Source organism: Leuciscus leuciscus (genome assembly GCF_965113295.1).
Source record: "Leuciscus leuciscus genome assembly, chromosome: 8".
NCBI lineage: Eukaryota > Metazoa > Chordata > Actinopteri > Cypriniformes > Leuciscidae > Leuciscus > Leuciscus leuciscus.
This window is the reverse complement of record NC_138732.1, coordinates 7,186,867-7,475,224: the sequence shown is the minus strand read 5'-3', so window position 1 is coordinate 7,475,224 and position 288,358 is coordinate 7,186,867. Positions and strand designations below refer to the sequence as shown.

General features: G+C 37.5%; 8 protein-coding genes and 2 long non-coding RNA genes across 22 annotated transcripts; 5 read left to right on the top strand and 5 right to left on the bottom strand.

The window, feature by feature from the left end:
* Positions 1–20,169: 20,169 nt before the first annotated feature.
* Positions 20,170–53,181, bottom strand: kctd8 (potassium channel tetramerization domain containing 8). 6 transcript variants are annotated; one of them, XR_014207958.1, is made up of 4 exons: positions 51,645–53,180; positions 22,233–22,817; positions 21,383–21,456; positions 20,170–20,839 (listed from the first exon to the last, which is right to left on the bottom strand). XR_014207958.1 is itself a non-coding variant. In XM_082177050.1 (2 exons), the coding sequence occupies exons 1-2, from the start codon at positions 52,477–52,479 to the stop codon at positions 22,291–22,293; spliced, it is 1,362 nt and encodes a 453-aa protein (XP_082033176.1). In that variant the 5' UTR covers positions 52,480–53,179; the 3' UTR covers positions 20,170–22,290. The 6 variants fall into 6 exon arrangements, 3 of the variants coding, with proteins under 3 accessions (XP_082033176.1, XP_082033178.1, XP_082033177.1); XR_014207957.1 differs by having other exon boundaries at positions 20,170–21,456; XR_014207959.1 differs by having other exon boundaries at positions 21,383–22,817; positions 51,645–53,179.
* A 5,956-nt stretch (positions 53,182–59,137) lies between these two features.
* On the top strand, positions 59,138–80,691 carry loxl3a (lysyl oxidase-like 3a). Of its 2 annotated transcripts, XM_082176986.1 has the most exons (15): positions 59,138–59,443; positions 60,628–60,959; positions 61,087–61,250; positions 63,212–63,429; positions 69,289–69,481; positions 69,637–69,817; positions 69,950–70,104; positions 70,584–70,754; positions 71,957–72,112; positions 73,195–73,354; positions 73,472–73,715; positions 77,301–77,416; positions 78,711–78,847; positions 79,336–79,447; positions 79,641–80,691. In XM_082176986.1, the coding sequence occupies exons 2-15, from the start codon at positions 60,665–60,667 to the stop codon at positions 79,712–79,714; spliced, it is 2,376 nt and encodes a 791-aa protein (XP_082033112.1). In that variant the 5' UTR covers positions 59,138–59,443; positions 60,628–60,664; the 3' UTR covers positions 79,715–80,691. The 2 variants fall into 2 exon arrangements, with proteins under 2 accessions (XP_082033112.1, XP_082033111.1); XM_082176985.1 differs by lacking the exon at positions 71,957–72,112 and having other exon boundaries at positions 59,142–59,443.
* On the bottom strand, positions 80,529–83,606 carry tubb4b (tubulin, beta 4B class IVb). The gene is made up of 4 exons (XM_082177067.1): positions 83,448–83,606; positions 82,156–82,264; positions 81,952–82,062; positions 80,529–81,748 (listed from the first exon to the last, which is right to left on the bottom strand). Exons 1-4 carry the CDS (start codon positions 83,502–83,504, stop codon positions 80,688–80,690), a joined length of 1,338 nt encoding a protein of 445 aa, XP_082033193.1. The 5' UTR covers positions 83,505–83,606; the 3' UTR covers positions 80,529–80,687.
* Positions 83,607–84,314: 708 nt separating this feature from the next.
* aup1 (AUP1 lipid droplet regulating VLDL assembly factor) lies at positions 84,315–97,695 on the bottom strand. Of its 2 annotated transcripts, none has more exons than XM_082177075.1 (12): positions 97,508–97,695; positions 96,556–96,693; positions 95,523–95,673; positions 94,266–94,456; positions 91,437–91,509; positions 90,157–90,230; positions 89,642–89,708; positions 88,603–88,726; positions 88,335–88,478; positions 87,015–87,166; positions 85,768–85,856; positions 84,315–84,797 (listed from the first exon to the last, which is right to left on the bottom strand). In XM_082177075.1, exons 1-12 carry the CDS (start codon positions 97,546–97,548, stop codon positions 84,752–84,754), a joined length of 1,290 nt encoding a protein of 429 aa, XP_082033201.1. In that variant the 5' UTR covers positions 97,549–97,695; the 3' UTR covers positions 84,315–84,751. The 2 variants fall into 2 exon arrangements, with proteins under 2 accessions (XP_082033201.1, XP_082033202.1); XM_082177076.1 differs by having other exon boundaries at positions 88,621–88,726.
* Positions 97,696–109,103: 11,408 nt separating this feature from the next.
* On the top strand, positions 109,104–114,774 carry kazald2 (Kazal-type serine peptidase inhibitor domain 2). Its single transcript, XM_082177224.1, has 4 exons — positions 109,104–110,539; positions 111,996–112,156; positions 112,374–112,521; positions 114,373–114,774. The coding sequence occupies exons 1-4, from the start codon at positions 110,065–110,067 to the stop codon at positions 114,492–114,494; spliced, it is 906 nt and encodes a 301-aa protein (XP_082033350.1). The 5' UTR covers positions 109,104–110,064; the 3' UTR covers positions 114,495–114,774.
* On the bottom strand, positions 113,166–200,525 carry LOC309504203. Its single transcript, XR_014208013.1, has 4 exons — positions 200,244–200,525; positions 189,547–189,784; positions 132,910–133,128; positions 113,166–114,062 (listed from the first exon to the last, which is right to left on the bottom strand). It is a non-coding gene; the product is annotated as an uncharacterized lncRNA (long non-coding RNA).
* Positions 181,921–193,598, top strand: tlx2 (T cell leukemia homeobox 2). 4 transcript variants are annotated; one of them, XR_014207961.1, is made up of 4 exons: positions 181,934–183,167; positions 189,577–189,814; positions 192,442–192,675; positions 193,220–193,598. XR_014207961.1 is itself a non-coding variant. In XM_082177127.1 (4 exons), the coding sequence occupies exons 1-4, from the start codon at positions 182,687–182,689 to the stop codon at positions 193,229–193,231; spliced, it is 912 nt and encodes a 303-aa protein (XP_082033253.1). In that variant the 5' UTR covers positions 181,976–182,686; the 3' UTR covers positions 193,232–193,593. The 4 variants fall into 4 exon arrangements, 3 of the variants coding, with proteins under 3 accessions (XP_082033252.1, XP_082033251.1, XP_082033253.1); XM_082177127.1 differs by having other exon boundaries at positions 181,976–183,167; positions 192,495–192,675; positions 193,220–193,593; XM_082177126.1 differs by lacking the exon at positions 193,220–193,598 and having other exon boundaries at positions 181,921–183,167; positions 189,580–189,814; positions 192,495–193,210.
* On the bottom strand, positions 193,967–197,223 carry LOC309504202. Its single transcript, XR_014208012.1, has 3 exons — positions 196,275–197,223; positions 195,129–196,230; positions 193,967–194,993 (listed from the first exon to the last, which is right to left on the bottom strand). It is a non-coding gene; the product is annotated as an uncharacterized lncRNA (long non-coding RNA).
* Positions 200,526–204,361: 3,836 nt separating the features above from the next.
* npm1b (nucleophosmin 1b) lies at positions 204,362–235,632 on the top strand. Of its 2 annotated transcripts, XM_082177132.1 has the most exons (12): positions 204,362–204,460; positions 204,876–204,958; positions 205,504–205,623; positions 210,532–210,625; positions 211,049–211,146; positions 215,266–215,348; positions 215,490–215,547; positions 217,971–218,054; positions 223,661–223,768; positions 227,567–227,641; positions 233,733–234,388; positions 235,442–235,632. In XM_082177132.1, the coding sequence occupies exons 1-11, from the start codon at positions 204,412–204,414 to the stop codon at positions 233,775–233,777; spliced, it is 897 nt and encodes a 298-aa protein (XP_082033258.1). In that variant the 5' UTR covers positions 204,362–204,411; the 3' UTR covers positions 233,778–234,388; positions 235,442–235,632. The 2 variants fall into 2 exon arrangements, with proteins under 2 accessions (XP_082033258.1, XP_082033259.1); XM_082177133.1 differs by lacking the exons at positions 233,733–234,388; positions 235,442–235,632 and adding an exon at positions 229,248–230,687.
* Positions 235,633–260,037: 24,405 nt separating this feature from the next.
* fgf24 (fibroblast growth factor 24) lies at positions 260,038–273,738 on the top strand. Of its 2 annotated transcripts, none has more exons than XM_082177181.1 (5): positions 260,038–260,980; positions 261,197–261,233; positions 265,499–265,661; positions 270,778–270,884; positions 272,167–273,738. In XM_082177181.1, the coding sequence occupies exons 1-5, from the start codon at positions 260,949–260,951 to the stop codon at positions 272,443–272,445; spliced, it is 618 nt and encodes a 205-aa protein (XP_082033307.1). In that variant the 5' UTR covers positions 260,038–260,948; the 3' UTR covers positions 272,446–273,738. The 2 variants fall into 2 exon arrangements, with proteins under 2 accessions (XP_082033307.1, XP_082033306.1); XM_082177180.1 differs by having other exon boundaries at positions 260,042–260,980; positions 265,499–265,670.
* Positions 273,739–288,358: the final 14,620 nt, after the last annotated feature.

The following is a 288,358-nucleotide window of genomic DNA, read 5'->3' as shown; positions in this document are numbered from 1 at the left end:
GCGAGAAAGACTAAATGAAATGCACTGCCATGTAAAGAGATATTTGAGTTTCTACAACTGAATGCTTAAGATGCAGAGAGTTTGAGCAAGACTTTAGAAGAAATCTAAAGAGCTCTGTTGACTTGAACAATCCTTTTTAAAGTGCAGGTCATAGTGATTTTGTCAAAGTGAAATCTGTTGAATTGCAGTCAGGGTTTGTGGGTTGATTGAAGTGTTAAGATCACTTCTGATTGAATATCTAATTCACTTTCCAGATCTTTAAACTTTATATGAATCCTATAGCACATTTAACTGATGGTTATTTGATACTTATCATGTCTTCCAATTTTGCAACATTCATCTAGTCTTTTTTTTTAAATTACATTCATCTATACACTACCGTTCATTCGTTTTTTTGTTTTTTTTTTAAAGAAATGAATACGTCATTCAGAATTCTAGAGAGTTATAAAGAATTCTATTTCAAATAAATTCTGTTCTTTTGAGATTTCTATTTATCAAAGGATCCTGAAAATAAAGTATCTCGGTTTCCAGAAAAATATAAAGCAGCTCAACTGTTTTCATCAATGATAATAATAGATGAGCATCAAATCAGCATATTAGAATGATTTCTGAAGGATCATGTGACTCTGAAGACTGGAGTAATGATGATGAAAATTCAGCTTTGATCACAGGAATAAATTACATTTTAAAATATATACAAATAGAAACTATTTATTATTTTACAATATTATCTTACTATTAATCACAAAATAAATGCAGAAACATTAAAAAAAATCTTACTGACCCCAAACATTTGAGCAGTAGTTTATATAATACTCCTAAACGTTGCCAAAATTCACTTTAAGCACATAAACACATTTAAAATGAATATTGACCGACTTTGTCTTCCAAGAAAATTTAGCAAAATATTCATGACTCATCCTGCACCACACAGATTGTTGTCCAATCATACGCTCTCTAGTGATGACCTGACTAGTAAGTTGAAAATCATTGCTTTGACATATAGGCTAACTGATATTTTTATTTGCTATATAAAAAAACTAACAGAAAAGCCCTTCAAAATGTTCCTTCCAAAACTTCCTGTTTCAAAAGGAAATATATCAATACAAAAAATAAAGCTGGCTTTGTTGATTTCAGTGCAATTTCTGGTGACATCAGAGACCTGTCAAATAATATGAAAAAATATATATTTATGCAAATGAGCATCACTGCCATACTGTGATTACCAATGGGAGTGAAGACACTGGAGCTCATGTGATCCATCATCATGGAGAAGATACTGTGAGCAATTTTACTGTTATAAATAATACAGACAGGTCTAAATATAGAAATCGATGCATGAAAAAAAAAAGAGAGTTTGATTCATGCATTGATAATCATTCATCTTGTTCCTGATATATTGCCTACTGCAGCAGTTGATATATGTCTTCTAGAATGTAAATGTTTAATCGCTAAAGGTGCTGTGTGTGTGAACGAGGCATTAGAACCATGGTATTGAGGTGTCGTCTCAATTGTGTGTGTTGTCTCTAAGTATTGACACAACGTAGATCAATAGATCATTTGAACCTCAATTGCTCAAAAATGATTAAAATTCTTCATGCTCACTTTATTTAAGAGATCATTAACCAATTACTGTGAGAGACTTCAAACTCTAAGTCTAAGACATCAGAAACAACAGATCTATACCAACTCTTTGCCCTTCAGTGAGACTTTGCCTTCAAAGCTTCAGAGCTTTAGCCAAACAGAGATTCTCTCTTCAAAACGTAGCGTGCCGTAAGCTACGGCTAAGCTCCGGTTAATAAAGCCAGTCAATGATGCTCATGACTAATGGAGTCAGTGTTCTGGCTAAACCCCAGAGTGCCACTAAAAACATTCTGTGTCAGGAGCTTCTGGTTGACGTTATATCCAGAGTACCTGAAAACGGTAGTATGCCAAACCTAGAAAACATCTGGTAAACGAGCAGACAATAATTAGTGCAATAATTAGTGCACATAATTAGTGCAATTTCTGCACTAATTATGATATTTTCAATTATGTGAATGACTCTAATGTGTTTCTGTACAGGTGAGACAGCATATAATGCATTATAAGCGCTGGGGGCACAAGATAAAGCTGACAAAAGTATTAAAACAAGAAAGAATATCTGCCAATTGGGTCAGAAAAATGTATTTATTTCAAAGGGAAAACAGGATTTTTTTTTCTTCTAGTTTTAAAGGGGTGGTTGATTATGATTTCACTTTTCTAACTTTAGTTAGTGTGTAATGTTGCTGTTTGAGCACAAACAACATCTGCAAAGTTACGACGCAAAGTTCAAAGCAAAGGGAGAAATCTGAAATTGTCTTTTAAGGACTACAACAAACAACTGGTAGGGACTACACGAGCTTCCTCCCGGGTTAGTGACATCACTAACCCTAAAATTTACATAGACCCCGCCCCCGAGAACACTCAACAAAGGGGGTGAGTCCATGTTGAGAAGAGGTAATAGAAGCTTCAACACAGGAGCTGTTGAAGCTCCGCCCGCTGTGCCGGGAGCAGCAGCTCATCTGCATTTAAAGGGACACACACAAAACAACGTGTTTTTGATCACCCTCAGAAAGGGACAATTTTAACATGCTATAAAAAATGATCTGTGGGGTATTTTTAGCTAAAATTTCACATACAAACTCTGTGGACATCAGAGACTTGTTTTACATCTTGTAAAAAGGGGTATTATACCACCCCTTTAAAGAGGACATATTATGCCCTTTTTCCAAAATCTTGATTTTGTTTTTGACGCCTACTAGAAGAATGTCGGACCAGTGTGTTTTGATTGGTCAACTGCTTCAAGCGTGTTTTGGAAATGTCACACCCCTTACCGTAACTGTGAGTTTCAACACACTACTAACTCAACTCAACCAGGCCCCGCCCCTTTATTTTGCATATGCCTTCGGCGGGAATTATTTAAATGAGGGATATTGTGGCGTGTTCGTTCCCGGAAGAAAACTCAAGACTACAGTCAAGGTGTTTCATGGAGTTCAGAAACAGTGCACACTGCAGAGAATAACTCGCTTTGGAGTGACTTTGTAACTTTGCAAACCTTTTTCATGCTCAAACAGCAACATTGCACCCTAAAGAAAGTTGAAAATAAAAAATAAATAAAAAACATAATAATGTTTTTAATACATTTAAAAACATATATAGATTTTATATATCTTTAATATATATTTTTATATATAATTTTTTCAGAAAACAAGACTTAATATGTTTACTTTTTACTTTATGATTTAAGCATGTTTAGATATTTGTACTGGAAAATCGGAAATGTATCTTCTTCTCTTTTTTGTTTAAGCATTTGTTTCCTAAATTGTTGTCTACAAAATCGCACACTAATCCAATGATTCTCCCTGAGGAACATATTAACATAAAATATAAGCAGCTTATTTTGTGAAAACACACAAAATAAATTAAGTAGTTTTGTCCATTGTTCTGTAGCAGTGAGTAAAAAAAAAAAATATATATATATATATAAAAAGCTTCGGTCTCTCACCTGAGCCTCTTATGGTTATTTATGATTCAGCTTATGCGAAGGCAGAACTGCAGGGTCAGGAATTCTAGCAAACAAACACAAACAGAATACAACAAACTGAGATTTAAATATATGCTGCTAATTAAGGAATATGTTGCACTGAATATTAGTATGACTATTCAGTCTCAGACAATCATAGTCACGCTGATATTAAAAGAAAAGCACAATTGAGTCTCAATAAACAGTATATTTACAATCAAGTTTGTCAGCCTGTCAAAAGCAGTTTTAAGGGCCGTTCACACAAGACTTATTCTTGCTTTCCGTCTGGGCTGTTTTTCAATAGTTTGCTTCTTGCACCAGATGGACATCTTTGGTTGTTGCGTCACGCTTCACTGTTTATTCAGCGTCTTGCATCATAAATGCCATGTTTTTAAGATGTCATGTCATGCTATAAGCGGTTCAGTTTGGAAAAATGCATCTTGCAGTCTGTTCCATTGTGTTGCACTCTGTCCAGCTCTTCTTTTTTTTTTTAATGCATGAGCGCGTCATGTGTGAATGTGAATGGCTCCGTCTGCTCTCAGTGGTTTGATGAAGCATGTTGCCTGTAGCAGTAGAGTCTGAACTGACAGCAGAATTCACGAAACATGCTTGCATTTATGTGGCTATTATATACTGTACCGTAAATTCAATTATATATATATATATATATATATATATAATATATATATTTGAAGTTTGGGATCTATTTTTTTTTTTGAAATAAATTAATTTTATTCAGCAAGGACGCATTAGACTGATCAAAAGTGACAGTAAAGATGAGAGTAAATATTTTTTTTTTTACTTTCTATTCATTTCTATTTAAAAAAAAATGCTATTCTTTTGAACTTTATATTCATCAGAGGATCGTGAAACAAAAAAAGTATCAGAGTTTCCTCAAAAATATTAAGCAGCACAACTGTTTTCAACACTGATAATATTAAGAAAAGTTTCTTGAGCAGCAAATAAGCATATTAGAATGTTTTCTGAAGGATCATGTTGATTTGAAAAAAGTTTCTCAATTAACCTGAAGATATATGAACTCTCTGAACAATCCACTATAAAAATAAATGTAATAAATATTGCACTTAACTTATTCAAGCAAACAAAGGTAACAAGTAAACTTCCAAATTTAAGTTCACTCAACTTTAGATATATAACTATGAATCAATAACCTTAAGTTCTTTACAAAACTATAATTTATAATAATTATCTAAGAGATATACATGGACATGGCAAAAATATTAAGCTATATTATAAGAGTTCTAATAACATATTATTAACAAGTTTAACAAGACCACCACCATGCATTTATATATATATATATATATATATATATATATGCATGAAAATTTTAGCTCAAAATACCCCACAGATAATTTTTTATAGCATGTTAATATATATATATATACATGAAGAGTTCAGATGCAAAAGCCTCTAAGTGCCATCTGAAATTTTCTTATACAATGATCATTTTTATCAAGCTCGTATTTTTAAGTTCAGTAATTTCACTTAAATGACAATTAATAGGTAATTTTCATTGTCATTTAAGTGAAATTACTGAATTTAAAAATACGGGCTTGATAAAAATGATCATTGTATAAGAAAATTTCAGATAGCACTTAGAGGCTTTTGCATCTGAACTCTTCATGTATATATATATATATTAACATGCTATAAAAAATTATCTGTGGGGTATTTTGATCTAAAATTTCACTAAGATATTGAGTTAAAATACACTATTTTGAGCTAAAATTTTCATGCATTCATATACACTCACCTAAAGGATTATTAGGAACACCTGTTCAATTTCTCATTAATGCAATTATCTAATCAACCAATCACATGGCAGTTGCTTCAATGCATTTAGGGGTGTGGTCCTGGTCAAGACAATCTCCTGAACTCCAAACTGAATGTCAGAATGGGAAAGAAAGGTGATTTAAGCAATTTTGAGCGTGGCATGGTTGTTGGTGCCAGACGGGCCGGTCTGAGTATTTCACAATCTGCTCAGTTACTGGGATTTTCACGCACAACCATTTCTAGGGTTTACAAAGAATGGTGTGAAAAGGGAAAAACATCCACTATGCGGCAGTCCTGTGGGTGAAAATGCCTTGTTGATGCTAGAGGTCAGAGGAGAATGGGCCGACTGATTCAAGCTGATAGAAGAGCAACTTTGACTGAAATAACCACTCGTTACAACCGAGGTATGCAGCAAAGCATTTGTGAAGCCACAACACGCACAACCTTGAGGCGGAAGGGCTACAACAGCAGAAGACCCCACCGGGTACCACTCGTCTCCACTACAAATAGGAAAAAGAGGCTACAATTTGCACGAGCTCACCAAAATTGGACAGTTGAAGACTGGAAAAATGTTGCCTGGTCTGATGAGTCTCGATTTCTGTTGAGACATTCAGATGGTAGAGTCAGAATTTGGCGTAAACAGAATGAGAACATGGATCCATCATGCCTTGTTACCACTGTGCAGGCTGGTGGTGGTGGTGTAATGGTGTGGGGGATGTTTTCTTGGCACACTTTAGGCCCCTTAGTGCCAATTGGGCATCGTTTAAATGCCACGGCCTACCTGAGCATTGTTTCTGACCATGTCCATCCCTTTATGACCACCATGTACCCATCCTCTAATGGCTACTTCCAGCAGGATAATGAACCATGTCACAAAGCTCGAATCATTTCAAATTTGTTTCTTGAACATGACAATGAGTTCACTGTACTAAAATGGCCCCCCACAGTCACCAGATCTCAACCCAATAGAGCATCTTTGGGATGTGGTGGAACGGGAGCTTCGTGCCCTGGATGTGCATCCCACAAATCTCCATCAACTGCAAGCTCTCCTATCAATATGGGCCAACATTTCTAAAGAATGCTTTCAGCACCTTGTTGAATCAATACCACGTAGAATTAAGGCAGTTCTGAAGGCGAAAGGGGGTCAAACACAGTATTAGTATGGTGTTCCTAATAATCCTTTAGGTGAGTGTATATATATAAATGCATGGTTGTGGTCTTGTTAAACTTGTTAATGTAAATCAGTTGTTGACTGTAAAGGAGGGCCTTACACACCTGTCTGTGTGGTTAGGTATGTTCTGTATCTCCTCCACAGGAGCGGGGAAAGCAGTTTGAGGGTATATGTCGCTCTGTCAGACAATGATAACGGTACAGTCATTACTCAAGACGCCACAGGCTCACACTGAGAAGAGAAGCCGAACGCAACAGCAGATGTTTGACTCTCGCTGTGTCTCTGGATGCCGTTCCACATGGTGGATGTCCCGCAGCTCGCAGGCGAGGGATTTTCTCAAGGCACAAGGCGTAAAGAAATAATGTAGACTGATAAAAAACAGAGGAAATGAAATGGGGAGGGAATGGGAAGCTGTGTGCGGGGGTTTGTGTACTTGTGAATGCTGGAGGCAATAAGTGAAATGCATCCATTATGTCATGCTGTTTCAAGCTACTGCAGTGAATGATCTGAAAAATACTCATGTCTCATGATTTATGATTTCTTCTATTAGTGTCTTTGTCATGTTGTTGTTTACCTAGTACAGATGGGCCGAATATCTTGCCATCTTTCTCTACCGAAATAGTAGGCCTATTACATGCAAGGTGCCATGACTCATGGGTAATGTCGACGTGATATACCCCGAATGTCTGTGCCCAAACTAAATACCAGCTTGATGCAGATTATTCCCAAAAATAAAATAATTTTAAAGGAACAGTTCAACATAACCTAAAAGTTCTGCTTTATTTACTCATCTTCATGTTGGTCAAAATCTGTATGACTATCATCCACGGAAAACAAAATTTCTCATTAAAACTGCATTTTATAATGAATTTCATTTAAATATTTTATCCAATATTTGCATGTGCTTTGTATGTGTATTTAATACCATTAAATAAAAATAAAATAAATAAAAATATGACTTTTATTGACCAAGGACGCATTAAATTGATCAAAAGAGACAGAAAAAATGAAAAATTTATATTTACAAGGAATTCATCAAAGAATCCTGAAAAAATATGCATCATGGCTTCCACAAAAATATGAAGCAGCACAACTCTTTTCAACATGTTTCAAATGTTTCTTCAGCAGCAAATCAGCATATTAGAATGATTTCTGAAGGATCATGTGACACTGAGAACTGGAGTAATCAGCTTTTATTGAAAACAAATTCCGAAAACAACTAGTTTCGGATTTTGTCACATTATTACGTAATTATTTAGGTAAGCCCTGCCCACTGCACGCATGTCATGTAGGCTAGTAGTAAATACGAGAGGGATGCAAACACAGGATTACTCCAGCATCAAAACCATAGAGATGTCACGAGGATTACAACTTTACAAGACGTTTTGTAATCCCAAGTTGTGGAAAAACAGCCTTGTGATCCTAAGCGTGGATGAACTTTATTATTAAGAAAAGCGTCAGTAAGACACTGTTCGTTTGTTAGCTTCATTTTACTGCGGATTCATTTTTAAACAAGACACAGTTCGACGCAGGCTTTTCAGAGAGAGTGAAAATAAAAGATGATGCAGTGCTGAATATATTGCAACTGACAGTAATGTTGCAGCATACAAGTGTGAGTAACAATGTTTTTACAATGCTTTGTCTGTTACAGATTGTTTGATCACTTTCACTTTAGTGAAAATGATAAACGAAGAATATAAGAACGACAAACGATAATACATTCATTCATAATTCGTTTACATGAAACAACACAAGTTATCCTGTCAACTATAACTGTGGCAACTCTAAGTAATTCAACTTTATTTGCCACAACTAAGACTTATAAAGCATATTTTGTACTGGTGAGGATTTGCAGAAGCTTCTGGAGTTAATCACATCTGAAATGAGCAAATTAAAAAGATGGTTTGACAGTAATAAATAATCATTAAATTTGAGTAAAACCAATATCATGTTGTTTGGAAACTGTAAGTCAAATAATCAAGTGCATGTTAAGATAGACAGTGTGACTATTGAAAGAGTTTGTGTAAATACATTTCTCGGTGTGATTATAGATCACAAGCTCTGCTGGAAACCTCATATAAAACACGTTCAATCTAAAGTGCCACGGAGCATTTCAGTCCTGTGTAAGGCAAAGCATGTATTGGATCACAAATCTCTGCATATTCTATATTGTTAAAGATTAATAATTACCCAGCTGTCGCAGACTGGAGCATCATTGGTATTTGAGGTGTAGGTTTATCTTCTGATTCTGGATCAGACTCTGTCTCAAACAAGAAAAGTGTTTTAAAGAGAGGGTCAAAAACATGATAGAAAATAGCCTTTTGCTTCTAAATTAGGATGTTTTTCATGTAAAATCTTGTTAACATTTTAAGTGGACAAAGAATATTATATCATTTAGAAAATAAATGCAGTTCATGACCCCTTTAAAATAAATCTGTAGTTGGGTCATTCTATGAAAATGTCCACTTTTCTGTCCCTAGCCTTTACAGAAATATTACACTTAAAAAAAAACCTTTAGAGTTACAATTTCTTTACATTTTAAAATAAAACAATATGTTATTTGAACAATGACACCTTCTTGAGCCATCAATGTGGCAATATATGATTTTTATTAATTATATAGAATTCCAAGCACCACAGAAGTGCTCGTCCCCACAGTCATGTACAGAGGGAAAATGCTTTATTTTGAGGTCAATAACAGATTTTTACACCATTTAAAATACAATAATGTATACATAACTATCAAATATATTATGTAAATAATATATTTTTTTTAAAAAGCAGAATAAATATTATAAAATTTATAATGGAAGTACTGGTCCCCTGGAGTTGTGTCACTGGTGTTACCGTTAAACAAAAATCTCTTATTTTGAAATAAAAATCCCACTGATGACATCACTTGACTTCCTTCTTCCAATTTCCTGAATATCTATGAAGAAAAGCCCATGGTAGATCCACTGTCTCTTTTCAGTTATCAGAAATCTTCTCATTTATCTCATGATTTCATATGAAGCTTTTAGTTGAAGTCACTGGTATGACCTACTTTATTGTTAGGTAATTGTAAAAAACTAGAATACAAATGGATTAAACTACTTAATTTAGTTAGTATACCATGATTAACAACATGTGGTTTGTTACCTTGCAGCAGCCATTTTGTAAAATGAATTTTTCATGAAAATTGTCACTGGTGTTACTGTCACTGGTGTCACCTTTCTTATGGGTAACACCGGTAACACCAGTGACTCCCATTTATAGATAAACTTTATTCAAAGCTATTCATTTAGATTATATGCCAAATGTAACTATTTAGTCTCATCTACTTAATTATAGTTGAAGAATAATGATCTTTGGTCTTATGCATGCCATTGGTGATTCATTGTGTCACTGGTGTTACTGTCTTTTTTTTCTGTCACATTAAATACAATGTCACATGTGACATAGTAATAATGCTACATCCATTTAATTCTGCTACACTCAAAAGTTAAGATTTAAAGAATTGCATCATTACTTGATTTTAACTGGTTTTCAAATATTTTCATTGTTATAGCAAATACATGGTAGCGCAGATGAACTAACCTCATTCAAGCACACTTTTAACAAACCCGATTAAAATAAATAAAACATAATCTCCTTATTTTTTGCATTATTATTATTTTTAGGTAACTCAGTCTACATGTGCTGAAAAAAATTATAAATAATATTTCATAAAAACCTTTAATATTGCCAAATAAGTAAGGTAACACCAGTGACAAAAAAATGGTACATGTGGTCTTTAAATAAATGTACAAAAAATATAAAAAATCATTAAGCTGTCATTTATGCGTATTCATAAAGTCAAAGGGTAGTCTAATAATGTGGTGTAAGTTTAAATGTTAGAAAAAGAAATCAATTTTAAGACATCTTGCCATACCAAAAGTGGACGTTTCTGTAGAATGACCCAGTTGCAGACGCAGTATGTGTGAAACAGGCCTATCGAACCTCTCTCTCTCTCTCTCTCTCTCTCTCTCTTTTCTGGTGGCAGAATAAATGCACATCAGTGTGGGAACACTGTGATAACCAAATGTTCATATTTGTAGGGGCGTATTTTTCACACATCAGTTCAATGGATGCAAAATGACACAAAGATTCTTTTCACACCAAACCCCACCATCAGCAGCACTAATCAAGTGAAGAGGATTCAGCAGTCCAGGTGTGGGCACATCACTGCAACCATAATGCTCGTGTTTCTGCTTCAAAAGCCACAAAATAGAGCCAAATATGCATTCATGGTGATATTACAGCCCCTGATTTTATGAATATCAGGATGATTGCCCTTTAACAGGTCCTTCCTCGCACAGGAGCAGCGCTGCCATGGTGAAATAATGGATTGTGGCTTTGAAGTAGCGTAGTGAATCTAATCAGCTGTCTCTTCATTTTCCCTAAACAATCTGCTGAAAGAAAAGGCCTTCCAGGGGAGCGACATTCAGGCGATAATTAGTTATGTAAGCATAATTACTGACTGGTTGAGTAAATGGTCGGTCTAAATACTGGCAAACACTACAGCGCTCTAGGAACCGAACGGCGGATGGTTTCCAGCAGTGGACTTCATTTTTTTAAAAGCGTGATATCATAATCGCTTGGACATCTTGCAGAGTGCATGAAACATTTTCGCAATTTCTCTCCTTCCATCTCCCACTGTTTCTCTCACAAACATACTCAGCTCAAACTGAAGCACTAACTTAATCACAGTTGCTTCACTAATAAAAATGCTTTCACTAATGAAAAACGACTGAACGCTGCAATATGTGAGAAACAATACAATTTTAATCGTTACTCTATGAATCGTATGATAGCTCTCATGGTTAACACGTTCATGAGAGAACTAGAGATGTCTGTTTTGTGAACTAATCATTCTTTTTAATGAATCAACTGATCCAATTCACAAATTGGCCTGAATGATTCATTCACAAATTAAACTGATCCATTTCTTCAGATGAGTCAGTTCATCTCACTGACTAACTGATTTGTTTACAGACGTTAAAAGGTAAGTACACCCAGAAATGAACATTCTGTCATTACTTACTCACCCTCCACAATCCATGTGACTTCAGTGGTTTAAACTCAATTTTATGAGTGCTTTTGCGCAAAAAAAACATAATTCACCAAATCTTCATCTTCAGCACCCATTCACGAAAGCACCATGATACATGCGTGCTGTGACGACGTGAGAGCAGGCGTTGTTGCGTGAATGCACATTGGAGATTAATTTTTTTATTTTTTTTATAATGTGGTAAATTATGTTTGTCTTTTTCAAATATTAACTTTTGACCCTCAATAATCTGAAAAATATGTTGCACGCTTTCATTTACAGTAGTAACTCCCTTTTTCCAAAAATGCAATAGTATATGGCCCCATTTATATTAACATCTGTCTCTAGTCATCCAATCACAAGTGGTTAGCTATAAAAACAGATAGAATTGGTGTCCAATGCAAACCCCTTTTTGAGCAGTTTAGGGATGCATATGGTAACTTCCCACTTGTAGCGTAAGCACTAATGGATCTTGGTGAGTCACTAGGCCGGCTACTCGCCTATAACACATATTCACTGCATCAAAACAAGAGTTTTACACTTTACCAGCTATTGCTGCCTACAAATCCTCCCTGGAGGATCCTACTTACGGGGTCAGAAAGCAAGGATCAACAACAGAATCAATGATGCAAGCTTCATCGAATATGAGACAAATTTATATTCTGATGTAAATCAGCTCTGAAAAGACAATAGTGTAATTGTTCAGCTCAAGTCAGTTCAGTGTTGATTCAGTTCAGTTTAATAACTATAAAGATCATCAATGAACGAGGTCAATTCAGCTATAAGCAGCTCTACAGAATACAATTGTGGGTTATTATTCAGCTGGTTTATTCCAGTCAGTTTTGATAAAATTTTTAAACATGTATTTTATTATTATGCCACAGAACATTATTGGAAATTATGCAGCTGTTTCTTAATAAAGAAGCTAAATAAGCCATGAACATGATTTACTAATTATACTGTTAGTCAGTGGAAGGTGGAGGGATTTTCTTATTCTAGAAATATTTGATTGGAGAATAATTTGTATACACCCCCGAGCAGGAGATGATGTCATCAATATTTTTGGTTTATTTTCCTGGAAGAGAAAAAGGCCAAGAACACACCCAGAACAATAACTAAAAATATAACTATAATGATAACTATATTATCACAGCAATGCACAATATAGTTCTGTTTATTATAAGCTTGTGTTGCAGTTTTGTCGTCTGCCGCTTTAAATGCTCAAGCTCTATAAAGCAGGATGGCTTCTGATTGGCTGTAAATGTTTTTTTATCATTCATCCGATGGAAAAAAAATCATTCTGAAAGTGAATCCAACGATATTGTTCCTCTATGTCGTTATTGTTATAGTTGTGGTGTGGACTGTTAGCCTGGTTAAAACCAGACCATTCTCAGTAGTAACTGAGTTATGGTCTGGCAAAGCTCCATAGACAAATCATTTCCAAAGGGGCGTCACCAACGGACGTCGCTCAAATGCCTCTCGGCGCAACTGGATAGACCTAAAACTCCAAAAAACAATCAGAGCGATCGTCATGTGTAAAGCCATATGCTGCGTCCCAATTCGCCTATGTTACACTACGCCATAAAAGTATACTCTTTTTGTGAAGAAAATGTATTTACTTTTGAATGTGTAGCAAAAAAGTAGGCAACTTTTGGACATAGGCTACTACTTCATCATCTTTATCGTACGGATCTGTCGCGTGCATCCCGTCATGTAAACTGCCCTGTCAATCATCTTGTCACAGTTAAAATCCTCTATTAAATCTAATTTAATTTCCTACCGTTTCGGAGAGAAATGTAGTAGCACGTTCATCTGCCAGTGGGTCTTTCATGGAGACTGTCCTCATGTGTTTGCAATTTGAATATAATAATGCTGCATTTAAAAGTTGCTGCGCTTCACCAACGGAGTGGACGTCGCTCAAATGCCTCTGGGCACAATTGGATAGGCTAGACCTAAAACCAATCAGAGCGATCGTCATCGTGTAAAGCCCGCCTCAACGTTTCTGATTGGTGCCGCGATTTCCACGGCATGGAAATGGGCTTGAATGAGCTCTTTGCCAGACTACTTGCAGAGCAAATCTAAATTTGCCGGAAGTTGTCTGGGTTTTCCCAGGCTAGTGGACTGTGCTATTATTTTATATTTAGAATAACTTTTAGAACTATATCTGTATTGTTATAGTTATTGTCGTTGGTGTGAACGGGCCAAAGATCAAGTCAATTGTACCTGCATATACGGATCTGCTAAAATATAAATATTGTGTCAACTTTCAGGAGTACACTAGTGTAAATGACCTCAAAGAGACAAGCCACAAAACTCTCATTTAGATTTCCATATAAACAGGCCCTATGAAACAAACATCATTTCAGGATAACAGCGCTGACTCTCACACCTAAAAGCTCTTGATTAAAGTATCGTTGAGCAGAGGGATATCAATTCAGCAAGACTCATGTTTTTTCTTCCTGGCCTTTATTGCTTACTGATGCAGAATACTCAAAACTGCTGAGGTTGTTTTACTTCAAAACTCCCCCTTCCAAGATTTACAGTATGTTTAGAGGACACATTTACCGCGTTTTCACCTCCAGATCAAGTGATTCACAACTTGCAAGTTGCTCAGCTTTTTCTTTTTTTTTTTATAAATTCCAAAGTAAACATCAGACTGGAATAAATAGGCCAGAGATTTATTATTAATTAATCTTATATTCTGTCAGAACAGAAACCGCTACAAACCATGCTAAGCAATCTGGGATATTTGGCTGTAGGAGTGTTTTATCTGAGGCTAAATCGCTAAGAACTGGGACTTTAGATCTGAGATATCGCTCTTCCCTAGAGAGCGAGTTTAGCGAGTTTAAAACTGTTATGTGTGAGGGAGTGTTGCAAAACAACATCAATTGTAATTCAGCAGGCTTGACTGTAATAAAAAGATTTGTTTTGTTAAGATCTAGTTCCTGGGAAGTGCAGTCAAAAGTGCTGGACAAAGCATATGTGCTTCATTACCATGTGCAAGTCTGTAAGGCAGAAATGCACCAATCAGCAAGTCCAACTGAATGATCTACCTCTAGCAGGTGCAAACATGCCATTTTGAAGTGTTCGACAGCAGCTGCAATCAAAGAAAGCTTTAAATCCTGCGTTTACTTTGAAGACAGATGTGTCTTCCCGCTGTTGCATCTCTGCACCATTACTAGAGCATCAGCTGGGAAAACGTCAGCCAATCAGAAGGCACGGAAGCTATTGATGATTTTTCAGCAGCTCCATTGTCATTCCGATCATAGCTCTATCAGTAACATCCCTTGCACTAAACACAGCTGACAATCGCCTGCAAGCTATCGCCGTCCCATGCGACGAAGGCCTGAGACCGAGATGAATCCGTGAGCATGCTGCAAGCCTAAAATCTGTCAATTATTTTCTTGATTGAAAAGCTCTCATGATCGCTGTATTCCCAAACTCCATGTTAAACAGCAGAATAGTGACATCTCTGTCCTTGAGCATAATAAATACCGCAATTAAAAAAACATGGTGCAGAACAATCATTTCTCTCAGGGACACACACACAAACACTTGTCTTCATAATGTTTCTGTACATTGTTCAAACGTGGCAGGTGCTCAAGGTGGTTTTGAATGATCCTTGACACAATGGATAAAATATTCATGAAAATGAGAGAACAGTTCCTGAAAAGTATTCATGGACAGTTGTAGCTGTAAGGCAGCCTAGGCGTTTTTCTAGTCTTATCTAATATAGGGTAGGTGTTTCAAGATTCTTATATTCTGTTAAGACCTGTTATTTTAAACACATTTTTTAAACACAAGAAAGGATCTTCTGTAAAAGACTGTCACCGTGTTCACACCACTGCTCACTTAGGGTGTTCCCAGCTCTAGTTGCTACAGTCATTGCATAACGTCACTCCAGCTAAAATATCTTTCCATGTCAATTCTTGTTGACATCAAATCAGCCTAAAGATGCTAAAAATGAACATTCTAAAGGGAAAAGGGTTTTTAAATATCACCTGCACATCATGCATCATATCAAAAATCAATGCATGCCGTTTTTCTGTGGTGAGAGTGCAAATGCTGGGTTTACACACAGAATGAATCAACACACGATCTCAGACACATTGTGTTCCACATGTATTTATAAAATGTAAGAATATTTTACCAATTATTATTAAGTATATTTGTATTATAATTTAATATGCAACATGATCTCAGACATGTTACTTTTAATATAAAAATGAATTATTTAATTATAAACTGACTGTTTTTTCAAATCTATAATATAGCCATTATAATATATAGCCTATAATATAATCATTTATTTATTTACCTTTATTTTACCAGGAGACTCACTGAGATTAAAAACTCTTTTACAGGAGTGTTCTGGCCAACATAGGCAGTCGAGTTTGCATACTATACAACAAAGATGCAACATACAATACTAAATCCAACATAAAACATACATCCAGTTAAAAACATTTACACACCATTAGTACACTCGCTATAGAAAAATGTTCAAATGACTAAGACACCAACGCTGCGTCCGAAATCGAATACTTCCCTACTATATAGTATGCGAAAAGCAGTACGCCAATATGTCCGAATACATAAGGTGTGTCCCAATTTGTGTATTTATGCAGTATTCGATGACGTTTTTAAGGATAAATAGTGTGAGTCGTCTGTTCTCACTGAAAATTCCCAAAAGAAAAAGTGCACTTTAAATACCCGGATCACATGATGCACTAAAACTTCATGCACTCCACTGTTGCAGAAGGGGGAGGGGCATCAGACTCCGAAGTTCAATGACAAAATAACCTTATAAAATTCACACACTACAAGTACACGGATGACTGTATAGTGCATAAGTAAATAGAGTTTAAGTAAATAGAGTTTAAGTGCATAATGTATGACCTAGCTGGATGACATACTTCCGGCAAGATTCTGAAGTGCACATTCAATGGACACTTTACTATCCCATGAGGCCACGGGAGAGGATTTATGAATGGAGGTGAAGCGACGCAACTGACACTGGTAGGTTACCAGGTAACCTACCAGGGGGCCAATGTTTCGGAAAACACTGAAGCTTCCCCGGGCGCCGCCATTGATTAGCAGACCATCACCTGCTGTTAGCATTCCATTGACTCCCATTCATTTTGGCGTCACTTTGACAGCGAATAACTTTACATCTGAGGCGTTTGAAGACTCCATTTGTCCATTATTTATTTCTAAAGAAACACGAAAATGTATAAAAGGCTCCATTACCTTGTATCTTACGTTATGGCCCCGTAGAAGCAGTTTTTGTAAAAATTCGCTAACGATTGCGTCATAACCACGCAACTCTCTGTCGCACAGTAGAGAGATTACCGTATGGACAGGAGGAGAAGCTTGCGCGCAATTGGGGGGACGTGGAGGTGATACTTCTACTCACACTCTCCGTCTCTGCAAGTTTCGGAAGGGAATGATTCAGATTTCTCTTGGCACAGCTAGAAGACAGACAGGTTGCTCACGTCACATCTACGTCATCAAGCTCAGTTTGAGTCTGCGCAGTACGCTCAGCCATCAGGAAGTGAGTGCTTCTAATTGACTTCACTTTTCTCCGTTGAATCCAATGGGGTCGCTGTGTCCATTTCTTTTACTGTCTATGTAGGTTACATGATAAAGACAACATGGCTGATGTGGTATGTCCAGATTACATTCATTCTACACACATTCATATATACAGTAGAACTTTTTTTAATGGTCCCGAAGTAAGTTCAAATTCAATTGTAGTACAGTAGCCTACGTGATTTCGGACACACCTCAAGTTTGTAGTAAGTCATCTGAGGATTCCAATCTGAGGTGGCGGCATATTTTAAGTAAGTTTTTTAATTTTTTATAAGTGGCATACTCTGGAACTTGCTCAGTACAAGATTTAAATTCATCTTGTGAACACTCAACAGTATCTGAAAGGAAATGAGTCACGTGAGCTCCACTGTCACCACTACCATTGGTAGTCCTCACATCAATTCGCTTTGCATAAAGTTAAACTTTTCTCAACTTTGTCAGAACACACTACACTACAGCATGTTTGTTCATGTCACCGGAAGTCGCAAGCTCTGTTCTGAACACCAACCTTATTATGCCGGGCTTTCCTAAAAGCGATTGATATGTACTCCCTACTATATAGGGTTAGATGTAATTCTCATAGTGAAAGCCACTTATGTTTTTATAAATGACAATATCAAGTGGCACATGCGCAGTCAGTTTGCACGTGCTGTGATGGATTGTTGAGTGCCTCGTAATTGCGGTTGTCATTTTCTCTCTATACCCTACCGTAGACGCATGACAGGCGGCAACGCTGATGCAAGCATTTTAATGTGAAACATAATGTATGCGTCTCCCTGAGAAAGCTTGGATAGCGGCTTTCTAAAACAGGTGAGGGGAAGCCACTTATTCTGAAGTTGCCATGGAGATATTAGAGCACAATGATGCTAATTCTTCTTTTTTCTATTCAAACAAATTTAAATTTTCCATAAATAAGTGCTTTCCTTTTGTGAGGAAAGAGGACAGCGAGAGAGGGCTTGCTTAGCTGGGAAAATGTTCCTTCTCGAGGGGTTCTTGGAGAACATATCAGCATATTTGATCTGAGAGAACAGGACGGCAGCATTTTAAACGTTGAGTGTTTGCATTTAGATTGGTGTGGTGCGCTTCTATACGGGTGATATTCATGAAAATGGGATATACTGATGTGTGTCACGGCTTTAATTCACCTAACAGCATATTCATTCTCTCAGTGGCTGTATTTAATGGAAGCAGGAGCGCTCAGCCTTTCCATTAACTGTTTCTCTAACCTTAACTTTATAATGCAAGACTCAATGAGAGTTTTGTAATCTGTCTTTTAAATTTCCATTTGGCATAACATTTAGTTTCTCCATTAACACATTTCCGTTAGTCAAACTTTTGATTGTTTGAATTCTTTGAAAGCTGAGAATTAGTATGTCCATTTCATTTCCAGAGTAAGAATAGGCTGCTACTTTTGAGTGGATGTCAATGTAGAAAGACACATTTTGGGTGTCATAAATAACCAACTGAACTACACATCAACATTTTTGTTTTCGCCTAAATTAATGATAAATCACTCTGCAAAAACACTTTAAGGAAAGAGCTTTGGAAAGACAAAAACAATGACACACTATAAATAACTGATTATATTGTATCTCAAATACAAGACAGATGTCATTTTGACAGGTATGAATAAACTATGTGAGATCTTCCTGACTGATTACATGACTAATACTATGAGCGCTTTTATTACAAGCATCACTTCAGATGTCTGAAATGATTACACCAAGCTGAAGAGAAAAGTCTCGGATGACAAAGTTAAGACTCAACGTAAATGAAGTCTCTACTCAAATGAATAATAAAACATCCTTTTGACTCAAAATAATTATGATCTTGAAGACTTACCAGCCATCTAAGACAGGTGAAGTGCCATGAAGTCTTTAAGGAATCCCTGCCAAAACCAGCTTAAGGTGGAAGGTGTGTTTTGAAAGATGGGAGCTGGTTTCTAGCTGGTCCAAACCGGTCTGGATTAATCTGTGCAACATGTTTAGAGGGCAATTTATTTATTTTTTTGATGCAACCACCTTAGACAATACGTGTTACCTGTCAAATACAATATTTCCCATAAACACTGATACACCTAGGATTTAAGAATTGAGAAAGCATCTAAAACATGTTGACATTCAGTTGTGATAGAAAATATGTGCTAACATGATTACTTAAAAAAAAAAAAATGCAAAACTCACAAAAAGTTTGTGTAGCCTTGTTGCTGGAGAAATATGGAAAGAAGACCTTTTGGATCATGGCTGCCCTTGATATTGCCTGATTTTATAAATGTTTTTTCAAACATATCTGACTTTGTGAGGAGACGACTTATTAAAGAGATGCATTTCAGCCCCTTCTTACCACACAGTGTTGTGAGATCTTGCAAGAAAAACATACTGATAAAAAGCTAAACTATAACTTGTTGCAAAGAATTTTCAAAATGACATCCTTTTACAAATAGCATTAAAATGTTATACACAAAATATATACAACTGGCTCTCTAGATCAATGAATAAATCTCACAGGAAAGGAAAAAGCATGCATTTATGCACCATTGGAGTGAGGAGGCACTAGAAGAGGCAGAAACATGTGACGAAAGGAGAAACAAACTTTACATTATGTAGAGTGTGGAGGTTTGATAGCCATCAAGGACCAGCAATCCCAAATGTGTGACTATTCTGAAAATAAGCAAATTAAACGCTACTGTCTTGATGAAAAACAAGCCCAAAATCGCTTATAAGAGCAGATGGCAACAATTTTCTGTCAGGATGAATAGCGGGGACATGCTTTGTTGTCTGAAATTTTTATATATATATATATATTTCATTGAACAGATTTTAAATGTTTAAATGCCTGGAACAGCCTGGTATTGACATTTTCTTCAGTAAAAAATAGAGAGAATAAAAGCGCTGAAAGGTAAATTACCAAGAGGTTGAAAAGAAAGAAGAAGAAGAAGAAGAAGAAAAAATCAGTTCAAATGAAATGAGGGGGAAAAAATGCACATTAAATCACCCATTCATAACATGATACTTTTATTACAGGACACTGAGGCAAATCAACAAATAACAACTAATGTCTTTACAAATTTTGGAGCATTTCAGATTTCACAGCAGACTAACACTAAGCCCTGATTTAAACCCATTAAACATTATATTTCTAGGATGACAGAGTCGACTGTGCCTTGTGCTTTTCAAACCTGTGTCCTGGATTGAGACCATGTCATGTCTCAAACCGGCATTTACAGAATATTGTGCTTTAAACATATGCAGAACACCGTACACATCAATTGGAGGGCGATCATCAAACATCTCTCAAATACAAGTCTTTATGGAGATGGAAATGCACAATGCTCACTGACATTTGATACACAGCCTACGGCAGATGGAAAGATCATTCCCCGAGTCTGGGATGACGCACTGCCATAACAATATCTTGGAACCGTTTTCAGCACGTGGATTAAACTGCTGGCTTAACGCCATGGCTATTTCCATTTTTAAAATAAATCTTGCTTGGCTCAAACTTAAACTAGAATTAATTTGTGTCACGAGGATCAATTCTTAAAGATGATTTCACATTAATGTTTTGCAAACTGTAAGGGAAACAACGAGGGCCGGATCATCTTTGGAAGGTCAATCTGCACTGTATTAGTTAAGAGCCCGGGTGTTCCTCTTCATCTCCTTTGGCCCTGGAACCAACAATATGTTTTTATGAATAATTTGTAGCAACACACTTCCTTGTTGTTTTTCTTTCTTTTTTTGATTCCAAATCAAAATGTCCTTCACAAATTGCTCTATAGAAATGTACATGAAAGAAATGAGTGTGTGCACACATACAGACATAAGCACACACACAAAAACACAAATGAATGGCACATAATAAAATGTCATAGCAAAAGTGGCCCAGACAATTTCTATGCATCATTCTGAGAAACCTCACATACAGAAGAACCAGTGCAGAGATGATGTTTATAGTGGCCCATCATAAAAATGCAACAATTAGTTCATTTAAAAGGATGGAATGAGAAGAAAATGTATCTATTATATTGTTACTCATTTTACTCTTATATTTCAGTTAGGATTTTAGATTGTGTACTGTACTCATCGTACCTTTCAATTCTAGCTTCATGATTTTTAGCAAATATAAGGTTATATTTTAAATATTTCAATATATGTATATATATATATTATGTCTGTCAATTTAACAATCATTTAGTAATCACCACACTTACCAAAGAGCAAGCAGCACAGAATGAGCAAAGAGCCGCTCACAAAGGACGTGTTTTTTGCCTTCAAGATGGAGCAACTGAATGGAAGCGAATGAAATACACATAAAACGGTTTTGTGATATGCTGAAAAAAGATAGGACAGATAAAGACATAATGCAAAGCCCAAAGACATCAATCTAGAACAAGTTTACATAAACCAAACGATAAGTAATGGCACATACGCAACACAAGTGTCCTATGTGAACGGCCTACACTTGGGGGCTTTTCTTAGCAAATACTGATATATGTAACTGCAATTTGATGAATTAATCAGCATATGATTACAATTTTTTATTGTTTGATAGCCCTAATATGTGTATATAAAAGACCATTTCATCTACATCTAGATTCACCTCTGAAACAAAGGTAGGTAGAGACAACTGCATTTACATTAAATCCGCATTGCTTTTAACCAAACTGAACAACTAGTTAATGCACAGTGACGCTTCTCTCTTTTGAACACCACAAGGATTTATTTGTACTTCCACTTTGGCTAGATCACCAAAGATAGTCGGTCAGTTCAGTAGTTTAAAGAGATATACTATGAGCCCTGTTTGCAGACCTTCTGGATAATGGAAAGGTTTATTTAAATGACTGTAGATGGAATGGCTCTTTGTCAAAAAGTTCTCCATCACCACTTTTTGGAAAGCTGCTAAGGTCTAGTTCAAAGATATCAATGGTGCTGTCAATCTGAACAAAAATGGAACAAAGTGGAACATGTTTTGTTGGCTCAAGTTTTCCGATACTCGGTTGTTTGGTTTTTTCAATGTGAATCAAGACCTTTAAGGACTTCAAAGTCTGATGGACAATCTACTGTGTGAGATTGAGAATAGGTCGGATGGTTTAAAACAGTTCCCTATCCTGAGTTTCCCTTATAGACCGTATTTTTGAAGTAGTTCTGACTGCCACTGCCGTTTGCGCTCTGGGAACGCCGGGGGGATCTTGATCTTTCGGAAATCTCGGATACACTCTTTCATTTCCTCTTCTGCATTGGGCCTCTCCAGAGTCTTTCTCCGGGTTAGACCGCTTCCCCCACCTTCCCGCGGACCCACTCCACTTGTGAGGGACTGAAACAGCTCACTGTTTCTCCTCTTATCCGGCAGCTCCATCCACTGCACGGAGGAACCTTTCTTGGGCGGTCGGCCGAGGGTAAGAGTGCTTGGAGGCCGAGATACGGAGTGCAGGGCGCCACATGGGGCCAGGGAGCCCCCCACGACCTCACCACGTGACACCAGGATGGGGCCCCCGTCCTGGGGAGACGTGGCCTCTGAGTGGGTCTCAGAGCTGGATGTGGAGAGCTCGTTCAACGAGGCTCCGCTCTCACTGGCCTTATCCAGCATTTTATCAGACTTGGGCTCCTCGCGCTCCAGTTTAGGGGATGCTGACTTGCAGGCAGGTCCTGGTGGATAGATAAAGAAAAAAAATTAGCTGATTAAACAATCGAAACCTCTAGAGGCCAATGGCAAAGTCTCACAGACTGAATTGATGATATGCTAAGCTCCTTTGTGTTAGCGTATGCAATAAATCACACTAGTTTCATTGCTTCTTCTCTTTACATTGGTTTTGGTATACTGTACATACACTGCTAAAAAATGTCTTATGCAGTAAAGATATCCAAGCATCCTTAAAACAAGGTATGTGTACTTAACAAGCAAAAATTGCATCAGGACTTGTTTTTAAAAATGTATATTATTTAGTTAGATTTAGGCCTAAAACCAGAGAGAAAAAAAACTGTTTGCCAATGGGATAAAAAATAAACTTAAAATCTATTTTCTATAAAATCTATCTTTTCTATAAAATTTCTATCTATCTGTCAATCTAAAAAAAATTTTTTTTCTGGAAAACAAGTAAAACAACACATGTACAAATTTGAGCAGAAAGGCACCATAACTCAAATTAAAGGGTTAGTTCACCCAAAAATGAAGATTCTGTCAGTAATTACTCACCCGTAAAACACAAATTAAGATATTTTTGATTAAATCTGAGAGCTGGCTCACTCCTCCATAGGCTTCTAAGACACTATAACTTGCTGGCCCAGAAAATGCATTAAAGAGATCGTTAATATAGTCCAAGTGACTACAGTGGCTCAATCTTAAGTTTATAAAGCGATGAGAATACTTTTTGTGCGCAAAAACAAACAAAAATAACGACTTTATTCCACTATTCATTTCCTTCTCTCTGGGCCTCGAGTTAGTTCACGTAGTGTAATAGCGTAGCGCTTCTGTGTTGCACGTCACACTATATTAACGATCTCTTTAATGCATTTTCTGGGCCAGCAAGTTATAGTGTCTTAGAAGCCTATGGAGGAGTGAGACAGCTCTCAGATTTAATCAAAAATATCTTAATTTGTGCTCCGAAGATGAACGAAGGTCTTACGGGGTTGGAACAACATGAGGGTGAGTAATTACTGACAGAATTTTCATTTTTGGGTGAACTAACCCTTTAACTAAAGAACGAATGGTTCTGTTCCAAAATCTAGTGAGAAGCTTAGCTGCCTATATAGGCAACACACTAAATGAAATATAACGTGCTGAAAGGTAATGGCATGATGCACAAAGCATCAAATACACTAGGGTACATTTTAATTAGATAAAATTAAACAGATTTTATCAATATGTTTCAATACGGACTTATCAGTTTAATTTTTAATTCGAATCAAAAGTATGTACATTGCTTTTGCTTCATTTGTTATCTTTTTCCACTGAGATTTTTCCTTCCCCATACACAAATACATGAGATGTTACCTTCGGCCAAACAAGACATCTTAAAACGTTGCTGCCTCCTTTTTGAAGCACACTGTTGGGATTGTGATTATGATGCCATGGCATGTTGTCTAGGAATGCAGCTCACAAAGTAAACACAACAGAATATGACTCTTTTTAAAAATAGATAGCTATCCTCTTACAGAAATGTGTGGCATTTCAATACAATGTTGTTAAAGGCTCATTTTTCAAAGCATTATGTCTTATCATCCCACAAAGATTGAGTCATTCAATATGGATATATGTTGTAATTCACAACACAGCCCTTGCTGCATTCCCTCTTAACCACAGATTTAAAAAGCCTGTGAGCGGATGGCATGCATGTATTGAGATAGAGGGGTTCTCAGTTACATAATTCAGCCTCAAGCAAACACCAAAGCACTTGGGTCAAAAACATGGAAATGTGGTCCATAAATGGCAACTGACTGCACTTCAATGCAATATCAAGGCCTCTGTGATGATTACACGCATAAGAAATATGTTCAGAGGATATGAAAGTTCTTTACACTGTACAGATTAAGACAAGTCTTAAAGTAAACGTCTCAATTCGCCCATAAGAAGTCTTTGCTGTCCAGGCTTCAACGTTCTTTGAGACAGCTTTTGATTTTCTGGTTCTGCAAAAGAAAATTCAACTCATTTTGAAATTGAAAATGAAGCTTTATAACTGGCCAACACAGCTAACTCAACTACCTACATCTAACCTTTTGTCTATTATCTCTGAATTGTCTCATAATGATGAAATAATAGTTTTTTTTCCCAGAGAATCAGGAGCCAGCTGTAACTGCACGCTTCAGCAAGTCTCTTAATGTGATGCAGAGGAGTTGCTAATTGGTGATTAAACGTGGATATGCAGGCGTAGCTGAAAACAGACTTCATCAGTTGCTGTTCAGGACACAGATCATTGAAGGAGACCCTCTGAGAACAGGACACCTGACACATTGGTTGGACACAGATCCCTAACCATCAGACCTTTGGGACAAGGAGGCACAAAACTAAACACACACCACAGTTAAACTAAAATGTATACACTACTGTATGCATTTCACACTGACAAAAATAAAAATAGTTAAAATAGCAAATAGTCAAGTGTAATCAACAACATCGACATTTACATTTACAAAATTGCTTATTAACGTTTTCTAGCTATTTTGTACTAGCCTTTTGTAAAGTATATCCAATTTTAATAGCGACTTTGTTGATATAAAACCCCCAAAAACTTTAGACATAAGGGAAAAAAAAGTGTGAGACAGTGAGAAACAGGAGGCAAAAACCAAAACAAAAAAGTAAATCACCAGCGATCTAAGCCGAGCATTACTATTACTTTTTAGGCCCTCATGAACGATGAAAACATTGACAGCCAATCAGAAGCCATCCTGCTTTATAGAGCTCGAGCATTTAAAGCGCAGACGACAAAACTGCAGCACGCGCTTATAATAAACAGAACGAAATCTTGCGCTGATGTGGATGCTAATATAGATATCGTTATGGTTATCTTTAGTCATGGTTCTGGGTGTGAATGGGCCTTTAGAGTTAAGTAGAGTTGTAAAAACAAGTATGAAACGTATGAAAAATAAAAAGCATCCTCCACCAATTGTTCTAAACGCATGAATGATTGTCAAGACGAGTACTATTGCTTTACTATAGTAGGTGATTAGACTTTTTTTAGGTGATAGGATTTGTGTAATAAGAAGAAAAAGTTCTTCTGGTAAAAAGACCAGAATAAAACTTTAGGAGAGGCTCTTTTGACGTGGCCCAGTATGCAACCACCCAGAACAGCAACTGCATAACAATACTCACATTTTCTTTGGAATCTATTAAATGATAATAAAGTTTCAAAGATATGTTAAAAACATGAAATTGTTGAGTAAGCCCACTCAATAATCGACTGTCAGAGGACCACATACAACCTTCATGCTGTAAATTGCATAGCTGCGTATCTGAAGCAGCAGCGTATCCATTAGCTGAGGTCAAGGGGCCTCAGATGCAGCTGTAGAGAGCTCAGCATGACCTTATTAAACCCAACAGATGTTCCCTCTACACTCTCCTGCCGTTCTGAATTAGCTTGAGTGCTGGAACGTTCCGGAACGTCCTCCAATTTTCGCCATTCCAGGTTTCACCGGTCTTTGTGAACTCATTCTGTGTGATTGGATGGTTTTAAAAAGAATATCCTGCTATTAAATAACATATGGTGAGTTGATCATTAAGGCACATGTGGCGAGTTGGAGGCATTTTAACAGTCTGTTCATCCTATTTCTCCTGTTGCTTCATAATCTCTACAACAGCAATAACCATCAGGGCCTCCAGCAAACGAGCTAGTCGGGCTAATGAATGGCTTCAAAATGCACACACACTTCCCATCTCTCTTACAAAACAATTACACATGTAGATCCACAGATTAGCTCTTACTGGTGTGTCTAGAACTTGTGCGGCTCGAAGGAAAACAGTAATAGCTTCTCTCCTTTGAGTGAATACAGTCTATATCAAATTGTCATTGGGTTAATGAAATGCATAAAAACACTTGGTGAGGTGATACCTGTGCTGGCACTACAGGCGGGAAAACGTCCTATCATAAAACATCTCCAAACAAGGCAGTGAGATGTGACACATGGAGGTCAGACCTACAAATAATGGAAGTTAAAGTACTAAAACCCATAACAAACAGTTCTGACATTCAAGAATGCAACTTCTAAGTTTGAATTCGCTACCTTTATTTAAAACCTATTATTTTTCATTTTCAGTATACCCAGTATACCCAGCATACCCAGTATCTTCAAACACACTGGATTTGGAATAGCACACTATGGAATAGGGTAAAAGTAGCCTGGTTAAAACCAGACCATTCTCAGTAGTAACTGAGTTATGGTCTGCATGGCAAAGCTTCATTAATAACTCATTTCCAAAGGGGCGTCACCAACGGATGTCGCTCAAATGCCTCTGGGCGCAATTGGATAGACCTAAAACCAATCAGAGCGATCGTCATCGTGTAAAGCCATATGCTGCGTCCCAATTCGCCTAAGTTACACTACGCCATAAAAGTATGTACTCTTTTTGTGAAGAAAAGGTATTTACTTTTGAATGTGTAGCAAAAAAGTAGGCAAGCTTTGGGACATACTACTTCGTCATCTTTATCGGACGGATCTGTCGCGTGCATCCTGTCACGTAAACTGCCCTGTCAATCATCTTGTCACAGTTAAAATCCTCTATTAAATCTAATTTCATTTCCTACCATTTCAGAGAGAAATGTAGCAGCACGTTCATCTGCCAGTGGGTCTTTCATGGAGACTGTCCTCATGTGTTTGCAATTTGAATATAATAATACATTTAAAAGTTGCTGCACCTGGCCTGCGCAATTGGATAGACCTAAAACCAATCAGAGTGATCGTCATCGTGTAAAGCCCGCCCCAACGTTTCTGATTGGTGCCGCGATTTTGAGGGATTAGAAATGGGCTTGAATGAGCTCTTTGCCAGACTACTTGCAGAGCAAATCTAAATTTGCCGGAAGTTGTCTGGGTTTTCCCAGGCTAGGGTAAAAGGGTAAAAGCCGCGGACTTTGAGCATGCAAAATTTCTTCAGACACTGCAGTGGTCGTGATAGGACATCGTTTGCAGTCTGACACATTCGTTTGCTTATGAATGGAAGTCAATGGAACATAAAGTTTAGTGTGAATGCCCCTTTAAGGCCAAAAGGAGATGCGCTTCCTCTTTAAAGTGTTAAATAGAATGTCATGAAATCGTTTCAATTCATGTGTTGCCTAGCAACAACCTACACAACCCAGCACAAACGCTCCCGGTAAATTATTTGTTATTAAAGTGAGTATGTTCACAAACCATGACTAGCCTATAATTTAAACAGAAAAGCAAGCATACCATATGCGTGATTTGGTATGGCAGCCAATTCGAATAATAAATAGCCTATCAATGAGCCTTGGGCACCAAACACCCTTTCGCCGGTTTGTGGTTTGTCCCTCTTCGGACCCCTGTTGGTAAATTCTCATCACTGCTGAACGAAAGCAACACACAAGCCGTGCCATTTCAGAGATACTCTGGTCCGGTCGCCTTGCCCTAAAAATTTGGGCTATGTCAAAGTTGCTCAGATCTTCATTCCTGCCCATTTCTCCTGCATTCAACATGTTGATTACAAGAACTGATTATTTGCTTACCATTTAATCTCCCATCTAATATATGTGGTCTTGTTAGGAGATGATCAACGATATTCGCTTCACCTGTGACTGGTCTTATAAATTTCCCACCATAGGTCATCATGTATTAATTTATTTATATTTTTTAATTGAAAATAATTTTAAATTGTTATTTAATTTATTTTTGTAGCCAAGACTTCTGTCTATCAAACGTAAACAAACTCTGAGGGATATTCATTGGAATAAAAAGTATGACAACCAACATCGGTCACTCCGTCACTAATATAAATATAAATAACATAATAAATATAAATAACGTAATAATCATAAAAAACTAAACAAATACACCAAATGCTCCTAGTACTAATATAAAAAAAACACACACAGTAAGGTTGGATAATGACTGCTGAAAATGTTAATTATCCTCTCAGCTGTCAGAATGCTGTTGGCAGAGAGACACAGGTTTATCCCTCATTCTGCCCTCATGAAATAAAGACCAATTAACTCTGGCAGAGACATGAACCGCTTTAGAAGGATCTTTTCTTTTTAGAAGGATTCTGACGACTCATTCAGCTCTCATAATAGACAGTTATTCCAATATGTCGAGTGAAGTTGCATTCTTGAATTACTGGGCGAAAGAGAATTCAGTTCAGAAATCTCTCTCTGAGAGATGATTTTCGCACATAAAGCTGCTTCTCAAGCAGCTCACGTGAACAGAATTGAGTTCTTTCTCGGATCTTATTGTGCCTAAAAGGTCAAATACACAGAGAATTATGTAAAAATACCCATCTTGGCGAGTATTCAATTAAACAGTTGGTTATGCCTTAAGTAACACAAACAGTTGAGAAAACGCATGTGTATCAGTACACTGGATCGGTGCATTCTGTCTTAACTTGACAGCAGCCTTATATACAGGGGCGTCGGACTGGCGGTAAAACCAGAACTGATTACCAGGATCCCAAAGGGAGAGAGGGCCCTTGAAAAGTCTGGAATATATTTTATGTTACCTGGATATTTTCATTTCCTAATTAAATTTCCTAATGAATGTCAGATGAAATGTAAAGTTAGTGTATTGGCTGAATAACTTTGTTGATTGACTGACTGGTCCCACCCTTTGCTAATGCGCCAAATGGTTTAGTCCATCTGCACGCATTTTGTTTATGTTAGTTAGTTCAGCCTCTGGAGGAGCGCGAACTTCTGCTGTAGAAATGTCTTTCTCAAAGCAAGGCAAATCAGGCCACCCAAAATGAAAGGAACGACATTAGAAGGAAAGAAAACAAAATGAGGGGAAACAATTGGTAACTGACTTAATTTCAAAGAAAGGTGAGCACAATCTAGAACACGAAATCTGTAGTGCTAAACTGCTTGAATATCTCCGTGATCGTTAGTGCTAAAAATCAACTGAGACAACCCATTGAAAGAGCAGAACATACACTTTCAGATGATAATTTGGTTATACATGTAATCTGAGGTAAAGGCTAAATAAATAAACTGAACACTAACAATGCTGTTTGCACAACCCACCATTATAATAGCCTAAATTGAAACCTGTTTTAAATCAGCCAGCAGCCATGTCACCCTGTAGCTCAAGACTGGTTGCCCACTGAAGCTAAGCAGGGCTGAGCCTGGTTAGTACCTGGATGGGAGACCTCCTGAGAAAACCAGGTTGCTGCTGGAAGAGGTGTTAGTGAGGCCAGCAGGGGGCGCTCACCCTGTGGTCTGTGTGGGTCCCAACGCCCCAGTATAGTGATGGGGACACTATACTGCCAAAAGAGCACCGTCCTTCGGATGAGACGTTAAACCGAGGTCCTGACTCTCTGTGGTCATTAAAAATCCCAGGATGTCTTTCGAAAGTTGTAATATAATTTATCTTAAACTTAGTAACCACAGTAAAGTAGGCTAGATAATGTTGAAAGGAGGTTTGAAATGTGTGTGCACACATGACAAATGATCAGGCTACTCTAAGCATTTACAGTTAATAGTTATTACGCTATAAATATCTAGGTCTACAGATTGCAGAGGCCATTATTATAATTAATTTTTTTGAGGAACATGGGGGCCCATCAGGACTGCCTATGCATAGGGCCCGGGATCTTGTGCTACTCCCCTGCTTATATACCTGCTTCTGTCTGTGTTAATCAAAAAACTAAATAAAGAAAATCATATATATAGATGTCACCCCTCCGGATCCTACTCAACCCTTCTCTGTGCGGGCCTCGAACCTGGGTCTTAGGCATGGGAGGCGGGTGCTCTAACAAGGAGGCTAAAGACCGCATTCTCTAGCATCAGATGCTAGAGCGCCTCCTGAGATCAGGGGAGTGAGGTTTACTCGCACAGCTCTTACTAGCTAGCCTCCGTTACACTCACCCCCCTTAACCCTCTGAGGTAGAGAAACGCGCCGACGCGTTTTGCTGGATTTTTTTCACATAGCAGCAACATAAACTTAAATTACTCCGTCATTTATGGTTATACAGAAAAAAGAAATATAAAAAAATAATCTGTGATATTTCTACTTTTGTATGTGTCCACTTACAATCAAATCAAAACATTGTGCTTTTGTAAAATAAAGAAAATAAACAGGGTGTGCGTTCTGCCTCTCCGTCGCGGTGAACTTTTTTTTCTTGAGCATGTCTATAAACTGAAACAAAACTCAGCGAATACTTCTCACACATTTATGAGCCATATACCTTTATACACATTTAAGTGTGTACTTTTAAATGATCAGATTCAAACTGAAAACAAATATTCTCTGTTTAAGTAATTTGTATAAAACCAACAGGATGTCCAGTATCTCAAACGCTTGCTAATTACTTTTTAATTCGACACGCCCACTCGCGCAAAAGAGATTCACATGCAAATCTCCACATGGGACGCGAACGCCCTCGTTACCTCAAACACAAAACACCAAAAAACTTCACAAGTCTCTGCTTTTCGTCGAGTTTGGAAGACACGTCTGAGCTTACATTGGATTTACCTCAGAAGAAGAAGAACGCGATTTGAAGACAAGAAAGATGTAAGGTAAGAAATTCTTACTTATTAGTTTATGGTATTGTTGCATAAACTTCACATTGCAGTTGAACTGTTGCTAGATACTGTATATGGTGAATATTATACTATTTAGACCCGTGTTTCCTGTTAAATACTGTTTGTGGATATCTGCTCAAACATAGATATGTATAACCATAATGTTTAATATTTTGGAGCGCGATGGCGTTTGAATATATCATATTTTGAGGCGCTGTGGGTTTGAATGTATCATATTTTGGAGCGCGCTGTGGGTTTTAATGTATCATATTTTGGAGCGCGATTGCGTTTGAAAGGAAAAATGCACCAAACATTAGGCTTTATGTTTTTACTATTATCTCATTTCATATGATCATAACGAATGGAAACATTTGAAGTAACATATGATAATCAATATATTTTTCTCTAGCGTAGTTGTTCTTGAAATCTTTTGGAAGATTTAATTTATTGTTATTATTATTTTATGCAGCACTGCGTAGCCTATGCCTACAAGGCACAACAAACCTGGTGTTCATTATATATTGTTGGAAACGTGTGTGTGTGTGTATTCTGTGAATTTTAAAAATAAATTTTAACCAGAAAAATCTAAAATCTATTCCCAAAATCGTGCAGCCCTATAGTTTCTCTCGATATCAGTATGTTCACAGTTTTTTCTTTTTTTTTTTCTTTCAGGGACCAGATGCAACTGAGTCCTGCTGACTTCAACATTCACATGAGTCTCTGTACATGAACATGGTAAAGTGAAAATCAAACACCTTGGAAATTAAAGGTATGTACAATGTTTTTAGGAATGGCACAAAGGTCTCTGTCTTTGGATCATTGTTTTCAATGTGCTCTTTTGTCATTTGTATTTTTGGATTGTGTTGTGTTGTAAATAAATCCAAACAATCTAAAAGCCATTCTTTTTTAAATCTCCTCATTCTTTGTGCAAGGTTGCTCTGAATGACAGGGCCTGATCGCTCCTAATAGGGCAGTTAGGGGAGTGTCTTTGTCTTTCTCAGGTGTTGAAGGCTTACATATTCATGAGATGATCACGCCTCTTCGCATATGGCTTTGTCACAAAAAAAAATTCGTCTTAGAAATTTTAAATCAATATATTGTCTTATCTGAATGAGCAGTCAGGGTGATTTTCACATAGTTTTGGAGCAAATATTCTAGGCTATGTCATACAATTTTCAAAAGTCTTGTGAAGAAATAATCAGTATGGGTTTCATGGCCTTATTTCAGTGAGAATTTTTTTTTGTATTTTCACAAACCACGCATAAATGTCATTATCTCAAAACTACAAACTTTTACATACATGCTGCTGATATATTATTGTAGCAGAGTTTGTGCTGAATACAGTGTAAATGAAGTTCCTAAACGCAAGTTAGGGAGGAGTGAGCCCATCTAATCTTTCAATCAACAGCCTGAGTATATAAGCAGCCGCTTACCTCTCTCTAGCATCAGCTGTTCCAGTATCCCTCCACCTCCCCAAACTCCACCTTCATCTCAGGTACCTTGCCCTTCAATTATCATATCCTACATTTAGCCACTGGGGGGTATATCAGAGCTCGAGTTGAAGCTGCTTCATCGAGCCCCTCTTCAGTGGACAGCAAGCCAAATAAGTTTAACCTAATATCTTAAAGATTTTATGGGCAAGCAAACTCGTTAATTAGACTTTAGCCATGAAAATGTCACTAGTAACAGAAAAAAACACAAATGTCAGAGCATGTCAGAACACCTCCAGGGCCCAGAAAACAGCTCAGACCTCAGAGGGTTAACCTCACTAACATCCGGGACACGGCACCACTGTCACCCCTCCGGTTGTGCAGGCCTCAAACCCGGGTCTCCGTCGTGGGAGGCGTGTGCTCTAACAAGGAGGCTAAAGACCACATTCTCTAGCATCAGTTGCTAGAGCGCCTCCTGAGATCAGGGGAGTGAGGTTTCCTCGCACAGCTCTTACTAGCTAGCCTCCGTTACACTCACCCCCCTTAACCTCACTAACATCCGGGTCACGGCACCAATGTCACCCCTCCGGTTCCTAATCGCCCCGCTCTGTGCGGGCCTCAAACCCGGGTCTCCGGTAACAAGGAGGCTAAAGATTGCTAAAGTGCCATTTGAGATCAGGGGAGTGAGGTTTACTCGCACAGAAAATTTGCATTTATTAGTCTGAGACTAATGTAAGAGCATTCCAGGGATGCCAGACAAACTTTTAGCAATTGCTGGAAGATTTCAGACTTGAGGAATGAAACTCTACCCCTCCTTGTATGCATCTGTTTAGCATTTCTCGCCGGTACCCGGCCGCCACAACTGAACGCACCCTGACCTTTGCCTGGGGAGAATGGATTATTGGAAAGAGAGAGAGAGAGAGACAAGGGGGAAAAAACAGACAAGTTGAACACATGGCTGATATATCATTGATATGCACAAAGCATTTCTGCAGAAGGAATAGAAAAGGATTGAAAAGAAGCAAAAATCTGATAGGGATTTCAATAAGGCCATAATCCTACTGGGGAAACACAAGATCACAGGAGTCTAGCCGTCAGCTGCACGGCCAAACAGCAGGGCATGAGAACTACAGGAAGTGACCTTCAGGAATGACTCACACAGATAAAAGTATGTTTAGGTGGTGATAATGCAATAGATTGGCGTATGTTATGATATAATCGTGATGACTATGATAAAACGATCCAATCAGACTCTGTTCCACTGGAAGCAGGAAACAGATTGTGCTTTATCTTGATGTCATTGTGAAGCTGATAATGTTAGAGGGACTGGGACAAAATATACGGTAATTAAAATTCCATGCAATAAAATGCTCAATTTCTTCTACTATAATGGCAAGGCAAACATCCCTATCACATTAACTATATAAAAAGTAATAAGGGGTATAAGGGATTTAAACAACCCTCTAAAACTTCATATTGGACTGTAACCAACTTTACAATGCCATAGCAACCTCCTGAAATAGCAACAGGCTAAAAACCATTTAGAACACTTTAAAAACTGCTTAGTAACACCCTGGCAACCATTCAAAACATTCTAGCTTCATGGAAGTGACTTTTGCACGGACACACACTATACTTTAGATTAATTTGAATGCATTTATAAGCTACAAAGTTACCCAAAAGTTGCCCATTAAAAAACTCTATGCAAATGTACTTTCAAACATCACTACAATTGACATTATAACCTGCACTGAGAAGCAGCAGATGTCCTCACATGCAATGTCTCTGTGGACAAAACCATGTCCTAGAAACAATTAGCATGAAACCATTGTAAACATATTGTGTGTGCTCATTTTTCCACCACAATCACTGTCATAGAAATCTCTCCATCCTCTCTGTACATTTACTCTCATTTTCTCTTGCAAACCTCAAAGGAGAGAAGCGTTTATTTCTGATGAGATATTTTGGTTGACACAGATGCCCATGATTTACGCTTTTCAGTTTCATTTGCCTCGCTAAGCATGATGGAACAAACTGTAAATAATACAACTATGGCGTCTGGTTTTCGCTTTCTTTTTATAACAGGACATTGCAACGACTCTAATGCCTGAAATGAATATAATATGATGAAGTTTGAGTTCACTCACACAGATACTGTAGGCTCTGATCAGTCAGCAGGGAAAAAAAACAATGCTAAATGCAAATAATAAAAAGCAGATAACCATATGAATGTACATAGAGAAGAGACCAGAATAAATATGGTCATTAACTTTAAGAAAAAAAAAAAAAAATCCTGTCCATATATTTTGTTGATGTCAAAGGTGTCATCCAATCAAACTATATTTTGTGCAAATTCATGTCACTTGATAGAAATACACAAAATCAAAATTATTTAACATTTTGCTATACTGAAATACATGCCACAGAATTCTGCTGATTTCCCCACAAAATTCACTACATTAGATTCAGTGCGAGAGAAAGTTTGAAACGCACATTCAAAAGTGTTTTTCATCTCTCTAAGCCGCTATGTGTATGCGTAATGCGTAAATGTTAATGTAAAACATGACTAATAGTAATATATATTATGCATATGAGGCATATTATGCCTTGTTCCCACAATAAACCGATTTAAATTAACTTTTTCAAAACCATTAAATATAACCTAAGCATTTTTCTTATTGTAAGGATTGCAGCCAACATTATTTAATGCCAGCTTCAAGCAAGACTGAGACAAGAAAGATGAAAAACAGGAAACACAACTCATCCATCTGATCCATCCCCATGACTTCGCACAGAAATGAAGAGGGAATTTACAAGGACTCAAATTTAATTGACAGCCATCTGGACAACATTACAGAGTCTGTAAAGCAAATTTACTATCAACAATTAATGAAAGTAAAGAAATGAAACAGAAGGACTTTGAAATTGCTGTTGGGGATGTCTGGTATAATTGTGCATGATAACACTCCATAGCAGACACTCCTTGCCTGTTTGAGTTTGGCAACAGAGCTATAAAATATTCTATATCTTATTCAATTTATATCTTGGAATTTATCATGAATTTGCTCTGAAATGGTTTTTGAAAATTAGTTGTTGTTGTTTTTTAATCAGAGGATCATTTTGACCAAACAACAATTGTTATCAAGTAAACTCAGAATGCAAGATACAAAATAAAGCAAAAATTGTTTTTTCAACTCTGTTTCATAAAATGAACAGATTTACATTACATTTTACATTTACTTACACAGATTACATTTAGTGTTGTCAAACGTATCGGTACTACCATTACCAAAAAAAAAAAAAAAGAGAAAAAAAAAAGCATTTCTGCAGTACTGGTAGTACAGATTACCGGATATATTTGGTACCCGCTAATAGACACTGCTTGTTTGTGTTTGTTTGAGCACTCTCTGGCCGTCAAAGGTTTCTATTTATATTTATAGCATGTTGTCATTAATGTCAGACTGCACGGCAGTCAAAATGCGTTAAAAACGGACACAATCAAGAAGACTCAACCGGAGTATTATATCATCAATCCGCGACACATTCAGTGACCTGCAGGGGGTCAACCCTATGTTCCCACAGCCCTATGTTCCCACGGCCCTATGTTCCCACATTTCTACGATTTTTTTTTTTTTTTTTTTTAATTAGGCCCTATGTTCCCAGACCCCCTATGTTCCCACAACCATATGTTCCCACAGCCCTATGTTCCCACAGTCCTATGTTCTCTCATTTAACTATGTCCCCCATGAAGGGTAGGTTTCAGTGCTTGTGCTGGTACAGGGATAGCCCAATTACATCCCAGACAAGTCTCCCTCCTGTGAGGGGTAGGTTTAGTATGTTAACTAATTAAGCCCTATTCCCCTATGAAGGGTAAGTTTTAGTGCTTGTGCTGGTACAGGGATAGCCCAATTACATCCCAGACAAGTATCCCTCCTGTGAGGGGTAGGTTTTAGGTATGTCAAACAATCAAGCCTAATTCCCCCACAAAGGGAAGGATTTAGTGCTTGTACTGGTACAGGTACAGGGATAGCCTAATAACATCCCAGACAATTGTCCCTCCTGTGAGGGGTAGGTTTAGGTATGTTAGGGTTAGGGTTAGGGTTATGGTTAGGGCTGTGGGAACATAAGGCTGTGGGAACATAGGGCTGTGGAAACATAGGGCTGTGGGAACATAGGGCTGTGGGAACATAGACATGTTCCCATGTGCAGCTGCATTTACATGCGGTATAGAAATGGTGGCTAGCAAACAAAAACAATCTCTAGCGTTAATTTTGATCATGGCTTCTCTTGAAAAGAAAACTGGAACAAAATTAAGACTGTGTGTGTGGAGCAAGTGGTGGTATACTGTTGTCTCACTAATTGCGTTAGTCAGGTAACTGCGTAATCAGGTTCTGCCCTACCGTTCTTGTTACCTAGAGTGACAACCACAAAATTTGACTGTATTGATGCCGACTTCTGAAATTTAGTACCGTGAAAACCCTAATTACATAATTTACCAACATATACAGGGAGTCCAGCAATTTGAGACCATTTCGTCTTCTCCAATATAATTTCATTTATTTGTATTATTTCCAGGTTTAAATTAGATTCAATGCGTTTTCAGACTTTCGGACCCCAATGTATGAATACTTGAACATTTAATATGTGAAAATGCCAGAAAACACTGTTTTAAATTGCCTCGAATCGAGCAAGCAGACCACAACCATGTTAGTTGTTTGAGGATAGGGATTAGGAAGTGTTGAGCAATAATAGCAATTTGTTTCATATAAACTGAGTTGAAGTTTCAGGCTGAGAAATCATCAGTAAAGCCAAGCGAACTAAACAAGACAGAAACTCATCACTCTCAGACTCACAGTGGCTTGTTTTGTGGCATGTCGGAGCGCACACTATTCAAAACAACGCCACCCTCGATGGAAGCCACAATTCCAGAATTCATTCTCACGCAAACTCATGCACACAGAAACAGAGGAGTTTATTCTTGACATGTCAAAGAGCTTGCAGCCGTGTTTATACAGATTCACAGAGAATAGGGAGAAAAAAGAAAAACATAGATGAGACTGTGCTTGGGGAAATGTACAGAGCAGTTTGATGTTTTTTATTTATTGTTTTTTTTGTTGCACTCTTTCACTCTCTAGCCATTTCATTACTGCTCTCTCAGCTGACAAGACAGTGTGCATACAAGACTAGATTTCAAACAGGCTTAAACATTTTAAAATACAATTATCGCAGATATATATATATACAGTATATTTATTTTATTTTATTTTTTTATCAATATCTGTGCAAAATTTTACCTTGCATGATACCTCCTTCGGTAGCCAGCAAAATCCACAAACTACTCATAACAAGTCAAGGCCTGGTTGAGTCAGTAATACACAGCAGGAGCAGCAGATTCTCTCCATCTCATTCTTCACCTTGGCAAGAACATACAACGATTGAGCATTTCCAGGGAAAAGATAGTGCGGCCCTATCTAGTGGAAAGCATTACATATGTTTCAGCAGCCTGGTTCTTCTTTACTTAGAGACGAGATAACGGCCTGCGGTAGTCAGATAAATGAGTGATGGTCCTGCCATATCTTCTACCCCAGGGGAAAATGTTCCTTTGTGAGATTTGCAGCAGTAACTTCCACTGGAATGACATTCCATTATCGTTTTGAGAAAGTTTTTACATTCTGACCACTGAAGTGATTGTGAATGTTTCATGGAGTGGACATACAAAACAGATTAGAGCTAAACGGTAGGCGCAGACTGTCCTTTTTTTTCTGTGTGAGGTTCCTTTTCTTTCCCAAATGACTTCAATTGAGCAAATTTATTGCTGCCCAGAAGCTTTTTACAATTTAGCCAGTGGGTTGAAAGAGAGGCGGTGCTTCTTATCTCTGTTCTGTTAATTAGAACCAGCGGGAGGAGCTCGGCTGCCTTTATTATAAAACCTTTTTTTCTCATTGTAATTTATGGTCTATGCCTATAATTGAAAGGGTGGTAGCGGTAGACAGGAAAGTAGAGGATGTGGGGAATGAGATCAGGACATGACACGAACCTGCATCCCTATGAACCGCACTAATGTAAAGTACAAAAGGCTGTGCATTATTGTTAGGCATGATGCATAGTGGTAAAATATTTTGTCCGAGCAATAATAAGGGGAAGTGCATGAAAAATCTGTCTGGAAAACATTCATTACTTTTGTTGTGCAGAAATGCAATATAAACAAGACATAAATATCAAGATTTGTACATAATCAGAATTAAATATCAATGCTTGCAAAGATGGAGCTTTGCTGGTTTTTCTCAGTTTCTTATTACATTATATTATGCCTATAAATCAAGGTGGATATTGTGTGTGCTGTTTTTATTAAGTGGCTGTTAAATGTGAAATAATCAGTAAATAAAGTAGAAAAGGTTAAAATTGTTTTTGTATTTTCTACAAAAAGGTGTTGATTCTTAATTTGTTTTTGAAGAATGCATCAACACTCTTATGCATGCCGAATAAAATGTATTTTCTCCTTACTTACAGTACACAGTTTCTAAAGCCGTAGTGCTCCGGATCATGCACCTAATAACATCATAATGCAGAAATATCATCATAACTCAGTTCTAAAGTACAGCAGAATTACTGCAGACACACACTGTGAGAAAAACCTACTATATATTAAGAAAGCGCTGAATTTTACGGCACAATGTTCTTTTTACGCCATTTATGGCTGCTCCATTGAGAGAAGAACACAGTTCATCACCTGCAGGGCAGCAGGGTGTACCTTATCATCTGCATTTTGTCAAAGAGCTTTCTTTTTCCATTTCTTTCATTCTGAATATTCTTATTCACCCTGAGGATTAGAAATGGAGAGAGCTTTCATAAGTTCACCAGCAGATAGATGAAACTTGAGTGGGTTTTCTCAAACTGCTAGATGAAAGTCACAGTTATCTGTAGGTTCAGAGGTTTGAACTGTAAAAACTTTACTGGAAGTCTATTTTCTAGGGAAGCCTGATTTCGTCTCAGAGTAAAAAATAAAATGTTAATGAGAGATACAATTTAAATTTAATTTAAAATAAAAATATACATTGTGAAATATACATTGCAATTATGATAAATAAGTCACAGTTACTTTAAATAAATTGGCAATTATGAGAAACTAAATAAAAATTATGAGGATGTAAAGTCCTATTATAAGATATAAAGTTGCAACTACAAGAAATACAGTCATAATTATGAGAGTCACAATTATAACAAAAAAGTCACAGTTGTGGAATATGAAGATATAAATATCTTGATATTTATAAAACAGAAAAGCGCAATTATGAGAAATCAATTACACAGAAATAGTTCAAATTGTGATATATAAAAGACATAATGGTGATATATAAAGTCACAGTTTTATATATATATATATATATATATATATATATATATATACATTTTTACTTTGAGGCAGAAAAGGGCTTCCATAGTTCTTAGAGCAACACAATAAAACCAATAAAGCAAGCAATAAAGATAAGAACAACAATAAGCTGCAAACAGCAATTATCGGGGGTTCAAGTGCTTTAAGGCCTTTCAGCACATGCATATAAAAGCATTAAGTCTGTAATCACCAAGATCATAGATGGAAAAGACTATTTATAGCCAATGCAGGCAATTTAATATATATGGGTTTTTAAAGCTTTTTAACAGTTTTAGCGCCAGCTATGGTCCGATCTCTATAAAAGTCTGCATGCTTGTTTAGAATCATAAGTTGCATATTTATAGGCTTTAGGGTATATTTTGCTAAGCCCAGTTTTAAAGGACCCTGTTATAGCTGTCCAAAGGGTAAAGTAAAAAAATTTTTTTTTTTATAATTATTGACCTAAAGAGTCAAGACCTTAACGGACTTGTTCGCAAAAGTAGGTTTTTAAAATAATCACAAATATTTAACGAACAATTTGATTGACAGCAGTAGTTCTTGAGCCAAAGTGGTTCAGAATGAGGAGATCTGACATATATGAATATCATGTGTATGTGTGAAACTTAGAGGCATAAAACTCGTTAGCGCCACCCGGTGGTCGATTTCTTTCCCTCTAGGGCCATGAGTCAAACTGGCCTAGCGAGTTTCATTCTGATTAGCCTCCATTAACCTTGTCCGACAAACTTCATTGTCCGGCGACCACCGTGTTTATCGAGATATGCTAATGTCCTCATAAACATTCACGGCACCCTATACCAAGACACCACATATCAGTTTTCAAGTCAATTGGAATGATTGTTGCGTAGCTATAGCAGTTTTTTTTATACTTTTTTTTATTTTTATAATGCCACCAAGTGGCCAGTCGCTTCGTCCTTTTTCACGTGACCACAGACTAAGCCCGTACATTGGTGTATCGAGTTTGGTGAAACTATCTCATTCTGTTCAAGAGTAATAGCCATTTTAGTAAAAGTGGCCATATACCCACGTCGAACGTTTTGGGTGAAAAACCTATAGTACTAGTTTTAACGATTTAGGAGTTCTGTGCGATTTCATACTTTTGATTACTGTAGCGCCATCGTCAGGCCGATTGTAACAAGCCTTAGTGATGTTGCTGTAAAACTTTATTTTACAGTCCTATTCTGCATGTACATATGTACTTAATAACTGGGTTATAACTAGTTACTAACCCTGAACCAACCTCTAAACCTACCCTTAACCCTACTTACCTTTTATTACCAGTAATTTCTTGGGTAAGTACACTGTAAGTACACGCACTGTAAAATAAAGTGTAACCAAAAATCCTAATAATTACAATAGGATTTCAGCGCTAAGCTCCTGAACCCATCAAAAGATGTGACAACTCTCATCCTGATAATGAAAATGCAGCTATTGTTCTCCTTACTTTTGTCATCCTTTCACAGTATGAATTCATACTCAAGTAATTTAGTGAGTGTAATCTCTCATCCCCAGCAGTAATTTGTTTACATAATGTGACAAACCATTCAAACCATCCAAACACACTGACAGAACATCATCAGTGTTTACACACCACAACAACCCTGTGCTGTGACAAAGACAAACGAGCGGCCGTAATGGAGCTTTGGTAAGCTTTCTTGGTTTCTAATTACATTATATTATTTGCCTATAAATCAAGACGGACTTTGTGACTGCTGTTTTTTTAAATGGTTTTTAAATGTGAACATCAGGTTTGGGATTATGAATGATTATTTTGTAAGAAAAGTCTGTTTGACAAGTTCACATTTACATTTATTTATTTGGCAGATGAATTTATCCAACTCAACCTACTGTAAGTGAGCAATGGTGTATCATAAGCAATTAATCATGTAAGGAAGCAGTCTAGTTAAGAGACATATTTTCATGACCTTAAGATCTAAAGGCATAGGCTTAAGTGTGTGAAATGACTTTAGTGCACAAATACAAATTGTGTGAATGTCTTTACAAAACGTATTAATATTTTGTAATGGATGAGTTGGAATGGATAGATAGGGTAAAATAACCTGAAATAAAAAGACAATTACTATAGGAATACACAATACTTTAAATGTAGATAACCTAGCTCAGATCATTTGTGACCCTGGATCACAAAACCAGTCTTATGTTGCACGGGTATATTTGTGGCAATATCCAACAAAACATTGTATGGGTCAAAATTATAGATTTTTCTTTTATGCCAAAAATCATTAGGATATTAAGTAAATATCATGTTCCATGAAGATATTTTGTAAATTTCCCACCTTAAATATATAAAACATTTATTTTTGTGAATGGATGCAGCACAATCGCCAATAGAAATGGACAACTTTAAAGGAGATTTTCTCAATATTTTGATTTTTCTGCACCCTCAGATTCCAGATTTTCAAATAGTTGTATCTCGGCCAAATATTGTCCTATCCTAACAAACCATACATCAATGGAAAGATTACGTATTCAGCTTTCAGGTGATGTATAAATCTCAATTTTAAAGAAATTAACCATAAGACTGCTTTTGTGGTCCAGGGTCACATTTGGTCTCAAAAGAACTGAATGAAAAATATTTGAGTTTATATTGCAAACTCTTACCTTCGCTGTCTTAGCACACTGAGAGATATTGTTTAGATCTCCTCTAAAACAACAGAGAAGAAACATACATGTGTCTCAGGAGAAAAAACCTGAGGTGCAAGAGACTCAAGCAAAACCCTCCATTTGCTTTTTTCAAGTGTAGCCTTGTTGCTTTTGGAGAAACAACTGAAAGATTAAAAAGATTAAGATAAATTCACTTTGCAAATTTTTTTATGTGTCTCCTATCTAGATTCCTTCCTTACATGAGTAATCGCTTGTTATACCGTTTCCCTATGGGCGAACAGATAATAGTACCCCCAAAAATGAATATTCTGTCATTTACTCACCCTCATGTCCTTTCAAAACTGTATGACGTTATTTCTTCTGTGGAATACAAAAAAAAAAAAGGTAATTTGGAAAATTTACTTTTTTGTCCATAACATTGAAAGTCAGTGGGGATGTTTTTTGGACACTAATAATGAAAACATGCACTAATTTATCAAATGGAACTAATCCAGTCCGATTTCAGATTCTGAAAGATCTGTTTATATGAAGTCTAAGCAATGCAATCCAATTCACATATTTTTTTACAATTTTTGGGTGAACATTGAACCTATGTTAATGCTAAATTCAATCTGTTCATCATATGTGACCCTGTACCACAAAACCAGTCACATGGGTCAAATTTCTGAAATTGAGATGTATACAACATCTGTAAGCTGAATAAATAAGCTTTCCATTGATGTATGGTTTGTTAGGATTGGATATTTGCCCGAGATACGACTATTTGAAGATCTGGAATCTGAGGGTGCAAGAAAATCGAAACATTGAGAAAATCGCCTTTAAAGTTTGTCCATTTATGTTAGCGATTGTGCTGCATTCACTCACAAAAATAAATGTTTTATAATATCAAATGTTCAAAATATCTTCATGGAACATGATCTTTACTTAATATCCTAATGATTTTTGGCATAAAAGAAAAATCTATAATTTTGACCCATACCATGTATTGTTGGCTATTGCCACAAATATACCCGTGCGACTTATGACTGGTTTTGTGATCCAGGGTCACATATTGAGTCTTTCATAAAATTTGGACTAAACTGCTCAATTCATAGGGATTAGTTTTACTATCTCTAGGCCTATATTAACTTTTTAAAGCTTCAAAGTGGTAGTTGCATAAGCTGTCAATGGAGAAAGCTCTCAAATTTCATCAAAAAGATCTTAATTTGTGTTCCGAAGATGAACGAAAGTCTTAAGATGATGATACACAGGGCAACTTTTTTGAGCAATGTTGCCATCAACAGGCAACCATGAGACACAGGGCCCAAGACAGATCTAAAGTATCCAGATAGAAATTTGTTGCCAATTCTCAATGGGAAAGTGCCCAAGCAACATCGCTCGGCAAAATTGCTCAAAACAGTTGCCCCGTGTATCATCACCTTAACGGGTTTGGAACGACATGAGGGGGAGTAATTAATGACAGAATAAAACATTTTGGGTGAACTAACCCTTTAAGTGTCAAATGTCTGTGGTCTGTTCATACAATTCAGGCTATCAACGTGTTATGGAGGTGTTGAGCACCAGACTGTAAAGATACAGTATGTCCCTGGTTATTGGATCCATCTCTGGTTTCACTGTATATATCTCTCACAATCTCTTGTTAATAATTGCTGAACATGTGAATCGATTTGCATAAATATTCATGCGTGTCAGATCCATATACTCAACCTTGACCTGCTCACTCTCCCTTCTCTTTGCTTCCCTCACTAACACAGACAAGGCATTGATCTAACCATGTGACGCTGTTCTGAGTTTTAAAAAAACATCCATGGATGCCAATCTGAGCCTGAGATGTAACTCAGCATCCACAACACTGTCAAAATTACAACATTTTCCACAATTTCCTGTGTGGAGGCACCAGATTACAAGACTCAGAAGAAAATTTTACATTTCAGTTTGTTTTGACGGCCTGGGGAGTTTGGCCATAATGAAAAATCAAAGAGAAAGATGAAAACAGACCAAGCAATTTTCTTTCGAGCTTGTTTACTTTGCTTGAGTGCAGCGGTTCATGGGATGAGTGACTGGCTTTAGTTCCTTCATCCAGAGGTTTGGAGGACACCAAGAGATCGACGGCAGACAGATGACAGAGATTTATTTGTGTCCTCTGAGTGAGTTAAGGCCATCATGGCATGCAATCAGAGGTTTGATTTGTCCTTCGACAGAGTGTGAACCACCCGCACACTCGCATCACAACAGCGGCGAATTAGGATGTGTGGAGAAACACACACACACATTCACAACACACCCACACATAAACATACTGACAAGCGCAAACATGCATGATCAAATTCAGCCCACAGCTAATCTGAACACTGGTCTATATTAAACCATGGATCATCACAATCGTACCAGTGTGAGTCCACAAACACAGTAAAAGTCTTTCACTTAAAGTCAACTTGAAATCAAAAGCGACACTGTTTACTTTCTTACATATTCATGGTCCTGGTGCATTTTATTAAAGAAAAAAATGTCTTTATAATCGTTCATCAAAATGCAACTTGCTCTGAAACAACTTTTCTATACCCGACAAGTAAAAACCAGTTTATTTACAGTACAGGCCAAAAGTTTGGACACATTCATATTTTTTTATGTTTTTGAAAGAAGTTTCTTCTGCTCATCAAGCCTGCATTTATTTGATCAAAAATACAGATTTTTTTTTTAATATTGTGATATATTATTACAATTTAAAATAATTGGTTTTCAATTTATTATACTTTAAATGATCATTTATTTCTGTGATGCAAAGCAGAATTTTCAGGATCATTACTCCAGTCTATCACATGATCCTTTAGAAATCATTCTAATATGATGATTCATTCATTCAAAGTTGGAAACAGTTCTGCTGCTTAATATTTTTTCATAACCTGTGATACTTTTTTAGGATACTTTGATGAATAAAAAGTAAAAAAAAAAAAAAAGCAATTTAAAAAAAAATTGAAATCTTTTGTAACAACAATATACACTACTGGTCAGTAATTTGGGGTCAGTAATTTTTTTAATTTCTTTTTTAAAAATAAATCAATACTTTTATTCAGCAAGGATGTGTTAAATTGATAAAAAGTGATAGTAAAGAAGATTTATATTATTAGAAAATATTTTTTTATTTTGAATAAATGCAGTTCTTTTTAACCTTTTATTCATCAAATATATTAGGCAGCAGAACTGTGTCCAACAATCATAATAAATCAGAATATTAGAATGATTTCTAAAGGATCATGTGATAGACTGAATGTCACGTGTGACACTGAAGACTGGAGTAATGATCCTGAAAATTCAGCTTTGTATCACAGAAATAAATAATAATTTAAAGTGTAATAAATTGAAAACCAATTATTTTAAATTGTAATAATATATCACAATATTACTTTTTTTTCCTGTATTTTTGATCAAATAAATGCAGGCTTGATGAGCAGAAGAAACTTCTTTCAAAAACATTAAAAATAGTAATGTGTCCAAACTTTTGGCCTGTACTGTATATATACACTATAAAAAAATAAATAAAAAAAGTCTCTATAATTTTCTGGTCTGAATATATGACTCTGGACCCTCGTTCAATGAACGTCTAAGAGTAAAATAAGTAAAAAACTTAAGTCTGATCATTTAGTAAAGTAAGAGTACTCCTCTCCTCAACAAGACACAGGAATCCTTCATATCAGCACAAGTTATATACCAAATATTAATACTTATGGTTAATGGGTTCTTCAAATCCCCAACTATGAGCAATAATAAAAGTGATGCTTATCTGTGTAAATATTACTAATCATGTGTTATTGTCCCTGGATGACAAGTGTTAGACTCATGTATAATGGTGGGGGGTCTGCTATATTGTTAACTAGCAGCCATTGTACTGTAAGCCCCTCTGGCACGTTGATGCATGTCCGCATCCTTCATCGGAGACTCCAGAGCTGTGATTAGCATCCTGACAGAGATAAGGAGCCGGCGTTGATGCTCCTGCGGGGCGGACACACATCACGCTAAGCTTGAACGACAGCCCCGCTACAGTCGGGACCGCTGGTGACCGTTCCACCCCCTCACCCTCATTCTCTCTCACTTATTACTTCTCGCCTTCTTTCCTCTGGCTCTCCATCACTTCTCCCTCTGCAATCATACACGCAAATTATAAACTGACAGGAGTGTGTCCAAAATTTAAAAAGAGAGACAGATAGACAGAGAGAGAAAGGCACACTTTCTCCATTGCTATACTAAATACATTTGAAATAAAAATAAAATGAGATAAATACTTTAAAAATATATATATATTTAATGTAAATCTAAAAATGTAATTAAAAATAAATCTTTTTTTTTGTAGAAATGCATTTATTATAATAATAAAATGAGATAAATACTTTAAAAAAATTATAATTAAATGTAAATAAAAACAAAAACAAAAAAAACATTAGACATGCATTTGATGTGGTATTATGAAAAATCTATCTATCTATCTATCTATCTATCTATCTATCTATCTATCTATCTATCTATCTATCTATCTATCTATCTATCTATCTATCTATCTATCTATACTAAAGTTTGATAATAAAATTAATGCATTTTTCTAAATGTGCATGTAATTGCAGTTATAAATGATTTTTAACATAAGTCAACCCATAAAGTCTCAAAGTCCTAAAAATCAATAAGGTTTAAGTTCTTGTGCACAGTTTAGTATACTAGTATAATAGAGATACACAGTCAGTCTGGATACTAGATGACTGGTGTTTTTGTTGTTTAGTCCACCAATACCCAATGAACAATATATTATACATGAAGTAGAGAAGAGTAAAAGTAAAGTTCAGCTAAAGTCACTTGAAGGCAAAGGCTGCAATCTTAGCCGAAAAAAGCTAAATGTCTGCTAACGCTTCGCTACTCAGGGAAGGAGATCAGATGTCTTTTGAAAAAAGCATGTCAGTGGAAGAGAGGCTTCACTACGCTGAATAAACTGAATAAATTGACATTGAAAAAAAATGCTGTTTTATAAGAGAAGTCACAGACAATTGCGTGACAGGTAGGAGGTTACGGCACTTCTCATTCATTTCTATGGTATCCGCAAACATTGACTGACTGTTGTACAACTCTGAATGAAATTCAGTGATGTCAAGGCTGTAACGTGATTGGTTATCAAGGCACACGTGATCCAAGGATTTTCCCACAGGCTTTTTGATTATCACTAAAAACAAGCTCTGTGATCAACAAAAGTTTATGATACTTGCACGTTTTGTCTATCAAGATAATTATCACAGATGAACACAAGTTTATGAATTTTGAAGCCAGTAGTAAAAAGCTAAAGGTAGACCATAAACGAACTACAGCATGGTCCCACAAATTCAACGTCACCATCACTAAGCTTCCGACAACTCTTTCAGTTTTTATCAAAAAAAAAAAAAATCCCAGAACATTTGAGTTAAAATAGTTTAGAAGAGCACAATTATAAGCATAATGAGGCTGTAGAATCGAACTGAGTTTAGCTGTCCGGCTAACGGCGTTTAAAGGGATACTCCACTTTTTTTGGAAATAGGCTCATCTTACAACTCCCCTAGAGTTAAACAGTTGAGTTTTACCGTTTTCGAATCCATTCAGCCGATCTCCGGGTCTGGCGGTACCACTTTTAGCATAGCTTAGCATAGATCATTGAATCGGACAGGACCATTAGCATAGGAACTATACTCTCATTCCTGTGTAATAATCAAGAAACTTTGCTGCCGTACCATGAGTCCAGCAGGCGTAATGATGTTACGCAGCGCCTGAAAATAGTCGACCCTATAGTCTACCGAGCTGGGGACTATTTTCAGGCGATGCGTCATATCATTACGCCTGCTGGACTCATGGTACGGCAGCAAAGTTTCTTTATTATTACGCAGGAATGAGAGTATAGTTCCTAGCCATATCAGCCTAGAAAATCGCAACTTTTCATTTTCCGTCGGTCTTAGTACACGATGTAACTACAGAAGAGTATAGGAAAAATATCGAAACTCTTTGGTAATTTTTTTGAGAGAGATACTAATGGTCTTGTCCGAATCAATGATCTATGCTAAGCTATGCTAAAAGTGGTACCGCCAGACCCGGAGATCGGCTGAATGGATTCGAAAACGGTAAAACTCAACTGTTTAACTCTGGGGGAGTTGTAAAATGAGCCTATTTCCAAAACAAGTGGAGTATCCCATGTCACCGACAGCCTCTGTAGTCCCATTTAGCCACTTGTTAGCAACCTCTTTTTCAAGACACGTAACAGCTTAAAAAAATCCAGAGTGGGGTAATATTGATGTATTTTATGTCGTAGAATAAAACGTGAAAGTGTCTTGAGCTTTTTTTCAGCACAGACCTTATTTCAGCCATTTAACCCAAACCCCATTAAAAAAAACCATTGAGCTCGATAGAACCGGAAGTGCTAAAATGCTAACTCACTTCTGCGTTTTGGCCTACAAACTGATGTCTTACTTGCACCACTCAATGGCTGCATCCAAAATCGCATACTTCCCTATTATATATAGCAGGCGAAAAACAGTATTACATTAGTACGTCCAGATTACATTCATACTACACACGTTCATACTATATAGAGCATACTATTTTAGCAGTCGTGAAGTAATTACATATTCAAAATAAGTACCTATAAGAGAGATTTTGGACACAGCCAGTCTCTGGTTCAGCAAACTACTTTTCACTTCTGTTTCTAACTGATTCAACTGATATTTTCTCCACACTGCCACCCATTGTTTTGGAGGACAATCCACCATATTGACTACAACAGCTTCTCAGCGCCTCTGAAGTGCTCAAGCCACTCAAGAAACTATTGCTTATATTTATCTCTGCATAAAAATTTAACCATATATTCAAGATGAGAGGGGAGTGAATGTAAAGTTTAAGAATTTAAAAATTGGTCACGGGAAAAAAAAACACTTAAATATTAGAAATGTGTCTCCTGCAGTGTCTTTATATTAAGCTGGAGTAGGATAATGTATTTAACATTGAAATACTGACACACATCACCTTTAAACCTTAAATAAAGTATATGGCAGCTTCACAGAGTGGACATCTCTTCTAGGACATCTAGACATTATCTTCAAGTATCTTCTAAAACCTAACCGGACACACATTGAAAGACGAATGCAGACACACACATTTATTCACTCACTCACTCACTCACTCACTCACTCACTCACTCACTCACTCACTCACTCACTCACTCACTCACTCACTCACTCACTCAGTCTCTCTCTCTCCCAGTCTCTCTCTGAGTCTCAGTCTCTCTCTCTCTCTCTCTCTCTCTCTCTCTCAGTCTCTGTCTCTCTCTCTCTCTCTCAGTCTCTCTCTCTCTCTCTCTCTCTCTCACACACACACAGCCTCATTATCTGCGACATACAGCGGTAGGATTAGCTCTTGAAGTTCCATTACCTCGCTTAAGTCTACCAAAGTGAGATTTTTCTTCCTCCTACCTAGACGGTCCTTTTCCTTATCACCGTGTTTTCACACTTCTCTACCTGTCCATGCAGCTTTGCCTTATCTCAGCTTAAATGTGCACAAGCACAAAACCCGCTACAACATGCTTAAATGTTTCAAGCAGTTTTAAGGACCGTACAAATTCAATAAAAGACAGTTTAAAAGAAACACCAATAATCAGCTACCAATCAATCACAAATCAATCAAACCAGCTTGCCAGCGATTTGGCCCGACCACAATCACATCAGCTCAGTTAGAGACTGCCCTGCATGTTAAGACCTTGTAAAAGTGAACTCACAGCTACTGCAGTGTGAAAGCATCAGCCTGCAGTGGATTAGCGCTTGTCCGTACAACTTAAGAATGACAAACCTGAGGTGGCCAATAAGAATGAGCTAATCAGCAATCATTTAATCCAACTCTGATTTACATTGGCTAATGAGGAAGCTTTGATCTGCTTGGCTTCTTTATGATTGGACACAAGTGGTGCGTGGGATTGCATAGTGTGTACTATCCTCTCTATTCAGTACTTCAGGCCCGAGGCTCTTGCTGTCCCAGTTATGACACACATTTACATGAACTGCAATGAATTACAGCATCAAAGTCACTACATATTGAAGAGGAGCGAGCAGGAGAAAGAGTGTGTGTATGGGTAGTTAGGTGTTTGAAAGAGAGCGAGAGAGAGAAAAAAGCATGTGATTGTGAGACAAGCTAAAGGAACGACATTGGATTGCAGAGTGCGGATTGCAGATGAGCAGCGAAAGAGAAGGAAAGAGTGGGAAAGAAAAGAAAGAGATTTTCCCAACTTGGGGGTCATCACTTGATTTTAAAGCCGTTATCTTTCTTGCTGCAGTTAAAAAAATATATAAATAAATTTTAAAAAATGACAGGGTCAATATCTGTCAAAACTAAATAGCTTTAAAAAAAAAAATCTTGGAAATTGATTAAAATGAAGCCATGCAAAAGACTGGAATCATTCCTTCTTGAGGACCCTACAAGGTCTGCATTTCTTCAATAAAGATAAAAAAATAATAAACAAACTGTGCACAGATGCCAAGTACTTCAAATTTATCTTCAAGTACACTTAGATTTACTTTGCATGCCGTGAACAGAAAGAGAAATGCACCCAAGTCACACCTGTTTTTACAAAGGTATGATTTAAAAACAATAAATCAATCAATAAAAATGCATTCTTGCATGCACACATAAAATGAAGTGCATGTTTTCCTTTTTTTTTTTTTGTGGTGGTTGGGGGGTGAGGGCTGAGGATTGAGCTGTGAAATATGTCCTTCTATCTCTTGGGAATAAGGCTGGGAATACTCGGATACATGAAAAGGAAATTAGAGTGCAGCGCAGGTAGGTTTGCAAGAGCTGCTCTGTCACTTACTGAAGAAAATGTACTCCGTATAGCTGCTCCAGATCTTGTCATCTCTGTACTGGTTAACAAACGCAGCTGTTCCGGTTGAGTTGCAGGCCACCATCTGGAACCCAGCCTCGCTCAATCTGTCGAACGCTTGCTCAAGGTAGGTGAACTTCAGGTAGAAGCGCGAGGTGTATTTCTCTGGTGGACGGTCAGGATCCCGACTTTCATTTAGAGTGTCCCCGAACACCTCCTTTGCCAAAGCGATACGCCCACAGACCATGATACGCGCCACGCGCCTAAACTTAGCATCGGCTTGGTTATCCCTCACCATCGTGTAGGATCCCCGATAACCAATCGTAATGAACCCTGACCTCTTGTCCAGGGTGCAAGAGGAAGTTGCATAGTTGGTGGCGCTGTTTCCAGTTCGAGTCACCAACTCGCTACTCTGTGAACTTTCCTCAATGTCACTCTGGCAGCCTTCGTCGTTGAGCGAGCCTTGCTTGGCTACACGCGGGCTCAGAAGTCTCAGAAGTTCCCCCAACTGAAAGTGCTCGGCCTCTCGTTGAAGACGTTCCCGCTCCGGGAAGTGATCAGGTAGCACTAGCTGGCGGTCCCGTAGAAAGTCCAGCACGTATCGGAACAAGAAGCCATCGCGGTCGATGAAGAAGCGTCCTCTGCTGTCGCGGGGCAACTCATGCGGGTTGCACCGTGTGAACATGGTGTGAAGGGTGGTGTCAGGTATGCTGACCAGAGTGGAGCGCCTGGTGACATACACCTGGCCGCCCACATTGAGTTCCACGACCTCCGGGTACGGACTTGACACCTCGCTGATAGGGAGTATAGTTTCCTTCATGGCCATGATCCAAACACACCAAAGCGACAAGGTAAACACAAGACGGATGAAGAGAGGCGACTCTGGAAAGATCTCAAAAAGAAGCAGGCAACGAATCCATAGAGGTCCAGGAATGATGGATGTCAGTCAAGGCTTCACTGCCAAACAGCTGTTAAAGTTTGAGAAAGGACTACATCGCTGCTGGAGAATGAGAGAGGGATAGAGAGAAGAAGAGGGATATTAAGAAAAAGGGAAGAGGAGAAGAAAAGGGGATGGAGTGCTATCAAGTTTCCTCAGCTGCTGTCCCTCTGTTGATGAAGAGAGCAGTGGAGTGCGAGATGGAGACACTGAGGTGGGGGAGAGAGAGAGAGTGAGAGAGAGGAGGTGGGAAAGAGGAGGAACGCCAAACAGAGACCCACATCATTTGTCCAAGGTCTAAGGGAAGCCACAGTGACATCATCTACAGAGTGAGAGAGGGAGTGGAGGTGTAACCACACGGTCCTGCCTTTTAAAGAGACAGCTGCACAATAATTCACACACTAAAAGAGCAAGAATATTAATTAATTACCATCAAAGGATATGATAAAGGATATGGTATAAACCCATATAAAAAGATAACGAGAAATTATATTTTGGTTTGTTCCTTCAGCTCTGTGCATATGTATGCTGTTGTGTGGAATAATGGTCTGTCTAAATGACTATCTGGTGTAATTGAGTTGGACTCCAATGTCTGCATGTTGTGGCACAGTGAATAATGAACAGGCACACAATGTGATTGTCACATGGGAATAAACACAGATTAGCTGTAATTCTCACATTATCTCTGCCAAACCATTAAAACGGAGGGAGAAAGAGAGAGCCAGAGAGAGAAGCACTATGTTAATCACCCAGAAGACTATATCGCCACCTAGGGGCCATATGTATGTACAATCAGCCAGGTTTGTCATTGAAAGTGAAAAAGACAATCAGTAAAACAATATCCAATTCTTTTTCAAATTAGATTGGTTTGTATTTCTGAATAAACAACAGATTGCAATTCAGAGTGAGATTTTTAATGATCAATTTTTAAAGGTTACTTGGTAATATTTTGTAGTAAAATCTTTATAGAAATGCTGAATTTATAAACTTTTTTTGTACATAATTCAGAATTTTACTCATTGCATTTGGTTATCACTGATTCATACTCTGTTCCTCAGATAGATTAGTATGATTCAGACTGTCAACCAGGTCAGACAATCTAAACTTAACTAGCAAATGGAAATTATTCCAAATGGTGGCGACCTTTTACCTTTACACCCCAATGCACCTGGTATGTTTTTTTTGTTTTTTTTAGCAGAATGAATTTTACACCTTCATTCCAATGTCTATTGTAATTGGATAGAGATCAGATTGCACTTATCCCCACAAAATGCAAATCTCCATTTTACAAATTAGCGGAGAGGTTCTGTTAACTGACACATTTCCATAATTTACAGAATTTGTAAAACACTGACGGATAATTCAACATGCATTCTGTTTTTTCTTGCTCAAAGAAATGAACAATAATTGGAAGTGGATGAAAAGAGAAAAAAAGTTTTAAAGCACTTTCTTTGAGGAGAGAAAGGAGATTACATTATATGAAATTGTAAGGGCAGTTAAAATCGCAAATGCATTTTCAGCGATCCAATCACAATGCATTATGGGTGCAGGTACAGCTAGCTTGTAATGTGGTTAACGTAAAGGGGGACACATAGTCATATTCTTTTTTTATTAGTCATACAAATAATCTAAAAAATAATCTTTCATCACCAGTGCATAGTATATCCAAATACCGACAGCTACTCCACATTATTCAACTCCTGAAAGTTGAAATGTGACATTTAAGGGGATAAGCCATTTATTTGTATTGGTTTGTTAGAGACTAAGATTCAATGACAATTTAGAAGAAAAGTAAAAATTTTTACCAAAATATGGTCATTAAGCAACTTTGGATCAAAACCCATTCAGCATGAGGTGACACTTTCTTGAAGGACAGCAGCACACAAGACTTTTAGGAGATCTGGATGTCGATAATGTCAGTGCCGTACTATTTATCACTGTCGTTCTGGAAACACTGTCCCTCCTGAGGAACAATAGGCTTCCTCAAGGGATAAACTGAAAAGCAGGGCCATTGTTTCTTGGTGCTAATCACCTTGCTGAGAGCTGACAATGAGTAATTACAGTGATCCTGAGGACTGCATCCTCGGCGGTGTCTAAACACTACATGCTGTTGATGAATAGACCAATTGATCTGCAGTCATATTCAGAATTTGCATGTGATTCCCATGTAAGGTGTACTTCTGACAAGTGTATGATGAGAGATTTACCTGTACACAGACAAATACCCACAATCAAAACAAGAAGAGGATGGTGTAATTGCGGCATGGTGGTGTAAATTATAATGCTGCAGCTTGCCTCTATCTGTGTAATTGTATAGTAAGCTGGAAATCACAGGTTTAGAAAAAAAATTAAAATACACTGAAAGTGGGAATAACAGTAGATATTACACATGATTTTCCTATTTATCTTCCTCAATCTGCCTTTTTTTTCTTTGGAAAATGCTCAGTATTTTGTTGGCTAAGGCAAGCATCACTATGGCTTTTCATTATGACAATTCACAATATGAAAAAAAAAAAAAAAAAAAAAAACACAGACTTGCACTGAAATGGAAGTTACACTGAGCTATCTATCTAGAGGCCAGAACATCATAGAAACTTGAGGATGTGCCCTTTTGACTTGGTTCAGTAAGCAACCATCCAAAACACCCTAGCAACCACATAGCAACATGTTAAAAAAAAACTCTGAACACTTTAGCAACTGCATAGCATCACCCTGGCAACCACTCACCTTTTCTTCAGAAAATGTCTCTCCTTGTGTGACTTCACCTCTTCACCTTCCTGTCAAGTGACTCAGTGTCGCTCCATGACACCGTCCATCCTCTTTTTTTTAATTCCGACTCCATCAGGCCATCGCACTCCACTGAGACTCCACGGCCACACTCCCCTCCTTGATTACACTCAGATAGACACCAGCCAGACCTGCACACAGAGCTGTTCATCAGCCATTTATAGCAGCATGCATGGCTGATTTTATGGTGGATGGCACAGAAGTGACATTGACCTTCCCTCTCAAATAAACACTCACGAGGTAAAGCACCTGTTAACTATGCAGCACAGTACATGTGAATGACACACTCAATGTCAAATTCAGCATGTAGTGCTTTATCAACCAGAGGAAGAACACCACCACCACCGCACATTTATATGAAGATGTGCTTGAATAATGACGTTTTCCTGATCTGGTCTCTTTTAAAAAATGTGTTTTCTGTGATGACAGTGAAATATAATTTCTTTTCTTTCTTTTGACAGCACAACATATTTAATATGATACCGACTACAAATTCAGAATTTTAACAATCCTCATTAATCAAATGCAACCAAACACAAACATATGAAGTCACTCACTGTTAGACATGGTCACACAATATCAAATGTCTAACACTAACACACCCTGAAGGGGCATAGAGGTGGGGAAAGAAAAAATGAGATGGGAGGAAAAATAAAAAGTCAATGCTTTTGAGTTCTCTTGCAAATGTTTTGCGTTCCCCCGAGAAACTTTGCGCTTACTCGCAAAACCTTTTCGTTCCCCCGAGAAACTTCGCATTCACTTGCAAAACGTTTTTCGGTGGAGTTTCTCGGCGGAACACAATTTTTTTTTTTTTTTTTTTTTGCGAGGGAATGCAAAGTTTCTTGGGAGAAAGCAAAACATTTGCAAGAGAAGCATTTTTTCCTCCATCACGTATTTTTTTCCTTCACCATGTCCCTTAGGGGCTCCGTATAGTATTAAACAATAATAGAATAATAATACTAAAATAACACTCCTACTGAATAACAATATAGCTTTTCCCTCACTCCAGTAAGTAACACCCTTCATATTCAACATTATTGATTTGACTGCACTGACACTATTAGATATCTGAACTCAGCTTGGCGATGACATCACTGTTTTCTGCAGAACTACTTTATAGATCAAATTGACTAATTTAATAATTGATGATCTTTAAAACAAAACTGAATCAACACTGAGCTGATTTCAGCTGAACAATGACACCATTTTCTTTTAGAGCTGCTGTATAGCCGAAATTAACTCTGTTTGCAATCTGTATTGTATAAAGCGCTATATACTGTATATAAAGGTGGCTTTATACGACTAGCAACCACCCAGAACACACTAGCAACTGCATAGAAATGCAATCCACACCAACCTAGCATTGTGTTGAAAAGCTTTGCATGGGCAAAGATCACTCACATTTTTTCAGAAAAGGCAAAAATCTAGTTCCGTCACAGTAATTATTCAGCGCAAGAATTTTTTTGAAGCAGCTCAAACAAATTGTACCAATCACTTTCAATAAATAAACACTGAAGAGCAAGAGAAATCTCAGGGCCTTAAGAGGTGTGTATAGAAAGCTGAACAGTGACTGACAGCAGCAAATGACAGCACTTTATCACAGACTTGCTTTTCCCTTGGTGGTGTGAGGGGAATAAAGACAAGCCGATCAGAGAGGCCGCTGGCCCCCAACACCCACCCGTTCGCAGTTAAATTTACGGGTTGGGGTGAGACGACTTGCTGCGGTGCTACACCGCTGTTTCTGTAGACCAGCAGTCAACACTTCACAGTGAGATGAATGAAGAGGAAAGGTGTCGTCAGTATGACTTGTCAAACTGTTTTATAAGGTTTGAGGCAGCATGGGAGGACACTTTTTGACAAAGGACAGGTATTTCAGTGCAAGCTGCCTTAACTTAAGGCCTTTAACAGGTGTCGATCATATCAAACTGCCTCAATGCATCATCCAAGAAAAGACAAAAATGAAAAGTACAGCCTAGAATAAATTTAAAGAGATTTTCACTTAGTACCAGTACCATGGTATTATCAGAAAAGGGTTGGAGTAGTATATATTCATATATAAGGTAATTATTCAATAGCATTTTATATTTATTTATTTAGTTTTCGTTCGTTAAAACAGGCTGGACGAATGTATTGTAATATATGTAGCTATAAGTTACACACTACAGAAAAATGTGCTCAAACTTAGCTGAAAATGCTGTAGAGAAACTATTATAGGCTACAAACAAGCTACACGGCAATAACTATAGCTACAGTAGACACCCATGCTAAAGTTGACTAAAAAGAGGAATAAAAAATCATCTTTTGGAAATTGAACTTAATGCCTTAATTAAAAAAAATTGGAAAAATCCTTCAAATATATATATCCCTTGACCTTTGGAATTAAAATAGCCCCACATCATCACATAGCCTTCACCGTACCTAGAGATTGGCATGGAGTACTTTCCATAAGATCATCTCTCAATGCAAATCAAACCAGCTATTAATAAAACCATGCCAATCTCTAGGTATGGTGAAGGCTATGTGATGATGTGGGGCTATTTTAATTCCAAAGGCCAAGGGAACTTTATCAGGATGCATAGTATCCTGGATCCATGAAGTAACTGGCCTTTAAAAATAAAAATCTGCCTGCCTCTATGGGAATTTAACATAGGGGTGTCCAGACTTATGCACCCTGTATTTTAAGAAAGAACATTTATTTATTTACGATACATTATTCATTCACGAAGAAAATGTCCTTAAAGGTTGGATTTTTCCAAAATTTTTTAATTAAGGCATTAAGTTCAATTTCCAAAAGATGATTTTTTTATTCCTCTTTTTAGTCACCTTTAGCATGGGTGTCTAAACTTATGCATAGCACTGTACATAAAAGTAAAGACTTCAGGTATACAAAGACGCTGCACTCGTATTACTATCTATGAATTGGAGAAAGTGCAATGTGCAAATTATGGCAAATTATCACTGCAGCTGCTGTCAAGCTAACATGATTTGAGTGTTTAGAAACAACATTTATGAGACAGTTGTTGTCAGAATGAATTGTTGATTTCAGAAATGAAATTTAATTGTAATCGTGGTGAACAGCATTGGAGAAATTCCCCATTCAAAGAGATAGAAGCTGTACTTGCATGACAGATTGGCTGCCCAAGAGGTGTTTCAAAGATGGACGCTGAGTGAAATATCTCCAAAAACTTGCTTGAAAGGGACTTTGATAAAAGACACGTTTATATATATATATATATATATATATATATATATATATATATATATATATATATATATATATATTATGAAACACTAAAAACATTTAATATCTAATACATATTTCCTTGAAAAACATCTCCAGAAACATTATATTGCCAGATGCCAGTTGCAGTGAATAAACAGATTCCGACAGCTCTATTTTTTGAGCTATGAAAAAGCAAAAAAAAAAAAAAGCCCTGTGTACTAGTGCCCACTGTGTACTAGTGCCCACAAGATGGCGCTGTTTCTTAGTCGTCAGCTGACTTGAGTTGGAGGTGAGAATTGTTGACTACAAATGCGTTGTCTAATTTTACAAGTCTACAGCTGTTGGCCTTTAATTGTTTGATGTTTATGCAAGAATAATTATATATAAAATGCATGTGAAATAGAATATCATTGAAAGGAGAGAGTGGAGAAAATGCTTACTCATCCCTCCTCCTGCTACTACTTGCACACATGCATCCTCAGAGAGTCTTTTCCTGATTATGAAAAAAAACCTTCGCCAGAAATGGAGAGAACGTGACGGGGTGACGGGATGACGGGACATTTCCATTCACTGACTCGGAGAGAGACCTCTTCATAAGACCTGCCTCCTCTTTAATAAACCTGTGAAACGGGCAGATATACGGCAGTTCCAGTTCAACCTCTGCATCCCGCCAGCTCTCTGTCTGTCTCTCTCTCTCTCTCTGCTGACAGCAACAGCGTCCTGTGATTAACCCAGATGCTTTAAACTTCCAGTGACTGATCAAACTGTGATACGATCTGACCTGAGCCCACAACCACTTGACTTAGCAGAAAACCTGTGCAAGTTTCTGTCTCCTGGATTCAGGTAAGTGGAGCATGGACACTATAAGATCATTTTATTTAAATGCATTTTGTTTATTTGTTTTATATCTTTGGTGGACACTATAAACATTTTAAAAAATAATTAAATAAAATAAAGGTATTGGTATCTATTCTATGAAGAAACTTTAATATCCATAGAATCTTTGCATTGCACAAAAGTTTCTTTATAATGGAAAACAATTCTTCAGATTCTTCAAATATTCTTCACACAAAGATGAATGACTTTATAAATGAGTGCTGTGATCTTAAACACGACTCTGTAATTGAATAATTAAAGTTAAGACGATATTCAACTATGTTGAGGAATATTTGCTAGTGTATCTAACTGGTAATGTAATCCAACAAAGTTTGGAAATAGCTAACTACTGTATGCTCTGTCATTCATGTGCACGTACAGTTAACTATTGCGTATTTTAATTTTATAAGCATGCAGTGTTAGTTAAGTTACTCTAATAAAGTAATAAAATCCCATATCAACATTGACAAGTTGAACAATACAAGGACAGACATGAAACTGCTTTTTAAATTCTTTCAAATAAATAATATAAAATTGCATAAATGATTCTTGATCTGACATAAGTATTTAAAGGGAGAAGGTTAGGCTATACATTTTATCATTAGATGTAAAATTTTGACATAAAATTATATTATATATAATTGTTCAGTACAGTATTTAATGCAATTACGTAAGTGCAATTAAATTACTGAAAAATTAGGAGTAATTCCTTACCTTTTCAAGGGAATGGAAAAGAAAAGTAATTAAATTACAGTAATTAATTTCTTAGTAATGAATTACACCCAACACTGTTTATAAGTAAAAATAACATTATAACTTTAAACATGAGTGATATTTGGAGAATTCTCAACCTGATGATATTTTATAAATTTAATAGTATTTCAGCCCTGCCCTGTTTCATGGAAACGGGGAACATTGAAGCTTTAAGTGAGTTTTTCTTTATTTTAGGATCATTTCATGCAGACCTTGCAAAGCTTTCCTGTAGCTCAAACAGTAGAGCGTTGGTGCTTGCAACGCCAAGGTCATGGGTTCGATTCCCAGGGAAAGCAAGAACTGATAAGAATGTAAATTTGGACCTTGAAATGTAATGTAAGTTGCTTTGGATAAAAGTGTCTGCCAAATAAATTCATGTATATCACTCTCTCTTTTAGTTTCTCTTACTCTCTTCATCTCTCACATGCTCAAGCCATGCTGAGAGGTGAATTATGGGATTCGGTGATTGCTATGGTGCTATGGGCCGCCTGGCTGCCCTCCTGTCTCAGCCAGACCCCCTCTCCATCTCATGATGGAAAAATGAAGTTTCGTCTGGCCGGATACCCTCGCAAACACAATGAAGGGAGAGTGGAAGTGTTTTACAGTGGAGAGTGGGGAACTATCTGCGATGATGACTTCACCTTGGCCAACGCTCATGTTCTATGTCATCATCTAGGGTTCGTGGAGGCACTAAGCTGGTCGCACAGTGCCAAGTACGGACCAGGCAATGGTGAGATCAAAATAAACCTTATTAGCAAAATGACATTTCTGTTGTAGTTTGTCGCGTTCGTGCTTAGTTATAACCAGATTCTGAAACTCCTGTCGTAACCCTTACCTAGAGATCCATGTCCCTGCAGGTAAAATCTGGCTTGATAATGTCATGTGTGGAGGAACGGAAAACAGCATAGAGAAATGTGTGTCCCGAGGCTGGGGGAACAGCGACTGCACGCACCAAGAGGACGCAGGGGTTGTCTGTAAAGACGAGACACTTCCGGGCTTTGCAGAATCCAACATCATTGAGGTAAAAGATCACTTCCATCAAATGCCATGCCACTAATGCTGGCAAACAGAGAAAAATAACAATAACGCCATTACATAGAGAGCTGCATGATGCCAACCATGAGGCCAACCCTGAAGTTTGCATCACTTGTTTGCAGACTGCTTTTATCTCTTCACTTTTTCATCTCTCTCTCCACTTGACATTTGACTTCTCCCGCATGTTCTCTCTCTCCTTCATCCACATAATGAGTTTCCACAGCCAGAGTCACTCTGCTCCGACTCAAAGTATTTGCTCAGTTGTAAATTCATCTCTGATGATCTGCCTGGAACCACACCAGAGAAAGAGAGACAGATGTAGAGATACAAGAGCTTGGAGAATTAGCGACTGAAAAACAGGAGAGAAGAAAAGAGAAGGATGAGTTGAGGGCACGCAGAAGTGCCGTTGCTCAGTATACGTGCCAGGTTTCTCCGTGTTCTTGTCCGGAAGGCTGAAAGAACACTGAGAACACGAGTGGGTGTCAGACGGACCTCTGGAAACCTCTGCTGTTTGAGCTTCACTACACACAATCAGATGTGTCTGAGTTTACTGGAATGTTGCAAATGACTGATTTCACATCCAAATGTACAAATGTTTTCCAAAACACAGATTGACAAGAAGAATGTTCTTCCCAAAGAACATCCCAAAGTAATTATAATGTGCTCGCTATATGTTTCATAGAAATGCAAGCTTGTTTGAAGCTGAATTTGATTTGAAATGTCAGTTATCAAATATAGTGTAGACTTATGACAACACATTGGGTTTTTGAGTTTTATGCATAGAAATAATGATTTTATACTGTACAAACTTTACATTGTATCCCCTAACCCTAAACCTAACCCTTAAAACATTATGTGTTTTCAAAAACAAACAAAAAAACAGTAAGTATGATTTATGAACTTTTCCTAATGGGGACTAGCCTGGCTAACGTCAGACCTCTTTCTCATTGAGACGTGGTCTGGGAACCACATGTTCATTTTCTCGTATTTGAGGCGTGGTTTACGAATGCCCAGAGCCGTTTATTGGGCGCTACGAATGTCTATCAAATGCGCCTGTACGTAGCTCATAGCCAATCATTTCAATTATACCAGATTACGTATGTAGAGCGGCAGAAATCCGACGAGGAAGAAGATGAAATAAACTTGCGTTCTAAACTACTCAGAACACTATCTAAGGCTGCATCGAAAGGTAACTTCGCGTCTGATGCCATGTTGGATCCATAGATATAAACAAACTGCTTCGGTGTGTCGCATAGACGTCGTCATCGTCTTGCTGCTCCCTCCCCGTTCTGTGATTGGTTCCCTTTTTGAGGGGAAAATCTGGTCATGGTATCCAGGCTGCCTAGCAGCGTGAATAAAATCGCGCTGCGTGCAAGGCAGCATGGGGAAACCCAGGCTAAATGGGGACTGAAATTTTGGCTGAAACTCTGTTAAAATTCCACAATGCATTGCACGAGAAAGCCAACTGGTATAGATGTGGTTTGCTGCTACTTTGCCGTGCAGTTTAGCCTTAGGTTAAGTATGAGATTTCAGTTGATTGTCTCATGGCAAGGTGCTCAGCAGACTTTGTGGACTGTGCTGGCCAGACATTTGGAAGTGCTTGTGTAAATGGTGGAGAGAGTTTGTGTTCTAGCCAATGCTCAATGAAGGTGTGGTTTGGCCGCTTACCACGGTGATCCAAACCCCTCATGTGAGATGACTCGTGTCCAGCATGAGCCAAACAGACGGACTCGTTTCCTAAAAATCCTGCATGAAATTGAATTTGGAGTTTGTAGCTGACTAGTTAAACAAATATAAGGCTTATATCTATCAGAAAGACGTACTGGACTTATCTTCACCACAGACATGCACATACTTGAAAAAACACGTATAAAACTGGTCTTGAAACCAGTATATATACCCAATATCAGATTTACCTCTCCTGATGTAGAGTTGCATTTGTTTTAGATGCAGGTGGATAAAAACCGTATGGAGAAGATTCGTCTGCGTCCACTCTCAGGTGCCCATGCCGGCCGTATGCCTGTGACGGAGGGAGTGATAGAGGTGAAGTTTAAGGACGGATGGGGTCACATCTGCAACACTGGCTGGACCACCAAGAACTCTCGAGTGGTGTGTGGCATGATGGGATTCCCTTCCCAGAGAACTACGGCCAAGAAGCCAAGCAGGTAATGGGCATGTTTCAAGGATACAAGGATCAAACTAATTATGGTTGTTCAAAAAAACAGTATTTATCAAATGTTCGATTGATAACTTAAGGTGACCAATATGATTAGTACAAAATGTAGTCTATTAGTGAATAAACAGCTATTGTCTATCAAATGGCGAACTTACCTGAAATTATTTTGAGATGGTATTTCACACACACATCTTACTAGCCTGGTTAAAACCAGACCATTCTCAGTAGTAACTGAGTTATGGTCTGGCAAAGCTTCATTAATAACTCATTTCCAAAGGGGCGTCACCAACGGACGTCGCTCAAATGCCTCTAAAACCAGTCAGAGCGATCGTCATCGTGTAAAGCCATATGCTGCGTCCCAATTCGCCTAAGTTACACTACGCCATAAAAGTATGTACTCTTTTTGTGAAGAAAAGGTATTTACTTTTGAATGTGTAGCAAAAAAGTAGGCAAGCTTTGGGACATACTACTTCGTCATCTTTATCGGACGGATCTGTCGCGTGTATCCTGTCACGTAAACTGCCCTGTCAATCATCTTGTCACAGTTAAAATCCTCTATTAAATCTAATTTCATTTCCTACCGTTTCGGAGAGAAATGTAGTAGCACGTTCATCTGCCAGTGGGTCTTTCATGGAGACTGTCCTCATGTGTTTGCAATTTGAATATAATAATGCATTTAAAAGTTGCTGCGCTTCACCAACGGACGTCGCTCAAATGCCTCTGGGCGCAATTGGATAGGCCTAAAACCAAAAACCAAACCATCTTGTAAAGCCCGCCCCAACGTTTCGAGGGATTAGAAATGGGCTTGAATGAGCTCTTTGCCAGACTACTTGCAGAGCAAATCTAAATTTGCCGGAAGTTGTCTGGGTTTTCCCAGCCAGGCTAACATCTTACGCACAGTGGCCGCAAAACGCATTCGGACACATAAGCTGCACTCAGAACACCACTTAATTAGAAAATATGTAAAATTCTCCAAAGCTGCTCACCAAGCTTACAATGAAATTTCAAATTAGAAATCACCAATGAAATCTTACAAAAACGGTCTCATAAATGTAGTTTCTTATGCTCGAATAGTGTTCAAAAAGCGTATTTTTTTCAAGGCGTGACTTATTCCGCCATATTACGTTGCTCTTTCTCCAATTCATAAATAACATGAGTGCACTTTGTTTGTATATCTAAAGTCTTTGGTTTTAATGATTTTTAGTGAACGTATGATGTAAGTTCTCCTCAAGCTCACACAGGAGTAACCACAGGTGTCATTTTTTACTTTAATGAACATGATCAACTAATGTTTGACAACTACTAAGTGGCACAACACTCGATGGCTGTGTCTGAAATCACATACTCTCTTGAGTAGGTACTTATTTTGAATAAGCAATTTTAGCGCAACCACTAAAAAAGTTCATTAGTTAACTCCACATCAGCAACATAAATTAATCAACTAACCATTCAGAAACGTCCTGTTGCATTCTACATGTTGTCACTTCTTCTTGAGTCTCTCCATCATTGTCCGACTCCAGTTTAAACATAAAAAGACAGAACAGTTTGACATTTTAGTGCTTGTCTGCGTGAGGTAATCAGAGCTGCTAACACACAAGCTCCTAAAGCTCCGCCCACTGTGCCGGGAGAAGCAGCTCATTTGCATTTAAAGGGACACACCAAAACGACGCGTTTTTGCTCAGCCTCAAAAAGGGACAATTTTAACATGCTGTAAAAAATTATCTGTGGTGTATTTTGAGCTAAAACTTCACATACACACTTTGGGGACATCAGAGACTTATTTTACATCTTGTAAAAAGTGGCATTATACCACCCCTTGAATGTGTGAATTATGAATGTAATCAAGATTCCAAACATACTACATTCGACATGCTGTCATAATCATGTGACCTACCAGCATCAGTTGCGTCACTTCACCTCCATTCATAAATCCTCTCCCGTGGCCTCATGGGATAGTACTTTTTGCCTACTCTTTTATGAGTACTGTGAATTCAGACACTTTTTTTGTCACATATTGTTTTTCGCCTACTAGCTATGTAGTATCAGATGCAGGCTTCTTAAAATCTTCATTTTGAATGGTGTATCTGTTTTCTCATCACTTAAAAGCTATATTTTTCTCGAAAAGTGTGCTTATTCTTTATAAATTAAATACCACTTATTTTTTAATACACTTATATTTTATTATACTTTATACCGCTAGATATTTTGTTATATAATGTGGTGGTCCAAGTAGTTTCTGAGGCAAACTATCAGGTATTTTATAGCTGTAAACAAAATAAATATGTATTTTACAACAGATGAAGGAACTTTGTGATCAAAACAGCATTTTAAAAGCAAGATTGTCGGTTTCAAATTCCTCGAAGCTGACTGTCTAATTTGTGGCTTGCTGCCTTCCTCTAAATGATCACTTGTCTGTGTGATCTAGACTATTTTGGATTCTTATGGAAATTTATTGTGCATTTTTATGTTTATGTTATTTGAAACCTATTTTTAGTGTTTGTGTTTCAGTCAGAGCATCTAGACATTCAAAAGATTGAATGTTCATTGTTTCAAATGGTATTTGGATGTCTGCTTGTAATTTTTTACTGCAAAACCACATAAATAGTTTCCATTATTCCCTCAAATACTCAAAATGAAGAGCTCATATACACCATTAAATATATACCTGGTTTCTGCACGTGTTCAGGCACTTTTAAAAAGATGGAAAATGTCTCTATTTCATGATCTTTGGCCAATGAATCATTATAGATCATCATACACTTGCCATGCTGCGGCCAAAAAGACTTTTGCAAGAATCCACTTATGCAAGTCAGGATATGTTGTTATGAAACCTGGCAGCGAATGTGAGCACATAGACACGAATCTTGATGGATATATGAGCTGTCAGAGAAACAACCCGGTGTTTTTTGAGGTCATGGGGGATGCAGCAGTTATGCATTGTCACATTAAGTAATGACGAATGTTTACAAAATCCTGCTAAATGAAATCAATTCCATATGTTACCACTGGGCTGCCAGCCAACGTGTTTTTAACTGTGAGGGATGAGGAAGTTTTATCATTGTGCCTGTGAAAAATGTACAATACAGATCAGTGAGGCCCTGATGGAAATTTCATACTGAGCTGCGGCGTTATTTGTCTCTCTGATTCATTCTGATTTAATATTATAGCGATTGGTAAATCAATGTTATGGTAATGTGATGTGGTCCTGCACCGTTTGTACTGCAAACCAGGGCCGTATCCACCATTTACAGGGACAAGTCCCCACCCTCCCAGTAATTATAAATGTCCAAATTGTCTACCCAATGTTTGATATTGATCCTGTTGTTTGTTGTTAGGATAACAAAAACTTGTAAAAGTTACAAATACAAAAAGGCGGGCTTTATGTTTACAGAAGCCAAAATTAAATTCCAGCGCGACAAGTTTTTAAAGGGGACCTATTTTGCCCCTTTTTACAAAATGTAATATAAGTCTCAGGTGTCCCCAGAATGTGTTTGTGAAGTTTCAGCTCAACACACCCCACAGATCATTTTTGAGTGGAAGGAAAAGCATGCTGTTTTTGTGTATGTCTCTTTAAATGCAAATGAGCTGCTGCTCTCCACCCCGCTTTCAAGAAGAGGGCGGAGCCTTTACAGTGCATGGTTACTTTGCCAAAAACTAAAACATGTTTTGGTTTTGATTATCATCTCTATCGTTGTCACGGTCACACGACATTGCAGTTCTTCATCATCATGAAAGTTTATTATCTGCATGTGTTTTAAAGCCCTATCAGTCTAAACGTATGATGGTTTTCTGAGTGCACATATCAGAAGCATGCGCACAGAAATCTGGATGTCAGATGGTGCGTCCTGTGAGTTTTAAACTAAGTTCTCTTTCACGTCTTATTGAGTATTAAACTAAGTTCTCTTTCACGTCTTATTGAGTATTGAACTAAGTTCTCTTTATTGCGCTTAAACTGTCAAATACACACAAGGCCTCTAGTAGTAGACCTCTTTACATGCACAAATTCACTTTTATTGATCATTTTATTAAATTTTTTATTAAATTTTATTCTCTTAAATCTATTTATTAATCAAGACAAGGTTCTTGCGCCAAACAACACCATTGCAACCCCGCAGAATACCCTAGTAACCCTAAATACATTCTGAACACCTTAGAAACCACATAGCAACTCTCTGGCAACCACACACACAGCAGCTTGTGGCGGCAGGTTTTTGATGTTGCCATAATGAAGGTTCGATGTGATTTCATTGCTTTGTTTTGCTGTGCTTTTATGGCTTCTCTCCTCAATCTGTGTTGAAACAGTCATCCACATCTGAACTCAGACACTTACTCCGATTCACAGCAGATGGTGAAATGTAAGCAGTCTGTGACTGGACAGAAAAACAAGCCAGGAGAATTCACGTGTGCATTGTGAGAATATGGCTATCATTTCAACACTCTGTGTGTGTATTAAACTGAAGGAGTGACTTATACCTCCTAAGACATGAGCTCAAGTCCTCAGCATGCTGAAGTTGAGCTCCAAAAACACTCTCCCACTGGCTGTTCATCAGTCTGACTGATGAAATATCTTCTCTTGACAGAAGGCCAGTTAATTTACACTTAATGTTGCTTAATATTAAAGTCTACAAGCTGACTAAACACAAGTAATCTTGGGTGGATGAAAAAGCTGCCATTTATCCTTTCCACGGCTTTTAAATGATCATGAGCTCTGACATAATTTACTGAAAGGAAATGGGTAAAATACTGTACTTCTCTTCGTCTTTGTAATTATGACATTGACATCAGGTTCGTGCCAGAAGTGCTTGGCTAGATACACTTCAGAAATAGCTCACTCTGCACATTTACAAGACTGTGGATGATATCCTACACTTCTCAGATGTCTGTCTGTATGAATGTCTGTGCTTCCCAGAAATTGAATAAAAAGGCCTGTTTTTATAACTTAAAAAATTGGATTTGGACACTAAAGTCACACCTAAAAATGTCTGAATGTCAGAATCATTGTGCAAAAATGTATTCTTTTTCATTTGTTTGCAATTTAAATTAATTGTTTGCATATGCCATAAGACACTTGGTTTTATATTTTGATATCTAATGCAATGACATTCAGACATTTTTAAGCATCCAAATGCTTTTTGGGGCCTCTGTACATATTCTCCAGTATTTTACTTGATTTTTTTAATTCTGTCATTTAATAGCATACATAAGTTTTTGCTGGGAAGTCACACAAGAGGAAAGTATCTCTCACTACAGTATTATTACTCCTTACCAGACCTCTCCTGGTCATGTCATCACCTGTGTGAGAGTCTGGAACGTGTCATAAATCAGGTGAACCATTGTAAAATCTTGCCTTTCATAAAGCAAATACTGCAGTGTGAGCTACACTAGACGGGTGAATCTCTCGAAAGAACATGTCTGGGTCATATTTCACCCCAAAGTTAGGAGAAAGTAATAAGACATTATATTTTGAGGGAATATATATATATACACACTATAGATGTACACTCTATAAATACATTTTAATGTCCTTCAGTGGAAAAGCAACATCAGTACGCAGTATTTGCTCACACTGGTCTGGACACTATTTCTCAGCAAGCTGATAGAATGTAAGAAATCAGTCATGCTTTCCATTCGGGTTTACTCGTCTGAGCACTGCAAGGTTCAGAATTCAAAGACGTCTTCTGGTGTATTATAAGCCTACTGTATGTGGTACATAATAAATTGTTGTTATTTTGCAAATACAGCAGTAATTATTCTTTCAGCAGAGTGAGGAGACAGAATATTATTGAAATTTCTTACTATTGTTTAGGGATACAATGTATGTCATTTGATCATTTGCGTTTCTGTTTAGTCACCAGAGTGTGTACAAGATCCACTCAGTGGCCTGCACTGGAAATGAGGCTCATCTTTCAGCATGCACGATGGAGTTCAGTAAAGCAAACTCTAGCGCCCCCTGTCCCAATGGAGGAGCTGCTGTAGTCAACTGTGTGCCCGGGCCACTGTTCACACAGGCCAGAGCACGTAGAGTCAAGCTCAATCCAATGGTGATTAGATAAAGCTAATTCATTTTAACGTAATTCATTTTCAATGGACTGATTTCATATTAACATTAATCACAATTTCTGGAGGTAATACCAACAGGATTAAAGGAACACCTGTATTATGGCTTCCATTGATCATGCTCGTTCTCATTCTCCAGGCTCAGGTGCGTCTGAAGGGCGGTGCAAAGGCAGGTGAGGGCCGTGTGGAGGTCCTGAAGGGGAGTGAGTGGGGTACAGTGTGTGACGACCGCTGGAACCTGCAGTCCGCCAGCGTGGTGTGTAGAGATCTGGGCTTCGGCACTGCTAAAGAGGCTCTGACTGGAGCACGGATGGGCCAAGGTGGGCAACACTAGATGATAGATAGATAGATAGATAGATAGATAGATAGATAGATAGATAGATAGATAGATAGATAGATAGATAGATAGATAGATATCCCATTCAACGTCTGTTATGATCTCTTGTCCACAGGCATGGGTCCCATCTACATGAATGAGGTTCAGTGTCGAGGTGATGAGAAGAGCCTGTGGGACTGTCCTCATAAGAGCATCACTGCTGATGACTGCAAACACATGGAGGACGCCTCCGTCATCTGCAACATTCCCTACATGGGCTTTGAGAAAACGGTCAGACACATACATGATGATTCTACTGTTATTTTATTTCTAGCAAGTAAACTATGAAGTGTATAGAGAAAAAAAAAAACTGCCTCAAATCTGCTTTTATCTAACGTTTAACATTTAATATAACCATAACTGTCTCTGATGTATCAGACTTTTAAGTCCTCAGACAGAAAATCTTTGATGCCCTCATCAAAGTGTCTTCATTTATGACTAACGTTTTTGTATTGTGTTAAAAATGTTCTTAGCTCAGTATGGACACTAACAATGCTGTTCAGGGCTGATCCAAACTAAAGCATTGCACCACCAAAATCTGTAAAATCACTTAAAATGAGCACACTTTTATTCGAAAAGGTGATGCAATGTGCAGTAAGAACACGTTCTCACAGCCCTAAAACAGCACTGCTTATCAAGTTTAAATTATCAAAGTCAAGGTTCTTAAGTCTTTTAATTCTTTCTCATGCTTGCTCTGTAACCTGTGGCAGATCCGCCTGACAGGGGGTCGGACGCGGTTGGAGGGGAGGGTGGAGCTGCTGCTCTCTACAGGCAGTGAGATGAGGGACTGGGGTTTGATCTGTGGGGACGGATGGACATCTCGGGAGGCCATGGTAGTGTGCAGACAGCTGGGGTTGGGACATGCCAGCAGTGGCCTGAGAGTAAGATAACCACTGTATAACATACAACACCGGCACAGACATGGAGTTGATAAGTAGTTTTTTTTATTTGAATATTTTATTTCGAGCTAAAGAAAAGAAAAACAGAAATATATATATACATAATAAAAAAGAAAAAAAGACAAAATAATTTACATTACAGCTCGAAAAGGAGTGGGAAGAAGACAAGCTTATTGACTCCCACCCCTGTTCATAAACCCAAATAACAATAGACAACAACACTGCATATTTCTTACCATTTTACAAAACAACTATCAACCGAGTTGGTTACATATTAACAAATGCGACACTGCATTATACCAGGTCAATATTTACAGTATCTCACACACTACAACCAGTGTATTATTTCTGTCTCCCATACAGAATTCATTACCATGTTGGCATTACCGTTATTCATCATCACCATTACAACCCATATAGCATTGGGTTTAAGTTTAAGTTTAAGTGAATATAGCATGGAGGTTATAAATGTTTTGCATTCCCAGAGAAACTTTGCATTTGCCCCCAAAGAACACAAAAGTTTTGTGAGCGAACGCAAAGTTTCTTGGGGGAATGCAGAAGTTTTGCTAGGAAATGCATTAACATTATTTTTCATCACCCTGTCCCATTGGGGGCTCAGTACAGGTCTGGTCGAAATCTGATCTTTTTTTAAGCAGTGGTGACGGTATGTCGGTATGTTTTTGCAGAGTTTGAAACCTGCAGTGCATTAAAAATAAGTAAACCCAGGCAACTTTGCACTTTTTCCACATTTTCTGTGTTGATATTATGTAGGAAAATCTGGGGTGTCACACAAAAATATAGCCACTCATTATGCCGAACGGGTTCGCCTCCCCTGAAATACACTGCAAAAAAAGAAATAAAAAAAACCCTCTTTTTTTTTTTGCAGTGTAAGTGCATTAATTTTCAAGAGGTTTCAACTGATTACCATAACAATACATGTTCAAGACAGTGTGAACAGAGCATAATGCTAACACCTCTTAACCCTGCAATACATGAACTTATTAGCAAAACGCACTGCTCTTTTGCCTCTGGGACTGATCACAATAATCCACTAAATCAAATCATTACTATGAGATATAGAACTTTGTAATTCAAGCATTAGCATAGCCGGCAATTTTTTCGCTTCTTCACTTTATTTAGCCTAGTTTGCATGCTAAGCCCTTGCAGTGGGGGTCTGTCTGCAGATCCGTATGGTGGGGGGAAGGACGGATCACGAGGGTCGCGAGGAGGTTCAGGTCAAGTCCAGGTGGGGAACTATATGCAGTGACAAATGGACCACAAGAGAAGCCATGGTGGCGTGCAGACAGTTAGGCCTCAGATACTGCCTGCATGCTATCACTGTGAGTAAGCAAGGCGCTATGGGACTGACTGATCAAGCATCGCAGCTTGATTGGTTATGAAATCCCATATTAACATGACATGTGAGCTATTCATGTGTGAAGTATGCACTACCGTTAAGTCTGGGGTCAGTATTTTCTTTAAAATAGTCCAGATCAGGTTACTAAAACATTGAAGTGTGTTCAGCATGCTTGAAACATTAAAGTTATATTTAAAGGGATACTTCACCGATTAGCATTAAGCTTTGTATCAGTAGAAACCCGGTAGTGTTTTCGAATGACCGTGCTTCCCTCCCTCATGTCCCCCTGAGACTAGAGATTTCTGTATTGTGTGTCTGGAAAAAAACCGCAGATGATGCAAAAATCGTCATTTTGCGTCATTGGAGGCTTTTTTGTCCAGAGGCGAGAGACTCCAGCCAGTAGGAGGAGCTCGTTCCGCATGTCTTCAACCCGCCCATAGGGGGATCTCACGATCAAACCGCATCTTTTCAGTTTCGAGTCCACTAGTAGCCTAGTTGTATAATTTCTTCCGATACTGCCCTCTGTAACCGGTAGGCGTGGCTTGGGAGTGGCCTCGTAGGGCAGCGAAGCAAGTGCATTCTGGGAGTTGTCTTTCATCCACATGAGCCCAAATACATTTTCTGGCTTTTCTCAGTCTAGAAGGCACCAACTTTTAAAATAATTTCACATTTCTACTACACAAATGACCCAATTTAAATACAACTTCATCTTTCCAGTGGTGAAATATCCCTTTAAATAATTTATTAATATAATTTTTCCAACAGTATAAAATTTTCTCTACTTTTTTTTTTGAAGATAAATTTTTCGCAATAATAAGAAATTTATTCATAGACTGAAAGTGGAAACATTGTGGCTCAAACTAAGGCAACCAGCAACACCAAAACTCAACCAATGGCTAAAAGTTTGTTTGACCAATGGAAATATTTGCCATTATTTTTGCTATATGGTTTGATTCAGATTTAATTAATGTCTAATGCTGACATTACCATGCTTTGTATTGTGTTTCTTGTTTTATCCATGTTCAGTAATTTGCCATCTACTGACGAGCTCTCCCCTGTGTTAAGGAAACGTGGTACTGGGACAGCAGTAACGTGACGGAGATGGTTCTGAGCGGAGTGAAGTGTAAGGGAGATGAGATGACTCTGACCGACTGTCAGCATCATCCTGTCATCAGCTGCAAAAGAGCGGGAGCGCAGTTCTCCGCTGGCGTCATTTGCTCAGACAGTGAGTGTTATGCAAGTCTGTAAAGAAAAGTTTGTTTGCATGTGTTTAAAAAAAAGGGTTATTCCATCATATTTTTGTTTTAAAACAATACATTTCACTTTCTCACACAATCCCTAGCGGCTTCGGACCTGGTGCTGAACGCTCCATTGGTGGAGCAGAGCGTTTACATCGAGGACCGACCCTTGCACTTGCTGTACTGTGCAGCAGAGGAAAACTGCCTCGCCAAATCAGCTGCTCAAGCCAACTGGCCATACGGCCACCGTCGCCTGCTACGCTTCTCCTCCCAGATACACAACATCGGCAAGGCTGACTTCAGACCACGGCTCGGCCGCCACTCATGGGTTTGGCACGAATGTCATAGGTAAACAGAGGAGCTCTTGTTGTTGCTAAATTTCAAATCTCATACCTGGCCCGCAGACTATATGTTCTCTCTTTAAGGTGGAGCATGTGTTTAAGACCCAAAAATATACGCTACGCAAGTATGCAAATGCTTATAGCTATGCAGGCTCAATTTCATCACGAAATAGAGCGCTGGAGTGATGTATTTTTGTTGGCCAACATGGAAGTTAACAAAAACCTGGTTCCCTCTGATTTTTCCATTGGCTTTTGGGTCATTGCAGAAAATAAACCAACTAAAGTTAATGATTCTTACATGTTTTATTCATCATGATCTTCACAAATGAACACAACTTTTATGAATTTTTTAAAAACCCTGAATACAGTCGTCAGAAGTAAAAAAGCTAAAGTAGGCTATTAGTGAACTACACCACGGTCGCATGATTTCAATGACCTCTCACTTTCAGTGAAAGTAGACTAGTTATTAGATGAGTTAACCTGTACGGTGAAATTACATTTAATGTCCCAACAACCTCTGTAGTCCAATTTAATCATTTTTCAGCAAATGCCTTTAAAAGCTTAAAAAAAGGGGGTATTACTGATGAATTTTATGTCGTAGAATAAAACATGAAAATATCTTGAGCTTGTTCAATTTCAGGCATTTAACCAAAAAACCAATTCAAACACCCGCACTGCCTTCAGGATGATGGAATCAGAAGTGCTAAATTGCGAACTCGTTTCTGGGTTTTGGCCTACAAAAAGTAACACTCAACAATATTAGTTCAATAACTAGCTTGAAATAAAAAAGAACAATGTTTTTTACAGCATTTATTAATCTTAGATCCTTACTTAATGAACACCATTAAATATGTTCATTGTTAGTTCATAATGCCTAATGCTAATGCATTGACTATTGCCATTGAATTCTTAGCATTCCCACAAGGGTCACTGCAATAGGCATTATCCATAAAACTGTCTTCTTTTACAGTCAGTTTAGTCTTTCCGGTCGACTATCATGACAACAGTTTGAAGACACTCTTGCCAATCAAGTTAAACTCAGTTAAATTGTCATCATCCAATGAAAATGCCTTAGACATTTAAAGATTCTACCACCCCTTGAGTACTGAGGTTTTTTACTGCCACAGTAATGCAAGAATGCATGATAAGTGAACTAATGTTGCAATGCATTGGCCAAGCATTCGTGTCTGCATTTGTGTATTTGCATGACAGCACCACTTGAACTTAAGAGTGAATTATGCATGAATAGATTATATAGGTTGGCTTGCTTGGTTTGAACAGAGATCTATCAACTGTGTTTTTCTTTTAAGCGTCTGGCAGCTTTGCTGAATCTCCTTTTGCTCCAGCCTGATCCAGCTGCATCCCCAAGGACCCATATGGCTTTACTAACACTGAGCGCTAGTGGTCATGTCGGCTGAACAACATTCCAAAAGTCATAATCTGATATAAATTTCTTCCTACAAACCAGAGCAGAGGCTTTCAGACCCTGGACAACCTACAGGGTGAATGAAAGTTCAAGCTGGCAGTCTCTGCTTTAAATGAACACGTGTGCCGACATGATCCAGGGCTGGTTATATCAGTCTCACAGTGGTTTCTGTTCGTCATGCTATAACCTTCAACTACACTGAGCTGAAGTGTAGTGCATGGGCTTAGTGCTTAAATATTAATATTTTGCATTACAACTGCATGGTTACAATTTTTCCTCCTTCATGTTTAAACAACTATTGCATCTGTAAAAGTTCTTATTCTGTGCTTTCTGCATTGAAGTCTATGAATTGAAGTCTAAAAATTGTATTTTAAAAATGAGTACAATATTCACTCTTATTGAGAAGCATTGGGGACCAAATAGGCGTGTGACAAACCAGTTACAATATTTGCATAAAATGAACATTATAATAATATTTTCCTCCGGTGGTGGATGTGCCACCTACTGGCCAAAGTTCATAAAACATGGTCAAAAACATTAACTTTTTTGGCCAGATGTCATGCTTGCTCCATATGCTATTTATTGGGGGCCTGTAGAATAGTTATTTATGGTCTGTCATATGGCTCTCCAACATTTGGAACAGGTTTCTAAATGACCCTGTAACAGCTACTAATTATTTATATTTTAACCCCTCCACCCGGATCCTACTCGCCCCGCTCTGTGCGGGCCTCGGCTCGAACCCGGGTCTCCGGCACTCTATCAAGGAGGTTAAAGACTGCATCTGTCGCTAGAGAGCCTATTGAGATCAGAGGAGTGAGGTTTACTCGCACAGCGACTACTAGCTGGCCTCTGTTACACTATAATCACTTGATTGGTCCAACCATAAGAAAGATAAAACCATGGAAAATAAACTATAACAATAATTGAAATGCCAGATATACATTTAATACAATTGTATTGTTTTTTGTTCTAGTAAAACCAGCACTGTGTCATCCTTAAAGGGATAGTTTACCCCAAATTGAAAACTGTCACTATTTACTCTCCTTGATGTTATTCTGTTAAACAAAATGAGATATTTTGTAAATTAACACTTTCACAATTTTTACACTTACCAAATTCAGTGGGTTTCATTGATTTTTGAACCAAATGAACCTGTTCGCCAAAAAGAACTGGCTCAAAAATACTGCTCAAGATCTACTTCTTCAAAGAATATACATTTGAGTACCAAAGAAGAAGAAAAAACATGACAGAAATGTTATTTTTGTGTTGACTATCCCTTTAAAGTAGCCTCTCAAGTCTGAATTCAATGGTGTAGAAGCTGTAGAGCCTTTTGACGTGCTCTCACACCATGCATTTTTTCAGATGATTTATGAATAAGAGCAGCTTTGAATAGTCTCCATTAACTCTTAGGGGGTGGTCTGTGTTTACACTGCAAGCTTCCCAGCAGACATCAGGTTTCCCAATGTATGTGTCCGACACAATGATGATGAGGAAACCTGTTGTGTACTTTTGCTGAAAGGATTGGGACTGGAGCCAGTGTCTGAGACACTGCGACTTCACTTCCCTCCTGCCGGCCTACAGCACTGAATCTGCTCTCCAAGCCCTTTTAAATCTTTGCTTTTTTTTCCCATGAAAATGACAGATTTGTAGGATGCAGTATAGTGTACAGGATTCGGGATAGCTTAAATTCTGTTATTGTTCGTTTGTTTATACTTTTATTGCCCCCCTTAGGGGAAACTAGTTTTGCAGCAGAAGGTAACACAGACATACAGATATACATAATACACTAACAATATTTGTTTTGTTCTTCCACCTGGCACTCTAAAACGACGACCAGAAGGTAACAGTTGAAATTTTTTATATAACGGATGATCTAAATTTCTTACAATTTCTTATTTGACTTATTCCTATGACTTTTCCTGCCGCCTTAACAAGGCTAATATTTGTTATTGTAAGATTGCCAAACCAAGCTGTGATACAAAAAGAAAACACTGATTCAATTAAAGACTTAGACTCATACATTAAATGAGTTTGTACTGTAGCACAACACATACACGGGTACTTTGATATGGTTTTTAAAATGATTTTAGCCGGTTATTTTTGAATGATGGTTTTTGGATGGTTTAACCCTGTTAAACTTCAGAAGACCGTGTTTATGACCTCCAGGCACTATCATAGTATGGATATCTTCACCTATTATGACCTGCTGTCTCTAAACGGGACCAAAGTGGCAGACGGACATAAAGCGAGCTTCTGTCTGGAGGACACCGAGTGCCATGAAGGTAAGACAGAGGTCAAAGGTCAGATGCTGGACTTGTCTGTATGATTAACACCAAAACTTTTAATCTTTTCTTATGTTTTTACTTTATTGATGTTATTTTTTTGTGTGTGACAGAAATAATCAATTTAGTTTTCATAAATTAGTTTGCAGGAGGTTTTGAGTTACAGGGTGTTTTTTTGCTACAATAAACTCCTTTATTTCCAAAGATCAAGGACATTTTTATTTCAGTGCTATAAATTATTTGTTTCATAGTAATCGTCATAAATTTTAGCTTTCATGCCATGGTTGTTGTTTATCCACTAGGGGTCTCTAGACTACTGGGTATAGTGAGTCTACTATTGAAATCTGTTTATGGATCAGTACCGATACATTTCAGTGACCAATCCTTTAAATCTGCTCTGTCACTTTGAGGCTATACATCTAGGGTTGTATACATACTTTAGATTTGAAGCAGTTAATATTAAAGACACTAAACCAGCCAAAGATAGCTTAGCTCTTAGCTGATTTAAAGGGATAGTTCACCCAAAAATAAAAATTATTTCATCATTTACTCATCCTCAAGTAGTTTCAAACCTGTATGAATTTCTTTCTTCTACTGAACACAAAGGAAGATATTTTGAAGAATGTTTGTAACCAAACAGTTGATGGGCCCCATTGACGTCAATGGTGCCCCACAACTGTTCTTCAAAATATCTTCCTTTGTGTTCAACAGAAGAAGAAACTCATACAGGTTTGGATAAACATGAACTGTGAGTAAACAATGACAGAATTTTCATTACTGTGTGAACTATCCCTTTAGGCTGGTTTAGTTGGTCAACATATATCTCATATACCACACAATGCGTTTTTGCATTTTACTGCACTGGTTTTCCATTTAAACATGCGTGAGATGAGCGTTCGCGTGTGGCGTTATTTGCAGCATGAGCGCCATGCACGTTTGGAATTTATTATTATTTTATTTGAGCAACATGTTTTTACAATGCCATGTCATGCGGCAGGACAACGCTCAAAGACACATGTTGCATGTTTACATAGAAAAACAATAGAAACGCAGCCCAGTGGAAAGCAAAAACGTGACATCTATAGTGAAATAATAAAAAAAGCAAGGTTGAATAAAGTTAACTTCTTTTAATGAGCATCAAACGCGTTTGTCTAGTGCATGTTTGCATAAAAATCAACAATGGAAAAGCAGCACAGTGGAATACAAAAACTGGTTTCATAGTAGGCCTAGGCTGGTTTAAGGTGTTCTTCGGCTTGTCTCCAGAAATACACTGGTGCCACTTCCCTTGTTGCAGGTGTTTCAAAGCGCTATGAATGTGCTAACTTTGGTGAGCAGGGGATCACAGTGGGCTGCTGGGACTTGTACAGACATGATATCGACTGCCAGTGGATTGACATCACTGATGTTAAACCAGGAAACTACATTCTACAGGTATTCACTAGTGGTTACAGTCACAGAAAGAGAAAACACCTTGGTACTTTGTTAAAAATGTGTTTCCATCTGCTAGATAGCACACTAACGGCACAGAGCAGTTACATGAGCAGACTTTTGGTCCCGTAGGACCCCATTGTCTGGGCTTTTCAGCACGTCAATAGTTGTCAAAGCGCTGTTGCAGTTCTGCCCTCTAGTGGTGGAGTTTAGTCAGATCTCGTGCAGTTCACCATGATGTCCAGGAATGCGAGGGTTAGAAGAGTAATAGGATTTGGTTTGATTAATGATGTAATGAACCTTAATTACACAGAGGGAGGGTGGAGGAAGGATTTTACTGGAAAAGACCCACCCGGATTAGGATTAACTAACAAAAGGCTCAGAATACAGTCTTTTATTTTAATGATCTTGCTGTCACTACTTGGACACTTTGCTGATAAATGCTGTTAGCTTACAATTATGCAAACATTATTTTTTTTTCTCTTTTTCAGGTCGTTATAAACCCCAACTTTGAGGTAGCTGAGAGTGACTTCACCAACAACGCGATGCGATGCAACTGCAAATACGACGGCAACCGTGTCTGGTTGCATAAATGTCATCTTGGTGAGACGAACAACAGTTCACTGGGTCCTTCAGAGCTGCCCGATTCTATTAAACATGATTTGAGGGGAATAAAATGGCATGCTTGCTTATTCTGATATTTTAAATCAGCACTAAATTAAGCTTATTATTTTTTTTTATTACCTTGTTTTTTTTTTTTAAATGTAGACGTAATTTGTATTACTTGTGTTTCTAGGTGATTCATTCAGTGAGGAGGCTGAGAAAGAATTTGAGCATTATCCTGGGCAGCTCAACAACAAGATCTCATAATGGTTTTTTTTTTTTTTTTGAGAACAAACCCAGTGACCTGCAATAACCACGTGACTCTGGACAAAGAGAAACTTTAATCACTTAACGTTACTATTTATTCTCATTTGAATCCATTGTTACTGTGGTCTAATCACATGTTGTCGTGCTGATGTTAGATTAGGTGATCAGGAATGATCATGTAGCCAAGGGCCTCAGAGACAGAACAGAGCTGTGATTGTGGCATGGACCTTTGTGTCAATGCAAATGCAAGTGGTTGAACAGTGGCTATACACTTCCTCTCAGAGCAGACGTCAGCCAGTCACGTGATGCACCGGTGTCATTTAGTGAATTTATAACATGCATCAGGGAATTATAAGCACTTATTGCTGATGGAATGCTTCTCATACTTGTGCATTTATTTTTAAACCCATGCAGGATGTGTCTATGTATCTGTATATTTCTGAAATGTCCTCAAACCAGTTTAAAATATATTAAAATCTGCACTAAACACCTTGATGCCATTTGAATGATCTTCTCTGCCCACATTCAGTTCTAATCTAAAAAAAAAATATTGCTATGGACTCGGAATTTAGACTTTGAGTTCAGAACCACTAACACTAGCAATTTTCTACAACCACTTTTGAGTGGTCACAAGTTAATCAGGGTAGTTAAAATGGGCAAAACCTTAAATCTAGTGGTTCACATGTAGAATAACTGCAAAGACCTGACCATTTCAGAGCTCAATTAAACAACTTTAATAGAATTCAATACCTTTCCACATCTCTTTAAACCTGAAAGACCTCCCCTTGTCAAGAATAGAGAAACACTAAACCAGTTAAATTCTTGTATTGGTTTTATTAACATTTACATGAAGAGGAACAACTGAAGGTTTTAAGTGACAGGATATGCAGTAAGAAAAAATATAAAAGGGTGACAAGTTTAGAAAAAAGGGAAAAAAAACAAAACATGGACAACACAACAACAGTAGTCAACTTTAAGCAAGCTCCTCTTCACCCTCCTCCTCAAACTCTCCTTCCTCCTCAGCGGTGGCATCCTGGTACTGCTGGTACTCGGACACCAGGTCGTTCATGTTGCTCTCGGCCTCTGTGAACTCCATCTCGTCCATGCCCTCTCCCGTGTACCAATGCAGGAAAGCCTTGCGCCTGAACATGGCCGTGAACTGCTCAGAGATTCTCTTGAAAAGCTCCTGGATGGCAGTGCTGTTGCCGATGAAGGTGGCGGCCATTTTGAGACCACGAGGTGGAATGTCGCAGACGGCGGTCTTAACGTTGTTGGGGATCCATTCTACGAAGTAGCTGCTGTTCTTGTTCTGAACGTTGAGCATCTGCTCGTCCACCTCCTTCATGGACATGCGGCCACGGAAGACAGCGGCCACAGTCAGGTAGCGGCCGTGACGCGGGTCGCAGGCGGCCATCATGTTTTTGGCGTCGAACATTTGCTGGGTGAGTTCGGGAACGGTCAGGGCACGGTACTGCTGGCTGCCTCTGCTGGTCAGAGGAGCGAAGCCTGGCATGAAGAAGTGCAGACGGGGGAAGGGCACCATGTTCACTGCCAGTTTACGGAGATCTGCGTTCAACTGACCGGGGAACCTCAAGCAGGTAGTGACACCGCTCATGGTGGCGGAGACTAGGTGGTTGAGGTCACCATATGTAGGTGTTGTGAGTTTGAGAGTACGGAAGCAGATGTCATAAAGGGCTTCGTTGTCGATGCAGTAGGTCTCGTCTGTGTTTTCCACCAGCTGATGGACAGACAGTGTGGCATTGTAGGGCTCTACCACGGTGTCTGATACTTTAGGAGAGGGCACCACGCTGAAGGTGTTCATGATACGGTCTGGGTACTCCTCACGGATTTTGCTAATGAGGAGGGTTCCCATACCAGACCCTGTACCTCCACCCAAGGAGTGAGTGAGCTGGAAGCCCTGCAGACAGTCACAGCTCTCCGCCTCTTTCCGAACCACGTCCAAAACGGAGTCAACCAGCTCAGCTCCTTCGGTATAGTGGCCCTTAGCCCAGTTGTTTCCAGCACCACTCTGGCCTATCAGGTGACAAATGGATAGGGGTTTAGTTACTTCAACACAAAAGGAAACTAGATCCATATCAGGTGACAATTTGCCATTCAAATTTTGTTCAGAGCAAGTGCAGGATATTTTTTTTCTAAATCAAATGTCTCAACTAAACCATTGCTCTCGGGTGCATATTTGTAGTAAACTTTTTATTTTATTTTTTTATAATATTTACCAAAAACAAAGTTGTCTGGTCTGAAGATCTGACCAAATGGACCAGACCTCACGGAGTCCATTGTACCAGGCTCCAAATCCACGAGCACGGCACGTGGAACATACTTTCCACCTATAAAAAAAAAAAGGAGAAGACTTTTAGGACAAATGCCATTTAATACATCTTTGTCAAGTAAAAATACAACGGGCATTCATTTCTGCTCACCTGAGGCTTCATTGTAATAAACATTAATTCTGTCCAGCTGAAGGTCACTGTCGCCATGGTAACTGCCTGTTGGGTCAATTCCATGCTCGTCGCTAATGACTTCCCAGAACTGAAATAAGATGGATTCAAAAAAGGTACAAAATATTTATTATTTTACCCATTCAATTTAGTTAGACTAAAGACTTAGACCATGACCAAAAGCATTGATATGGAATTGGTTTATAAAAGGCAAATATAAGCGATTAAAACTAGGTTAATCCAATATTGAATGGCCAGATCTTTCCGTTACATGGGCTCCACACTTTTAAAATGGAGTTTGCCAAGTCACCGGAGCCATTTTACACCACCCGGGAGCTTAAAGTAACAGCGATGTAGTACCACGGCACTTAATGTCTCGAGTTTTAAACTTTGGATATTGCACAACGAGATGGAATTATTCAGATTCGGTCTTGGCATGGGGCCAGGGGGGTATTTTCAACATGATATTAGCGTTCCCGCACTTTTCCATTCTGAGCTAGATTCAACCGGCCACATTACGACACGTGATTCTTCTAAGCGAATCGACTCGTTCGAACGGTTTGTTCAAATATATTCGCCTGCGTCGCGTAACGACTCTCCCTAAATGTGGTTGACAGCTTTAGTATAGGAGCAGATAGGAGCAAAATCTCGAAAGATTCGGCTCTACCAAATCAACACAAAGAACCGACTCGCTTGCGCATCGGACATTACGCCGGTCAGGCGCGGCCAACACCCTAAAACTAACGCATTGTTTCACCATTAGTTCATTCAAATCGAGCAGATTTCATACAATAAACGTCCTTTAAAAAAAAGAAAAAGAAGAGAGAAAAAAAAAAAAAGGAAGTAATTTTTCGTCGATTCTTAGTTGAGGACTAAAAAATAAGATTTTTTTAAAACTTGTTGCGTGTTAAGATTAATCCAAAACCATATTTAAACAAAAATAGCTGTTACAAGATTAGATTAAACAACAACAACAATAATAATAATAATAATAATAGTAATAAATTTTTAAACAAAATATTTAAACAAAAATAGCTGTTACAAGATTAGATTAAACAACAACAACAATAATAATAATAATAATAATAGTAATAAACAGAACACAAGTCAGCCAAAATGAAAATACGAAATATGTAACATTAATAGTAACGTAATCGATTAAACTAACAATGCATGACCCTAAAAGCCGCGAAGATTAGCTTTCCCCCAAAAGGTAACGTTACTTTGTTACGTTATATATTACAATAAATAATACATATTCATTCAGTTCTTACCTTAGCACCAATCTGGTTGCCGCACTGTCCAGCCTGTAAATGCACAATCTCTCTCATTTTTGCGTATTTGTTTGCTTAACAACCCAAAATATGACTGAAACAAAAATCTTCTAACTCAAACCCCTCGACAATGAGGTCGTAAAATGAGATGTGCTCCTACTTATTCAGTCTGGAGAGATCACCAACATTTCCATCATTCTCATAGGTTGCTGTGCGCCCTCTCCAGCATTCTCATTGGCTCCTGTGTGTGCTCATTGTTATGATTGGTTTATCCAGACGGATGCGTCATTATAGGCAGGCTGAATTACCATTGGCTAGAAGAGCGGTTATAACGGCTCTCGACATTCAAAACGCTTATCTAAAAAATGTTATTTAAAACAAATCTAAAAGTTTTTGCGAAGGAGTCAGGGCTGCAGGTATATTCTCCAAAACTTATTTGCCTAAAGAGGACAAATAAAACATAATCGAAGCCGTTTTGACAGTTTAACCCTTCCATTTGTCACCCATGGCCATTGCAAGGTGCTAATTCATTTATAACTTAAGGCAGAAATAAAGTAATTATAATACTAGTAATAAAAAACTCTGATAGGTTTAAAGCTTATTGAACCTAATTTTGTGTAAATGAAGAAAAAGCTGAGAGCATTTAAAAAATAAATAAATCCTAATGACAAAAAAATAGCACTGACACGCTATAAGACCTATGGAAATAATTATTCATCTATCCCTGACAACTTCATTTTCATTCACAAAAAATATATATAAGATATATATTAAAATATAAATATATAAATAAAATATAAATAAGATAAATACATTTCCAATGATGTAATAAGTCTATAAAGTACAACAGACACAATCACAATAGGCTTTGCATTTCTATATGATCTTTAATGTCTTTAAAAGCTGATATTGCATCAACATGTATCATTAACCACATAATGAACCTCGTGTTGTTTTAGTTCACTGCCATATGTTTCTGAAACCCTTATTCTCTACCCAAGGACCTTATAAAAAATAATATGAAGTGTGCCAAGGTCACTGGGTCTCAATACAAATTGTTTACCAAAATAATTGTTTTCTGTTGCAGAGAGAAATAATAAAAAGACATGCATGATTGCCATGCAAGACGATTTACAAAGAAACAAAAACAAGAAAGGAAAAAAATCCAGTCTTCTCTCTGTATGTTTGGTAAACACAAATGTTTCAATCTGGGTCAACTCTATAATTTCTTCTTTGTCTATGTGGATTTTGTGTTAAGCAGCGGCCTTTCCTAAACAATTCCTCAGGTGTGTCTTTGTCCAAGGTCATAGATCATCCTCTTTGTTCAGTCCATGTTTTTCAATGTATCGTCTGCGGGCGGGGTGAACAGAGAGTAAAGAATCAGATTACTCAATAGAAAAAAATTAGTACAACATACAATTTATACACTGTAAAAAATTAATCAAGGGTCTTGTAAATTTCATTAAAAATTTTTTAGGTGATAATTATAAAATATTGTGGAAAAATAATCTAAATATATATGTGGACAAAATAGAAAAAAAGAGCAATAAATCAGATTTACTATGTCACAGCATATATATATATATAGGCCTATATATTGTATCTATCTTTATCTATATCTATCTATCTATCTATCTATCTATCTATCTATCTATCTATCTATCTATCATCTATCTATCTATCTATCTATCTATCTATCATCTACCTATCTATCTATCTATCTATCTATCTATCTATCTATCTATCTATCTATCTATCATCTATCTATCTATCTATCTATCTATCTATCTATCTATCTATCATCTACCTATCTATCTATCATCTACCTATCTATCTATCTATCTATCTATCTATCTATCTATCTATCTATCTATCTATCTATCTATCTATCTATCTATCTATCTAAGCTGTGACATAGTGGCTTATTTATTTTGGCTAGTAGAAGTTCTGAATGGCCGGTAATTTAATTTTTTTTTTTTGCCAAATTGGCTGGTAAGTTAATTTCAAACCCTAAATATAACTCAAAGTCAAATAGAAACAGGTCATTTTCATTCACTCGAATTCACACAATTTTGAGAGTCAACTTAAAATAAAAAAGCAGATTTCACTAAAAATATTAAATTCATTGTGTCATATACTAAATCATTTAGGGGATTTTACATGATTTATTCAGATAGATTCCATGAAAGAAATCAAGCCTTTACTACTCAAAAATATCAAGTGTAATATTGTTACCATCCTTTTTTACAGGACACTGGCAAACAACAGTTTTTCAAACACACTGTTTCAAACATTATTTTAGTATTTATAAAACAATTACCTTCTTGCATATTCATATAAGGCTTCTTTTCTCTCCTGTAGGGTCATGTGTCTGTCTGTGGGTGATCTCCCAAAAGATTTGGCAGATGGCTGTTGAATGAATACACAGACATTAGACATATTATATAAATATCCTGTCAGACAAAAGGCTTCAAAGTTGCTATTTATAGGTAAATTCACTAATATAGGCCATGCAAGAAAAAAGCCATTGTACAGTTTGTACAAAATAAGGTCAAACTCAAAACACAGATCTAGTTTTTTGTGGTACACTGAAAAATATTGCAAATTAGATTTATACAGTGAATCTTAAATGGTCTTGTTAATAGTGGTGTTCAATTTTTTAACAAATCCTTCTTTTAAGTCGGTAACTGGTTGAGTCGGTTCACAGAATAGAAATGTTAGCTCTGGGTTGATGGCGCAAGACGCGTATCTGAGGTAGCACGCACACACGCTCTTTGCGCAGCACCAAATGAGTCAATAAGCTTGTCCAGACAGAATAATAGTGCTTTTCACACTTGAAATAGTTAACCCTGGGTCATTCTAAACCCTGGGTAAAAGGAATCCTGAGTTATCTTGCTTCACACTGCCCATAATTTACCCGGGGTTAACAATTAATTAATATTATCCATATAATATTTATAAGCTAACGTTTCACACTGTACATTCCTAAACCTGGGTTAACCTTCTTATTTGCATATTTCTGGTGTCAGTGTCAATGATTGGATGCATCCTCGTATTGCCGACTGTACTATCGAATTTATACTGAATGGACATTTTGAACTATAATAAAGGTAATGAAACAGTCAAATGTTGTGTTTGACATTAGAATCTAGAAATCTAGAATCTAGTTGTTATTTACACTTAGTGTAAATAGTATCTATTGCTATAGCTGCTGCCTTTTACCTCTCAAACACTGAATTTACTGCGTGACTGTCCGAAGCACGCAAATATGAGTATGTGGGGTTGTAATATGAGGTTGACTTTCATTTCAAACTGATTCCTTAGTTCAATAACATGCGTATTGGCTTATTCAGAGCTGAGCATACTTCGGATGTAGGTCTTGTGTCATCAACTTAGAACTAAAGCTCAATTCAGTTCAATTCTGTGAACCGGCTCGACCGGTTACTCGATTAAAAGAACGATTCATTCAAGAACCAAATGTCACTACTTGTTAAACAAACTTTGGCCTAAAAACTGGTTCATTTGCACCTGCATCTTTTCAGTGAGTGATGTGAGAGTCGCTGGTACCTTTAAATTGGGTGTGGATGCCATTACAGACAGAGAGGAGGAAGCTGCAGGTTTGGCTGGAGCTGAAGGAGTGCTCGCAGCAGCCTCCGAGCTGAACTGGTCAGCGTGTTCCAGCAGGTTGGTTATGGTTGTGTCCACACAGTTGGTCTGTACTGTACAGAGATGAAAAAAGGGGATTTCTTAAAGGGATAGTTCACCCAAAAATAAAAATGTACTGTTAATACACTCATCCTCAGGCTATCCAAGATTTAGGTGCCTTTTTTATTCAGAATTTTTAATTTGAGCTGAAACTATGGTCCTTGGTGGTTCATACAATGCAAGTCAATGGACTACCATCACTTTGAGAGTCAAAAAACATAATACAGGCCAAACAAAATTAATACCCGTGGCTCCTGACGATACATTAAGGGTCTTAAGAAGCTAAACGATCGGTGTGTGCAAGAAACATTATTTACAACATTATAACCTGTAATCCACAGCCTCGGCAAACGGTCCTGAACACGTTCACAACAGTCTGGAGCGCAATCTTCTGTCTCAGTATAAAGTACGAGCTGGACCAAACTCAAATGTGAGCTGATGCTGTGTTTGTTTACAACAAAGAGGGAGGACGTGTGTGTTGTATTGTTCATCAAAATTATACTTGAGTTATCCTGGATGTCGCAACCTATATAAAAAATTAAGATTACGTTTGCCTGCACAATTTCAATCAGGAAGATTGACTTTTCACAGATTCTTAACGTTTGATCTCCAGCGTATATGTCATTACGCGACAGGAAGCTCGCGCTCCGGACTGTCGTTACAGCGCTGAGGACCGTTGGCGAGGCTGTGGATTACAGGATATAATGTTGTAAATAATGTTCAGTTTCTTGCACACACAGGTCTTTTTGCTTCTTAAGACCTCAATGTATCATCAGGAGCCACGGGTATCAATTTTGTTTTGCCTGTATATGATTTTTTGAAGTGACAGTAGCAGTTAACTTGCATTATATGAATCACCAAGAACCACGGTTTCAGCTAAACATTTCTTTACTGTCCTACTCAAGAAGAAAAGTCACCTACATCTTACATGGCCTGAGGGCAAGTAAATCAACAGCAAATACATTTTTTTGGTGAACTATCCCTTTAACCAAATACATCCTGGCTGAAACTCAATTGCTTAAACCCAAGAAATCAGCTTTGCATTAGTACGCATATAGGGGAGCCACAAAAGAGTATAATGGCACAGTTGCTTTTATTGAAGCTAGTCTGAATTAATATTTCAGGGGATTTCATGTTAGTGACTAATTGCATACAGCAAAGCATTATGGGAGGAAGACATACACAGGTCTCTGGTGATGACCGATAATGGGACGTCAGGCAGAACCTCTTTCACCTGCTGCACCATACGTGCTACTCGTGAGTCTTCGGCCCCTGCACTTGTGCCCAGGAAACCCTGTGCCACTGTGCGAGGTCTGGCACCCAAATCTGACACACAAAAAAAAACAGTTTCATGTTACACTAGAAGACAAAATACATCTACTATGCTGATTCAGTGATCTAACTTGTAACTTCTTATGATGTATATACACATCATAATTTCATTTCTCACCATTGAATCCGTTCTTACTTGAATGTGCAGTCTGAGCGGCAGTGTGTCTTTTCCTTTTGATGTGTTCGGCTTTGTCTGCTTTAGTGATCTGTGTGGAGATCACGCCCATCTTGGTGGCCAGCAGCTGACGGAGGGACACAATGAACATTACATCAAACGACACGTAGAAGCTTTGAAACGGACATGAAATGGATCTGAAGGTTAGGCAGATGAAAAGCCATGTCAGTGGACAATAAGATAATGGTTTGTTTGAACATGTTTTTAATAGTAATTCAACCAAGTATGACATTACCGGAAAATGGTTTAAAATCTTTTACATTTCAAGGCATTTCACAGAGCATTCATTACAACAGAAGCATGACTTGCACACTTTCAACAGGCTATAGGCAGAGGATCGCTACATGCATTTACATGCACTTTATTTGAGTAGGACTCATTCAGTTTTTTTTTTTTTTTAATGCTCCAGTTGAATCATACCAGTCCAGTTTTAGCGAAATCGGACTAACACTGCTGTTCAAAAGTTTGGAGTCACTATGACTCAAAAGAGTCTCAATGCTCAACAATGCTGCATTTACTTAATATTTAACAATTACTGTATTTTTGATTATTACAATGTAAAATAACCTTTTAAAATGTAAATGTACAATTTTAAATGTAAAAATGTATTTCTCTAATGCAAAGCTAATTTATTTAGCTTCATTACTCCAGTCTTCAGTGTCACATTCAGAAATGATCCTAATATGTTGATTTGCTACTCAAGAAACATTTCTTATTATTATCAATGTTGATAACAGCTGTGCTGCTGCTTATTTGTGTGGAAACCGTATTTTTGTGGTAGCTCGGGTTTGTCCAGCATGTATACACATTAATCAGGCTACAATTGGCGACGACTATAATCACTGCACATGCAAACATATTTTTCAGAAAGTGCAAAAAAATTTATAAAAAGGAAAGGGCAAACATACAATGTCTATTGGATGAAATAGTACACAGAATTCAACACAAAAACATTTTTTTTAAAAAGGGAAAAAAGTTTTACCTCTTGGACTTTGCTGGCAAATTCTAGATGAGATTCACCATCTTCTTTAGACAATGGTGGGAGCCATCTGGTTGAGAGCATTTCAAAACAATCACACCTTACATTTTTGTACAGAGACACTTAACAAGAGTGAGAAAGAAAGTTTATTAATTCAGAAAGCCATGATATGCTTCTGATTCTTCCTTTATTCACTCAATAATTACAACATTAAACATTACCATTAAGCATTAGCATCTACTTCAAAATGCCAAAATTTTATAAAACAAATCAAATTAAATATTTAAAAGTGACAGTAATAAAAGTACAATATTTGGCAACAGGCAAGTATGCACAAAAATTCAGGACTAAACCTGAAACTGTTGGTCTTATAAGCTTCATTCGCAAGACTCCTGAGGCTATTAAATACTGAAAAGCTTCATTATTGCATTACCAGTTGTGGCCTGTCGAGCAGCAATAGAGGATTGTACGTTTAAAATACTGCCACTGGACAAAGGAGAGACTGTAATATGTAGTACCTTACATGGTACACTGTGAACGGTACAAAAAAGGTCCACAGCAGCTCCTTCAGCCAAGAGGATTCTGGCGTGTTCTGAAAAGAAACAGAGAAAGACCTTTTATATTATCCTAGATGCTAAAGTTTAACAGAACACAGTTACGTGCATGTCGATGGCTTGATGCTTATTATCTAGACATACTTTCATATGCACAACGCAATTCTCCATACCCAGTTGACCGCCCACATTTATATAAAACACCTATCCGGCATTCAGTAACTCGCCCCGTCCTGATGAACGCTAGTGTGAACTGCATACAGTTTTCACATGCAAAACAGTAACAGAGGTCATGTATAAATGTATAAGACTTAAAGCTACAGTTGCGTGTATACATTTTAGAGCCTGAGAAGTTGAAAACATAAGTTATTACAATTATAAACCTAAATTATATATTTTTTGATGCAAAAAAGCATAATAAAAAGAATATCTTACAAAACAAATTTTTTTTTTTTTGAGAAAAACAAGTTAGATTTGCGAGATATAAATGTGCAATTGCGAGTTACAATGTCAATTGCGAGAAAATGTCACAATTCTAACTTTTTAAATGCCAATTAGGAATTGCAAGATGTAAACTTGCAATTGCAAGAAGAAAAGGTTGAATTGTGAGATAAAAAGCTGCAATTACCCTTTATTTATTTATTCTGCAGCTAAAACAAGCTTCCATACTCTACACATACAAATATCTAGCTGCCTTTTAAATTTAAATGAATCAGATCTGGGGGTTCGTGACATCTCAACAGATTGAAAACCCTGATGTAATACAGCAGCTGAAGGAATGGATCATATCCAGAGTTCACCAAAACATAATAATAAAACCATTTTGCAAAGCTGTAATAGGAGCAAGAGGTCGCTATGAGCCGATCTGCCGACCTTTGACAGTCCGTCTTTCTATTGCACTGTGAATCACTTATTATCAGTGCTGCTATAAATATCCACGCTCACACAAAGACTATCTTGTGTGTGTTTACAGGAACTTGAGAATGAAAAAAAAGATCTGGGAACTCTAGAAACGAATTACAATTAGCTATTCAGTCTTATTTAAATGCCTGAGCGAATGGTTTCATAGCAAAGTGATTTACAGAAATGACAAGTGCAGCATTGACATAAAAACTATAGGTAGGATTACATTACATACACGTTCAGAGCAAGAGAGGTAAATATTACTTGTTACGTGTGTGAATTTAACCGGGTTAAATCATTCAACAAGAGAGGATCATAAAAAAGGGTTTAAATGCAATTACCAAAGCTATGAAAGGCCTCTTGACCAGCAATGCCACAGGCTGGACGGAGTCAGACACAGAGAAAGGCCAAGAGCTGAGGAGAGAGAAGTTGGGCTTTTAAAAATGGCATCTTTCTTAAAGAGAAAAGGAAACGTCATCTAAAAGCTAATGGCAAGGTGGGTGTCAGCTGATTAACAGGCAGTAAAGGCTAAATCTGAGGATCAGTAAAGCTTAGAGAGGAACCTTCAAGGAAACTTAGAGAGGACCTGGCAACCCTCCCAGAACAGATCCACATTTAATCACCGAAGTCTCGGCATTAAAGCAGTCCTTACTTACCAAACAGTCACATTTAAAACCAAATCACATCATAAACAGGTATTTACGCCATAAACAGCGAGTCGCTGTTGGCAAAATGGATGAAATCTTTTTCAGGCATATTACTGTTACAGTCATCCTAAAGATCAAAGAGACATTTCATATGATTTATTTTATTATACACTATAGCATTAGTTTATGGGGAAAATATAGATACATCATTCTTCCAACCTACAAATTGAGACCTTATTATGTATAGCATCCAACTTCACACTACAGATTATCTTCATAAATACAGTATACTCCCGTAAAGCAATATATACTTTAAAGCAAATATCAACAGACTGCACTGTTTATATCAAAAAATGCAAACTATATTATCTCTTTATATCAAGTTTATGTAAGTTTATCCAACTTTTTCAGAATGCATACAGTACATGAACATAGGGTGATATATAGCAAATCTCAACTGCTTGATCGTTAATATCTAGTGGTGCACGATATATTGGCCGCCGATATAATATCGGCCGATATGGGCATTTTTTTACACATCGGTATCGTTCCGATGTCAAAATATGGCCAATGTGAACAGGCCGATATTTGACGTGTGAAGTTGAAGATGAAGTTGATGATGCTGACTCGCGATCTTAGCAGTAGTGAACGTGCCTGAGAGAAATACACATTTCATACAGATGACATAAGCAGAGAACAGTCTGTTTTCTTTCGTTTTGAATTGTTCTGTTTAAAAATAGACATTTCAAGCTTTCTATATATGTCTCCGGTCTGTGAGGCTGAGGCAGGTAGATTTCGGTTCATTTATGAGACGCGCTCCAGGTTCATGCGCCGTCGCCTCCGTGTCCTGATTAAATATTTTCCACTATATTTACTTCTTATTTAATTAAATCCAGGCAATTGGTTGATGAAACATTTATCAAAATTAAGATACAATTAATACAAAACGAAATTAAATTTAAAGACAGGCTTTTTGTGCTTTCTGTTTGAGGTCTCTGTGAAAGTTTTAAAGCAGTCTTAGTGGCGCTTTCAGAGCGCTCACGTCAACTGTCCCGTCCGTAACATTGTTAACGCAGTCCAGTGCGACTTAAGTTTTTTTCCTCTTCATGACACATTTTTGACTGATCGTTTTTTGACTCGTAGATATTTGAATATATTGCTTGATATTTGATACCCGTTCGAATTAGATTTTTCTCAAAAGTGACAGCACGTGTGATTTGTGGATTACTGATAAGCGCGAGTGGAGAAACAGGCGTTTATTGATTCATTCTCAGTGTTGAGAAACGTAGCCTTCATGTGTTACGTTATTGTATTAATAATAACTAAAGTAGCCTACCTAATTATGTTACATATTTATTTTGTATGAAAACTAGCGCGTTCGTTACTTATGGATTAAAAAGTAGGCTACCGTTGTATCAGTGCTGCGCGAGCTCTCTCTCTCACAAACACGGACGCGCGCACACAGAGAGAGAGAGAAGATAATTGTAAAATGAAAAATTGACGGGCTAAGTTTAAATTTTGTTCTTGCTTGTTTTTTTTTCTGTCAAAATATCAGAAAGTATTTTGTATTATCCATCCGTGTTTTTAAAATTCGTTAAATGACGGACGTTTTACTGTAACACAGCCCATGTCGGATTCGTCTTATAGCCTAGGCTACTTGTTATTATTTTTAGAATGATTCGTTATGCTATTATTGGACTCCTGTCTATTCATTGTCAACTGTTTTCTATAAATATGTTTGTATTGGCTAACATTTATTCAGTTAATGAGTGTCCTGTTTAAAATGTGCAATGTTCAAACGCAAAGACAGCACACGTCACAAATAGAAGCCCTTTTCCCTGTGGTATTTATTAGTATGATATTTGGATATTGGAATAATAAATAAAGTAGCCTATCTTAATTTTACACAATGTTCCTGTTTTTTTTGTTTTTTTTTACTGTTTTCTAAGGGTTTCTTAATTTTAGACAAGTTGACCAGCACACATTACTGTATATGCAATGCAGTATAATGCATGTGTGTCATATGTGACCTATTTTGCACACAGGTAAAGGTGCCCAATATCAGTCATTTCTAAAGTAAAAAAACAAAAATGTGTTTTGGAAAATAGCTCTTTATTTGATAATCATTCAAATTTGTTTTCTATACAGAGATATCGACATCGGTAAATATCGGTCTCGGCCATAACAGCAATATTAATATCGGTTATCGGTATCGGCCACAATTTTCACATCGGTGCATCACTATTAATATCTTCATGAAATGTAAACTATATTATCACCCAGCTATTTATATAAAGTTGGATATGCAAGTATGTCCAACTTTATTTGCATACATACAGTATTACTCACATATGGCAATATATACAATAGCAAATCTCAGCTGACTGATTGCTTGTAATCTGCCAAATGCAACTATAATGCATTAAGATATTATACACATTAACACCATGATTTTCTGTAAAGCTGCTTTGAAACAACGTGTATTTGTGAAAAATTTATTTGACTTGTAATAATGTTTTGAACCTGAACTTGAGGAGGCCGGTCCGGCCGTTGGTGGTGTCCTCCTCTGGAAAGAGCAGGAGGGGTAAAGTGTTAGGAGATGAGCAATATCTGCGGAGGGTCTCTGTCAGCTCTGTCCTGCTCCCTACGCCCTGACCCAGCTCCATAAAACCCCTCGCCCAGCACAGGAACCCCACGGGGCCCTCCAGCAGAGGCTAAACACACAGAGAAAGAGGCAAACATGGTTAGATAGAGCTGATTAGATACAGAATTACAAAATTAGATAAAAAGGGGATATATAGCAATTAAACGTGTCTTATTCTTTTATTATTGAAACTGAATCAAATAGGTAACATTGTGTAATGCATCTGAGCAATGCAATGTTCAAAAGTTTGTGATCGCGACGTTTTTAAAATGCTTTTGAAAGAAGTCTCTTCTGCTCACCAAGGCTCAAAAATACGGTAATATTGTGGAATATTAATACAATTTAAAATAACTGTTCTCTATTTTAATATATTTTTTCCTGTGATGGCAAAGCTGAATTTTCAGCATCATTACTCCAGTCTTCAGTGTCACATGATCCTTCAGAAATCTTTCATATATGCTGATTTGCTGCTTAATATTTTTGTGGAAACTGTGACACAGGATTCCTTGGTGAATATAAAGTTCAACATTTACTTGAAATAGAAATCTTTTGTCACATTTTAAATGCATTTACTGTCATTTTTGATCATTTTAATGTGTAATAAAATTGTAAGTGTACATATACTGAGTATATTATTATTTATACTGTGCAAGTTGTGTAAATTATATAATGTTATTTGTATATTATATATGTGTATAAAAGTTAGATGTATTATAATTTAATACACTTATTGTAAATGTTCAATTTTGTTGACTGTAATGTACAATTATGTATTATTAATAAGTTAAAGTATAATACATTTATAATAAATACATTTAATTTATTTTCTAACTAAAACCTAGGTCAACTCGTACAGAAATGTTAGATCAAGCAGAGCAGTATGACCTAATGTTTGAAACTGAATGCAAGTTTTACTCCTCCTGCCGCGCATTCAAACAAAGTGAATCATTTGAAGTGAGCAAACAGAGAGAATTAAACCTCATTCACTGGCCTCTGGCCCAACATTAAGTCAGCACAGCATCCAAAGAAGAAATAGACCTCATTGTGTGAGTTAACCAATGAAAGACACAGAAGTCAAGGGCCGAGCAGAGGAGAAAGAGATTACATCATGCTGGGAGACACACATACACACTCACCGTGTTACAGGAGGTCAGGAGGTTGATAACATTGTGGTCGAAATGTGTAACGTGATTGGAGATGTAAAGTCTGGCAGTTTTGTCCCGTAAGCGCGGGCTGTTCTGCCGGACATGCAGACCCAGCACTGAACACATTATTCTCACTATGAACCTGAAACAGCACAGACAGAAGCCAATTCACACACACACTGGCATCAATACAGCAAACATACAAACACAAACATAGGGTGGTGTGTTCACACTTGCAGATTGGTTCACTTGTTTGTTTTTTAGTCCGGACCAAAAAAAGAAAATAATACATTTAGTCCTCCGCTTGGTGCTCACAGTCATTTTTAATGTGGTTACACTTATGCAAATAAACCGCACTAACAGAGCAATCGCACCAGAGTTCGTTTTATTCAAACCGAACCTGCCAAGTGTGAACACACCCTAAATCTGCCAAACAAAAATGACAAAAGATTTTACACTACAATTTATATGCAAGCATTAGGAAACTTGTGACTGATCACCAAATTATGAATTATAACCTTAATCAGGTGTGTGACAAATTAATCTGTAAAAATGTTAAATATTGGTGTAAAAATGATACATTAATAAAAAGTTTGAGCATGTCACACAGCAGCAGTATTGTTATTGTTAACTAAACTGATTAAAAATTATTTCTGGAAATAGAAAAAAAAAAAAAGATTAAAAAAAAAAAAAAACGACGAAGAGAACATTAAGAAATGCTGCCTTGGAAAAAGATTTGAAATAAATAAGTTTGTTAATAAAAACATAATTAAAGCTATATAGAAAAATAAAACAAAATTAAAGTGAAAACTGAAATTATAAAAATAAAAGCCAATTCAAAATATTAATAAATACTATAATAGCATTTAAATAATACTCAAATAACACTGTAACGATCAATTATCTACATAAAACCTAGTCCACAAATGCAATGTTCTCTAAGTATTATTTTATTTCTGATCTTACTCTTTTGGTGCGCTTTCTTAATGTTGACAACTATTAACTCTCCAGTGTGGCGTCTTACCTTCTGACAATACTGTCAGGTAGTGCACAACTCACTAGAAACACATGAACACCAATAAATATTCTCAGAAGCATCAAGCACAAGCCAACAGGGGAGTACAGCAACAACAGCAGGAGGATGAAGCGATCATTTGGTAACCTGTGAAAACAGATGACAGGAATAGAAACCAGCTTCAGGATCTATTTCTGAGAACAGCCGTTTGGCACAATTCAACATCCATCTCTCCATTTCAGAGATCTGAGCAGTGTACACAGGAGACTGCGTGACCGATTTACACCAGTTTACTAACTAGTGCACTTCATTTCTGCTGTCATGTATGAGTTACTCGAATATATCAGGATTACTACTAGACTACCTAAGAAACATGAATTAAGGCTTTGGTGGAGAAAAATCAGCTATTATACGATCATGCATTATGATTATGTAAATCAGGTTTGTTGGTGTTGTTGTTGCATGCAGCAGGCCTTATTGTTGACATAAATAATCACAAATAATAAGACTCATTGTGTTTATATGAACAATATTAATTTAGCAGGTTTCATTAACTGTAAACACAACCAGATTTCTGTAAAACTATCATATAAACCATAAAAGTACTGTTAAAAAAACAGCATTTATTTAAAATAGTACGATAGCAAAGGTTTTTTAATGTTGCAAAACATATCTGTCACCTCTGATCAATTTAATGCGTCCTTGCTAAATAAAATTATTCCCTTTTTATACTTTTTAAATAGCATTATATAGTTTATTAAATTACGTAAGTGCATAAATAACCAGAAATCATTCGTGTTTACTATTTATTTTCTTATGTATGTATTGTGAAAATCCTTCAATGATCTCTAACAGACTTTATACGGTTGTGTTTTTGAGGGTTTGATGTTGAACATGCTAAGGCTAATTGAGTTAGCTCTGCAACTGCTGTCATTTCAAGCTTTAAATGTGAATAAGTTACCGCTGGAAGTCGAACATCTGCTCAATCCCCCGCGTTTCCATTATTTAAACTCTTTCTGGGATATTGTCAAAGGCTGCTGCATACTATTCTTCAGGGTTTAACAGAAGGTGAGAGGGGGAGAGACGCTAGCCCGTTTTTAGCCTGTGCTGTTATTCGCCATGTTGAGAAGCTGCTGATGTTTCTAGATGAAGAACAAAGAATTTCAGTGAAGAAGCGAGATTAGACACTCCAGAGCTACTTCCGTGTTGAATCACGTGCTTTACTATAACGCATCTGATTGGTCTTTAGATGTTTAGGATCGCTTTTATACAACAAATACAATTATAATACTCAATATATTATAGTGCACACCGCCAAATAATTGGAGAAGTGCAATTTTACACAAATACAGCATACATAAATATTGTTCGATGCAGATTTGTATCGCTTAACAAGAACGGTATTCAATTTTCCAACTGTATGTATTGCAAAACGTTATGTATTTGCCATTTCATTTCTAAGCCCCGATAAAAGTCTAGCGACCTCTACTGCCGCATTTGTTAACATTACCAAATAGTCAAGAGTGGATGGGCTGGTAAGTAAAGCATCTATGTTCCTCTTGAGTTTTCAAAAGACAACGGAAACAAGTCACCCTTCATTTTTATCTTATTTTCTTGCTTTTCTGCGTGCATTTTTATTGTTGAAGACTGACATCTTGCGTTATGGAGTATGCACTACAATACGGTCTGACACCCTTTATTTACATTTTTAAATGGGTTTAAACGTTTCAATTTTTATTTTATTTTTTATTCTTACATATTTAGACAACTGCTAACTATTTCTTTCATTTTCTTCCTTTTTTCTTATGAAAATAAAAATCCATATTGTTTTGTAAGAAATGGAGTTTGTGCAGGAAGCACTTGCTGTTTTCAAACACTAGGGGACACCACAAGTTTTCTTATCTCCCAATGTCACCTTTTCAACTCTCAAAACTTTATGAAAACAGCGATTCAGCAGTTCTGTAGGTGTCAGTGACTTTTTTGTTTGCCCACCATTATAATTCAATAAATTAAAACATTACATCCATTAGTAAAACCATAACTTCTCTAATATTTCTACTTTGTTCCTTCATGGAAATAAGTCACAGTTTAGCAGGGTAGCTAAATCTCCCTCATGACCAGTTTGACAGTAAGCAAATAAAGCAGTTTGTCATATATTGATCCAAGTATTACTGCAAATGTAATAGGCCCTATACTACACGATACAAAAATACTGAAAAGTCTGATCTATACGGCTGCCATTTATAATAAAACTCAGTACGAATGAATGTCTTTCTCCTCACAAACACACACAAAGTCAGATAACAGTGGTGCCCCTTGAATGCAGTGCATTCGCCCCCAGCTGCAGTTCCCAAATACGTCTCTTCAGTTAGAGATTGAATCTGCCCCATTCATTAGCCTAAGTGGATGAGCTTCCCTAATAGATGCTCCCCTTCCCCTCAATAATTGCTGTTGATTGGCGTAAATTAGACCCTAGTTGCCAGACGAGTGATTCTCGACGACGATAATCTGATTCCCAGCTGAAACTAATAGGATTTTAACTCCGGTTTGGCCTAATGTCCGTCTGTAAGGCCTGGCCCGGCTCTGTTGGTCCAGACCTGCCCTTCAGCCCGCGGCCGCATGCACAACTCACTCTTACTGCAGGGTTGCAGATGAGAGTGGCAGAATAAATGAATTTGTACCCTCAGGTGAACACGCATGCACACACGCTGTCAAACCAGACCTATTAACAGATGGTGTGGTTAACAGTGTGTTAAGAGAACTTGACTTTAAGGCCTAAAAGCGCACAGCAAAAGAGACGTGTCTGAAGAAGTTCACTATAGCGCAAAACAAAGACGCTTGCTTTATGGGGACTTTTCATAGACATAATTATTTTAATACTGTACAAACTGTATATTCTACCCCCTAACCCTAACCATTTTTAGATTTTCTCCAAAAGGACAAGGATTTCTGATATTGCCATCTTTGAGGATATTTTGTCCCTTATAACATAGGGTTTACCAGGAACACACACGTACGTACGCACACACACACAGAAAACTTTCTGCAATTTTTAATAAAACATTGTTTAGTATGTTTTTAAGCCATTTAAATTACGAGGACTCAGGAAATGTCCTCATAAACCACAGTGTAATGCCCATGTAACTACACGAATGTGTATCCTCTTATAAACACACACACACACAGTTGCTAGGAAGGTGGTTCTACAGGCCCAAGTCTCAATCATTTTTAGGCCTGTCCTTCGATTTTAAATCAGATCACTTTAAAAAAGTCACCCTAAAAAAACTCTTTTGAGCAAGCTACATGATTTGAGGTATTATTCATGTCTGTGCCACAATCAAACATGCTAAAACATAAAACATAGGGTTTGTTCAAATCCCAAATCCAGTTTGTAAAGCCTAAGTATGAATAATAATGAGCTGTTTTAGTGTGTTATTATTTATATTCACTTTCTTCCATGTTAGGCCATCACAATGATGTCCACAGATCAGTATATTAAGACATTCTGCATCAATCCCTCTCAAAACGAAGCTTTTTGAGACACATGTCGCTAATGAAGATCACCCTTATTTGATATTATTTGTCATCAGGCTGATAAGAGCGAGCAGCACGCCTCGAGTCTAATGAAACTCCACTCCATTAGCGCTGAATCGGACAGATTGGCCTCCCAGAGAAATGAATTGAGTTTTTTGTATTTGTGAGATCATTCTCCCTGCATTAACTGATCTTTATCCCATCTCTTCATCACAGCCAAATCAGGTTAGGCGGCCATGATTAGCTGGGGTGGCCTCCCTTTTTAAGCAGTAATTGGGTTTAGCGGCTTAGCTGATAGCGCCATTAGGACCAATAACGGCCTTGCTTGGCTCGGGGAGTGAAACAGATTCTCCTGGAACAGATGGCAGATGCTGGTAAAGGGGCCTGATTTAGAGGGGGCGAAAGCAAAGTTTGTGTAACCGTAGAAGTTCTGGCGTTGTGCTGCGTCTGTATGTCCTCTGTGTTCTGTGTTTGCCGGATGTCCGTTTTGCCTTTAGTGGGAATATATATATATAAACTAAAGTGTACTAAATCACTAGATTAAAATTGTCTGTTAATAATGTCGAATAGATTTTTTCCCCCTCATTTCCGCCACCATCTCAAATTATGTTTTGTGATGTTGTGTTTACTAGCATTTTGGCTAATTGCATAACTATTATATTTTTTTTTTCTATACACACAATTAAATAATTCAAAAGAAACAATTTTTACATATTTTGTCAAACTATCAGGTTGATTAAAAATGATGTTCAATAAAATATTCTGTTCACAAGTGATATTTACCTTGGTATTTATTTTCTTCACACATCATCTCACTATATCATATTAGAATGTTCAATAAAGCTTGGTAAACACGTACAATAGCTTTAAAAAAAAAGGTTATTAATGGTAAGATTACTTGTTGTAACGTAAATGATGCCACAACCAAGCAATAGTGCTGTCAAATCAATTAATCGTGATTAATCACATTTAACATAAAAGTTTGTTTATAAAATATATGTGTATATATGCATATATGTGTGTGTATATCACACACACACACACACACACACACACACACACACACACACACACACACACACACACACACACACACACACACACACACACACACACACACACACATAGACCTATATATATATAGCCTATACACACACACACACACACACACACACACACACACACACACACACACACACACACACACACACACACACACACACACACACACACACACACACATAGACCTATATATATATATATAGCCTATACACACACACACACACACACATAGACCTATATATATATATATATATATATATATATATATATATATATAGCCTACACACACACACACACACACACACACACACACACACACACACACACACACACACACACACACACGTATTATGTAAACTTATACTTTTAGGTTAGTAGAATACATAGCTTTTAGAATATTAGTGCTGTTAAATCACACAATAAATACTGAATTGATTTATTTCTGGCCCTGGTTCATCTTTCATGGTATAACAGTGGTATTTCATGCAACAAATTAGATGAAAATAAAAGGCATATGTTCAACCAATTGTAGAGGAGGTTCAACTCAAAAATCAGAAGAAAAGTGCAATACTCACTCTACAAACATATAGAGCTGACTTTATTTCTTTAAAAACAGTGATGTTTCGGCCAACTTCAAGGCCTCCATCAGACATTCTTTTTATTTAGAGACAATAAATGACCCCTGGTCTTGATTTCCCATGAGGCCATGTTTACCTGGATATAGGCTATAAAACATCTATTTAAGGGTGTTTCCTCAACTCTGGCCACAAGTTTCTAAACACACTTTTCTTACAGTTTTTTCCGATTGCTAAACGACAATGAGCACAACTGGAGCTACATGTGCAAAACTCTAACTACAGTCTGCACTACCAACAGTCACCTGAGCTAAACAGTTCACATCACCTGCAAAACTCACTCCAAGCAACACAACTCTTAACACACGGCTCAAAACAGGCTCAGTGCAGCCAAACACTACACACAACCCTCACTGAGATAACACACACTGTCACTCAGAAGAACACACTGAGAGGAACAACACTAGCATCAAACACCAATACAGAAAATACTAACTTTTCATCTTTACAGTTTGAACAATTTCAGTGACTTCATACAAAGTAATATTTTCTTCAAAGAAAAGAGTGACATTCTTTCACATGATTTATTTACATGTTTAGAACATAATTCTTTAAGGTAAATGAAAATTAGCAGTTTGCTTCAATAGTCTGTAGTAATTTACGGAATTACAGTAATGAGAAAAAAAAAGGTAGAAACTAAAAGTACTAAAATGTGTGTGTGTTCACTAACAAGTCTAAAACGAGACCCCTGCTTAGCCTTTCAGCTGAGATTGCAGTCAGCAGTGTTTGAAAGGCACAAGGCTGAAATCTATTCTGTTTTGAATGTGTGGTTCACAGTTTTGACAGCAGTGTGTTAGCATTTGAACAAAGTGCTGTAAATCCACAGTGTTGTGCAGGTTGTGGTTAAAGTCATGGGATAAGTGTGTAGAGTTTTGAAAACTGTTCAAGCAATGAAAAACGAACTAGAGTTTGGTCCACATGAACTTCTGCTGTGCAGACTGTAGTTAGAGTTTTGCACATGTGACTCCAGTTGTGCCCACTGTCGTTTAGCAATCGAAAAAAACTGTAATAGGCAACAACGAAGTCATGAAATGAATTTCTAAGTTGTGTTATTTTCATTGATGGCTGTGGATGAATCGAGGCCTACAGGAGTGGAAAAGTTGAATATTGACATAACTGAAGACAAATCTACATATTGATAGATCTTCTCCACAGATTTACCTGAAATTGAATATCAAAATATGTGTATTCTGAGAAGTGTAGGCTACACACACACACACACACACACACACACACACACACACACACACACACACACACACACACACGCGGCTTTAAATATAGCGTAATGTTGGATTGTATATTGCCTGTCTTTAGAGAGTCGGGATGCAGCAAAGAGCTTCTCATTAATGCAGGAACAGTTCCGCCTTTTCCCGCTCAAATCCGTCTCAGGAGAAAGACTTAAGAGAGCACTTCAGATGAATGAGTATACACAAAACCACTTCAATTATTCAAGTCCAGCTTGGCACAGGGTGTGACTTTTGGGAAACACAGCACGCTGCCCAGATCTGTGTACCTGTTGAGCATTAAAACTATTAAAATGATGGAATTATGCTGCTTAAATGGTCCGTCTCAGCAATTCATGTCTAGCGTAAGATTGCAAAGAGACCAAATCAACCACCCTGACCAACATTATCTGCTCTGATTGACCATTCCGATGTCCTAGAGTGCCAAGTTCTCAAGTCGTGGCTGACGCTGTGAGGCTAATGTCTGTCGAAGGACAATAAAGGCACTTTAAAACAATTGAAAAAGAAATCAAGCAGTTCACTTCGCGGGAAAAGCGTCCTGTGGTGAGTCTAAGGCAGTTGGATCATGTTAATAACGCTGAAGTTAAGTACCTGCCTGGTGAGATAAAAGACTTGACAGGTTATAAGGTGTTTCATAATATGGGAAATAATGGATAATGAGAGCGCCATAAATGTAAATTGGTATATTTTGCAAAGATGAGCTGGAGAAAATGATTGCACTGATGAATTCGACTTGTTTAGTTTAATATTCTTGTTTCCTCTGCTAACAGGCTACATAACGCAAGTGAATTAAGATACTATTCAAATGTTTTCTGAAATCCATTACTCTAAACTCAATACCTTCAACACAGCATGCGTACACACAGCCCGATAAAACATCACACAGTGATTTCACAGCGGGTGACGTGCTGAATGGGGTTTATATTGCTTTCTCATGGAATTGCATCTTTATATGGAAGAACAAAACAAAAAAGTGTTATGAATGTGTTGAATGAGCGCCATCTATCTATCTATCTAGAAAAAAATGCAATTATTTAATATGCAATTTTAAACACTCCCTGATTGCTTCTTGCATGAGGTGTTTTCACAGTTTTGAAGAGGAAGTTATCGAATGACAGCATGTAAATTAGTGAAATAAAGATCCTATTGATCATCATTTAAAAGCCATGATGAGGGCTCTACCTCCTGTGACACACTGCAGTGATTCATGGCTTCTGTGTTATCACAAACCAATATATCTAATCCCAGAGGTGAGGTGAATCTCTCCCCTGCTTCACGTCCTGTAATTCCATTGCTCGCCCTGTTTAATACACTATACTGTCATTTGGATTTACAAGCATTTGCTCCACATGTGACCTCCGCTTAGTGACATCATTGTTATAAAGGAATTAAATTTGTGGAGGCTCCATGAAGACTGTGAGACAGCGTGTTTATGTGTGTGTGTGTGTGTGCATGTATGAGTGAGAGAGATAGACATGAGAGAGACAGACAGACAGGATAAAGCAATTGATCTTCATGAATCTGACATGCCTGTCCACATGAAAATAAATCACTGGAGCAAAGTAGCCATTACACTCCAAAACAGACAACAGAAATTGACATGAATAAGAATGATTTAGATATCAAGTTTTGCTTTCTTTTTATGGGTCACTAATGTCCATGAAAGGTTTTCTAAAAAAATATTTTATTTGCATTTCTTTGGGTGAGCCAATCTGATCATTCCGCATTGTTGATCAATCCTGTTTTCATCACTGTAAAAAAATTCTAACCCTCCCAAATCAAAAATTTCAAGTGACCGATAACATCTAAATTTTTCAATCGGCCCAAGTGCAATTCTTGTTGCAATAGTCTGTTAACATTGGCTCAATGAGAAATAATACGTCAGACTAATTGAAAAATTTAGATGTTATCGGTCACTTGAAATTTTTGACTTGGGGATGTAATTTTTTTTTTTACAGTGATAAATAATGAAACAATTTAGCCATGATAAAATACTTTTGCAGTGCGTCCTCCAAAAAGTTTCTTCAGTCAATAAACATGGGCCAAAAATTTAATTTTATATTTTGTATACTCACTATATTTATAAATTTGCATTACTGTAATGCAAAGCATCTCAGTCACATTACAGTAAATACAGTAAAAAAAATCTGTTCTAGCTTTAATTTGATTAAGTTGATTTAAATAAATAAATGCATTATAATAGTAGCTTTACTGAAGAAATAACAGTATTACAGTAATGAGAATCTAATGAGAATCAATATTGAGAACAATGGGAATTACAAAAAAAATGAGAAATATCTGTACTTGTCATGAAAAACAATGCAAAAAATCTGTTAAAAAGAGCTTTATTTTTTTTATACATGCAACCTTAACGAGTGGAAGTGGCCATTTGTAAATTCTGCTTAGTTATTTTTTGCTGCATTCGAAACAGCTTGTTATGCTGCTTGAAATTGCAAACTGTTTTTTATATACAATATTATGGTAATATATTGTCTTAATTATAAGCACACTGTTTGTAGTGCAAATAGTTTTACAGTTTACTGCACTTTATTCACAGAAAAGTGTTTTTTTTTTAAAGTGCATTTATTTTTGACATTGACAACATATATCAAACTCAACCCATCAAACAGACATCATGTTCCACTGAATGGGGAGACAATGAGACATAGGCCTATATATTTGCTGTCGTCTCAAAAAGAGTTTACACATTGCAGACAGCTGGTTTGCCTTCAAGCAACCATTTAAGACGTTACCGTCTCAGACTGAGTACACTTAACAAAGTACTCAAATACTGTGACAGCATGTATTTTCCAGTTAAAACCCTAAAGCAATAATCAAACAATGAAAATCTGTAAACACACACACGCGCGCATATTCAGAAGACTTGAGTTATGCGAGTCACGTGACCTACTTTTATGCTGCTTTTTGGACAGATCGGAAAAGCACATTGTAACCTTGGGAAAGGTTTTCAGAGAAAGTTAATTGGAGTGGGGTCTGATCTTATCATGGACGTTCAATCTGTGTTAGTTAACAGTAAAACTCAAGGCACACTCCAGAGCTCGCTGCAGCCTCCTCGGTGTTGAATGGAAATAGCCTGAAGCAATTAGCCCACTAAGACTCACTCATTAGGAGGTAAGAAGTGAATGAGATCTGCTCGCCACAGCTAATCAATATTAATGATGGATTATTTACAATTAACAATGGGCCCTTAATGGCCGCCTAATTGTTTGTTTTGGCTTAACGTGACGAGGTGAGAGCAGCAGATAAACTAAGGACATTAGTGAGAGAGAGGGGCGAAATATCTTCTCACTTTCTTTCACAGCACAGATAAGCTCATTTGTAATGAAGGCCTGTTTTGTTTTTCATGCAGAGCTCCAACAACAAATCTGGACCAACTACTGAATGTTTTTTTAGCCCCATAAAATCAAAATGAGAGTTTCCCAACAGGGAATGTTCTCAGAATTTCCAGTAACATTAATAGAATGTTCATTCAAAGTTATTTGGTCTTTAATAATGTTCTCAGAACGTTAGCAATGTTTTAGTTGGAACATATTTGTTAAATGTTACTACTTCTCTTAGAGAACATTCAAACTTTGGATATAGGCCTAGTGCAACCTAAATATACCTAGCCTATTAGCTTTGAGACCATATTTGTAGTGGTGAACATTGACAGTAATAGGATACAAATGATTAATCATATTAATGCTTTTAAAATCTTATGGCAAATCATCCTGATAGGAAATAATACGAAAACTACACTCGTCAAATTCAATACTAAATTTATGAGCAAATCCAATTTCAATTACATGAACGTGCAAAACATGTAAAATTGCGTTTGTAGTTTAAATGCTCATGTGGGCGAATGGATTTGAACAGCTCTACTTGCCTGTCAATCAACCACTGCACGAGGCTTAAACTTAGCCAGTGTTGGAGAAAGTTACTTTTAAAAGTAATGTGTTACAATATTGCGTTACTCCCTAAAAAGTAACTAATTGCATTACTTAATTACTTTTTATGGTTTATATGCGTCCCATCTGAGCTGGGAAAAAAAGATTATATTTTGGGCAAATGTAAAGGCCCTTTCATACCAAAAGTGAAAATGCAAAAGCAAGTGCACATTCACATCTGTACAGTAGAGGGCGCAGCTCAAACTAATCTTTCAGCTGCAATAGAATCTGTCTGCATCCTGCAAGACTTCAAGTTACGCCCCTTCAAATTATGTCATTTCAAGTTACGCCCACTTCAAGTTACGCCCCTTCAAGTTACGTCATTTCAAGTTACGTCCACTTCAAGCTGCTCACTGTTTTTTTCGACTTAAAGCTGCGCTGCACAGACCGGTCGGTGTATGATATCAAAGTACCGCGAGAGCGATAAGAGCAAACAGACAGTTCTGAATGCTTTTGAATCGCTCTCGCACGAGTTTAACATAAACAGAACAAACGGTGTTTCCCACACATAGCGGTGCGCCACAGAATCAACACCGGCCGCAACATATTGCGTTTCGTTATAAAAAAAAAAAAAGAAGTACGCTCGCTATTTAAAACACGTAGCGTATTCATTCAGCTGCATTTCCTTTCCCTGCTCTCCCTCCGTCTCTCTGTCACTCACGCGTCTCACAAGCGATTTTTTGTCTCGCCAAAGCCTTATTTGATCGGTAAATGATGTAGATGACTGCTGTGCTTGCGATAGGAACGAGCAGAGAGAGAGAGAGAGAGAGCCCCGGTCGCGCGCGTCTTCAAACTGTTTGGCTCTCTCTCGCTCCTTCGCGCATATTAATCAAAATCAATTGAGAATTGACATGGTAAAAGATCGGAAGACCGAAGTTTCACGTGGAGCATTCGGATATTTTTTTCCCTGAATTACCGCTGGGTGTGAATTGTGCTAAAAAAACAACAAAAAAACTTTGATTATCACTATTATTATTATTGAAGAATAATGATCTTTGGTCTTATGCATGTCATTGGTAATTCATTGTGTGTCACTGGTGTTACTGTCTTTTTTTTTCTGTCACATTAAATAAAATATCACATGTGACATGATAATTTTACATCCATTTATTCTGCATACACTCAAAAGTTAAGATTTAAACTAAGGATTGCATCATTAGGCTACTTGATTTTAACTGGTTTTCAAATATTTTCATCATTATAGCAAATACATGGTTGCACAAATGAACTAACATCATTCAACATACTTTTAACAAACATGATTAAAATAAATAAAACAATTTCCTTATTTGCTGAATTATTATTATTTTTCTGTACCTCTGACTACATGTGCTTACATTTTTTTTGAAATAATATTTAATAAAAACCTTTCATATATTGCCAAGCTGTCATTTATGTGTATTCATAAAGTCAAAGGGTAATCTAATAATGTGGTTTAAATGTTAAACTTACGACATTACTAAATGTCTCTATACGAGCTGGCATCTTGCCGACAACATCTCATTTTGAGTTTGACATATCGTGTGGTTCTGTGTGATTTGGACAACTTCAAGTTACGCCCACTTCAAGTTACGCCCACTTCCTGTTACTCCCCTCTCTTGCAGTCCGCAGACAGACCCATCTCTTCAGCTGTGCTGACATTCTGGATTTTCCGAAGAATAGAGAAGCTGGTTCAACATGTAGGCTACACAAATTTGATGTTGAAGTAATTTTTTGCTTATTAGTACGATTGAATTAGATCATACAAGGTCTGCAGAAAAGACATTGGTCAATAAAGTGAGATTAAATAAATACATTATATTTGTGTAATTTAACATTTAATTATTGCAGGTTTGTGCAACATTCTGAGATCGTATTTCACTGTTTTTATTCATTTGGAGGAATACTGAATCAGTTTTTGTGCAAGTGAGATGTGTAAATTCACACTCACACCCAGTCAAGATAGAATTACGGTAGCCTAACCATCATGTTCACACAGCAGTCACACAACGCCTCTGAACTTACTCACGCTTTCTCTCAATATGGGCACAGGAGAAGCTATCGGCCAATACATGGGAAAACAAAGTAACTTGCATTACTTATTTGAAAAAGTAAGCTATTTTGTTGTAAATTTGAAAGTTACTTGGAAAAAGTAATCTGATTAAGAAACTCGCGTTACTTGTAATGCCTTAAATGACTGTCCGATTGAAATGATATCAACAATGTGACAGAGGTCACGTGAATCTGAAGTTCTGTTATCACATGCACATAACTAAAATAACTCAGAATTTTGCTTGCAACATCAAGTTTTTTCATGCTTCCTTATGTTCTTTCTTTTGTTTTCATATCTCTCTGTGCTTTATAGACATGCAATTTCATTCAACCAGTGAAAACGCACCTCAATACCAGTAAACAGGGGCATAGGGCGATCAATTTACAGCTCATGTAATAAAAAATAAAAAATTCTAGATGATTGGGAACATTAATGGATATAGGTGAGCTAAAGGTATTCAACTTATTTAAAACATTATTTAAAAAAACATTAAAGTCTCAGCACCTGACGGGAGACAAGCATATGTGGAAACAACAACGTTTGGGGTGTGCAAAAAATCAGATAACTACCTGAGACCACAGGTTAATTTATGACCTTTTCTTGCTGACTCCTCAAGTTTGGTTAAAACCCATGATTTCCAACCCATGGTTTCACCCCCACCCCAACTCAAAGTTGAGCATTTTGATTGGATGTTGTGTCTCCCAGCTCACACCTTTTTTTTACACTTTTGTTTGGCAAATGGGGGGGGAGGCACCCTGCAGTTTAAGAGGGGGTCACCAAAGTTAGAGCTCTGTTTCTTACCCACCTTCTTGCTCATTCAGCCTGTTGCACTTTTGTGCTCACGGGTCAATTTATCAGGATACTTTGAGGACTGCACAGAGACCTGGAAACACTGTATTTTGGGATTTTCAGGCCTAGTGAGTGGTGAGGACCACTCACGTCCCTCGAGTGCATTTTTTTAGCCCTCTGCACTGACATAAGAGCTACTTCTGCTATCTGAGACAAGGACTTTTTCATATTTTTATTGACTTTATTGACTAGCCAGTTTAACCTTAGGAGCAATGGCTTATTTACTAGTTATATTAGTACTGATGCTAGTTTCAGTATCTGAGGCATTTCATCTGGAGAACATTGGTCGTTTTGACTGGCAGAAGAGCCTTCGACCAGGTGAGGGATGCCCTAAAAAGTGCCACCCTGAGAGGTGCCCAGATGTTAGGCAGCTGCAGGGTTGTCCAGCCGGGCTGGTTCGGGACCAGTGCGGGTGTTGCTGGGAGTGTGGGAACGATGAGGGGCAACTGTGTGACCCGGAGCCCCAGTCTTCTTTCTACGGGCGCTGTGCTGAAAGTTTGCGCTGCAGAGCTCCTCGCAGAAACCCCACAGGTGAGCCCAGAGCCGTCTGCGTGTGCAGCAAGCAGGAAACACTCTGCGCTTCTGATGGAAAGACATTTAAGAATATATGTCAGTTTCGGGCAGCCCAACACAAACAAGGCAAAGGTCAGACGTTGACAATGGTGCACCACGGACCCTGCAAGACAAGTGAGTATCTCGGAACAAACTGATTAATTCTTTATATATATATATAGTCTATACACACACACATACATATATATATATCTTTATATATACTTTCTATACAGTGCATTTAACTTTATTATGCTATACAACATGCTTTTATTTTATTCCATTTAAAATATAGCAGCAGAACAAATACTACCATGATGTATAAACACTTTACAATTCATATATTTTTAAATATCTTAAACATTAAATTATTAAAATTAAATAATTACATATTCCCCCGGGTTCATGGACAAGGCTTAAACATATAGTCCAGATTAAAATGCATGTTAAGCTGTTTTAACTGAAAGCAACTTGCTCTGTCATATCTTAAAATATATCAGTGCCATTGTTTTGTCTCAAGATGCACACCAGTAATGTTTTTTCTAAGGCATGTTTATAAAAGCTACTTAATGTTCTAAATAAAATAAAGCCTAATCCTGGTTTAATATAAACTCTGTCTGTGAAACCGGACCATTATATATTAAATTATATATTCACATGACAATAAATAGAATATGATTTTTTGCATTAATGTAAGGAGAATTGGGTGAGGGCACTACATTGTCATAAACATAAAATCACAATGCAAAAAAATTAATAGTCCTAAAATGCTTCATTTTCTTTCAACAAAACATATTTATTTATGTATTTTGCTTTTGCCGTAAAATGTGGCCTGGATGTTTCTTGACAGAGATTTATGCTTCTAAAGGGCTGAAAATACTTTTCTTTTTGCCATTTGATTTTTTTTGTTTTTTTGTCTAAGTAGGCTACTTGACTTGTTTGCTCTGCCACCTCACCTAAAGTAAAGGCTGCATCATTTTGGTATGAATACATCTGCTAATGTAAATGTATATATATATAGATGTAAATGTCCTCTCAGGAGGAACCATTGTCATGGACAGGGTCTGAGTGCCAACATAATCACCTCATTTAAAAGTTTTGTCATGGAAAAGGCCAAATGAAAACCCATTTGTTCAACTGTGGGAATAAAAATCCAGCCATTAGGTTTGTATTTACCTTACCGTCATGTTTAAGATTAGCAGCTCTTAAGTGTCCAATCTCACACCTTAAAATAATTAACTGAGCTAACCAAACACAGCACAAATGGCCACCGCAAATACAGAAGCTGGTGTGAAAGAACCATCCACTAGCAGAGATTTGCTTTGGGATAGGCTACTTTTTAACTTAAAATATGATTTTTTATGTTTTATTTGACTAATTTAAGCTCTCATTATTCCTCCCTTCCTATAGCTTGTGCTATTTTGAACAATGGCTGAAATGTTGTACTACTAGCACTTCTCGTGTTTATGATGAATCGCTTGTATTCCTCAATTGTAAGTTGCTTTAGATAAAAGCCTTTGTTAAATTAATAAATATAAATGTAACCAGTTCCTCTAAAGTTCAAAGTTGACATCTTCTGCAAACCTTACAGAACCAGTTATCACTTACGCTCCCCGTGACATCGTCACAGCCAAAGGAAGTGATGTCATCTTTTCCTGTGAGGTGTCGTCGTATCCACTGGCTTCCGTCCAGTGGAGGAAAGAGGGGGACGTTATCTCTTTTCCTGCTGATGATTCAAGCACGGCTGTACAGGTACGTGCGCATACAAGTGAACAATAAAACGGGGGAAAACATTTTATAGCAACATCCTACAAACCATGATAGTCATATTCGTTAGTATTTTTCATTGCATTGTCTATATAATTGAAGCTTTAACAGACAAACTCAATTAAATTCTCACACCAGGTTTGCATTCTAGTCACAGTTCTGGTTTTGTTAAATGTGCAATGGTGTGTTTCTGTAATGACAGGCCCGTGGAGGTCCGCGGAGGTTTGAACTGACCGGCTGGCTCCAGATTCAAAGAGTCGGCCCGAACGATGCAGGTGTGTACACATGCACCGCCAGGAACGCCTTCGGAGAGGTGTCTGCCTCCGCCAGATTACAGGTTACACATGGAGGTATGTCTGAGAACACTCATTCAGAGACACAGACACGGCCTTTAGAAAACAAGGTCAGAGGTGAACAAGCTGAAAAAACAAGATCGTTGGGGGCTGCTTCCACACACTCACAGACACAAACCCCGCTGTTTAAGTGTTGTACACACACACTTATACCTGGAGGAATATGTTATTGTTCAGAAGTTGCTTGTTCATAACTCAGGAGACTTGGTTCCATTTAAGTATCCTGAAATTCCTAGGGAGAAACAAAAATAGACACAATGGGTCCGCCTAGCTCAGATAGTTTTGGGAGAATATGATGACAAATATAGTTAATATTTGAGATCTCCGACTTTGATTTCAGATTTTGGTATATTAGCAATCTGAGCACAGTTTGAAACCCTGTCGAAGTCTCTTCTGAAACTCTGTATATGAGACTTCTGGGGTATTTTTCTCAGAAGAAAAATCCGAAAGATTATATATGTATACATAATATATAACTTTCTTATGATTAACCAGTTTCATGTTAGTTGACTAGTATTTATCTTGTGCAGTCATGAAAGTTGATATCCTCATCTTATTACAATGAAAAGTTCTTTTACACTGCAAAACTTTTTTTTTTCTTCCTCAGTGTTTTTGTCTTGTTTTCCAGTACAAATACCTAAACATTATTAAATCGAGACGCATTTACTTGAGAAACCAAATTACTTTCTGAAAAATCGATCAAAACTTAGAGACTGAGAGGCTAAAAACAAGAAAAAAAGTGAAGACACGTTTATTTTTTCCCACCTCACTGGCAGACATTTTTCTTTTCTTTTTTAAAGTGTAATAAAGCCACTAAATTTGTATAATTGTTTTAGAAAACAAGAGTTGTTATCTTGTGTCATTTTGCTTCTTAAGTAAATGTATCTTGATATAAGAATGTTAAGGTATTTGTCCTGGAAAACCAACAAAAAGAAAATAATTTTTCAAATCAAAATCAAAAAATCAAAAAATTTTGCAGTGCAGTAACCCAATGCAAACCACAAATTCCCTTTAATTTGAACATTTTTCTTGTTTTAACATTGCACACTGCAGAGAGAGGTCTGTTGGGTTATTCCTGTTCTCTCTGCGGTCTGTGGCGTGGTCAGAAAAGACATGTGAACGCACCAACAGTGGGAGCTGATCGATTCACATTGGCTATTTCAAAGCTTATCATCTCCTCATCGCTAAAGGTGAACTTGGCCTTTCCGAGAATCAGTCAGGGCTGATGATAACCGTACACCAGCCGAGGGCTTTCTGCAGCAGCAACGTAAAGGCTGGTGATGACAGGAGGTCGAGAGGGCCCTAGATGGGGGGAGATTTGGAAGGGAAAGGGAGAAGGGGTGGAAGGGCTTGTGTATTATGTGGCAGGTCGTTGCTGTGACTGTCTGGCTGTTATCTCTTTCTCTGGGGGGTCTGTTCCTTTATCTGCACCACCAGTGCCTGCCCCCCACCCCTCGTTTCCCGGAACGTCCCGACTGAAATGAACTCTGGGATAGGTGGCAGTGAAAGGTGACTCTGGACACAGGACAGACCTTTTCCTATAGGTTTAGAGAAAGAGAAGATTTAAATATATCATGCGTGTTTTACAGGACGCTATGGGCATATTGAGAAAATGCTGAGCTTTCTAAACAATTTTTTATTTTACTGCTTTTTATTTAGTGCATTAATTAATAAATCCTCTTAGAACGCTGGCGGTTCAATGCATATTCACTCTGTTAATTAAAAAAAAATCTTCTAAGACTTATTGTATATTATATTAATTATATTATATTAAAAAAATGCATATTTATGATGCATCATAAATAATTAATACAATTAATCAAACTGTTTTCCCTTTATGTTTTCCAGGTTCTCCGCTGAACAAAGAGTTCCGGCAAAAAGAAAACGGAGCTTATAGAATATCAGGCGAAGAGGAGAATGTCGATGACGAAGATTACGAAGGCCAGCCAAGTGGATATATGTATTTGTAGCATATAGATATTATAAAAACATAGCATTTAATCACAGATGTTTCTTATTATGTTTGAAATGTAAGCTCACCGTAAAATGTGTACTCTTAAAATATCGTTTTTTTTTTGCCTTTTATGTGTGGGCGTTGTATATAAATCCAAATAATTTCTATTCACTCTTGAGATTTGTACTTTAAAAAAATTGAACTTAAATAAATAGTTGATTTACTCGTCGAGTCATTTATTGTTCAAAATGCATGTCCGAAAAATCTACAATATTTGCAAAGTGGTTTGTTTGGGGTAAACCTTTACAGCCATTATGCAAAAGTGCACGTGTGTGCCGGACTTCTCTAAAAGCCAAAAAAAAAAAAAAAAAAAAACCCTGCCATTGATGCTGCCGTGGCATGCATTTCCCCCGAAACCATTCCCTGCTTTTGAATAAAACATCAGCATTGTCTCTCCTCACTTCTGGCTTCTCAAAGACGCTCAGCAGAGGAAAAAAAGCACCCAGGTTAAGTTGTTTGAAAGCTCTGGTATTAAGAGGCGTTTTACACTTAAGAAGTTGGTTTCGCTGGGTTTTCTCTTCCCTCCACTATTGATTGATGCTTAGCTATCAATGCATAATAGAAAAGCACTCAGGACAAATGTGGGGTTATGGCCTTCCAGGGAGAGAGCAGACCAGGCTGTTTCTCAGCGCCATTATTGCCCCATAAAGGATCCCCGGGGAGGGACAAGTTCCTCACATCAGCACACACCAAATACCCAATTAAAAAAGAAGACCTTTAAATTCTCTCCTCTTTCCTGGGCAGAAATCAATCAGAATTCAATCTGTTCGGCTAGGATTCCGACAGGCCAGGTAATTGCTCACCAGAGCTCGGATAGGTGACAACAGCTTCGAGGGGAGGCGGCGAGCCAATCAGGTGTTCTCTTTCAGCGCCGCTACTGTCGGTGAGAAAGCAATGATACCTAACGAAAGCTTATCTATACGCTTTCAGGATGCCTTGTATTTTTAGACTCCTGGTGGCAGGTGAGGACTTTCTTTTATAGGGATCAGGTAAGCGATACGACTTCAAGCTTTAAAATAAATGGATCATTTAAAGTAAGTGGCTCTCATATTCGTCTTCTTAAAAGCTCTTTGAAAATGAATTCCAATCTGGAATGATTTGTACTATAAGAGGCGTTTGTTGGGGAGCGCGCAACACGATTGGGTGAGCGAGAATGTGAGAGAAACCGGGAGAGGGAGGGAGAGAGAGATAGATGGATGAAGATGTGATATGGAGTTAGAAGAATGCAATTAAAAGCTGAATCATTCTCACTCCAGCGTAACTCTATCCGTTGAGATGAGAGCCGAGCCTCTTTCTCATGGCTGTATTTGTGTGGATAAAGCTCTCCCCTGGCCCTCGTTTTAGATTCGCGCTTAATGATCCCCACTCCGATGGGAGAGAGTGGGCTGCTGTCAGGATGGGAGACGCGATCCGGGACGCAGCAGTGCCCGAGTCCCTCTGGCCGGCAACACCATGTGCAGGGGTCAGCCGAGGTCAGAGGTCATGGGCAGAGAGCTGGGATTAATGGACATCTCAATAAAACGCTGGGTCAGGTTACTAGTTGCCCAGCCTGACCAAACACACACACACACACACACACACACACACACACACACACACACACACACACACACACACACACACACACACACACACACACACACACACACACACACACACACACACACACACACACACACACACACACACGTTTACTTAGCTATCTAAATGTGGACAGTTCCATAGACTAAATGGTTTTTATACTGTCCAAACAGTATATTCTCTCCCCTAACACTAACCCTACCCCTAAACCTACCCATCACAGAAAACTTTCTGCATTTTTACATGTTTAAAAAAACTTTAATTTCTTTATTTTTATATCGGATTTTACAAATGTTTTTAAAGCCAGGTTTTGGTCCCTTCTGGGTACAAATTTGTCCCCAAAGTAGGCACACACACACGCTGAGTTTCCATGTTTTAAGGGGACTCTCCATAGGCGAATATGATTTTTATCAAAACTGTATATTCTATCCCCCCAATATAACAGAAAACTTTCTGTTATTTTTACATTTTCATAAAACATCACTTGGTATGATTTATAAGATGTTTTCCTCATGGGGCCCGACTAAATGGCCCCACAACGTTACACATTTTCACATTTTACTATCTTTGTAGGGACATTTGGTCCTCTCAATGAAGAAGAATAAGAAGAATAACACACACACACACACACACACACACACACACACACACACACACACTGTGACACACACACACTTTACCTCACCTGAGTAGAAGATGATGTGGTCAGAATCTTCACTATGTATTTTGGCCATTGAACAAATTAAAAGATAATTTGAAGAATAAAATACATCTGGATTTATGAAAGCATCAACTGGATGATATAGAAAAACTGAAATAAAAAGTGGGCGGGAAAACATGTGGAAAAGACGTTTGACTTAATGAACCAGTCATGACAGTGAATGAAGCAGTTTAATATTGTGCTGGTCGATGGATAATATCCACAGGAGAGATGAACAGAGATCATATTGACTCCTGATGGCGAGTCTTTGCAGTAAAACAGACTCAAGCAAAGAATCGCTTTTTGACTGATAATTATTTAGCTGATTTTGATATCTCATACAGTAGCCAAAAAAATCCATAGATATCTGGAGGACAAAACCTGAAAATAATTAGACCTAAATAAATTAACTCGACTTAACCAGTGAATTTAATTTAATTATATTTTTGTTTTATAATATTTATGTAGGCTAATAATAATAATTTAATTAAATGTAATTATGTTAATTAGTTAATTATAATTATAGAATTATTATATGTTTCTGAAACAAAAAGGCAAGAAATACAAAAATGACAGTTACATTAATTATAGGCTCTCTATATCTGATCATTTATTCAATTATTTCTGAATTTATTTACCTCGGTGCGCTAATTAGATCATGTCCTCGTGTCTTGAGAAGCCCACAATCACGCAGTAATCATTTGTTCATTGCTCATGCTTTAATAATATCAAGTTGGAAACGGCAAAGAAAAGTGGCAGAAATGCATCATTAACACCATGAGGTGGCGCGTGCTGCTGTCTCATTCGCTCTCCGCTGGAACTCTCGCGAGAACTCCGAGCGCTCTCAAAGGAACTCTCGCGAGAATTCCGTCCGCTGTTGGAGCTTCATTTAGGTGATGGATTGTGAGAGGCCTCATTAAGTCACGCAATGAGTGAAATATGTCTTTGTCTCCCCTTTGTCGCAAAGTAATAAAGGGACGCCGAATTCTTCAGCACAGCTGCACATTATTGCACAGCTCTCAGCTAAACGATTTTTTTATTTTTTTATCTCCTCTAATTGATAAATGACAGGATGAAAGGTTATTGTTGTCACGCTAATTGGAGATGGCGTGAATTACTAACGTGGCTCGTGCGTTTTCTGCAACAGTCTAACTGGACTTTCACAGCCAGCTGCTCACAGACTGGCCAATATGAAATATCCACATGGGCATATAGAGGGATATTCATTCTAGTGATTAAGCAACACTTGGGGAAAAATATAATATTTAGGCATACAACAGTAGGCTAATATGGCGTTAAGATTGCATGTCACAATTAAAAAATATAATTGTGATATATAATAGGCTACTAAAACTTAACAATAGTTAAGATTACTGTTAGGGGGAGACTTAGGCGAAATGTCTTTATTTTTATTTTTAGGATAGACCTTTGATGGTATTTAATAGCATTTAGCAAAAAATGACCAACAGAAATGGTTTGAAAGCAACACCCAAAACCATTGTGAATTTTGACCTTTGACTCCAAGCCCTGTGACATATTCTGTCTCTAAAAACAACTTTATTCAAGCGCAGGAGCAAATAGAGTTCTAATAGGCTATACTTCACAATCTCTGTCTTATTTAAATCTTTATTCATATCATGAATGGAATACAGTGCTTTGCAGAAATGGACTTCCATTTGCAGGAATGTGTATCATTTAACCCTTCTTCTATTTTCCTCTCCGGAGAGCTACTCTTTCACTTAGCTTTTTTTTCCCTGTGAAAGCAGGATTTGATTACTACGGTAAGTAGTAAACATGCAGGTATTTTTCCATCTCAGCTTGTTCTGAGTTCAGGGCCTCCTCTGAGTGTGTGGATGCAGCTCATCTATGGCACTTTCACAGATCAGCTTTCACGCAAACAAACCCTCACAGAGGAAACTACTATATGCAGGTAAATGTTCAATGCCAGCCATGCACAGACTCAACAATCAACCAGAGAGTGTTACGGATGCTTGTCATGCTCGGATTTGCCTACACACATCGTTTCTTTTTGATGTGCCCTTTGTGTTCATTAATGTTTCCTTTGAATTCTTTGATGTTGAACAATATATATATAGTCAAATGAATAGCATGGAATTATCAATATTAGCACAGCATGTTAAAAATGGAATTTGTTTGCAGAACAAACATAATGACTAAGTAAAGCTGGGTAGGGTGTTACAATTATTGTTACTTGAATCGTTCAGCAACCAATAAACATAATGCATTCTGTAGCTGTACTAATAATCTATTTCATATTTCTCATTAAAGTGACAGCTACACTCATGTTTCAAGCAAAAGTATATTTGCCTTTGACTGTGGCTTATTAAAATCACACATGTTTTCTTATGCATTTTCATTTGGCCCAGTCAGACAGCCTTCAGTGATTGACAGATGTATTGATCCCCAGAGAAGCTTCGTGACGGTGATGTGGCATATTTTTATTTACTGCCTGTCTTTAATCCAACCTAGCCACTGCTGACAGAACCGCATGTCCTTTAAGACAGACACATCGCCTTTTGTGTGAAATGGAAGAGTCTAGTGTTTGATACGTTGAGGATGCCATCAGGGGAAGCTGTCATGGGTTCGCCAGCACTGTCACCAACATAATAAATCAACAGTCTAGTCATCCATTCATCCTTTTGGCAACTCTCTCCCGGCTTCTGTTCACTTTCATTACCGTTCATCATGAACCTTCCTTTCTTTCTCACAGTTATTAAACTGAACTGAATCAACACTGAACTGACTAGAGCTGAATAATGACACTATTGTCTTCTGGAGAGCAGAATTTAAATTTGTCTCATATTTGACAATGTTCGTTTCTTGTTTATTACTGTGAAGCTGCTTTGAAACAATCTGTATTGTATGAAGAGCTATAAAGGTGACTTGACTTTCTTGATAACATTTTATTTATTTTCATTCAAGCTAAAACAATGCCTAAATAGCTATTTGACTGTTGATTAACATTTGTGTGGTTTATTTGTGTGGCGTTAAGGGCTGAGTTTATCTGAAAAAGTTGATAACACAATAAACTGAACAAAGTGACTTTTTTTTGCCTCTCAAGTAAATTTATCTTGATTTAAGAATGTTTAGAATGTTAGATTTTTTTTGCAATGTAAACAAAACTGGGTGTCTTTCTAAGATTGGATGCCATTTGGAAAACTCTTGACAAATCCAGTGACTAGTTCCTCCTTAAATGCGCTGACTGTATCAACCCAGACTGATAAAAATCTAAATTTCAGTCAGATCCCAACAGTTTTTGGGTTCGATGGACAGTGAGTGTGCCATCAGAGGCCCGAGAGGAATTCAATCCTAACTGCAATGCATTTCGGGAAAGCCAAATCTGTGGTGACATCATGCAGCGAGAATAAATGGACGCTGGAAGCTACAGCAGGTGCTGAGGTTCATTGGTTATGGATGGGTATCTATCATTGCCTCTGGTCCTGAGCGCTCTCAGAATTGCAGAAGGCCTACCTGTAGTGAGCGGCGCACGATACAGGGCTGAGAAACATCAGTAATGCAGAATCAAACATGGTGCGAGCCATCTCATCACAGACTGAAGTCGGTAGCATCATTCAGAGAGTGATCGTCCCGTTTTATTGCCTCCAATTCTCATTTCCAAACAATTATGCCTGACATAATTGCCAATATCCACAGCTGGGCTTCAATGACTTTCAATGAGTTACCAAATCACCAGTTACCATATTTCCACAGTGAAATAATAGTGCATCACATCAGAGGGCGTTACGCTTTATGAGAAATAAAACTAAAAGTGTTCTCTCACACTGAAAGGACCTGTTGGGGACATCAGGATTTTGTAAACATGCCGATGTGCGCTAATGGCTGGTTTGAGGATCCGCACCAAGTTACAAAGCAGTGAATGTATGCGGGGCTTGGTCCCAGGGCATTATGGGTAAAGAGCTGCATGATGGGACATTAGAGCCCTTTGTGACAGTCACACAAGCACCTCGGTGTTCCTTTAGATGATGTAATGAGAAACCGAAGAGAGTGAAAGTGAGAGAAAAACACAGAGGTCAATTTGGTCCAGTTTGCAGGCCCTTGTGTCATCTTTACTGAGAGTGATCCGAGAGAGGCGAAGAAAAGGAAGCGAGAGGCAATCTGATTATCATCGAAGCAGAGACACGAGGACGATGGGCGTTTAATGCATAAATGCTGGAAAAAGTGATATTTTATTACAGCAAAAAGGCTTTCAAAAATTACAGGAAAAGGCTGGAAAATGTGTCTGCTTTGGATGGCACTAAAACCTAGTTTAACAGGGTCATAATTCACTTAAGTCTGATGGGTCCTGTCGTTCATACTCTCAAATGTGCTGCCCTGAAATCCTGATTTGATCAGCAGAAACTGCATTTTTGAGGAAAAACCACTTTGTTGCTATTACTGTGGTATTTCAAAGATGGATAAGAGCAAAAAAATTGCTTCTTCAAATTTCATTTTTTGATGTCCCATTCAATTGATCAGTTTATACTGTGAAAAACAACCATGTTTCCTTCCAAAGGGGACGGCCTTCTGTTACTCGTGCTACACAAAGCAGAGCAATTAGATGAAAGGCGCTACATTTAAGATGATTTATGCCTCGCATTATGTCCGTGGAACTCCCCATTCTCACTTTACACTCATATTTGCTTGAGAGAAAGGGAGATGTCAGACATTCCAACTGTGATAAAATAATTACGACTATATGAGGAGAACATTAATTATTATGATGGCATCTATTTATATCAATTCTTTTGACAATGTATATGAAAAGCAGATACGTTTTCAAAGACAGCGTAATTAGACCAAACTTTGGAGGTTTTTGTTAAAACTCGATGATATTTAATAAAGTCAAACTGTTTAAAGTGCAACAACGCAAAACAAAAGACAGTTTCTATTGGTCAGTCATCGGCTAACATTCTAACCAAAGTCAGATGTGAAAAGTAGGAACTGACTTAACAATTCAAGTAGCATGCAGCATAAAATAGCATTGAACTAAATTAGACAATTTTGAGACAACCTTTTGCAAGACACACATCTGGGTTGTTCACCATTCTGATTCGAACTGAGAATACCTTTTAAATTCCAATTCAGTTCTTGAATTTGAATGTAAGGAAGAATAATTAAATTGATAAAGTAAAATTAAATTTCAACTGTCATGACTATAAAAGCAAATAAAAGGAACTTGTGAAACTGAAGACTGGAGTAATGATGCTGAAAATTCAGCTTGGCATCAAAGGAATAAATTACATTTTAACATATATTCAAATAGAAAACAGTAAAAAAAAAAAAAAAATTAAATTGCAATAATATTTCGCAAATATTACTGTTTTACTGTATATTTGATCAAATAAATGCATCCTTAGTGAGCAGAAGAGACCTCTGGCAAAAACATAAAAAACAGAGAGACAAACAGATAGAGATAGATAGACAGATACATAAACATATAGATAGATATGAAATGCCTTTCTATTTAGTTTATAGTTTTCATTTCATTTAATACATTTTTTGGACCAGGGTGAAAATACATATTTTCCAGAATGCACTTCTTTGAATCGCAATTCAGTAAATTCTCCACCCTGTCATTCCAACCCGATCTCACAGCAATTCGTACGATTTTTACGAGGTGGCTAATTCGTACGAATTCATACAAACTCACTCGTACGAATTAGTACTATTTTTGCTAAATCGTACATATTTTACGAGTTGTCGTACGAATTTGTATGAGTGAGGTCGTACAAACTCGTACGAATTAGCCACCTTTTAATCACTCGTGATTGGTCGTGAGATAGCGTTGGTCATTCCTATCCACCTTCCAGTGGGGTGTGGCCAATTCAATTCAAACTGAACTCATCAATTGCCAGTTCTTCAATTCTTAATTATGCCCAACCCTGACACACACTGCTGGCATAACACAATCCTTCACCCCATGTGGACACATCCCGTCATTCGCGGACTTTTTAAAGCACGCGGGTGTTGAATCCACCTGTGTGGCGGGAGTTAGCATCTGCTCGAGCGTGTGCTAGCATGTAGCCTGAGGTGGTGGAGCAGAGATCAGAGCGGGTGGAACATTAACCTTAATTACCCCTCTAATCCACTCCCCACACTACAGAGTACACAGCCCGGCCCATTAGCCTGGATCACTGTCAGCCTGCAGGGGTCTGTGGCTCCTCTCCTCACAGCGGCCCCCGGGGAGAGATGGCCTTTTTAGGAGAACCTGCCTGGAGGAGGGATGGGCGTTCTCTGGCACCCCTGCTTCTTTTGTTTGTTGTCTTTTAACCTCTTTTCCATGTACCCAGATGGTTCATTTAGGAGAAGCTGGTGGATGGTTCCTCCCCTACATGCTTATTTGGGTTTTTCATTCTACCCTGCAGGCATCCTTCACTCATTCTTGCTTTGCTCTTTGCCTTTTTCTGTCTTCATCACTCTCTATCTCTCCTACACAGCACTGAGACATTATCTGCATGTCTGTCTTTATGTCTGTCTGTCTTTCCATCTGCCTGTCTGTCTGTCTATCTCTCCATCCATCCATCCAGATTTTTTAATTTTCAAACAAAACCCGAACAAACCCTCAAATTTTAATCTTTCAGAGAAGGATTTGTTAAAACAACAGTTACACAAAAATTGGACTATGTAAAATATATCTACTAGATTATTACAGCATATTTACTGCATATCATATAACATGATCCATCAGAATCAACTCAAGGCTTGTTTTAGATTTTGTGTCACTCTCTGTTTGCTGGTCTGATGGAAGGGAGAGCAGACGTGGCGCCAGTCCTGTAGCATTAGATGCAAAGTTTCCTTCTGCTTCAGTGGAGTTCATCATAACTATATTTGAGTTCAGTGACACCGGCATCATCATCTCCCCCCCCCCCCCCTCTCTTTCATTTTTCAAAGATGTTGAGGCGTTCATTTGGTCTGTGGGTCTTAAAGTTGTGCTATGTTTCAGGTTAATTGTCTCAGTTTCTAATATGGCTTTACTGGCATGGAAATTGTGTCATTTGGGGGCATTTCCTTTGGGTGTGAAGAAGCCAATAATGATGCCAGTTGTGGACAGTTGGCATGTTTTCATTGGAAGAGATCCAAGGCTATTTGTCTTGACTCTGGCTGGACTCCAAACTGTTATTAAAGTTTCTTCTCTTTCTCTGCCGTAAGACTGAAATGTGGGCACTGACCCAAACACACACACACACACACACGCACGCACGCACGCACGCACTCACACACACACACACACACACACACACACACTAATTTTGAGTCATTTTGATGCATATGCTGCCATTTTAAATCAAAAGGAAAACGATAAGGCAAGCTTCATATGGTTAGGTTACACGAGTCACTAAATCACAGATCATTCCAGAAAGATCAAGAATGCTTTATTGACACAATGAGGGCATAAAATGGACTATTAATTCACATAACATGAGCATTACGGTTAAGCAATAAACTTTAAAGTATTTCTCTGATACATGTTTATGAAAACCAGGTGATTGACGCATCTTTGCTGGAGTTTTAATTAAAGTCTGCGTATATGATCCCCTGCAAATAAAATGACAGTGTTTTTAAACAGTGTTTCCCAGCAATTAAACCATTATTGTTCATAATGAGCATTTGAGGAGGATTCTTCAGCTGCTGCTCATTATTTCTGTAAATATGGACACAGGAAATTGTATCGATCAAACACTCTACATATTTAATTTTGAATCATTTGGAATTATGAAAACAACTTTGCCACTGGCCATGTAATTCCGGTGAGCCGTCTCTAGACGCTGTGTACAATTGCTGGAAAGGAACAAAAATCCTTTGAGAAACACACAACAGCAATTGTGATGGTGAACCAATTTACAACTAGAAAAAAAATAGCCATTACATCCTGAAGAAGTGCAAACATTTATGGATAAAACTCTCAAGAAAACTGTCAACATGCCATGTGAGTCAAAAAGAAATGAATACAAAATTATATTTTGCATGAAGAAAATGAAGCCTGTTTTTATGTATCTATGTGTCTATGTATCTATGTATCTATCTATCTATCTATCTATCTATCTATCTATCTATCTATCTATCTATCTATCTATCTATCTATCTATCTATCTATCTATCTATCTGTCTGTCTGTCTATCTATCTATCTATCTATCTATCTATCTATCTATCTATCTATCTATCTATCTATCTATCTATCTATCTATCTATCTATCTATCTATCTATCTATCTATCTATCTATCTATCTATCTATCTATCTATCTATCTATCTATCTGTCTGTCTGTCTATCTGTCTGTCTGTCTATCTGTCTGTCTGTCTATCTGTCTGTCTGTCTGTCTGTCTATCGTTCATTTTGTTAGTATTTCAAATACACACACGATATGTGACCCTGGACCACAAAACCAGTCACGAGTCGCACTGGTATATTTGTGGCAATAGCCACAATACATTGTATGGGTCAAAATTATCGATTTTTCTTTTATGCCAAAAATCATTAGGATATTAAGTAAAGATCATGTTCCATGAAGATATGTAGTAAATTTACCGTAAATATATAAAACATGTATTTTTGTGAGTGAATGCAGCACAATCGCGAGCATAAATGAACAACTTTAAAGGAGATTTTCCCAATGTTTCGATTTTTTTGCACACTCAGATTCCAGATTTTCAAATAGTTGTATCTCGGCTAAATATTGTCATATTCTAACAAACCATACATTAATTGAAAACGTATTTATCCAGCTTTCATATGATGCATAAATCTCAATTTCATGAAATTTACCCATGTGACTGGTTTTGTGGTCCAGGGTCACATATATTAATTAACTGTAGATTATTTCTATATACATGTTTTGTACAACAAATGCTAACATATATGTATAAACTATATGTATCATATATATTAGTTTTATATGTTAGTATTTGTTGTATTGTCTTTCATTACTGATTTAAATAAAATAAAAACACAATTAATTACAGTAATATAATAAAAATCACCAGTGAGAGAAATATGGATGGATGGATGGATGGATGGATGGATGGATGGATGGATGGATGGATGGATGGATGGATGGATGGATGGATGGATGGATGGATGGATGGATGGATGGATGGATGGATGGATGGATGGATGGATGGATGGATGGATGGATGGATGGATGGATGGATGGATGGATGGATGGATGGATATATATATATATATTCTGGGGTGAAATGTAATATTTTCAAAAAATTGCTTTTCATGAGATTCACCCTCATAGTATTTTCCATCAAAGCTGTGTGGCTTCTTGTAGGAAATGTGGGAAGTATGAACGGTCTCATTACCTAAGTTGTAATGTGTAAAAGTTGGACCAAACTCGGCCCCTGAAGGCGTCGAGGCCACAATTCCCAAATAATAAAGATTATGATCTTCTGTCTCTGTAGACGTCTTGTACCCTTCCCCTATTAAAGCAGCACTATCAGCCAGCCAAACTTTCTAGATGAAGAGCTTTGCTCCCTGCGGCACCAGCGTGCCCACTAAAAGCCGTCCGGCCCTCCGAACAACCGGGAAACATTAGCCCTCCGCACCGCCGCATCGGCCAGCCTCTAATGGATCGCTCTCATTTCATCAGTCGACTGACATTTAATGAATATATATTTTATCTCCTCCTCTCCCGTGATCGGAATGCTCGCTATGTTCCGGGAAAGAGCCACCCTGGGAGTGTTTGGGGCGGACCGCAAGATCTTCCGACCTGGCACCTGCACGCCCCACCCCGCCTTCTTCCTCACGTCGTCCTCTTCCTCCTCTTGGCCCTCAATATCGTATGGAGATAAATAATTCATGGCTAGTTATTAGGGCCGGTTCAATAGGATGGCTGCTGATGGAAAGCCGTGCGGAGTGAGGCTGCCCGCGGGGAGTGAGCGTGTTGTTGTGTCAGCCCCCATCTGCCAGAATGCAATAAGGAGAACAATGAAGGCCTTGATTTCCACCAGCAGGCCTATAATCTTTAAATGGCTATTAGCAGTGGAGAGCAACCAGTCAATAACCGACAAAATCCTTTTAAAAGCTGCTCTCTCTCTGTGTCTGTCTCACTCTCTCTCGCTGTATCCCTCTCTCTCTCTCTCTCTCTCGCTCTTTCGGTTTAGACGTCTTCGTCATGACATTCTCCTCTTGTCGGTCTTGCTATCAGATATTGCTGCTGTCGATGTTGCTTATGCTGTACGGGCCTGATCACATACTCAATCGGGAACATCAGAGTTTGTCAATGTTTTCACACACACAGACAAAATAAAAATCTGTTTTACACTCTAAAAATGTTTGTAAATTGTCTGAAAATGGAAATTAACAAAAATAAAAAAAATAAAAATAAGTTATAGTATATGAATGAATGGCAGCTTAAGTCTCAGTCTCGATTTGACATATGTGACCCTGGATCACAAAACCAGTCACAGGTCGCACGGGTGTATTTGTGGCAATAGCCAACAAAACATTGTATGGGTCAAAATTATCGATTTCTTTTCCAGATTCTAGAATAGTTGTATCTCGACCAAATATTGTCATATCCTAACATACCATACATCAATGGAAAGCTTATTTATTCAGCTTTCATATAATGTATAAATCTCAATTTCAAAAAATTTAACCATGTGACTGGTTTTGTGGTCCAGGGTCACATATGCTCAGTGCACATTGTGTGATTTTGGGCTGTCCCAGACGAAAGATGACCAATCGTGGTGATTTCTGTGGTCGTGGCTCCTGATCGGTGGTCCTCGTACAGTGAGAGATGTTCAAAGACGGCTGTTGTCACTGTCTTGCGACCAAAATAGCCTGCAATAATTTTCTGAGTGTTAACATTTTTAGCATGATCATCTCACATTGTGTGTTTGCTGCTAAGACCTACGTCCACTGACTAGCCAATACAAATGCAACATGAAATTCGCTTATTGATCAATGTGACATGGCGCTAAAACTTTAAACTACTCACTTCAAGCATTTACAAAATTGGCATGCCAAGTTGGCCTATTTTCCCTAGCCATGACTGCGTCCATATTCCCCTGTTTCGCATCCTCCTTTTTTTGTTTTTTTCGCACATTTGGAATTTAGTAAAAGTAAAAAGGTAAAATCTACTCAACTATGTTAAGTAAAATGAACAAAGATTAAACTTAAAGTTTGTTGAGTAATTTTTATACTTAGTTGAAGTGTAAACTTAATTATCCGTTTTGCAGTGAGATTCACCCTCACACTATTACACACTACCAGTAATAAACAATAAGCTGTGGAAAGTGTGAACAAGCTCATTGCCAAAGTGTGAAAAATGTGTAAAAGTTGGACCAAATTCGGCAACTGAAGGCGTCGAGGCCACAATTAATAAAGATTATGATCCTCTTTGTAAAATGTTTTTAGCACTTACAAAATAAAATAAACAATTTTGCATGGCTTTCACTTAAGTATATCTTGAATTAACTTACATTTTCAAGTTATCATGACTTAAAATCTGGCATTCTTGCAATAAACTATTTAAATTAATTTTAAGACAATAAGTACTATCAACTTATCAAACTATCAAATAATCCAAACGGTTTCAAATTTAAATGTTTTTTTTTATTTATTTTTTTTATGTTCAATATAATCTGCTTCTCTCATGTGCACGCCATCATATGAACACTTACTAAATATCACAATCACACCTCAACACTGCCACATGATACATGGGAAAACGTAAAACTCTAAAAATCAAAACTAAATCTTTCCGAGTGGTGGAAAAACCTAATCTGACATTAAAGACAACAAAGTTACTAAATACAACAGGACCAACAACAAAATAAAAATAGCAAACAATGCAACCATATTAATGATTCATGCCCCAGTGCATGATGGGAAGAATGAAATGGGAGTGGATCACAAAGTCATTTTTTTTACAGTGTAGGCATTTGAACTAAAAAGCATTAATCCAACTCAATATGATGCTTGTTGGATCTACTTAAAAAAATCATAACAGAAAAGCTCCCTTGAGAAGCATAACGTGTACAAAACTTCATAAACCAACAAAACTACAATAATCAAATACATATTTAAGCATTATTTAGACTTAGATTAGATGTATTTACTTGAATAATCCATGTCAAAACAATTGACTAGACTTCTTTCAGTTGACTTGCACAGTTACCTGACAACCCAGAATGCTCAGCAAAAGAGTAATAAAGTCACAAAGACAAAAAAGCAATCCATCACCAATCTGAATAACCTCACTAGTTTCCAAACCACTTTTACAATGTAGGTAATAAAGACAATCCAGTAGTAAGTGCTGTCCAGTGCCGCCTCGGACTCTTCGGGCCCTTAAATGAGGACAGTTAACAGTCTCTGTCTGGAAGATAGACTGGTACAACACTTTCATTCTGTTACATCAGACAGACATACTATGACAGAAAATGACATTACTGGCTATAATATAAATCCTTGTGTCGAGTTCAGGACTGAAGTGACTGAAATGCCTGGCATCATGAAAGCAGCAGTGAATCACATTAAGCCCATGAAGAACATGTCCAGGTTATATATTTTGCCCAAAAATAAAAAAATAAAAAAATACAAAGGTTTGAGATCAGTATGTTTTATGTTTATAAATAATTCGTACTTTTATTCATCAAGGATGCATTAAATTGAACAAAAGTGACAGTAAAGATAATGTCACAAAACATTTATTTTAAAGAAATGAATGCAACAAATAAATTCTGTTCTTTTAAACTTTCTATTCACGGTTTACACCAAAATATGAAGCAGCACAACTGTTTTCAACATTGATATAGCAATAATAAATGTTTCTTGAGCAGCAAATCATCATATTAGAATGATTTCTGAAGGATCATGTGACACTGAAGACTGGAGTAATGATGCTGAAAATTCAGCGTTGCATTACAGGAATAAATTACATTTTAATAAATAGTAAAATAGAAAACAGTTACTTTAAACTGTAAAAAATATTTACACAATATCAAAAATTTTACTGTATTTTTATCAAATAAATGCAGCCTTGTTGAGCAAAAGAGACTTCTTTCAAAAACATTTAAAAATCTCATACTTTGGAACAAATCTGTGTATATTTTAAAAATATTATGGTATTTATACAAAACTTTTTGTTTGGCTGCATTCATTTTTTTATTTATTTTAAAAAAATACAGTAGTTTTATTATTGTCAGTATATAGTCATAGGAAATAATGGCAAAAAGCAAACCCTATGTATATAATAAATGACAAGTGCAATATTGTTAGGGTTAGGCTTAGGTTGGGGTTAGGGTTAGCCTAACCCTAACCCAATATTGTAATCAAATAGTGCAAATAACTTTTATGGTCCTAAAATTTGATTCATTTTCTGTATGCAAAAAAAAGAAAAAAAAAGAAAAGAAAAAAGAATAGAATAGAATTTTAAATCAAGTCTGGTTTATATTCATTCCAGCCAAGTATACAATTAAATTATATGTCATTTCAATATCTGTGATGCAAATGACAGAAAATACTCACATTTCTGTTGATACTTTAGATCAAATTAATGAAAGCGTCCCAAAATAGTCACATCTTTGGTTTTACAAACTGCGAGAGCTGATAACACTTTCAGTGCAGTTGCTGTCGATAGAGCTTCACTTGTAGGCAAAGCGCTTAACACAACTTGTGCATTTCACCGCACTGTGTGCAAACATGAGTCATCTGAAAGTTGTTTGTTTGAAAACAAAAGCCCCCATTTGTGCTCAGCAAACCCCTCGAGACCCCCGGCCCAGACTCAACATCCACAGAAGGTGAAAGACAGAACCTGAACGCTGGCTGACAGCGTATGACAGAAACATCGCATGTGCGCTATACGGCATGTTACCCAGAATGCCACCTCAGGCCAGCCTGTAATGTGATCACATGATCACCTTCTGCGAGGTCAAAGGTCAGGTCTAATGAATGGAGAGGTGAGGACAGCTAGGTAACAGGCAGAGGGATGTTTGTTCCTCCTCTCTTCTTTACATTTGTTCAATAGACAAGAAGATTTGTTATTCTTTATGTAGTATGCACTGAAAAAAAATTATTAGTTGAATTTAATAAAAAAAATTATCGTAAGTGGTTTGCATTCAATTGATTTTATCTACATTTAAACAAGTGCATTAAGAACTTAATCAATTTTAGTTCAACTTAATGCATTTGTTTAAATGTAGATCAAATCAATTGAATGCAACCACTTACGATAAAAAAAATTATGAAATTCAACTAATCATTTTTTTCAGTGTGTTTGTATGGAAGCATATTTCTGCCTCGGAATATAAAATAAAAAAGGTGATAGTGACTTTTTATCTCACAATTCTGAGTTTTTTCCCTTTGGAATTGCAAGTTTATATTTCACAATTGAGACTTAATAACTCACAATTTCAGATTTATATCTCACAAATCTTACAATTGCAAGAAAAGTTTGAATTGTGAGATAAAAAGTCGCAATTACCTTTTTAAATTACGAGTTTATATCTCTCAGAATTCTGAGAATAAAAGGCAGAATTGTGAGTTTATATCTTGCAATTCTGACATTATTTCTTACAGTTATGATATATAATCTCGAAGTTTAAAAGTCAGAATTGCGAGACATAAATTTGCAATTCTTACTTTTTTCTCACAATTGCAAGTTTGTAAAGTGCAATTCTGACTTTATTCTCAGTATTGAGATATCAACTCGCAACTGATATCACAAATACCTTCTTTTTTTTTTTTTTGTGGTGGACAAGCTTCCATAATGTTTGAGCTATTGTATGTTCTCTCTCTCTCTCTCTCTCTCTCTCTCTCTCTCTCTCTCCTGCTCCTCTCAGTCGTACGCCTCTTTATGGTAATCCATCTTCATTGCTGAGACATATACCATGTTGTGACAGCTCGGACACTGAGAGATTCTAGAAGATGGAAAGCAGGTACCAAACACAGATACAGCCAGACAACCAATCAGACCTTCAATATCTGCACTGGACCGCACGGAGAAATCCAGCTGTCAGCCAGTGAGAATCTGTCTGAATCTGCTGACATATTGATGTATTTTCTGCACTGATTTTGGGGGCAATTTATGTGCACTCGATTCATGCAAAATATGGTGTTGGAACATGGAACTGCATCATACTGTAGGTGTTATGTAACCGATTGCCCGATAAAGTCGCAGACAGCGGGGAAAATCAATGCTAAATGCTTGATAATAAAATGTAATAATTTTATATAATTGTGTATTTTTAGGAAAGCAAAATAAATTGTCTAAACTTTTAAAAGGGAGGAGGAAATGCTCCCCAAATTGTTGTTGACGTCAAGGACGTGTGCGTCCAATTAAACTCTCCAATGTTCTATTGGAAAAAGTAAAAGAAATCCATTAAATATGTTTGTGAAAAAACATTTGTGCTGACTGCCATGTGTTCTGTGTCTTGAATTATTGACTTAATAAATAAATAAATGAATAAATTATAAAATAAAATAAAATCTAATTTTGATTTTAAGGACAGTTTATGGTTTTTTTTGTTAACTAAAACATTTTTTTTTAATTATTAAAAATAAAGCTAAAATAAAATATAAATATTGAATTAAAAACGTAAAACTGGAAGAACTTAAAAGAAAATGAGAAGTGTTGTAACTATCTGAAATAATTTTTTTAAATGGAAGCACTAAAATGACAAACTGAAACTGAAATAATAATAATAAAAAATATTATAAAAATAAATAAATATATATATATATATATATATATATGTGTATATATACACACACACACACACACACACACACACACACACACACACACACACACACACACACACACACACACACACATATATATATATATTACTATATATAGAGTAAATTAAAGTGAACATATAAAAATAAAAGCCAACTCAAATTATGAATAAATACTAAAATATCATTGTCCAATTAATAATTTAGATTTGGGTCACCACCTGATCCAATGTAAAACCAGGATCCTAAAGCAAAACCAGTTTAAAAGCATCCCAATTTGTATCAATTCTTGCAACCACATGTCTGAGGATTGAATTGCTTTCTCTCTGCAACCAGTCTCTGATTTATCATGTTTGTCTGAGGAAATGGGCTGAACTTCACCTGTGACGTCCCTGTTGCTGTGTTCCTTTAACCTTAGACAGTGTCAGCCTTTGTTCACGGTCCACAACATGGCGGTTAACTTCTTGCCCTCTGCACGTCGTGTCACTCGTCACGCTGGGGAGGACAGGAGGAACATGGCGTCTGACGTTCTCAGGAAGAACACTCCTTCCTTTTCACTCTTACTCTCCTGATTCTCATCACTCCTCTGGTCTTTAGCACCTGCCAACAGGACAGCGGAAAATGATGCGGCTTTAGCTGAGCGATAAGTCGATCACTTAAGAGCTCGGATAAGACAACTATGAATTCCCAATAGCATCAGTTTTTAAGTTTCCAGGGATAGGAAAAAAAAAACCTATCCCTTCAAATTGACATAGACATGCAATGTGTATATTTTTGCGCCACTAGTGGCACCAAATAGAACTGCGAAAATAATAATACATTTAAAGTTGTTAAGATGATCTGAGTTACAGAAACAAAATGTGTTATAGAATTTATATCAGATATTGGTGATTTGACATATGTGACCCTGGACCACAAAACCAGTCACATGGGTAAATATTTTTTTTTAATTGAGATTTATACATCATCTGAAAGCTGAATAAATAAGTTTTGTTAAGATAAGACAATATTTGGTCGAGATACAACTATTGAAAATCTGAGGGTGCAAAAAAATCGAAACATTGAGAAAATCGCCTTTAAAGTTGTCCATTTATGTTCACGATTGTGTTGCATTCACTCACAAAAATAAATGTTTTATATATTTATGGTAGGAAATTTACTAAATATCTTCATGGAACTTGATCTTTACTTAATATCCTCATGATTTTTGGCATAAAAGAAAAATCGAAAATTTTGACCCATACAATGTATTGTTGGCTATTGCCACAAATATTGCCGTGCGACTCGTGACTGGTTTTGTGATCCAGGGTCACATAAGTTATTGAAATGTAAGCTTGGGAAACAGTTTTATAGATTTCTGTTTTTCCTCTTCAAATAGACAGGATCTGTACCAGCATTATTATGATAAAATCTACTCCATCAATGTTTTGTTCTGAATCCGAACCGAATGTCTTTGACAAAAATGCAGTTTTCTTTTTGTTCTAAATGTTGTTTTTTATGAAACATACTCACATTCAAGTGTTGATTAAAAAAAGAATGCATGGAGCTATAATGTTTATTTTTTAAACATTCATACAACAACATTTTCTGGTGGCCATGAAAGTTTTCTAAAAATGATCAAAAATGCTGTTGCTCACATTGACAGAACAAATATAAAAATATTAGACCACTAGAAAACATTAGCTAAAAATTTTTTGTTTTACACCTAAAATTTTAGGATTGATGACAATTCAAAATTAGTTGTGTATTCTGACAAAATAAACGTTTTTGCAAGCTGCTGGCATTGAGATGAATGAGAATGAGCAGCTTCTCCCTGTTTTTATAGACCACATTAGGTTTAAGTACCCGAGACAATAATTTTCAATCATATTCCAGTGCATGCAGTTAGTTGTCTGAGATGTCTTTATAGCCTTCAGCAAACTTTGAGTTTTGACTGGCTAAGGTGGCACGAGTACAAATTTCTCTCAGCAAAACCCTGCAGCAACAATGTGAGGGATGTTGGTATCATGCTCATTTCCCATGAGTTGCGTGCTGTTGGACAAGTCACAAACAAAGCAATCCACAGGGACAGAAGTCCTTTTAAGAGGTTTATGTATTGGCCTATACAGTGTTTATTTTTAAATAACGGCAATGATGGCTAAATAAATATGGGTGAATCCATGAAAACAAGTCAAACATCAAAAGAAATATTATTTAGCATATTTCTGACAGGTTTCGTGAGCTTCAGCAATATATGCTGCCTCATTGACACATTGAAGGAGGAAGTTTGTGTGTGTATATACACAGGGTGTGTGTGTGCTTGTGTTTGTTTGATAAAGATCACTCATCTGACTAAGACAGATTCTGTTTTTCACAGACTATGACTTCGAAGCTGTGATGAGGAATCATAAATCTCATATTGTCATCAATCATTTCAGCCAGACAAACATGACAAGAGCTCCGTGAGATGCTGATGGATTTTAAATAACATTTAGCATGTCTGCACTTTGTCTTTTCGTACAATCTATGATGTACACAGAAAGATATTATATTTCCTGAATTCAGTCTCTGCCAAAGGAAAGTTCATAAACACAGATATATTTGCCTTTAATGTGAAGTGTGCCATTTTTACACCAAAAGGAATTACACAAATAATGAGTGTATTCCAACAGGTTCAAGAACACTCCCACATCTGCCATTAGCCAGACTAAAAGAAAGGCCCCGTCCCAAAACCACATCATACAGTAGATACGGTATGGCCGGGTTCCACAGACAGGGCTTAGATTAAGCCAGGATTTGGCCTTAGTTCAATAAGGTAGCTTTTATAAACTTACCTTGGAAAAAAAACTTTACTGATGTGCATCTTGAGACAACACAATGACGCTGATATTTTAAAATATGTCAGTGAAAGTTTCTTTCCGTTAAAACAGCTCAAACATGCATTTTTGTCGGTAAAACCGGGGGTTGGTGTGTTCGAGTCTAACTATACTAGCCTTCCACCGACGGGCAAGATCTGTCCAACACACCTATAGACCTTATTCACAGCAGCGCCATCTTTGTTTTTTAACGGGAATGAAAGCGAGGCTGTGAGGGATAGACATACATCTCTTCAGTGGGTTGTACTGTTATTTAATGTGTTTCTGGATTGTTCTGCTGACAAAACACTGCAGAAATATCTTTCTGAGAAATTTCAGTAAAAAAAAAAAAAAAAAAACTTCACTGACAACATGAGCTGTTGAAAATTATAAGTGATCGAGAAGCTTTATAGAGCTTTTTACAGTGGATGCCATTGAAAACACGGTCTATCCCTCACAGCCTCGCTTTCATTCCTGTCATGGCGCTGCTCTGAATAAGGTCTATTGCCCACGGGTCATACACTGTGGGTGTGGTTTAGACTTGAGGAATCCCTGTTACCATAGTTATTCATTCCTAGTAGAAAGGCACGATGAAATATCCAAAGAATTTTTGTACAACAAAAAAAAACATCCAGAAAAGCTGTTGTGAAGTTTTCCACTCTTCAAACAAGCTAAAAAAATTAGATTAATTTGTTCATCAGCCAACCAAAAAAAAAAAAAAACTTTATGTAGCAAATCGATTGGTTAAGCCTACGTTTCTGAGGATGATTGGTCATAAAATCAAGAATCAGATATGTAGTCCCGCTCCTTTTCATCGCTGCGCTCGTTGTGTTCGGTCTTCCGGTTTGTATTTCCACAGCATGAAGGTAAGATCTTACGGGTTTATGAACGAACCGCTCGTTTTAAAATCTTCCCGGTCTACATCAGTTTGAAACATTACAATTCTCATTGCTAACTTTACAATAAGTAAATCTACGTCACCAGCTAATTTCTCTTCAACAGCGATGTCATAGAAACATACAGATCTACCGCAACAACATAAGTTCAAAGACAGAATTTTAAAGATGGCTGTGAGCTGGTCTCTCTGCCGCATAAGGTCTATACATTTCAGGTGAATCAACCTATAAATAAACTTTTAAAAATAAAGGTTCCAAAAGGGAGTTTTCACAGTGAAACGATTTGAGTTCCTGCAAAGAAGCTTTCAGTGAATAGTTCTGAAAAGAACCAATGTGAAGAACACTTTATTAATCTAAAGAAACTTTTTTCCACTGCAAAGAACCTTTTGTGGAATGGAAAGGTTAGATGGGTGTTAAAGGTTCTTCATGGAACCATAGACACCAATAAATAACCTTTTATTTTTTAACAGTGTAGCTTACAGTACATTAAGCTGAGACAGGAAAAATTTTACATCGGAAAAAATGACCCACTTCAGCTTTAAACATAAACTGAAAGAAAACTAAACATGAGCTTGTAATTATCTGCTGTTGACACAAACCTGGAGAGGTTATTTATCTCCACTTGAAATCAGAACCAACCTTCCTCATGTCAAGCACTGACAGGATGAACCACTCTGTCATGCACGGCCAGACACTGAAAATACAAAAAGTTACTCTACAAAACACTTCTAATCGGAGGGAAGAATTGGCTCAGAAATTACGAAACACTTCATAGTTGTTTGACAGAGACAAACGAGTGCTGCGGCCCAGAATGCATTGCTGTGGTGAATGCATTGCTTCAAAAAGACACTAATGGTGGTGAGAGGAGGTGAACGACACATCGAAAGATTTATTTTACTGTACGTAATGCTAGCGAAGCTTGTGCCTGCTGGCATAAACAACAGAACCGTCTTTAGCTTATGACACACACATTTGCACGGTGAATTCACTGTATTTTTTTTTGCTGGCACATTTTCTCACATTAAAAGAGAACTACTTCAAACGACCCCAGAACACAAAGGGCTACAATAATACGAAGATCTCAGCTTCACAAATACTCATAGTTACAGTTAATGGCAATTTAATTACCCTCATGCTGTATAAACAATGTACATGCCCCTGAAAATGGTTCTGTGACAGAGATTAACCTTCTCCAGGAACAAACCCCTATAAATCTCAGCAGGAGCTGCTTCAGCATGCCTTCCAGTTCCACGTCAAGTGACGATTAATCACTCGTGTGACAAATAAGAAAAATAATTGCAGTCTTTGATGGAAAGTGGTTGGCAGAAAAGCTTGTTCAGAAACTGAATAAGACTCTGAAAATGAGAAACTTTGCCAAACGGTGGAAAACTCATTTAAGGAATGTTGACAAGATAAACCACTTTTACAGTTTTGCATTCAAATAACGGGGCCAATATATATTCCTCTGTTCTTACTGTAGATAGATATACTGTATATTTGTTTGCATGCACAATATTCCAATATTAATCAGTATTTGGTCTTATTTTGTTCATAAATGCATCAAGTAAACATGTTAATCTGATTGGTGTGCCTGGATTAATATGGGAGTTTTAAAACTTATTCAGAAAATCCGTTATGATTGAATAATAAATACATTCTAAAAATATATAATATATAAATGATATATAAATATTCTAAAATACAAAGTTTTGTATAAATATTAATCGCGATTAATCAATTTTAATTTCAAATTGAATCAATTGGACAGCACTATATATATATATATATATATATATATATATATATATATATATATATATATATATATATATATAAACTAAATTTTTGCAATTAAGGCTTAAGCAAAATAAGGACCTTATTTGGAAAATTATGTGCATGTAACAATGCAAATCTAGCTAAGAATGGTGCAAAAACTAACTAATTATATTCAGTCAACCACAAAGCAAGAAGGACTGTGAGCCAAGAGTTATCCATTCACTGAGATTAAAGCAGGAAGATCTGGGAACCCCCGGTTTTCTACAAACCCGATTTCCTGTGCCGTCTCCCCCACAGGCGAGAGCGAGTGTTTGGGCTCTGGGGCAACGCAGTGCACTTCATCATTCTTATGAGCGGCTCTCAGACAGCAGCGCTGCAGCCCAGTGTACTATCAGCCTTTAATCCATCATCTTTTATGGAGAGTAATGGCTGTGCTTTTACACCAGCAGAAGGGAGGATGGGTAGAGCAGGATACTGGGCCTGCAAACATCACCCTTCAACATGGCTGGGGTTTCAGAGCTATTATAAGAGGGAAATCATGTTAGCTTTACATTTTGAGTACTTCATGTATCCATGCAGGTGCACGTGCTCAATTCAATTTTGGGTGCTTGAGTTGGACATGCATGCGACAGGTCCAAAGATCTACACCTTTTAGTAATTTCAAATTCAAAGTATGAGAAGTTCAATTTTGATCAAACAAACAGGTTGTACTAGATTTTACAAGCTAAATGTTTGTCAAGCAAAAACCTTAAAGGACTCCTATTATGCAACACATTCTCACCCCAAATCGTCACTTTTTCGTCACTTTCAACCATTCTTCAATATCCGACGCACAAAGCACCCTTTAGCGTCCATATGTGACGCTTCGGTTATGGGTAGGTTTAGGCGTCATATAACTGACGCTTTCGAAAGTTCGTCAATATCCGACGCACAAAGCACCCTTTAGCGTCCATATGTGACGCTTCGGTTATGGGTAGGTTTAGGTATGTGGTAGGGTTATGCGTCTCATATGGACGCTAAAGGGTGCTTTGTGCGTCGGATATTGAAGCATGGTTGAAAGTGACGAAAAAGTGACGATTTGGGTATGACTATTTTAAAGGCTCATTTGTTCTGGAGTCTCCTACAATAGGTTTACATGCATCCAGGGCAATATATATAATCAGACACTAAATGAGGTGAGTTGTCACAATAGGACATTAAACAGACTCTTCATCAAAATTGAAACAGAAAAACAATTATTTAGCATAAAATCAATAAAGTTAATATTTTATAAATACCATTCTAACAAATGATTAGCTCAAAAGCACAAACTCTCTTAGCTCTTGACAACTTCTCCATGTGACAACTAATCCGGGCATCCCTTTTATATAAAACATTTTTTTTTACACAAATTTGTTTAATGAGCCCCTAATTTGATAATTTTGTTTAATGAGCATCTGCCTCTCAAATTAATTGACCTCATTTTACATTTCTCTATTAATTTCGTGCTAACTCCACCTCAAGATCTCTCTCAAGACTTCAAAGTCCTTCAAAAGGTGAAACAGAACACAAGTCACAGACGAAAGCCCATTATTAGACACAATGATACATCATAGGAAACTTTACAAGAAATATCCACCCTGAAAACACCATTAGAACATGTTTGAATAATAGATGGAAGGAAATACAAATACCTACTGTAACCATATCTGGATTTGAGCAAGACTCAGCCAAAACATGAAAATGCATATGCTGTATATACATCACATTTATCAGATTCCCATCTGATTTAATTCATGCACAAATCACTTATAGTACTAGGATGTTGTGGGTTGCCAGGTTGTGGTCGCTAAAGCTCTGAGTGGTTGCTAGTGCTTTGCCGTGGTTGCTAGGGTATTCGGAGTGGTTGATTGGCCATTAGTTGGTTACTAGTCCCGAGTCGCCAAGTGCCTATAATCTGTAATTTACTTTTAGTCATTAGCAAAGCCAATGACTAGCAAAGCACGAAGCAAAGCCACATGGGACACTGCCACCAATTGGTGAGATAAATATAACTTTTTAACATGTTTAAGTTGAAATAACTTTATATAAAAAATATATGCATGTGCATCAGTATGTAAAAAAGTGTGTTTGATTGTTTAAAGATTTATTTTGTTTTTATTTATATGCTGAAACTGTGTTTTATTGTTTGTTGCCTCAGGGCAACATTGTGCAGTTAGACCACTTTTGTTCAGGCAATATCATGGAGTAGGACCATATGGTGCATTCAAGTCCTCCTGGGAATTTAGTTTTTACAAGCTCTGAAAACTGAAAGAATGCACATTATGTGTGTAATTGATGTTTATTATTATTATTATGCTGCCACAGATAATGATAGGAAATGTAGTTTGGTCACTCATGCCTATCAGCTCATAAACTGGCTAAATGATAGTGTTTTCTGGCAAACTGTATCTCTCTTCTTCATTAACAGTTCACATAATGTGTACAAACTACATTGAACTGTCGGCATTCAGATTTAAATTGATCATGATTGAAAACTATTTTCTTCCGCCATTGCTTCCCACTCGTAATTATGACTTTGTGATGGCGTTCATGTGCATTCATCTCGTAAATACGATCTTTTTGACATGATTTGAACGCACCAATAGTCAATGTTTTTGCGATCTACTGATACTTGCAGGAAATGGACACAATAAGATTTTATGGGCGGAAGGAACATGATTAGGGATATATTATATGGGACCCCCAAGGTCCCAAAAACTGGGGGGAAATAATTTGTTCCCCAAAAAATTGAAATTCATGCCATAGAGGGTTAACACTTGGTATTGGTTTATTTTATACTACGGGGCTGTTGAATGCTTGAATCTGATTGGTTGACGAACATTCTAAGGTGTGCAATTATTTTCAAGGAAACGCACGGCTAAAGTAGTTCTAGGCAGGTCTTGACCACATTACATGTGCATATCACTTCACCAAATGATTTCAGTTATTTCAGCCGTGAACAGCAAAAGAACCAAAACCCACAACGACACTGACCAAGCAAATAAATATAGTAAACAATAGGATAAAAACGAAAAATCATTTCCACGTTTATTGCCACAAGATTACGTTTTATTATGTATCCCACTCAAACGCACACACATATATTTTAAACTTCAAAACCAATATGGTCATAGATACCATTTTACAATATTAGTAAACATCTGTATTGAGTACTGACCAAGCGGCAACATTCTAATCTGAAAAATGAAGCCTACCCGGAAGTGCGAAAAACTGCAATACATCGAAAATCCGCTAGGGGCAGGTCCCAAGAGGGATCAAATGTCCATACACCCCCATGTTAAAATGTCCGTTTTCACAGCATAAATTCATGTTTTTACAGGTTGGTCCCATGGACTTTAATGTATTTTTCGATAGGTTTCGAGTGCCTGACAACTGTGAGGGGGGTGAATTTTTTTCTAACTCGTTAGTTTAGATCGTATTTAGATATAAAATGTATGACAAATAAGGGTGCGATTGACAGCTTGATTGACAGCTGATAACGAGCATAGGCTGCGCCGAGTGGAATTCCTGCAATTTGATGTCTCGGCCATGATCTGACACAACACATCATACCTGTAAGTTATCCTTTCTGAACATTTGTATTGAAATATGGCCATAATTAAATGTAGTTCAATGGACAAACATACAAATATTGACTTGATTTCCACAGTATTTTTTGTTTTTCCATGTAAGTCAATGGGGATCATCAACTGTTTGGTTACCCATATTCTTCAAAACATGGAACAAGTTCATACAGGTTTGGAACAACTTGAGGGTGAGTATATGACAGAATTTTCATTTTTGGGTGAACTTTCCCTTTAAGAGGTCACAGTTAACTCTCTACCATGTGTTATACTAGCAAATGGGTCTGAATATCTGAGAGAGTCAGAATGCCATCTGTTGACTTTGTCCAGTGAATATTCCTCTAAACTCCCCATCGCTGTCACCTAATCAAAGAAATCTGGTCCCTCCGTCCCCCTTCTCCTTATGGTGCTTTCCGCGTCTTCAAAGTTCTGCGCATCGATTAGTAACTTTGACGCCTCGGTGCTGGAGAGAGGCCAGAAATGATAAGCGCTCATGGGGGACGTGAGAGCTAAGTGCTAAATCAATGTTTGCACGTCTCCGATGCGGATAGCGTTACTGAAAGGGCCCAGTGGCCGAAGGTAGCAATGATGTTTCCCCGGGGACGTCTTTAAGAGTCACACTTATCGGCTCATTTTTTGGTGCAATCATCCACATGATCAATCATGCTCTTCGTGGGGAGAAAATAAAGAGTCTTAATTCCCCCTCCATTCACTTAAGACCTTTCATTCAGCCAAAAAATTATTCAGACATCGTATGATTTTGTTTCTTTCATGACTTATAAGCACAAATGTTTTCCATGAAAGTGTATACACTACCAAACTCAAAAAACCATACCATAAACGTACAGTATAATAAAATTAATAGAAACGGTAAAACAATTTTCTTTAGTTGTATGGAAAACTGAAGCGCTATGTCGAACAGATTTCTCACTGTAGAAATACATGTTTGGGATGACATGAGGGTGAGGAAATGATGACAAATTGAGTGAATAAATGCCTTTTAAAGGGATAGTTCACCTAAAAATGAACATTTACTCATCGTTTACTTTGCTGAACACAAAAGAAGATATTTTGAAGACTACGAGGAACAAAACAGTTGATGGGCCACACTGACTTCTGTAGTATTTTATGGAAGTCAATGGGGCCCATCATCTGTTTGGTTACCAACATTTGTTAAAATATCTTCTTTTGTGTTCAGCAGAAGAAAGAAATTCATACAGGTTTGGAACAACTCTAGAGTGAGTAAATGATGACAGAATTTTCATTTTTGGGTGAACTATCCCTTTAAGTTTATGAAACCTTTGAGTTATCAGTCCGTCAACTCCATCCACTCAAAAATCACAGCCGTAGCTGATACAGGCAAACTTTTACTGCTCATGTTTTAGAAGTTCACTTAAAGAGGTAAAGCATGGAGATGTCTTATCGAAGATCACATTTGTCATCTGTGTTCAGGTTGCACGCTAGACTCAATCAACCTGCTAAACCGTGCTATGAATCACTTTCCTTTGATTTGAATATGTCATTAATAACAGGGGATGAGCTGTAGTTTCAGGTTGTCTCAGACAGATGCAGTGAAGCGTCCATCTTTAAAGCTGAAAGACGAGTCAGATGAACCAGAATGCACACACTCTGTGATCTGTCTGATCTGATAAGATCTCTCGCTGGTATTCTGGAGGTACATGAACCTCCATGTCTGAGTATAGCTATTATCTCATGTGTCAATGACTGGTAAAGTACAGGCTAACAGGTCTGACTGTGAGAACGGCATTTAAAACTGTAATGAAAGGTGATGTCAGTGGGAGAGTTTTCTTCAACCATGGACCTGAGGACACATTTTCCTCTCCCATTAGCTTACTGCATCCATTACAATCCAATTCTTTCATTTTCCTACATTATGAACCACCATATGGTCATGTTCATCACATGTGGTAAACTGTATGGAAAAGTGTAAATTATGTTGCTATGGTGATTTTCTTTGTTGTGATCAATTCAAAGCTAGGATTTTGTTTTCAAAATACATCACATTAAATATGTTCACACATTTTGCATAATTTGACTTACAGCTTAATTGCAAAAATAAATGAGGTTCGATAGAAATATTGTTCACAGGTGATATTTGCCTTTTTGTTGTTGTCTTCACATCACGTCTCATATTTCATCTCAAGCTCTTCACTGGCACTGTTGTCTTCTTGTTAGGCACTAACTTTTGATAAAACTTTATTAGTGGCAAAATGATTGTTTGTGATGGAGATGACAGCACAACTGAGGGATTGAAATGATTTGTGTAAAACTGACATAAATCATTTTCACACAATAAATATTCAAGAGTTTATTTGACTATTTGTTTTGATTAGTTTGATGGATTTTCATATCTACAGATTTAATGTATGGGATAAGAGTACAACACATCTATATAACATAACTCAAAAGGCATTTATAAAAGAAAATAAATTCTGAAGGCATGGTAAAAAAAAAAAAAAAAAAAAAGTTTTAAAGTCGCCATGAAACAGAAGTTAATAGTCTTTTCTTCCCTTTTGTGACGTATATCCGAATGAAACAGCTTCTGGAATGAGTATAAAAATGTAGGATGTGATTGGGTTTCGTAGGAAGTTGGGCGTTGCAAACTGAATGGAGGCAGATCTGGGGCCGTTTACATGTTTTCAACTAATAACGGAAAATTGGCTGTTCATTTACGCGACAAAAGCGGTTTGGGGGCCTGAAAACGCTAATTTTTGAAAACGGGTTTCAAAGTCCAAGTTTTTGAAAACGATACTGTATGTAATCTACAAAAATGTGAATTTGTGAAAATGGTGAAAAATGCTGATTGAGTTCGTGTTTCTACAAAGCCCCGCCTTCCAAAAGCACAGAGTGCTCTGATTGGCCTGACCCAGTGCGTTGTGATTGGCCAAACACCTCAAGTGTGTGTAGGAAATGTAATGCCCCTTCCCATATGGTGACAACACAATACTTCAGTGAAACCTCACCTTCTTTCTTTGTTTTTGCCTTTGGACAGGCACTATGTTAGTATTACAAATTGAAGCGTAGACATTTGCAGAATTAGTAGCTGGACTTCGATCGAGGTGTTTCCGGCTGGTCTGGTCTGGTCTGGAGCAGTGTTCTCAGTTGTGGGAAAATATGAGCTTTGCAACTTGGCAAAAGGTCTTTTTAGATCATGAGAAACAAATTCAGTCAGGTGTATCCAAACGTACACTGGTCCTGTATGAAGGTGAGCTGGGCTGAGTGACACCTACTTAACGTCACAGGATTTCACCGTTCACATATTTCTTGTCAGTCTGACCTGTTGCTACACGGAGGCTCATTTTTCAAATCCCTTGTTTTAAGCTATTTGAAAACCACAGTTTCAGATTAATCTCCTCCTTTCTCACTCTGTCCACTTCCACTGGCACTTCCCTTTCTCCCTGGATTTTAACCCTTTCACTTCCCTCTCACTCAGAGGAAAATTGTACTCCATAGCTCAGATGATTTGACCCTGGAAGAACTTGATGAGAAATGCTCGGACTTTTGATTTCAGATTTGGTTTTAAAGGGATAGTTGAAAAATTCTGACATAATTTACTCACACTGATTCTATTAAAGGGGAACCTGGCAACTATTTCAACTTAATAAAACCGTTTAGAAATCATTTGGATGGTTAAATAACCTGTTCTGGTGAAAATGGTGACTTTCCCCGCTCCTCCCAGCGTTCCCAGGCGGAAAACCAACCTTGCAACATGGGGACTAACGTCCCGGTAAGTTGGAAATAGGAAGTCGTGAGAAGCGAGAACGAGCGAGAAACACAAACATAAACAAAAACATGTGACAACAAAAATGAAAATCAGCGAAGAAACCGCTAGAGTTGCCAAGTTCCCCTTTAAAAACTTTATGACTTCATCTTTTTCTGTGGAACATTATGGGAAAGGTAGTAAGTAGACTGGCTCAGAGTAATGTTTATCTCTATTCTTCATCAATACTACACAAAATGCATATAAAGTTAATTGTACAGCAAACATTCATCATTTAATCATTAAAAAACGTAATTATAACCAATGACAATTGGAAAAGAATTATGATATTGAGGTTGTGTTCATGTGCGCTAATCTCTTAAATACGGTAACTCGAAATCGACATTAAAGTCTGCATGAAAAGGAAGTTGTGATTGTTCCCCATTGTGACGTATATTCAAGTGAATTGGCTTCTTGATAAGAAAAAAATTAGGGAGGGGCTTGTTTTTGTCCATGGGGAACTGATTGGATGGTTGTGGTTTGCTATTGGTGGATCTCATGTGAGTGACAGGTTGCCCCGCCCCCCCAGTAAACACATCATCAGAATAGAAATGTCGCTGCAAGAGGGAGGGGAAGTTACTTTGATTCAACATTATGAGGAAAATTTATAAAAAATAATAATAATGATGTGCACAGTTTATTAATAAATGTTGCAATATTCCATAAAAATGTCAGTTTTTATTTCATGGTGACTCTTCGGCTGAATCAGTGTGCAGTAACCACACTAGCCTTCTATCACGAGACGTGTGGGCATGACAAGCCTACAGCGTCTGGTAAATGTTTATGGCACCTTAGGACACATCCATCACTGCACAGAGCAGGATCATTTCTCATGCATGTAACACACTGTGCAAATATGATTAGCATGAAATATGTCAGTCAAGTCTGTGGTAAACAGAAGGAAAAACGTTCCTCGGAATTCCGTGAGGTTTCCGTCGAATCTCCCTGTAATGGATCTTTCATTGCTACTGAAGTTTGATCAGATTGTTTTAGACATCATTTGCATGAATGAGTCTGTGTAATGTTTCATAAAAGTATGTGCATATTTGTGTTTGCCTTTCCGTGTAGGAGAAATACATCTACACTGATATTAGGTTTCACACCGCACACATATTCAGCACGCAAATTGGAAAAAAAAAGTTGTTGATTTCTGGGTTACTGCTTTGAATATTTCCTTTAAGAGAGCCAGAAATTCTAAAATGGTCATTGGAAGTGTGCCATCGAGCGGTTACAGAAGAAAAGGGATCACGTTAACATACAAAGGGAACACAAACCTGAAATGTAGGTGCTGTTTAAAGAGATAGTTCAAAAGAAAAATGATGTCATCATTTCATCATGTCATCTCACCTGTATGACTTACTTTGTTATGTGGGACATAACAAATATATACACTTTGAGAAATGTTTGGGGCTTTTTTTCTCCCTCAATGGACTCCGAAACTGTTTGATTCCCAAAATTCTTCAAAATATCTTCTTTTCTGTTCCACACAAGAACGTTGTCTTCTTTTATGTTTTTGAAAGAAGTCTCTTATGCTCACCAAAGCTGCATTTATTTGATTTAAAAAACATCTGTTTTCTATTTTGCTGTAATTTATTCCTGTGATCAAATCTGAATTTTCAGCATCATTACTCAATCCTTCAGAAATCATTCTAATATGCTTATTATTAATGCTGAAAATGGTTGTGTTGCTTTTTTCAGGATTATTTGATGAATGAACATTTATTTAAAAACTGTTGTTACTTCATAAATGTCTTTACTGTCACTTTTGATCAATTTTAAAACACACCAGAAAAATATTTAGTGATTTGCTTCTAAGATTGTACTTTGAATGATATCTTATTGTGTGTTGTATTGTTTTATTGTTGTATTTGTATAACTGGGCCGCCTTATCTTGGCCAGGACACTTCAGTAAACGAGATTTCAATCTCAGTGAGGTTCTCTTCTGGTTAAATAAAGGTTAAATAAATAAATAAAATAAAATAACCTGTTACTATGGACACTGAAAAGTCACTGGCCATTGGAAAACTCCCTGAAAATGAATGATATCCGGTCAGTTTGTCGTTGTCAGTGTGAACGGAGCTTTAGATTTGATTGCTTTAGCCCTGGAGCACAGGACGAATGTAAGAGACAGATTCTCTTCAGAAGTGATGGGAGATTGTGGACTCTTCTTTTCCCCCACGGGACAGTGTGACCTCTCTAATGCCTGAGGTTTCTAAACCGGGGTGCCTGGCAGATTGGCCACAGTTGTCAAAGAAACATGAGCAGGATTCACATGGCAGAGCTCGGACAGATCAATACGCTAAAGTGTGGAGCTACTGACACGTTAAACCCAACAGCAGACATGGTGGAAACACACACGCACACGCACACACACACACACACACACACACACCACATTACAAGCAGATACCTTCAGCAGAAAGCACAACAATAAAGGGGCTCTATCCTTCTATTCTGATACCTTAAATCATGTAGCGCAACGATAAAGGTGTGCTTTTACTTTTCTAAGCAATTATAGCGATCATCACCTGGCAGACAATAAACGAGCAAACCTCATAGCAACCATTCAAAAGCACCCTAGCAACTGCATAGCAACACTTAAACACAATGCCAGTGCAGTTTTTATCAACTGAAACTAAAATCAATTTAAAAAGAAAAAAAAAAAGAAAAGAAATTTGATAAAAAATGTTGCCTTGGCAAATAACTAAAATAATACTAAAACTGCGGTAACACTTTACAATACAACATTAGTTAACTATTAGTTAACATTAATGAACTACATACAGCATTTATTAATCTTTGTAAATGTTAATTTAATTCATTTAATTTAATAACATTTACTAATACTTTACTAAACTCTTGTTAACATTAGTTAATGCACTGTGAACTAACATGAACTAACAATGAACAGCTGTATTTTTTATTAACTAACGTTAACATATAAACACTGTAAAAAATGTATTGCTCATGGTTAGTTCATGTTAGTAATAAATTAAGTAATGTTTACTAATGAACCCTATTGTAAAGCGTTACCAAAATTGCTAATTGAAAATAAATAAATAACTATTTAGAAGTTTTAAAATTAACACCATCAATTCCACCAATTAGGGATAAGATATGAGTCATGTGATCACTTCAGTATTTTCCTACTTCCTCCTATATATTAAAAAATATTATTTTGAGGTAAACATTTTGACCAATACTATATTTTGTTTAGTATCTGTACTATTGCAGACAAAACTGTATGACTTATATTAGATTAAACAGTAATTTCTTAGGCAATATGTGATGCATATTTCCCCCCAGCTCATTTCAAACCACTATGCTAATACAGCTAGCTAAACATTGGCTGACAGGGGTGGGGAGGTTTGAGACACTTATTTAATAAGTGTTACAACCATCCCTTTACTAAGAATATAACTAAGAATTTTCTTGATTTTAATGTTTTTAAATAATAACTAAGGCATGGCAGAGGTGTCTCTGCCAGTGTTTTATATAAAGTGGTTTGCATGGAGTAAAGCCAAAGAAGGTTTGGGTGAAATGCGCCCATCAAGCCAGCGCACAAAGCCAGGGTTACCGGCATCATTCATCTGTCAGAACTGTGACTCTCATTAAGAATATACACATATAGACACACACACACATTGACATGCTCTTTTTTGTTAGACTTAAAGATGTGCAAAGATGTTCTTTAATCTGGTACTTTAAGTAGTGTTGTATACCGTTAAGTATGTTTGTTTAGTAGACAAATTTAAACACACACACACACACACGCACACACGCGCACACACACACGCAAGTCAAACAGACGTCTGTTAATGAGAGAGCGACACGTATGTAACAATATCATATGGTATGGCATCCATTTTTATTTATTTAGTCTATTGTTACAACTTACCCCAGCAAAGGAACACCATGTATTTGACATCAACTCACGAGGTCTGTGATATTCTTGTAGAGGGTTGAATTGGTTCCATTTGTAGTAAATAAATGTGGGTACTTTGTATAAAAGTTTGAGAACTCAAGCTGAAAAATTCAGCGAGTTACAGGCGCTGAAGCAAAAAGTGTTACAACCATCCCCGGTCTGACGATAACAGTTTCATTTGCAAAAACTTGCACTTTGAAACCCGCTTTCAAAAAGTTTGGCCCCCAAAATGCATAAAAAGTTTTATTTTTTAGTTGAAAACGGCGTCGTGTAAACGGCCCCTAAAAAGCTAAAAGGCCTGTTCTACTTTCACCACCACAGCTAACATCTCTCAAGCTTCATATGTTTACAACAAATGAATATAATCCAGGCAGAAGTTCCCATGATGAATGAGGATTCCTCGCACTGCCTTCACCGCTTTACACGTTTATAGCTCCACTTACAGACATTAAACTTTTATAATATCATCAAGTCATTTCAATTGCTTTAACGAGGCCAGTAATTGGAGCAGCCCCTTGTAGCATGTCGCTTAATTTCCCTATTGCGATGTAACAATTACATATGATTTGAATATTTTTTCCCTCTCCCAGTTAAATTATGAAGAATCAACAGCGGAGTCGAATAACAGGACGTCGATCCATGCGGCGCGTGTCATGTGACTCCTGTGAATTGTTAAGATGAAGACAAACCAGCGGGGCTAATAGTGTAAGCGTTTCCCATGATGCACTGCTTCTAGCAGCTCTGATTATTATGGTGGTCTAATTAGTTGGTGCTAGAGCCGGCAGACTCCCAGCATGCTTTTCAGGACGGTATTGAGACATGGATCACGCTTGCTGCCACCAGCCAACGGCCCTTCTGGGGCGTCTGAACCCCATTTTTATGTCTTTAAGGCTTTATTGCGGCTATTTCGCAGAGATTTGATGCGATTGGACGTTGTTTATCTGGAGTATGAAATGTTGGATTGTAATGGTCTCGGATGTGCAGTTTAACAACTCGATATTAAAATGACAAAGGCCAATAACAGTGAGATATTCAATGAGGTTTCTCAGTAGACCCCTAAGTAATGCGGCTCGTCGTCAACTCAAAGCCAGGGAAATAACCTCAACAGACTCCAAATGTCTTCTGCATTTCGTTTGGATGAATTCTGTTATCGATTTTTCAGACTCACATTTATGAGAAAGGATAGATAGGCTATCCGTATGCCGTAGCGTTCAATCTGTGCCTGAAACACTGTGAGAAAGGATGGGGAAAAAAGACTTCCGAATCCTTCTTTCATATCGTATAAATTTCTCCTGTGGTATTTCCATAACTTATTTTCATTTAAATTAATTTGGTTCAAGTCAGGAGCGCCGAGGGAGGAGAAATGCAAATCCCCTTGTAATTTCTCTCCCCTCTGTATATATTTACAAACAGCACAATATCAGGAAAAGACAAAACGGGGAAACAGACTTTCCTTTATAACGCAATTACAACTTTTGATGAAAACGCCTCTCCCTGCTTCTCTGTGTAATTAAATGTCTCTCGGCTGCCCCAGAGCGCCTCGCAAAACAAATCTCAAACTGCAGGAATAAAAACCTGCCCTGAAAGCGCAATATTTTCTCCACTGCACAGCTGAAACGCCATTTAAAGAGCATATCCGTTCATTATATCTCACTTTGAGAGTTATATATAGAGCAAAACAAACAGGTAATGCTAGCTATATATATATATATATATATATATATATATATATAAAATATTTCACGTGTCACTGTCTGTCTGTCTGTCCGTCCGTCCATCCATCCGTCCGTCCGTCCGTCTATTTATTTATCTATCTATTTTGCACATTAAATCTAGCTGGTTTCTAGTACAAACATGCAAACTGTCCGTCTATCTATCTGTCTGTCTGTCTGTCTGTCTGTCTATCTATCTATCTATCTATCTATCTATCTATCTATCTATCTATCTATCTATCTATCTATCTATCTATCTATCTATTTGTCTGTCTGTCTCTCCATCTGTCTGTCTATCTATCCGTCTGTCTGTCTGTCTATCTATTTATGTGTCTGTCTGTCTGTCTGTCTTATCTTACAGTCTGTCTGTCTATCTATCTGTCTGTCTGTCTATCTATTTATGTGTCTGTCTATCTATCTATTTGTCTGTCTGTCTATCTATCCGTCTGTCTGTCTGTCTATCTATCTATCCGTCTGTCTATCTATCTATCCGTCTGTCTATCTATCTATCTATCTATCTATCTATCTGTCCGTCCGTCCGTCCGTCCGTCCGTCCGTCCGTCCGTCCGTCCGTCCGTCCGTCCGTCCGTCTATCTATCTATCTATCTATCTATCTATCTATCTGTCTGTCTGTCTGTCTATCTATTTGTCTGTCTGTCTGTCTGTCTGTCTATCCGTCTGTCTGTCTGTCTGTCTGTCTGTCTGTCTGTCTGTCTGTCTATCTATCTATCTATCTATCTATCTGTCTATCTATTTGTCTGTCTGTCTGTCTGTCTCTCCATCTGTCTGTCTATCTATCCGTCTGTCTGTCTGTCTATCTATTTATGTGTCTGTCTGTCTTATCTTATAGTCTGTCTGTCTATCTATCTGTCTGTCTGTCTGTCTATCTATTTATGTGTCTGTCTGTCTCTCTATCTATCTGTCTGTCTATCTATCTATTTGTCTGTCTGTCTATCTATCCGTCTGTCTGTCTGTCTATCTATCTATCTATCTATCCGTCTGTCTGTCTATCTATCCGTCTGTCTGTCTATCTATCTATCCGTCTGTCTGTCTGTCTGTCTATCTATCTATCTATCTGTCCGTCAGTCCGTCCATCCATCCATCTATCTGTCTGTCTGTCTGTCTGTCTGTCTGTCCGTCTGTCTGTCTGTCTATCTATTTATGTGTCTGTCTGTCTGTCTGTCTGTCTATCTATCTGTCTGTCTGTCTATCTATTTATCTATCCAATAGTCTGTCTGTCTGTCTATCTATCCGTCTGTCTGTCTATCTATTTATGTGTCTGTCTGTCTGTCTGTCTGTCTGTCTGTCTGTCTGTCAATCTATCTATCTATCTGTCTGTCTGTCTGTCTGTCTGTCTATCTATCTATCTATCTATTTGTATGTCTGTCTGTCTGTCTATCTATCTAATAGTCTGTCTGTCTGTCTATCTATCCATCTGTCTGTCTGTCTATCTATCTATCTGTGTCTGTCTATCTATCTGTCTGTCTCTCTATCTATCTGTCTGTCTATCTATCTATGTGTCTGTCTGTCTATCTCTCCATCTGTCTGTCTGTCTGTCTATCTATCGATCCATCTGTCTGTCTGTCTATCTATCTGTGTCTGTCTGTCTATCGATCTGTCTGTCTCTCTATCTGTCTGTCTGTCTGTCTGTCTGTCTGTCTGTCTGTCTATCTATCTATCTATCTATCTATCTATCTATCTATTTGTCTGTCTGTCTATCTATCTATGTGTCTGTCTATCTCTCCATCTGTCTGTCTGTCTATCTATCTATGTGTCTGTCTGTCTATCTCTCCATCTGTCTGTCTGTCTATCTATCTATCTATCTATCTATCTATCTATCTATCTATCTATCTATCTGTCTATCTATCCATCTGTCTATCTATCTATATTTCTGTCTGTCTATCTATATTTATTTCTGTCTGTCTGTCTGTCTATCTATCTATGTGTCTGTCTGTCTGTCTATCTATATTTCTGTCTGTCTGTCTATCTATCTATCCGTCCATCCGTCCGTCCGTCTATCTATTTGTATGTCTGTCTGTCTGTCTGTCTGTCTGTCTGTCTGTCTGTCTATCTATCTATCTATCTATCTATCTATCTATCTATCTATCTATCTATCTATCTATCTATCTATCTATCTATCTATCTATCTATCTATCTATCTATCTATCTGTCTATCTATCCATCTGTCTATCTATCTATATTTCTGTCTGTCTATCTATATTTATTTCTGTCTGTCTGTCTGTCTATCTATCTATGTGTCTGTCTGTCTGTCTATCTATATTTCTGTCTGTCTGTCTATCTATCTATCCGTCCGTCCGTCCGTCCGTCCGTCCGTCCGTCCGTCCGTCCGTCCGTCCGTCCGTCCGTCTGTCTGTCTATCTATCTATCTATCTATCTATCTATCTATCTATCTATCTATCTATCTATCTATCTATCTATCTATCTATCTATCCCCTGCGAGTCCTTGGCCTGTATATACCTTAACGTCATATAGTCTTCTATAATTACAAAAAACGAAAAATAAGGCAATCTAAAGACTAAGCTGTATTTTTATTTCACAGTACAAAAGCACCAAACACGTCTAAGCATGAATTCACTTCATGAGTAAACCTCTACCAAAACCAGACATGATCTGAGAGGCATAGCAGAGCTCTGGTGAAACTGGTGAAACTCACTAACTCTTGTTGCTTGTATTTCCATTAAAATATACAAAAACTCATTTCTGACTCATATCGCTCCCCCGAACACATTCTCATGAGATTTCAGCAGATGCATTTCACAACAGTTACTCCTGATCAACATTTTCAGTGAAAAAATGCCTCACCATATAATCATGACACTTCTGAACATGTCAACGCAGCTTTTAAAAAATCATACACAATATAGAAAAATGCTGACATCCCCCACGCAAGACAACACCTGCTCAGAGTCACCGCCAAATACAAGAGATCACTAGTGTGTTTGACATCAATGTCATGTCATTTTAATCTTCTTCGTCAACTTAGTCTAAGCTAGATCTTTGACCTTCCACATTACATCTTTATCCGCCCTCTTAGACAGGAAGACACTGTAAATTTAACACACAGTTCATTTTCTGTGGAAGTGGAGCTTAGAGGAGGGTTTATCTGAAATGTATTCTTCCACAAATATGTAAACAAGTCTTCATATATTGCAGGGTTGCTTCTCAAAAAATGTACCTCTTTATATATATATATATATATATATATATATATATATATATATATATATATATATATATTTATTTTTTTTGCCAAACAATAGCCAGTCTAGACAATTAAAATAAATGAACTGAAAAATAAATATTATATACATTGCATTATTTCTAATTACATTAACTAAATAAACATAATGAAATAGTTAAATGCAGGCCAAAAGTTAAAACTGCATTATTTTTTGTCAGTTAAAATATCTAAAAATCCTTAAAACAAAATACTAAAGCTATTAAGACTTGTTTTTTAGAGAACGTATCTTTAATATGAGCGTATTTAGTTTTACTGCACCAGCAGATAAATTTTTTTTTTTTACTTGCTTTAAGTGTAAGTTTAAACAAACACACTCAAGATAAAATGTATGAAAACAAGCCTTAATATATTGTGCAGTGTTCCTTTTCAAGTAAACAGACCTCCATTTTTAATGGATTTCTGGATATATATATATATATATATATATATATATATATATATATATAAAAAACAGTACTGGCAATTAAAATAAAATAAATTGAAAAATAAACAATTAAATATAGCTCAAAATTAAAAAGCCAGTTAAAATAATTATAAACTAGTTGTAAATATTAATAAGTCATTTTACATTATCTTAATAGCCAGTCTGCACTGACAATTAAAATAAAAGTAAATAAATCTAATGTAATCCAGTTCATATTTTAAAATTGCCTTATTTTAGTTGCATAAAAAAAAAAAAAAGATATATATTTGATAGCACTTCATGAAATGGTTAAATTAAGAACCTAAATCCAGATCTAAATCCACCTGAACGCCGGCTAAAATCACCAGTACACGAGTCAGGTCACGTCTGCTCTGTGTCAGTTTGCATGCTAGTGTTTCCAGCCTCCCTATCTACGAATCCTACGGCAGGATAAAGCTGTACTGCTTTCTGAAAACATCCCTGTTTTAATGGACAACAGCGAGCACAAACCATCTCCCCTCCACCAGTGTTTAGTCGGGTTACTGGCAGATGGTCTCCGGTCCCCTGTTTAAAAGCATCCTCCCCTGCCCTCTCGGATCCATGGCCCAGGGCAGCGGGATGAAGCCTGAGACGATCGAGGTCGTGCTGTCTTAATTGCTGCACTCATGTGAGCTTTACTGCTGAGGAACAACAACTCAACTCGCTGCATTATTGATGGAGGAGACACAGTAGCACTTACAGGCCAACAGAAACACTGGGTGATGTCACACCGGGGTCGGCACCACTCTGACGGGCCTCGCTCTGGGTTCTGTGTGTGTGTGTGTGAGGGACCTGCTCATCCATCACAGCCACTTACGAGCCATAGGATCTGTTGGGTGCGCAGACTAAATCACGTTAGCTCCCGCTGCACATACTGTACCTGCTGCCGTATGATGAGCTCTTCCTGCAGCGTACAGGCTCACAATGCATGCGGTAGTCCAGTTTACACATTACAGAGCTATATTTAAACACGTTAAAGACATGTTACAAACACACCTGCTGCATATTAGGAGCTATGTTCTGTTTTTTTCTCAGATTTCAGTTTCTCGGTTTGAATTCTTATGAATGTTTTGCTCGATCAGGTGATATCATTACATTGGCCATTCACACAATGCTAAATGTGGTTGTTATTCCTGTCCTGTGTAATCCTGTACACACAGAGTTCAGTTATTTAACATCAAGTGACAATGAGCACTGTGCACCATTCAGAATTGGCAATGCTTTTGAATTCCAATTCAATTTCTGATTCTGAGTTGAGGTAACAAACCAGATGTAAATGTGAATTTAAGGACGTAGAATTAAAACAGAAAGAAGTTCATAGAACTGGTGTTAAGTGTTGTATTTTGAATTTTCATCACTTACCAGTATAGAAAAACCGTCACACTTCTTTTGATACACATAAAAAAAATAACATTTGTGTGGTTTTAGCCACACAAATATATTTGTATTGAATAAAATTAATAATATTATTTTATTATTTAATAAACATATCTTACACAGACTATTAAATCTTCGGATACACATGACTATTTGTGTGGTTTTAGTCACACAAGTAATATTTCATATTATAAATAAATATTTTATTGTATAAAATTAACAATATTGCTTTATCATTTAATAAACATCTTGCACAGACTATTAAATCTTCTGATACACACGAATATTTTTGTGGTTTTAGTCACACAAGTAATATTTAAACATTTTACAAATTAAATATTTGCATTAAACATTTAAATAAGATTATTAATTATTATAAGTAATTGTAATAAATATTATAAATAATAATTAATATTTTATATAAATTAATTTTTTCATTCTTAAAAATAATTATGTCTATTTTAGACAGTTAAAAAGTGCACAAGGTGACAAAAAATATTAAAATTAAAATGTATGTATTAATAAGTCTTATTCAAAAGATAAGATTCTACACATCAGAGAACACATATTATTAATGAAATTATGTTTTGTCAGTTATGTTGGACTCATGAAATTCCTCTGTTGTCAAGCAATTCTGAATCTCTTTGAATTGCAACTAAAAAAATTGCAAGAAATTCCCCTTCTTATGATTCTATTTCAAAATCTTGTGGAATTTGGCTAATTATATTCAAACTCACACTCATTGAATATTCAAATTCACACTCATTAAATATTCAAATTCACCACATTCTGACAGAAAACATTTTCCTCACGAGGAACCTGCAATTTTATGTTTCAACCACATGGAGAGCCCATAATTCTGAGTTTGATTACTAACTATGATGTCAATCACTGCACTGTTATCAAAGTGATCATTTAGGGGATTTACTATTGCACATTTGCACTTGAAAGCGATTGTCACTCCAAAAGCAGTGCAGTGTACGACGTGACCTCTAAAACACCTCGACTGGTGAAATGTGTCTGACAAACGCGTCTCTTTCTGCAGAGGTGGATTTCTCTGACCGTATCCATGTGATGGAACAGAAAAAGGTCGGTGTTAGAAGAGAAGACAAAAAGATCTCTGACAGTTACTGCCATAACACGAGAGGCATCTTAACTTGCCCATAAACGTGTTTGTGTTGGAGAGAATAGCTTAATGCTATTGGAGCTCTGTCACTCTGGCGTTTAGCGCTTATATCTGACAGCTGAGCCGCAGTGTGAGAGAGATGACTGACAGCTTTTAATGAAGAGTGTGTGAGAGAGCCAGAGAGACACGGAGAGGAGGATTACAGGTCTTCATACCGAACATGGCTCTGTGTCATACAGCGATGCATACGGCAGCGACTCATAACACCATTACCATATTAACATGATGGAAAACAAAGAAAGAACTGAGCTAAAGCGACGAACCTGCTGTTGGAGAAGTAAAAGGTGAAAGTGTTATTGCTCACAGGTTGCTCTTTGCAGGAGAGTTTGTTCATGCATCAACTGTTTCACAGACGTTTATCCTAAAATTAGACACTTATGACATATACAAGAGTAGAGCTTTACAATAGAAGTTGGTTGAATTTCTCTAATGATTTGGCTGGAGAATTTGAGGAGATAATAAAAAAATAAAATAAAAATAAACTTTTATTCAGCAACGCATTCAATTGATCAAAACTGACAGCAAATGTGTTTATTGTTCCAATAGATTTCTACTTGAAATTCTACTAACTTTCTATTCATCAAAGAATCCTTAAAAAAGTTGTATCACGGTTTCCACAAAAAAATATTAAGCAGCACAACTGTTTTCAACACTGATAATAATAATAAATGTTTCTTCAATTCATCATGAAGGATCATGTGACACTGAAGACTGGAGTAATGATGCTGAAAATTCTGATTTGCATCACAGGAATAAATGATAAAAAATTTAATTGTAGTACTATTTCAAAATATTACTGTTTTATTATTATTATTATTATTGATGAAATATATAAGTGCAGTCTTCTTTCAAAAATTTAAAATAATCTTACCAACCCCCCTTTTTTTAAACGGTAGTGTAAATTAAAGTTTTGACCTCAGAAAAAACTAAATAAATGTGAGATTACTGACTGTAATCATTTGCTCTGCATTTAATCTCATATCAATCAAAAAAAAAAAGAAAGAAAAAAAGTAGATATTAAAGAAGCATCATTTGTAAATCTTGAATGGTTGTGCTAATGAAGAATCACAGCCATTGTGGATAGAAATGAGGCCAAGAGGTTGAGGTTTGGTTGATCATGGTAGAACTGAAGGTCACGTCGAAACATGTCTCTGATTTATTCACTAACAGCAGCTTCTAATCGGGTTTGTAATGACGAGACATTAATCTGAAAGAAAACCTGTTTTTCTATAGAAAGGAGATTAATATGCACATCAACACCAAGAAGAAGCTCTAAATATTAAATATTGAGCAACTGACAGGAGCTCTGGGTGATTTCATCTTTCCATGAGACATTTGAGTCATTAGTCTAAACCTCAGACGGAACACCTATCGCAAGGGTCATGACATCAAATCTTTGAAAGATGTTCAGGTTTGTTTGAAATATTTAGTCAAATTTATTTATTTATAGATCACATTTAAAACCAACAATTATGTGCTATACAAAAAATAAATTTAAAGGGATCAGCCAAAAAGAAGATATATATTTTTGTCCATTCAGTGAAAGTCAATGGCTTCCAATGATATTTGGACCCCAAAGTTCTAGAGTAAATGACGACATGTAAAATTTTAGTTGAATTATTCCATGCAAGGAAAAACAGTAAGTCACAAACCATATATACATATATAATGGTTTGTGACTTACTGTTTTTCCTTGTATATATATTTTCATTTTAATTTTTTTAATTTATTTATTTCAGTCAGACAGTCTCATCTATGTGGCCGTTTTGGCCACAATAAGCTGCAAAATGGATCAGACTGTGTGTCGTACACAAGAATGGATCCTCTGTAATATAAAGTGTGTTACTGTGAGTGAGGTTCATGTTGGTAGGTGTGTGGGATGAGGATGGTACAACACAGCTGCAGGAATATCACGTTTCAGACATAATCAGAACAGATTGACTCCTGATTGCCTCAGTGTTGGACCAAACACATTTCTCTCTCACACACACACACACACACACACACACACACACACACACACACACACACACACACACACACACACACACACACACACACACACACACACACACACACACACACGTTGTGTTTTCACGTTTATGGGCAATTTCCATAGACATAATGATTTTACACTATACAAACTGTATATTCTCTCCTCTAATACTAACCCTACCCCTAAACATACCCATCACACAAAATTGCATTTTTACATTTTCAAAAAGCACCACTTAGTATGATTTATAAGCTGTTTTCCTCATAAAAAAATAAAATAAAATAAAAGATTTCGGATATTGCCATCTTTGTCCCCATAATGTAGGGTTTACCAGTCCACACACACCCGTACGCACACAACATGGCCATATGCACGAACTCACAATATGCTACAGCAAATAAAATTCACACACAAAAACGATTTTTCACCAAAAGCACCATTTAGTTAATTTCTTCTCAGGAGTCTCAGACCATAAGGACTCTAATGGGTTATAATTATCAGCATTAACCGTGAATATGCATCATTTAGTCTCTTCTTGCTGTTTAATGCTCTTCCAACCCCGTGTGTCAAATGGCATTTCCAATTTCATCCGAGCATTTACCCAAAATGTTACCGAGGATTAATGAATAGGAGACGGGACTGTAATGGATCATCGGATGAGGCACGTTAGGACACATCTTTAACACATCATCAAAAGAGTGTGAAGGCTCTCTTACTCAGTTTTACTAAACAGCTGAAGATTGTTTGCATGATACGATGACACCAGAGCAGTTAAAGACCAGCACGCTGAAACAAAACCATGCCGGTGCTGCTTCGATTTCTGCAAACGCCCCCAGCTTTGGCCCTCTGGGGCCGGGCGTGAAGTTAAAAAACCCCGGGTCTCGTCTGTCAACCAAACCATCACAAAGCATCAGGGTTCCTCACATCCTGAGCGTTCATCCGGAGATCAGAATCTTCTCATTTCCCAAGTAACAAATGAGGGCGCTACAAAAGACGATTGGTTTTAGCGGATCTGCGCTACACTGATCATGGAAAAGCCTGAGACGGGTGCCGAGACGTCTTTTAATTCATTAGTGCCTAATGTTTGAGAGTGTGTGAAGTTAAATGTGTGGAAAAACAGCTTTACGGCTCGGTAGTTAATAGCTAGAGATGATCAATCCGTCATCGTGTAGAACAACATCTCCTTGATTTCAGGTTAAAGGCCAGTGATTTGCTCTTAAACGGAAAACGACACACTCAGACATACAGACATGTTTCTGCTACAGACAGAATTACAACCTCAAAAGATGTGGGATACTTCACTTAGGAATCAGACTTGATTTATTTGCCTCACAAACAACTAAAAAGTTTGGGGTCAGTAAGGTGAACCACATAGGAGAATAAAGACATTTAAAATGTTACAAAAGATTTCTATTTCAAATAAATGTTGTTCTTTTGAACTTTCTAATCATCAAAGAATCCTGAAAAAATTTACCATTAGTAAATCCGACAACAAGCCAAGTAGAATACTTAATTATACTTTTTTAAGTACATCTCGATCAAAAGATTGAGTACAAGTGTAGTCTAAATATACTTTTTGTCGTAACTGTAATTTTAAGTACACTGTAAAAAAATTTTTTTAAGTTATGACAACATGTTTTTGCATTGCTTTAACTCATCAAAATAAGTCACGTTTTTTATAAGTTATACAAGATTCAACACATTTTTTAAAGTCAGTTTAATGTAATTTAAGTTGATAATTAAAAATTTAAGGCAGCAACTTTTTTTTTTACAGTGTAGCATATACGTATTTCTGAGAAGTACATAAAAATAAGACTGAAAGTATACTTTCAAATTTTTTTGTTTAAAAGAAGTATACTAATAGCACACTTGAATAAACTTATTTTTCGTAAGGGGTATTATAAATGTACGTTTTTTTTATCCATTACAATATAAATTTGTTTGAAAAGATTGATTTATAAAAAAAAACATGTTCCTAATTTCGAGTATGTGAATTTTTGTGTTGTCCACTTGTTAGAGTACATAAGAATTTACTTCAAATCTGCATAAAGTAGTTAAATGTTTATTTCAAGTATAATACCTAAAAAGGAACATAGTAGTATACTTAAAGTGCAAAAATAGTAACTAGTAAACAAATAGTAAACAATAAGTATGATGTTGTTCACTTAAAAAGAAAACTTACAAGTATACTTGCAGTATAAAACTAGTAGTTTACTGAGAGTATACTTTAAAGTGTACTTTCGTAAACTAAAAAATGTGCTACAAGTATTTGACTAGTAAAGTATCAGTGTAAACTAAGTTCACTTGTAGTAAAGTTGGAGTACAAACAATAACTTCTAAGTTCTATACTAAAAGTTAACTACTAATACACTTAAAGTATACTTTTATATACTGTATACTGAGTGGGCCAATTTAGTCCCAAGTAGTATTGAAACAGTACATTGATATTAGTATATAGTAGCTGCAAATCATATTAGAATGATTTCTGAAGGATCATGTGACACTGAAGACTGGAGTAATGATGCTGAAAATTCAGCTTTGAGCACAGGAATAAATTACATTTTAAAATATCTTCAAATAGAAAACAGTTATTTTACATTGTAATAATATTTACTGTATTTTTGATAAAATAAATGCAGCCTTGGTGAGCAGGATTCAAGAGACTTTTCAAAAGCGTTTTTATCAGAAGTGTATAATAATATTCTATAATCTTGGGAAATCTGAGAACAGTTTGAGTAAAAAAGGTGCTATTACTTTCCTAAGTGATCAGACTTGTGATTTTTGGTTTGTATGCCAAATATTTCAGTTATGCTGTACAGAAAATTACACCAATCAGAGACTCGAAAAAAGCAACAAGTAGCAAAAGATCTCTTTAGTCCCGCCCACTCTCATGAACCACTGAGAATGGTGTAATCGAGATGATCTCTCTATACTCTCAAAATACTTAAATATTTGTATATATACAGTATATGTATATTTTGCAATAAACTATATAATCTATATATATATAAAAAAATCAACATTGGTACATGAGAATTTTTATATTTCACTGTTATGCTGTTTGCAATGCTTCATGGGATTGTAGTTCTTTCCTTCATCAAAGCCGTTAAAGGATTAGTTCACCCCAAAATGAAAATTTCCTAATAATTTACTCACCCCAATGCCATCCAAGATATCCATGTCTTTCTTTCCTCAGTAGGAGAGAAATTATGTTTTTTGAGGAAAACATTTCTGGATTTTTCTTCTAACAATGGACTTCATTGGTTACCATCGTTTTTAAGTCCAAATCAATGAAGTTTCAAAAGTCTTTGAAGTGTTTAAACGGGCTGTACGCGATCACAGCTGAAGAAGAGGTTGTTATCTAGCGAAACGATAGGTCATTTTTTAAAAAAAAAGTATAATTTAAAGACTTTTTACCTTCAATAGTTCGGATTGAGCTGATCAACAAACGGACATCGTCATCTTTACGTCATGGACATTTCTACGTCATCACGTTGAAAGGTCGCGCCGGCAATACCATTTGACCTACTATTCATATTCATCAGAATGTTATTCACATACTATTCATATTCATATTCACTGAATACTATTATATATAATAGCAAACAATACTCTTTGAACTACGTACGGTCGCATTGTAAACAGTGGGGCGGTACTTCCGCCGGCGCCGGCGTGACCTTTCAACGTGATGATGTAGTTCCCTGTCCGTTTGTTGATCAGCTCAATCCCAACTATTGAAGGTAAAAAGACTATAAATTATATCGTTTTTTTTTAAAAATGACCTATCGTTTCGCTAGATAACAACCTCTTCTTCAGCTGTGATCGCGTACAGCCCGTTTAAACACTTCAAAGACTTTTGAAACTGCATTGATTTGGACTTAAAAATGATGGTAACCAATGAAGTCCATTGTTAGAAGAAAAATCCAGAAATGTTTTCCTCAAAAAACATAATTTCTCTCCTATTGAGGAAAGAAAGACATGGATATCTTGGATGGCATTGGGGTGAGTAAATTATTAGGAAATTTTCATTTTGGGGTGAACTAATCCTTTAGGAACACAGTCTTGCACCTTTGTCTTTTTGTCTGATTTTCTCAAATCAGAGTTTGGAGTGTTATGATGGACCTCATAGCTGGTTTGGTTCATGGCTTATAACTTTTTAAAGGGGTGGTTGATTATGATTTCACTTTTTTAACTTTAGTTAGTGAGTAATGTTGCTTTTTGAGCATAAACAACATCTGCAAAGTTACAACGCTCAAAGTTCAAAGCAAAGGGAGATATTTTCTTTTAAAGAAATTGCTTTTTAAGGACTACAACAAACAGCTGGTAGGGACTACAGGACATTCCTCCGGGGTTAGTGACATCACTAACCATAACATTTACATAAACCCCGCCCCCGGAACACGATTTATAGATTATCAAGACAGAATATACTAATCAATGACTAAGAGAACTACACATCAGCAACATAAATTCATCAACTAACCATTCAGAAATCTCCTGTTGCTTCTACATGTTGTCACTTCTTCTTGAGTCTCTCCATCTTTGTCTGAATCCGGTTTGAACATAAAAGGCTAAAAGTTTTTGAAATGTTCAGTGCATGTCTGTGTGAGGTAAAATGACACTAGCTTTTGAAGCTCCGCCCCCTGTGCTAGGAGCAGCAGCTCATTTGCATTTAAAGGAACAGACACAAAACGGTGTGTTTTTGCTCACCCTCAAAAAGTGACAACTTTAACATGCTATATAAAAATATCTGTGGGGTATTTTGAGCTAAAACTTCATATATACACTCTGGGGAAATCAAAGACTTATTTGACATCTTGTGAAAAGGGCATTATACCACCCCTTTAACAAATACTTGTTTTAAAGATTCCTATGGGGAAAAAATGAATGGAAAAATACTTCCAGAACCAGCGCCACTAAAAAGGGGAGGGGAACTGTTGAACTCTATTCTAAACATCCAAACCATTCAAAGACTCACTTTGCATAATACTTTTCAATACATAAGTCTTGTTTTCATATTGCTATATGATTAGGTATCTCTGTGATACTGCTTCAGAGACAAGTGTCATCTTCAGTTTCAGAAAACACAAGCGGAGATGATTACAGGAAGCCAGCACATGTGGGTCCTGCCTCCAGAAACTGTTGTTCCCATCCCATTCATACAAAAAGACAACAACCCCAACCTTTTCAAGTCATCCCCTTATAATGTGTGTGAAAAGATGGAAGAATGACAAATCCAGAGGTTTTGTGAAAGACGGGATGTTTACATTCCTCCTCTTAAGTGCTTTAATGATTTTAGGGTGTGTGTGTGTGTGTGATGAGGGTGTGTTGCATTACACTGGAAGTAACACTATAGTGGTACCATGGTACAGTGATGGTATCAGAAGACACAGTAATACGACGATGCATGCCATGATATTAAATGACTACCAATGTACTTCATTTATGCCATGGTATTGACATACAGCAATCAATATTATGGCATGGTGTTTGTCAAAATTATCGTATTTTCATGGTTCCATTTACTGAAAAAAATCTAAATACAAACATTTTGAATGTAATACTTCACCTTTAACATATACTCACTCTGGACTCTGAAATTTAAAATAAAATGTAAAATCCAAATAAGATTTATATACTTATAAGGGTTTAAACAATGTTTTTCAAGCTTTCAGCTTATGTCTCAGTTGTTGAATCTTTTTATTTTCATACAAATTCATAATTGAATTGGGGGCCCATACTGTGTTTTTTGTACTTGTTTTCAAGTAAAAATATCTAAAAATCCTTAAAACAAGATCAATTTATTTGAGAAGCAACACTGCATAAGATTTCAATTTTTTTTTATTATTAATTAAAGCTGCAGTCCGTAACTTTTCCTCTTTGTCGCCATCTCTGTTCGAAATCTGCAATTGCAGTCATTCGCGGAATTATCAACTTTACGTGAGTTGTGCCTCGACACAGCACAGCGCGGATGAACACAATGTTTTGAGGAGAATGTGTGTCTCTCCGTCACCGCGCCGGTGTGGATACTGTCATTCAGAATCACAGATAATACTTTTTGGAAGTATGACCAACATAAGAATTTTCAATGGAAAATGTCATCTGAACAAGTAAGTAAAATCCACTTTTGTCCGGACCAACTAAGGGGAAAAAAGCATTGCAGTAAAATCGCGCTGATTAAATCTAACGATCGCTTATCATATCACGTAAAACCGCGCAAATATTACTTTGTTCTCAAATTGTAGTGTCAAATGAACAACATCAGCATTGCGTGACTACATTTAATGCCCTTCCGATATTTATCCTTGTTTTTCGCATGGGCCCGGTTGCAGTCTCTTTTTTTCTGTAGCCACTCCGAAATCCGAACGAAGTCTTTTGCATTTTACAACGGGTGAATCTTGTCACTGGTGATTGTCGTTTGAACATTTCTGGATCCGCCATCAAATTGATAAGTTTAATCATATCAAGTGCTGTGAGAAAAGGCTCATCTCCACCTCCAACATCCTCACACGCAATATAGCCTACTAGCCGAGACTGCTTCTTTATGTGTACAGATGTGACGTAATGACGCAAAGACATGCTCCAATTTCCCGCGGAAATCCACCAGTACCACTGGAATTAAAAAAAATTATTACAAGCTTACCGTTTTGAATCGAGCTAAGTCAAGCAGAGAGTTTTGAACACTGGCTGGTTATGTACTTGCTCAAAAATTTATTTTGGATAATTTTGAACCCAAAAAAGTTACGGATTGGAGCTTTTTAAGACACAACGTGTATTTGTCTTGATTGACATATAAATACATCACATATCTTATTTCAACTATTTTGAAATATTTTAATAGTAAAATAAGCTACTTGCTACCATCTTTAAGAAATACAGAAACATCAAAATTCCAATTTGAGATGTGACTGTTTCTAACTGATATAGAACAAAACATGAAGATCTATTAACGTCAACAACAGACATTATTTTACTCATAAATCCAAACCGGCTGTTCTAAAAATCCATAGGGCATTTCAGATGGAGCCTTTGGCCAACAAATTGATGTCAAATTTCTCACACTAAAGTCATTTCCCTATGACACACTTACTTACGGAGCCACGATGAGGGAAACAGTTCATGCCTCTGTTAGTCATTACTTTTCTTCTGATCTCTGACACTACAAAAGACAACCAGCTTCACTTGCTTACACACAAGCACACATGTACATGTATGCACACGCACGCACACACACACACACACACACACACACACACACACTGCGAAGAGCACTCAGCATCATCAGCTGTCAGCACAGGGTCTGCACGGGTTTGATGGTTGTCGAGTGGGGGTGGGGGGTGGGGGGTGGGGGTGGCTTCTTTGGAATTAAATTGTCAGTAGTGGGACGGACAGGTGATGAAACGACTGGAGAGGTGAGACGGCAGCTCTTATACAGAGTCATCAAACCCGTCACAGAAAGCTTCTCTAGCTCTCAACAGATCTGTCAGCGTGACGGAGGATGAAAGAGTAACACAGCGAGAGAGCTTTGCATATACTGTCTCTGATTTCTATATCAAATCCACTCAGTGTCTTTCATTTTATATGAACCTGAAGATATGTGGAACTTTAAGAGCTCAACAGGAGCTGCTACAAGATGACATGTCATAAACCTGTTTCTATACACACCTCCTGCTGTTTTATTCATCTGTTATTTTGCTGTAATCTACTGCAGATAAACCCAACTCTAAACAGCAGCAACAACAGAATGAACTGTGAAGAGTCACTTTACCATCGGTCTGATGGTCTGTTTTGCTGTTAAGTCAAAGGTGTGACTATAGAGACAAAGAAAAAGAAGCCATAGAGATACATACATCATAGATAGATATTAAACCAAATGTTTATAATTGATTCTCCAATGAGTCTGAAGCTAAAATCCCTTTTTTTTAAAAAGGGGGTTCTAATTAAAGTATGTTTTCATGTTTTATCTCACAATTCTGACTATTTTCTTGCAATTGTGACATATCTCCCCATTTGGACTTACAAGTCAGAGTTCATATCTCAGATTTCTGAGGAAAAAGTCAGAATAGTGACATATAAACTTGCAGTTGCAAGAAAAAAATTGCTAATTTTGAAGTCTGAATTGTGAGATAAAAACTCAAAATGTGGATTTAAAAAAAAGTCAAAATAGTGAGATATAAACTCACAATTGGAAGAAAAACTTCAACATTGTCAGATATAAACTCACAATTTTCCACAAATTGCAAGGTTATAACATAACATAGTTCTGACTTTTTTTCCTCCCAACTGCAAGTTTATATCTATAAACTCGGAATTGAGAGAAATAAAGTCAGAACTGTGAAATGAAAAGCTTCCATATTAGGTTACACAGTCTGATGCCATTTGAAAAGACCATTATATGAAATCAAAACAGGATTTGTTACTGTGGTTTTGAGATTTGCGGCAATTAGTCCATGTCTTTTTGCATATACGGTAAGGTCACATATACGGTAGTGCACTCCTAAAAGTTGTATATATGTATATATATATACAACTTTTAGGAGTGCACTACCGTATATGTGACCTTCAACAAATATTATGTGACCTATGGATATATATATGGATATGGATACATAGTGTGTGTTCAGGGGCTGATCTAAAGAATCTGGAGTCTCACATCAATTTTTTTTTAAATATTCAATAAACCAACTGAAGAATGTTAATAAACCAACTCAAATGTTTCCTGTTTAAAAAGGTGCTGCAAATAACTTTTTAGACTTTTTTTTAAAGCATTTTGATAACTTGTCAGATAAAGAGATCTCCATATTGGACTGGGTTAAAGCGGTCTCAGTGCAGCTGTGTGAGAACTGGGCTTTAGTCAAAGAATGCTGGTAGTGTCTTGCAACACCTGCACGGATCACTGACCCCCCTTTAACAACATGAGACAGACGAATCAAGCTAATCAACTTGCCATATTTAAACCCTCTCATAAATCTGCTGGCTTTATATCGAAGGTACTTCCTTTATTCCGTATCTGGTTACCGAGGCGTGTTCTGGCGCTCTCTCTCTGCCTTTGCAACTAATGCATTTTCCTCCTGGGCCGAGCGAGGCCTGCGCAACTGGACAACCTCACATCAATGTGCTGAAAATGAACACTACTTCACTTGGGCTTAATCCAGATATTTCTTCCTTGACATTTTTATGGAAGGTCCGAGCAGAAGAGTATTGAAGTTGCATTACACTGGAACAAAACAAAGCCTTTAGCTACTGTAGCCAAGAATCTGGGCTCGGAGAGCAAGCGCAGATGTGTGAGATCGGGTTTCAGGTGAGGCTGAAGCGTCTGAGAAGAAACTGTGTGTCTCCACAAACACGAGAGGTGAGAAAAGCTTGAAGTTTCCACAGGCCGAAGCGAATCCGCTGGTCTGTAGCCTAATAGCACTGATAGCTAAGCCAGTTGTAGAGCAACAGTGGATTCAGCGGATTAATGTTTCGACTCTGCAAACATAAACATGGCTGAAAATGTAAGATCACATCAGACACAACTGAAAATGCCCTTCGGCCAACGTGAGACTGGGCCCGAGCCTCAGCGGTCCAGTGCAGTCGGGACAAGTGGATTGACCTCGCTTCTGTAACATGAGAAAGAGCAGCACTCTGGAATTCACAAACTTTCATCTCACCAGTCAAAACCTTTCACCGCGGTCAGCTCAAAGTGTGTGTGTGAGCCGTCACGTGTGTGCTGAGTGGATGAGCAGAGACCTGCGCTCTGACTCACGCAACCAAACCAATCTCTACGGAAAAGTTCGTCAAACTTTGAATGCTGACTACAAGTCTTGCCTGGAAATGATTCGAAAAGTTTCGAAAGGCAGACTGATTAATAGATAAGTTGTAATTGTTACTAATTTACATAACTGTAACAATTGTGAGTAATATAGTAAATGTAGCAGTAAAATACATAATATAAAAAGTTAAAATAATAAAGTGTAAGTAATAAAACCCACAGGAAGATCTTTGAAAAACCATAAAAATGTTCTTAATAAATAAATACATGTCAGAAGAAAGTTAATCATTAGGCCTAAGTTACAAGTCCAAACTATATATATATATATATATATAGAGAGAGAGAGAGAGAGAGAGAGAGAGAGAGAGAGAGAGAGAGAGAGAGAGACATAGAGTATCTATGTTTGTGTATACTATATATATATATAGATAGATAGATAGATAGATAGATAGATAGATAGATAGATAGATAGATAGACATAGGCCTACATGGCTACTGTGTATACGCTATGTATATGTAAATGTATATATATATATATATATACATATACATACATACAGTATATCACACACACACACACACCTCAAAATGTGACTTTATATACCACAAATTTATTTCTCACAATTGCAATTATATCTCACAATGTGACCATTTCTTATTTTAAACTCTCACGGTTTATTTATCTATTTATTTATTTTATTTTTACTCTGAGGCAGAAATGTACTTCTATAATTCCTTGTCTAAGATATAAGTTCATTAAAAAAATAAAAAAATAAATGCTCACATTTATTTGACATATATATGTGTGACTGTGAATAAGCATCATCTTTAAACTCACTATCCCTCATCTCTCACAACCGAGGTCATACGCAGTCCAAATCTTAATTCTTAAAACAGCATTACTGTGTGGTTTCGCATCATTGAACAACATTTCTTAAAAATGAAAAGAAAAAATAGCACTGACAGACATATGGTAAATTCACAACTGTTGTGATTCCCCTTCTTCGGTGTGTTTGGCATTCGTCAGATTCCACCGAATCGGTTATTTCCGGGCCCGATCAGACCTGTTGATGTGCCGAGATATTCTGGCAGCGTACAGATCCATTTAATGAGTATTTGAGTGGGAAGGTGAAGCGTGGAGCAGAAGAGTTCAGACCCAGCCTTTAACGGCTGTCAGTCTCCTCCTGTGTCATCACTCATCACAGGTTACAGCAGCAGAGCAGTTCAGCAGGGTTCACCTGCACTGAGAACTATTGACATGAGTTACCTGACTGATGGCTCGACACACACACACTCACAAGTGCACAAACACAGAGAGGCTTAAACACACATTGTTCAAACACAAACATACAATCTCACGCACTTAAAATACAAACATACTTAATGTCAGTTGCAAGTAAACAAGCACATACTCGCACACGGCAAGAAGAGTTTTACTGCCGACGGAGAGCCTTTTTAACATGCATAAAATAACTTTTAAAACTCTGCTTCTTTAAAAAGCCTTCACATGCTGGTGCTACCAGAAAACACCGAACATTAATTTCATTTTCAAAGAAATCAAGAGCTCTATCAAGGGTCCCAGGGTCACATTCAGGCTGTGAGATTGTTTCATTTGGCCTTTGAAATGCAACAGTCCTTAAATTACAGTCCTTACTGTAATTTTCTTAAAGGTTCTCTAAACAGTAGCCAGATAAATCATTGAATTATTAAATAAAAATATATTAAATAAAATAAATTTGTATTTATATGAATTAAAATAATAATAAATAAAGGCATAGATGAAGAGCACTATATATATATGAAATAACAATTACAATAAAAGTATTATGCACACACACACACACACACACGTATAATACTTTGTAATTGTTATTTCTCATATATATATAAATTTTTTTAAAACTTTTTTTTAACTTTACAATATATACATTCATATTTATGCAATACATTTTATTAATGCATTTATTCATCTATGTACTTATATATTTTAATTACATATATTTATGTGTGTATATGACTCAATATATGAAGAAATTAATTATAGAAAAATAAATGTTTTTATTATCAAATTATATAAAATATAATTATACATAAAAAAATACAAAAATACAATATATTATAAAATACATATGTGTACACACACACACACACACACACATACACACACATACACACACACACACACACACACACACACACACACACACACACACACACACACACACACACACACACACACACACACACACACACACACACACACACACACACACACACACACACACACACACACACACACACACACACACACACACACACAGTATATATAAAAACACACAGATTAGTGCCAAAAGACCCAAGTAGGAAAGGTGTGTCGGACCCGGTTCTTAAGTCGTCTGACTTCTCCAGTTCAGTCTTTTCTGTCTTTCGGGCTGCAATCATTTTCTCGTTAGGTGTTAATGCATTCCTTTCCCCCTGTCCCACTGCAGGGCTCACGCTGAGTTTATTTTAACCCTCTTAATTAGAGATGGGACAAAATATTCTGTGCCAGACACTCCTACAGGGCACCACAGCCACCCTAAACACACACTGTTCATTAGATTGGTCCTTTCGCTTGCACCACGACTGATTCTGCCACTGAAAGGGTGACCGGATCGATTTGGAGGTGTTTGTGAAGACATAATGAAGTCCTCAGACGGTGTGTTCTTATAGAGTGAAGCAGAGCAGAGGCCACTAGCAGACTAGCTGTTACTCTCAGATTTATTAGACTCAGCCTGGAGGTCCAACCGTGAACCGTAATAAATGATATCAAAGCGGCCGTATTTCTAGATAACGACATTATCAGCTAAAATCTCACCTCAGGATCTCCGGGATAATATATATTATTGATCTGCGCACCTTTTTAATCAAACATACATGAAATGGACTGATCAAGAACTTTGCTAACACATCTTTAGGCCTGTTCTAAAACGGATTGCAAATGAACAGCAATGATAGCCTGCATATATTCATCTCCTCAAACGACCCTTCTTCTAATACCAGATCAAAAAAATACAAATAAAAAAAAAGGTTTATACTGTAGTATACTGTACACTACCAGTCAAACATTTGGGCACACCTGCTCATCCTTTAGTATCATTTTTCTGTTTTTAGAATATAATATTAAAGTCAACAAAACTACAAAAAAAATTAATTCATTAATTAATTAAATAAATAAATAAAACCCCACAAATGGAAGTATGAGAATGATCAAATGTTTGAGCTTCTTTGTGCGCAATCTGGACATTCCCTAAACTTCATTAGATACATCCTGGGATGCTTTTTACACAAGTATGATGGACACTTGTTTATGCGTTATCACTATTCTCTATAGTGCTTTATCTTCATTATTCATAACTCATAAAATGTACATAAATAATTGTAGTGTTGTAAAGAAATTCTTTATTATGGAGAGATTATCTTTGACTGCAAATCAAACAGTTTTTTTTTTTTTAGCATTTAAGCATGTCTATATCAGGGTTATTACGGTTAACTGAAACTAAAACTATATATATATAAAAAAATATATATTTTAAATAAAATGCCACGGCAACATTTCTAATTTTCATTTAGTTTAAGATATATCTATATATACTTAGAAAATGACAAAAGAACACAATACAATTACTAAAACTTTGAATATTAATATGAATTATTAATATTAAAATATTAATAAAAACTATAATAGTATCTGAATTATATTAAAATAAAACAGGACTTTAGACCATAAGGTTTTTAAGATCATGAGAATCATAAATCCCAATCTCTGTACTGTAATGAAAATTATTGAATTAAATCACTGCCTTAAATCATAGATACTTTTCTGACAAATTGCTAAATTGTCCCAGACTATTACATCAAATAATACAATACTAAATGAATGATATTTAAAACGTATTTTTTTTGCAACAACATCATGCAAAAACACTTTATTACATTTCGTTATGGTTTAACTAATAACCGTAAAAAAAAAAAAAAAAAAAAAAAAAAAATGCAGGTGGGGCATATGAAACATAAACATTCTTATGATTGAAAATGAAGTGAACATGAACCTAAAGCGCATTCATTTACTTTAAAATGGAGAAAAATGCTTGTGCATGCAAGTTGTAAACTCTTCCACAGCCCCTCTCTCTCTCTCTCTCTCTCGATACATGAGGGCTTATTTGTGTGAGCTCATTATGATTAATAACGCGCAGACTGTGGATGCTCCATTGTCACGAGAGAAAATGGAAAATGCAATTACCCGTTTGAGATGGCTGGGAAAACAGGACTCGTTGAAGACTGACTGTACTATTGGAAAAACAGCGAGATAAAATGGCATTAAATTAAACAGTGTAGGAACCTCAGACAACAGGGCCAAATTATTTAAGTCCAATCTAGACCATTACTGTGGGAGACTACGATAATGTTGGGTAACACTGTGAACACTGAACATATTGCATTAATTAATGGTTATAGTAATAAAAATAATGTGCGGTAGTGCAGTAAGCAGACCAATAGCTGAAAATCTAAAATAAGTTAAAAATGTTAAGTAAAAATGTTACCTCATTTAATTGTCTTATTTTTTTATATAAATTAGCTTAAATGTTAAGTTAACACAACTAAGATTTATTTTGATCTCACATGGCCTGCACTGTGTTGGATTTACTTAAAATGTATATGCACCATTTTTGCTTCACACTTTTTAAGTAATCCCAACTTGGAATCATTTTACTTAAAATTAACAAGAAAACCTTTGTTATATGTTCTTAAATATTTGAGTTCACGCAACATTCTTTACTTAAAAATATAATAACATATAACAAAGGTTAAGTAGCCTAAAGAATGTTGCGTAAACTCAAATATTTAAGTACATATAACAAAGGTTTTCTTGTTTATTTTAAGTAAAATTATTCCAAGTTGGGATTACTTAAAAAGTGTGATGCAAAAATGGTGCATATATATTTTAAGTAAATCCAACACATAATTTTGTATAAGCGTATAAGATTTTGTATGAGTGTATAAGCATCCCCACAGCAGTATTACCCATTGTGACCTAATCGTATAGCCTATAGATCAACATAAAATCACCTATGAAAACACAATAAACTAAGGTTATTAAAGCATGGTCCTGTGAAAGTATTTAAAGGGTTAGTTCACCCAAAAATGAAAATTATCCTACAATCAATCCTAGGTGTATATGACTTACTTCTTTCAGTCGGGTCAAAGGTCACACTTCCTCCGAAAGAGACTAGTGTACGCCCGTTATCGGAAGCCAGTGATTATAGTTTATAAAGTTAAAAATATGGATATTTTTTCTTACAAAAATGCATCGCTTCGCTTCAGAAGGCCTTTATTAAACCAGGCTTTAGGGTTAGTACATTATAGGATAATTTTCATTTTTGGTTGAACTCACCCTTTAAATCTCACAATATCAAATAATATGGTTCCACTTTATTTTAATGGTAGACCTTCTGTTGACTATAAGTAATGTTGCACCTACATGTCAACTCTCAGAGTATTAGTATGAGTATTAGAGTATTAGACTGTTAAATTAAAAGTTAGTTTTATTCATTGTTAGCATTAATTATGTACATTAGGGAATTACTTTTTTATTACATCTCATGTTGTTAAATAATGTCATGTGTGCTACTATGATGGTGTTTTGTATTTGTGGATGATACTATGTACACCTTATATATACATTTTTTAAAGTGATGAATTTTGACTCATGTGACTTTCTCTTTCCAGTGTTATTATGGTGGTTTTACAGGTTGTTCTTTAAATATGTTTACATTAATAAATAAATGTCTTTTTTTACAGTGTGTATCATCTTAATCAAAATAATTTCTAAGGATTTCTTATATGCTAAAGAGCAAATGATGATTTTTTCTTTGCCCCTATTTTACCCTGAGTCTTCCCAATATTTCATGCAAATGCCATGTAATTAAAGTCATTCAGTGCTGTTATAGGATGGGCTATAAGGCCAGTTTGAGAGACACCTTATTGAGTTAATGCTGCTAGGACTCATTCCAAAAGCCCTAAATTGCAAGGCCATCAATCTCAGCTAGTGTTTTTCCTCACTCAAAGGGAGTCATCAATTAGGAGGCTGGAGCTCCCTGTGTTCTGGCCCAGACACTGGGTCCCCCCCCCATCTAATACAACAGGCCTGTCTGTGCTGAGACTGTGCAGGGATGGAGAGAGAGAGAGAGAGAGAGAGAGAGAGAGAGAGAGAGAGAGAGAGAGAGAGAGAGAGAGAGAGAGAGAGAGAGAGAGAGAGAGAGAGAGAGAGAGAGAGAGAGAGAGAGAGAGAGAGAGAGAGAGAGAGAGAGAGAAGGGGGCTGTATGATAGACAGCACTAAGCCTGAGGGTACATCATTATTACCAAAAGCCACCTCTCCCTCTTTCTTTCTCTTCACTCCTGCTCCAACATGTATTTATCTGTATTCTCTTTCTCTCTGTCTCAAATTTAGATATATATATATATATATATATATATATATATTAGGGCTGTCAAATGATTAATCACGATTAATCGCACCAAAATAAAAGTTTGTGTTCACATAATATATGTGTGTGTACTGTGCATAATTATTTTGTATATATAAATACACACACATGCATGTAAATATTTAAGAAAAATTTGTTATTTATATATAAAATATTTATATTTATTTATAATACAAATTATATATAATATATATACAGTATATTTAAGCAAATATTTCTTAAATATATACATGCATGTGTGTATTTATATATATACAAAATAATTATGCACAGTAGGCCTACACACATATATTATGTGAACACAAACTTTTATTTTGGTGCGATTAATCGTGATTAATCATTTGACAGCCCTAATATATATATATATATATATATATATATATAACACTATCACTATTTTGTAAAAAATTATAATGCGGATAAAGTTATTTATTTAAATTTTATATATATATATATATATATATATATATATATATATATATATATATATACATACACATGTCTGAAATAGTGAGTCAACGAATAATGCAGTTTTAATGACTATATTTACACACACACAAACACACACATATTATTACTAAATAAATACATTTTACGTTTTATAATTAATATATACAAAAAACATTTAGGAAGCCAACAAAACTATGGCTATTTTTTTTTATTTTTTTTTGTGGTATTTCAGGTATGGCTGCTGCGTAAACAACCTTTGAGATGCTTTATGCTTAGTCTATTTCATTTACACATTTGCTGTTTTAATTTTGTCGCGATTCTAGGATCAAAAGAGTGAACAAACTGTTATTGTAACATTCATTCGAACATTTCCCGTGTGTTTTCATTAAGTTGGTCCATGCCGCCCCTCCCCCGGGTAACGGGCTCCACCCCCGCAGGTGTCCGGCAGAAGGTCCCTCTCCGCCCGGGGCCCGCGGGCATCAGCGCTGAGTCCCTGCCGGTGGCGGCTGCTGGTGGACCAAATTAAATTACAGCTCGCGGTTTGTAAACAACACAAAGCCAATGATACGCTTAATTACGCTTTTGACACTTCAACGAGACGTGTGTAGAAACGCGATCGGAACGAAAGACACAAAAGATGGATTACAAGAAACACAATAATGCTTGAAGCAGATGCGTTTAAATTAAACATGTTTCCTTGTAGTGCTTTCGTTGTTGCTCTATCTATCTATCTATCTATCTATCTATCTATCTATCTATCTATCTATCTATCTATCTATCTATCTATCTATCTATCTATCTATCTATCTATCTATCTATCTATCTATCTAATGTTTATCCAGTGCTCAGAGAACCATATGTTAGATTAATGTCTTTATCAATAAGTAAACTAATAATGCCCTTATTAAACTTTGGTTTCATGTTAAATGCAAAGGCCTAAATGACACAAATGAACCAACATGGTGTCAATCACCGTTAAATGGAAATTTCCTAACATTTCAACATTTTCATACTGAAAAATAAAATAAAATAAATAAATAAAAAACTTAATAGAGGGTCTTCCTCGATTACTATAATTATCTGTAATCTATGCAGACATAAAACTTGATTTAAACTAATACAAGGCATCTTCGAATATGCTGAAAACAATTCATGTCTTCGCAAACATGGTCATTCCAGTGAAAGATGAGGACAATTAATTTAATTAATACATCAATATACACTCAAATAATTACGCAAAAAAAAATATTTTAGTAAGTCATATTTTCGTTTGTTTACGAAAAATTAACTGCCAGAAATGTCCTGAAATGGTGTAAGAAAATACAGAATAATGAGAAGAGGGAAAAAAATGTAATCCGTTTTACAATTTATTTATTTTTATTTAGAAACAAACACTGCGTGACATATTATTGACATAAATATATCTTGCCTAAATTAGTTACATCGAATAGATTGAAAACCTTGAGTTATAATCTTTTTACTCAATTAATATAAAAAATGCTAATTCTGATAATACATAATGTTAAGTAGGCTATAAGAAGAAAGGCTACATGATTTCAAACGTATGCATGCATTAAAAAAAAGAAATAAAAAAAAAGAAAATGATACCAATGCGTTTTAATATTATTTTTTCTCTTATCTCATTCATTCAATAATAATAATAAACTAAAAAATAAAGTTCGAATTAAACTATAATTCCAATAACGAAACAAAGTAATTTTTCTTCCTTTACCATCCCTATTTCTCCCAAACGCCCTCTGCGCACAAAATTCATATCGACAAAGTGAATAAAACAATTCATTATTCCAACACTTTATCTGTTCCAGGTCACACAAGACCTTGCGATGTTATCCCGTCTCCCCTGCCCTCACACCTCTCATTTAGCCCACATTACCAGATGACGTATCGGAGATCCCGGTGCGCTCTTTTGGCGGTCCGTCCAGTTGAAGCCGTCTGATCGGGCAAGCAGGCGCCAGGTTCTCCCGGGGGAGAGAGACAGTCAAGGACTGCAGCTCGAGATGCAGAATAACGTAATTCAATCTGCTCTGAATTCAACCTAATTACAGCAGAAAGCACAACAGTCATGGGAGGGATGGAGAATGGTGCAATGGATGCGAATCCTCTCTTTGACAGGCTCATCGGCGCGCACAAACACACACACACACACACACGCACGCACATGCATTTGAGGGGCACGAGGCCAAAATGCACACGAGGAAATGCTGAAGGTAAAAGGATGTACTGACACTAAGAGGAGCAGGGATACGCCAGAGCTGTTGCGCCATTTCTCTGCTGAAACACACCAGGCTGAAGTCTCTTTTGAAGCTTATAACATATTAGATTAGTTTAGAGATATAGATAAATAAAGAAGATTAAAGAGAATAAAATAAAGAAATATAGGCTAATGATAGTCTACTACTAATTATATAATAATAATAGCACAGTATTATATTTATAATTTATTAGGTTACACTTAATTTAAGGTGACTTTGATACACTTTAATTATACGGCTACTGATAAAATAAAATAACTAGCATATATAGGGTTAGGATTAGGGTTTGGTTTGGTTTAGGGTTAGTTGCATGTAATAATGAATCATGTATAGTTATAACTATATAGTAACGTGTAACATGTAATAATGACACTGTAAAATAAAGTGTTAAAATGTATTATTAGTGGTTTGTTCCGCAATAGCAGCTTAATGCACAACTGCAACAGTAGCCTAGCAGTTAAAATGTAAAAGATCGTCTTGCATTTAAAGTGAAAAACAGATGCAGTGCACAGTCAATCCTCATAATCTATAGATGGATGCAGCTGTGATGGGTGGGATTTTCCTTTCAAACCCACGTGCCGGGTTCATATTAAACATGTCGGCAGGTGTTCTGCCAATGCATTTTAATGGCTGTTTATGTTGTTTTTGTTTGATTGTTTCTCACTATAAAAAAAGCTCAACGTGAATTTGCTTAGATTGACAGCTCATGTAAATAACTAGGAAAAAGAGGCTCGGAGTAACTAGCCTATTTTGCTACTGACTCATCTCATTCTTTATGTAGCGTTGCAATCGCCATTTGTCATGAGCTGTGCTGCTTGGTATCGCCTTCCAATCCCTGTGGCACCATATTGAGCAAACACTATCGCAGTTGTTTGCAAATCTCCAAAAGCGCCCTGAAACAGGTTATACACCCGGGAGGGCGGCGGGTCACCGAATCTGTTGAAAGGCGCACTGTGACAAATTCTTTTTGTCTTCGCTTTGTCTTTATACTTTATTATCAGCATCGCCTGGAGATTCCGATTTATCAACGACCCCTATATACCCTCAACATCCTTGCCAAGATATCGCCTACGGGCAACCAGCAATAAGGGCTTTATATTAGGCTTGCACTGGTAGGAAGGCTTCGGGCATGAACCAAATTAGGTCAAAATTAAAGGGTTAGGGGGTGTTTAACGTATGCATTCGTTTTACGTACAAACATTTCAGTATCCACGAAAGTTGGAGTGCGCAAAATGCGCTCGCCAACAGAAATCGCCTTAGCTTGCGGAGGTAACCATGGCAACAGCTGCTCGTTATTAGCTATCAGACACTGGCAGAAGTAGCATCAGATATTATTTGAACATCACGAGATACAAGCAAAATTTGGTTGAGCCCTGAAAATCACTGGCAGAAATAATTTTGATTTGCTTTCATATTATGCATGCATTTCAGATTTTCTCATCTGAAAATCGCGTTTTCAGTCTTGATTTATACATTGCAACGTTTTAAGAGGACATTAATTGGATGGATTTTAGAATAAACACTCCATTGCACCTAATGAAATGAAACAAGAGTTGGGTAGGCGCGGTTTGTCAGGTTCAATAATTCGAGTGCTTCTTAGTGTTAAAAATAATTACAACTTAAAGCAATTAGTAACCATTAGATAATATTTTGCCTCCGCGCGAAAATGTAATTGTGTTTAACATTCACTGCTGACGAAAACAACTCGAGAACGCGGGGAAGCGTTAGCTTCTGGAATTTAATTCAACTCAATAACAGCAAGAGAGAAACGCAATTAAAATATTTCCAGCACAGTTCATTTAGTCCGATAATAACTGTGGTTAAAATAAAGCAATCCTAGGGAAAATAAGTGCTGCAGGAATATGAATGTGCAAGAAATTAGATCTACTATTGCATTCGTGTATATAGAGCACAAAATGGCATTAGGGCCAAATCATGGAATGAAATGAAAACCAGGAACTAATATTTAATCATGATTGTTAATTATGATTGAGCTTTATTTCTTAACTGCTTCGGGATGAAGATGCAGATTATGACCCCAGATAAGGGCCTTTAAAACCGTGATGCTCTCAAACTGAAAGCAAACGATTTTGATGGCAGACATATGACAAACTTTTAAGAGAACCAACTCACATTGTGATACTATGTTTTTGTTGAACAACACGACCTCGTGCAGTTAAAAGCCACGACTCCGGGATGCTTTATTCGACATCACTGAGAATCAACAACATGTTTTCCTGCTATTGACACACACACACACACACACACACACACACACACACACACACACACACACACACACACACACACACACACACACACACACACACACACACACACACACACACACACACACACACACACACACACACACACACACACACACACACACACACACACACAGGAGGAGCGCTTCTTATTGATACAGCTTTGTATTCAGAAAATTGATTTTTATGCTTCCCTCTAGCCACTTTGTGCTGCGGAGAAATATTTTTATTCGTGCGAAAGCTGAAATAAGTACGTAATAAAACGATGATATATTAAATTCGTTTTCCTTGCTTTCAGGTTTTATTATGCGCCATTTTTCATTTTTATTGAATTGAAAGCGGAGAATCTTCCACTGTAGCTTCAGGCAGAAAAAGGTTAAATTATTTGCGCCAATCACAGCGGCTTCTGCATCACTAAAGGCAACTGATGCTTCTCTGGCTTCAGCCTTTATTTTACGCACCCAAAGGCTACAGTGCACTTCAATGAAATTCACTTTCATTTGATTAAGCAAACGCATTGCCATGTGTAAAGCTGCATGTTTCTGTACCCTTGACAAAACCCGAAGAGCTCTTTTCAGAATTGAACTAAACATGTTGGCCTTTATTGGATGGGATAATTAACAGCATCAACCCTGTGGTTTGCAAGTGATTTTTTTAATCTTTCACAACATTGAAAATGAAGCCTGTATTTTATTACTGTTATTATTCTAATATAGCCCAACCATGTCAATAGAATGTTCCTGCTAAATTCACCTTTTTACAAGAGTCAGTGGCAAACAAGATAACAATTTGAAATCGTTTTAAAAACTTAGTTTTAACCACAAGTTGTAATCGTTATATTCTTGGTTTCACACATTTTAGAAACCTCTATTTATATTCTATATAAATGTTTATGTAATGACAAATGATCTAAAAGTAATCATCCAGTACAAAAAGGGTATAAGCATAAATTAAAAGACAAAATAAATTGCACCTTTAAAAATGATGAATAAAAAAAACTGAAAACAAATATAATGATTATCAATACGTTTAAGGTTACTCAATTTGAACTTGACTTTTCATAAATAAAGGGGGGGGGGGGGGGGGGGGGGCAATGACCTTGGCCCACAGTCATTAGGGTCTAAAGTTATCTATTAAATGTTTTTCTTGTCACATGACAACAAAATGGCTTCCTTCAGGTTGGTTACACCACACTGACTTTAAATTTGGAAAAACAAATATTGATATCTAAAAACAAAATCACTTCCCAGCTTATTTTTGAAAGAAACAACAATATACGATTTAGCCAAACTACTTACGTAAACGCTTTTTAATAATTCTGCTACACTGCTCTATTTTCTAGAAACATAAAACATTTTATTTTTAAACGCGAGCTGTAAAACAACAGCCATGGATAAGGGGAAAAAAAATAGAAGCGGGTTCTTTAAGAGAGGGGTGCGGGCGCGAGGCATTGTCTCTTTACAGAAGCGCGCGAGAGCCAATGGAGACGAGCGTGACAGAGTTTGGGCAGAAGGGGTTTGTCTCACCTGCTCGAAATCACTTCAAGAGGAGCGTGAACAGGACATTTTCAGTTCACGACAATTAATACGCACGTATCGGACAGTTAACACTTCACTTTAGATAACAGTGATGAGCTCAAGTCTGGGCCGCGCGCCTTTCTGAGGTACAGCACCACTCCAGAAACGCGTCGTTCTGTTTGCTATACAACTTGGCAACTCGGCAACTCATCACTCCGGGATTTAACAGTGAGCGCGGAGCCCTTTCTACTGGCGAGTTGCTGTTTTAGGCATAATCATGGAACTGATAAAGAGCCAGACGCAATGCAAGAAAGTGTTGGATAACGTTGATTTAATCGCGAAGGAGTCAAAGTGATTTCTGATCTTCACAGTTTTTGTGCATTAAATGGCAGCGATATAAATTGCACGAGTTCTGAGCACTTCAAGGAAGAATATTTGTTTTTGTTGTTGTTGTTTTTTTTTTGTTTTTTTTTAAATACAATTTTATACGTCTGGGAATAAACCGTATTGCGTTGAAGTTTTAGGAATTAAACATCTCAACCCTCCAAGCTGTGAGTAAAAGAACGAGCCACCACGATGGAGCACACGGGGATCGAAGAGGTGAACCAGACCCACCAGCAGCACGAACCCATCAGTTTTGGAATAGATCAGATTCTCAATGGTTCCGATCAGCCGAGTAGTTGTATGCTACCGAGCCGAACCGGCGACCCGGACTATGCGCTCGCGCCGAACGTCTACGCCAACGGCTACAACAGCGTGTACAATCCGGCCTGTTCGATGGCGGCCGGACTGGCAGGTCACTACAACGTAAACATGAACATGAATGTGAGCATGAATATGAACGTTAACGTGAACTCAGGGAATGCAGGCGGTGTCATCCGCGTCCCGGCCCACAGACCCATGCCACCCGCAAATCACCCGCCGACAACAGCCCATCCACCGGGCATCGCGGCGGGGATGCCCACCATGCCCACGATACCCAGTATGGGCAGTCCCGCCAGCTTCTCGTTCCCCTGGATGGAGAGCAGCAGAAGGTTTGCGAAAGATCGGCTTACCGGTAAGACTTGATTATATTTACAGCGCTGTTAGAAAGTAGGCTATATAGCCTACTAATAATGACCAACATCAACGAAGACGGACATTTCATTTGTTGCTGACTTTTAAGGTCGATGTTATCTGCTACAATGAGAACATTGTTTCATTAGCTCAGAAGTACTGAATGAACAACCCGGTCACACTAAATGCGTCTCTATAGCACGCATTGTGTTTATCGTGCAATTTATACGCGAAAATTAGTTTTTACGTGCATAGGATACGCATGGGTACGTTTAGGGTAGGTTTAGTAGAGATTTGGGGTGTGTGTGTATTATTATTACGTAATAAAGTGCGTATCAAATGCACGCGAAAACTGCGTATCATATGCACGTAAAAACTAATTTTCGCGTATAAATTGCACGATAAACACAATGAGTGCTATAGAGACGCATTGTCATGAATGAACGTCTTTTATTATCAAGAGACAGACAAAAATCTACTTGCTGATTAAACTTAAATTTCTGCATGCAGATTTTCCAATGATTTCCCATAAATTAAACCCATACATTAATATTAATAATAAAAATGTTGTTGTAAAAACAACGGCATTTCAATTAATAGCAGAATATATTTCATACCGAAATTCATCAAACACACAGACTTTAAAAAAAACAACAACAACAACAACAAAAACGCTACGGTATTTTATTATTAAAATTCCTTACATGGGCCTAGTATTTTACTGCTCCTTTTAAAAGAGAAGAGTAAATCTCAAGATTACAAGAATAAATAATATTATTACTGTAAGAAATAAATTAAAAACATCACAGCAGAAATTGAAAGCTGAAAGCCTATTTTCAGGCCCACATTTTCCACTGAGATATTTTCTTTGACTGCCGTTTGTTAAAGACATATTTCAATGCATTACGATCTTTAACCATTCAAATGTAATATTCACGTTTCAATACAATAACATATATTTGCATATAAAATAATTCTATATGCATAAATATTATATTTCAGCCTAACAGAATTTTCAAGATTATTTTTCTGGAGCCAAATGAATTTCAATTTAAAATAAATGCCTTCTACCTTTAGTCTAGAAGATTAATTCTGTTGCCATTATTTAGGTTGATGATTTGTTGTAGTTTTACCCGTTTCTTTTTTCTCTTTTCTTGCTAAAACACTTGAAGTGTCACATCTCTGCATCGCGCTTGAATTAATATGGGAAATCCTCTAAACCCTGCTTTACCCGCGACACATCTGAAATCAGTAACACTAGACAATCCATTAAACCAGCACGCTCACAATAATTCAGTTTTATTTGAGACAGCACTGTTGCACCAGCATCACCTCGGCCTGTAGATATTATACGTGTGTATTGCTCATAAAAACACAGTGGCTTTCAAAATCACGATTTCTTGTGGAATGGTTTTATGACACCGTCACGTCTATATTCTTGAGCTACTGTCTCTCTGGGCCATTAGAACAAATGAATGATGATCCTGTGGTTGCAGGGAGCTAAATGTTGCCAGTATGTCACAGCCAGTAGTAATGCGTAATGGCATGTTGACAAATCGTTTTAATCTACGCAAACATAATACCAATAGAGATCCGACAGAGGACGATTTTGGATAACATTTCCAAGTGGGACGGGAAAAAAAGCATGCGTTTCTGAAGAATAGCCTAGCCTGTGTATGATTACAGAAAAGGAAACGATGATATTTCATTTTTGTTAGATTAATATTTGTGTTGGCCTATTATTGAGATTTATTAATCTTTTTGTTTATTACTTTATATATATATATATTTTAAATGTATATTTTGATGAAGCACATTCCAGATAATAAATAATAAGAAAAAATAGGCTATGCATGACGTTAGCCGGACGTCTGTAGCCGAAACATCCTCCTCCGTTTTCCGTTTAGTCAGTTCGCGTCTTCAAATGACGTCACTCATAGTCAGACGAAAAAGAAGAATATGGATTTCTGCGCATTAAATATTCAGAATTCCGCTCTATTCTCATTCATTATTAAAATGAGAGAATGATATGTCAAGTGCAAATGCTCTTTTGTAAATATGCTTATCAATTTTACTCATAGTCACTTTGGGCCACTCGTTTATTATATTTTATTTCTTCCGTGCCTTTGAATTGCGGATATAGAAGTAACGCAAGGCCTATTTCAGTTTTGTTTTTTAAATAAATTAAATGTACAGTATATATAAGTATATAAACATTAGATGATGTGAAAAACACATACATATCTATATACATATAAATACAAAATAATAACTGTTTGCTGAAACCATAAAAAATAAATAATAAAAATAACATAATTTGCGTCTAACACCTTAAATGCTGTTTTTTCATTTTCAAGAAATTTAGACTAAATTATACCAAACATTAAAAGATATATAATAGTAGTTTTAACATTGCAATTAATTAATCCAAACAAACCAGAGCCACTTCGTCATAATGCGCATAGGCCTTGTTGTAAAGTCACGATGCCTGTCTGGAATAGGTTTATCTTTTTCCAGTTATTTTCACCGTCAGCTTGAATTGCATGTCTGCATTTCACCACAAGTGTCACGGCGCGTATAGGTGCACGGACAGGCCTGAGACTCGATATGCACTGCAGGCCGGACATATCATGCCGAATTGGGAGGCGATGAAAGGCTATACCACATGTTCTTTTGTTAATTGACTCCTTGGCAGTTTGCAAGTTTATAAAAATCCAGAAATGCATAAACAGATCAGTCGCTCTCAAGTCAATAAACACAGGTGCTCTGGCGATGGTAACGGCGCGCGGCCTTTACGCACGGCTTTTCTGTTCCAGTTAACAGCACTGGTGACAACTACGACGTGCAAAGAGCTATATACAACTCTGTAAGCAAAATGACTGCTGTAATAGACCATTTTAAAATATACACAATGCCAGAATCTGCACTGACACAAGAAAAACGAACGTATCCTATAATTCAAACTTCTGTTTAGTGCTTGTATTCGTTTCCGCGCGTGCTCTGAAAAGGCATTGCAGCCACTTGCACTGATTCACATAACAGTATATTCATCAGTAGGTAAATCTATTTGTGTTACCGCTGGTGGGGGCTATTGGGTCCAGCTGCATCACAACATGGGGCAGGTGATGGTCGTAATCTGATATCACTGGCCTTGGAGAAATTGCAAAATGAAATTGCATGTGGATGCCCCTCAATCTGAAATGACAATAATGATCTTTCCCACCCATAAATACAAATGATTATGAAACTGAGAAGAGGCCGTGTAGCCATGGTGACAGTGTCTGAAGGGACGACGAGGCTCTCGAGCGGACGGTTTATGGCTTTTCCTGACAATTATTCTATTTTATTCGATATTTCAATTCCCATCATGAGGGGAAATTTAAAGGCACATTCTGTTTTGCCTCACTGCGCGTAAATAGCGACAAATGCCCATGTTATATTTCAATATCGCGCTTTGAATCCATTACATGTATATTTATTAGATTTCTACAAAGGTAATATTCGCAATGGGAAAGGCAGGCGCTGTCGCATGAAGGTGATATCACGTATAACTGATTTTATTACTGGCCGCATATTCTCTAAGGCAAGCTTTGATTTTTTGATGTGCTCACCATAAATTTTATTACACAGACTTATCATTTAGAATTCCCTCTGCTGTCGAGAGTGAATACGGGGATTGTTTTTGTTTCCATTTGACCCACATATGTATCTGCGGAGGAGTGTTTCTGGGACATTTATTATTAGTTTTGTTCTGCAATCTGCACACCTGACATATAGTAGAAAAGAAAAAATAACACCGATCAAGTAAAAGCTGTGACATCACATCGACAGAAAAAAAAAAAAACATAGCAACGCATGGAGACAAAGTAGCCTATATCATATACCTATATAAAAATAAAATAATATAATTAATTTCTCTTCATAATTTTGATGCCAAACGCTCTAGGATCAGACCGAATATTATCCGTGTGCGTAATTGATGATGACGCGTGCGCCTGTCACTCAAGATCAGCGCTTTAATTAAAAGCAATCAAATCCAATTACGCACAGGAATGAAGAGTCTATGCGCTTAATCCAATCAGAAGTCTTTTTACTAGCTTGTCTAATAAAATATGACAAATAAACTAATGATATGGGTATAATGTTCTGATCAAAATAAAATATCGAAATAAATACAATTATGACACTTTTTATTTTATTTGATCAGTTACTCAAATAAAATGAAGCTGCATGGACCAAAACAGATTCAATGTCAGCCTGACCTTGTGTCAGGAATCCCAGCGTGACTAGTGTGTGAACTGTTGAGAAGTTCTTCAGAGAGCAGCAGTGAATCTTCAATTACACAAGAACGTGAATGAATGTAGTTGAGTAGTTGACATTTACAGATCTTGAACATGGTATTATCTGAACTCCAACCTGCCAAACTGAAAAAAAATACCTCTCTGTCTTCACACATGGCCAGCCAACCATTGCAAGACCCAAGTTCAGACACAAGGATCACAGAACACTTGGTCAAAGGTCACTCGCTGTGTTTACTCAAAAACAGGGTTTATACTCCAATTATTTGTCATAGTCCAATTCCGTAATTTCATCTTTTCCCTTTTATTTTAGGATAGTCATACTATACAAGTTATTCTGTCTAAACGAACTATATAATTTAAAATAATTATCTAGGACATGTAATGTTTAATCTCTCCCTTTTACGTTTTCTTTTCACAAAATTACAATTCATACACACTACACTGTCCATGTAAACATTTTCTTTAGATGATCCATATTAATTTGGGATTCCAATGCAACACGGAATCAAACAGACAGATTTTTTTTCAATACAGGAATTACCTATAGGGACATGTCTAAATGTAAGAATAATATACATTCTGTGTGTGTGTGTGTGTGTGTGTGTGTGTGTGTGTGTGTATAAATACACATAAATACACATACTGTGTTGGTTTAATAATAATACATTAAATACATGAAATATTATAATATTATATTAACAATGATATATGAACATAATTTATATATTTATATTCAGGGGTGTAACCTCATATACAGACATGTGAGGGACAACATTCATGGTTGATAATATGGATTTTCCATGGTTGATTCTTATATGATATTTGGTCTATACTTTATTCCTGAATATGTGGTTTCATCCTTGTTTGTATTCATCAAATGGCGATGACAGTTTGCCACACACACTGCTTATGTATAAGAGAGGGAGAGTCATCATCCATTTGCTGTCTGAAATGAGTAAATTAATGTCATTGTGCACACTGCATGATCTGTGATTTATATATGCAGCAGTTTCCTCGTTTGTTTCATTCAGGTCCAAAATACACATACACTATCCAGCTAACATCAGGAGAGCCAACACTGTTCTTGGACAAGCAAAACATTAAAGGTTTGACTCAATTGACCCAATTTGTTACCCTTTAATGGAAAGGTCTCACCATGTCGGGAAATCATTTTATGGTCCAATTAAGGACTCCAAAACACTGTTTCTGATATATATATAGTCTTACCAGTTGATATAATCCTCATACTTTTATAAAAGGTAACAGCATTTAGGAAACACGTTTCTTTCAAGGTGTTTATATCACTCATTCACAGCTGATTCCACAACTAACACTAGTAGCAAAAAATAACAGGAAGGAGGGGAGAGGTGAAAAAAAGACATACAAAGAATTCTGTATACAAAAATCAAGACCTCTGTTGTAAAACCATGAATAGCTAATGCATAATACAGAAGGAGTGAATGAGAAATGAACCCGAGTTCACTGCTGCTGCTGCAAGCACTTTATGAAATATAATGTGTCCATGTGCTGAAGTTTAAAACGGTCGCGTTCGGAGGTAACCATAGCAACGGTGCCCGATCGAACGCTCAGTTCAGTTCTGGAAAACGAGTCACAAATAGAAATCACATAAAACTTGTACGTTTTGTTTAGAACGTCGTTAAGAATGTTGAATGACTCATTTTGATGTTCATTTATATCTTTCAACCAAATTAAATGGGCCTAGGCCAACATATTTCAGAATATAGGCTATATATTTATGACCCAGTTTAATTCTGACCTGACCATGGATTTACTTGCACTGTTATGACGGTATAGCTGAAGACTTTAAAACATACAATAAATACATTTTAGAATTAAAACTTTGAAAATTGGCTTTTACAAAACAAGGGAACACTTTATGCCTAATAATCATTTTCAAGTTTTCAAACGTAATTTTCATCAATTAAAATATTATTAAAGGATAGGTCTACAATTATTTTCACGACATTACATTATCTTATGTAATTCTATATTAAGCATTATTTAGGCCGAATATTATTTGGCTTACTGAAAGTGTTAACGAGTGCAAATATTTTTCACCTTTACTCACGCCCAGACTGTGTTTTTCAGCAGCTCTTTCACCGTTCTCCGTGACACGACGGATCGGTCACCCGTACCAGAACCGAACTCCGCCGAAGAGGAAAAAGCCGCGCACGTCGTTCAGCCGCGTGCAGATCTGCGAGCTGGAGAAGCGCTTCCACCGGCAGAAGTATCTGGCGTCCGCGGAGCGCGCCACGCTCGCCAAGGCCTTGAAGATGACAGACGCTCAGGTCAAAACCTGGTTCCAGAACAGAAGAACAAAATGGAGGTGAGTGAAAATATACGATTATAAATGCCTTGTTTTGTCCAATCCCAAATCAGTCAAAATGTTGTTTTAATAAAAGAAAGAAGCGACAATAATACCTAGCCAAGAATATATGTAACACCTGCACTTTCACAAATTAGAAATGAGCACAACCAACAACTTTCTGCTGACTTTTTTTTATTTTTTCCCCAATATTATTTGAAATCCAATTTATTTTTTAACAAAATTTGATTACCACGAATTTATGCACAAATTAAAAAAAATGTCCTTCTATTAGAAATGAAAACTTTATCTTTGAAAATTGCATAAAAAATAAATAAATTGTGGTACCTTATATTGCCTTTATTGGTATTAATTTACAGTTACTTAGTCATAGTTGTGTTCACAACATAGCTTATATATATATATATATATATATATCTCAGAAACAGTGTTTTGGAGTCCTTAATTGTACACACACACACACACACATTTGGCAATACATGATTAGATTTCCCAGTAACAGCTATAATTTAGTCAGAAATTAGTTTAAGTGAAAGGGGCATTTAGGCAGAGTGGAAAATACTTTGAATCTGCAGAGGTTTGCATTTTTATTTGTTTATTTATTTTCCATTGGACACCAATTGCCTTGACCAAGCAGAAACCTTGAAGCTCTTAAAAGGCTCTGTGGAAACTTGCTGTCCATGCAGTACAGAACCTATACTTCTGAATAATTGAGAGCATGTCCATCCTTTCCCCATAATTTACATTTACATTTTACATTTATTCATTTTACATTTATTACATTTATTCATCATAATCTACTCAAGCTTTTGCTGTTGGCTCTTTTGGAGCAAATAAGTGCCCAATCTAATTAAGAGCAGGCTTACTTACCTTTGGTTTTACCAACAGGCAATAGGCAGACAAGAGCTGGCTGAACGTGATTTATTTATAATGAAGCTGAGTCATGGCCTTTCACAAATAAAAATGTATTATGGTCGTTTCAGCCTACTCATCAATATTTATGGAGCTCAACTTAATTCAACAATTATCTGTATCTGATGAAAGCTGCTGGGAAACATTCATTAGCCTGGTCCTTCTCTGCACTGTTGAATTTGCAGTGCCTCTTAGGAATTAAATTCTGGTAAATCTTACTGGATACCAACCAAACCCGAATATCAATTGAATTTAACAACACTGAATCTCAAAATGAATTCAGATTTCCGAGAGGCCTCTATGAAAATCATACAGTCTAAAGACCTCATCTTCCATGACCAAATCTGTCCACCATGAGGGTCTAAATGGTTGCTATACCTGCCGCCCGGCGTCCATTAGCCACACACATGCAGCTAAATGCATGACTGTAATGCGATTGCGCTTGGCTCATTTGATCACAGGCTTGTTACGCGTACAATCGACACACAAATACATCCTTCATCCTCAAAAGTGTCTCTAGACTAGTCGAATATTATACATCACGACTAAACTGGAAAACCTGACGGGAAATGCAGCACTCATTTGTTTTTAGCTGTTTTTCTTTGCATTTTCCATGCTGTAAGATCACACTTGAACCATTTATCATCTTAAATGTGATAAAATATTCAAATATGGCATTATACATAAATGGTACTTGTATAACTTAGTTTAAAAAAATATTTAAATATATATGCATTAAACGACACTTATAAATGTCTCAAAAAATATGTTGGAAAATGTGCAGTTTTGTTACTGTAAGGAGCCATTCATATCCTTAAAATGCTTTTGTTGGTGCAACCTAGTTACACTGATCATTTTTTGCCTTTTAACTGATTTTTAAAAACATTTGTAACCATTTGTTTTCTGCTTCGCTCACTCTTAGAAGAAAAGGTTCTAGATAACTTTAAAGGGTTCTGTCAGGCTCTTCATATAGAACCTTTCAGGGGTTTCCACCATTTAATGGACTTAGTTTTAATACATTTTTTATTTTATTAAATTTCATGAATTAAGAAGTGTGTAAACACATTTATCACTAGAAAAAAATGTGAAAGAACCAGTAAACATGAAAGTACTATGCAATAATTTAAGACTGGTTCACTCAAAAATGTAAATTCTTTTTATTTATTCACCCTCATGTTGTTCCAAACCTGTATGACTTTCTTTCTGCCTACAGTTTTTTTTTTTTTTTGTGTGTCCTTACAATGAAAATCACAGTGATAAAAGCAGTGAGGAACGACACAAGGGTGATTAAACTCAAGATTTTGAATGTTTGAGTGAACTATCCCTTTAAATTAATGCAGCTGATAAAAAGATTAATGATGTTCAATCTATCAAAGTATATCTCAGGTCCCCGGACCAATAAAATAGGATTTATTCATTGTTTTGTCACGTACTGTTATCTAATCTAATAATATTCACATCTGTTATGCTGACAGCTCCAATAGGCTCCTCATGTGTACAGTCAAGGCATTATTAAATGTACAGTACCATTAACATTCACATGTTTCATTCAAAACGACTTTAGTCATAACGCACATATTGTTATTTTTCACAAAGGCATGACATCTCTTTTGTGTATGTGGAGAGCTCAGATCTCTCAAGGTAATTAAAACCAGCCTAGGACCTGCACTAGATAAACATGTTAGTTGACATAATCCACTTTTGTATTTGAAAAGGGGCTCTGTCACTGCACATCATGTTGACTTCAATCATGCGTCTCTGATGACAGGAGGCAGACCGCTGAGGAGAGAGAGGCTGAGCGACAGCAAGCCAACCGTCTGATGCTACAGCTCCAACAGGAGGCCTTTCAGAAGACCCTGAGTCAACCGCTCCAACAAGACCCTCTCTGCCTACACAACTCCTCGCTTTACGCCCTGCAGAACTTACAGCCGTGGGCCGATGACAACAAGGTGACGTCCGTCACCTCAGTCGCATCTGTGGTCTGACCCACAACTCTCATGTGTGCTAGTTAATTGAGAAAGGATTTTATAGTACATTGTAGGACACCAATTAGTCCTTAATTTGGGTGGATCTCTCACATTCTCACTTGGACTCACGAGCGGCATACATTTTTTTTTTTTTTTTTTTTTTTTGTGAGATCTTGCTCTGTAAAAACGTATTTTCCAATCACACATGGAAAGAATCTATTCAATTCCAATGATTTTTGACAGGATCACCTTTGAGCCTGGGATAAAAATCGCTAGAGCAATTTCAGAAAAAAAAAAACAATAACAGATTAAACCGTATTTTTTGTGTATTTGTTTGTTTATCACTCAAGAATTTTTCAGAAATGTGCATATTTAAGTCTTGGCGTGGAGCAAAAACCATAATGTATTCTCAGTTAAAGTGGAAACCAAACAAACACAAGCACACCCAGTTTACATTTTCATTCCCACCTGAATCTGACTGGTCATTTTGCTCGACCCTTATACATTCTCGTTCCTCTTTCTTCAGCTACCCATCTAAGAGAGGGACGGGCTATGTCCTTTCCAACCCCAAAACCGCAAAGCTGTCTGATGAATTTCACCCATCAAGACGGCTGTCTACGTGCCGTTTGGCATCAAGGAGACTGACTCAACCCCAGACTCGTTCATTCTTGTTCTTTTTATTTGTGTTTTTTTTTTCCCCTTTGGACTTTGTAAGATGTGTTTGTGATGCATGTTCTCTACATTTCTTGTATGAAGAGATGGACTAAAAACTGTTAGTTCTTTCAAGCTGGAGTCCTTCCTAAAACGCACTTTGGAAGCAATTATGGAGGCGCTCTCTCTGGATTCTTCATGACGTGACGTTTAAAGGTGTTTTATATTAAAAAGAATCGTGACTTCTAAGACTATTCTTTTTCCTCCTCTGTGAAATTATTTTTAGAATAATCTCCAAGGTGAAGCGTGTCATTTTTGCACAACAGAATAGACGATTCCAGAAATAATGGCAGAACAGCTGCACGCAATTGGTTGAGCCAATGTTGGCGTGTTGGGCTGATCGGGATAGCACCACCACAGTTTTTATAACATTTGGGGAAATCAAATGGCTTATTTTAAAGGGATATTTCACCCAAAATGTTTAATTCTGTCATTAATTACTCACACTCATGTCGTTTCATCTTCAAAACACAAAGATCTTTTTAATGAAATCTGAGAGCTTTTTGTCCCTCCATTGACAGCTACGTCACTACCACTTTGACACTTCAAAAAGTTCATAAAGAGATTGTAAAACAAATCCATATTGAGTGGTTTAGTCCAAATTTTCTGAAGAGACACGATCGCTGAAGAACAGATTTAATTTAGGCTTTTGTTCACATTTAAACATTGATCAGCAGACATAAAGAGAATCTCAACCGAACCTGTTTGACGAGCGAGAATGAACCTCATTGGTTCTCGCTGAAGCTCAAACGTGCTGCGTAATTCGAGAATGAACCTCATTGGTTCTTGCAGAAGCTCAAATGTGCTGCGTAACACGAGAATGAACCTCATTGGTTCTTGCAGAAGCTCAAACGTGCTGCGTAACACGAGAATGAACCTCATTGGTTCTTGCAGAAGCTCAAACGTGCTGCGTAACACGAGAATGAACCTCATTGGTTCTTGCAGAAGCTCAAATGTGCTGCGTAACACGATAATTAACCTCATTGGTTCTTGCGGAAGCTCAAACGTGCTGCGTAACACGAGAATGAACCTCACTGGTTCTTGCGGAAGCTCAATGATTCACGTAACACGAGAATGAACCTCATTGGTTCTTACTGAAGCTCAAACGTGCTGCGTAACACGAGAATTAACCTCATTGGTTCTTGCGGAAGCTCAAACGTGCTGCGTAACACGAGAATTAACCTCATTGGTTCTTGCGGAAGCTCAAACGTGCTGCGTAACACGAGAATGAACCTCACTGGTTCTTGCGGAAGCTCAATGATTCACGTAACACGAGAATGAACCTCATTGGTTCTTACTGAAGCTCAAACGTGCTGCGTAACACGAGAATGAACCTCATTGGTTCTTGCAGAAGCTCAAACGTGCTGCTTAACACGAGAATGAACCTCATTGGTTCTTGCAGAAGCTCAAACCTGCTGCGTAACACAAGAATGAACCTCATTGGTTCTTGCGGAAGCTCAAACGTGCTGCGTAACACGAGAATGAACCTCACTGGTTCTTACGGAAGCTCAAACGTCCTGCGTAACACGAGAATGAACCTCACTGGTTCTTACAGAAGCTCAAACGTCCCGCGTAACACGAGAATGAACCTCACTGGTTCTTACGGAAGCTCAAACGTCCTGCGTAACACGAGAATGAACCTCATTGGTTCTTGCGGAAGCTCAAACGTGCTGCGTAACACGAGAATGAACCTCACTGGTTCTTGCGGAAGCTCAATGATTCACGTAACACGAGAATGAACCTCATTGGTTCTTACTGAAGCTCAAACGTGCTGCGTAACACGAGAATGAACCTCATTGGTTCTTGCAGAAGCTCAAACGTGCTGCGTAACACGAGAATGAACCTCATTGGTTCTTGCGGAAGCTCAAACGTGCTGCGTAACACGAGACTGAACCTCATTGGTTCTTGCAGAAGCTCAAACGTGCTGCGTAACACGAGAATGAACCTCATTGGTTCTTGCAGAAGCTCAAACGTGCTGCGTAACACGAGAATGAACCTCATTGGTTCTTGCAGAAGCTCAAATGTGCTGCGTAACACGAGAATTAACCTCATTGGTTCTTGCGGAAGCTCAAACGTGCTGCATAACACGAGAATGAACCTCACTGGTTCTTGCGGAAGCTCAATGATTCACGTAACACGAGAATGAACCTCATTGGTTCTTACTGAAGCTCAAACGTGCTGCGTAACACGAGAATGAACCTCATTGGTTCTTGCAGAAGCTCAAACGTGCTGCTTAACACGAGAATGAACCTCATTGGTTCTTGCAGAAGCTCAAACCTGCTGCGTAACACAAGAATGAACCTCATTGGTTCTTGCGGAAGCTCAAACGTCCTGCGTAACACGAGAATGAACCTCATTGGTTCTTGCAGAAGCTCAAACGTCCTGCGTAACACGAGAATGAACCTCACTGGTTCTTACGGAAGCTCAAACGTCCCGCGTAACACGAGAATGAACCTCACTGGTTCTTACGGAAGCTCAAACGTCCCGCGTAACACAAGAATGAACCTCATTGGTTCTTGCGGAAGCTCAAACGTGCTGCGTAACACGAGACTGAACCTCATTGGTTCTTGCAGGAGCTCAAACGTGCTGCGTAACACGAGAATGAACCTCATTGGTTCTTGCAGAAGCTCAAACGTCCTGCGTAACACAAGAATGAACCTCATTGGTTCTTGCAGAAGCTCAAACGTGCTGCGTAACACGAGAATGAACCTCATTGGTTCTTGCAGAAGCTCAAATGTGCTGCGTAACACGAGAATGAACCTCATTGGTTCTCGCACGTCAAGTGAACATGCTTGAGCTTCCGTTTACCACTTATTTGTGAATAGCCTAATTTCAATCTTATTTGTTTGAATAGCTTATTTGTGAATAGCCTAAATTCAATCTGTTCATCAGATAAAGCGATCGAGTCTCTTTAGAAAATTTCATATGGATTAGTTTTACAGTCTCTTTATTAACTTTTTTAAGCATAAATGTGGTAGTTGCATAGCTGTCGACGGAAGGACAGAAATCGTTCAAGATTTCATCAGAAAGATCTTCATTTGTGTTCTGAAGATGAACGAAAGTCTTACCGGTTTGGAACGACATGAGGGTGAGTAAATAATGACAGAATTTTCATTTTTGGGTGAACTACCTTTAAAATTAGTAAGCAGTTACACAGATCACTTTTCATTTTACTACATATTTTTAGTCCAAATCATTATTCATCAATGATAATTGAGTGCAGTTTTATACAGAAAACAAGTTCTTGACACGTATTTTGAAAGCATTCATCACCCATGTCCACCCAGACACCGTAGGGGCGTAAACAACTGATAGGATCTCTGTGAGCCGAAACAGCAGTCAAAACAGGCCATCGCATTGGTTACCACAGAGGAGTGATATACACGTAACACAGGGAGGGGACGTGGAATCATAGCAGTTTTATTCACAGTAAATGAGCCTTTACATTCTGTTCTACACACGACTGCATCTCCCAGGAAATGCTAAAGCATAAACCGATTATGGCTCTCCACAGTAGAAAGAGCCAGCCGTTGACTGGAACACAACATGAACAACGGGAACAATAATACTGTTGGACTTGTGAGATTAGCTCATTTTAAAATTCATTACGCATAATCATGATCCAATTTAGTTATAGGGAAGGTGAATTAAACATTACAATCTTGGAAATTGCTTCTGAAATTATAGAAGACATTTAAATCAAGTACACACACATTTTGTTTTCATGTTTATGGGGACATTTTAGGGCCCCACGGTGACACGAGTCCCCGTGAGTCTGTGTGCATTCAGGTTGTCCCAACCGGGTTTGAAAAACATGTACACACACACACACACACACACACACACACACACACACACACACACACACACACACACACACACACACACACACACACACACACACACACACACACACACACACACAGTATAATTTGGGGTCAGTACGATTTTTCTTTTTAGTAAATTGATACTTTTATTCAGAAAAGATACATTAAATTGATCGAAAGTGTCAGTAAATATATTTTTATAGAAATAACCTATTTCAAATAAATGCTTTTCTTTTGAACTTTCTCTACATCAAAGAATCCAGCAAAAAAAAAGAGCATGGTTTCCACAAAAATATAATTTATATGCTTTTATCCACACGATTTTTCTCCAAAGCAACTTACATTGCATTCAAGATGCAATGTATTATTATATTGTTTAATATTAATGTTTTCAGCATTGATAATAATCAGAAATGTTTCTTGAGCAGCAAATCAGCATATTAATGATTTCTGAAGGATCATGTGACACTGAAGACTGGAGTAATGATGCTATGATCAGTTTTGATCACAGGAATAAATTACATTTCAAAATATAGTGAAATACTAAACAGTTATTTTAAATTCACAATACAATCACCACAATATTACTGTTTTTACTAGCCTTGGCGAGCATGAGAGACGTCTTTCAAAAATTTTTTTTTTTAAAACATACCAACCCCAAACTTCTGAATGGCACATATTTAAAAAACTAGATTTCATTAGAATAAAAGTAAAGTATAATATTTTAAGCAATCTTCTGATCAAACCTTCCTTTGTGTATTCATTCTCTTCTCTTATAAAGTGGTTCAACTGTTTCAGACTATACCATCTAAGCAGAAGGACAATGTCTGTTTTAGCCATCACACACTCCTGTTTTGTTTAGCTAAGTTTGATGCCATCTCGCCTGGTTAAGATCCTGTCAGTGTGAGTCGGTCGCCGCGGTAACGCCTCTCCGACCCTCATTTCCTCCGTCAGTCTTCCAGCCGCTTTCATCTTCCTGTCTTATTCTGCCGCTGCGACGTGACTTGGCTCATTTTGCTGAAATTCCTTTCGGTCTCTGTTTTCGAAAAATCTCTATTGTGTTTGGCCGCAGGTGCTCTGAGCTTCTCTTTCTCCTCCTGATGTGCCTGATGTTTTTGTTGTTTTTTGCCCTATCTACCTGAGGGCCCTCACCTCATCCAATAAAATGTTGCCACACAAGATGAGCGAGAAGCGAGAGGTTAAAGAATCACACTTCCTATCTCACTCAATGTTCCTAGACAGGCTCCGGTTTATCTCACAGACGCTACAAACCAATATGACCTATATGGCCTCCACTTCTTCAGATTACATCAGATGTCCAACAGTTCAAAGATCCAACTGCAATTTCCAAACACAACCAGAAGAATAAACACAGTCCTTAAAGATATATACAAGACTAACAAAGGGCCGGACATACCAGAACAGTGAAAAACACAATGCATCATCCATACATCTCATGTCATCTATGACAGCTCCATTTGGCAGCTAATGCAAGTAAAAAGACTAACATATCAGCCAATATTAGACATTTTGAAACCGTTTTTTTTTTTTTTTTACTCCTGTCTTGCTATATCTTAGTGTGCTGAAAATAAACTGTATCGACATGTATTATTTTTAATCTTATATAGATGAAGTGATGTCTATGTGTCTAGTCACTCAAATCTTCCGAAAGAATTCAATAAAAGACAACATTTATTTTATCAAGCGAAGAATGACATACTATGGAACAATCGCTATACAATTTAATGTAGCATAAAAAGGCTTTTTCACACAATGTCGGGTCGTCAAAAGCATCACCATAGGAAAGCAACACACACAAACAACTGATAAACCTGCAGTTACTGACACATCTGAATTGCCGATCTGCTCATCTGCGTTTGTGAACATCAGATAGCTGGTTCTCTTCTAGAAAGCGATACAGGTCTGCAAAAACATTCCTGTGAAAGTGAGAACGTAGGAAAATATCTAAGAACTGAACTTCTCATCATTATAATAAAGTACAAAAGACAGGCCTTTTAACCCTTTAAAGTGTGGCATGAAATAATAGCCTGAAAAATATTTTTTATTATACATTTTTTTTACATGAACAGTTAATTGAACCTTTAAGACAAAGTGGTTTTTTTTTTTTTTTTTTTGATACATCAGTCTTTTGTGGCTCATATTGTGTGAGAATATGCAGCTCAAATTCGAGAAGGACAAACAACTCAATTTTATTCAGAGGCCCAAACTGGGCAATAATAGTCAATTTGGTGCAGAAGTTCTTATGGCCAAAAACTTAAGATGAAATTCTGATAGCTTGTAAATTAATGTAAATCAATTAGATATTTGTAACAGCATAGCAGACTTTCATAAAATGCATATTAATATCAGCAGTCTCCCAATAATGTCTTAATAAGATGTCTTAGTTTTATGATCAAAGATCTGTAGCAAAATAAACACAATGCAATACAATGATGATTGAGAGGTATCCAGTTATGTATCTTTCATATTAGATACATTTTAACATGATTTTTTTTTTTTTTTTTTTTTTTTTTTTTTATTGGATACAATCAAGTAAACCTAAGTTGGTTCAGTTCAGAAAATTCTGAAATATTACTAACAACAATATACAAGTTATTGTTAAGTTTACTTTATAAAAATCAGTAAAGATTTCACAGCAAAAAGACGTGATAATCTGGCGGCTAGTAGAGAAATGTATACATAAATATTGTACTGTGTGTTTCAGCCATTTCTACTTGATTTCAGCACTGACCCTTAAAAAACATTGAACATCCACTATGCAATTTCATTTCAAAAATTACCCTGAATTAAAAAGAACATGTAGGCTATATGTTAATAAATACCCCATACTAAACATGACTATAAATTGAAACTCTCCTTTTGAGTGTTTATGAGAAAGAATTGAAAGTGTTGGCAGGAGCCAGAGACTACAGAGAGCTCTGAGTGTGTTTTGGGGTGTGTCGTCAGACCAGCATGTCTGTGTGTGTGTGTGTGTGTATACGGGTCACTCACGTTAAAGTGCTGCTGCCTGTTTAGAACGGGTTTCTTTCAAGATGGCCCTTTTCACCAAGCGCCTGCATGAAGGGTGGAACTGGAAGTGGTTATCTTCGTCGTTTGTTTTATGGCTGTCACCTCTAACAAAGCAAAAAACCTTTGTTCTTGTGAATAGGAAACCAAGTAAATCCTCTGAAGAGTTTAATAAATAGTCGTAGAGCGACATGGCCTAGTCTGAAACACGAGGCGTCCGTTGCCTCAGCCTGGCGCGTTCGAATCGAAGCTTCGAACACTTTACGAATCTTTTGATCTTTCGAATCAATGCTTCGAAGAAGTGGCGTGCACAGACAGAAAGGGCAAAAAAAGAAGAAGAGTTCCTTGTTTATTTTTATCCTTTCTCTCCTTGGCATTCTATGTTGATACAAGAATGCATAACACATCAAACTAAAATTGGGAAATTATGATAATATTACTAAATATTCAGTGAGAATCAAGTAGGTAATTATGAGGAATTCATGTTTAGTGTTGTTGATGTTGTAAATTTTATGTATGTATTATATGCATGAAAGTGTTATCATGAAATAACACTTTACAATAAAGTTTCATTAGTTAAATTTGTTAACGAACTAATAATAAACTGCACTTCTACAGTATTTATTAATCTTAATTAATATTAATTTCAGTATTTACTAAAACATTATTAAAATCAAAAGTTGGAGGCCTATTTGTTAACATTAGTTAATACACTGACTGTGACACAACATGAACAAACAATTAACAGTCGTATTATTATTAACTAAGATTAACAAATAGCCTACCGTAACAAATGTGGTTGCTAATGGTTAGTTCATGTTAGTGAATAATAAACTATGAAATCAAATATATAAATTCCTTACAATTTAGAGTTGGACATGGACTTAAGATTTCATTTCACTAGATGTATTCCCCAAGCTAATAACACTTGCTATGGCCTTGCATTGGATAAAAACTATGACATTAGTGGCAATGGTGTATTGTATTGTTATTTATTATAATATTTATTATAATAATAATTATTATTTAAATTTATCAGAGAGGCACACAATACATTTTGAGACAGAGGGGGCACTCTCCCTTTAATTACTTTGGTCATAAATTCAAGAATAATTTAAGCAATTGTATGCCTATTGTTTATTTGAAAGAATCAAAAGTTCAGTTTTTAACTGGTCGAGGCTGATATGGGATTTAGAAAGTAGCCTAATTATAATAAGTAATCCAATACCGTTTAGAGAGAGAGTAATTAGTACAGTAATCTAATTACACTGTTGAAGATGTAATTAGTAGCTAGTAATTCATTACTTTTTTTTGAGTAACTTACCCAACACTGTACTGATCTCAGTTCAGTTTTATAATTTATGTTCATAAAAATTGTGCAGAGTTCCTATAAATGTCTTAAAATTCCACTTGTTAAAGTGTTTACAAGTTTCTTGGTAAACAAAATAAATGCCACACATTAATAAATTACTAGTCTACATATAACATATATAGCCTACAATGTATCTTTATTGGAACTCATGGCTAATATAATAACTGATCTCTAATCAGTTTTATAATTTATGTTCGTAAAAAAATTTTGTAGAATTTTTACAAATTGAAAATTCCAATTGTTAAAGTGTTACATAATAAGTGCTATAAATTCATTAATTACTGCATAGCATATTACATAGACAGTTTATGTGTGATGACATTGATTACAATAGTTTTCGTTGCATTTTCGCTTTAACCAGCAGATGTCCTCAGCGTGGAGAGTTTCAAGCATTTCGACACAGTGAATCACTACCTCCTCAATGCAGTAGCCTACTTTGTCTTTAACAGTTGTTGGGACATTCCTTCAGTCTTTACCAGTAGACTACAAAGCCAAAGGTATGGACTTTCACAACTACTTCAGCGTTCTAGTCAGTATATGGGGAGTTATGCGCACCTATACATGAGAATGCAGATTATCACTATGTTTTAAGGCTGCAAATTGATTAAAACAATGAATAATGATCTCTGTATTAATTATTTTGAGCCTGCTGAAATGTTCCTATAAATATATTTTCCCACTGTGCATTCTGAATAATAAATAGGCAAAATATTATGTATTCATATATTGCAGCATATGAAAATGATATGCATATATGCTCGTCTTCAGGTTTTTTTTCTCTCTCTTTCGGACATTTCATACCTGTTGGGTTTACATTATTTAATGAAATTGACTATTAAAAGGATTGCTTGTGTGTGCTGGTGTTTATTCCAGTCTTTTAAAATAGTTGAATAAATGAGTGCTGGCGAGGTGCCTGTAATGATGTTAGATAGGCTAGGCTATTTAATCAACAACTACACAGCGTAGAGGAGAATGACAGTCAACTACTTTGAATATTATAGCATTTTGGGCATGAACATGTAAATAGTGAAAAGATTGACATTGCAAAATGACACCGAATAATTAAAATATTTAATCAAAAATGTTCGTGGTTTCTACTGATGTTATTCATCTGTTCTCACACACTTCAGCGTCGCGGTCACTAGTTTAGACCAACACTGACACCCTGTGGTGATTTTTAACACTTGCTGCTTTCTCAGATCGGTTTGGGTTGGATTAAAACTTCATGTTCCAATAAATTTGGAAAATTCTGCACACAGTAGGCTAGGCTGAACATCAGAATATACCTTCTCCTGTCAATAAAAATGGCCACATTTTTAAATCTTATTGCGGATACTCATTTTAGTGTTTGTTCAACTCATTGACCACAGTAGGCCTACATTGAAAGTAAACATAACCGGAAAAAAGTGAGACGTACTATTTCCAAGCGGAAGTGCGTCACGAACATCAGTGCAAGTGGTCCATTGTGAGCCATAGTAAAAAAAAAAAAAAAAAAAAAAAATTAAATAAATTTGTGAGCCATAGTAGCCTACTTTTTTTTTTTTTATTGAACCACACAACAACAAGATACATACTCTAGCAGAGGAACAAAAAAAAAACAACAACAATACAAACGATTACAGTAGGGGCATATTCAGAAAAAGAACCGAAACCAGCCACATATACAAAAAACAAACAAAAAATAAATAAAAAAATAAATAAAAGGGAGCTATAAAATAACCTGTACAACAACCTATAGAAACAAAGGAGCAGTACATCACTCATAGTACTCGTTTTATTCATAGACAGTAAAATAAATGTAATTAACACTCGCCATTTTTAAACGCCCTCTTTGTAAAACCCCGCCCTCTCAAGACTTGTCAGCCAACCCGATTTCACCAAACCCTGCCCGAAAATGATTGACAGGCTTTTCTGAATGGCTAAAAAGAGCAGCCCATTTCTGTTTGTCTGATCTTGCTTTTTCAACAGTCCCAATTTCCTCAATATTTCATTATTTCAGAAATATTTCATATTTCTATCTGTGAGGTGGTTGAGACATTTTATGTATGAAAAATCACACACAGCGCCTTCTTTCAAAATGCAAAGGATATTTTCAATTGGTAAAATATCCAGTTCACATTAGGTCGGCACCTACTACATTATAGATCTTTATTAATTTATTTTTCTATTGCTTTTAATGTCCCTTGATGATTTTTTTTTCTTCTGTTGGAAATTTTGATTTGAAATGTTTTGTTATACTTTGTATAAACTTGATATTCAACGAGAAACCCAATGGGACTTGATATATTACCCATGGCCATTTTATTATTGTTTTTTATTTTTTAAGCAACGCAGCAATTTATTATGTTTTGGTGAAAGATTAGGAAGACAATCATTTTAAAAACAACAACAACAACAACAAAAACAACATCAATACATAATAATAATAATAATGTGTCATTATTGTTATTATTTAGGATGAATGTCAAATTGCATTAAATCATACATCTAATTATAATGAAACATTTAGCTAATTATCATAAATAAATAAAAAACAGGTATATTTGGCAAAAAACGCAGAGGCAAATATACCGAATATTTTATTATGGGGCGTCATCTGGCGGATAAACGTGGTACTGAAAGCAAGAAAAAGAAAACAAAGAGCAGTTTACTGATGCACCAATGGTGCATGCTATTGGATGATACTTCCAAAAGCCCGCCCACTTTAGCACTCTCATTCGTCCATTCAATTGTCAATCACACGCCGGAACTACGATTAACAGGACTTCTGTGGCGCAAAAAATGGAGGATAACATTAAAGACATCAGCCGACCTCAGATGTATTTGTTCGGTGAGCTGAAATAAACCCTCATGTTGCATAATCATATATTTGCGATGATCAATAATATACCATCATGCAGTACATCATATACATGCGTCTGCTGCAGTATTGCAGTGTAATAAAAGAGTTGTGGCTAATGCAGCTAGCCACATGTCTTTGTTAATAGCTTTATGTTTATACAATTAAATGCTATTTTATTTATAACGTATATTAATAATATTAAATCAATATTATTTAAAATATATTAAGGACTATGAGTATTTCTTTTCCTCTTTTGTTTGCTATGATCTCGTGTCAACAGCCTGTATAAAGGAGGTTGTGTATAATGTGGGATTGTTGATCGTTGAGAAGGGTTTTTCCTTAAAGTTTGCATCATGTTTACAACATTGTTGAATAAAACACAAGTTTTGTCGTCTTGCTGTAGGTTGCTCGCTGAAAGCAGATAAGAAAGAGCACAAAGTTGAGTTGGATGATGATGAGTCTGAACATCAGCTGTCACTCAAGGCGGTGAGGAAGATGAATTATTAAAACTACTCAATAATAACACAGATATTCAGTCCTGCATGGAATAGTTTAAAGATAAATGTGGAGTTTGTGAACTGATGTTTACATTCTTTTCTTTTCTATTGTAATCTATAATGTTATCATGTGATGTAGCACTTTTCTTCTGTTTTGTTCTCCTTATCATTTTCCATATGGGTTTTTAGACCCTAATTAATCTTAACTCCTGTAAAAATGCATGATTATGTGAAATCAGCAGGTGCGGTGAGTTGGTTTTATTTAACTCTGAACTCTATTCTATTCTAAAACATTCTATTCTGATCTGTTTTATACATTATGTTCTATAACATTGCATATAGTTCTATAATATTATTGTCATAGTATCTGTAGAATTATCCGCTTGGACTAGATCTAATGGGAATTTTGTTGTCAGAATTCCTCATCATTGTGCAAGTGATGCATATTATGGATGCGTTATTTAAATAGCCTGTAATCTCTCATGAACAAAGCAGTTTCCTCTCTCACGCGCACGTCTTCACCTGTGTTCTCAGGTGTGTTTGGGTGCAGAGGCGGAGGATAAATTCCACACCGTGGAGATGGAGGGATTGACTTACGATGGCAAAACGACCAAAATCACTCTCGCTGTCCTGAAGCCGTCCGTTCTGCCTTCTGTAAGTGTGCTAGGCTCCATTTCTGTAGAGTTTTATGTCATGAACATAAACCTCTATTTGTAGTCATTTATCTAGTCCTGAATGCATCATTCAAAAGTTATTCTACTGCAGATTGGATACTGTTATTAATTCAGTGATCATAATTTTCTTGATTCCAATGTACAAGCTGGCCAATGTAAGAAAGCTTCGGTAACACTGTGATGTGCAGTGTCCTTTAAATGTTCATTTTTGAGTGAACTATCCCTTTAATTGTATAATTACAAGGACACCTTCAAACAAAGTGTAACCAAAGGTTCCTTTAATTGAGAGAGTTTTACTTCAAAACACGTTTTGGTCAAAAAACAAAATCAGTTATTTGGCAGAGAAATAAATATTGCAGGTGATATTACAAGTTTACCATAATTCATTTTGTAAAACAAAAAGGAAATGCGGTAACACTGTACAATAAGATTTAATTTGTTAACATAAATTAGCCTAACTATTAATTAACATGAGCTAAGAATGTAAAAATACTTCTAAAACATTTATTAATCTTAGTTAATGTTTATTTTGACATTTACTAATACACAGTATTACATTCCAAAGATCGATCTATCTATCTATCTATCTATCTATCTATCTATCTATCTATCTATCTATCTATCTATCTATCTATCTATCTATCTATCTATCTATCTATCTATCTATCTATCTATCTATCTATCTATCTTCCTGTCTGTCTATCTATCTATCTATCTATCTATCTATCTATCTATCTATCTATCTATCTATCTATCTATCTATCTATCTATCTATCTATCTATCTATCTATCTATCTATCTTCCTGTCTATCTATCTATCTATCTATCTATCTATCTATCTATCTATCTATCTATCTATCTATCTATCTATCTATCTATCTATCTATCTATCTATCTATCTATCTATCTATTATTATAAAAGTTGTATCTGTTAATATTATTTAATGGACCTATTCTAACATGAACTAACAATGAACAGTTGTATTTTTATTTACTAATATTATCAAAGATTAATACATACTGTAACAAACGTGTAGTTAATGCATTGACTAGCGTTAACTAAAATGGCCTCTTATTCTAAAGTTTAACTGAACCAGCCAAGTGTTGTTATGCCGTCAATAACACTTTGAATGTGGATTTATACTGTGGAGGGATTCCTGTTCTGGGTGTTTTATGGTATTGGAAGAATGTGTCTAATAAAAATTCCAGCTGTGCCGAGGCTGGTCAAGTTGTGATTGACAGATTGTTTATGGAAGGGGCTGGGCCATTGTTGCATCATCAGGACAGCAGACACAAGCTCTCCATGACATCAGCACATATTCGCCTCTGTTTTATATCAGCTATGGAAAACATGAGCATTTCCAAAGAAGTGGGAGGAATCTATGTTTTATGGCTCAGTGCGAACAGAACGCAGAATCTGCAACTCTATTTGTGTTCAGATAAATACAAACTTGGTGGTATGATTAGCCTATCACAGTGGCTGGAGTTTCAGGAATTTTAATGTTGGCGTTTTGACCTTCTTCACACCTTGTGGTCAACGAGTTTAGAGCATGTTTGTAAGCCCTTTTCTTTTTTGTGTGTGTAATTTTGACCCTGTCTGTAAGATCTTGGAATTTATTCAGTTTACGCAATCCCCAAAATTAGAAAACGCCCCAGGATATCTGACTCAAAAAAAGAGTCAAGCAATAATTGTACCTCAATTACAAGGTTTTGTCTTGATTGCTCGGGAGACAATCAACTCATCAGTCAGCGTTTATGTTGAAACAGATCATCTGAGATGATTTTGGACGTGAGGGATTGTTCGCCATTCAGCGTAATTACAACAGTTAAATAGCTGTCATTTAAAGCATTAAGCAGACCATCGCGCCCTCAGCTGTTTACATCTGGTTGCCATCGATGCAAGTGCCGTTGCCTGGTGCAGTGGAATGTTCATTCAGAATTTTTGGCCGTGGCTTGCATTTCGCGAGTTGTGCAATTGTGTACTGATATTTAGCTGTAGGCCTGTCTTAGATGTACTGGCATGGAATGATCAGGATGGCTCCCAGTCATGAATTCTTTCTGGGAAACAAATTTTGTTTGGTTGTTTGTGGCGGGAATCATTTATCATCTGATTTTGCACAAAATTGCCAGATAAACAACAAGTAGCCTTGATTAGTAGTGCATTTTTTAAAGGGTTAGTTCACCCCAAAATTAAAATTATTCCATAATTGAATCCCCCTCAAGCCATCCTGGCTGCATATGTCTTTCTTCTTCCGACTTTCAGTCGGAGTTATGTTAAAGGGGTGGTATAATGCCCTATTCACAAGATGTAAAATAAGTCTTTGATGTCCCCAGAGTGTGTATGTGAAGTTTTAGCTCAAAATACCTCACAGATATTTTTATATAGCATGTTAAAGTTGTCACTTTTTGAGACTGAGCAAAAACGCACAGTTTTTGTGTCTGTTCCTTTAAATGCAAATAAGCTGGTGCTCCTGGCACAGGGGGCGGAGCTTCAACAGCTTGCACTCACACAGACATGCACTGAAAATGTCAAAATCTTTTAGCCTTTTATGTTCAAACCGGAGTCAGACAATGATGGATAGACTCAAGAAGAAGTGACAACATGTAGAAGCAACAGGACAATTCTGAATGGTTAATTGATACATTTATGTAGCAGAGTTAACTATCTTTTAGTCATTGATTAGCATATTCTGTCATGATAATCTATAAATCGTGTTCCGGGGGCGGGGTTTATGTAAATTTTAGGGTTGGTGATGTCACTAACCCCGGAGGAAGCTTGTGTAGTCCCTACCAGCCGTTTGTTGTAGTCCTTAAAAAGCAATTTCTTTAAAAGCAAATATCTCCCTTTGCTTTGAACTTTGAGTGTTTTTTATGCTCAAACAGCAACATTACACTCTAACTAAAGTTAGAAAAATGAAATCATAATCAACCACGCCTTTAAATAATATCCTGGCTCTTCCCAGCTTTATAATGGGAGTGAATGGTAACTTGGATTTTGAAGCCCTAAAAAGCGCATCCATCCATCATAAAAGTAATCCATACAGCTCCGGGTTAATAAAGGCCTTCTGAAGTGAAGCAATGCATTTTTGTAAGAAAAATGTGAATATCCATATTTATAACTTTATATAATCGCTGGCTTTCCGCGAGTCTAGTTCCAGTGGAAGATTGACCTCTGACCTGACGCATGACGTATTTCTTACAAAAATGCATCGCTTTGCTTCAGAAGGCCTTTATCGAAGCTTTTTTGGGCTTCAAAATCTCAGCCACCATTCACTCCCATTATAAAGCTGGGAAGAGCCAGGCTATTTTTAATATAACTCCGATTGTATTTGGCTGAAAGAAGGATGGCTTGAGGGGGAGTAAATTATGGGATAATTTTCATTTTTGGGTGAACTATTCCTTTAAGACACAACAATTTACATTACCGTTTAAAAGTTTTGGTTATGTTTTTTAAACAAGTGTTTTATACTCACAGAGGCTACATTTATTTAAAAATACAGTGGAATAAAAAAAAAAAAGTCAAATTGCTAAATATTATTACAATTTTAAATATCTGTTTTCTATAAATGATTGTTATGGCAAACTAAGCTGAATTTTCAGCATCATTACTCCAGTCTTCAGTGTCACGTGATTCTTCAGTGTCATGTGATCCTTCAGAAGTCATTCTAAGGGTGTGTTCACACATGGCAGGTTCGGTTCGATTAAACCAACCCCCGGGTGGGATTATCTGAATGTGTGTGTGAACGCTGCGGTGCGAACCCTGGTGCACACCTGACAAGTGAACCAAGACACACTTTTTTTAGGTTTCCAAATGAAGTCTGGTGTGGTTCAACTAAAATATGCATGCAACATAGACCAAAGACATCTGAACGAACCAAAAACAGGATGTGATGTCACAAGATGCGACCCTAAAAATCAAAATGCTCAAGCATACCTGGCTCTTCTCATCATAGGCTCTATGTTGCCCGTTTCAGTTCAGTAAAGGTGTCGGATCTGCCGTCTCCTCGCAGCAGATCTTCATTTGTGTGTGTGACGGAGACATTTCAGGTGCTGTTTTGACTCCTTTACATGTTTTGTATGCTCTTCGTGAGTTATCATCTGGTTAAAAAAAAACACACCATATGTACGCACATACAACGAGCGCATGTAGCCCAGCACGCACAGTATTGTTTTAGACGTTTTGTCATAAAAACTGGTTTTTGTTTAGTTTCTGTAGGTTTGGTGTTAAACATGACCGTGTGAACACTAAGCGAGCCAGTGTCATTTTCTTTTTTTTAATCCCTGGACCAAAAGAACCAAGAGAACAGAACTAGAAATGTGAACACACCCTTAAATGCTGATCTGCTGCTCAAGAATAATTTCTTCTTATTATATCTTATTATTTCTTATATGTCTATGTTTAAAACCGTTGTGCTGCTTAATATTTTTGGTGGAAACTGTGATAATATTTTTTTCAGAATTCTTTGATGAATAGAAAGTTCAAAAGAACAGCATTTAGTTCAAAATGTCAGTCTTTCGTTACATTATAAATGTCTTTTCTGTCAATTTTGATCATTTTAATGCTTTCTTGGCCTTGCTGAATAAAGTATTAATTTATTTTAAAAAGAATCTTACTGATTTGCTGTTGAACAGTAGTGTATGTATTAGAAAGCAAGGTAGCTCACTAGAGTTTGGAAAAGAGCCTTGATGTGGTAAGTTTAAGATGTTTGATGTTTATTTAATAAGCTGTGGACTGTGTGTGTGTGTGTGTGTGTGTGTGTGTGTGTGTGTGTGTGTGTTTTCTAAAAGTAGATCATAATTCAAACTTTTTGCTAGTGTTGAGTTTGTTGAAGGGATCATTCTCGGCTCAGTTTGGATAACTACATGTGTGTCCGTATGTTCCCTCTAGCTAAGTCTGGGAGGTTTTGAGGTCACTCCTCCTGTGTCCTTTCGCCTGCGGTCCGGAGGGGGTCCGGTCTACATCAGCGGCCAGCATTTCGTCAGTGAGTACCTTTCTGTCTTTCCACATTTGTTAGGACTGAACATGACTACTCAAAACAGAGAGTTCAGAAAGAGCATTTCCCAAGTGTGTCTTTTGCCTCTGTTGTTTACTCTTCTCTCTGATGGAATGTTTCTCTGTACCTGTTGTGATGTCCATGGGACTAATCCGGCCGTCCTAAAGGGCCCTGCACTCTCCCTATACGGACTCAGAATGATTAACCAGCACCATGTGACACCATTTGCGCGGATATAATCGCTTCCATATGTTTTCACAGGCTGTTCAGACAGTTTCAGCTTCTCCGGATATTAAACAAGTGCAGCACTTGCATATGTCAGACTGGTTTTGTCATATGAACCTTGACATGAGAAGTTGTATTGTATTTATTTAAACCAGTTATTGATGTCTGGTTTTATTTATTTTTCAGGTGTAAAGGAATCAGATGATGAAGATGAAGAGGAGGAGGAGAATAACACATCACCAGTGAAGAGACCATCCAACATGACCCTCGCAAAAGTGCCTCAGGTGATTTTGTTTTTAATCTCACTTTACAATATAAAATAAATAAAACGACTAAATTATGACTCTCCCAACATTAAATGTGATTTAAAATAAGTGGACATATATGCAGAAGTTGGCCCGTCTATGCATAAAACTCCCCTAATATAAATAGTTAGATATCTTTTCACTGAAAAAAAAAAAAAAAAAAAAAATATATATATATATATATATATATATATATATATATATATATATTCTTACTTAGAATTTTTGTCTTTTTTTCCATTACAAATATCTTAAATTTTGCTTTCTCAAAAAAAAAAAGTGCATTTATTAAGTCTGTGAGGTAAGAATAATAATCATGTTTTGCCTTACAATTAGTTTTTTTCTTTTCTTACCCCACTGACAGACTTGTTTTCTTGTTTTAAGCATATTAAATATTTGTACTGGAAAAAAAATACAAAAATATTGAGTAATAATTGTTTTGCGATGTATTTATCGCAGAAAATTTGGCACTTTATTTCTTCTGTTCATAAGAAATGAAAAGGGTTTAACTAGGTGTCCAGAAAACTGTGAGGTTGCCATGTTTACTTTCATGGAATCTCAATAAAGAGACACATTGTTCAATACACACTTAATCCTCTAGATAAGTGTCAGAGACAAGCAACAGCTTGCAATCAGTGTGATACTCAGAGAGCCTGTTTGAAATCTTTTGTCAGAGTGTTGAAATGATCCCAGAATTCTTACTGAAGCAATAAGCCATGAGAGGCTGTCACTTACAGTGATTTTACTAGGGTTTAGGAGTGTTGTTGTGATTTACTCACTGTAATGCACAGCCTTTAATGGCTTTTTGGTTTTATAAAATGCTGACAACTGCAAGATAAGTCACAAATTAATGGATTAAAGGTGAAGTATGTAGTTTCTGTGACACTAGTGGCCCTTTGCGGAATTACAAAAATAAAGCATATTTTGCAAACTTTAACTCGTCCTGCGTGAGTAGTCGCTCTTACGGGTGCTTGTGAAGGCATGTCTCAGCAGTTAAAAGTAGGCTACTTTCAATAAAAGGTTCAAATACTTTTAGCTGTGTTGCTATGTGTCATGAGGAAGCAATTGAGTAAGCTAACACTCAGTCAAGAGTGAACGTGATGGTCTCGCTTATAATAAACCCATCCAACGCATCTGCACCAGGCACATTTTTTGACATGACTCGTTTGAGTCTGTCTACACTGGACACGTCAGAGTAAACAATATAAACTAGAACATTTGTCTTTCTGAATGGATGCATGATGATGTTTTATTGAAGCGTCCATTGTAGCATGTAGTATCGCTACGTCCCGTTCGCTTTGACGTGTTCATGACCTTTTAAACCTTTGTGAAATTTGGCTTGCACTCCTTTCCCCAAACACTGCACTGTCTTTTCCCATATAACGCGTCAACCATGGTCCCACACCGGCTAAACCCCCTCTGGCTCCGCCTGCTACTGAAGCCACGCCCCAAACTCTCACTATAGGTTGAGCTGGAAAGAGATTGACGGATCTGAGCGGACCACTCTTAAAGGGTTAGTTCACCCAAAAATGAAAATTCTGTCAGTAATTACTCACCCTCATGTTGTTCCAACCCCGTAAGACCTTCGTTCATCTTCGCAACACAAATTAAGATATTTTTGATTAAATCTGAGAGCTGGCTCACTCCTCCATAGGCTTCTAAGACACTATAACTTGCTGGCCCAGAAAATGTATTAAAGCAGGGTGGCCGCGGGTCCTTAAAAAGTCTTAAAATGTCTTAAATAAAGTTTTCCTAATAAAAGGCCTTAAAAAGTCTTAAAATGTCTTAAATTCAGATTCGATAGGTCTTAAATATTTCTGGTCACGTTACCGCTAAGATTTCTCCAGTCTGACGGACCTAATATCCGTCAAATAACCAGTGAAGCATCGAATCGCGAGAATGATTCAGATTTTATTACATAAACAGCTATTGATAATGATAATGTAGGCTTTTTCTGGTAACGCTGTTGAGGCTCGCGCTGCTTGTCTCTTTGATTAGATTTTATGACAAATGAGCATAACGGCAAACATAAAAAAAAATCCCAGAAGAAACTTACTGAGGTAAAAATTCAAAATGTTCAGTTTTTTTATTTATAACATGTGATATAGTTAAGTAACATAACATGACGGGAGCTATTTTGCTGAATATTCTCACGATTGCAAATGTTACATTGATTTTAGTTCAATAAACAAGTAGTGCGGGGCTCGAATTTCGGTCTTCTATCAGCTCGTTAAGAGCTCCAGGCGGCGATAGTATGGGTTTCGGGAGTCGGGATAGACGGAATTGTCACTTGCATAATCGGGCCAGCATTGCATCATGAGTAACTAAAGTTTACCATTTGCACGTCTTTTAAAGTTTTACCAGTTTAAACATTCACGCGATTTGAAACTATACTTGCGCGCTGTCTGAGAGATGTTTTTTTTCACACATACATAGAGTAAAGCCGCCTCACAAACAGCTCGCGGGTAACAAAAGTTATTTTTCGTGGATTTGATCGCTTTAACAGTCAAAAACATGCGAAAATGATGTTAATTTTGGTCTTGGTGAGTATCCTCTAAACACAGTCGGTTATGTCTTAAATAAGCATAAATCGCACGTGACCGTATAATGAACACAGGATCCGTGCACTAGCTCTTAAAGGGACAGCAGCCATATGTGTCTGTCATTCATTTGGTTGTCAAAACAACAAACCATAGCTTTCATTTTAAGGAATCAGGATTAATAGCCTATGTATTTAATTTAGTCAGGACTAAAATACTACCCAGTGTTATTTTACATTTGATTACTTTATTCAGTCTCTGTAGTATTTCTGAATACTAGTGTTAGACCTAAGCAAAAACTTTTCTCTTTATTTCTATTTATTGGTATCTTTATTCTATTGTATTTATTTGTGCTACTTTTTTCAATTTAATTCAAAGATTGAAATCAAGCTTCCTTGTGTTGTGTAAATTCTTAAGACCAAAATTACCCCATTGTAAAAATGCAATGAGTGAGCATACATTAGGCGAGATACATGTAATAAAAAAAAAAAGTCTAAACTCCCCCCTCAAATTAAAAATTCCCCCCCATAAGATTCACCTAAGGGGGGATTTCCCTCCCATTTTCCAAAATGAAATTCAGGCCCTGAGTGAATATTAAATTATTTCAATTACTTAGGTTAAATATTACTACGCATGGAATATAATGTGTATTTCCATCACAGGTTTGGTCTTAAATTTAATTCAAAGTGGCATTAAAAAGGTCTTAAAAAGTCTTAAATTTAACTTGTTTATATCTGTAGACACCCTGTAAAGACATCGTTAATATAGTCCAAGTGACTACAGTGGCTCAATCTTAAGTTTATAAAGCGACGAGAATACTTTTTGTGCGCAAAAACAAACAAAAATAACGACTTTATTCCACTTTTCATTTCCTTCTCTCTGGGCCTCGAGTCTTTTCACGTATAGTTTAAGCGCAGCGCGTCTGTGTTGCACGTCACCACGTAGGCTTACTATTGGGCGACGCTGGTCATGTGTGTGATACGTGGTGACGTGCAACACAGACGTATTCTCGTCGCTTTATAAACTTAAGATTGAGTCACTGGAGTCACTTGGACTACATTAACGATGTCTTTAATCCATTTTCTGGGCCAGCAAGTTATAGTGTCTTAGAAGCCTATGGAGGAGTGAGCCAGCTCTCAGATTTAATCAAAAATATCTTAATTTGTGTTCCGAAGATGAATGAAGGTCTTACGGGGTTGGAACAACATGAGGGAGAGTAATTACTGACAGAATTTTCATTTTTGGGTGAACTAACCCTTTAATGTTTTGATGGTTCCTGGGGGCTCAGTGTTTCACTTTTGGGGGAGAGAAACCCACGGATGGCATACTGATAGTAGTCAGTGAACAATAAATTGGCTGAAGAGAATGTATTTTATACTTTAAATATTTATTATTTATTTAAATATTTCATACTTACCCTTTAATATATTTATTAAAATAATATAGTTTGGTTATTCTTGGCTCTAGCAGCCCGCCGCTCTCTTGGTAGAATAGATTTTAGTACCAGAATGATCAGGTTTATAAATCTTTTTCCAATGATGGTGTTCTGTCTTTTTAGAAAAAGCTGAAAATGGACTCAGATGAAGATGAGGACAGCGAGGAAGATGATGACGATGATGACGACGATGATGATGACGAAGAGTGAGAACTCCGTTGTAACTTATGCTCTGTTGAAAGTTTAACAAGTCTTACAATCAATAAAGTTGAACAAGATTTAACTTTGTGAGGGATCATTTTTAAGTCAAAGAAACGTCTGCAGTTCTGTCTGTTTTTCCTTTTCAGGGACAACGACAAAGAAGAAAAGACTGTTGAAAAGAGCCCCATCAAAACCCCTCAAAAAGTGAGTCTTGCCGTTTCTCGCTGTTCATAGAATCAGGAAAGAGGAAATGCTGTGTTTTACGTGACTTTTCAAAAGTTTTGGGTCTGTAAGGATAAATAGGAAGTTCAAAAGAACAACATTTATTTGCCTTTCCTTTGTAACATTATAAATGGCTTTTGATCAATTTAGTGTGTCTTAGTATAAATAAATAAAAATGTCTTATTGACCCCAAACTTTTGAACAGTTGTGTATGTTATATTGCTGCATGTTACCACTGCTGCCCTGAATGAATTCAAATGAACAACAGATTGACCAGCAGGTGCCAGTCTCTGCCTGAGAGAGAGAGAGAGAGAGAGAGTGAGGAGGAGGAGGAGGAGGAGGAGGGGGGGGGGGGAGGGGGGAGAGTTACCCCCATCACACATTCATCACCACCTGTTATTATTCCATCAGTTTATAGAGCACTTTACATTCTGTCTGTCTCTTCATGTAACAAATATCCTTCTTCTCTCACGTCACATTTATAAAACCCCAGTGTCTTCTGTCATCTTTATCATGCCTTGTTTGCGTCCTTCGCTTGTCTGTCTGTTTTCATCTGTCTGGAGCATAATGATCACATGTATACTAGGAAGCTTCACAGACAGCATGACTTCACCTCTCTACCCGTCACTTGCTCTCGTTCTCTTTTACATGTGTTGATGACTGCATGTCTTCTTTGAAGAATCTGATATAAAGAAATGACAGATACTGTCAGTTAAAAATGCTTTAAATAATTTGATTTAAAAAAAAACAAAAAAAACCTGTACTAAATACAAAAACTAAATACTAAGTTGTTTTTGTTGTTGTTTTTAAAACTTGCAATCCAGTGGCCTTACACAAAGCAAGCTGAACAAACTCTGAGTTTCAGAAATCCAGATAAATCCAACCTGGTTTAGATCCGGTTCAAGTAGCTCAGATCTTGCTATTAATGTCCATTTTTATCTAAAAGCAATCATTTTATAGATATACACTACCATTCAAAAGTTTAGGTCAGAGAATTAATATGAATAAGAAAGCAAGGATGCATTAAAATGATGAAAAGGGACGTTAAAGACATTTATGATGTTAAAAAAATTTTTTTTTTTCAAATAAATCATGGTTTCCACAAAAATATTAAGCAGCACAACTGTACTCAACATTGATAATAATAAGAAATGTTTCTTGAGCAGTAAATCATCATATTAGAATGATTTCTGAAGGATCATGTGACACTGAAGACTGTAGTGATGATGCTGTAAATTCAGCTTTGATCACAGGAATAAATTACATTTCAAAGTAATTACAAAAGTAAATGGGTATAATATTGGTTTACAATAATATTGTTTTTACTGTATTATTGATCAAATAAATGCAGCCTTGGAGAGCATAATAGACTTAAAAAACATAAATAAATCTTTCCGAATCTAAGCTTTTGAACGGTAATGTAGTGAAAATCACAATTGAAACAATTTATGCACCATTCAAACTCGGGAACTAAACTGAAAGCGACAACCCTCCTAAAACCCAATAACCCTGCTGTGTATTTAAATGTCTGAGAGAGCGTGACAGTGTGTTTTTGTATGTGTGTTTAGAGATCAAAGCGGGCACATACCTGCTCTGTGAGGACTGATTCCTGCCCCGAGGGGGAACGACAGATGAGCACTTCTGTCACACACTCCACATCTCCTCTGATCCCTCCGTCCTGAATGCTTTCTTCTCCTCTCACAGCTTTTCAATCTCTACCTCTGTCCCATCAGGCCCAAACACTTTCTATGAACTCTGTATATAAAGCACTGTTCAAATTACACATTATAAACGAGAAAAGTGGGATGATGCATCTTTTTCTAAAGATAATGCAGGCTTATTCATGTTTGCACCTTTAAAGTGTGTAATGCATTTTAATGAATGGCTATAAACTAGATTGTACTATACTATATACTATGTATAGGTTCTATAATGTACTAACTTAGTTCCTGTATAACCATATAACTAGTTAATAAGGTAAATAAGGCATAATGATACATAACACACATACACAAAGGAGTTCATGGAAAGTGTAAACTCTCCCATCCAGATTTCGTTTGCTCATCTTTATTTTCTCCTAATGTATAGAGTTATAGAGCTATGACTGTCCTGTGGTCCCTTCAGGCCGTGACTAAACAGGCTACGTTTTCTACAAATTACTGCTCTCTTTCATCACGGCTCTCTGACAGCCTGACTGAAAAAAACAAAACATCCGAGAAGCGTATTGTGTTACATCACCGAAGAACAAAGCCGTCAGAATCACTCAATTCACAAACATTATCCGCTGTTATGATTCTAACGCTGAGCATGACAGGTGACTGGAGCAGCTCTGTCTTTGACACGTGCTAAATATGTTTTTTCTGCTCATTTTAACCTGGGATTTTTCTCTTTGTCATTTTTTCCAGACCCCAGAGAAGAAGAAAAGTGCGGATAAGCAGAACGGCTCTTCAGACAAGAAAGCGGGGACATCAGGGAAGCCCCAAACCCAGGTAAGTTATTTACTTTGAAAAAAGCAAGCAACACTGCTGGATATATGTGTGTGGTATGACTAAAATCTTCAAATCAATAATGCTATAAGTCATTTTATTTCATGGTAATGGTATACTATCCCAATACAGTCAAGTTTGATTCAAAGTCATTTTACGGTCATACAGTATATCCCGTCATACTGCCCAGATCTACTTTAGGATAAGTTCATTTGGGTCAGGAGCCGTCTGGGTTTCAGTTTTTGGTATTCAGTTCACATCCCATTCCCAAATTGCCAAGCCGTGCCAACCAAAAGCCAAGGTCCACCGTTGGATGCCAGAGGTAATTCTTACCAAACGTTCCAGGTGCAGTTTAGAGCGCCGACGACATGGCAGCCTCACAGAGAAAACCACGGGATAATGAGACGGCCTGTCTTTGTTTACGATCAACCAACACCGCCAAAAGCAAAATGTGAATTAGACCAGCAGTGCCCCTAAAGATAAATGTGTGCAACAGCATTCAAAACTCCAGCTGTGATTAGCTGAAAACCGCCCAGTCTTAAGAGGACACGACGATCCCAAAGCCTTTTTTTTTTTTTGGAGTGAATGCACTTAATACACTTTTAATAATCAAGCGCATTAGAGAAAAACATCTTGACATTCAAAGGTTTTCTTTTAGGTCATGGAAAAGGGACATCGTATTTTCCCATGCAAGGAAATGGTGAAGCGCACTTAACTAGCTGCTGGTGGCAACAATCCCAAAACGTCCAATTTGAAGGGTCATTTGTGGTCTGCTTTAAAACAACAAACTACTCTCAAAGCCACGGCCTTCTGGCAGGGTGACCGATGTTTGGAATCTGAAATGCATTCGCCAGACTTTCTTCTAATCACAAAATTTCCTCCTTTGACCGGTGCACACGCAGTTGTGTGGGGTTACATTTTCTTTGATGTCGATTTTTTTCACCATAATTGTGGTGCTGATTCAGAAAGACGCAGGAACAGGAACGATACACACAGTGAGAGTTCTTCAAAGACATGCACAGAGAGAGAAGAGAACTTGAGGACAACCATTGGGAAGTAAAAATATCATTCATTTTCTCCATACATTTTCTATCTTGCCAAAGCAAAGGCCATTACATATGCAATGGACAAATAATCAATAAAGTCAATAAATCAATAGGTTTTAATTATTTTTTTAATTTATTTAGCAATTCATCACAGAGCTTTTCAAATGCCTAATTGGAGAAAATTACTGGTAAAAAAACAATCCCGAACCAGGAGCAATTAAAAAGTGGGAGGTCACTGTGTAACGCTCTATTGAGTGCTCGAGGAATTACCGGATTGAAATATGCTCGTAAATGTCCATCAAGCTTTGCCTTTCAAACATCCCAAAGTGATTTCACATACCCAATGACCAATTACCTAAGAGGGCAAGTTGTGTGACTTTTGCGGGTGACAAGAAAGGCAGGTGACTAACAAAAGCAAGACTGAGCTTTCACCACTAAATTTGTCTGACCTTTGACCCCTGGAACACACACCCTCAGGACAGGTTTATATACCTTTTCAGTGTGACCTTTGGTTTTGGCATTCAAACCCGGACCACCTTAAACACGTAAGCACCCACATAATGTCTAAATGAGTTTCCCATCGCTCCCGCTGGCAGTTCACTTGACCTAACAATGTAAGACTCTGTAAGCATGTTATTAGCATCTTAGATGCCTGACGTGAGGAGCACTAATTACCTACTGTTATAGAAACACCCAGGGGGCTGTGTGTGTGTGTGTGTGTGCGCGCGCACCCACTTTTGGCTAATTCCATAATGGCTACGTTCTGGTGCAAGACGGTGGTTGTTAAAACACCTTACGAGATTAGATAGTCGAGCAGACATCCTCCCATCTTTCTCAAACTCTGGCACTTCTTTGCACTTCTGCTTCCGGTCGGCCACTCCTACTCGTCGTTCTCCACACCCTTGTTTCCGGTTGCCACTCCTCTGCCATTAGAAATCATTAGGGCTTGGAGCTGCCGGGTGTCCCTGCAGGCCATGAGGCGAGCGGAAACCGAGCGCTCTGTCATTAAAGCGTGGCTGGCTCATTACATTCTCCCAACGGAGCGCTGTATATCTGGATGAATGCATGAAGAGAAATCGCTCGCATTTCCCAATGACACGCTCGAACAGTTGTGGAATGCTTCATAAGACTGTATTTGCGTGTAGAAACAAGTTTAGTACAATAGTACGGGACATAACTGTAAGATGCTTTCATCTGTGAATGGCTCTCATAAAGTATACAAGAATGTCCAGTCAAGTTGTTTTAGTTTTGTTAGTCAACCTCAGACACAACACAGACTGTTCATTGACCATATTTTGGTGAAAACTTACTCAAAATGGCAGTCTCCATTCTGATTGGCTGATTTTTGGCAATATTATCCTTTTGCACTGTTGTATAATCCACTTTGACTGATTTGAGATTTGAGAATGTGAGATTTTTGGTGTGTAAAAAAAGGTGAATTGTGGTTGGTCACTTGATTACCTCTTTTCAACATAATGGTCTGTGTACTCACTTGCATTTCCACTGACTTGAGACTTGAGTGAAAATGCAGCCGACTACATTACAATTATTTTTTTTATTTTTTTGATAGGCACATTTTTTTAACACTGAATCTTTATGCCACCCTAGGAATTTAATACTTTCATGCAGCAAGTACACATTAAATTAATCAAAGTGACAGTAAAGACATTTCTAGTGTTGCAGAAATAGTATTTCAAATAAATGCTGTTCTTTTGAACTTTCTATTCATCAAAGAATCCCAAAAAAAAAAAAAAAAAATCCACAAAAATCTTAAGCAGTTTTCAACATGATAATAATAAGAAATGTTTCTTGAGCTGTAAATCGGCATATTAGAATGATTTCTGAAGGATAATGTGACACTGAAGACTGGTGTAATGATGCTTTGCATCACTGGACATTTTTTTTTTTTTACAATATATTAAAATTACAATTTATTTTCAGTTTTAATATTTCACAATATTACTGTATTTTCAATCAAATAAATGCAAATCTACCAACCTCAAACGTTTGACCGCTAGTATATTTACATAAAATATAATCATTATAAATAGTTGCTGAGTCTCTTGTTATACGTGTGGCAGTGTACGTTAGGAGTTTTGACAATGGGCGCAGAGAAGAGGTTGACATGACTGCTATATGAACGCTTGTAAAGTCGATTCCCATTGGGCAGCAGAGACAGTTACCTGTCATAACATACATAAAAACTACATTAGTGTATAAGAGAGGCGGACAATGCACAAGACCCTTCATAATGTCCCTGACTGTTAAAGGCCAGTAAAGTTTTGAAGTTATGTGCTTGATCACGCGTGTGTGTGTGTGTGTGTATTGAGGACAGCTGATTACATCAAATGCTAGCGTGCTAATGATTAAGTGCCGTCCCCTGGCATCTGTAATCAGTGTCTGGCGTAGATTAAAAAGCTCGCTGCACTCTCTGTCTGTCAGCTGTCTTAACTCTACAGCTGTCCTTTCCCAACACACAAAAACGCCCTGCTATATAATGACTGCACCACACCGGGCCTCTCTGGCCCTCTGCCAGTCCTGTGTGTGTGTGTGTGTGTGTGTGTGTGTGTGTTGTGAGTGCGTTTGTCCTTTAATCTGATACCTTTTGATCTATCGCATGCTCGTCAATCGCTACAGAGGAAAAGGGGATTATTTATTGTGTTCTTGCAAAGCAAGACTGGAAGACATTGTCCTTTACTTTATGTTCTTCTCTCACTTTCCACTTTCATCTTGCACGACCAAAAGTTCTGGAGCATTCTTGAGGGATGTTTACCTGAATAGTACTTTTTTAGTACTTCAGCTTACTTTATTTCATCTAGTTGCCTAGATATCAGCATATCCCAATGACATTGAAGCTTTTTTTTGTTTTTTTTTTGTTTAATTGGTTCATTGAATATTTTTTATTTCAGCTTTATTACAATTCTTATTATTTAACAACACTGTTGTTCAGTATCCATTTTTAGCATTCCTTCCACGATGGTCTCTTTTGGGTTCGCTTTAAAATGCTCTGAGGTCATTTGAAGCATTCATTTAATTCCATATGTTAGAAGTCTTCATGCTTTCCATCTCCATTTCCTCCCTCTATTACTACCTCTCTCTCGCTCGCTGTGAAAAACAAGGCTCTGTCCATCAATGTAACCCTGCAATCAGTGTGGATTCTTGGCTGCGCTGCATGCATGGACAGGCCACTGTGGGTGTGTGTGTGTGTGTGTGTGCTTACACCAGTCTGCAGAGGGACAGTATCTTTCTGCTGAAAGCTGGACACACACCTGTGCCCCATGAGTAGACACAGACCCGCTCTTTTAGATTCCAGATTCTTTAGCAAGTTGTAATAATACAGACTTTGCCCTCACAATATCTCAGACCTTCTATACTATGACAGAGCGTCAGTGAGCACGTAAAACATTTTACCTTTAAAGCACCAACGCAGACCGTGTGAGCCATCCGAGCACCTGTGTGTACTTGATACATCACATGACTTCATACATCAACTCCGTCCAAAACCTGAACCTTTTTATGATTCCATTTTTTGCCATTATGATTCCACTGAGAAATATGCACTGTAGCCATTTTTTCAGGACCCGAGAAGATCTGAATTCTTTTAAACTATGTCGGACATAGTGAGACAACATTGTAAATGCAAAACAAATCTGAAACATCGAAACAACAAAGTTTGGTTTTACATGTGATGAGAAGTGTGTGAAGTTGTGCATGTGTACCTCTCTATCTGTCATGTATCCTAATATACAGTATATAAATATAAGGCAAAAGTCTGAGAATAAAGAAGGGAAAGAGAAAAAATGTATATAAAAAAGGAATAGATAAAAAAAAAGAATAAACACAAAAAGTAAATATGTAACTGAAAATAACAATAAATAAATAAATAAATAGGGGATTTGGACATTAAATGTGATTTTATATATAAATATATAAGCTCTGAAATGTCAGTAAATTGCAAAAATGACTGAAATGTGATGTTAGGGGTGGGGGTGGGGGTGGTGGTGGTGGCGCAATGGATAAGACACATGCCTTTGGTTCAAGCTAAATGAATAAATGTAAAATGTTAGTTTTGAGAAAACCTTGCTGCATCTCTGGTTATTGTATTAAAGGACATTCATATATTATTACTATATAATACAATATAGCATTATTATATAATAAAATAAATTGTGTGATACTGATACATTAAGTTGTTAAGTTGCTATATAACACGAAGGTGTTGGAAATAAGGGTCTTGTCATTGAAAACAAGTGGTTTATTCCTCCTCTTGGCAGAGCGGCCGTCCCACCGCCACATCTAAGAGCTTTGGGCTTGTTCTCTCCTGCATGGAAGCAATAAAAGGATCATTTGTACCCCTCTAAATTTGTCAAAGGGTGCTGTCATTAGTGCAGAGGTCTGGGCTAGACTAGACTAATGGTTAACAGGACGAGTCAAGGAGCTGTTGGTGTATGCTATATTTATGTATGCCTTTTGTTGTCAATATCTAGCATGAGATGTGTGACCCTTTGCTGTGTGTTTGAAACTTGTCTAGATTAACAGGATTTGCATTTTTCTTATTTACAGACACCACAGAAAGTAAAAGACAAGTCTCCAGCAGGGCCTTCTGGGAAGAGTCCCAGCACTCCCAGCCTTAGCGAGGTCAAAGACAAACTTACATCAGCATCTAAAGAGGTACGAATACTCATCATATTCGCTTCCACATTAAAATGTGTCTCTCTGTTAACTGTGGATGCATTTCTCTCCCGTAATCACACACATGCTTTAGCCCTGACATGCATACAAACACGCACACATGCCGCGTGTTAACAGTAAGTACGCTGACTTAGCAGATGATGAGATGGTCAGATGTTAATGAGGCGTCTGAGTTGAAGGCCGGAGGGGGAATGACCAGCTATATGACATCAGCATATCGGGATTAACCAGCCTTTCTGAGTCCACCTGCTCATTTCCTCTCATTCACTCAGTACCCCCGACCACTGACCCTCTTCATTCTCACATCCTCCGCTTCGTAAGAGCCTTCTGATCATCGCGAGTCTCTCATGGCATCGGTATGTTTTTGAAACTGACACTGATTCTTTTACACACCATGACAGTCACATGCTATAATGCTATAATTAGGATAATTAGGATCCCCCCTCCCGTTAACTAAATATTTATTTACCGCACGTGTGATGTGCTGTTGAGTACCAGACCATAGTTTTGATTCATTCCTCAGTTTGTCAAAACGAACAGTACAAGTACTAGGAATCCAAGCAGGCAATAGTACAAGTAGATGTTTAAAGGGTAACTCTCGCCAAAATGCAACCTAGGGTCTTTTTGTTAATCTACCCGAGGCAATCTTTCCTTTAAAAGCATGATTAGAATGGAAACGCCACTTTTAAGTTTGACCGTATTTTCGTTTTCGGTCAAATTGCCTTTTGAATGGGAGTGCTAGGGGTACTTCTATGATAGCATCAAAAATCGCTATTTTTAAAACACTAAGAAGGCTCGACACAACATGAAACTGTGCTCGAAGTATCACCAGGGGCTCTACACATGAACTCCAGCATTGAGAACATTGTTTTATGTACACAGAATTTACTAAAAAGAAAGATTTTGAACAACTCACTGTAGATGTGTCCGCCGGCATTTTGTCAGTCAAAAATAGTCGATCTCCGAAATGCGAATGAACTGACTCTGAATTTTAGTATTGTTTGTTATATGAGGATCCTTTTTCAAATACAAGGTCAATATTGATTTTCACTAACGACAAAACAACAAATAATCTGTGAATTTATATGGAACTAAGCTGTAGGAGCTTTCTTTACTCTCCTCCCTGTTACGTTGCATTCGGAGATCGACTGTTTTTGACTGACAAAATGCTCTGTGTAACTCTGTACACAAACAATGTTCTCAATGCTGGAGTTCATGTGTAGAGCCCCTGGTGATACTTCCAGCACAGTTTCATGTTGTGTCGAGCCTTCTTAGTGTTTTAAAAATAGCGATTTTTGATGCTATCATAGTCGTGCCCCTAGCACTCCCATTCAAAAGGCAATTTGACCGTAAACAAAAATACGGTCAGACTTAAAATGCCGTTTCCATTCTAATTATGCTTTTAAAGGGGTGGTTTACTGCTTTTTTTCTTTGCATGATTGTGTTTATGGGGTGCAATATAACATGTCTTCGGGGTTTTTTTTTTTTTTTAAGTCTTATTTTTCATAAATTTCACCTTTATTGTAAGCCGCTTTCTCCTCTGTCATTTGAACGACCGGTTGACTTCCTGATTCTATGAAACCACTCCCTCAGAAACAGGCAATGGGCTCAGATTGGTTAGTTGGGCCGGTGTGTTGTAATTGGCTAAACTGCGTAGTGCATGTTGTCCGGAAACTTCACGCCCATTACCTTTACGGGCGAAAGTTGCATGTGCTCCGGTCAAATGTAAATAATGGTGTCAATACTGCCGTATCAGTTTGAGCCAGAATCAGACCCAGAAAGCGGCAATGAAGAGAGTCAAGCAACCTCAGCAAACACGGCTCTTACAAAACGTTTCTGAATGGTACAATTTTTTTTATTATTATTATTCTATTCTATTCTATTCTAATCTACTATTATTATATAAGAATTTCGATACGCTGTTACTTGAAAATGCTACTGCTGCTTGTTAGCTTTTGAGATACGGTTTTCTCCTGATTAAACATTTAATATAACTGAATAAATGAATGAGTAATACCGTTTTTTAAAGTTATTGTTTTAACTTCAGCAGCTGAAGTTTGCTGTTGCGATTACATATCATTTTTTTTAACTTTATACACGTTTGTCTTATACACACAAAATAGCATCGAACTAACTGGCTATAAACAAACAGCGTTGGCATTGGTTTACGTTCTTGATCAAATCGAAAAATTACGTCATAAAATATACATGGAAACATTATTAAGTCTTACTTATAGGTTGTGGCCCAACAACTGCTGCCTCTGGTTTTAAAGTTGGAACTGCTTCATGTTTTAGTAACAGTTTCTTGTTGAATCCGGCATTGAATTCGTGGAGATTCTGGAAGCTGTCTTCCGTAAAATGCGCAGCACAGAGAGCTTTTACGATTGAAATTTTCAGGAACATAATCAAACATAAATTTTAGCCATTGTTGACGAACTACAGCGTCCGTATGAAGCCCGAACACAGAAGACCTGGCAGCTGGGTGAAAATAACACACTTTCGACGGCATGGCTACAGCTCTCCACTATAACTCTTCCTCTTCGACAAAGCCGCAGAAATATGGCCATGCCCCCTTTTTTGCATGGGTTAGTTACGTATAAAACCCGGGAAGTATCTCGTTGTAGTCCCATTCGAGTCGTTTTTGTAGGCATTAAACTTCCTGATTTTTAAAAGACGATATCTCTGCTTACGTTGAACTTTCAGCGCAGCAACTTTGCAGATACTGTTCATGCACCAACAGCAACATTACACACCATTTAAAATGAAAAAAGTTAAATCACAATCAACCACCCCTTTAAAGGAAAGTTTGCCTCGGGTAGATTAACAAAAAGACCCTAGGTTGCATTTTGGTGAGAGTTACCCTTTTACATATGCAGTATTTGATTTTTAAATATGCTAAATTCTCTTCTCTCACCAGCACCGTTTACACTAACATTCAAAAGTTTGGCGTCAGTAAGATTCTTTTAATGTTTTTGAAAGAAGTCTCTTATGCTCACCAAAGCTGCATTTAGTGGATCAAAAATACAGTAAAATGAGTAATATTGTGAAATATTTAAAATAACTATTTTTATTCTATTTTGAATTGTCGGCATCACGTGATCCTTCAGAAATAATTCTAATATCCTGATTTATTATCAATGTTGGAAACAGTTGAGATGCTTAATATTTTGTGGAATCCATGATAAAAAAAAAAAAAATCAGGATTCTTTAATGCATAGAAAGTTCAAAAGAACAGCATTGATTTGAAAAATAACATCTTTACTGTCATTATTGGTCAATTCAGTGCATCCCTGCTGAATGAAAACATTAATTTGCTTACTGACACAACGGTAGTGTATATTCTGAGGGATTGGGTCACTTATTGTATGTGGTTATCGACAGACGGTTAAAAAAAACAGCAACCCTGTAATATTCCTTTAAGACATCTCTGCTGCACGCTCTTTAGAAACTGGAGAGCGAGATGATTAGTATGTTGTGCAGTAATATCTAGTTTGAAACTGGAAGGATACAGCGGATGGATTGTGTTGAGCAGATATGATGATTTGTGTCCGTGTGATTTCATTCGGTCTGCTGTAGATAAGGGGAAGTGGAATTACTGTGAAGGCCACAAAAAAATGCGAGTTCACTGAAGTGCGTCCAACACCCAACGACTCACCCTGTTCATCACCGCAGCAGCGCTCTGGCTCCGAGTCAGGATGAGCTCAACACTTAACAGAGAGACACAAGTGATGAAAAAGGGCCATTTCATTTCTGCAAAAATATGTTTCTCTGAAACAGGGGAGGGCACTTCCAAAGACGGAACAGAAGTTTGAGAACTACGCTAGAAGCGCTTTCAAGATCTCTGATAAACAAGTGAGTATCGCTTTTTTCATGAAGCACTGTCACACTATGGCTGGAGTATTTCTAGCGTTCTTACGTTGCATAAAATGCATGTATGACCCTGACAAAATGTATCAACCCTCCTTATTTAAGAACTGTCCACTTAAAAGATTAAAATTCTTCTGCTCAGAAGATGAGACGCTCTTCAGCCTGCAGAGAGATACAGACACATACTCAAATATCCACTTCATTGATTTAAATCGACCTCATTTTCAGTGAATGTGCGATTCACTAGCCGCTATAGATTAAGAACTTGAAGCATAACAAAATGCTGTAAACGTTAAAACCATATGCAATACAAGCCAGTGTTTGATTATGATTATACATTAAAATAACATGACAAATACCAGTTTGCAATATCAAGCAGCGTAAGGGCCTGTTTTTGAACGGAAACGAATGATACAGAAAGCCTCGCACATTCAAGTTACAAATGACCGTACCTCCTCTTACGTTAAAAGTAAAGTGGAAATTTAAGGCATACTTAACTACGTCAAGTTTACCATTACTGTGAAGAAACAAACCTCAAGTCAAGTGAGCGATACAGTTGCCTTGAAATGTCTTATTAAGATATCTAGCTAAAAACTCCATCGCATCTACGTTCACATACTTGATTTGAGTATATTTTAGGCCTTAACATCTTCTGTCTTAGTGGGCCGGTTGGGGGGTGGCATACTGAGATCTTCCTGCCGCTCTCTCTCTTTTTTTTATCAGCAAATGAAATATGTACTGATTGACCTCTTGGCATTCAAAAGAACAGGGGGGAGCTGTCACGCCTGACATCTTTAGCTGTGATTTACATCCCTCGTTCACTCATTCCTCTTTCGCTGTCTCTTTTAGTCTAGAGCTTTTTTTGCAGTCGAATGTGTCAGGCTGGGTGTTGACCTAAAATATTGCAGTAGTGTAAAGCAGCCCTCACAAATGGCCACGCTTGGGTCAAAAGAGAAAAATCTCTCTTTTAAGCAAAGTGCACTATCATGTCTGCTGTAGCTCCTATTTTCTCGGGATGAATTACACACGAGAGGGTGCAGATGTCAGTGTGAGAGTCTGTGTGTGTGTGTGTGTGTTAGTGGTACCAATGGTACAAAAGATCTCATTTTACCCAAATATTTTGTTTGTTTGCATGTAATCTTATTTTTTTATATATTTAAGCACACTTGGCAGATGCTTTTATCCAAAGCAACTTGCATTTCATTCAAGGTTTATATTTGTGTCATGCTCTACTGTTTGAGCTACACATTACCCCTTTAAAACACATTGCCGCTTCACATTTCTTTGTAGGTCATACTACTATTTAATTAAAAGATAATTTAAATTACACGTGGATAACAATTTATGCAATTAAATAATCACTTGTGTTTGTCAAGTGACAGCCGAACTATCCTGTCCGCATTTCACATGGCTTTGATCCTTTGCATAGACAGACCATCAAACACAAAATACATGCGTTTTTATGCAGGCTATGCACACAAGATGATTTAACAGTTTATTCTATAGACTTGTTTCAAATTTGCATATTTGCTGAATGCCAACAGTATATGAAAAAAAATATTACAATGTTTGCATTTTAATTGTTTGACAGAACTGTTAAATAAAGACAGTAAACGCATGAAGATGGAGAGTGGGATCTCCAGCGCGTCTGCAGGCACTGATTCTCAGCACTGTCAAAATAAAAGTCCTGCTTCTGACACTAATCGGCCCTACAGAAAAACGTATGGCAAATATCGGCCGATATTATTGGCCATGGCGATATATCGGTCGACCTTGAATTGTAGACATGCTACAGAAGAAACCACTATTCCAATAGATGTTAAATGTGTCAAGTGATGATTATAAATATATTCACATTTTATTAAATACCTAAAATTGTCAGTAAATCTATTAAAATGGACTATTTTATCCAATAATTGTGTGTTTTGTATTTTTATGCTCATCATCAATTCAATTGAGTCCGAGTCCCTTATGTGCTTCCCTTGAGGAGCATTATGCTGGTTCCAGGGTAGGGTTGCACCAGCCGTTCGTAATTTCTTTCTTAAAATGGAACGTAAAGTCCACACTAGAGGCTTAGTAACTACTAGCTAGTTTGTAACTAACTCTGAACTTTATTCCGTTGCTCCATTTGTTCGTAAGGCAGAACGTAGCTAGTAGGTCGTAAGCTCTCCGTAAAGTAATGCGTAGTCGCATAATATGACGTTTAGCCTCGATGATCCAATAGCAGCCTTCAAATACGTGAGCAGATGTTGTGTTGAAATGCTGTGAATTTCAGTTTATCCTTCATTCTTTTGCCTCACGTTACTAACGGTAAAAATAAGTTTTCATTAAATACGATACTTGATCATGAATAGCATAAGTGTTTTTATATGTAAATAACATTCAGAAACTGTATTTGAAATGAAATGAATAAGGATCAATAAATAAATATTGATACAAAAAACATAAGAAATTACGTTTATTGATTATGACTGATATTTGACATGCACAACATGGGCCGATGCACACACCGGCGCGCTGTTTAGGACGGGTTCGTGTTAAAGATAGCCGCTAACAATGTAATCTTTTCACGTAATGTTCTCTCTCTTAAAATGTAAGCGAGTGTAAATGTCAGCATAATTATATATCTCTAAAGAATTGAAGTCTGTCAGGTAAAAGAAGAGCTTATATTGATGCAGTTCAGTCTGTCTTATATTTTATTCCATCCGTTACTCCTGATCGGAGGCTGCCGTAAATATTTAGTTTATACGTAGAGTTACGCTTCAACTAAGTTTAATGGTGCAACTCAAAAATATTTAGAAGTGCGTAAGTCGTAACTTAGTGTCCATTTACGTCAAAACTAGGCTAAGTTATAACTTACGCACAGCTGGTGCAACCGGCCCCAGATCACTTATGAGGTCCCTTTTCAGTTAGGATGCTGCCTTAAGGGGCTTTTGCACCAGGTAGTTCTAGGAACTAGTCACCAGGATGGTTTTGGTTCCCCTAGGAACGTTTTCCTGGTTGCATTCGCACCGCCAGTAGGAACTCTGAATTGACGTAAACCGCGCTTGTTGTTGTGACTTTTAAGCCCCGTTCACACTACAAGCGACAAAGCGGCACGATACCATTCATTTCAATGGGGAGCGGGCGACTTCCGGCGACACGCGCGACAGTGACCGTTGTCGACTGGATGGGGTGTGTCCAGCGACGCGACAAAGTTGAGATCTGTTCAACTTTATGCAAATGAAGAGCGACTTTCGGGAGCGACAACCAATAGGAGTGAAGTCAGTGGAGTACACGTGATCCGTCACTCTTCAGTGCCGAGTCCGACCGAGGCAAGATGAATGAGAAGTTTATTTTAGCAGTCAGAAACTATCCAATAATTTATTATATGTTTTCGTGTACATACAGTGGTACTCGCCGTGCTGACTCTGAGCCTGAATGATTTCGTGAACTCAGAAAGACCAGTATTTGCCCATTTGCTGCAGTTAAATAGCCGCGATAGCAAAGAGCACTCGCTGTTTCTCATTCATCTTTAATATTATGCATTTTATGTACTGATTCCATTATATTTAGACTTTTCCTTCCAAAATGTTAGCTTGTAGCGGCAAGAAAATAGATTTGTTGTCTACAACATGGAGTAACATCCGTGAATGTCACTCACAAACATTACTAGGCAACCAGTAGTGGGAACGCCCACTAGCGACCTCACCGCCAACCACTGGCGACATGCAGCGACAAAGTCTCTTGTAGTGCGAACGCAGCTTTATTTTGACGGCGCGGCAGACCTTTATTTTGACAGCGCTGAGAACGCCAGCCAGAGCCACACAGCACTCGCATTCTCCGTGTTCATTCGTTTACGATCTGTCTAACAGTCATGTCTAATACTTTATTATTATTATTTATACATAGAAAGTAGACAGACAGCAATGAAAAGTTATTCACGTATGCCGTGTGGTTGATGTCAAGTTTTGCTAGCTGAGCACAAATACATAATCATGTTTCGCTTGGTCCCTTCAAAGTTGCGTTGTATTTTCTCCTTAGCGTAAAGGTTGTTTTCCATGAGTTAGTTTCTGGAGTAAATATAAAGGCTATAATCTGTGTGTTTACATAGCTTTTTTTTAAATGGCGGCTGCTGGTGTTTCGCGTGCATTCGGCCAATCAGCGCACGCTAACGTCACTGGTAGTTCCTATAGAGCATCACAGTCCCGCCCACAGCCCGAGAGCGCTTCGGTGCCGGAAGTAAATTTCCCATTCATTTCTCCCATTGACGTTTTCGAAAATCCGTATCTAAAGAGTTTTAGAGCATGTCTGAGGATAACCAGTTACGGCTGAACTCATAGGCATACAACATATCATTTCGAGTGAAAAAACGGCGAGAAAATCCAAAAAAAGTCAAAGGTACAAGACTGTGTACATATTTTCATTTCCGAGCGAAGGAACTACTCATCCCATAAACCACCGCGCCTCACTGAAGTCGACTGAAGCCACAACCGCGAAAGAGCCTTTAGAGCGACTTTAAAATCTGACGACAGCCACGCGAACTTTTTCTTGTGCCGTTTATAGCAGTTCTTTCAGTAGTAATTGTGTAAATAGACTGGAAAGCATGGCTGGTGGTCCGCGGCTCACGGGTGCAGATCTGGCAGTCCGCGCGGCGTTCTGCTCATCAGTTTCAGCGGCCCACGGGCAGGTTGCTGACAAATGCCTCAACAATTTCCCACTTGTGATCCATGCTCATTTTATTCATGAAGTTATAGTTCATCCTTAATTTTAATAACATTTAATGTATTTTCTTAATAACAACAAGTGAAAATTAAAAAGTGAAGGTCAGCAAACCAGAAAGTGCATCATATTCAGTTTATTAACTTGCCATAAATTATTACACAAATGTTCAGTAAATGCATGAAGAGCTCTCTATGGCTCTGGGTATGCCTAAGCTAAATATTGTTTTGACAGTGGCATCATAAAATGCTTGATATGACTCATACCATATATGAAGACTCCTCGGTTCAAATGTCACATCAGTGATACAGTGCAAAAAAAACGCAACAGTTTTTTTTTTTTTTTCTATTTATCTTGAGTCTTCACGAACTTTCGCGGGGTTTACACGAGCTCCACCAATCAGATGCATCACTGTGGGATTGTGGGATTGTTTAGGATTGTGGGTAATGAAGTACTTCTCCAAGACATCGCGAATAAAAGGCATTTATCTCAAAACAAGGTTAGTGCCCCATGAACTTTTGGCGGTTATATGAGCATATACAATCGCTTAGTACAGCCGTAGCTGGTTTTAAGTCTACCATGTATGGTTACGTTTTTATGGCTTATACCCCAACTGTCAATGGAGAAATTGTATTGAATTTTTACTTCCGGCACCGGCTGTGGGCGGGACTGTGATGCTCTATAGTGCTGGTTTAGACCCTACTCTGAAGTACGAGCTGAATTAGTTCCTCCAAAAGGAGTTCCTAGAACTAAAATCGTTCTTAGTTCCTGCGGTGCGAACACGGCAAAATCCGGATACTTCCGCCAATAGTTCTAGGAACTATGAAAAGGTTCCTCCGGTGCGAAAGCCCCTTTAGAAAGTAGGCAGCTCGCTAGGAATTGGACCGGAGTTTACATGTTTTCGTGTTTTGGTCGGTAATGAGCTATTTGATGCATTGCGCCCTGTGCGCCGGTTCTAGAAACAAGGCTGGAGCGTGTCAGGCTTTGCTGCGCAGGTGTCCTCTCAGATGTACAACGGGTGGAGTGTGTGTGTGTGTGTGTGTGTGAGAGAGTGTGTTTTCGAGCAGAAACGGCTTTGGGAGCACAGCAGGCAAAGAGGTGTGAGACATGTCTTTGTCAAAGAGAGGCACTAGTCATACCCTTTGGTATGTACAAGGACTGCACCCCCTTCCTCTGGGCTCGGCGCTGTAGTTATACCCCAGACGCTCCGCTAATGTGGAGTTTTTCATCCAAACTGACTCACACAGCTCTAATTATGAACCATCCAAATGAGTCGCTACATCAGAGAAACTCCGTTCCAGCTTCACCAACTCATCCTTTTCCCCCTCCTCTCTCTCTCTCTCTCGCTCTCCCCCCCCCATTTGTTTTCTTGCAGGTGATCAAAGACCTTTGGAACTTTTTACAATCACTAAAAAAGTAATGGCTGCTCTGCGCTCCCCTTCCCGTCCCGGTGCAGCTGAAGTCTGGGGTTAGCCAGTAACAGCACTTCAGCTGTGCGATCTGGCCTCTTCCCCTCTTAACGTGATCCGTCTGCCCAGAACGAGCCTCAGCAATGGCATAGATATCATGCTTCATGTTTAATATTTTACTTTCTTTCTTTTTTTAATCATGGATTCTTTCTTTTTTTTTTCTTTTTTTTGTCAGGTCCACAATGTTTTTTTTTAGAAGAACATTTAATGGGATGTTTTGCCATGGCAGTTATAATTTTAAAATGCAGCTTTGGGGTGAATCTCATGAAATCTTATCAAGAACATGTCCAGGTCACATGTCACCTTAAAATCTAAATCCGCATAGAGAAAATAAAGTCTATTTTAGACTAAACAAATGTTTTGCAATTGGGATATTTTCATAAGAACTAAGCATAATATTTCCCCTATTCTCATTATCAAAAAAAATTAAATAATAATAAATAATGAAATATTGTAAAGCATTTATAAATCATGGAAGCTTTGTGGTATGGACTATAATTTATGGTGATTTAATAATAATAAAAAAACAGAATAAAATTAGTTAAAGTATACTATGTTAAAGGCACAATATGTATTTTTTTTTATTTAAAAATATAAAAAATCACTATATCTATGTTATATATTTTTTAAAATTGTGTATTTACATTATCCCGACAGTTCCAATTAACTTCTAAATCCAGAGAAATTAATATTTTAATTCGAAGACACGGACCGTGTCTTTATTTCCGTTTTGTCGCCGTCAATGGCGTCATATCCGTGTTGTCTCTGGTTTCCGCTCGTGCTGCCATGGCAACCAGAGCTATGAACGAGCCCTCTGATAGTAACCAAACTGACGCGGACAACTGTGTAGTTCGCAATGTCTATTTGCACGCTGTTGTTGTTTCGTTCAAACATTATGGACCATGGCAAGCAGACTTTGGATAAAAAAGGAGAACTAAACCGAGAATCAATATCAGCGCGGTGTTTTCGAGATGTCGAGAGCTCCCATGGACACTATATAAACGAGAGCTCCACGTCCGAGACTTCGACAACTCCTACATGTACTTTATTAAACAGGTGAGCACATTTACATAAAACTAATCAAGGTTATATAGTTCAACAATGATAAAATGTTAGAATATGATCTGTATGTTATTCTAATGTTGATCTAGCTAGCTTACTGCTAGTCTCATACAGACAAACTAACGTTAACACATACATTTCAACACATTCAAATGCAGTTTAGTGTGATAGTGTAATGTTAGACCGAGTGAAACAGCGCTGCGTTACCTCACAAGTTTAATTTGTCTAATAAACTGACCTGTGAGTAGTAATTCTGCGTGTAGTTCGGTAGAATGAAATGTCCATAACGTTATTCCTTTTATATCCGCGGGACTCGCATCGCGTTTGGAGCTGATAGCTGTCTCTTAGCAATCCCGAACTGCTTCATATCACAGTCATGATAAAAGCATCGATGTATTCAGTCATCCATATACATTATTAGATCGGTCGGCTTGACGTTGACGACAAAATCCATAATTCATAGCAAATGTTGCGTCATCAATCTACGCCTTTGTTATCGTAAATAGGTTAGCGACCCCTAGTGGAGAAAAAATCCCATATTGTGCCTTTAAAGTAGTTGAGAATAATGGAAAAAAAAACTTGAGTGGAACATTACGGTAATGACAATTTGGGACGCGAAAATGTTCATGCAAAAAATGTTAATAGTCATAAAAATATGCTTTGTTTTCTCAATGCGTTTTGGATCAAATGTAATCATGTTTGTGATATGTTTTTATATGTAACGTGATATGTTTTTGTGTCTCTCTCTTAAGTAGAAAATGGAAAACTGATATTGCTTGGTGCTGGTTTATCACATGATTTTTTTATTTAAATTTTTTTATAATTTTTTGTGAGGCCATTTGAAAAAACAACACTTGAACATTAGCTTGAGGAAAATAGCTTTTTGCACTACCAGCCCAAGACCAATTGGCTTCTGGCGTATATCTGAAACCACAATCACTGTAAATCGTCCCCTTAATTTCGTTGTGTAAAGATGGCAGCTGGTGTAATAATGCTAACGTTGAGTAGTTCTCTCTGATTGAAGATCCCTTCTAGCTCACAGTATTCAAATGTATTCAGCCCTCAGGATTCTGCTTTGCTGCAATTCCAATGGCCTTCGACATTTAAACTTCACTATTATCTCAAGTGCTATAGACGCTCCCATAAAATTTCTCTTTAGAAGTGCGGCCAGAATATTATACCTCGTAAGAAAAAAGAAAGTTGATTGTTAGTTCATGGTTTAGGTCATTAAATATGACAACAAAGACGATTAGTTGATTTGATGCTTTGAGATCCAGCTTTCTGTATGTTATGTTGTTTTTGTCATATCAGTTGTTTATATTTTTGCACTAAACCATTTTAATTTGTTAGTTAAAACCCTTCGATATACGTAGGTATTGAAAACTGAAAAATGTCCTTGATCTCTTTTAATTAGTTTGATGTTGTGTAGCTTTGAATGCAAGTATTATATTTTTTAGTTTTTTGCACCATGCATAAGCTGCAAGCAAGCAGTGCATTGCAACAAAACTATATTATTCCCATTATGATACAAAATGTCCTACACTTCAAGTTCAGTGATGCTTGTTGTTTGTTGATGTTGATCACATTGGGAGCGATCTAGTTTTGTCACATCATGCTTCTCGCTTGCAGTGTTAGATTGGGTTTCATGCCTTTCTTGGATGGAAATTGAGGTAATCCAGCTTTAGTTAAATGAATACTGTATATCAACTTTTTGTCTGTGAATTATAACTATGTGAAGTTGCCTATACTTTTAACCAGTCTTTGGAGTAAGGTAACCAAGTTCACCAGTAAGGTGTTGTTATAACTGCTAAAATTAAAGGCTGGAGTCAGATCATGTTCTCAGTCCCAGTTTTCAGATCAAGAAGTGACGCAAAATAAACTATATTTTAGTAGATCATTCGGATTATAGTCAACAAAACGTTGTAATCGGAACATATTCAATGCAAATCACAGGCTGATGGCCTATTCATGTCGCATTGGAAGGTTGATGCCGCGTCCTTCTAAAATAATTTTTATTTACAAACATCATAGGTGTACATTTTTGATAATTTAATTCATTATTAGACCTAATCTCTGACAGTTGCATCAAAATGAGTTCTGTTCAAGTAAATCTATTGGATTATGTTCTCAAAACTTGTAACATTTGCCAACAAAGAGCATCCCGAGCACCATTTTAGTGCAAAAGTGGTAAATGATGTCTGCTGTTCAACCTCAGTGAGCATTTCTCCTCTTCTAGAAAGTCTCGGCCCGTTTCTCCTCCTGAGGTGTTTGCCTGATTGGCTTGTTTGAAAAAAACACTGTTTTCCATCGCATCATTGTCTGAAACAGAATGAATAAAAATGTCAACTGAACAAATGGTGTTGCATTTTCTCTCTTTTTTCTCTTTTTTTTTTTTTTTTTTGTGCACTTGCTTCCTTTTTCTGCCTTTTCTGAACACCTGAAGCCATTATGACACACAGCCGTTATGATGATAGCTCTGGAATGGGCTAAACAAACATTTGCTATCAGCCGTGTTTGTTTCCGTAAAGTCAAACTTCCTAAATTATTTGCCATTTTACAGCTCTCACTTTTCTTTTCATGTTCTTTTTGAAGAGGTTAAACTTTAGAGGAGAATAAAGTTATCTTTATCAGCAAATTGCCTCAAATGAAGAGATCTATCATTAACTCTCCAATGGGATTTTTACATTTGTATGATTCTTTTTTGTTTTCTTTTCTCGTTTTCATTGTAAATCTTTCCTTATAAATGCTATCCTGAAGTGGCTTTGCTAATTTAGTTTGTAAATTATTCTTCATGCATTCACCACATGGTGGCGATAATGGCTTATGATGACATTGTATTTTGATTTATGGAAAGCTCCTTCCCACTATCGCGTACGGGACAGTTAATCAGCCACTCACCTGGATTGCACTCCTTCATTATGCCTGATGACACTTACCTACTTCCGGTTGTCTGTGTCTACAGCAGGAAGTGAGCTCAGCAGACAGGGTGTGTGTGTGTGTGTGTGTGTGTGTGTGTGTGTGTGTGTGTGTGTGTGTGTGTGTGTGTGTGTGTGTGTGTGTGTGTATGTATGTGGGTTGGGGGGGATTTACTGTGTGGAATTCCCCCTCTTTCCCAAGGGTGAGGAATTCCAGATCAGCGCACACTCCAGGCAGAAACAAGGATGAATGAGAACGTACAGAAATTCTACCTGAAGCAATTCCAATCAGCGGTTAGTAGGAATTATGAAACATTTCACTGATTCAGCTGTCTGACTGAAGTGTCCAGTCATGACTGCACAAACAACAGTGTCAGCAAGATCATGTTGGAAACAGAAACCATTTTGATCCCATTTAATAATGGGACAGAAGCAGCTGTCCTGAGTGTTGAACGTTAGTGTTTAACTGTGCAAACATCACTCTTTAACATCTCTAGAACATTTATCGAAGAATTTATCAGGCCCTTTGCCTTGCATGATCTTAGACTATTCTGTTCTTATGAGTACTAAGACATTTAGGCCTGGTTTCAGAGACAGGGCTTAGATTAAGTCAATAGTAGGCCTTAGTTCAATTAGGACATTTAAGTCGATTTTATAAATGTGCATTAGAAAAAAACATTACCAGTGCATCTTCAGACGAAACAATGGCACTGACATGTTTTAAGATATGTCAGTGCACGTTGTTTTCAGTTAAGACAGCTCAAACATGAATTGTAGGACTATTCTTAAGCCTTGTCTGTGAAACCGGGGGATAGATTTCACATGCCCCTTGAGATATTTTCAAGCCCAGTGGAATTTGAATGTAAAATTCAGGTGCACAATTATGTGTGGGTGGCAGAAATCACCCCCCAATCTCTTGTTACTTGAAATTTGCCATTGAAAATGTCATACTTCCCCTTTTACTGAAAATGCATGTTGATCACTGGCTCAGTCCAGTTGCAGTTTTGCTTTGTTTATTTCAAAAATAATTGTGCATTAGTTTGGGATTTGAACTCGGGTCCTCTTGTACACTAAACAAAAACTATAATGCATCTAACTTTTATGGAAATAATCTTTCCTGGACCGCCACTGGTTACATGACAACGATGTACTAAATACCTACATCGATTCCATTTTGTTTTTCACGTACAAGCGACAACATTGTCAAAACAATGTATTATTCATGCCAGGCCAGTAGTTGGCGATGTCACTTTGTAAAGAAACGCAATGCGGCAATAGACTGAAGTAATACACATGCGCATGATGTCACCGTTTTCACAAATTTGCATTTTTGTAGTTTACACTGAGACGATAACGGTATCGTTTTAAAAAGTCGTGTAAATGATTGGCTAAAACGGATAAATTCTGTTTTCAGTTGAAAATGGTGTCGTGTTAAAGCCCCCTAAATGTGCTAATGATGCTCCTGCATACAGGTGAGGAGAACAGCTGTATAATTGAGATGTTCTAGACACTGACTATTTTAAAGAAAGCAGTATGGATACTCTGAACAGCATGCACATTTTCTGTATGCATGTGCGATATACAAACAGAGCTGCGTGGGAAACCAGTATCCCACAATGAAATGCGCTCGACTTGACCTTCCATCCATTGTGACGAATGAATTGGAAGCGACATCATCCGTCATCTTCTACATCTCCTTCTTGGCCCATTATTTGGTAACGGTTTTACAACAGTTTCAACTTCTGAGATGATAACTGATGAGTCATGTGAAATTAATGTTGTGTGCTGCTGTTTGAAATATTTATGATACGGTATGCAATTTTTTTCCCGTACTCAATATGCTTCCATCTCTTCCAAAAGCTATTGAGATGCATTTGTATGCATCATATATTCATCATCAACAAATCCAAATTGTTTCAGTCTCGTACATTTTAACTAATTGATAATGAATGTTTCACACACCTAGCCATAATTTAACTATTTTCATACTTTTTATATTCTAAGCAAATTAAATAAATGCATTTAGAAAATATAATCTATACTGTCATTTTTTGAGTGCAGAAATCTTACCTCAAAAAATCTAATAAGAAATTGACTATTTTACCCATTTTCTTTGGGGATACTATACAGTCATGGGGAAAAAAAGAAAGAAAGTACACCTTCTTTGAATTCTATGGTTTTACAGGTCACAGCATCATAATTAGAGGTCGACCGATATGGTTTTTTTCAGGCCGATGCCGATGCCGATCTTTTGAAATCCGGGTCGGCCGATGGCCGATAAATGCTGCCGATTTATTTTGGCCGATTATGCGCTTGTTTTTAACCTCTATTTGAAAGATAAAATGTAACACAAATAATTACTTAAGATAGACAAAATTTCTCAACAAAAACATTTATTGAACACTTTACCAATCTGCACTTGTACAAAAGACAAAAAGACCTTGAGATATGTTTGGTAATTGTACCTGAATGAATTGAAAATTAATTTGCTACATTTCAGATTAATATATTTGTTTTCCTTAACATTTTAATTAACAGTAACTTAAACACTTTGCAGTTTGAATGATGTCCTGATAAACAAAATGACGGAGTATGTTTTTATGTTTCCACTGTTCGATCGCGCCCGCGCCTCACACACACGCGCGCGCACACACAAATATAAGTAAACACTTTGCGACTTTAAACACACGCGACATTTCGATCGCGCCCGCGCCTATCTCTCTCTCTCTCTCTCTCTCTCTCTCTCTCACACACAGACACACACACAACATATCCCAGCATTGCAATCTTTACATTGCAGCCTGAGCTAAGGCGGGGCTACAGATTAGGTGTCCCTAAAGAACCCGCGTATCTAACAGTAGTTCCGCATTACTTTGCACACGAGTTTTATTTATTTTTATAGCGTGTATTCTCCGTGGAAATTTATACACCGAACCGTGACGCCTGTACCGATTCGGTTCAATATGAATACATGTACCGTTCCACCCCTAGTCTACAGTGAAATACAGTCACACTTTACACTGTTTGGCCAGCATTTTAACCGTGTTTAATCCAGCTACTTGCTAACGGAATGCCAAAGTTAGCTGCTGACTAGCGTCACGTGCAGCGAAGCGATGTTTCTGTTATTCTAACGTCCGTTTTCAGAGCATCCAAGAGAAGCACAGACATAACAGTAGCACCGAAATGAAGCACAGAAATCCGCGTTGATATTCGGTCCGGTCGTTAAGGCACCAGTGCCGTATTGGCACCGGGTCTGTCTGTATACCCAACCCTAGCAACGACGACGCTAGCAAAGCAAAGCCAGTCCTTCACTAGCCTATAGTTGGTCTCTTTTTTTTATGACTTATTTCTCTGCATTGAGTGACAACCCTCTCAAATATAAGACACACAAACAGAACAAATAAAAGTCTCAGATTCACTGTCTGTAAATTCTTGCTTACTTACTGTAACATGATAGCAACCCTTCTGCTGTGATAATGCAATCTCAACTACGCTATCAATTTCAAAGTAGCCGAACGTCATGTCGCCTATTCATGTTTTTTCTCTAAGTTGGCAGTAACATATCAAAAGTTTTTAATTAAATATAAAGGAGTTTTCTCCAAGGAACTTAGCTCCTTCCTTAGGCACTGGATGAGCTCTGCTCACTCTGCTGGAAAATGACTCTAGGCGCAGCGTGCGTCGAACACGTGTTCCACAACAACAACAACACTAGGCTGTCCACAGATGCGCCCGCCTAATAATCGGCTTGATACACTTGGATATTGGCCGATGCCGATTATGTAAAAAATGCAAAAAATCGGCCGATTAATCGGCCGACCGATGAATCGGTCGACCTCTAATCATAATAAAATAATATGGTCCTTAAAATTAGGTAAATACAACCTCAGATGAACATCAACACATGACACATTACACTGTGTCATTATTTATTTATCAAAAACTTGACCAGTATGGAGAAGTACACCCTTACTGCTTCCATAGGAAGTAAGAGGGTAAGTAGATGCTTCTAATCAAATGCCTTCGATTAACTGATCATCAGCGAGTGTGATCACCTCTATAAAAGCAGAAGTTTTGGCAGTTTGCTGGTTAGTCTGAACACAATGACAGAGAAAAGACATCAGCAATGATCTTAGAGAAGAAATTGTTGCTGCCCATCAATCTGGGAAAGGTTATATTACATTTTCAAACAATTTGAAGTGCATCATTCTACAGTGAGGAAGATTATTCACAAGTGGAAAACATTCAAGATAGTTGCCAATCTTCCCAGCAAATTCACCACAAGGTCAGACTGTAATGCTCAGAGAAATCGCAAAAATTTTTTTAAATCTCGGACTCTGCGGGCCTCAGTTAGCATGTTAAAGTTTATGACAGTACAATTAGAAAAGACTAAACAAGTATGGCATGTTTGGAAGGGTTGCCAGGAGAAAGCCTCTTCTCTCTAAAAAAGAACATGGCAGCACATCTCATGTTTGCAAAGTTGCATCTGAACAAACTTCTGGAACAATATCATTTGGACACACAGGACCAAAGAGGAGATGCTTGGACAAAAATCACAGCGCCATGTTTGGCGAAAAACCAAACACAGGGCTTGGTTTGCAACCACAGGACCTTGGCACCTTGTAGTCATTGAACCATGAACCAAAGTGTTCTAGAGTCAAATGTGAGGCCAGCTAAAGCTTGGCTGAAATTGGGTAATGCAACAGGACAATGATCCCAAGCACACCAGCACATCTACAATATATGGCTAAAATATAAAGAATCAAGGTGTTGCAATGGCCCAGTGATAGTCCAGACCTCAGCCTGATTGAAATGCAGTCGTGGGACCTTAGGAGAGCTATGCAAACAAATACCCGCAAACCTCAATGAACTGAAGCAACGTTGTAAAGAAGAGCGGACCAAAATTCCTCTACAACGACTTGAGAGCCTGAAAATGAATACTTCAAGTTATTGCTGCCAAAGGTTGTTTTGCAAGCTATTGAATCATTGGGTGTTCTTAGTTTTTCACACATGGCTTCTCCATTTTGCCTTTATTTTTGTTAAATAAATAATGACACTGTGCAATATGAATTGTCATGAACTGTTGTTCATCTGAGGTTGTATTTACCTAATTTTAAGACCTGATAAGGACCAGATGATAATTTTTTTTTTTTCTGATACGTGAAACCATAATTCACATGACTGTAAAAATGTGATGTTTTTAGCTTAGTAACATACACAAATCTCTACTCAAATCTAAAATTTCGGTGAGTAGAGCAGGCGTTATGCTCCCAAAAAAAGGTAGCGGTCTATGTAGACAGTAGACATTTACTAGGTTTGGGAACAGAGCCCAGATCTTTCAGTATATTCAAAGTAAGTGTGTCTTTCTAGTGGTGAAGTTGCTTGGACTATGATATATCAGCTTCTTAGCATAGCGCCATTTAGTGCTCTGTGTGGAAAGATGCAACGCTGAACCTGTCTGATATACCTGGGCCAGGTAAAACAAAGAACTCATGCTCATGGTGATAAAACAGGCTGCTGAAGTGCAGAGGAGACAGATTTGTAAACATTGACTGTGGGAGAGTGAAAGAATGGCAACTTGGCATGTTTAACGGGAACCCTGGGGGCAAAAACTGGTTGGATCAAGGCTGATTAAATGTTTGACGTAGCTTCAATTTCAGCTGTCATGAGCTTGGCAGTGGTATGGCTCAGTCTCATTTGGGTCCGCAGAGCTGTGATATTGAGTGATTGGTTTGGACCTGGACACCAACATCCATCAGAACATGGGCCAAATATTAGTCTATATCCCAAATCATCTGAAATCATATGAGAGCTTTGTGTGAGGAACAACCCAAAAACGAAGTTGTTATTCACTGATAATCTTCTCTTCACAGGTCATGCCAAGTTTAATGCCAATCGCCGTATTTACCTGTGTGTCATGTGAATTATTGTGTCGGTGCAAGTTTAAATACCTGGAAGTGCAAATAAGATATTCCTGCAGGATTCACACTGTAAAAACAAACAAACATTTGTTTTAACTTAACGGGATCCTACAAAGCTTTTTTACATTTTAAACCTTCTTTAGTGTGTATTGTTGCTGTTTAAAAGGTCTGCAAAGTTACTCCAGAGGGAGTTATATATCAGTGCACACAATTTCTGATCACCCTAAAATGCCTCGATTATAGGCTTGAGTTTTCTTTTGTGAAAATTTCAGTTTAGTCAACTTGAAATGTGAAGTTGTTTTAAGTGACATCTCAGATATTTGAGTTACCTCAACAAGTTAAATCTGGGAAATTTATTCTAACGCTAAATTTTAAGTTGTGTTTTTTTTGTTTTGTTTTTTACATTGTAGCTCAAAGAGTAGCAGCACTAGAGACATCATGCAATGTAAGTCACTTTGGATAAAAGTGTCTGCCAAATGCATAAATGTAAAGCAGGGGTGTCCAAACTTGGTCCTGGAGGGCCACTGTCCTGCGGAGTTTAGCTCCAACTTGCCTCAACACACCTGTTTTAAGTATGCCTAGTAAGACCTTGATTAGCTGGTTCAGGTGTGTTTAAGGTTGGATCTAACTCTGCAGGACAGTGGCCCTCCAGGAGCAGGATTGGAGATTCCCGATGCAAAGATACAGCAGAAGGTAAGATTTTGGGTTAATAACTGCATTGCAAAACTGCAGTTATGAACTGCTTGTGTGAATTACCCATAAAACCATAGTCTGGGTTGTTTTGTCTTGAGTAGTTTTGTTCTGGTTTTTGAGGAAAAGGGAATGTCACACAGCCTACCCATGTTAGCATCAGTCTAATTTAACAAGATTCAGTTAAGTGGCAGATGTATTTGCACTAAAAACCATAGAGTTGAATTGAAGTGGAACTTTGATGTAATAAACAATAGATATAGTTCAAGGCACTGACGCTTGCTTACAGATCTGTCACAGGCTCAGCTCCCTCCTACTTTCACTCACTCCTACAAGTCTACATCCCTACCAGAAGCCTTCGATCGGTCAACGAGCGACGTCTCGTGGTCCCATCACAGAGAGCCAAAAAATCACTTTCCAGAACATTCTCATTCACAGTTCCATGCTGGTGGAATGATCTCCCCACCGGCATCCGGAATGCAGAATCCATGACAACATTCAAAAAAGAGCTGAAAACTCTTCTCTTCCGTGAGCACTTAACCTCATAAAAAAAAAATATATATATATATATATATATACAGTATATATTTTCCTGTAAATTCTCGCTTATCGGGCTTATGCTACTCTGAATAATGCCTGAACTTCGTATTTTGAGCACTTCTTGCGTTGTTTTTTGCCTCTTCACGATGACTTGCTTAATTTAGTCCCAATTTGTAAGTCACTTTGGACAAAAGCGTCTGCTAAATGACTAAATGTAAATATAGAAAGCATGCTTTACTTCCTTTTACGTAACATAAGGATTAATGAGGATTTAAGCATTGTTTCCCCCTGCTATCCACAGCCAAACCAGAACAGACCAATGACCCATTTTTGCTTTTGCAAGCGACCGGTAGAAAACCACATCATCTTATGTGAGGAGAAGTGAAGTGACTCTTCGGACTTCTTGATTTCAGCAGCTTTTCATTTTTACGAGGCTTTTGGAGACAAACGCATTACAGCAAAACCATACAACATTTTACAGTTCATTCTGTTTTGCTGACCAGAAAAGTGTAACCCAATTCATCATCTCCGCAACATATGTCCCATCTGTTCCATTGGTTCATTAGAAGCAAACTAAGCTCTTAACTGTTTCATTAACATTGCGAGCTTGTGGAACCGTTCAGTTTCCCACAGTCTGAGGCTACGCCTGTGCTGGCGTGAACTTTCTCTCAGGTAGCATGGGCCTCTGGAGGAACACATTGCATAATCATTTCCCCACCGATGGAAAAAAAGAATGCCTGAAGTATGAGATGGAGGGACTAATTATTCTGCAATATCACACTGGAATCTGCACTGATGCAGGGTCGGCGTGAATGTGGCCTCAATTTCCCAGCATATGAACAAGGTTGGATTCAGTGCATCACTCAAAGAGGGCAAGCGCTCATTCTGGGAAGATTTGTATATTTCTCTATATTCCAAGATAAATAAGAAAAAAGTAATTCTACTCAAGTCATTCCACTGAAGAGAAATTTATATAGTCCTCGTTTTATGAATTTCCTTTAAAATCACAGTACTGTATGTATATACTTTTGTACAACAACTTGTTCGTTCATTGCATTGGATCACTTGATGTCCAGTGTTAAATCTGTATCCGTAAGAAAACCCTGTTGAGAATCACTGATACTGTATAAAGTACAGCATTACTTACCATGCTTGGGTAAATTTCGGGACTGGTCTTCCCGTCAGCTTACATTATATGTTTTCTCTAATTTGTGCATGTTTATATGTGTATTGATTCTAAGATGTTTCTAAGAGTTTTTTATTTAATTAATTTTTTTCAGACCTGCTCCGTGTGCATCGCTGTAAGAGGTCAGGTACATCAAAAATGACATGTTAACACACTGTCTAGATACAGCCCAAAAAAAGCAAAGAAGCATTTCAACTATTTGTGGAGAGCTTTCAGAATGGAAGTTGAACAATACGATAGCCCGAGGGGAAAATAAGTGATCATGCTGGTATGTTTAGATTAGACAGAAAGGAAGCCATCATTGTCATTGTCAGATTTCTGTCTTGTTTTTTTTAAATATATATATAATTTGCTGAGCTTTGACATTCTATCCTGTTCTAATCTATTAGAACCTAAACCACAGTCTCTATCTCTCTCAAGCAGTGCATTCTCACGGTGATATGTATAGTTTGTGTAATACTATATATACAGTATATATATACGCTTTTAGAGATACTTTTTTTGTTGAAAACTTCCTCTCTTACATCATTAAGTCTTAATGAGTGTAGGACAGTTGCGATGGTTGTGGGTTGCGCCGTGCGCCGCGTGATTCATGAAGTGGTAAAGACCGAGCTGCCAGTTTTGAGAGAGGAGGCCAAGCTTTATTAATAAGAGACAAGGCGCGCTTCCCTTAACATGTGCCAACATGCGAGTGCATTACCTCCTCGGCTGGCTATGGCAGAGATGTGAGTTGCATTCCACTACCCACAAAAAGCCCCGTCTCTGAGCACAGAGAGGCATTAGAGAGAAGGGCCAGTTTGGAAAGGATTTCATTTCAGGTTTTATAGCTTGTCAGTGGTTTCTTAGAAGCTGCTGTGTGGTTAGTTTGTGGTGTCTCTGTGGTTACTCTTGTAAAACTATATGAATCATGGGTTTTTGTTAATAGCCAAGACTCTGTTTCTCAATCTTGATCTACTATCTGCCAGTCCAAGAGTGTGGCTCAACAATAAGGACAGCTCGATAGCCCAGGGCCAGTGTGAAAGCGTTTTGGGCCATTTGACAAAACGGACATCACTAAAATCTAACGATTGAACACACACACAAAAAATATAAATATTTTATTTGTTTACATGCATGTTTGTGTGGCCATTATCTGAAATCAAAGAACTGAAAATGCAAATGTTTTAAAAGTTTTAAAATTAAATTAAAATGATAAGTCAAAGGGGTTTGTCTGACAAAACGTTTGGGAATCCCTGCATTGCATGAACAAACAGTGAACAGCAATGACATTACACATTCAACGTTTTTCAGGTTTGAAATATTTTTGCTTTTGTCCCCAAAGTAAGACATTTACATGGCTGTTCTATATTGTAAATATAGTTAAAGCTAAACGGTTTGACACATAATAGGATTTTTTTTTTTTTTTTTGAAAGGAAAATGTAAAAGAGTAAAAAGAAGAAGGTTGAATCAATAAATTATAAATAATTTAATGCCATTGTCATTATGTAAATATGTAATCCATAAATACTAATCTGATTATGAGCATTTTTAAACAGAAAACTACATTTTAAAGCAAAACGTTTGGAATCTTATTATGTAATCTAGATTACATTCATCAGTTATTACTCAGCACTGCAAATCAGTAATGTTTTACTGTGTATTCTGTCATTATTCCAGTAAAAAAAAAATAAAAAAAAAATAATAATATTATAAGCTACATTATAGGAAGTTACAGTTCTATGGGCTATTATTGAATCCCTAATAAATTATTTATTTGTTAGTTTATAATAATTTGTAATCATAATAATTGTATTATTATTTTACTATTAAGATGTTTACATTCATTGAAAATCATAATATATATATATAATATTACTAAACCAGTGACAATTTTAACAGCACTGGCACAAACTGACAAGCATTGAAAAAAGTATTTGTAAAAGCTTAGATACTTTTAAAGGAAGATTACTTTCTTAACTGTGTTATCCAGAACCGTGGAATCAGTTTCCGAGTGGAAGTACTGTAATATTGTTATGCTAATTGCCTATCTGTGTTATCCTGATTCATACACCTCTAAAATGAGCTGTTATGAGAGCGGGACCAAAAGTCCATATATTTACCTACAAAGACCTCTTTAGCTTTTGGAATTCATCCTGCATTACTGCGAACAATTTTGTTTTAGCGTTTTCCAGATACATTAGTTAGCTTTTGAAATGGTGAAGCTAAAAAGGGCCATTTGTCACTCCTAAGCATCTCCTGAGTGAAATAAAGTGAGCGATATTTGCACAGATTGCAGTCCCAGTGGTTTCTTCAAACGTGCTCAGCCCAGGGTCGCATGGGGCACCTGTAGCTCTCTGAGAATGATGGGATGAGGTTTGCTGCTTTTTCCTTCCTGACTGAGTTCGTGAGACCCTTATCAAGATTAATTGAACCATTTGCAGCTAAATGGTGTGTGACAGGCCATTTGATTTGCAGGCTTTTTGTTCCGATGCGACGTCCTCTATCTATCTTTACAACTTAGCCAGGTTGATCCAGACAACCTGAGACTTACCATACGAAGACCGTAGAAATACGAATCAGACCAAATAATCATTGTAAGCTGGAAGTGGGAATGAAGTCATATAAGACCTGGTGTGGATCACCTTTTGTTGAGCTTAATTTACAACAGTATTTACTAAATGCAAAACTCTTGAAGCTTAGCGATAAGCACGCTTTATGTCATTTCTCGACCTCATTTATCCTGTCTTCTCGATTTCCATTGTACCTCTCAATAAAAAAAGGCAAAAAAAATAAATCAGGCCAAACAAGTGTGTGATAAAGTCAAATCTGTGAATGTATTACTGAAATAACTTTGCTGTGAAATGAATCCAGAGGAGGCAGAATGTGATCCCTGATTACCACATTAAGCCTGGCTGCTTTGGAGAGAGCAGGGTGGATGTTTTTAATAGTGTACTTACCGTCAAGGCCTTCCCCTTCACACTTTCAACCAATAAACCGTTATATAAACCGTTAAAATGACCTTCAATTGAAGTAGAAACTTACTTCTAATCATAGCAGTGTTTCTGAAGCATCTTCAGGCTTCTTCTAATCTCACACAGATTGACTTTTGACTCAACATAATGTCTGGTCTAATTCATATAGTGCAACAGTCGGGGTCTAAAAGTAAAAAATCCCATTCATTTTCTCCATATGGGAACTGATTCTGAAAAATAACTTATAAATCTTTTAAGACAGACCTACTGTGAGCTACAAGGTTGTTAATCGATAGTGCATGCTTTTGTTAAAGCCATGAGCCCACATTATTTCAACTTAATTTTTTTAAATAATTGTGTTTAACAGTGAGATTCGTGGTTTAAATCTAAATTTCCCATGATTCAACAACAAAAAGCTAAAAGGCAAGACTCTTTAAAACACTTTAGGACATGCCCACTCCCATAAAGTACTGCAAATGAGTAATAGTCTATCTCCCTATGTTCTCAAACTACTTAAATATTTGTTTGTAATTTTATATTTTGCAATATTTATGTTTATTGCAAAATATAAAGGTACAAATATTTAATATAACATAAATTGTTAAATAAATTATGTATACATCGTTTTATGTTTATCTATTTATAGTTTATATTTAAATTTTGAAGTGAAGTGAAGTGACATGAAGGCCAAGTATGGCAACATCCAAGTTACACACATTAGGAGCAGTGAGTAGTGAACACACACACACACACACACACACTGCAAACCGTGGACACACACATTAGCCCCTTTCACATAGCGCTTTAAACCCGGGAAATTGCCGGCAAATTGCCAGAGCGCCTTCTGTGTGAACGCAAACTCGACCCGGAATTTATGCCGGGATCGATGCCGGGTCGGGACCTAGTAACATTGCCGTGTTCAGTCCCGGAACGCGCGCTGTGTGAACAAAAGCCGTAATAATGCCGTGTCGTAGTGATGACGCTGAAGCGCGGGATCGTTCGCCAGCTGTGAAACGGTACGTAATGCGCAAGTTTATGATTGAATCAGAGAAAAAAATGCACAAGCGTGGTCATAAGCAAACTTAAGACGCTGCTGAGATTACAAGTCGCATCGATGTCACGTGTCTTTACGGCATTTTTACGGGTTGTGTGTGAACGCACTCTCTGATTCCGGAAAATCACTGGCAGTATGAATGAACCAAAATCAAACGAACCCGGGTCAAATCCCGGGTCACTTTATCCGTGTATTTTCCGGAATCTCTGTGTGAAAGGGGCTATTGTCATTTGCAACGCAGGCACCGTTTACACCTGGTATTAAGATGTATTTTGATCGATCGAATCATAAGTGGACGACGCTAATACAGGTGTAAACGGGGTCTAAAACGTTTTGAGCTTGTCCACTTTCGACCACTTCCAGAGGTAGTCGAAAACGCATTCGCCTGGATTGATTTCGTAGTGTAAACGCTCATGTGGTCGAATGTGTTCAAACACGGCTACTCTCCGCCTACTGACCTAACCCGTAAACATTATGGGAAGAGCTCTAGCCAGACTGGATTTAAACTGTCGTCTGAAGACCCAAGTTTGGTTTGAAGATGAAAAACATACCAAGCACAATGTTCTCTCACCATTCCTGATTTCTAACACATACTCACAGCGTTCGGCTGGCCTTGTGTCTGTCAGAGCAAAAACGAAATCTGCTGGCTATGTTCACACTTAGCGTCTTTTTTCAAACTGCCAGCGTCTGTTCTACATTATAACCCTATGGAGTAAACCGTTTTTTCAAAAAAGTCCTGAGCGCTTTTTTAGACGCCACCGCCGGCGTCTTTTTCTGCAGCTCAGAGCGTCTTTTTAAGTTGAAAAAAGTTCAACTTTTCTGAAAAGAACGCCCTACGTCAAGCGCCTTTTTGACAGCTGACCAATGACAAGCGAGTAGCGAGACCTGTCGTTTCCATAACAACAAGAACAACTGTCTGTCGTGCACCCACAAACGTCTTTGTGAACCGACATTCTCCTCCCCGGTAACTTCAAAAGCCAACGCAAGAGCCAACTTTCTCTTTCTCGACATTTTTTTGCATCACACAGCACTAGGCTACTGTTGCAGCTCTTGTTATAGCAGCCCGGTCTCACCCCAAAACGTCATATACTGACGCGTCTTGACCATGCGTCAACATACGACGAAAAGGGTACCCCTTTAACGTCAATATGAGACGCAGACAGAAGCGCACCAGCAGCGCCTCCTAGCGGTACCCTAACGCATACCTAAACCTACCCATAACCCGAATCGTCACATATGGACGTTATGGGGGTACCCTTTTCGTCGTATGTTGACGCATGGTCAAGACGCGTCAGTATATGCGCCAGCCACAAAAGACGCGCTCGGCTGCTATTTGTAACCGAACGCTGCCAGCGTTTTTTTTTTGCTAAAAAAACGCCGTTGTCAACTTTTTCTTGTCAAAAAAGACGCTAAGTGTGAACATTACGTGTGTTTTTACACCGTCTTCTTTCGCATTCATATGTAAATTTTCTGAGCTCATTTCATCCATTAGACTGAAAGATCTGAAAAGCCCATAAATGTACCCGCCCATAGACCCTCCCCTTAAAGAAATCAGGACAGAAGTGGTTGAAAGTAGACGGATTAAAACACCAGGTGTAAACAGGAATGTGTCTCCCTCGTTTACTTGTGATCCGATCCACCAAAACGCATCTTGATACCAGTTGTGAATAGGACCTGGCTAACTCACTAAAGCTGAAGTCTTGTTTCAAAGAAGCTTCTAATCAAAGTTTATGATTCACCTTAAAGCTGGTTGGTTTGGTTCATAGGTTATAACTCTTTAATGATTACAATGTAAAAAAATTATTGGAAAATAAATTCCATAACCAAGGTAACAAAAAAAAAGTGGGCTGGCACTGTTGCATTATATTCTGGTCAAGAACCGCCCTCTTAAGGCCAATTTATACTTCTGCGTCGGGTTCGCGTAGAAGGTACGGCGTAGCATACGCATTGACGTGTACCATACGTCGTACCCTTCGCCGTACCCTGACGCGCACCTCCTCAAAAATGTAACTACGCGTCGCGGCGACGCGGACCGCAAGATCTGTGATTGGTCGGCTGGATAGCATCGCGTTTCCTCGTACGCATTTCCGGAAGGATCTTCTGCACTCTGCACCGCCCGCCCGCCATTTTTAAATTCCGAAGATCAGTGAAGAGCCATGGAAATAGACCAAGTGACCGAGAGATTGCTTGAAGAAGTGCGGAAATACAGCCATCTGTATGACTCCTGTCCTTCAGTCGCCATTGCTCGTAGAAACCTAAACTCAAAACAGCCGCGAGGAATGTAAACACAGTGGAACTGGAACATTAAAACCCACCCGCGCCAACTAGCGTTTCGGCGGTGTAACTGCAGAGCAACACAGACATTCGCAGAAGTATAAATGCTCACGACGGCGTCGCCTACGTGCGTACCCTACGACGTACACTACGGCGTACACTCGACGCAGAAGTATAAATTGGGCTTAAGACAGGAAGATGCCGAAAACCAAACCAACCACTGTTTTTGTTTTTACATGCCATTTTGCAAATATAGACAAAAATGATTAATGTAAATGTAAATATGACTAATTATTTTTCCTTTTCTGTTCCACAGAAAAGCGACTCATGCAGGTTTTGAGTGCGTAAATGATGACAGTAACTATTCCCTTAAAAATTTGAATTTCTCAGGAAAGTGATCTTTTCATCTGTCCTCTTCAGAAAACATCTGTAACCAAAAGCCAGACAGGTATTTTAAGAGTTGATTGGTCATGGATGATTCTCTCTCTCTCTCTCTCTCTCTCTCTCTCTCTCTTTCTTGCTGAAAGCCCAGAGGCTAGTATTTCACTGATTACAGAGTGGCCATATGTGAATGGTTGTTTGCGTATTGACAGAACAAAGGAAACGCAGGCTCTAAGGAGGTGTTAGACAGGGGAATGGATCAGACCAGCCCATAAAGTGCCCGGGAGGGGGGACTAGACTAGTCCATTGAGTTTGAGCTGGTTTCAGCTAGTTGTAGAGGGACTCACACAGTACACCTCCAGCACACTTCTCATGAAAGTCTGCTAATCTGAGTGTGTGTGTGTGTGTGTGTGTGTGTGTGTGTGTGTGTGTGTGTGTGTGTGTGTGTGTGTGTGTGTGTGTGTGTGTGATGGTGTAAGAGAATACACCTGAGACTGCGTGAATTCAAACTAAAGAACAGTTTTGTCTGCTTCCCTGAACAAAGCGTCTCTGTTTTAAAACAGTAAAGTGCCCTTAGATGACCCAAGCTTGAAGCAAAGGTAGTGTTTACTGTAATCGGAGATACTGTTTTTATATAATTGAGCATTGTGAGGACAAGGCTTCTGTTCGGGACTGGTGGGTGACACTACTTCATTGTATTTGATTAAATAGATGATGTAAACAAGGTTATCTGGCCCACATCCAGAGTCGAGTAATTCTCTGACTGACAACGCAAATTTTGTCCGTCAACACTTCAGACGTTTTGACTCTGTATTGCCTCATTGTGAGGATTGAAGGCGTCATGGTGTAATTACAGCAATCAAATCACTTTCGGTGTCCGATTTAGAACATTTCGCATTTAACTCGCCTTCCCTGTGTCTTTAAATCGCAGGGTCCTCTGCAACCCGAGATGCGATTATCCACCGCCGTCCTGCGTCCATCGCGTCGTCCTTCACGCCGGTAAGATGTGCCAAAGAAACCTGCTGTTCCCAAACCAATTACTCTCTCCGGTTTGAAACATCTACTCTATTGTGACAAGCTCTGACAGCCCGGCTCTTTAAAATCTATTAAACTCCACAGCAAACACTCCGCTAAAACGACTGTGGAATAATTAAGGAGCGCCGAGTTCACCGAGCCATGGAAATTGATGGAGTCATGAAAATAAAAACATATGTTAGCAGCTAGTGGCAAGGGAGCTGTACCGAGTGTTTATGACGTTGGACGGGGAACGTAGAGCAAGAGGGGAAATATCATCATTAGCACCACGCTGCGCAGCCTGGTTGCGGGCCGTGCTAATGTGTTCTATGTGCGGGCCAGGATTTGCACCGCACTGACAGAGCAGATATCTAATTCACTTGCCAAGGCGACGTCACCTTCTCAGACCCACCGACCACGACGTCCACCACCTTCAAACGCTCCTCACCCCCCCCCCCCCCCCCCCCCCACACTCCTGTTCCCACCCACACACCTATCCAACATCACACACACCGCGTCCTGCACTTCAGTGGGCTTCTAAACGGTTCCATGCCGTTGACGTGTGATGGGGGACAAATTAGGAATGCATGCACACCCTCAAAGCAACATCAAGGCTTTGATTCCCCCACACACCCTTTCTGTCACCTTCAGAGTCCGACACGACATGACCCTACAGCGACCTATCAGGGGTTTTACAAGTGGGATTGACCATTGCTGTGGTTATAGACAGACAGACAGGTAGCAGTGGTGTGCGGTGGGGTTTTAAAACGAGGAGGCAAAGTCCTCACAATTTATATATATATATATATATATATATATATATATATATATATATATATATATATATATATTAGGGCTGGGAATCGATTAAAAAAAATTAACTAATTAATTGCACAATTTCTGTAATTAATTGCAATTAATTGCGCTTCCCCCAAGCTTGTAATCATCAATATTTAAACTTAGAATCACCTAATTAAACAACACAGGAAAAAAAGGGAACAGAAAATAGCCCTATATTAAAATATTAAACATCAATATATCAATATATTATTCTTTTTCAATAATCAATCAACATAATCAATTTAACAGATTATTATTATTATTATTATTTTATTAATTATTAAAACAAAATATAGTCCTACAAAGCTATTATTACCAGAGCATGTGATCAGAGCAGGTCATTTTACCATTGTTGCCCAGCATGGCTATACCAGCTCAGCAAACAGAAGTCAACAGAGAAATTTCACGTTACTTGAGTGGACTTTACTTTTCCAGTGCTTAGTACATGATTGAAGCCTTTGGGCCGTTAACGACAGAGCCGCCGACACACACACACACACACACACACACACACACACACACACACACACACACGGAACGGAGAGCTCGCCGCTGCTGGGCCATTAACGACAGAGCGAGCCGACACACACACACACACACACACGCACGCGCGCGCACAGAGCGCGCCGACCGACCGACACACACACACACTCACGCGCGCGGAGCACAGAGCGCGACGCACATACCGAGCGGAAAAGACCCGCTCATGAAAGCTGCCCGAGAATGAAACCTGACCGCCGAACATGGAGGGGCGGGATGGCATATTTCGGCCTTTTTAATAGCAGACGCAACAGGAAATCATTAAAACGAGGCAAAAAAAAAAAAGTGCTGCGTCAATTGCGTTATTTTTTTTTTACGCGTTAAACATTTCAAATTAATCGCAAAGATTAACGCGTTAATTCCCCCAGCCCTAATATATATCAAATGTAAATGTATGCCCTAGTTACACTTAATTTTTCTGATTAAATAAACATTACATTAAAAAGAGAGACCAAATACAACACTACACTTTTTTACACTAACTATGTAATGTTCTATTTATTAAAACCAAGTGTAAATTTGATCAAGTTAGTGTTTTTATGCATTTTTACATTTATTCCAAAATAATAAATGCAGTAACAATTGAAACAATATATTTTATTTGTTGGCTAATGTTCAGCTTTTCATTTTAATAGTCAACTTATTTCCAGCAGTCATCAAGCTTGTACACTGGTCACAGACACGAAGATGTACCTTTCATTTCCTCAAGCTGATCGCTCACTAAACAGTCCACAGTCATCTTGTTTTCAGGCCATTTAAGCTTGATTTTGGCTGAGCTGAAGTGGCTGAGCTGTTTTGTTACTTTTTAATTAGTCTTCCCATTAATGCCAATTGTCTCCGTTCAGGCCAATTCGAGAACACAAACGAAATCAAGAGGTGGGATTTAACGCACAAACCAATCATATCCAATCAAACCTGATCAAATCCAAACACAGCGCGATGGAGGCATTGCCTCTTCTCACATGACTTTCCCCCATTCATTCTCAATTACCCCCCACTAAACCCACCGCACACATTAGGGGGTCTGTTAAAACTCGTTGGGCTCAGGGGAGGCAAGAGAGACGCGGCGTCCCGCTGTTACTTTACCTGCGGGTGTCGCTGTTGGACAGTGTTACTTTATAAAAACAAGTGACTTTTACTCTTTTTAATGTCACATTTTGTAATATTTGCATATTATTTTCTCATCAAGTTTATGTTTAGGAGACACTGCCTTAGGAGACACTGCCTCTCCTCTGAGGAATCACCCCTGGTAGGTAGGTAGGTAGGTAGATAGCCCCAAATCCTAACCTCTTAATGTGTAAAAGCTTCCAGATCACAGATAAGCTTCAGTTTCCATGTTGCCACTGCTCTCTTCAAATACCACCAAATATTTTAAATGAGAGTTAAATCTGGAGACAGAGCAGGCCGCTTAAGAACATTCAAGGACCGATCTCTAAACCAGTTTTGGTCAAATTGGATGTATACTTTGTATCATTGTCCCGTTGCAAAAGTACCATCAGTCTGTGCTCAAAAGGCATCACATTCTCTTCCAAAATGGCCTCATATACCTCAAAGAATGCACAATGTCCTTCATCCAGTCAAGATTTACACTTCCTGCAGCTGCAAAGCACTGTAACAAGACTTGTCCACCTCCATGTTTGACCCTGGGGATGGTGTTCTTATGGTCATAAGCCATCTTTTTTTTTTTTTTTTTTTTTTTACCAGATATCCCGCTGATCCATGGGTCCAGAAAAGTTCCAGTTGTGTCTCAACATTCTTCCAGAACTCCACGTGCCTATCCAACTTCCTTCTAGCATATTCAAGTTGGCCTTTTATGTTCTTCTAGGTCACGAGTTGCGTTTGTTGAGCTGTCCGGGCATGAAGTCAATGCTTGTTTAGTGTTCTTCTTATAGTTTGCATTAAATAGTTTTTTCCTCCTTTCATCAGTTTGTCTTGCGATTCTTTGGTAGTAAATCGATGTGTTTTCTCTGCTACTCTCAGACATCTCTATAGCTTTTGTGAGAGCTCTTTTGTCTTGCTATATTACATGCATGGGCTAAATTTATATATGTGTAACAGCTCAAGCTAATTAAGTGTTGTTATAGATTTTCGCAGGCTTAATTCGTAATAATGGGTCAACTAGTTTTTGCTTTACATTGTTTGCAGATAAACCTTTTAATCCTGTGAGAGAGAGAGACACTGATGGAGTTCTTTCTCTTCACACACTGGACTCAAAAAGCCCATCAGAAATCAATCAGCCAATTAGGTCTCTCCGTCACCTTCAAATTCAATAGGACACAGATGCTGTGACTCCTTCCATCTATATGTTTGTGTCAGAGATGAAAGCGGAAGCAGGGAGGAAGCTGGGTGTGTCGGAGGTGTTCTGACACTAATGTGGTACACTGGGCTTCACTTCCACAACTGTGAAGTTACTCTGTCAAGCTTTAAAAGGTCCTCTGAAGCCTTTGAACAACTGTGCGTGACCTTTTTTTGCCTGCTTTATTAAGCTTCAGGGGACGCAGAAGTTGCACAGTGTTGCTAACTTTCATTGCACCAATGCACTGAGGACACACTGTTTTTATTATTTTTTTAGGCCTCGGTTTTGTTCAGAATGCCTTGATCTGACATATTTATCTTTTTTTAATGCATTCTATCCTGTCATTAAGCCGCTCTGACTAATGATCCTTTGTTGTTTAGTTAAATCACTCCTCGGTCCACTTAAACACTGCACACACAAAGTGTGACCCACTTGAAAGTTTTAGCAGTTTTTCACAAGTTAAATGTGTGATGTAGACCTCTCCAGCTCTCCCAGGAATAACTGTTGGAATCGATCGCTCATTCGTTTTGTCTTTATTCTTCCAAGTAGTGCAATTCTAATAAATAACAAAGACAATTTAAACACAACTATGTCTATGCTTCACACTAGATAAATGAAGTTGGACCTCGCTGTAGTATAAGTTGCACTTGGAATCTGCCACGTGAATAATGAATACCCTGTAAGACAGATGCGGTATCCAAAGCTTTGAATATTCGGAAAGATCTAGCCACTTCCGAATTCAAGAGAATGCCAGAGTGTAACTTCCTATTCGTTAGAAGAACTGTGCGTCCCAATCTCGGCCTTGTTGCAGGAAATGTTCTGTAGGTTGTCATATTGCCAAAGCCTCCCTTGATCTTTTTTGGATGATGACGGACTAATCTTTGTGTTCGTTTCTTCATTGAAACCGCTTTTGTTTTGGTTGTTCCCAAATGGATAATTGTGAGCTTACCGCATGGTCCAGGTGATCCACTTCAAAGGATATTCACTTCACTCGACATCAACCTGCCTGATTTATAGGTTAGCGTTTTTATTACTATTATTTTTATATATTATTTTATTAGAAGAAGAGTGCATGCGAATAATAAAAAAGAAAGAGCACATGCTAAAAGGACAGTAGTGTCACTAGGATTTAATTTGGTGTTAATGAAGTGTGTGATTTTTCAACTACCTTATCTTGGCGTGTGCTGTTCTATAGGCCAGACTTTAAAAGTGAATTAATCAGATTCATTATAGATATACTGGACACCAAAAATGTCAACTGGGACCAGTATGCTTTGCCAGTTTTTAACCTTTTAAATTTATTTTAAGCTGTGCTTTGTAAGTTAATTCTGTGCAAATGATAGACTCCACTACTGGTAAAACATGTAAGAGCAGTCATGCAAATGAGTAAATGTTTCTTTTTGCTCTGTTCACAGCTGAGAAAGGGGCTGTTGAGGGAATAAACCTGCAGCTGGCAGGGGGCATGTTCAGAAGACCTTGTAAACACATTCACACCTCTGGTGCATTTCAATGCCCGATTACTTATAGCACAATATTGAAAATTCGAGTTCGACAAGCACTTGCATTTCAATGCTGTCTGCGAGGAATCAACAAACTCCACCAATGGAACGCTTTCTGCTTTGGGAAGTTAACAAACGAGCTGAAATGAGGGTAATCAGTGGATGGATACTCAAAGCACATTTCTTTTTAAATACTTAAATTTTGATGTTGATGTGCCATTAACTAGTACATATAGGGATTTAATTTACACCTCTATCTGAAACGAATGTATGTGTGTCAATGATGTGACACTTCTTTTTTTTTAAATAAGAAAGCCATTTTTTTTGTAATGTTATAGGAAAATCATTAAAAGAGAGACAATGTGTTAAGGTCATTAAGTTATAAAAAATACCACACATTTTGACATATTTGGCATGATTTGATTATAGGTCAAATGGAGTAACCCTAGAAAACCTATTGATATTCATGAATATTCATTATAATAAAAAAATAGTTTATATTAGAATTATTGGTGTACATGTATTCAAAGTGCAAGTATTTTAGTACTTTTACCTGGTGTTTACACAACTTTTAGAGTCACTAAATCAAAACTTTATATTTAAAAAAAAAAAAAAAAGAATGTTTTTTTTTTTTTTTTTACAAAAATGTATGACACAGTCATGGACACAAATATTACATTTCTAAGAATTCGGCACGTGTGTTTAATACTTGATTATTTAACATTTCTCCATTTTTATCGGCTCCAACAACTTTATTTGTCTTTGATCTAAGTATTAATGTCGGTTCCACTTTATATTGTCTTTAACTATGTACTAACATTTAAATTAATCATTTGATACAATGCACTTATTTTTTTTTGTGCACACATGCATGTTTTTACATTGTACAATAACACAATTAGTACATTGTACTTATTTTTGATGTAAATACACACAAGACAACTAATATAAAGTGCGACCTTAATGTATTATTATTATTATTATTATTATTATGCATTTTAGTTTTGAAAAAGTGAGAGTAACGTCTCTGCTACCCCATCAGAAGAGAATTTGGTTATCTCAACAGCGAGTGTCTGGTTTTGCTCAACTGAAATGCACCTGTTTACGAGTTCATATGTGAAATTCGCAAGCAATTCTCACAGACTGACAGTGAAACGACGAAAGAGCTCAAGAAACTACGAGGAGCGCAAAGGAAACTGCTCAGACAGAAGAAAAGCGCATTCCGCGCACCGATGGACTCTCTCAGATCACCCTATCAGGTGCAAAACCACTGACAGGTTTCCACCCACCACCAGCCCAAAACCCCTCAGTGCGCTCCAGCCCTCTTCGGCACACAGACAGACAGACAGTCCCGTCCCATCACCCAGCGCTCTTCCAGGATTTGCCACGGGTCTGAGCGCCTTTAATGCAAAAACTACTTGGATAACAGTGAAGCAACATTTAAAGAAGATACTTATAACCCTAACTCATCTACTTTGACAGCTTGGACTTGTTGGGAAACTTTTCCCTCTTCAAACAATGGACACGGGAAGCTTGGAATGATCCACGTAAGGTGTGCACTATCTGGTGTCCTCGGCAGGTACGAACGGAATTTATCTTTTTCCTATCGCATACTGGATCAAGAATAAGCACGAAAGGTCGCGGATTGTTCACCGAGGAGGAGACACCCCGCGTCAGTCTTTTTCAATTCAATCTTTGCGCGCTTTGGCGAGAGAGCGCAGCGCGCGCGGACCGCGGAGGAGCGGAGTGACCACCGGGAAGACACTGATTTGCGTTTATTCAGATATTTTTCAAACAAGAAACAGCCTCATGCTGCTTCCAGCGGCACATTTACACGTGCTGCATCTCTCTTTTCCCTGGGATTGCACCTCTCCTACGGGATTTTGTGTGTGAGACACTGGCGGGGCTCCGCGCGCCACTTACAGGAGCGGCAAACGCTGGAAACAGGTGTATTTGACCAAGATGTCTGTCCTGCCGTCAAGGTTCATCTACGTGTAAGGAATATTCTTAATAGTCTCTTTGATTCACTTTGAGTTCGTGCATTCTTGCCAATAGAAGTCGCTCAAAGCCAGGTTTAAGATGTACTGCTATATTTTTATCTGGTGTAATTGCTTGTGATTCACCCCTCCTTACTTCCCTCCTGTGTCTCTCCCCCCCCCTCTCTCTCTCTATTTCTCTCTCCCTCTCATTCTCTCTCTTTCTCTTTCCAGGTGTTTACATTTACTGGTCCTCTACTTCCAGTTGCAGGTAAGTCTGGCTGTTTCACTGTCATCATGAATCTGGATTAAGGGAGGGATTATGAGGATGTGCCGCCGGTGCGCAAACACAAAGCTTGTTTCATTTGTTGTTTTAAGGTTTTTGAAAACAGAGGCATGGGAAATCTACACCCCAGAGGCTGTAAAATTAAAAAGTGCCTTTGGATTTGTTGGTGGTCTTGCCAGAGGAATTGAATTTATCTTTCTCTCTCTCTCTCTAAAAAAAAAAAAAGTCTGAGTTTTCCTTTGTGCTTCTTTGTGTTTTATTTAGAGCTGGGATAAAAACAAATCTAGTATTTTTTTTCTTCTAACGAGTCTTGTACTTGTCTAAAACATAATTACTTCCCTCCCAGTAGTTAGGAAACTCATTGACTGATTTAATGCTGAGTATAATAAGCAATTTGTGCATTTAATTTTCTTTCTATCTATCTATCTATCTATCTATCTATCTATCTATCTATCTATCTAGAAATCTAGAAATCAAATAAATATATAGAACAAAAATGAAATCTAAGGCAGCTAAGTGACCAAACAAATCGTATTTCCTTTTAAAAGCTATTAAGGTAAGACTATCTGCAATCTCGGGCTCTTTTTCAGGAAGGTGACTAATTCAGCCAACAAATAAGTAATTAGATATGTGCAGTTCCTCAAATCCGTCTTTACTGACAGATGTACATACCTCACAAGGCGGGGACGGCTTAATAAATACTTTTTTTGTTTTCTTCTCATGGCAAATGGGTCAGGGCATTGTGATTATAAAACTTGCATCAGAATGTCGTAATAAAAGGGGGCGATCACCCCTCCAATGGGGAACAAAAGCCACTGGTTTGAAGAAAACGAGACCCATGTTGGTTATATAATTGTGTGCGTTCAGTTTTGTTCCAAAGCAGTTGGCACAAACAAGGCTTTAGTGTGGCACAGCCTGCTTTTTGAGTCCGTGATGACAGTAGTATGATAGACAGAGTATCACCTGCTTCACTGTTGTTATAGGTTCTCCCTGAGAAAACAAACACAGTTGTTATTAAGGAGATGCAGTGAAAGACGGGGCGATAAGCACAGTTTAAGTGGCGTTGTTTCCTGAGATGTATCCTGCTCAGAGAGTGGTGTCTGCAGATAGGGCCTATCTGACATGCAAGAGTGGCTCGGCTTCTTAGCTGGGACGGGGTCGGGCTTTTGAAGTCGCAGTGAGATCAGTTTGCCTAGGTTTGCTTTGAAGGGAATCGGGCGGCATGATAAAAATGCTTGGCCGTGGCTGGCTCTCTGCATAGGCATGCCCTCTGCCTTCCCGCTCCCGTCCATATACACAACTGTCTACAAAACACATCTCTGTGTTTGACTAGATTGCCAGATTTCAGAGTGAATCCTTCCGACTCGTGTGCGCATGAGCTGCGTATGTATGTGTTATTTGCAAGCAGAAATGAACCTGGTTTCTGTATGCACTCTTAAAAATAAAGGTTTTTGCTGCAATGCCATAGAATAGCCATTTTGGCTTCCAAAGTAAACCTTTCAGAGAAAGGTTCTTAAAATAATCACTTTTTCTTATAGTGTGAAGTACATTTTAATAATCTAAAAAACTTTTTTCCACTATAAAGAACATTTGTGGAATGGAAAGGTTGTATTGATGTTAAAGGTTGTTAATGGAACCATCGATGGACGTAAAGCTTTATTTTTAAGAGTGTAGAGACAACGTGTGATAGCTTCTGTTTGAATGTGATTCATGGATTCATCTATAGGAAAATAATGTAACAATTACTCAAATAAATTCAGTTTATTTTGCTAGAAAGATTTAGGTAGATGAAGGTAGCCGGCCAACTTGAACTAATAATTATTAATTGTTTTTTTAAGGCGAAAATAACTCTTAACTATACGTTGTGAAATGCCTTTGGGTTTGTTTAACCCCTTATTGCATGTGTCCACTGCAGTGGTCAGATCTTTAAAAGTTGTTTTTAACCATTCATGATCTTTGACATTTTCTCATAATTCTATATGACTGTCCTCTTTATGTCATTGTGTTTTTATTTATTGTAGCATACATTGTAGACATGTTTTAATAAATACACACTAAAAATCTAAAGATTGTGGTCAGAAAAAAATATATATTTAAAATAATTAAATACTTTTATTGATCAAAGATGCATTACGTTGATCAAAAGTGGCAGTAATGTTACAAAAGTTTTTTTTTTTTTTTACAAAAATGTTTCTTGAGCAGTAAATCAGCAAATTAGAATGATTTCTGAAGGATCATGTGACACTGAAGACTGGAGTAATGATGCTGAAAATTCAGCTTTGCATCACAGGGATAAATTATATTTGACAATATATTACAATATAAAACAGATATTTTAAAATGTTATAATATCTCACAATATTACTGCTTTTACTGTATTTTTGAACAAATAAATGCAGTCTTGGTGAGCATAAAAGATTTCTTTCAAAAATATTAAAAAAAAATCCAACCCCCTTTGTTAAAAGAATCTGTTTTGCTTTGGATTGAATAATTCCTGCATTAATGGGTTAACGTTGGCGGTTGTGTCATGTTGACGTGTTTCTAAGCAGTCCTGCATTCAGCGTGAATCTCAATGGAAGTTTCTTTCTCAAGTCTGTTGAATAGATCTCTCTTTTTTTTGTACCGTGAGCTGCGTGTTTCCCCTTGTGCTCTCTAAATGTCATTAATTAGCTGAGGTTAAAATAACATGAAGTGAAAGCATGTAATGTGAGTGTAATTAACCACCTGAGAGAAGCCACATAAAAGCTCATTACAGGATAATTACCCCTCGTTTCAGCCCGAGAGAGTAGTCTTGGCTGGGACGGGGATTCCAGGGTTTTTAGAGGTATATGTTTTCCTCACATATGGAAGGATGACAGAAGAGGAGGAGGAAAGATAGAGGCTTTTGGATGAGAAGTGGATTGGTGATTTTTGTATAAAGTGAGTGTGAATGTGAGCGACAAGAGAGGCCATGGCAAGCTGCATTGTATTTTATTATGTTAGTCACTAACATAATAAAATACAATGCAGCTTGCCATGGCCTCTCTTGTTAGTGCTTTAGTGTGTGTGTGTGTGTGTGTGTGTGTGTGTCAGTGCAACAGTTGTGTACATACACTTCCCATACTTACAGGTGTGTATGTGTGATTTATGAGTGTGATTCTTACCTTAGGCAGATATTTGTTTGATGACAGAGTTAGATCTTTCAGGTGGATAATTGCTGGAGACTTGCTAGTGGAAATTGAAAACTTCACTTCTCGTTGTAGCTCCAGGCTCAGAATATTCAGATGTTTTATTTAGAGAGAGAGAGAGAGAGAGAGAGAGAGAGAGAGAGAGAGAGAGAGAGAGAGAGAGAGAGAGAGAGAGAGAGAGAGAGAGAACATGCATGAATCACTGTGATCTGAACATTTATTGAAAAATCTGACCCTATTTACTTTCTTAATACACAATTCTGGTCTTATTGTGAGTGATCTTAGTGCAGCATGTTTGCAAGTTTATAATAATCTTTCAGCAAAATGTAATAAATTGCTTGAAATCCCACCCTCTCTTGATTCACATGATAAAAGTAAAATCTTAATATTTTTACTGTAATTTGCATCAAATAAAAATTCAAGCTTGTTTCCGACACGGAATAAAACAATTTAAAAGATAATTGCGACTTTTTATAACACAATTCTGACTTTTTTCTTACTATAACTCGCAATTCTGAAAATTTTCGAACATTTGCGAGTTATAAAGTCAGAATTGCAAGATATAAACTCGCAATTTTGACTTTTTTCTCGCAATTGAGTTTATCTCACAATTCTGACTTTATAACTCGCAATTGCAAGTTTATATCTCACAATTCGGAGAAAAATTCGAATTGTGAGATAAAAAGTCGCAATTACCTTTTTTATTTCTTATTCTGTGGAAAAAACAAGCTTTCATACATAAATGCAGCCTAGGTTTAGCTTAAGAGATGTCTTTCAAAAACATAAAAAAAAATCTTACCGACCCCAAACTTTGTGTTTATCAATATATTTAACCTTCTCATCATTTAACTCTCATCATTTTGGGGGTAAAAATGATTATTATATTGTTTTAAAAAAATAAATAATAAAAAATGCCTTTGTAATTGAATTATTCATGCATTTATTGGCTGAATTGATTTCGGCAGTTGTGTCATGCTGACTTTCATCACATGTTAATGTGGTTTAATGTTGACTTTAAAATGCATGCAGTTGTACAACTGAACCAAGAAATAGATCAACACTTTTTGTTGTTGCTGATTCTAGGAATCTCACCAGAGTTCCGCCGACTTCCGGTTCTACATCGAGAACCACACTCGAGACGACGTGAGTCGGAAGCAGGTACGGATATATCAGCTCTACAGCCGAACCACTGGGAAACATGTGCAGATCCTGGGCAAGAAGATCAACGCCAATGGAGACGATGGGGGCAAGTACGGTACGGGAGTGTTCCTGTGCTCTCAGATGAATCAAAAGAACCTTTATCATTTGACTCCGTTTTTATTCTGCTGTTAGGCAGAACGATTTAAATTGATAGTTCAGCCAAATATGAAACTTCTGCCCTCATTTATTCAGCCTCGTGTCATTTCAAACCGGTTTGGCTTTCTCAGCTAACATTGAACGTTCTCCAAACTTTAGCTAACATTCTGGCAAGATTCTCTCAGAGTCAAGAGCAAACATTCTTCCTGTAACATTAATAGAATGTTCTTTCACATTTATCTGGTCTTTAATAATGTTCTCTAAATGTTAGCACAAAAACATTATTCATACATCATTCATTCCTGAAACTTTTTAGTTGGACATTCATTTAATGTTTTTATTGCAGGGGTGTGAATTGGAATTTGGGAAATCAGAATATTGTCTTAAAATGGATTGCATGACCCAATACTGATTGAAATATTGTCAAATTCATATCGGAAAACATAGTCATTGACCGAATCAGTCTGAATCATGAACGAATCACTCAGAGATCATGCAAGGATCTAACTCTTAAAGTTTGGTTTGGTTTCTACAGGTTTGGAATGACATGAGGGTGAGTAAATGATGAAAGAATGAAAGAAATATTTTTTAAGAGAATTAAACGCTCTTTAACGGGATTTATTATTATTATTATTATTATTTTTTCATGTTTCCAAGTCTCTGGCTGTGAGCGTGCTTGAATCGGAGAATCATGTATAGTTTCAAAATCATTAAATCTGCCTCTTGATTTTGAATGTACTAAATATTTTGGCTAATTTTTATAATGCGTTCCACAAACAAAAAGTGTGTAGTTCTCTCAGCTCCATTTAACAAATCGTACCATGTTTAAATACCATATTTCCCCAGATCAGCATTCCATCTGGATCTGCTAATATCATATCTAAGATGAACTTCTTCTCTTTAACATCCAACCTGAACCGTTATTAATCAAAATGTATCAAAGTATAAACAAAACAAAAAGCGCAGAACTGATGGGCAGCGTGCCCCAGCGGTCCTAGTGTGAGAACAGAAACTCTGTGTGAAGATAAACACACTGAATGCTGCACTTAACTTTGCCGACTGATACAAGCATGTTTATATTCCAGTCTTGTGCGCGTTTGTGTCAGTCAGAGATGTTCAGCATAAAGATTCCCAAACATAAACCTTTAGTCCTGGATTCCTGTACCCGCATAATACTGTTACTCATACAGTCTTATAGTTCCCCGTTTCTGTTTGACCCTTGAGTTCTGAAGGGAGGATCAAGATTATTACATTTTGATGGCATAGTTCACCTACAAATCTCACAAGTTGGTCCAAACGTGTATGACTTTCTTTGTTTATGAAGTTTAAGTCATTGTTCAGTTAAAATCTTGATATCAACCTTAATTCTCCTTTGCACATGAATGAGAAAAGTAATGATGCCTGATTCGTGAAGATTTTGAACAACATGATCAGATATCCCATTTTCATTCATTTAGAATTTGATTGATAGCAAATTTGGTTAGTCACTGGGTTGTGTTCATTTGTGTTTAGATGGTTAGGGTTGTGTTCTGATTGCAGTAAGTCTTACATCAACTCACAGCAGTTATGTGTGTCTGTGCCATTAAACTCTGTGTTATTATGGTAACGCTTTAGTATAGGGTCCAATTCCCACTATTAACTAGTTGCTTATTAGCATGCATCTTAGTTATGATATTGGCTGTTTATTAGTACTTATAAAGCACATATTAATGCTTATTCTGCATGACCATATTCTACATCTCTAATCCTACCCAATACCTAAACTTAACAACTAGTAATAAGAAGTATTTAGGTGTTTATTAAGGCAAAAGTTGTAGTTAACAGTTAGTTTATAGTGAGAATTGGACCCTAAACTTAAGCGACAGTTATTATTAATCGGGTATTTTTCTTCAAACTGGCCATGACAGAAGTTGACCTAAATGAAAAGAGGTACCATAGAAGCAGACATTTTTATACGTATGCCTGCTATAGTGCCCCTTGTGGCAGTGTTGAGAATGCAGCCTGTAGTTGCGTCGTACCAGGGATTCCCAAACTGGGTTTTGTGAGTTAATGGAAAGATGAATTAATATAGAAAAGAATAAAATAATTTAAAAACAATCAAAATAAAATCACCCAAAATTGAAGAATTGTCGAAATATGTTAAATTAATGAGATATTAGCTTAAAATCTCAGGGGTACTTCAAAGAAATATTTTTAGTCAAAGGAGTTTGGCTGAAAAATAAGTCTGGGTATCTGTTGTGTATATTTGAACACAGAAACGGCAACGACGGCATGTGAAATTGAGCTTGTATGGCTAGTTGTGTTTTCAGCCTTAATGTTCAGCATTGAGTATTTATTTATGGCGATGTTGGTAATGTTCACTATTTATTTATTCATAGCTGAATAAGTTAAAGCTGATGTTTTGATAAAGTTAAAGCTTTTGTTGATGTTAAAATAGGGTCTAGTAAGTATTTATGGCAATGATGATAGTGTTCTTTATTCAGGAAGTATTTACAGTAATGTTAGTTATTGTTTGTCATGTTTTGAACGGGGTCCTAACAGCTGGAAGTGTTTATAGCAGGTCTAGCTGTTGTTTACTGCTGAAATGTGTCAGTGTCTGGTTAAGCAGTTCAGCGTTGGCTGAGTTGTTCCTCTGTACCTGTGTTAGCATGAGAGGAGGCAGATCCAGGTAAACCCCCACACCTGGCACCTGTGAACTCCATGACACACACATACACACACACACACACACACACACACACACACACACACACACACACACACACACACACACGCGCACGCACGCACGCACGCGCGCACACACACACACACACACACACACCCTCTCTGCTGTCCTGTCAAAGTTATTATGAAAAGTATTTGAAATATTTGAAAACTAAAGGAAAGCTGAGCATATGTTCAAATCATGCCTCAATTCTGAGCTGCTATTCAAGAGTCAAACTGAGTTAAGATGTTCAGATTTATGAGCATTTATGCACATTTATACTACCATTTGGTATACCAAGTTTGGTATCAGTAAGATTTTTTTTTAAAGAAATTAATACTGTTGTTCAGCAAGGATGAATAAAAGTGATGATGAAAAGTGACAGTAAATAAGTTTATAATGTTACAATTAAATGCTGTTCTTTTGAACTGAACTATTCATCAAAAGAATCCTAAAAAAAAGTTTCACAGTTTCCACAACAATATTAATCAGCAATGAACTGATTTCAACATTCATAATAATAATAAATATTTCCTGAGCAGCAAATCATCTAGAGTAATGATGCTGAAAATGCAGCTTTGATCACAGGAATAAATTACATTTGAATTCTGTAATCTTAAATTGTGATAATATTTCACAATATTACGGTTATTTTTTGATCAAATAAATGCAGCCTTGGTGAGCAGAAGAGACTTAAAAAAATAAATAATAATAAAATAAAAAAATCTTACTGACCCCAAACTCTTGAATGGTTGTGTATGTTAAAGTCAAAATGTGTAAAGTCAACATAAATTGCTGTTTGCAACCTGTGTGTGAAGACTGATATTCCGTGAGATAAAAATGCAGGATAGAATTGATTACCCATCCCCTCCGAATATTCAGTTTCACTTGGTTTACGTCAGGTTACGGAAGTAAAATGGCTGGTTTCACATTAACTTTAACCGAAAAATGAAAACAACCTTATATTTGAACACTGACATGAGGCACACACTGCGGGATCAGATCGTACACTCGTATGGCTCATTTATCAGCAAACACTCGCCTTCCCAGAAACATCTCAAAAATGTCTTCGGTTTCACCCCTGTTTGACTTTCACATTACTGTTGACATCTGTGCTTTAATATTAATAAGCTGCAACAGTAAGACATCGGCTGATGCGCATATGGAGGGCTGACTGCTTTCAACATTACATTTTTAGGCACAGTGTTCATTTAAATACAGGAATTTTTCAGGCATATCTTTTAAAACGTCATGTTCTTGTGAAGGGCTCTGCTCGGAGGAGTGGGATCTTTCCCACCCTCATTTGATCTCAAGTGCCCTGCCTGGATTAGTCGTTCCTCTCATGTTGCCCTGGGCTGTTTTGGAAGGGGACAGTTTTGGTGTTGCTCTCTAAGCCTCTCTGCTTTGAGCACCTTTGAATAGCCCAGTGTGTTAAACAAATGGATCATCCTAACTTTTTGATTGAGTGAGCACGAACTAAAGGCAAGTGGAAACCCAATCCCTGGGGATCTGAACTGCTCCAAGGAGTTTGGCAGATTGCTTCCCCCCGAGAGAGGGGACCCTTAACAAAGGTGCTTACAGAGAGAGAGAGAGAGAGAGAGAGAGAGAGAGAGAGAGAGAGAGAGAGAGAGAGAGAGAGAATAAAAAGAAAGAGAGAGAGAGGGTTTGCTGTTTTAGTAGTTGTGAGGGAGCTGTAGTCTATGAATCGTTAAGTTTTTATTTATTTTTACACTATAAAAAATATATACACAATATATACACATTATTTAATGTACCGAATACTGCGTGAAAATGCATTGAATGTCTATATATAGTATATATACTATGTGAATAATGCTTCTTCTGAATAATACTACTGAATGATACAATTTCTCTTGTACATCTACATCTATAAAATAAATTACAACAGCTATCCCAATGATGAGTGAAAAAAAGGAAACAAAGAAATTATATTTTGTATATATAACTATTGACCATTACAACTGTTTGTATATTTACACATTTTTTATTGTAAACATGGAAAATAAATAAATAAACAAAAGTTACAATATAATTTTTTTATTTTTTTTTATTTTTATTACAACAATGTCTAAATACGTTAAATAATATTTAAATAAATAAGTAATTTTATAAATATTTTAAATATGTTTTGGCATTATGGTCAAAAAGAATTGCTTAAATGTCATGACAATAATGTCTTAAAAAAATAAAAATAATAATAATAATATATATATATATATATTGAAAATATGACCCAGGTGTGATCTTGAAGGATATAAAAAAATTAATAAAAAAATCATTCTGTGTGCATCACATTGTCTTCATGAACTTTGTGTAACCTGTGTTTTATTCTTACCTGCAGCTCTTCTTGTTGTGGAAACAGAGACTTTCGGGAGTCACATTCGAATAAAAGGGAAAGAGAGTGGATACTACATCTGCATGAACAAGAACGGCAAAATTATTGGAAAGGTATGTTTACTGAACTGGTCTGCATTATAATCTGACTCAATGTGATTTGCTGTTCAGACCGTCATGCAAACAACAGGTCCGATTTATTTTTTAATTTGGGCCACATTAACTGTGATGTGAATGTAACGAGAAAGTGTTTTTGGTTTCTGTGTTCATGCATTTGATTTACTCATCAATATGATTTTGATATGATGTTGCATCAATATGATTACCTGTGTTTTGCATGTTTAGCATGTTAACTTGGTGTATGTGCAATGTATGCACTGCTACTGCAACCAACTCCTGATGGTTACATGATGGAGCCAGTCAACACAAATTTTCACACCATCTATTTAAACAAAAATGAAATATTGAGGCTGCTTTTTGAACTTAAAATTGTCCCATTTTCCAAGTTCTTGTAATTTCCATACCACAAACAAATCTAAGTGGAAAGACCAACAGATGTCTAAATTTGCCATGAATAGGACATTACGTGCTTCACTGGCTTGTTTTGAACTGGTCCTGAGTTGAAGGGCACAATTATTGTGTCTTGTTGGGAAAGAGGCTAGTCATTCTTTAAAAAACACGCTTTGTACGACACGTATCTGTCCTGTCATACAACAGTTTTGTGCAGATGTGTGAACTGCAGATCAGTTTTAATCAAACTTTAAAATCGGTTCGCCCAGTCAGACGAGAGAACCAATGAAATGTGAGCTTTTGAAGGTTCTCTTGTTCTTCAACCCACATTGGGATATTCAGCGTAAAATCACGACTGATAATGTCATTGGGTGTGTTTAGTTTCTTATGCTGAATTTGAGACTCCTATATTGGAAAATCATCATAGGATGTTTTCTATATTTTTATTCACTCAATGGATCAATGAGATATCGTTATTTATGGTTATTAATCACTCTCTAGGGTACTTTATTCTAATTGGTCAATCATAATATTTTTCAGTCAAATATTGTTACCAGGTAACTGATTTCCTAAATACTAGTTTCTCTTGCTACTGTGTCTTTGAAACACATTACACTCTTTTTAGTTTTACATAATATATTAGAAGTTAAATCAATTCCTTTATGTCCATTATTTAATTAATTGGTAAACCATTATCATCATTATTGATTGCTGTTGGGATATTTATTTTATTTTTATTAATTAATTTTATTTTATTTTAATTGTTTTATTTTATTTAATTTTTTCATTTCATTTCATTTTAGGGGATCCAATCAGACCATCAGTTTAGGGGTTATTTTAATAAATGGGCTGTTTTCTGACATTTGGTCTTGTCCTCTCTCCTCAGCCCAATGGGAATAACCAGGAGTGCGTCTTCGTGGAGGAATATTTGGAGAACAACTACACGGCGCTGGTGTCAGCCAAGTACAAAGGCTGGTATTTGGGTTTCAATCGAAAGGGTCGACCCAAAAAAGGCTCCAAGACCACGCAGACGCAGCAGGAAGTGCATTTCATGAAGCGCCACCCCAAAGGAAAAGTGGACCCTCTGGAGGAGTTCCGTTTCACGACGGTAACCAAACGGACACGAAGGGCGCGGCGTTTAAAAACCAACCCTAAAACAAACTGAGTCGGTGAGGATGAGTACGCACCGCTCCCCGAGGACACTACGTGCTTCTTGCCTTACAAACACCTTAATCTTATCCGAAACAGGAGAAGGAAGAGGACACAAATAAACAATTGCTACGGAAAAAAAGACAAGAAGCTTAAAAAAAGTTCAAAGATGTTTTATTTTTATATTTCAGAAGCGTTGAGTTTCTCCCAGCAGTTGAATGTGGGTCTTTTTTTTAAATGTAATATTGGTGTCTGTTATTTTATTTATACTGGATTAACTAAGGATGACCTATAAGGAACTAGTGTCTCCTGCTTTGACACGTTTCCTGATAAAACTCTGGAATAGCGACGAGAGCAAACCGCACCGCCTGGGAAACCTTTTTTTTATTTTCATTTGTGTTGCCCCTGAGAACAAGGATCCAATATTTTCCACTGGAATGGGCTGTCATGGAGACGCAACGAGAGAACGATAACAAGGTCATGTGACCTTTTGCAGACCTCCATAGGTAAACGTGAAGCTTTGAGTGCAATATTTTGAAGAGCCGTGTTGGATGCTTTTCTCGTCTGAGACACCAGGCCTTCTCGTGGGCCGAACGTGCAGAACACTTTGATATTTTTTTTGATATTCTGTGATTCAGCTTAGATCAACATGCTTTGACTAGCTAGATATCAGCATTAGCTGTGGTAATAGTGTGTGTGAGAACCAACAGACGGAAGCCGGAATACGTTTTTAGGGAATTGCTGTAATGCTCCAAGCCTACAGCTGGATCCTGCATATGTGCTGATGATGCCGTCACCCTGTGTCCTTTCTAAAATTTAGCTACCAAAACATGCATAAAATCCAGGTATGATGCATTGCTCTTAATGTCCCTGATGCTCTTTTAAGTGAGGGATTTTGACTACTTCCAGGTCATTAAGCCAATGAAATCGGTCCACCTGACAATCAGTCATTTATTTGTATTCTAGAACACTTGCTCTCAGTTCTAGAACGTTGGAGACGCGGGTGCACAGAGGAAATCCCTTCTGCAGACGCTGGGCTCCGGCCACTGTTGGTGCGGTCGACTCTCCATATGGGTATAGCTGTAGTATTCACACGTCTATATACTCGTCGTCTGTCAGACGTTACTAACAATCATGACACACGTACAATTAAAAAAAAAATGTATGCAAAAATAATAATTTTATTACTATTATAAAATATTTATTGCCTTTCTCTGTAAATATGACTTGATGAATTTATTTGACCTCTGTTAATAATAATAAAAAAGAGGACTATATATGGAAAATGAATAAATGTTATCAGACTGTTTTTATGGCGTTTGGAAATGTGGATGTATGACTACAAATATTGCAGTGATAGAGACTCGACTTAGACTTTATCTCTGTTATTTGACTTTAGACTAGTCTCTTCTTTCCACTACTCCATACTACCTGCTCCTATAGACCCATGCCGTATGATTTCATAATCAAATGTGTGAGTCAAAAGACTCCTTTCAGTCTAATGTGTTATTGAAAATGTGACTCATTCACTCTCTGAGGTGTGCATAGTTTAGAAACAACTGTCAAACTGTCAGGTTTTGTATTAGCTTTTAATATCACAGATGCATCAAAAACAACATTGACATTTAGATATTCAACATTTTGATTCAAATTCGATATTGGATCCCATAAATCTGTAAATACTTAAAGGATTAGTTCACCCAAAAATGAAATTTCTGTCATCATCTACTCACCCTCATGTCGTTCCAAACCTGTAAGACTTTTGTTCATCTTTGAAACACACTGAAGATATTTGTAATAAAAATCTGAGATCTTTCTGTCCCTCCATCGATTGCTATGCAACTCCCACTTTGTCGCTTAAAAAAGTTCTTAAAAAGATCGTAAAACGAATCCATAGGAACGGTTTAGTCCAAATTTTCTGAAGAGACTTAGGTTCTTGCGAACCTCAAACGTGCTGTGTAACACGAAAATGAACCCATTGGTTCTTGTTGAAGCTCAAACGTGCTGCGTAACACGAAAATTAAACTCATTGGTTCTTGTTGAAGCTCAAACGTTTTGCGTAACACGAGAATGAACCTCATTGGTTCTTGCAGAAGCTCAAACGTGCTGCGTAACACGAGAACGAACCTCATTGGTTCTTGCGGAAGCTCAAACGTGCTGCGTAACACGAGAATGAACCTCATTGGTTCTTGCAGAAGCTCAAACGTGCTGCGTAACACGAGAACGAACCTCATTGGTTCTCGCAGAAGCTCAAACGTTTTGCGTAACACGAGAACGAACCTCATTGGTTCTTGCAGAAGCTCAAACGTTTTGCGTAACATGAGAATGAACCTCATTGGTTCTTGCAGAAGCTCAAACGTGCTGCGTAACACGAGAATGAACCTCATTGGTTCTTGCTGAAGCTCAAACGTGCTGCGTAACACGAGAGTGAGCCTCATTGGTTCTTGCAGAAGCTCAAACGTGCTGCATAGCACGAGAGTGAGCCTCATTGGTTCTTGCAGAAGCTCAAACGTGCTGCGTAACACGAGAGTGAGCCTCATTGGTTCTTGCAGAAGCTCAAACGTGCTGTGTAACACGAGAGTGAGCCTCATTGGTTCTTGCAGAAGCTCAAACGTGCTGCGTAACACGAGAATGAACCTCATTGGTTCTTGCAGAAGCTCAAACGTGCTGCGTAACACGAGAGTGAGCCTCATTGGTTCTTGCAGAAGCTCAAACGTGCTGCGTAACACGAGAGTGAGCCTCATTGGTTCTTGCAGAAGCTCAAACGTGCTGCGTAACACGAGAATGAACCTCATTGGTTCTTGCTGAAGCTCAAACGTGCTGCGTAACACGAGAGTGAGCCTCATTGGTTCTTGCAGAAGCTCAAACTTGCTGCGTAACACGAGAGTGAGCCTCATTGGTTCTTGCAGAAGCTCAAACGTGCTGCGTAACACGAGAATGAACCTCATTGGTTCTTGCTGAAGCTCAAACGTGCTGCGTAACACGAGAATGAACCTCATTGGTTCTTGCAGAAGCTCAAACGTGCTGCGTAACACGAGAATGAACGAGAGTGAGTTATTCATGACATAATTTTCATTTTTGGGTGAACTAACCCTTTAATAATACAGAAATTCTGGAATTTTATTTGCTTGTTGCAATCGTTGTTCCTGTGTATTTCCAGATAACTCTTGCATGTCCTTCATCTTCACAAGCGCAAACTCTGTCATCACAATCTCCAGATACATAACGCTGGAATCTATAGACACTGAGACAGACAGTGAGAGAGCGAGAGAGAGAGCAACTGGGATGCTAAACATTCACATTCAGTGCCATGATAAATATTGTTTGCAGGCATGATTAACTGGCGTGATTAACTGTCACTCACATGAGATCGACCAATAGCTAACCACAACTATCCAATCAATTCCACATGGACAAAATGAAGTCCCGCCTTACATTTACTCTTTTTTGAGAAGCTATTTGACAACAGGGAAGACTAAAAAGACTATCACAACTTCTGTTTTTATGCCGACTTTAGGATGAAACTCAAGGCCCAAGACTTTCAAGAAAAAAGCTTTTGGAGAAGATGGGTCTTGAAATACGTCAAACAGACCCACATGCTGGTATCTGACGTCTACATCTTACACACCGCGTCTGAATATGGTCTTAGATGGCCGTAACTAGTAGGCATCCGGAGCGTGCTAAACGAAGAGCGAGGGAGTTGGCTTTTGACGCAGCGGTTACGGTAGACAATTCACCATAGGACACGAGACGAAGAGGCGAATTGCACTCTGCAAGTTAAAGACACGATCCAGAAAATGTGTCATGGGGAAGTTATGAGGCGTTTAAAGACAGTGAAAAGTTTCTCAGACAACATGGGGATTCAAGGATCATTTAGATTCAAGGTTATATCAACAGAGCCCCTCCTCGCCTTTACATATTACCGCTTTTATGAAATCAATTAGAACCGAAGGGAGTGAAGGAATGCTCAAAGAGAATGTTCGGAAAGGTATTAAGGTCAATGGAACTATTCCTTTTCCAAATGGATTTCCAAAACTTCTGGTATGAAACCTTGTTCTGGGAGAAATTACTTCTGTGGATGACAGCGAGCTCATTAGACAGTCTGCATGAGCCACTAGAGAGAATTTATTCTAATTCTCGATGTGTCAATAACAGACTCGAAGGTGAAACCGAGAGCTCTCAAGCAAAAACCGCTGTCAGAATGGTGGTACATTTTTTAAACGCTGTAACTCTCCCCCTCCGTGTGTCTCAAAGCTCTTAGGAGTCTTCTTTTGGCAAAGCTCTGAGACTTCGCTCTCCCTTTAAAAAGGAGGATCAGGAATGTAGGGTAAGATGTCTCATAATGTTGTGTTCTGGAATGATGTTTACAGCAGTAGTCAAGCTGAAAGATGGCCGGTTTGAGGGAAAAATGCCTTTTGTTTAACTTCTCACTGATGTTATCAGACGCCGCCACCTACAGCGCGGGGAGACCTGGGGATGTCAGCTGATTTAGATGTCTGACGGATTGTCTTTCTTTTCCCCTTTTTATTATTCCTTCCTTTAGGCTGAATAATAGCAGGCCGTATTTTTTTTAGATGGGTGTCCCCTCCAAGCTTGAATTACTCGGGCCAGACTGATCTGAAAAGATCCTCAAGCTTGCGCACACAGGAGTCTGTCCGAGTCTGATGATGTTTAATGCAGCGCTGCTGTTTTGGGTTTGCTTTGACTCAAACCCCATTTTTTCTACACACATTTTTGGTGTTGGGGTGAGTAGGAGGGCTGATGCAAGAGGTGATAAGACTTAAAAATGTTTTAAAGTTGCTGAAAAATATGTACACATTACAACAACCTCACGGCACCACACGTTCTACATGTCCAAAGATAAATCTCTACGTTTTTCTCTCTCATTCTCTGAATAAATGACAAAGAGCTCTAGAAATTACTACCAAGTCTCATTTTTTTGACCATTTCTTGGAAAAGGAAAATGTAAAATGGCCCTGCAATGTGACAAATAATACAAATATTCCATATATATATATAATTATATACACTCACTGGCTTTAGCCAGTATACTTTATTAGGCACCTTGCTTCCTTCAGAACAGTCTTAATTCTTCATGGCACATGTTCAACAAGGTGCTGGAAATATTCCTCAGGGATTTTGGTCCATATTGTCATGATAGCATCACACAGTTGCTGTAGATTTGTCGGCTGTACATCCATGATGTGAATCTCCCGTTCCACCACATCCCAAAGCTGCTCTACTGGACTGAGATCTGGAGACTGTGGAGGCCATTTGAGTATAGTGAACTCACTGTCAAGTTCATGAAACCAGTTTGAGATGATTTGAGCTTTGTGACTGGAAGAAGCCATCAGAAGATGGATACACTGTCATGAAGAGATCGACATGGTCAGCAACAATACTCAGGTAGGCTAACCGTTGACACAAGGCAGGATCCATGATTTCATGTTTTTTACTCCAAATTCTGACCCGACCATCTAAATGACGCATGAGAAATCGAGACTCATTAGATGAGGAAACATTTTTCCAGTCTTCTATTGTCTAACTTTGATGAGCCTGTGTGAATTGTAGCCTCAGTTTGCTGTTGGTCTTCTGCTGCTGTTGTTCATCTGCTTCAAGGTTGGACGTGTTGAGCATTCAGAGATGCTCTTCTGCAGACCTCGGTTGTAACAAGCGGTTATTTGAGTTACTGTTGCCTTTCTATCAGCTCGAACCAGTCTGACCATCCTAAATCACCTTTCTTTCCCATTCTGATGCTCAGATTGAACTTCAGCAGATCGTCTTTTCCATGTCTACATGCCTAAATGCATTGAGTTGCTGCCATGTGACAGGCTGATTAAATGTTGGCTTTAACAAGCAGTTGAACAGGTGTATCTAAAGTGTATGTATATACTTACTTAGACTACTGTTTAATACAAAATGACTGGGTTTATATTTTTACAAATGTTTTCAATACCAATTAAATGCTGCTCTTTTCAACACTTTATACATCAAAGAATCCTGAAAATTTGTTTTTATCATGGTTTCCACTTTTCACCAAAAGCAACACCATCGGTTTATAACATTGATTTTAAGAAAGTTTTCTTGAGCACCAAATCAGAATGTCATCATGAAAAAATCTACCGACCCTAAACTTTTGAATAGTAGTGTATATATAATTTGACATTTGAATATTAAAGTTAGACAACGGTTTAACTCCGGACTCTTGCACGCTTCCCTCCTTTGCCTTAACCTTTGATCAGTGTAGCATGACCCAGGAATTGACCCAACATGTTGAAATGAATCATACAATCTCTCTGTAGCCGCTCCTTTCAGGCTCCTTTCAGAACTCACCGCAACGGCCGACAGCTATTCTTAGGCAAAAGAAGTGCTGACTCCATCATGGATGACTCCAGCAGTGCATGACTGTCTAGGACACTGCTTTTGTTCTCTGTTAGTTGACCAGTCTTTTGCCTTTTACAAATATTGCACCCTTGGGTCAGCTTTCGGTAAAAGCTGTAAATATGGGTCAAGTTTTCCATGAGTGCCAGTCAGCACTTGTTTTCTTTCAAGAGTGACAAGCTGAAAATAAGGTGTGTGCCGCAGCATGGCGGTCACTTTCGCGCAAAACGTTTCTCATTGGTCGGGTTAGACTTTGCGAGAGAGACACAGGGCCAAACGCTCCTCAGATTGCTCTCCTCAGCAACCACACACTTAATAAAGGGCCATGTCAACAGAAATTTGGTGGCCCTCTATTCTCGACACAGAACAACCTTTGTCTCCTTAAATATTATTTAACTTTGCCTCAGGGTTTTGAGGGGGAACAAACATGCGAAACCAAAATAAAGGTTGACCTCTAATATAATCCTAACTGTCACAGCTCTTTGAGTGTCATTTTCAGTTTTTTCATAAAACCACATAGCTTTCGTCTCCCTCCTCAGTGAATCTGACCACAATTGGCCTCCCTGCTCAAACCGTGAAACACACAGAGAGCGTTTTGTGATTCCCTCGCTGTCTTTATGAACGTTTGCATATGTATAGCAGAGAACTGTTTTTATAGGATTACATATGTGTGCCTGTAGACAACTATTCTGAGAAACATCTGAGATGTGCTTTATGAAAGTGAAGCATTCAAGATCTGTGGAGAACCGATAATGGAAAAAGAAACAACTAAAGATTTATGTGGATAGATTTCTATATATAAAAGTTTGGGGTAAGACTTTAATGTTTTTGAAAGAAATCTCTTCTGCTCAGCAAGGATGCATTTACTTGATCAAAAATACAGTAAATCATTCAAATTGAATTGTAATTTAAAATAGCTGTTTTTCGTGTGATGGAAAGCTGAATTTTCTGCATGATCCTTCAGAAATCATTCTTATATGCTGATTTTCTGCTCAAGATTTTTTTTTGAGTAAACCGTTATACTTTCCCCAGGAATCTCAGAAGAAAAGTTCAAAAGAACAGCATTTATTTGAAATTTAATACATTTTTGCTGAAAACAATTATTAATTTCTTTCAAAAAATAAAATCTTACTGTCCACAAACTTTTGGAGGGTAGTTGATATGTTTTTCCTTCACTTGTGTGTAATGTCTGTCATGTTCAAGCAAATTTAAAGTCAAATGAATTTGATTTTGCTTTTGCAGCCTTACTACACTTTGTAATATGATATTATTTCAGAGTTTATCCATCAGCAATCAATTGGATGATGAAAGTTGAGCATTTCATCAGCAAGTAGTCAGAACTGAATGTGAGTTTGCAGTAAATTTATCTGGATGTAGAGGATGAAGGTCAGGTTACCCCCCAGAGCATCTCCAAGAATCACAATGGTAATGCTTCTTTTCAAATCTATCATTATTGGCTATTTTTGTAGAAAATGTACAACAAATTGCATTGTGCATTTTGGCTATTGGTTTGCATTATTTATTTTTTCCACTAGCGGGGTTCAAATATAAGTACACGCCAGTGGTGAGCAGGGAGGCACTGGCCCGCTCAGATTGATGGCTGGTCCACCCAGTAAAATAAGAGAAGAAATCCAGCATACATACAATACTTTCTTAATTACATGAATTTAGATCCTGGTAATTGAGCGCTGATCTTCCAGACGAGCACTTCTATTCTATGGCAAATGATAAATGCAAGAGCTGTCCAAATTGCCTTCATGCAGAATGTCACATGAACAAACAGGAAAACTGCATGGTCAGAGAAAATGTTAACAGCAGTAGGCCTACGAACTGACGTCAGTATCAATGGACTTTTATCAGCTAATCTTGCTAGTCCTTTTTATTGTTGGCATTTTATTTGATTGAAATATCTAAATGTTAGAGAGCAGAATTTTTAGATATCAATCTGCAAATGCGATGGACATCAGTTATGCTCATCTTTGCTCGCTCCTTTGAAAGTATTTTGAGTAAAATGGCTCTATATTTAACGAAGCACATACAAAAGACCTGAACCGGAAGCGATGCAACCTGTTTTACAGAATATAGGTGCTTCTCATTTCTTATTTGTGCATCCTTGTTTCCTTCTCTCACTTCCTTTCCTGGTGTCTTAGCTCCACCCCCTTAGGATGTGAGGGAAGGATACACCTGTGTTTCCTTGCTTATCTTGTTGGATGTTGTCATGGCTAGGGGAAAAAAAGGCCAACTTGGCATGCCAATTTTGCAAATAGAGCTTGAAGTAAGTAGTTTTAAGTTTTAGCACCATGAGTTGATGAATACACCGTTTCATGTAGCATTTTTATTGTGAACTTACATATTTATGTATACCTATATATTATCACTTATATAAACTAACTTAACAGACTTTGCTTAGCTACCATCATGATTCAGCGCAGAATTCAAATGGGTCCGATATGTTTTCTGGTCTCGCGCATATGATCCGCTCTGTGCTCTCGTGTCTCTGGACCGCGGCCGGCGGTTCGTGTGAAACCAGACTTCATTCGCCCCAATGGAAAGCATATTTACACTGTCTGAATCGTTCCTAATCCCCTATATTGTGCACTATGTGCCATTCACCAAGTAGAAAATAGTAAATGTGTGAACAAGTGACAGATTTCAGCCGCAGCATCTATTTATAATGTGGGGCCGGAGCTTTAGATTCTAGAGAGCATCTGATTGGGCAGGAAATCTGATGAGAAGCTGAAGAGCAGAGTGATGTCATCAAAATCATTGATCCATATTGGCGGAAGTGAGAGACTAAGGGCCCTATCTTGCACCCAGCGCAATTGACTTTGTACACCGACGCATGTATCATTCCTATTTTGCACGCAAAGCGGACTTTTCCCTCCACAGAAGCACGTCGGTTAACTAAGAAATACACTTGCGCTCCCGGGGGCGGTTCAGCGCAAAGAGGAGGCGTGTTCCGGCGCAAACGTTCCTTCATGCTATTTTGCAGGTTTAGAAAACAATTGCGCCACTAACCAGGAAAAAATAGTTTAAAGTCAGTGGCGCGTTGCGCATGTTATTCATATGCTATTTTAAGGGCGCATGCTTGGCCATAATCAATGTTGTGTGTGCACAATGTATACACTTTTATTCTCTCATCTACACAGAAGCAGCAGTTTTCATTTTTGTAAATCATACATTATTACGATAGATAGATAGATAGATAGATAGATAGATAGATAGATAGATAGATAGATAGATAGATAGATAGATAGACAGACAATTTATTATAAAAGCATACATCTAACTTACACATTTACCCAAATTATCATACGCCTGTTTAACCGAAGATAATTTGGGTGGGTTTCTCCATCCCCAATGTCCCTGACGAGAACTTCGGTCTCCTCGGCTGTGAACCGCTCCTGGCGCGCGCCTGGCAAATCCGCCGTTATAATAGGAATCCGCTTTAGAACAAGCGCGCCTGCTCTTAAAGGGAATGTGAGATGACGCTCTGATTGGTTTATTTCACGTTACGCCCAAACCACACCTATGAATAATGAAGCTACTACAGACCAACCCCTTTTAGATTTGCGCCGGGCGCAAGAGTCATTTATCCCGCCGGGAAAATAGCAACAGCGCCCGAGACCCGCCCACAAAGTAACTTGCGCTTTGCGCTTGACACTTACGTTTCAGATCGTTAAAATAGGGCCCTAAGTTTTGAATGCTTATATCTTCTAAATGCAATTTTTTTTACATTGTTTTGTAGCACACTAGCTTATAGATAACTTTAAGGCTAACATATTCCTAATAAAAGCCAAAAAACTTTTGATTTCATGGTGACTTTAAAGGAAAGTCTGTTCACTCTGCTGCCATATTTGCAACGCCTCCAGGCAGCTATTTTGGGCATCCAAGACCAAGTCCTATCTACTTAAATGGGGGAATCCTGACATCTCAAAATCTGCTTGCCGAACTCACAATTGAATAACGTTTCAAAAGAACTGTCCCATAAATATTGTTTCTAATGCTCAAATAGCATTAAAAAAGCTTGTTTGTCAGGCTAGACCATGCCAATGCGCATGTGCAGTCCTAAGCTCGCATCTCAGAACACAGTGACGTCATGACTTTATCAATCAGCGATTGGTTCTTTTATTTAGAAGGCGGGACTTATTCTGCCATATTGTGCGTTGCACTTTCTCCCTGTCATCATCTGTCAAGTATTTAAAAACCTCAACCGTAAAAAAGAGAGAGAGAAAAAAAAACATTTTGAAAGACTATGAATACTTTTATTCTATGAAATAATGTGCTCTGATATATACACAATAAGACCAGGAACATGTAATAACAAAAGTTTCCATCATGTTGACTTTTACATCTGAAATATTCACAGTTTGTTTCTCTCCGCTGACAGGTTAAACTACTCTCTGACCCCGTGTACTCAACGAGCACATGAAATAAATCCCACTGGGACTGTTGTCAGCAGTGCATCTTTGGGCGACCGCATGACAGAGCCGGCATATTTCTGTCTGTCATGAGAGGGAGATCTGGTGAGGAGCAGCGTTTTGGGCCCTCATGCACGTCCTTCCTCCCGGGGGCCACCAGGGGCCCAAATCCTCTTCTACTGACAGGTGATTCATCTCATTAGTTTCTCTCTTTCTCACTCTATCTGGCTCTCCCTCGCTCTCTCGGGGCTCCTCATTGTCTTGCGATATGAGATGGCTCTTTGTTGTGCGTTGTGCAGGGCTGTAATTAGTGAACTGTTCTCTGGGCGTTTTTTCTCACAGAAATTCTTCAAAATTAATCAGTGCTTTCCCATTGATGGCAAAAGCCTCTTGACCCCCCCCCCCCCCCCCCCCTCCCTCCTCTCCCTCCTCCCCCTCCTCCAAACAGCCCCTCTCTTCAGCGCAGAGATGCTTTGGGGGAGAGTTCCTTTGTTTTTTTCTGTCAAAAACATACTTATGTCATCACAGAGTCTGGATCCTGCAGTTGTAGTGGAGGACCAAGGTATATGATATCACATTTCTACACATATCTATATACATGTGCATTGCTTGGAATATATGGTTGGAATCTATTATTATAAAGTTATTGTTATAATTATTATTATTAGTAGTAGTATTAGTATTTAAGGTGATTTTTTGTTACACTCATATACTTTTATGTTATGTTCTATAGAATTTTTTTATTTTTTATTATTAATGTTTATACAGTACATATGTTAATATTTACACTGCCGTTCAAAGGTTTGGCATTGGTAAGATTTTGTAATGTTTTTAAAAGTCTCTTATGCTCGCCAAGGCTGGATTTATTTGATAAAAAATTCTAATTCAAATAATAAAAAACAGTAATAAATTCTAATATAATATAAAACAAAAAAACGTTTCTATTTGAATATATTTTTTAAATGTAATTTATTCCTGTGATCAAAGCTGAATTTTCAGCATCATTTTTCCAGTCTTCAGTGTCACAGAAATCATTCTAATATGATGATTTTCTGCTCAAGAAAAATTTCTTGTTATTATCAATTTTGAAAACAGTTGTGTACAATTTTTTAGGATTCTTTGATGAATAGAAAGTTTAAAAACAGCATTTATATTTTTTGCACTCTACAACCTGCTTTGCTCTTTCTCTCTTTATATATATACATATTTTTAGATGTCTTTCTATTTCTCTCTGAGACTTAATACACATTGAGTGTGTTCCCCTGTAATCAATGACCTGAAAAAGACAGAGCAAAATGAAGGTCATTAATTTGCAGATATTTACACATTTGCAGCCAGTGTTATTTCCGCTTCAGTTCTGCGGGTGGCCGGCCCCAGATTATTTTCTTTACTCCACTGAGAATTATTGACGTCACCTCCCACCTAACATGTAATTAATCAGAAAAACGAGCTGCTCGTATCAGGTAGCAATATCATCTTGAATGACAAAACCACCTCAACACAAGGTTTTTCAATTTTCACAATGAGCTTTTATTACAGGGTTCCCAATCACTGCACTCTTTCTTCATTCATCATCCTAATCCCGCTTTTTAAACACACTCACAATGTGTTGTTTGTTTTATTAAATGACTAAAGTGCCCCTTTGTTGAAGTCAAACCACTGTGCCTGGCCTGATTTTGTGGTTATTTTTGTACAGCACTATTCCAAAGCATAAATGCATAAATGACAAACAAAGACTAGACATTGTTCTAAACTGATAATAGTGTGAATATGTTGTGTTATCCAGCACCTTACAGCTTAAACGTGAACACACCAGGTAAAGAAAAAGAAAGATATGTAAAGATTTGTTATCAATTACTATTGTTTTTGTCTATATTAGGACCCAGAAGTATATAACTGAAGGAAGCAGAGAGATACAGTATGAAGCAGGAGACAGTCACAGTACCACAGAATAATAATGGAAGGGGAAGACTGAAAGGGGAAAAGGAAGTAAAAAAAAAAAAAAAAAAAAAAGATAAACAAGCACAAAACCAGCCGGACCTTTCACCTGTGAGTTGATCCAACATATGTTTTCATAAGCCAAGACAAGCAATCAGCTATTGTGGCCCTTCTCCAGAGCTAATGATGTCAAGTGAATCCCTCACAAAATCCTCTTTTTAACATGCGGAATGAAAGACCCCCCTGAAAGCAGAGGATAGAAGTGCTTACAGGCTGAGAAAAAAGGCAGACGAACCAGGAGACTAAAGAGAAGCGAATCGAATGTGCCCAGAAAGACCCCTACCGGCTCTCTGTACATATCATATCACTCCACAGGGAGAAAAGGGCTCACTTCTTATTAACGTTGCTGCTTATTGCTAGAATATTGATTCGAATTGCTGCCCTGGATTTCCCGAGCTTGCAAGGACGAGTCAGAGGTCATAGACGATTAATCAACGGAACGGAACATAATGGAACGGCCCCGAACTGCAGGTCAGGGGTTGGACAATGTGAACGTTCAGCTACTTAGCTTCCTTTGCAACTTTGTGACAAAATCTGTTTGCCCAACACCAATTAGGCTGGCTTTCCATGCGCTCCGCTGAATGGGTTTGACAGAGAGGGTCATCCTGCGACGTGACAGCTGGCCTGAGCAGGAACAGGCGGACCTGTGTCCTCCGCCGCATAATTGGTGTCCCTTGCAACGTGCCGCTTCCCAGGGGCCCGGCTCCCTGTTCCTGTGGAAGCCCTAAATGAGTGGAATCAGGGCTTAATGGGGCTCCTGCGAGTTTTAAACAAACACAGCACAGCCCCCCACTGTTCTACATGCTGCATACAACAGCAGGGAGTCCCTCCTCACACCGGACGCTTACATGCGCTGTCAAGTCAAGTCACCTTTATTTCTATAGCGTTTTATACAATACTGATTGTTTCAAAGCGCAGTGATAAACAGGAAAATAATGATTCAATGATGCAAACAGAGTTTAATTCTGCTTTAAAGCAGCTGTAAAAAATACAATAGTAAACAGGCATTATTCAGTTGAAATCAGTTCAGTGTTGATTCAGTTCGGTTCAATAACGGTGTAAAGTTCATCAGTTCATCTAAAGCTGCTCCGGAAAACAGTGATGTCATCGTCCAGCTCAGCTCATCAAATAGGGTAAGTGCAGTCAAGTCAATAATACTGCCGAATATTAAGTGTCCCCAACTAAGCTATAGCCAAAAGACGACAGTGGCAAGGAACCCAAACTCTATCCGGTGACAGAAATGGAGAGGAAAACCCTTGGGAGAAAGCAGGCTCAGTGTGTGGGGCCAGACGATCGAACATGGTGTGATTTAATTCCAGGCTGCATAACAAGTCAGATTGTGGATTGATATTATTCAAAATATTTCATCAGTTTCTACGGTCTTCTTCCGTCCGTCAGAGTACAACAATGCAATATTAAATATTTGAATATAGCTCACAATTGTTAAAAACATAAACTAGTTTTCTCACAGTATCCTCAAATAAACGAACGGGTTTATATATTATATAGGTTGTCCTTATTTATGTTATGCCATAAAAATCATGCTGTGAATGTAGATGGCAACAAACAACATCATACAACAGAAAGCATGGCTGGCGAGCTGGCACTAGACTTCTGGGACACAGCTCAACAGCCGTTACAAACATACACAACACACAATATTACACTGAAATGTAAATCTTCAGTCAACTACGAACACCCTAAAACCCATTCCACACACTTATTCATTGTAAAATGGATGTTAACTGATTCAATATATACTCACCGGCCACTTACACAAGGTACACCTTGCTAATACTAGGTTGGACCCCCTTCACTGTCTTAATTTATTCATGGCAAATACTCAACGATGTGCTGGAAACATTCCTCAGGGATTTTAGTCCATATTGTCATGATAGCATCACGCGTTTGCTGTGGATTTGCCGGATGCACATCCATGATGTGAATCTCCCGTTCCACCACATCCCAAAGCTGCTCTACTGGACTGAGATCTGGAGACTGTGGAGGCCATTTGAGTATAGTGAACTCACTGTCATGTTCATGAAACCAGTTTAAGATGATTTGAGCTTTGTGACATGGCGCATTATCCTGCTGGAAGAAGCCATCATAAGATGGGGTACACTGTGGTCATAAAGGGATGGATATGGTCAGCTTCAATACTCGGGCCGGCTGTGGCGTTTAAACAATGCTCAATTGGTCCTAAGAGGCTCAAAGTGTGCCAAGGAAATATCTCCACACCATTACACTACTAGCAGCCTGAACCATTGATTCAAGGCAGGATCCATGATTCCATGTTGCTTACGCCAAATTCTGACCCGACCATCTGAATGTTGCAGCAGAGATGGAGACTCGTCAGACAAGGCAACACATTTTTCAATCGTCTATTGTCTGCAAACCTTAGTAGATCAGCAGTGTCTGTAATACTCAGACCAGCCCGTCTGGTACCAACAACCATGCCACTTAAATCAACTTTCTTTGCACAGTTTGAACTTCAGTAGTTCGTCTTGACCATCTCTAGATGCCTAAATGCACTGAGTTGCTGCCATGTGATTGGCTGATTAGATATTTGTGTTTGCAGTTGAACAGGTGCACCTAACAATCTGGCTTTTTTTCTTTTGGCTGCTGGTTTAAAATAACTTGTATTTACAATATGGTTTCCCGAAGTCGACTTCATAAAACTCTATGGGATTTGTAAGTTGATAAAGAGCTAATAGTTAAATCATAAAAATGATAATTTAACACTTTCAAATAAAAACAATAAAAAAAAAATACTTACTAAAAAAAGATTAAATATTGTATTTGTCTACATGCATGTCATGTGACCATTAATCAGTTCAGAGAACCGTGAACATGAAAATGTTTTGCTAAATTATTGAAATGTTAACTTAAAATCTCAGGGGGTGCTTAAAGCAAATATTTTTGAAACAACACTTGAAACAACTACATGGGCTAATATTCTAGTACATCCATTCCAAACAAACTCAAAAAGCAGATTATTGCAGTTGTTTAAACTAGAACAGTAACATTTTCTCAATTCTCCATGGCAGAAGTAATGTCTTGATTGTATTATAGGGCTTTTCTTTTCGTAGGAATGCTCTGACAACAGAGACACATCACAAAGCTTGCGTT

Coding starts and splice junctions, on each gene's coding strand:
- kctd8 (XM_082177050.1), bottom strand. CDS start 52,479: ATGGCCATGAAGGAAACTATACTCCCTATCAGCGAGGTGTCAAGTCCG. Junction 22,818..51,644: donor TACGGAGTACATTTTCTTCA/GTAAGTGACAGA, acceptor TCTATCCACCAG/GACCTGCCTGCAAGTCAGCA.
- loxl3a (XM_082176986.1), top strand. CDS start 60,665: ATGCTGAGAGGTGAATTATGGGATTCGGTGATTGCTATGGTGCTATGG. Junction 60,960..61,086: donor CAAGTACGGACCAGGCAATG/GTGAGATCAAAA, acceptor ATGTCCCTGCAG/GTAAAATCTGGCTTGATAAT. Junction 61,251..63,211: donor CAGAATCCAACATCATTGAG/GTAAAAGATCAC, acceptor CATTTGTTTTAG/ATGCAGGTGGATAAAAACCG.
- tubb4b (XM_082177067.1), bottom strand. CDS start 83,504: ATGAGAGAGATTGTGCATTTACAGGCTGGACAGTGCGGCAACCAGATT. Junction 82,063..82,155: donor TTATTACAATGAAGCCTCAG/GTGAGCAGAAAT, acceptor TTTTTTTTATAG/GTGGAAAGTATGTTCCACGT. Junction 81,749..81,951: donor ACCAGACAACTTTGTTTTTG/GTAAATATTATA, acceptor GTCACCTGATAG/GCCAGAGTGGTGCTGGAAAC.
- aup1 (XM_082177075.1), bottom strand. CDS start 97,548: ATGGAAACGCGGGGGATTGAGCAGATGTTCGACTTCCAGCG. Junction 94,457..95,522: donor TCCTGACCTCCTGTAACACG/GTGAGTGTGTAT, acceptor CTGTGTGTTTAG/CCTCTGCTGGAGGGCCCCGT. Junction 85,857..87,014: donor CATCCACACCCAATTTAAAG/GTACCAGCGACT, acceptor TTCATTCAACAG/CCATCTGCCAAATCTTTTGG.
- kazald2 (XM_082177224.1), top strand. CDS start 110,065: ATGGCTTATTTACTAGTTATATTAGTACTGATGCTAGTTTCAGTATCT. Junction 110,540..111,995: donor CCACGGACCCTGCAAGACAA/GTGAGTATCTCG, acceptor CAAACCTTACAG/AACCAGTTATCACTTACGCT. Junction 112,522..114,372: donor ATTACAGGTTACACATGGAG/GTATGTCTGAGA, acceptor TATGTTTTCCAG/GTTCTCCGCTGAACAAAGAG.
- tlx2 (XM_082177125.1), top strand. CDS start 182,687: ATGGAGCACACGGGGATCGAAGAGGTGAACCAGACCCACCAGCAGCAC. Junction 183,168..189,576: donor TGCGAAAGATCGGCTTACCG/GTAAGACTTGAT, acceptor TGTGTTTTTCAG/CAGCTCTTTCACCGTTCTCC. Junction 189,815..192,494: donor AACAGAAGAACAAAATGGAG/GTGAGTGAAAAT, acceptor CTCTGATGACAG/GAGGCAGACCGCTGAGGAGA.
- npm1b (XM_082177132.1), top strand. CDS start 204,412: ATGGAGGATAACATTAAAGACATCAGCCGACCTCAGATGTATTTGTTC. Junction 210,626..211,048: donor CAGCGGCCAGCATTTCGTCA/GTGAGTACCTTT, acceptor TTTATTTTTCAG/GTGTAAAGGAATCAGATGAT. Junction 218,055..223,660: donor CAGGGAAGCCCCAAACCCAG/GTAAGTTATTTA, acceptor TCTTATTTACAG/ACACCACAGAAAGTAAAAGA.
- fgf24 (XM_082177180.1), top strand. CDS start 260,949: ATGTCTGTCCTGCCGTCAAGGTTCATCTACGT. Junction 260,981..261,196: donor CCGTCAAGGTTCATCTACGT/GTAAGGAATATT, acceptor TTCTCTTTCCAG/GTGTTTACATTTACTGGTCC. Junction 265,671..270,777: donor AGACGATGGGGGCAAGTACG/GTACGGGAGTGT, acceptor TCTTACCTGCAG/CTCTTCTTGTTGTGGAAACA.